The 249,124-nt window shown below is 34.8% G+C and overlaps 3 protein-coding genes across 10 annotated transcripts; 1 reads left to right on the top strand and 2 right to left on the bottom strand.

Moving 5' to 3' along the window:
• Positions 1 to 69,224: 69,224 nt before the first annotated feature.
• On the bottom strand, positions 69,225 to 71,507 carry LOC141904302 (uncharacterized). The gene has a single exon (XM_074792881.1). The coding sequence runs from the start codon at positions 71,505 to 71,507 to the stop codon at positions 69,225 to 69,227; it is 2,283 nt and encodes a 760-aa protein (XP_074648982.1).
• A 1,562-nt stretch (positions 71,508 to 73,069) lies between these two features.
• LOC141904301 (uncharacterized) lies at positions 73,070 to 76,315 on the bottom strand. The gene is made up of 3 exons (XM_074792880.1): positions 74,159 to 76,315; positions 73,251 to 74,030; positions 73,070 to 73,195 (listed from the first exon to the last, which is right to left on the bottom strand). The coding sequence occupies exons 1-3, from the start codon at positions 76,313 to 76,315 to the stop codon at positions 73,070 to 73,072; spliced, it is 3,063 nt and encodes a 1,020-aa protein (XP_074648981.1).
• A 15,987-nt stretch (positions 76,316 to 92,302) lies between these two features.
• LOC141903160 (poly(A)-specific ribonuclease PARN-like) lies at positions 92,303 to 231,484 on the top strand. 8 transcript variants are annotated; one of them, XM_074791169.1, is made up of 22 exons: positions 92,303 to 92,410; positions 101,515 to 101,592; positions 101,709 to 101,779; positions 108,412 to 108,479; positions 109,819 to 109,961; positions 116,369 to 116,555; positions 117,814 to 117,918; positions 121,488 to 121,626; positions 122,844 to 122,900; positions 139,743 to 139,820; positions 139,898 to 139,941; positions 140,023 to 140,065; positions 156,324 to 156,399; positions 156,483 to 156,593; positions 159,526 to 159,595; positions 170,939 to 170,994; positions 174,685 to 174,771; positions 176,649 to 176,723; positions 181,787 to 181,943; positions 198,278 to 198,396; positions 215,757 to 215,819; positions 230,669 to 231,484. In XM_074791169.1, exons 1-22 carry the CDS (start codon positions 92,362 to 92,364, stop codon positions 230,719 to 230,721), a joined length of 1,929 nt encoding a protein of 642 aa, XP_074647270.1. In that variant the 5' UTR covers positions 92,303 to 92,361; the 3' UTR covers positions 230,722 to 231,484. The 8 variants fall into 8 exon arrangements, 5 of the variants coding, with proteins under 5 accessions (XP_074647270.1, XP_074647269.1, XP_074647271.1 ...); XM_074791168.1 differs by having other exon boundaries at positions 198,278 to 198,402; XR_012619054.1 differs by lacking the exon at positions 198,278 to 198,396.
• Positions 231,485 to 249,124: the final 17,640 nt, after the last annotated feature.

The raw sequence follows: 249,124 nt of genomic DNA, 5'->3' as shown, positions 1-249,124 counted from the left end.
ACATTCACTTACAGAAGGCCTACACGTGCGCGCGGAAATCATTAGATTAGACTGTTGCACACACAAACACACGCATGTACAGTATACACTACTATAGTGGTACTGTAACGCTGCTTGCTGGCGCATTTGACATTTCATCAGCAGAAGAAGAGCGCTGTGTTTTCTGTTTGATAGAATTTGTAATAAATTGTAATTTCATTACATTGTACGGGGAATTCCGACGCTACTAAAATAATTGTGGGTAAGCCATAGAATGGCGAACGTTTCATTGGACTAGGTGCCGTAAACGTGCGAATTTCAAATGCTCATTGCTGGTGAGAATGTAATTACTATCCGCCACAGGTATTGTTTCATTCTAATACCCGGTGATTGATTTCATTGGCATTGAAGTGTAAGCGAACATTCACTTACACAAGGCCTACACGTGCGCGCGGAAATCATTAGATTAGACTGTTGCACACACAAACACACGCATGTACAGTATACACTACTATAGTGGTACTGTAATGCTGCTTGCTGGCGCATTTGACATTTCATCAGCAGAAGAAGAGCGCTGTGTTTTCTGTTTGATAGAATTTGTAATAAATTGTAATTTCTTGTGACCTGAAAATGCTAAGCAGCAATCTATAGGTATAGGTCGAGGTCTGAATATTGTAGTGGTAAATTCCAGGATTTAAAACGATCTAATACGCCGATTGCTTACTGCACCGGTATTTTAGCTTCCGCAGCCATACATATTCAGCCACCCTTTGATATGTGACATCATATGAATTTTATTTGAATATTTTTTCATATTATGAAAAATATTTCTTTGAAAATATAAAATAGTTTCCATGCCGCGCCTACAAGTGTACCCTACGAAATTTAGGATATTGACTGTAAACAAATGTATATCTTTGGTCTTATTTGACTACAAAATAATCCTTTAAGAAAGATAAAATACAATATTTAAACTTGTAGAACTTTGAAGTCACGAATTAAAAAGATTTTTCAAGCAATGCCCTTACCCCAAACAACCTCTAGCTTTCAAGGTAAACCACACTTTGCCCATGGGCAATTTATTAAATGACTTGATATCATAGATTTTTGTTGTAAATGCCAAGTAATGAGAACCCACCATAAGAGAGTCTGATACTTTATAATTGGATTGTAGATGATTATATAACACGACCACGTGTTTTCACAAAACTTATTGAGTATTCTCTGTAAAACCAGGTACTCTCCTGCCTGTCAGTTGGCTCTAACACATTTGAGTGTAGATATTAAGTTCACAAATAAGTTGTCTGGACTTCTATTAAAATCGCGCAATAATTTCTGCAGCTTTTAATTGCTAAGTTGCGCATGCATTTTTCATCCCCAACACTGAGATGGTGAATGTATGAAAAAGCTATTGACTGATTCATCCCTTCAAACATTAAAACCACCATAGTGTCTGTGATGACGCATCTAAAAGAGTTGTGATGAATTGATTTATGTGTTGTGTTTGAACGAAATTATATTAATTCATTTTGAATGGAAAATGTGTGGGGTCACATGTACAACACCCAATGTTAAAACTTTTTGGACTGAAATAAATTTTTCAAGATCATATAGGTTCAGAATATATTTCAATAAACACTCAAATTGATAGGTTATTAGGCGCGGATCTAGGGCTACAATGACAATCTAGGGCTTTAATGACTACAGGTCAGTGAAAAAGGGCATCAACTTTGAAAAGGCCCAGCGAGTGAAAACTTTTTTTATAGCGCGCATATATTCAATGTTCTGTTTTATTTTGAACACAGCGATGACACTCTGGTAGAAATTAGAATTTTAAAATTATTCTTGAAATCCTGGCAAATTACACAAATTTCCCTAGCAAAACGCAGATTTGTGATATTATCATGTAAAAAAGGTCATAAATTTATTTTTTTGCCCTAAAATTTTTGCACAAAAAAATTTCGACCTGCCTACCGGTTCATACTGAAAAATTGAGTCGGTGTTACGGCAAACAGACAATTAACTTGGGATGGTCTGACTCACAAGTTGTGTGCCCTTTCATTTACTTTTTTCCTGAAACAACAATTTTTCAAGGGCATTTGAAAACTGCAACTACCGCACGTGCTGCATATGTGACAGTCTGGATCCGCGCCTGGTTATCTGAGTTGATTGGTTCCAACTGGAGCTGAGTCTACATAACATACCGTAAGTGGGGTATGTACTGGTGATTATTTTATATGATAATTATTGCTTGAGAAAGTATGTATCAATGCAATAAGTGAATGCAGTATCCAGTATGGACATTTCATATCACCTAAGTTCAGGTGCATTGTAACCAATTGCTGAATTTTGAAAGGTCCTGATACCACAGCGAATTTGACTTAGATTTTGCCAAAAAATTTGCCAGATCATTCATAGTAAAAATGTCATTCAGTAAATTATTATTAATTACTTTGTCGTTGCACAACGAACACCACTGTAGTTATCACACATTTCACAACTTCAATGATGTACATATGTGTATTTTAGAGGGCGGATATAACGGCTCCATAGCAATGGGATTTCGTATACCGGTATCTTTGACTCCTTTGCCAGGGATTTAGACCCAAGGGCAACAATTCTTGAATAGAAGAGAAATTATTTTGAGCAATGTTTCGGCTTAACACTTTTAGCCATCATCAGGCATACTGAGAAACAAAATGAAATGACAGAATATTTATACAAGAATCAGACGATAGGATAAAGATAAAAAGATTAAGATTAAAGTAGATGTATTTAGATTGCTGATACAAAATGAGTTATTTGCAGTGCCCCTGCAGGCCAAAATCCAATATGGCGTCTTACTGTTTAACCTCTGCAGTTTTTCAACAAAGTAATATAAAGTCGCGGTATTCATTATATAAATCGAGTTTATTACACTTATCAAGATATTATGGTACATGTATTCCTATCATTAGATTACTATGTATAGGCATAATATTGAATCATTAAGAATTTAAAAAGAATCATACTCTGTTAATTTCATGGTTTTTCAAACTTCACAAACTCGATTATCAGGTAAACAATTTTCCTGTTCAATCAGAATCTCCAGACTCAGAATCGTATTCTGAGGAATCATCACTGGTTTTCTTATGTCAGATGAATCTGTATAGTCATTATCGTAACTTATAATATCTGTACATAATATGTTAGAAAAATGTTCTGGAAGTGCTCCTTTTTTATGATGTACTGGTAGTCATGTATTGTTAACTATTACCCAACCGTGGTCAACATGTGATTGCGGAGCATCAGACTTGTCATACCAGGGGCGGATTTAGACCGTGTTGACCGTGTCTGAATTTTAAAGTGCCTTTTTATTTTTTCTCTGTGGCCAGCACACAGATCACAACGATCATAGTTAGTGTAGTTAATACGTCCAGGGAGAGGCACCATGTGAGATGAGGTAATAAAAAATTCAGTTTATTTCCGAACCACATTTTCCAATGGATTTCTTTGAAAGAATCGAATGATTTAGATTTCATCTTGAATTTTCAATAACTCATCATCGTGTACAAGGTAATAATTTTCCATTTCAAGCACGAGTGGGGCAGTCGATCGCATGTGCAATCATTTAAAGGCTTAATGACTATTTCTTTAATTAAATCCTCCAAAAATTTATGAGTTGAAATATATCGAATGACACACATAGTAAAAATCAATATTTCAAAATTGTTCATATGCTCAAACATCTTAACCACTGGAAGTCCCCAGGTATGCTGATAAATACGTTGAAACACTAGATACACGAATAAAAAATGCAAAAACGGTGTCAGAAATTGATTTAATCATGTAGATGTAAAATCAAAGAAAAGGTGGCCAGGTTGGCAGGTTCCAGTATGCTTTTAGAGGCAGTTTTGTTTTGAGAGCTGCGAACGCTCATACGGCGAGTGTAGTGCACACATGTGGATTGTGTTAAAAAAACAGAATGGGGAGCATGTGCACAGCAAACAAGATGGTGGAAACCTAGGCAACCATCGCAACCAAACATACTGATCGTTAACAAGCAATTGTATATCGGCACTTTATAGCGTATAAATTATGAAAATGTGCAAAAAAAATGTATATGATAATAGGAATTTATTGCCAGTTTCAATGTTTTGCCATTCTGGCGAGATTTTCAACCACAAGGAAGTAACATGTGTTAAATCATGACTACTTACCACCCCTCATTATTGTTCCAAAACGGGGGATGCTGAATTAGTACAACATGGAATAAACCAATCATAGACAAAGTACAACATGAAAATGCACAACACGGAAATTGTCCGACATGAAATTGTCCTAAAAATCCAGTATTGGACTTAAATAGAATTTTCACGTCTGGAAAATGCATGACATGGAAATTAGCATCAGTGAACACCTTGGAATAAGATAGAAATATCCAGTACTGGAATTTGATAGAATAGTCACATTCGGAAATTGACCATCATGGAAATTGATTATTTGAAATCTATTATTTTCCATGTTTGTCTATTTCCATGTTTGTCTATTTCCAAATGTGATTATTCTATCAAATTCATGTTGGTTATTTTCAATGATGTGCTCTTTCATTTTGTACGGTTTCAACATCACTTCCTGGAATGTGGAAATAGCACAACAGGAAAATAATAGAATCTTTATTCACTTTGACCTATTTGACAATGATTGCTCTTATGTGCAAATCTATGTGCATTTCTTGCTTTTTTTGGCAATTAAAGAATCCTTGTCGTGTTTTCATAACAATTGTTTGTATGTTATCAGTAAAATGTGAATATATATATTATAGATTAGTGGCAGTTGATTCCTCTTATGTGAAAATCAATTTCTTGTTTTTTGGCAACCAAAGATTTTTTTAGTCCTCTGTCGTGTTATTATCACAATCATTTTCAAAAGTTTTTCAGTTTAATATCATATTGAAATTTGACAGTATTCAAACAGAACAAATAAATAACGGTATTATATCATATAGCTCTGTGTCGACAGTAATGTTATTGTAACTGTGCTATTTTCCCATGAAATTTGCCCTTTTTTGGACCTAATTTATTTTACTGTCCTTATTCATTGGTCATTTCAAGTCAAAATATGACTCATGTTCTCCAGGGTTGTCTGCTCTCGACAGATAACTTCAACTTATTTCTAATGATTGCGAAAATGATTACTTTCCCTATGACGGAATTCCTTCATCTGAGAAAGTAAACTTGGGCGAAAATAGCAGCTGCCCCCCCCCCCCCATTAAATTTGGATACTTCGGGAAGCGATTATTGATGAGTCAATTATTGAGTTTCATTGGCTTGTTTAATTGACAACCTCTTCAGCTAGTTTTCCGAGATGTTTGAGAAACATACAAATATTTGGATGAACCCCAAAGCGGGGCCTCAGTTGTGCGTGAAAACTTTTAACACCATTATTTTTTCTGTCCGGATAACCATGCACAGATATTCGTTCTGGCCCAATTCTCCCCATCCAATATTGGGCCACATACCGAAAGAACGATCTTAATCGTCTAACTGTATTTTTGCCGCGGATTAGATGAAGTCTCTCCTCAATATTATCAGCTGGAAGTGGGGGGAGACATGGTCTTCATCGCGAGAACACGTACTAGACTGTTTATATCACGGTATAAGTCCTGCAGTCCCAGTTTCTGTAAACGGCGGAATATTGCTTGTGCAAAATGAAACCAGCATCCAGATACACTTACGTCTGGATAAACAATACGAATGGCCGTTGCTGGTGCCTCCTCGAAATCAGCCATCACGCGCAATGGGTTGAATGTAGCCGCTATTTCTCGGATTTTTTTCCAAAACAGCCCTGTATAAGTCTTCTTCCTGATCATTAAAACAAAGACTGCAGGAAAAACGTAGCCGGAAATTGTCCCGAACACGGTGAATAACTGGTAAAACTGTGCCAGTATTGCCATGCGCGCTGTTTCTCGCGCCACTAGTAATTTGATTTGCGCATCAGTTGCAAAAACAATTGCCATTCCATCTGGGGTTCTGACAACTCCACGATAAAATGGAGAACCATCAGAGGCTGTGCTGTATCCACTGGCTGCTATTGCTCCCGGATACTGTTCTATATTGGGTGGCATAGCGGGTAGATTTGTCCGTTTACGCTTGTAAATAGAGCTTTCGATAGCGACGAAACTAACATTTGCCCCAACTTCTGATCGCCTGGGTTCCTCGTCAAATATTTGACGGAGCGGTATTTGCTCATCGGCGGCTCCTTTGCGACACTGTATTTTCAGTTCAATCTCCTTTATCAAATTGCAGGGATGAAAATCTTCCGACCATAGACGGATTTCCGACTTTCTCTTTTATTTTCTTCATTCCTGAGATCAGTGTCAATCGCCTCAATCGCGCACGTCACATCGGAGCGCTCTGTAGTTAGGAGTGCTCCTTAAGACAGTTTTTGGCAGTAGTTAGCACAATTGTGGAGTCGGAGAAACCAATGTGGCGTCTCATTCGAAGAGCGACTCTAATTCGGAATATTTTCCGGTTTTTTTTCAATATCAGCTGTTTTTATCCCTGAAATTGGCAGATGACCGTCAGTGTGTTCTCGCCGAAAAATATAAGAGGAATGTCAAGCTAAATCTTAAATTGCACATGCACATTCAATCTATAACCTTTAATTTGGGCCCGTCTGAGGCTGGACAACAATGAACATAGGTTCACAGTGGCATAGAGATAAAAGTAGGTTACAAAAGGCCCAAGGAAAAAATTCTATATCCTTTAATAAAGTTGGGTAAAAATCCCCCACTTTTTTACTTGGAGTGTAAGTAGATACAATCTGAGGGTAAATTTATTCATATTTATAGCGCAATTTATTGTCGTCCATCCCTCTTTTGTCACAAAAAAATTAAATTTGTATATCGTTAAAAAGGTGTGTCGCGAATTGTCATAGTCACCAACGGTGATCCGTGTCAACAACTGATCAACCGAAACGCATTTTTCAGTGCTTACTATAAGTATCTTGTCACGTATACTATAATTGGTATTAAAGTCAAATCTATCGTATTCTACACATCTTGTTGTCTGTTCTGTGGTGGTTTTTGGTCGGGCGTCGGTGTCGCCGCACAATTTGGAGTCGTTCCTTTCGGCATTTTGGTCCCTCGAGCCATGGCAGTACCGAATGGTAGTGATACAGCATCTTCAGACTGGCGAGCTGCTGCTGCTGGTGCTCTGGAAATTCGTCGGATTCAACGCGGTCAATTTACGAAGTTGGTCAAGAAATGTGAAATTGCAGTCGACGAAAACAACGCAGTACTGGGTACGTGTCTGTTAAATTCTCTCAAACGCAAATGGCAAGAACTGAAAAATGTAGATAGTGAAATTCTAGAGATTTAGATTTGAGGGGCGACGCTTTCGAAAAAAAAAATCGTCGAGTACGACATACCGACATACACTGTAAATTGTCTGAATTAGACTTCACTGTTAATGAACTTATCTGTAGTCAACAATCGAATCCTGAAATCAAATCACAACCGAGTGCCTCTAATAGTTCAGTTTCGAAAATGTGTCTTCCGAAATTACAATTGCCACTTTTTTCCGGTGACATTATGCACTGGCAATCGTTTTGGGACCTTTTTAACGCGTAGGTTCACAATCAAGATAAGCTATCAGACATCGAAAAGTTCAGCCACCTAAAATGTCATTTGTCGGGTGTGGCTAGAACATCTATCGAAGGATTACCATTAACAGCACCTAATTATGCGAAGGCTAGGTCGATACTGGAAAGTAGGTTCGGCCGAACGGACCAAATTTCCGAGGCCTTTATGAACTCATTAGTTTACATCAAGGGTCCGGATAAATCGGTCAAATCGCTGTGAAATTTTTATGACAGCATGTAGGTTGAAATTAGGAGTTTGGAGTCATTAGGAATTCAATCCGATAGGCCTACGTACGGTTCAATGCTGGTGCCGATTATTCTCGGGAAATTGCCTAATGATGTCAGGTATAACATTACGAAACTTCGAAGTGGAATGCAGTGGGTTTTTCATCATTTGCGCGACGCGTTACTCCGAGAAATTGAAATCCTAAAATCGTGTCAACCAGCTAATTCGTCAGAGTCGTTCGAGATTTCGTCGCACAGTACAGCTGAAGCCTTGCTGAGCCAAGTTAAGAAACATAGGTGCTTATTTTGTAACAATAATCATCATGTTAACGACTGTAAAACAGTTTCCGATCCAAATTCTAGACTGGGTATAGTTAGATAGTCAAGGCTATGTTTTAACTGCTTAGCGAAACGTCGTTCTAGGGCTTGCGTATCGAAATTTTCATGCAAAACATGTCATAATAAACATCACACTAGTTTTTTTGGGGCATCAATGTTTAGACGCTTAGGTTCTAACAGTGCGAGTTTAACGAACAGGTATTCGAATAATCATAAGTGCGCTGTCACTCAAACTGAACTTCATTCGAGTGTTTCGGGTTTGACTGAGGCCAAGTCAGTTGAAACTCTCTTAACCGAGATCAAAGACAAATCTACCTTACTGAAATCGGCCGTGGCCTTAGTTAAATCGAACAAAAAATTTGATTCAAGATGGCGGAATAGCTGTCACGTACGATTGTCCAAGTCATACTTGTAATTTCAATCGTTACAATTTGATTCTTCATCGTTATATACGGATATTCATTTCGGGATTGATCAGTCATATCATTGAATGAAAAAATGAGTGGATTAAATAGGGATAAATCATTCAAATTTGAGTTAGATGGAATGAAACCTTCGCACCAGCAAGTATTCGAGGCGTTAGCTCAAATACTAGATAATGTGAGTAACTGCATATTATCTATCCAGATCACTTCAAAACTATGTATAATAACGGCTAAGGATTTAGAGACAAAGAATCGGATTCAACAAATATGGAGAATATGCTGAAGGATCATTTAAAATGGGACGAATTAAAGGTACTAGCATATATACTGGGACTAGGTATCTTAAGTTAAAAAAACGTCATTGAGGTTATTCCGACATACACAAAAATCAACCGTTTCAATATCAGGATTTTCGGTACGGGCTTTTGCTGTCAGTTTTGCCTAGGTGATCATAACGCATATGAATGCCAGCTCAGATCAAAACCAGTCGAGTGTTACCGGTGTGGTAGTTTAAACCATAAAGCGCGAGATTGTGGCAAAATGTCACAGCCGTTCTCTGCAGCTGCGGGTGGAGTAGATCGGGCAGTGAGTGACATTACTAAAATCGACCACCCAATTGACCAGCCAATTGATCAACCATCCGGCACGAAAGTTGTCATTCTTGGAGACTCAAACATGCGGGATTTTCAATACCCCGATGGAAAAGTAATTCATCAGTCAGGAGCAACTGTTGAATACATCGACCAACTACTCTCGAAAGTTAGCTCAAATATTGCCCATCCCGATTCTGTTGAAAGTGTCGTGGTCCATCTCGGAACTAACGACATTAATCGTCATAGATCCGATGTTGACAGTGTTAAAATGAACTTCACCATTGGGTTCAAAAGTTCAGGAGCATTTCCCGAAATCGAAAATTTGCGTATCAAGCATTATACCTAAAAAGGGGTCATCTCCTACCGTAAAAGAGTATAATGCAGCGGTTGGTTTCGTAAATAGATATATGGAGGCGTTTTGTGTTAAGCAAAATATGATTTATATAAATAATGATGTGATCATCAAACCTACAGGCAACATTCGAGATAGGTATTACAACGTCAGTGATAGTCGCGGGGTGCATCTTAATGATTTAGGAAAGTCGGCACTTTCCAGTAACTTTGAATCTGCTCTTAAACCTGACATTACGTCTACGCCATCAAATAACAAAAGAAAGAATAGATCGGTGACCTCTCCACCCAGTGCGGAAAAATTAGCGAAAAAACCAAATGTGGAATCAGATGGCGATGATGAATAAGACTCTTGAAAGAGTGTCCCGACTCGGGTCAATGTTGACATTAATGTGTTCACTCGACTAGAACATTTATTCTATGGTTGATATATCAGGCAATAATACCTGTCGTTATTACGACGAAAATGAATTACTCTCAAGTGGAGATAATTTATCTTTTTTTTCACATAATGCCAGGAGTTTCAATTCAAATTTTGATAAAATAACGGATTTTCTCTACTATTCGGCCGATAAATTTTCTGTTCTAGGATTCACAGAGACATGGACAAATGATGACCATGATAATAGTATAATGTATAATATCCCTGGTTATTCAAGCGAATTCAATTCCAGGATCGAAACCCAGGGTGGTGGAGTAGCTCTTTATATCAAGAACTCATTGAAATATAAAACCCGCAACGATATCGCACCAAGTTCTCTTACATTCGAATCTCTTTTTATCGAGATTGATATGGGCAAACTCTCCAATATCATTATGGGAGTAATTTATAGACCCCTAGGAGGAAGGCTCGATCCCTTTGTTGAAGAGTTTGAAAAACTACTTGTAAATATCAATCGCGAAAACAAACGGTGTTACCTTATCGCTGACTATAACATAGATTTATCCAAATTTGATGAGCACAGAAATACTGAGGTGTTCGTGGATACTCTGGTTTCATCATCTTTTTTTCCATTGATTGATAAGCCTACCAGAGTAACCACGAACACATCCACTGTTATTGATAATATCTTTACTAATGATTTAAATGTCAATCATACCTCCGGGATTATTTGTACTGATTTATCGGATCATTATCCTGTTTTTACAATGTGCAAGAAGATTTTAAATTGTTCAAATAACAGACAAAATATGGAGCGTTCTTACTGTACTAAAAATATATCCAAGTATCGTAGACTCCTATTAAGCACTGATTGGAATGATATTTATTCATGCTCAGAAGTTGATCAGTCCTACCATAATTTTTCAAATAAAATTAATCTTGCGTTTAATGAAGCTTTCCCCCTTCTCCCGACCCAACTAAATGATAGACAACGCCTTGAGAAGCCGTGGATTACTCCAGCGATATTTAACTCCATTAAGCACAAAAACTGACTTTACAAGAAATCAATTCGTTCTACATCCGTGGATGTCAAGAATAGTTACAATTCTTATAAAAACGTTCTTACTAAAATCTTAAGAAAAGCTGAATCTGATTATTATTCTCAAAAGTTTACCGATATAGGTACTGATATGAAACTTAAATGGAAACTTATTAACCAGATACTACGTAAATCATCTTCTCCTATTTTACCTAGTGTTCTTATAAATAACCAGGAATTCAAAGGCGACTATCGCATAGCGTGTGGGTTTAACGATTTCTTTTCTAAAATAGGCTCACAAATTTCTGAGACTATACCTGATTTCCCTGGTCACAACTACACATATTACCTGAAAAATCGTACTAACGAAAATTTCTTTATGTTTCCTACTAATCCTTGTGAAATTGAATCTATAGTTAGAAATTTTTATCCGAAAAAAAGTGCAGGGTTGGATGGTATTAGTACATCTTTACTTAAAGACACAATAGATCTAATAAATGCTCCTTTATCGCATATATTTAATTGTAGCTTCTATAATGGTATTGTTCCGTTTGACATGAAACAAGCCAAAGTTAACCCGTTATTTAAATCAGGAGCTTCTGAAAATTTCAATAATTATCGTCCAATCTCTATTCTTCCGGTATTTTCAAAGATTTTAGAAAAGCTGGTCTTTAACAGATTATCCTCCTTTCTCAATAAACATAACGTTATTTCTTCAAATCAATTCGGTTTTCGATCAAATCATTCCACAGCACTTGCTCTTGCCAAAGTAACAGACACCTAACATCATACCTTGATAAAAAATATTCAGCCATAGGCATTTTCTTAGACCTAAAGAAGGCATTCGACACGGTCAACCACACAATTCTGCTCGGTAAATTAGATCACTATGGTATTCGGGGTTTACCTTTCAAATGGTTCGAAAGTTACCTGTCTGATCGTGGTCAAATTGTTTGTTTTAATGGTATTTACTCGTCAAGAAGGGGTATAACTATCGGAGTTCCCCAAGGTTCTATTCTCGGTCCTCTTTTATATCTATTATTCATAAATGATTGTGTCAATGCTTCAAAAATTCTTGACTTCACCCTTTTTGCAGATGACACAACATGCTTCGCTTATTCAAAAGATCATAAGAAGATATTCCAACTGATAAACAATGAACTCATCAAACTTCGAATGTGGTTTCAAGTTAATAAATTGTCTCTTAACCTTGAAAAATGTTATTTTATGATTTTCGGAAATTTCAAGGGTACCCTTTGTGCCATAAAAATTGGAAATGTCCCAATAAAGCAAGTTCATTCCACAAAATTTCTTGGTTTATATATTGATAGTAAACTGACGTGGTCTGACCACATATCATTTGTCTGTAAAAAGATCTCTCGTAGTATTGGTGTTTTGAATAGAGTTAAAAGACGATTGCCAGTTTTAGTGATGAAAACCTTATACTATAGTTTTGTTTACCCGTATCTCCAATACTGCAATTTTATCTGGGGCAATAACTACGAATCGAGAATCAGGCCAATAATCCTACTTCAAAAGCGTGCGATCAGGGTAATATCGAAGGTTACCTTCTTTGACCATACAGCCCCCATCCTTACTTTTCGAGCAATGACGAAATTTCAATTGTGCTTTTTCATATTTAAATATAAGAATTCACTACTGCCTAACTCGTTTTCAGATTATTTTTCATTAAATTCCGACTTTCACCATCATCATACTCGAAACCGTCATGCATTCAAAGTAGAACAATTTAGAACCAATCGAAAGAAATTTTCATTAAAAGTATCAGCCCCTTTAACTTGGAATAACTTACCTTACTCACTGAAGATCATTGGATCAGTATCCCCTCCAGTTTTTAAACGTGCTCTCAAACAGTATCTTCTCAATTAATGTTTCGATAACCTTGCCAGTCTCTGCCATCTGGCACTTAAATATTTTCAGTGTGAATGTGGTGTGAAAGAGAGTGTGATTGGGTGTATGAGGGTGGCATGAAAATCATATAAACCTTAACAGGTTTCTTCATGTTTCCCTCCATCTTGAATTTTTTGACGCCTTATAAAACGTTACCATTATGAAACCTAAACAATGTTAACCATTCAGCGTCATTTTACAAACGACAGCCGTAAATCGATGTGCAAAACGTCACAGGTCTATGTGTACACAAACAAGCTATCTGGCAAAATATTATTGACATAGATGTAGAATGGCTTCCTGTGATTATATAATGACCTATATTTGAACGTCGAAATGTTATATTGCATTGAATATCATTAGAAGACGTATTGTAATAGTAACGGATGTATGATTATATCAGAAGCGGCAGGCATAAATAGAAATGATAAGTAAATCGGATTATTCGGTTAAATGGCGGATGTATACACGATTTGGAAGTCTGATGTAAAAGTCAGACCCTGAAGTGGGTATGCCGGTTGAATGACGAAGCTATCTACGATGTGTGTAGGGCCGGCGTGAATTTCATCAGCGGCTACAAGTGGTCAATATGGAAATGTGTAAACATATAATTTCAATATTCAAACGTTTTAGAAAATATGTTTAATGACAATTTAATTCAATTCTTTATTGATCCTTATTACTTTAAAATTCCGGGATAAAATTCCCAAATTCAATAAATACAAATTTTGAAATAAATTAATACAACATACATAACACACGGGTAATTCATACAGAACAACATAAGCATGTTATTTTAAATGACAATGTCTACTTCAACCCACCCAGACTCAAGACTCTAGGATATCGAGTGACAGCCAAACCGGTGGCCCGGGCCCGGGGACCGGGCCGGCTGGCTAGGCCACACGATATGCTCGAAGTCATGATGAAGCAGACATCAGAAGAGCTCTTTCTTCAACCATGGAGGCAATGAAGTTGCAGACCAGCTTAGAGGCCTAAGTAAATGAAGTCGGTCGCAAGTTCGCGATCAATTATTGAGAATTTTCAATAAAAAAAATTTAAACCACTACTAGAGTCGAAGACCTGTATCATCTACCCAATCGCCAAATCTCATCATTCCCCAAATTTCTTAAAAACTTCGATTTCAAATTTGCAATTCCACATTAGCTTAGCCCAGAAATCCTACATTTTTTTCGCAGGTGTCAAATAATTTTCTAAAATTAATTTTCTTGTTGTATTTGTATTACTTTGTACGATTATTATAATTCAAAATGGAAAAATAAAAAAAAAATAAAAATAAAAAAAATAAATAATAATATGCTGTCTAATATATTGTTCGATGACGGCTCGCAAAGCACAAGTGATTTTCGTTACAAGTGATTTTGTTCACCGTTTGAATTTAATTCCAATCAGACATGAAACGTTAAATCTACCTGGGTTTGGGGTAATCGGTGCAAAAACCCGTCAGGTAGAGATTGTTGAACTGTCCGTTCTCTGTCCGTTCTTTGTGACGATAAGTCGGTTATTCAAGTCTATGCTATTGTTGTTCCTGCCATTACACGCCCACTCGATGTAAGCACTACTGACATTTCAGAATTTCAGCATTTTAAGTTGGCTCATTCCCCTGAATATCGTTCCGATTCATTTAATGTAGAAATTCTAGTTGGGTCGGATTATTATTACAATTTCATGATTGACAACGAATTCATAAAATCCGAAAGCGGTCCAGTTGCCGTACCTAGTAAGCTAGGCTATATTATATGTGGTCCGGTTCAATCCAATGATACGACCAATCTATGCACTCATAGTTTGTTGTCGACTGGGACTGAGAAGTTAGATCTTCAGGATTTCTGGTCACTTGAAATGTTAGGTATTGAAACTCTGGGGCCTTTGAATTCTAATGCCGCATTTCTAGACAGCTACTGTGACAGCAACATTACAAGAGGTGATGGAATATACTTAGCAGTAATAGGGATAATAGGCTTTCAGATCAAAGGTCGAAGGGTCGCGCTCGTAAAAAAATGAAAATAACAATAATTTACAGTTGAATTAGTCGCGCACACTCCTAATTCAACTGTAAATTATTGTTATTTTCATTTTTTACTCACTCGCCCCTTCAACCTTTAACCTGAAAGCCTATTACCCCTATTACTCTTAAAATATTCATATATATATAAACATAATTTACATGAATAACATTTAAATTGACAGATTATTCAATATAAAAGTGTAAGCTCTTATAGAATAGATATATAGATATATTTACAACATTATTTCAATATTCATATTTGTATGAGTTAGTTTTTTGAATATTAAAAGTGTTAGTAAAGTGTGATTGAAATAATACACGATATAAATCATTGAACTTCTAAAATCAATTTTAATAAAAAATTTAGTATTAAAATGGAAGCAAATAAGTACTACTGCCCAACATGTAATATCAATATAGATAAATCCCAAAAAGCAAGACACAATAAAACTAAAACACATTTAGAGAATAAATTGAAACTAGAATATAAAGATGATATATTAGAAACTAAATTAGACGAATTAAAGAATGAAAAAGAAACATACAAATGTGATACATGTAATCAATCATTCAGTGATAAAAGATACTATAAAGAACATTTAAAATCTAAAAGTCATATTAGAAATAAGAATAATGATATTTTAGGTGAAGATTATTTTGATAAAGATAATGATAAGAAACAGAAGACAATTAAAAGCATAAAAAATGAATTAAACAATAAAAGACCATACATGGAAGATGAAAGAAAATATATTAATTCATTAGATAATAAAAAAGATATAGAGATAACCGAAGCATTTAAAAGTGATATTGGCCCAGCAGCTATCGAGTTTAAATTTCATAAAGGAAAAACATTAGAAGAAAATAAAAAACATTTAGAAAATATGAAAGAAATAATAAAAATAATAACTGATGTTGAATACCCTAAAATAAGTATATCTTCTAAAGTAAAGTTTATAAAATCTGAAGATAAACCAATATATAATATAAATTCTCATTCACAACATATTATATATAAACAACATATAGATGATAAATTAGATAAATGTTATAATGAAATAAAAATTAAAATAGAAGAGAAATATTTTGAAGGATCTGGTTTAATATTTGATGAAATAATATTTATGACTTTACATGTTTATAACACAAAATATAATAAGTTAACTAAATCAAAACCAATTGATGAAAATAATGTATCATATTATAAAGAACCAGATATTGAAGCATCGAGTTATATTAAACTACCATTTAAAATTAATGCTGTTATAAATGTACAAAATGAAGATGATAAATGTTTTCTATGGGCTATAATTAGTTGCTTACATCCTGCAACTTATAATATTTGTAGATTAACTAATTATAAACCATTTGAAAATAATTATAAGATATATAAGTATCCTGTTAGAATTAAAAACGTCCCAAAGATAGAAAGAGATGATAATTTAAGAATAAATGTATTTGATTTAATCAAATTACCAAATACAAAAGGTAACAACATAAAACATTATACATTAGAACCTTTATATCTATCAAAAGATTATGATTCAAACGATGTTATAGATATACTATATTATGAGAATCATTATATGTGGATTAAACAAATCGATTTATTTTTTAAATCAGAAAATGATCACCATAATAAAATATATCTATGTAGAAAATGTTTACATAAATTCAGTAATGAAAGTACATTATTAAATCATAAACAATTATGTGAAAATCATGATTATTGTAAAATTAGTTTTACCAAATGAAAAAGATAAAATATTAGAATTCAAAAAAATATGATTACAAAAATAAAGTACCATTTGTAATATATGGAGATTTTGAATCATTACAAAAAGAATTAACTGATCAAGATAGAAAAGAAATATATTATAAAAGAAAGAAATTAAATTCTAATGAAAATGATTTTTCAGATGAACCGCCAATAACAAATACAATTAAAAAGATTCATCAATCAGCTGCTGCTTTCGGGTTATATATTAAATCTGATTTTTAAATAGTTCATTAGATAACTTATCAAAATCATTAGTTGATGATGAATTAAAAATATTAAAACAACACTACCCAAATAATGATGATTTTCAATTAATGAGATATAAAGGCGCAATTCCATATTCATTTTATAAATCACATAATGATTTCAATATAACTGAATTATTGAAAGAACAATTCTATGATGAATTAAAAAATGAATATGTTAAAGATGAAGTATATAATAGAACATTGAATATTTGGAATCATTTCAAAATAGAAAATCATGGGCAATTAGTAGATTTATATCTAAAGTCAGATGTATTATTATTAACCGATATATTCGAAAGGTTTAGAGATGTAAACCTAAAATATTTTAACATTGATCCTTGTCATTGTTATTCATCACCAGGATTAACATGGGATTGTGGATTTAAATTTACAGATATAAAAATGAATTTGTTAACAAATATAGATCAAAGACTATTATTTGAAAAATCTATGAGAGGAGGAGTTTCAGGTGTATTAGGTGATAGATATTTCAATGTAAATGATAACCCTGGATATAAGTTATTATATATAGATGCAAATAATTTGTATGGTTGGGCAATGATGGAACCACAACCTTATGGAGTATTTGAATTAACTGAAGTTTCACAGAATGAAAATAATGACAAATTTGATTGGAAGAAAAGAATCCTAGATATTGCAGATGATTCAGATACTGGTTACTTCTTTGTTGTAGACTTGGAATATCCTGAAGATAAAAAATTTAAATCTAGAAATCTAGCTTACTGTCCCGAACATAAAACTGTAACTCATGAAGAATTATCAAATTATCAAAAAAGAATTAAACCCGAAAATCATATTCATACAGAAAAGTTAATGGTAACTCAAGAAGATAAATATAATTATGTAGTACATTATAGAATGTTAAAGTTTTATCTAAAACAAGGAATGATCCTAAAAAAAGTACATACATATATATTTCATTTAGTCAATCTAAGTGGTTAGAAAAATATATAGATTTAAACACCAAACAGAGAACTGAAGCTAAAACTGATTTTGAGAAAGATTTCTTCAAGTTAATGAACAATGCATTCTATGGTAAGACTTGTGAAAATATTAGAAATAGAAATGATATTGAGTTAGTTAGTAATGGTAAAAGAATTAGACATTTACAAACATATCCTAAGGTCATTGGTAACAGAATATTTGATGAAAATTTAGCTGCAGTTAAAATGAGAACATCAATGAAATTTAATAAACCAATCTATGTTGGCGCTTCAGTTTTAGAATTATCAAAATTACTAATGAATGAATTCTATTATAATGTATTACAACCACTTTTTGGAGAAAAACATATAGAAATACTATATTTTGATACTGACAGTTACATATTAAAGATAAAAACTGATAACATAACTGATGATTTAAAAACATTAAAACATCATTTTGATTTCAGTAATTATCGTAAAGATCATGAATTGTTTAGCAATGATAATAAAAAAGTTCCAGGGAAGTTTAAGGATGAATTAGTTGGTGAAGAAATGATTGAATTTTGAAACTTTATACGTTAGAATTCCTCGATTAACACAAAATAAATACTTTTTATGTTCCAAATAGTATTTATTTATCAGCCGATATAAAAGTAACCGGTAATAATAATAATTATGTTGTTGATAATGTTGGAAGATATTTGATTAAAAAATTAACAATAAAGATTGGACCAGAAACAGTTTTCTCATTAGATGATTATAATTTATTTATGCATTATTAAGATTTATGGTTAACTAAAGAAAATAGAAATAATATGATATTTCAAGGCATCCAATCAGAAAACCAAAATAAATTAAGATCAGGAGCTAATGACGCAATAGTAACTCGTACCGCAGATAATTTGATAAAAAAGATTTATGGAAGCAAATATAAAATTCCATTAGACTTTGAATTGATAAATAACAATGCACCTTTATATAAATACGCAATTCAAGAAGACGTTATATTTGAGATAACATTTGCTCCGGTAAATGAAATTGTAATATCTAGCGTTAATAAAGATATGAGTTATAAATTATCGAATATATGTTTAGAATATGATACAGTAACTGATGAAAATATTTCAAGTATAATTCAAACTCAATACAGTCAAGGATTTTCATTATTATATGATTATATTGATAAATTTAAAACTGTAACTATTAATGCAAATGATGAAATAATTAATGAGAATATTAACTTCCCAAGGAGATCTATTAAAGGCATATTAATATTTCTTACCATTGCAACATATACTAATGGCGCAATAAATGTTGATAATTATTATAATCCTGAAATAACAAAAGTAGAAATAACTATCGAAGGAATAGCAAATAAAATATTTTGTCAAGGAATGAGAAAGATTGATCAATGGCCAGAAATTAGAAAACATTTTATGAATGAAAAAGTGAAATCATCTGAAAATTGTAATATTAATCAAATTGATTATTATACCGGCAATAAATATGCATTATGGTTAGATTTTAGAACAACAGAGGATAATTCATTGCATGGTTCTGGAAAAAAATTACAAAACACTAAAGATGGAATACAATTATTCATGACAAAGAATAAAGGTATCAAAAATTTTAAAATGCACATTTATATTATATCTGACGCGCAATTAAATATTGTAAATTCTCAATTAAATAGTGTTATGTATTAAAATTTTAACTTCAATAAAAATTTATATAATAAATGGAAGGAGGTAAAGTATATAAACATATTCCATACATCGATACACATGAAAATAATGATGGTTTATATTATGTAATACCTTGTAATTAGCTTTGATATTTGATCCTATTTTCAAAATTTATAAAACTTAACTAATAGAAATCGATAATAATAAAAGTGGTGTTGTTGATAATTTAAGTAATGTAATACATTCTACATCTAATAATGTAATACCTTCTACATCTAATAATGTAAACCTACTACATCTAATAATGTAATACCTTCTACATCTAATAATGTAATACCTTCTACATCTAATAATGTAATACCTTCTACATCTAATAATGTAATACCTTCTACATATAATAATGCAATAATATTAAATGTTAGTGAAAATAGAAATTATTGTGATTATTGTAAAGGCGAATTTTCAAACGCTCCATCAAATTGGAATAATCATCTGAATACAAAGGTACATATTACTAATGTTATAGAACGTGTTGGTAAAAAAGAATCTATAGAACACCCATTTAGATATGTTACAAAGTTTGTTTCAAATCAAAAAGTAAATGGTAAAGAATTATATGAAGATTTATTATTAGCAACACCTAATAAAGATGAATTAGATTTAACTGATGGTATTAAATTAGAATCAAACATTGTAAATGAAATATTAGGAGCAAACACTAATAAAGATACTAATGAAAATGGTGCCGTATGGCACCCACATGGTGATATAGTTACAGGAAAGCGCATTGATAATAAAGATTCTATGAAACTTAAATCAGAAAATAAAGATATAGTTCAGATGACTAATAAGTATATCAATAAACCAATTATTTATGAAGATTCGGTAGAGCATTTGAATAAATTGTTAGGGTCTGATGATGAATTGGAGAGTGATGATGAAAGTGATTCAGAAAGTAATCATCTAACACTCAAAAAGTAATAAAGGTTGAAAATTGTATAAAATAATAGTAAATAAAAAAGGGGGTTTTAAGTATTAAGGTATCTAATACGTATTTAATACATATCTAATACATATCTAATACGTATCTAATACGTATTTAATACATATTATTTGAAAAAACCTTAAATTATATTTCTTTTTTAAATTTATATTGAAACCTCGGTAATAATAAATAACCTTTATTATTTTCAAACTTATTCATATATTAGTTGAAAAAAATAAAAATAAATTGGTTGAAAATTGTATGAATAATATTTATTTTAAAAATGGGGTTTTAAGTATTAATGTATTTAATACGTATCTAATACGTATTTAATACGTATTAGATAGATAGATATATAAATAGTTATTTTATAAACTTATATTCATAGGGAAATTGTAGTCTCAGTAATAATTTTGAACCTTCATTATTCTTTAATTTATTCATATATTCATCATGTAATTCAGTAGGTATAATTTGATTTTCTTCCAATGATTGTTGCATAGATTTTCTATCTTTGTTGTAAAATAAAACTAGAAATCTTATATTCTCCCTAAAGTCTTTAACAATTGGATTATATTTTTGATTTAAAACCCATGTTGTTATCCCAAAATGTCTACCAGAAAAAGCTAGATAACATAACTCACTTTCTCTCACTTTTGAATCATGTAAATTTGCGCAATCATCCACAATGAATAATGTATTTGATCCTTTATAAGTATCAATTGCTATTTTTATACAATTATCTAAATTTTCTTTTACTGTTTTAGGATTTAATATAATAAACTTTTTTATCTTAACTATATCTCTATTATATGTTTTATTCATTTCATAAGTGGGGCAGAATAATATTATATTATCAAAATGATTCTTATAAATAGTTTCTAACAAATCTAATATGAAATGTGTTTTACCACAATTGGTTACTCCAGTAACTAACATATTATGCGGTTCGAATATAAATAAATCTTTATTCATTTATTCTTTTAATTTTACTAGATAAAATCCATTCATTAAATTTATCATCGTATCCTTTATATTTCACCAAAGAATACTTTTTTCCTTTAAGAGTTTTTGTTTTCATTACTTTTTCTATTTTGTATTCTATTTCATCTGGATTTGGTACAAGTGATAATTCTTGTTCATAGAAATAACCTAATATTTCTTCATCTTTTAGATCTTCTAATTTATAAACAAATGGTTTTGTTAATATTATCTTTTTAATCTTGAATATTTCTTCAGTAAAATTTGGGGTATAACCTTTATAAAAGGTTTTTCTATATTTAGATATTCTTACGTGTTGTCCAATTTTAAATTTAGGTTCACCGAAATCATGTGTTACAAACGCTCCATATAAATTATTCCAAACTATTTCTGAATTATCTTCTTTTCTAGCTTGTATAGGTTTCATATTTATAGAACTATGTTTAGAATTATTATAACCTTTCACTAAATCATCTATTACATCGATATATTTATATGTTTCATTAGCAGTAAAGTATTTCCACATTCTAGTTTTCAATGTTTTATTAAATCTTTCTATAATAGATGCTTTTTTATCTGAGTGTGTTGAAAAATATTCTACATCGTTATCAGATAATAGTTTTTTAAAATGTTTGTTATAAAATTCCTTACCTTCATCAAATTGTATCTTATCTGGAATAGCTTCTTTAAATATTGATTTAAAAGCATTTGTTACTTCTATACCAGTTTTATTTTTGATTGGAATTGACCATGCGTATCTACTGAATATGTCTATAACATTTAATATCCAGAAATATCCTTTGTTGTATTCTTCTAAGTTCTTCATGTCAATTAAATCTGCTTGCCATTGTTGATCGATATATGAAACCATAACTTTCCTTGTTAAATAAGTTTTATCCATTTTCTTGTGTATTTGATATGTTGGTTGATTTTGTAACCATGATTTTAATTCACTATATTTTATATTACCATTTTCATTATCAGATTTAATTTTATTCCATAATTCTGTAACGTTAGAATATGATACTTCACTTTCTGGGTTATAATATAACTCTCTTAAATATTTTTCTTTTTTCATCTTATTTTAATCCATTAATAATAATTTAGATTTAGTTTCAATGGCTTTATAATTTGACTTATTTTCTGGTATAATATGTTTATTGTCATTGGAATCATCTTTATCATCAGATTTGAATTTTGATTTATATATTACGCCGCATAATATAATAACTGTTACTAATCCAATTGTAATATATAATTTATAATTACTTCCAGCATTAGAAGAATCAGATGGATTATCATCCGAATCATTATCAGATAAAGTCTGTGATTCATTTATATCAGTTAATTTCTTTTTCTTAGCTTTTTTTAATTCTGAAGATCTTTTACCCAATTCTCTTGCCCATTTAATTTGTTTTTCAGATCTAACCTTTTTCTTGACGCCATCACTCATTTATTTTAGTTAAATTTTTTTCTGATTCATTTTCTGTTTCGACGTTTGGTTGTAGTACATCTGTTTCGTTGTTACCTGATTTATATTCCATAGGTTTGATGTTCGAAAATGTTATGACGCCAGTAGAAATTAATGTCATAACCGATCCTAATTGAAATGAAGCATATCCAACCCATTTTTGTAATTCAGTCATAACTAAGTAGTCATTTTTCAAATCACTATATAATTTATTTTCATCATCAATTGGTATTAACTGGTTACATAACTTAGAATAACATTTGACAATACCATCTGAAATAGAATCATTTATTCGGGCTAATCTTGCCTCTTCATAAATCTTAAAATATTTTATTACTTTATCTGGTTTCATAGCATCTAATTCTTGAAAAGTAATTCTATTTAAAAACTCTTTAGTTTTTCCACCGGCAATCAATAGTTCTAGATGATGCTTACAATATAAGTAGTATTCATAATCTATATTGTTATTAACTTGAGCAAAATTAGTTACAACTGTATCTTTATTATCACTTATACCCAAATCATCTAATGTCTTTTCAATATCAATACTATTCTTATTAGATTTCTTTGCCATTTATATAGGAGAAAAAAAGGCGAAAAAAATATTATAAGTATTCTTCAAATGATAGTAGATAGTTAAAGTTAAAGAATTCTAGTATTGACTACTGATACTAGCTGTTTGAATTTAAAGAATTTCTATTTGAATCTATTCAAAATATAAAGTATTCTCTTTTTGAAAAGAAAATATTAAAAATATAATAGAATTCACTAGCAGTTGAAGTTATTGTTTTTTTATTATATTTTATTTAAATTAGGATTTAATATCTCACTACTATTGTCTATCTATTAGGAGCAGTAATTATAACTGTCCAGATAAGTCATTTCGGATTCTCGATAATAAATCCTAAAACTGAAAATAAATTCAAAGAAACGACTGGTGGAAATATTATTTCATAAACACATATATTTATTATGTAAATTTTAGCGATCGATAATAGAAAAATGGAGAACAATAGAAAAGCGGTCCAATCGGACCGGTTATTGCGCAATACACAGTTATATTTTTATTCTGTAAACTACAACATTCAAACATAGAACTGTAACCAATCAATATTGAGCAGCTGTTTCCGTCAACAACGATCGATAATAGAACAATGGAGAACAATAGAAAAGCGGTCCAATCGGACCGGTTATTGCGCAATACACAGTTATATTTTTATTCTGTAAACTACAACATTCAAACATAGAACTGTAACCAATCAATATTGAGCAGCTGTTTCCGTCAACAACGATCGATAATAGAACAATGGAGAACAATAGAAAAGCGGTCCAATCGGACCGGTTATTGCGCAATACTTAGTTAACAGTAAACAATCAATACAGAACAACCGCCGCCATTAACAACGATCAATAATAGAACAATGGAGAACAATAGAAAAGCGGTTCAATCGGACCGGTTATTGCGCAATACTTAGTTAACAGTAAACAATACAATATTAAAACATATATACAATCGAGATTACATTTTTGATATCTATATTACAAAGACCTTCAGTGTGTTACGAGAGTTTTATCCTCCATTTCTATTGATTCCCGAGTTTCACTATCCAGCAGCATTAGTTCCTCACCCGATTGTTGACTTGGAATTTCTGGTTGATCTCTGTATTCCATTTTAATCTAAAAGATGTCGTGAAAATGAATTACTGTACTTAAATATGTTTAAAGGTTTCCCTACTTCATAATATATGTACTTACACTTAGATTTAGAACTGTAAACTGTGTTTTGAGAGAGAATATCCAATACGTACTATGTATGTGAAAGTTGATTTCTAACTGCCGACGTGGCGGACGTTCGACCAAACTAATTATTTCTGCACAGATTTTCTTTGTGATGAAGTTAATTAATTCTTTAGAATTGAAAACAAGATATATTTGGCAACATATGTTTTAGTAGGAAGCAAAAGCTATGTATTATATACATACAAAGCTCAAAAATAGAATTGCCAGCTTTCTAACCACTGATTAAAACCTCAGAATGCGGTTGATTCTGTGAAATACTATTCCATAATTCAACAAATGTCTTTGCTTTATCCAGTTGATCTAAATATAACTGTAAATCTAGTTTATTAGATTTAATTATGTTTTCCTTCTTTTCTAAAGGTCTTAGATTCTTCCAATTCCAAATAAGTTTTTTATTGTATTCATCATTCATGTCAAATTTAGAAATCGGCAACACGTGATCAATATGGTAATAATCACCATAATTATCTATATTCATTTTATCATCGAATTGAAATATAATCCATGATTTTAAGAATTCATCTGAACAACCCAATAAATTAGATAGTGTTTCTTTGTTGAATAATTGTGTTAATCTAGATCTTGAGGATTGTTTCAATCTAAAACAAAGATCTGTTTGATATCTTTCTCTCATATATTCTGCCATATAATAATTATAATGTTCTATATTATCTTCTCGGTATTGTTTGGTATATAGTTTAAAACAAGTTTTACAGCAATATTGAAAACTTGAATCTTTGCTAATCTTACGCTTACTAAATTCTGTTAAAGCTAATTTATCTAATTCACATTTAGAACACTTCTTGTAGTATATATTTATGACGCCAGTGTTATTTTTAATATTTATAGTTTGTGGTTGTTCTGGTTCCATTTATTATACATATTTTTTTACGAAATTGATTTTAGAAGTTCAATGATTTATATTATGTATTATTTCAATCACACTTTACTAACACTTTTAATGTTTAAAAATCTAACTCATACAAATATGAATATTGAAATAATGTTGTAAATATATCTATCTATATATCTATTCTATAAGAGCTTACACTTTTATATTGAATAATCTGTCAATTTAAATGTTATTCATTTACATTTTATTCATGTATATGTGAATATCTTAAGAGTAATAGGGATAATAGGCTTTCAGGTTAAAGGTTGAAGGGGCGAGTGAGTAAAAAATGAAAATAACAATAATTTACAGTTGAATTAGGAGTGTGCGCGACTAATTCAACTGTAAATTATTGTTATTTTCATTTTTTTACGAGCTCGACCCTTCGACCTTTGATCTGAAAGCCTATTATCCCTATTACTCTTAGCTAAGCTTCCATGGAAGGAAAATCATGATTCTTTACCTACAAATTATGGTGTAGCTTTCTCAAGGACAAGATCTCTGGCTCGTCGATTGTCCAAAGATTCCAATTTTCTGAACAAATACAATGGTACAATATTCGATATCAATTAGCACGTGACTTTATAGAAAAGGTTGAATAGCCAAGTGTCTTATTGTTTGTGAAAGAGTACTACATTCCTCACCACGCAATTTTTAAGGAGTCAATAACTACTCCCGTACGGATAGTTTTTGACTGTAGCTGTAAGTCATCTAAAGATTCGTTCTCGCTCAATGATTGTTTAGAGGCGGGACCTCCGATTTCAAATGACATTACGTCAATCTTGATGCGTTTTCGGCTGTTTCGTTACGCTTTAGTTACTGATATCGAGAAAGCATTTATGCATGTTGGTTTGGATCCTTGTGATCGTGATGTAACCAGATCTTTCTGGTTGAGTGATTTTGATGATCCTGTAAGTGAAATGGATGTTTATTGGTTTAAACGTGTACTTTTCGGCGCAACATGTTCGCTATTCATGTTGAATAGCACTCTTATCTATCATTTACGCAATTTTGGTGGAGTTTATGCCGATCAATATATTACGAGATGTTAATGTAGATAATGTCTCCACTAGGTAAATGAAGATCAGTTAGTTGATTTTTACAAGGGATCGAGATTAGGCGAATTTCAATTTCGGAAGTTGGGCATCTCCAAAACCTAGTTTACGACATCATCGAGAGTCTAAAAACTAAACGGTCGATTTTAATGAATACAGCTGCTGTGTATGATCTCCTTGGTTTTGTTACTCCGTTTGCCGTTAGGGCTTAATTATTGATGCAAGATATATTGAAGGGGCATTACGACTGGGACGAATCGTTACCTGTATGACCTGGGAGTCTATTTCTAGCGATATTGATGGCGCGTTATCTATCGTAATTCCACGTAATTATTTTAGAAATGATTTCTCATCACAAATGCCACGGGAATTGCACGTGTTTTGTAATGCTAGTTCACGGGCGTATGGCGCAGTCGCATATTTAGTTTGTGGTTCAGAATCTTCTTTTATCATGTCAAAATGTCGCGTTGCACCCGTGAAGGAGCTTACAATTCCAAAGCTAGAATTGATGGCTGCGACTATTGCGGCCCGGTTAGCTGTACATATTTCGAAAACCATTAACGTAGCTTTGAGTACTACACTTCAGATTCACACTTGGAGTGACGGTCAAATAGTATTGGGGTGGTTACGTTCGACAAAGAAATTACCTCAGTTTGTCGAAAATCGGCTCAGAGAAATAAATTCTCTGGTGAATGTGAACGAATGGAATTTCTGTCCATCTAAATCGAATCCAGCAGATTTGATAACCCGTGGCGTAACTTCTGATATCTATAGAGATTGAAAGCAATTTTGGTCGAAGGGACCTGATTGGCTTATTTTTCGAGATAAACGTCCTAATATAATTGCTGAAGATACATCAGTATTACAGGTTGCAGATGAATCGTACGTTCACAAAGATGAATTGTCGAATGATGATGATACTGCGAAGAATTTAGTTAATCCTGTTGGGATGATCATTGATATAAATAATTTCATGTCTTTCGTGAAATTAGTTAGAACAACTGCATATGCCATGCGTTATATTGCGAATTTGAAAACAAAACGTGAATTACGAAATTTAAGTTCATTAAATGTACACGAGCTCAACACAGTTCAGACTTTATTAATCAAAGAATGTCAAAATTTGATGTTTAAGGATGTAATTGATCGTTTACGCGGTGTATCAAAAAACAACCCTTCATCAAAAAACACCCCTTCCATTGTAAATCAAATTGCAATTATTCTTGGATTCAGATGGTGTTATCAGATGTAGAGGTAGACTACAGAACGCTCCTCTTAGTGACAATTCGAAATACCCAATTTTGACCCAGAAGATCCCTGCCAAGGAAGCTACTCTCCGACAATGCTTCTACCTTTATCGGCGCAAACTCAGAATTGAGGCGAATATTTGATGATTTGCGTGTTCGTCAGTACATATCGAAGCGGCGTATTGATTGGCAGTTCATCACAAAGTGGGCTCCTTGGCAGGGTGGCATCTGGGAGCGAATGGTCGGACTCACAAAGTCTTCTTTGAAGAAGTTACTAGGTAGATCGTCAGTATCGTTAGATGAATTGTATATAGTACTCACTGAGGTCGAGGCGAACCTTCATGATCGCCGTTTGATATATGTATCTTCTGATATCAAGGATGATATTGTTATGACTTCACATTTGGTCTGCGGGAGGCGCATCACTGCTTTGCCTTCTTGCAGTGATGTGGTTCCTAATGACCCAGATTTTATGCTAACACAGTCCACACTGAGCTCTAGAAGTATCGGCCCCACTCCGCGCGGGTGCGCCACCGTGCGGGATTTACGCGAAGCAGCAAACACAAACATGGCCACTCTCTCAATTTTCAATGATAGAAATCGTGTGTGCATTTCAATTATTTCGGCTGTTAGGGTTTTAAGGCACAATATAAGTTGATGATGTGAAATGGCGATGTTAATTAATGATAATTCCGCAGCGAAGCTAGTCACGAACGGTGCCGATTGAGTGTACAGCTGCCAAAACACTGAAGTGTGCGTAGTTGCGTAACTATTTGCAGTGAATTGCAGACGAAACATGAAGCCTTAACGGCCGTTTAAAAAAAAATTATACCAATCGCAATTGTAAAATAAAAATGAGATAGAACCTAAGTTAAAATTCTGGCCATTTCTAAAATGTCATTACTACTTTTTAGTCAGTGCCGAACGTTTAGTTTTCCAACAATAATGAGGGGTGGTAGGTAGTCATGCAATTCAAGTCATCATTTATTACACGTTACTTCCGTGTTGTTGAAAATCTCGCGAGTCCTGGACCAAACCCCAATGAACAATGTGATCTGTGTGCTGGCCACAAATTCACACAGATCACACTACACTACCCATTACAAACTCCAGTACCCACAGCTTTCATATATCCATCCAAATATTTAGAGTGTCTTTCTTCCTGGATATGGGTACATGTGTACTTTGTTAGATCAGTTTTGGCAACGTTGGAAATCGGAGTACCTCACTGGGTTACGTGAGACCCATAGATATATCGGTCACGATGAATATATCAAAAGGGGCTCTGTTGTTATTATTCACGATGATAAGTTGCCCCGTCTTAAATAGCACTTGGGGATCATTTTGGATTTACATAAAAATACGATAGACGGTAGAGTTAGATCTTGCATTATCAAGACATCTAAAGGTATAACGAACTGACCTGTTTCCAAGCTTTACCCATTGGAGGTAGAATGCGATATTTTTGATCAGAATGTAAATACTAAATCAACAGATTCGGGTCGTAGACCTTATTCTAGCCGTCTAGCTGCTATCGCAGCCGGTAAAAAGATTTAAAAAAATGATTGTGTTAGAAGATGATGAAGATGATTAAAAATGATATCATAGTATTGTTGATGTGTAACATAAGTGTTCTTGTTTTGTAGTTTGTATTATTATGTTTCTTCTCATTAGATGGCCGGGAGTGTCGCGAATTGTCACAGTCACCAACGGTGATCCGTGACCACAACTGATCAACCGAATCGCATTTTCAGTGCTAACTATAAATATCTTGTCACGTATACTATTTTTGGTATTAAAGTCAAATCTATCGTACTCTACACACTTGTTGTCTGTTCTAGTGGTTTTTGGTCGGGCGTTGCTATCGCCGCACAATTTGGAGTCGTTCCTTTCGACAAGGTGACAAATTCTAATTTGCGGGTCAAGCTATTTTCACGGCAATTTTCAAAATTCGAGGGACCGTCAGAAAATGGCACCTAGAAAGTGGAAATTCTTTATTAGGAAATGTTTCAATTTAAAAGTTCATGAATACTTAATTACAAAAGAACACGCACAAGAGAGTTTAATTTTGTTACTAAATCTAGGTGAACGGATTTTCAAGGGTTTTCAATGTATTATTAACAGTTCTTATTTAGCGGAACCCTCAACGTCTTTGATCTGGAATGGGGTTTTCAATGCAACTGGACTTTTTCAAACATCTTCGTATAGATTTAACAAAGTTATGAAGAAGACAGCAATTCCACATGTGTATCTAATGCTAGAGATACACGAGTCAGATTCGGTTGTAGGTAAAAATCTCCTAAAATAATAGGTATATATAAAATAAAATAGGTAAATATCCCCTAGGTAAAAATCCCCTAGACGTATCGGCCCCACTCCGCGCGGTTCCGCCACCGTGCGGGATTTACGCGAAGCAGCAAACACAAACATGGCCACTCTCTCAATTTTCAATGATAGAAATCGTGTGTGCATTTCAATTATTTCGGCTGTTAGGGTTTTAAGGCACAATATAAGTTGATGATGTGATATGGCGATGTTAATTAATGATAATTCCGCAGTGAAGCTAGTCCCGAACGGTGCCGATTGAGTGTACAGCTGCCAAAAACACTGAAATGTGCGTAATTGTGTAACTATTTGCAGTGAATTGCAGACGAAACATGAAGCTTTAACGGCCGTTTAAAAAAAAATTATACCAATCGCAATTGTAAAATAAAAATGAGATAGAACCTGGTTAAAATTCTGGCCATTTCTAAAATGTTATTACTTAATTTTTAGTCAGTGCCGAACGTTTAGTTTTCCAACAGTAATGAGGGGTGGTAGGTAGTCATGCAATTCAAGTCATCATTTATTACACGTTACTTCCGTGGTGTTGAAAATCTCGCGAGTCCTGGACCAAACCCCATTGAACAATGTGATCTGTGTGCTGGCCACAAATGCACACAGATCACACTACATTACCCATTACAAACTCCAGTACCCACAGCTTTCATATATCCATCCAAATATTTAGAGTGTCTTTCTTCATGGGTAAAAATCCGCAAATATTCAAAGTAGGTAAAAATCCACTTGTTTTCAAGAATTTGCAAGATTTTCTCCAATTTTATTCATTTGCAATTAAATTAAATCTAAGCATAAAATAAATTGTTAGAATTACTTTAAGAATAATGAACTTTTTATTTGTAATATCTTGAAATTCGAACTGGGATATTTTGAACTGTGAACGCTAGTTAACTTGTGGTATATTTCAGCTGTGCGATGCCATGAATTATTAGAAATAATGAACTTTTAGTTCAAATATTTTAGATTCAAGCTAGTGTAATTCAGGCTATTTGAAATGTGCGATGAACCAAAGTAGGGGGATTTTTACCTTGTTTGAAGAATTGGGGATTTTTAACCAGGGAATTTTACCTAGGGGATTTTTACCAAGGGCATTTTTACCGCTAACCGTCAGATTCTGGTAGGAAAAGATATATTGGGATATATTGGATATATTACATGTAGATTTAGATTAGGTTCCAAAAGGTTATATTAGTAAACATGCATTAAAAGATATACATTTCTCTCCGATCCATTTGGTAAGATTCATATTAAAGTGCCTAATGATGGGAATGACTTTAGCTAGGCACATACAATATAACTACCGGTGCACGGAAAAAAATGGCCAAGGAAAAATCATAATTTTCCGGAGTAAAATTTGTATTTCTGAGGGATACTTACGTGGGGCACATTTTAGAAGTTACCTAAGTTTGGGAATTATACCGCTAAACATTTTTTGGAGTACCCCGTACCGTACGGTGGCGCTGCCACGAGCCATGTGACTCAATTTCTTCCGAAACTCTGCGCAAAGAGCCGAGCGGGGAAGGCTGGCGGGAATATCCTGTGCCCCACGTAAGTATCCCTCAGAAATACAAATTTTACTCCCGAAAATTATGATATTTCCCTCAGGATACATTACGTGGGGCACATTTTAGAAGGATTAGCCAAGCACCAGGCGGTGGGTAAGGCTCCAAAAAATGTGTTAAGGCAAAAGCCTAAAAACTTGTTCAAATAACGTAAAAAATCACCCAGCAAATAGAACGAGGATTGTAATGACTGGATGGTCGATAGTAATAGGGGTTTAGTTGTTCTATACCAAAGGTCGAACGGTCGAGCTCATTAAAAAACAAATATTAAAAGTAATTAAAAACTATAATATATTTTCATAGCCGTGTGCATTTTATATTATAACTAAATATTTATTCTAAGATATTAATAATTTAAATTTCAAAAGCATATTGTATTAACCCTAACCCTATAAAGCATATTGTATTAAATCAATTGGTCGCTCCGCTTCGCTATCGCGACCAATTGATTTATTTACAATACACAAATTCATATAATCAAATATATTTTAATAATAATAATTATTCTATTATTCAACTGAAATACACACGGCTGTGAAAATATATTATAGTTTTAAATTACTTTTAATATTTGTTTTTAATGAACTCGACCATTCAACCTTTAGTATAGAACAACTAAACCCCTATTACTCTTAAAATATTTATATATATGAATAACATTTGAATTGACAGATTATTCAATATAAAAGTGTTAGTAAAGTGTGAGCTCTTATAGAATAGATATATAGATATATTTTAAACACCATTCAATATTTATATTTGTATGAGTTAGATTTTTAAACATTAAAAGTGTTAGTAAAGTGTGATTGAAAACATACATATATACATGATATAATACATAGCTGTTTATACTAGAACATGATTCTATTTGAGCCTATATACATTTCATGTAATGAACTATTGAATAAATCAATAAATTCACAGCTGTTACAGCTGTTACTATGACGCCGAGACATATGAGACATAATATTGCAAACGCGTAGAACATTCTAGAAGGTGTACCGGAACTCTGAATAGAGATGACACGTCATAATCACAAACGTGTAGAACATTCTAGAAGGTGTGCCGGAACTAGATGACGTGGCATAATCGACGACGTGTTCATTTCGAAATCGCACTGGAACTGAATAGACGCTGTAACATAACGCTTAGGATATTCTATCTCTCAAAACGAAATTAGGAGTTTATAGTTTACAATTCTAAATCTAAATGTAAGTACTGTTTTTTGTAGTTATTAGGGCTATTAAATATGAAACCTTTAAGTGCTTTTGACAACTACAGTTACAGTTAATTCTATTTTACGTTAGATAGATAATAACTTGAACTATAATAAGTTATAATAATTAGAAGCGATAGACTTGAAAATATTTATATCATTTAATATCGCAGTTCCTGTTCTACCGCTGATATCTTTTAGTTGAATAAAATGTCGTGTGTATCAAGAAGTACTCTTAATTCTCAGAGGACAACCGAAATGGAGGAAGACGAACCAACCGAAATGAAGGAAGACGAACCGATGGAAATGGGTGTTGAAGTAAAAGAATCTTTAGATATAGACGGCGAAACGTTAGAAGTTAAAAAAAATTTATATTACCACCAAGAAATGACATTAATTTTAGAAAAAATAATAGAAAACCAGCAATCAAGCGTAACATCATTACCGAAAAGACCAACAACCAATGTAGAAATATTGTTGAGACTAAAAGGAACAAAAACTAAAAAGAAAATTGGTGGAAATGAGTTAAATAAGTTTTTAAAATCAAAATTATCGAATGAAAAAGATGTAAGTTTTAAAGAAATAGAAGGTGTAACATCATTTAATGAAATAACCGTTTAATTTAAAAAAAATTATAGAACCTTGTTATTTAAAAAAGCAAAGCATTTATGGGATTATATCATTTTCGGAGATTGTTTAAATAGGGGATTTTTAATGTTTTATAAACAAACTGCGGGGATTTCTTGGGCGTCTTGGGTTAAAGAATATATAGGTATTAGTGCTGGGTATGAAAGAAAATTAAGAAGCGTAGGGGGGAGATTAATTACATATAAAAGATTCCAATTTTTAAGTTTGTCATTTTCTGATATAGTAAAATATTTAAACGATATTGAAAAAATGCTTGTCAATGATCCAGAAATTGAAAAGTTCTGGTTGGAATTATAAATCAAATGATGTATTAGTTGAAACTATAAATTTTGTCAATACAACGATCGAACATACTTGTATATGTATTGTGTAAATATGCTTGGTGAATGTTCTATGTTCAGTTGTTTAAATTATGATTAGCGGATGCGCATTGATCAAAACCGCTCCTATAAGAGCGGTTTTGCCTAATGCGAACACGTTTTGATACTTTATGTCGGTCGTTTCTATTTTACAGAATTTACAGAATGAATATATAATTATGATTAACGCATGCGCATTAAGCAAAAGCGCTCCTATAAGAGCGGTTTTGCCCAGTGGTATGATTTAGATATCAAGGAATCGAAACGACTTATCAAGACCAGCGAGGAATGAAAAAGGATGACGTTGGTCGAAGAAATGGAAGAGGATTCTAAAATATTAACCAATTTAGTAAAAAAATACGTATAATAAATGGAACCAGAACAACCACAAACTATCAATATTACAAATAACACTGGTGTTATAAATATATACTACAAGAAGTGTTCTAAGTGTGAATTAGATAAATCATTAACAGAATTTACTAAGCGTAAGATTAGCAAAGATGGTTTTCAATATTGCTGTAAAACTTGCACTAAACTATATAACAAACAATACCGAGAAGATAATATAGAACATTATAATTATTATATGGCAGAATATATGAGAGAAAGATATCAAACAGATCTTAATTTTAGATTGAAACAATGCTTAAGATCTAGATTAACACAATTATTCAACAAAGAAACACATTCAGAAACATTATCTAATTTGTTGGGTTGTTCAGATGAATTTCTCAAATCATGGATTATATTTCAATTCGATAGTCAAATGAATATAGATAATTATGGAGATTATTTTCATATTGATCATACGTTACCGATATCTAAATTTAACATGAATGATGAATACAATAAAAAAACTTATTTGGGGTTGGAAAAATTTAAGACCTCTTGAAAAGAAAGAAAATCAAATCAAATCTAATAAACTAGATTTACAGTTATATTTAGAACAGTTAACAAAGGCAAAGAAATTTATTGAACAATGGAACAATGATCCAAATATTGAACAATACGTTGAATCTTTAATGAGTGGTTAAAGAATAATAGATTTTAAATAAAAAGTATTAAAAATTACATATCTTCAACTAGCTAGTATTAGTTATTGCTTTTTTATATTTTCTTTTCAAAAAAGAATACTTTATATCACAAATAAAAAATACTAAAAAAGCAATAACTAATACTAAAATTCTTTAACTTTAACTAAGCTAGTATTAATCTAAAGAGATACTGGTATCATTTTATAATACTTATAATATTTTTCTTATTAAATTTATCTAATATAAATGTCAAAGAAATCGAGTAAGAATAATACCAGCATTGAAAAAACATTAGATGATTTAGGTATTAGTGATAATAAGGATATTCCGACCAAAATTGAAAATAATATTCAAGTTAATAACAATATAAATTATGAATACTATTTATATTGTAAACACCATCTTGAATTACTAATTGCTGGCGGGAAATCTTTCTTGGGAATTTCTTGGGAAAAATAATAACTTTTCAAGAATTAGACTCTATAAAACCAGATAAAGTAATAAAATATTTTAAGATTTATGAAGAAGCTAGATTAGCTAGAATAAACGACTCTATAAGTGATGGTATTATAAAATGTTATTCTAAATTATGTAACTGGATTATACCAATTGATGATGAAAATAAATCATATAGCGATTTAAAAAATGATTATTTAGTTATGACAGAATTACAAAACCGGGTTGGATACACTTCATTCCAATTAGGAGGAATAATGACATTAATTTCTACTGGCGTCATAACATTTTCGAATATCAAGCCTATGGAATATAAATCAGGTAAGAACGAAACAGATGTACTACAACCAAACGGCGAAACAGAAAATGAATCAGAACAAAAATTAACTAAAATAAATGAGTGATGGTATTGCCGTACGGCGCCCACACAGTGACGTTAAGAAAAAGGTTAGATCCGAGAAACAAATTAAATGGGCAAGAGAATTAGGTAAAAGATCTTCAGAATTAAAAAAAGCTAAGAAAAATAAATTAACTGATGTAAATGAATCACAGAAATTATCTGATATTGATTCAAATAATAATCCATCTGATTCTTCTAATAGTGGAAGTAATTATAAATTATATATTACAATTGGATTAGTAACAGTTATTATATTATCCGGTGTAATATATAAATCAAAATTCAAATCTGATGATAAAGATGATTCCAATGATAATAAACCTATTATACCAGAAAATAAGTCAAATCATAAAGCCATTGAAACTAAATCTAAATTATTATTAATGGATTAAAATAAGATGAAAAAAGAACAATATTTAAGGGATTTATATTACAACCCAGAAAGTGAAGTATCATATTCTAACGTTTCAGAATTATGGAATAAAATTAAATCTGATAAAGAAAATGGTAATATAAAATATAGTGAATTGATATCATGGTTACAAAATCAACCAACATATCAAATCCATAAGAAAATGGATAAAACTTATTTAACAAGAAAAGTTATGGTTTCATATATAGATCAACAATGGCAAGCTGATTTAATTGATATGAAGAACTTAGAAGAACACAACAAAGGATATTTCTGGATATTAAATGTTATAGACATATTCAGTAGATACGCATGGTTAATTCCAATCAAAAATAAAACTGGTATAGAAGTAACAAATGCTTTTAAATCAATATTTAAAGAAGCTATTCCAGATAAGATACAATTTGATGAAGGTAAGGAATTTTATAACAAACATTTCAAAAAACTATTATCTGATAACGATGTAGATTATTTTTCAACACACTCAGATAAAAAAGCATCTATTATAGAAAGGTTTAATAAAACATTGAAAACTAGAATGTGGAAATATTTTACTGCTAATGAAACATACAAATATATCGATGTATTAGATGATTTAGTGAAAGGTTATAATATAAACATAGTTCTATAAATATGAAACCTATACAAGCTAGAAAAGAAGATAATTCAGAAATAGTATGGAATAATTTATATGGAGCATTTGTTACACACGATTTCGGCGAACCTAAATTTAAAATTGGACAACACGTTAGAATATCTAAATATAGAAAAACATTTTATAAAGGTTATACCCCTAATTTTACAGAAGAAATATTCAAGATTAAAAAGATAATATTAACTAAACCATTTGTTTATAAACTAGAAGATCTAAAAGACGAAGAAATATTAGGTTATTTCTATGAACAAGAATTATCACTTGTACCAAATCCAGATGAAATAGAATATAAAATAGAAAAAGTATTGAAAACAAAAACTCTTCTTAGAAGATAAAAAAGTATTCTTTGGTGAAATATAAAAGATATGATGATAAATTTAATGAATGGATTTTATCTAGTAAAATTAAAAGAATAAATGAATAAAGATTTATTTATATTTGAACCACATAATATGTTAGTTACTGGAGTAGCAAACTGTGGTAAAACACATTTCATATTAGATTTGTTAGAAACTATTTATAAGAATCATTTTGATAATATAATATTATTCTGTCCTACTTATGAAATGAATAAAACATATAATAGAGATATAGTTAAGATGAAAAAGTTTATTATATTAAATCCTAAAACAGTAAAAGAAAATTTAGATAATTGTATAAAAATAGCAATTGATACTTATAAAGGATCAAATGCATTATTCATTATAGATGATTGCGCAAATTTACATGATTCAAAAGTTAGAGAGACTGAGTTATGTTATTTAGCTTTCTCTGGAAGACATTTTGGGATAACAACATGGGGTTTAAATCAAAAATATAATTCAATTGTTAAAGACTTTAGGGAGAATATAAGATTTCTAGTTTAATGTTATAACAAAAATAGAAAATCTATGCAACAATCATTGAAAATCAAATTATACCTACTGAATTACATGATGAATATATGAATAAATTAAAGAATAATAAAGGTTCAAAATTATTACTGAGACTACAATTTCCATATAAATATAAATTTATAAAATAACTATTTATATACCTATGTATTAGATACCCTATTAGTTACCTATGTATTAGATACCCTATTAGATACCCTAATACCTACCATGTATTAGATATCCTATTAGATACCTTAAATACTTAAAACCCCCTTTTTTAAAATAAATATTATTTATACAATTTTCAACCAATTTATTTTTATTTTTTCAACTAATATATGAATAAGTTTGAAAATAATAAAGGTTCAAAATTACTTCTGAGGCTTCAATTTCCATATGAATATAAGTTTATAAAATAAGATATTTTATGTATTAGATTTTATTAGATTGTATTAATACCTTAAATACTTAAAAACCCCTTTTTATTTACTATTATTTCATACAATTTTCAACCTTTATTACTTTTTGAGTGTTAGATAATTAATTTCTGAATCACTTTCATCATCACTCTCCAATTCATCATCAGGCCCTAACAATTTATTCAAATGCTCTACCGTATCTTCATAAATAATTGGTTTATTGATATACTTATTAGTCATCTCAACTATATCTTTATTTTCTACTTTATGTTTCATAGAATCTTTATTATCAATATGCTTATCTGTAACTATATTTTCATTATCATCTTTCTTAGTGTTTGCTCCTAATATTTCATTTACAATGTTTGATCCTAATATTTTATTAGCATCGGTTAAATCTAATTCATCTTTATTAGGTGTTGCTAATGATAAATCTTCATATAATTGTTTACCATTTACATTTTTATTTGAAAAAAACTTTGTAACATATTTAAATGGGTGTTCTATAAATTCTCTTAAACCAACACGTTCTATTACATAAGTAATATGTACCTTTGTATTCATATGTTTATTCCAATTTGATGGGGCGTTTGAAAATTCACATTTACAATAATCACAATAATTTCTATTTTCACTAATATTTAATATTATTTCATTATTTGATGTAGAAGGTATTACATTATTAGATGTAGAAGGTATTACATTATTAGATGTAGAAGGTATTGCATTATTAGATGTAGAAGGTATTGCATTATTAGATGTAGAAGGTATTGCATTATTATCAATTACATTACTTAAATTATCAACAACTTCACTTTTATTATTATCGATTTCTATTAGTTTAGTTTTATAAATTTTGAAAATAGGATCGAATATCAAAGCTATATTACAAGGTATTACATAATATAAACCATCATTATTTTCATGTGTATCGATGTATGGAATATGTTTATATACTTTACCTCCTTCCATTTATTATATAAATTTTTATTAAAGTTAAAATTTTAATACATAACACTACTTAGAATTTGAAGAATTTACTTGAGAATTTACAATATTTAATATCAGATATCAGATATAATATAAATATGCATTTTGAAATTTAGGCTTCCTTTTTTCTTTGTCATGAATAATTGTATTCCATATTTAGTGTTCTGTAGTTTTTTCCCAGAACCATGTAATGAATTATCCTCTGTTGTTCTAAAATCTAACCATAATGCATATTTATTACCGGTATAATAATCAATTTGATTAATATTACAATTTTCAGATGATTTCACTTTTTCATTCATAAAATGTTTTCTAATTTCTGGCCATTGATTTATCATTCTCATTCCTTGACAAAATATTTTATTTGCTAATCATTCAATAGTTATTTCTACTTTTGTTATTTCAGGATTATAATACTTATTAACCTGTATTGCACCATTAGAATATGTTGCAATGGTAAAAAATATTAATATACATTTAATAGATCTTATTGGGAAGTTAATATTCTCATTAATTATTTCATCATTTGCATTAATAGTTACAGTTTTAAATTTATCAATATAATCATATAATAATGAAAATCCTTGATTGTATTTAGTTGGAATTATACTTGAAATATTTTCATCAGTTACTGTATCATATTCTAAACATATATTCGATAATTTATAACCCATGTCTTTAACAACGCTGGATAATACAATTTCATTTACAGGAGCAAATGTTATTTCTAATATAACATCTTCTTGAATTGCATATTTATATAAAGGTGCATTATTATTTATCAAATTAAAGTCTAATGGAATTTTATATTTGCTTCCATAGATCTTTTTTTATCAAATTATCTGCGGTACGAGTTACTATTGCGTCATTAGCTCCTGATCTTAATTTATTTTGGTTTTCTGATCGGATGCCTTGAAATATCATATTATTTAGTTAACCATAAATCTTTATAATGCATAAATAAATTATAATCATCTAATGAGAAAACTGTTTCTGGACCGATCTTTATTGTTAATTTTTTAATCAAATATCTTCCAACATTATCGACAACATAATAATTATTATTACCGGTTACTTTTATATCGGCTGATAAATAAATACTATTTGGAACATAAAAAGTATTTTGTGTTAATCGAGGAATTCTAACATATAAAGTTTCATCAGGATTAATATTAGAAGGGTTATGGGTAATTATATGATGTGATCTTTCTGCTTTAATAGCATTAGATATTCTATGATTCTTAGAAGGATTGATATAACTCCCACTCATTAATTCAACAAAAAAATTAATTATTTATTTTTTATCATGTTTACTTGATATTTTTTGATATCATATTTACTAACCCAAAATAATTGCACTTACAACTGTAATTAAAAATAAAATAATATGTTCAGCAGCAAAGTTAATAATGTTTCCAGCAGATTTTAAAATAAAACCAACAATTGATGCAATAATTCCTGGTAAAGCTGCAGCAGATTTTTTAGATAGTTCCCATAAATATTTTGCAAATTTCTTTAAACCATCTTTAACTTTATCTTGTATAGAATTGTTATTTGGAGGTTTATCTGGTTTATTGGGAGTAGGAGTAGATTTTAAAGCATTTGATATAACTAAACCAATTGTTGTAAATACCATAGTTACAGCTGTTAGAATTGAAAGAATTGTTATTCCTTCAAACTTTAATAATAATAACTTTAATAATTTTATTCTATCTTTTAGTGATATGTCAGAATTTGGTTTTAGTATTAACTCTTTAACAACAACTTTAATCTATTAATACAATAATCATATGATTTTAATAATAATTTCATTTTTTCTTTCTGAAATTCTATGTTATATTCTAAATCATCAATTTCTTTTTCTAAATATGCATTTCTTTTTTTTAATTCAATTTCTTCAATAACTTTAAATTCTCTATCTAATTTTAATTGTTCTAATTCTTTTCTGGTGACAAATAATTTATTTTCTAAAGGTTTAATTTTATTATATCTAATATTTTTATCGTGCGCAATTTTATCAGCTTCATTTCGTATACTTATTATTTCTCTAATTGTTTTTTTAGAAAACATACTTAAAGCTTCTATTTCTTGATCTGTTGAATCAAGTAATCCATTCGGTAAAAGTTTTTCAGTTTGAACTTCGTTTGACTTAAGTTTACTAGTTTTGGAATTAATAACTTCTTCAGCAATTGTTTCTGGTTCTAAATTATTTTTGATTGTTTCAAATAAGTCATTAATTCTTTGTTTAAATACTCTTTTATTTTGATTTATTTCTTCTTTTGTTACATCTTCTATTTCATTACTATTATTACTTATTCTTTTAATTCTAAATGGTTCTAAATTACTAAAAGTTGATTCTGCTAATATTTTGTTTTCACGTTTATAAGTGATATTAATATAATAATCATCTTTCAAATGATAATAATATTCACCATTATCTAAAAGTTTTAATTCTTGTACTGAAAGTCTGGCGCCTCTGGCATTTATATTATATCCAGAATCTTCAAATATAGGTTTGAATTTATAGATATATTCTTTATTTTCTAAATCTTGTCTTGATAAACCTTGATTTTCAGGATTTATTCTCGATCTAGTTCTTCTATCAAATTCATCTGTTGATGGGGCTTCAGAACCACTATCTGCTAAATTAGAATTAGAATTATATGCTGATTCATCATCATTATCAATATTAGTATCAGTAGACACATAATCATCATCGTTAGTATTGGCATCATCATTATTTCCCATGTTTTTCATTTCGAAATCTCCTCCGCCTTCTGCCATTTACATAATAAAAAAATTAAAATTTAAAATATAATACAAGTTAAAGCTAATTTAGCATTTTCATGGGATTTATTATCATCATTTAGTTTAATTATGTCATGTTGAATATTATCAGTTTTAATTTTTTCTGATGTATTGTAATCTTTTATTTTAGAATCATTAACCAATTTAATATTTTTAATTTTAGTTTCAGGTGATTGAATATGTTTTTTATTTTTTTCACCTTCCATTAATTTTGGAGCAATAATAATCTTTTTATTTATATCATTTAATCCAAATGAATTATTTATTGTTGCAGTTTTAATTAGATTATTGTAACCAATTATGTTTCCCATCTTTAATACTAAATCATTAGAAATAATTAATAGATTAGGACCTATACAATATTTAATACTTAATGTAATATGTGATTTATCTAAATAATTTTGATATCTTACAATGTTTTCTGGAATAGATCTATTTTTATCATTATGAATGGAATCTTCAAATAATACTTTGAATTGTGTCTGCGTATCAAATGAAGTGTTATCATTTCCAACTATTGGTGATCTTGTTTCAACTTGCGCACCTAAAATACATATCAAATAAGTTCTAATTGATTGATTTATTCTTTGTATACCTGATTTGTTAAAACCTTCACCATTTTCTAAAATGAAATTAACCCAACCATTATTATTATCGATTTTATAATTATGATAAGCTCCAATTCTATGCATATAATAAATTCTTTTTATTTCATACTCTTCACCAACACCTTGCAATTTACCATGCGCTCTAAAATCGGAATTAATATTTATGTTAAATTCATTACATATTTTATAAAACTTAGATAGATTAATATTATTATCCAATTCTTTAAAATATTTAGATCCGGATAAAGGACGTTCTAATTCATTTAATATTATTCTGATTTGAAAATATATGTGAAATCTAAATATTGTGTGAATTAATTTTAAATCAGAATACTTCAAATTTTTATCTTAGTTATTTAAATGATCATTCCAACTTATACCACAACCAGTTGTTGCACAATAAACAGCAAAATTTAATTGATTCTGCCAATATTTCATATTGGATTTTACTTTATATATATGATATTCATCTCGAGTAAAAGTAACTTCATATGTATTAAATATATTTTCCACTTTAGAAATAAAAAACTGTGATTCAGTAACATAAATTTCTAAATTAGTTAATGAATTTAAAACTACATTTTTATATGTAATATTTTTTCTAAAATCTATTGCAGGAATATTATATTTAATTGATTTATTATATTGGAAAGCTTTTGGAAACCCCATTTATATAATTAAAAAATTAATAATTTACTAATTCTTTTAATAATTTATCTTCTTCAACTGTTATATGACCGTTTAAACTTATTATATAATCAATCGTATTTTTTAATTTATTAATTTCTTTTATATTAGTTTTAATTTTTTCTTAATTACTTTTTATATTCAATTTTGAACTTATGCCGGTTAAAACACTTGAACTTAAACCTAATACGCCAATTGATATAGCTAAAGGTGTTAATGGACTGAATATTGCTAAAAATGTTATGACAGAACTAATTGTAACCGAACCACTAATAATAAGATAATTTTACTTTTTAAATATTTTTTCTTTTTAACTTTTAAGTCACTTTCAAATTCTAATATTTGTTTTTCTAAATATATTTTTAATTTAGTTTTATTTATATTATGAGGAATAATATCAATATTATCATCCATTTATTTAGCAAAAAAAAATTACTAATTAGTAAATCTATATGCTACAAATATAACAATAATAGTTCCACCTAAAATCCATATTATTTCATACTTCTTCTGTTCATTACTTGGGGTATAATAATCTGATATTGTAGGTTTATGTAGATGTAATTTTTCTTTATTGGTTACCGCGTTATATAAATTCATTGCATCATCAACTGATTGAAAATCTCTATGTGAAATCTTCTGATCATATAATTCTTTGTTAATATAATCCATATAGTTTTGTCTCTTTTCTCAATATTCTTCTGCTGCTTTATTATATTTCTCTAATGCTAAGTTATGTCTTTTTTGTTCTGTTAATGATCCATTTTTATCAATATGTTTAAATAAATAACCACCACCAGTAAATGCTTAAGCGTTAACAATTGCAGATCCGATAATAGTTATAACTGCAGAAGCCATTTATTTAGTAAAATAATTATGTATTTATATAGGAGGAATATATTTTTGTTTTTCTTAATAATCAATAGTTAAATTAGATAAAGTAACTGCTAAGGTTAATTTTAAGATATCATTTATACCAAATCTATCAACATTAACACTTCCCATTTTAAATACTTTTTTTAATACCATTGAATAACCTACAGTTCCAACTGATAGTAATGCTCCATTATATAATCCAGTTATCATCCACTTATTATCACTTATTTATTTATCAAAAAAATTACTATCATCAAAATATTTAGTTATCTTATTTATGATTATTTCAACATTTATTTCATTACTACTTTTATGATTATCATATATTTTGGATAATATGTTTTTAATATCATCAATAATTCCATCTTCATTTAATTCATAATATTCTAAAGGCGTTTTAATTAAATCAATTACTTTTTCTATATTATAATTTTCTTTATTAATCATTGATGCATTGTTAAATGATTTACTTATTAAATTAGTAATTACATCATTTAGTTTAATTCTTATTTCTTTACCATGTTTTGTCTGATATTGTAGGTTTATGTAGATGTAATTGTTCTTTATTGGTTACCGCGTTATATAAATTCATTGCATCATCAACTGATTGAAAATCTCTATGTGAAATCTTCTGATCATATAATTCTTTGTTAATATAATCCATATAGTTTTGTCTCTTTTCTCAATATTCTTCTGCTGCTTTATTATATTTCTCTAATGCTAAGTTATGTCTTTTTTGTTCTGTTAATGATCCATTTTTATCAATATGTTTAAATAAATAACCACCACCAGTAAATGCTTAAGCGTTAACAATTGCAGATCCGATAATAGTTATAACTGCAGAAGCCATTTATTTAGTAAAATAATTATGTATTTATATAGGAGGAATATATTTTTGTTTTTCTTAATAATCAATAGTTAAATTAGATAAAGTAACTGCTAAGGTTAATTTTAAGATATCATTTATACCAAATCTATCAACATTAACACTTCCCATTTTAAATACTTTTTTTAATACCATTGGTATAGCATCAGCATTGCGTATCCCTACATCTGGGGTTATTCCTAAAATTTTAGCTAAAGGTTTTTTAACTAGAAATTGATGTTGATCTTCATTACCTAATTTTATTCTTATTTAATCGGAGCTATCACTTTTAATCAGTCTTTATCCAAATCCAGCAGATGCACCCATTTTCAACCGAGCTCTTCTATTAATTTCCTGCGCTAATGTATCTAAATTATATAATCCTGGTTTAAGATAAAGATGAAACCATTTACTTTTATTTCTATCATGAATTAAAAAAACTATGTTCAATAGTTTTATCCGATACATTGTAAAAAGAATTACATAAACTTATATTAACTAATTTTAAATCAACACAATTCTTAAATTCTCTATCTAATTGTACTAGTAAATTATGAGATTTATAATTTGTAAGTCTTCTAGAATCTACAAATATTCTGTATTCTTTTAATTCCACCATTTATTTTACATATTTTATTCGAAATCTATTTCGTGGTGCCCCTTTTCATTCTTACCTTTTTATACGAAATAGAAATCTCCAGAACATAATTCTTCTAGCTCTTCACTTGATAATCTATGAAATCTATCTGGTAAATATGTTCTGAATTTATATGTATTTCCTTTTAATCCTTCATATTCTAAGTGTATAACTAATTTATCTTCATATTTGTTAGTAACTGTATCCATATTTGTAATTAGATATTTCTGATGGATTATTAATTCTTTTAACATCTTAAATTTATAATCTACTGATTTGACATTTGAAGTATCTTTTATTCTATCTAGAAATGATTTGTTGTTCTCACTGTTTGCTTGTTTACTCTCCATTTATAATACATATTTTTATTAAAATTTGATTAACACGTTAGAATTCTTTTCATTATCTCGTTCTCTTTTGTTTCTTCTCTTTTAAATTTTAAGTATTCATCTAAATTACAACCATAAGCAACTGTATGAATTCCATCATCTAAAATATATCTTTTATCATCAAATGGGTTTAGACTAGTCAATGTCTTCAATAAACATTTCATGATCTTCAGATCTTCATCTCATCTTATGTTTTCTACCTTCTTCATTGAATATACAATTGATGTAATCTTTGAAATGAATATTCTTTTCTACTACACTTTTGGTTATTCCTTTTAACTTTTTAGCCTTATGTTCTTTAGTTTTATATGAATACATTTTAGATCTAATATCAATAAATTCAATCATTTCTTCGCCACCTAATTCATCTTTGAATTTACCGGGAACTTTTTTATTATCATTGCTAAACAATTCATGATGTATAGGATAGTTACTAAAATCAAAATGATGTTTTAATGTTTTTAAATCATCGGTTATGTTATTAGTTTTTATCTTTAATATGTAAGAATCTGTATCAAAATATAAGATTTCTATATGTTTTTCTCCAAAAAGTGGTTGTAATACATTATAATAGAATTCATACATTAGTAATTTTGATAATTCTAAAACTGAAGCACCAACATAGATTGGTTTATTAAATTTCATTGATGTTCTTCTCATTTTAACTGCAGCTAAATTTTCATCAAATATTCTGTTACCTAAAAACTTAGGATATGATTGTAAATGCCTTATCCTTTTACCATTACTAACTAACTCAATATCATTTCTGTTTCTAATATTTTCACAAGTTTTTCCATAGAATGCATTATTCATTAACTTGAAGAAATCTTTCTCGAAATCAGTTTTAGCTTCGGTTCTCTGTTTGGTGTTAAAATCTAATTATTTTTCTAACCATTTAGATTGGCTAAATGAAATATATCTATGTACTTTTTTTAGGATCATTCATTGTTTTAGATAAAACTTTAACATTCTATAATGTACTACATAATTATTAAGAAGTAACCAGTATCTGAATCATCTGCAATATCTAGGATTCTTTTCTTCCAATCAAATTTATCATTATTTTCATGTTGTAAAACTTAACTTATTTCAAATACTCCATAAGGTTGTGGTTCCATCATTGCCCAACCATATAGATTATTTGCATCTATATATAATAACTTATATCCAGGGTTATCATTTACATTGAAATATCTATCTCCTAATACACCTGAAACTCCTCCTCTTATAGATTTTTCAAATAATAATAATTGATCTATATTTGTTAACAAATCCATTTTTATATCTGTAAATTTTAATCCACAATCCCATGTTAATCCTGTACTTGAATAACAATGACATGGATCAATATTGAAATATTTTAGATTTACATCTCTAAACCTTTCAAATATATCCGATAATAATAAAACATCAGATTTTAGATACAAATCTACTAATTTACCATAGTTTTTTATTCTAAAATGATTCCATATATTAATCGTTCTTTCAAAAACTCCATCTTTAACATGTTCATTTTTTAATTCATCATAAAATTGTTCCTTTTTAAGTTCATCAACTAATGATTTTGATAAGTTATCTAATGAACTGTTTAAAAATCTATATGAATCTATAAATCTTAGGCAGCCAAATTGGAATGATATATAATTCTCAGATGTTCTAGCTAACATTTTAAATTTATAAGTTGGTACTTTATCTTTTGATCTATTTGAATTTAATCTTTCTTTTTCATTATTGATTACTTCTATTTTAAGGCATAACTGTTTGATAAATAAATGTGCATCATATCCTGATAGATTATGAAATATAACTGGTACAAAGTTAATTTTTTTCTTAGCTTGTAAGTTACAATTCTCATGTGCAGCGCCTCTAAACTTTCCATTCAAATGATCATGGTCTCTTACTTTTTTATCTTCATAATTAAATATCTTTTCACAATAATAACATTTACCTGCAAACACAAATTCTTCTTTATCTTTTTCTGTCATTATAATTTCTTTATTTGTATTCAATAATTTACTAAATCTTATTTCATATTCAATTGATAAGTCACAAAAATGATTGATAACATTTTCATTTCTATAATGATAATATTCACTTTTAATTAGTTCTGGATAATCAGATTTAATATATAACCCGAAAGCTGCAGCTGATTGATGAATCTTTTTAATTGTATTTGTTATTGGTGGTTCTTCTGAGAAATCATTTTCATTAGAATTTAATTTCTTTCTTTTATAATATATTTCTTTTCTATCTTGATCAGTTAGTTCTTTACTTAATGATTCAAAATCTCTATATATTACAAATGGTACTTTATTTTTGTAATCATATTTTTTGAATTCTAATATTTTATCTTTTTCATTTGGTAAAACTAATTTACAATAATCATGATTTTCACATAATTGTTTATGATTTAATAATGCACTTTCAGTTCTGAATTTATGTAAACATTTTCTACATAGATATATTTTATTATCAAAATCATTTTCTGATTTAAAACATAAATCAATTCTTTATTCCACATATAATGATTCTCATAATATAATATATCTATAACATCGTTTGAATCATAATCTTTCGATAGGTATAAAGGTTCTAATGTATAATGTTTTATATTGTTACCTTTTGTATTTGGTAATTTGAGTAAATAAAACACATTTATCTTAATATTATTATCTCTTTCTATTTTTGGGATGTTTTTAATTCTAACAGGATAATTATCTATCTTATAATTATTTTCAAATGGTTTATAATGAGATAATCTAAAACTATGTGTAATATCTTCTGTTGGATGTAAGCAACTTATAATTGTCCATAGAAAACATTTATCATCAAAATTTTGTACATTTATTACAGCATTCGTTTTAAATGGTAGTTTAATATAACTCGATGCTTCAATATCTGGTTCTTTATAATATGATACATTATTTTCATCAATTGGTTTTGATTTAGTTAACTTATTATATTTTGTGTTATAAACATGTAAAGTCATAAATATTATTTCATCAAATATTAAACCTGATCCTTCAAAATATTTCTCTTCTATTTTAGTTTTTACTTCAATATAACATTTATCTAATTTATCATCTATATGTTGTTTAGATATAATATGTTGTGAATGAAGATTATATTATATATTGGTTTATCTTCAGATTTTATAAACTTTACTTTAGAAGATATACTAATTTTAGGGTATTCAACATCAGTTATTATTTTTATAATATTTTTCATATTTTCTAAATGTTTTTTATTTTCTTCTAATGCTTTTCCTTTATGAAATTTAAACTCAATAGCTGCTGGGCCAATATCACTTTTATATGCTTCGGTTATCTCTATATCTTTTTTATTATCTAATGAATTAATATAATTTCTTACATCTTCCATGTATGGTCTTTTATTGTTTAATTTATTTCTTATTCTTTTATTGTCTTATGTTTCTTACCGTTATCATTATCAAAATAACCCTCACCTAAAATATCATTATTCATATTTCTAATATGACTTTTAGATTTTAAATGTTCATTATAATATCTTTTATCACTGAATGATTGATTACATGTATCACATTTGTATGTTTCTTTTTCATTCTTTAATTCATCTAATTTAGTTTCTAATATATCATCTTTATATTTTAGTTTCAATTTATTCTCTAAATGTGTTTTAGTTTTATTGTGTCTTGATTTTTGGGATTTATCTATATTGATATTACATGTTGAACAGTAGTACTTATTTGCTTCCATTTTAATCGTAAATTTTTTTTTTAAATTGATTTTAGAAGTTCAATGATTTATATATGTATTATTTCAATCACACTTTACTAACACTTTTAATGTTTAAAAATCTAACTCATACAAATATAAATATTGAAATAATGTTTAAAATATATCTATATATCTATTCTATAAGAGCTCACACTTCACTAACACTTTTATATTGAATAATCTGTCAATTTAAATGTTATTCATATATATAAATATTTTAAGAGTAATAGGGGTTTAGTTGTTCTATACTAAAGGTTGAATGGTCGAGTTCATTAAAAACAAATATTAAAAGTAATTTAAAACTATAATATATTTTCATAACCGTGTGTATTTCAGTTGAATAATAGAATAATTATTATTATTAAAATATATTTGATTATATGAATTTGTGTATTGTAAATAAATCAATTTGTCGCGGAGTGGAGCGGCAGCGAAGCGGAGCGACCAATTGATTTAATACAATATGCTTTTAAAATTTAAATTATTAATATCTTAGAATAAATATTTAGTTAAAATATAAAATGCACACGGCTATGAAATTATATTATAGTTTTAAATTACTTTTAATATTTGTTTTTTAATGAGCTCGACCGTTCGACCTTTGGTATAGAACAACTAAACCCCTATTACTGTCGATTAAGACCGAGATTAAGACGGAATAAATTCTTGATTAACGATGTTATAGATTCGTTTATTACGACGCCATGATGATTACCCATAATACAGATATTTTCAGATTGTAGGTGGCAGCACGAGAAAGTCAAATCCATGACATCTCCCTTTCTTTAATAATAAACAAGATTGCAAACAAATAAAACTATACAATGATACAATAATAATATCAGTACTTAGATTCAAAGTCTGTACTTGTACACTCGACTGGTAAACATGTAACAACCAGGAAGAAAGACACTAAATATTTGGATGGATATATGAAAGCTGTGGGTACTGGAGTGTGTAATGGGTAGTGTAGTCTGATCTGTGTGCATTTGTGGCCAGCACACAGATCACATTGTTCATTTGGGTTTGGTCCAGGACTCACGAGATTTTCAACAACACGGAAGTAACGTGTAATAAATTGAATTGAATTGCATGACTACCTTCCAACCCTCATTATTGTTGGAAAACTAAACGTTCCGCACTGACTAAAAATTAGTTATAACATTTTAGAAATAGTCAGAATTTTAACTTAGGTTCTATCTCATTTTTATTTTACAATTGCGATTGGTATAATTTTTTTTAAACGGCCGCTAAGGCTTCATATTTCGTCTGCAATTCACTGCAAATAGTTACGCAACTACGCACATTTCAGTGTTTTTGGCAGCTGTACACTCAATCGGCACCGTTCGTGACTAGCTTCACTGCGGAATTATCATTAATTAACATCGCCATATCACATCATCAACTTATATTGTGCCTTAAAACCCTAACAGCCGAAATAATTGAAATGCACACACGATTTCTATCATTGAAAATTGAGAGAGTGGCCACTTTGGTGTTCTGCAGCTTCGCGTAAATACCGCGCGGTGGCGCAACCGCGCGGAGTGGGGCCGATACGTCCAGTTAACACTAGTTCTTTTCAATAAATGTTTCCGTTTCTTAATAACCCTTTCTGACCTTCTGGGACCAACACTTGGGTTTGTTACAACTGGTGTAGTGGTTGCTTGAGGGACTGGGACATGAGCATTTTCACCACCATGATGTGCCAGCGTGTGTTGCGAATCCTGGTTGCTAGCAGTGTTACTAGCACCTGTTACATCAGATGAACTATGTCAGGCCAGTGGGTGCGTTCAGGGTTGGTGGCTTCTCTTTTGTGGAAAGCAATGCAACCCTATTTCTACGATAAACACCAGTTTCGGTTTTCACAAGATATGACCTTGGGGCAACTTTTCCCACAATGACACCTTTCTGTGACCACCTCTGTGTTTTACCATCTGTAATTCTAACAGTATCACCTTGTTTTAGGGAACACGTTGACCTTGTACCTTTATCATAATACAGTTTCTGAGTTTTCTTTTGTGATTCTTTCATTTTAACAACTTCTTTACTATAATCAGGTTTTAACTGATCCTGTAACAGAACTGTAACATGGACCATTGTCAGAAAATACCTCCTGGGGTATACCATGCTTAGAAAATAGACCTTTCATACCATTTATAACCAACTTACCAGTTTTGTCTCGAATGTGTGCACACAGCTTCAGGGTAACATGGGTAACAATCAACCACAATGAGATATTCTTTGTTAGCGAACCTATGGTTCGCTTCTTATGCCAACGGTCTTGTGGTCTTGTGCCAATATTGCTAGAAAGTGGTGTTAACAAGCCACATTTTGAAACAGTGATAGACCTGGTCGTATTTCTTGTTGCAGGTGATTCAAATAGCCTAACCCTCGCTATTGTGCGAATTTCGTTGCGATGTGATTGATCTAAGCTGTAAAATTTTAGATAATTAGAAAATTTCCTTAGTTTTAATATAGTTTCACTTGACCTGGAATGAATAATCATTAGCAGATGCGTTTGCGCTTAACGCTGTGTAGAATGACAGGTGGATCCTCGCTAAAATAGATCCATTTTGTAAAATATCAAGCTGTGTATTGACGATTACTGTTAAGAAAACAAATGGCGGAAAAGCACGTTACATTTTTATACTTTGGTCACTGACTCTTGAAATAAGAGTACCGTCGACGTCAAGATACTCGAAAAAACCGTAGCGTATTAACTTCCACCAGTCGTCGGGTATGGTACATGTACGAGGGAGGGAGGTAAGTCTTCAGTTTCTCCTGATGAATTAACGAATCACAATATATATCCTATTAACTGACCTTTATTTTTTCATGACTGGACCTCGTTTGTAAAAAAAATGCCTGCTGAATCGGAATACTAACTTCTTTCAGCCATATCGTTTGCTACTATAGGTTATTAGGGGAAAAAAATAATCTTCCATCCCTCCACTTTTTACTCAATGGATTCACTGGCCTTGCGATTGGGCAATACCGATTTATGATGACAGCACCAGCTTGCCAATTGAAAGCTCTCCACATTTTCGGCTGTCCTGAAGCTATTTTAATAGCGAATGTGCGATTACTGAATTATTTCCGAATAAAGTTATAACAACATAATTAAAGACCTGATTTAGCGATATGAACGGTGGGTTTGAATTGCTTTGTCTTCTTATCTGTCGCTACAATGCATGTTTGTGCATGAAAACAGTTTCTTCAATGATTTTGATAGAACATTGCACAGGCGTTTAAAACATTTCTTGAGGGTGGCCAGGCTGAAATTTCGAGATGATACGAACGAACTTAATATTTAGCGTAATTTAGCAACTCACAGTATTTGGTCATTAATGAGTTTGCTAGGGCAATGGAATACAGAAGCATCAGAAAAACATATATTTTCTCTTTTTTACCTTCAGGGCCTCTTGTCAAGGTAATGATCTGGCGAGAAGCATTAAACTTACAACAAAAATTACGACGTTCACGGGAAACCATAACGTAGATAGATGTACGACGGAACATCTGAACTATTCAAGATTCAAGTTGTAAAAAAAATTAGCTTGTTATTTTGCAAAAAAATAAAACATTTTATTTTATATGAAGTGTTACCTCTCCATCTCACGGTTCTTTGTCAACTAAGCTTTGATTTATTAACTGACTTTAGACCGTTTAATATCGACGATAACAAGGTATCACCGACGCTGACATTTTCTGACGCTAACTAGTATGACCCGCCTTTTGGACCGGACCAATTCAATTCAATTAAGAAAACGCGTACCGGTACAATAAATGAATAAACCGCTGTTGATTTTTCGAAGTATTGATATCCACGAACAAAACTATACTACTATAGAATGTTTGAGAGGAACTGATTTTAATAACAGTATGAATAAACTTACTTCACAAACAAGGAAGTACATTTTTAACTTGTGATTGGTCGAACCCCAGTTATTCACAGTAACCTGTGATTTGGATATTCTCGAAGCCTTCCTTCTTTATTTATTTATGAAATAACGTCACAAACTTTCAGATACGCGCCAGTATGCGCGCCATGATTGATGGTTGCTATTTCCACCGGTGTTATCTTTAAGTAACTTCAAGTTTAAAATAGGAAGCACAGTACATCCATAGAAACTACGCGCAGCAAGAGACTGTTATATTATTATCAGAGTTTAACATTTCGTTTCAAAGTTGTTAGTAGTCAAATCTAATAGAAGATGATTTTTTTTGTGACGAAACTGAGTGGAAAATATGTTAAAATAATAATCAGCAGGAATCCAATAGGATTTCTGCCGAGGCAGCAGAAACCCTAATTAAGATCAGAAGCTGAAAACGCAATAGTAACTAATGGCATAGATAATTTGATGAAAAAGATTTATGGAAGCAAATATAAAATTCCATTAGATTTTGAATTGATAAATTATAATGCGCCTTTATATAAATATGCTATACACGAAGATATTATATTCGAAATAACATTTGCTCCTGTTAATGAAATTGTGCTATCAAGTGTAGTTAAAGATATGGGTTATAGATTATCGAATATATGTTTAGAATATGATACAGTAACTTATGAAAATATTGCTAGCATAATTCAAACTCAATATTATCAAGGATTTTCATTATTATATGATTATATTGATAAATTTAAAACTGTAACTATCAATGCAAATGATGAAATAATTAATGAGAATATTAACTTCCCAAGAAGAGCTATTAAAGGTATATTAATACTTTTTACAATTGCAACATATTCTAATGGTGCAATAAATGTAAATAATTATTTTAATCCTGGAATATCAAAGGTAGAAATAACTATTGAAGGTATAGCAAATAAAATATTTTGTCAAGGAATGAGAATGATAGATCAGTGGCCAGAAATTAGAAAACATTTTATGAATGAAAACGTAAAATCATCTGAAAATTGTAATATTAATCAAATTGATTACTATACCGGCAATAAATAAGCATTATGGTTAAATTTGAGAACAACAGAGGATAATTCATTACATGGTTCTCGGAAGAAATTACAGAACACTAACGATGGAATACAATTATTCATGAAAAAGAAAAAAGGAGACAAAAATTTCAAAATGCACATTTATATTATATCTGACGCGCAATTAAATATTATAAATTCTCAATTAGATAGTATTCAATATTAGAAATATAAAGTTAAAATTAAAACTCCTAATACTAAAGAACAATATTTAAGAAATTTATATTACAACCCTGAGCGTTCGGTTGCTTATTCTTCTACCAAAAATATATGGCGTCAAGTAAAACAAGATAAATTAGATAAGATAATCCCACAAAATTTAGTTAAGTATAAAGATATAAGTGAATTTATGTTAGAACAACCAACATATACAACACTTAAAAAAATTGTTAGAAAATATAAAACTCGTAAAACTATGGTTTCTAAGTTATGTAGATCAACAGTGGCAAGGAGATTTAATTGATATGAAAAATGTTGAGAAAGATAATGATGATTATTGGTGGATCTTGAACATAATTGATATTTTTAGTCGTTATGTATGGAGCTTCCCACTTTATAGAAAAGATGCTGCACAAACATCATTAGTGTAAAAAAAATTTTCAGGTGGTAAAATAAAGCCAGAAAGAATACAATTTGATGATGGAAAAGACTTTGATAATTCAGTAGTTCTTGAAATCTTAGATGATCATAATATTGAAAATTTTCAATAAAATCGGATAAAAAAACGGTAGTTGTTGAACGATTTAATAGAACATTAAGAACAAGAATGTGGAAATATTTTACAGCAAATAACACTTTTAAATGGATTGATGTTTTACCAAAATTGATGGAAGGTTATAATAATTCTTATCATTCTTCTGTTGGAATGAAACCTATCGACGCTAGAAAACCTGAAAATGCTGAAATTGTTTGAAATAATTTATATGGAGCATTTTTTTGTAGATGATTTTAGTGAACCTAAATTTAAAGTTGGTCAAAATGTTAGAATTTCTAAGTATAGAAAGATATTTGACAAAGGATACGATCGTAATTTTACTAGAGAAATATATAAAATAAAAAAGGTAATAACAACAAAACCATATGTCTATAAATTAGAAGATTTAGATGGTGAAGAAGTTGATGGGTATTTTTATGAAGAAGAATTAAGTTTAACTACTGAAAATCTAGAACAAGAATATAAATTTGAAAAAGTATTGAAAACAAAAACTGTTAATAGAAAAAAATATTCTTTAGTAAAATGGGTTGGATGGCCAGATAAATTTAATGAATGGTTATTATCAAGTAAAATTAAAAATATATAAATGAATAAGGAATTATTTATATTTGAGCCTCATAATATGTAAATTTCTGGTGTAACAAATTGTGGAAAAACTTATTTTATATTAGATTTATTAGAAACTATTTATAAAAACTATTTTGATAATATAGTATTATTTTGTCCAACATATGAAGTTAATCAACCTTATGATAGAAATATTACTAGAAATAATAAATTTATTATATTAGATCCTAAAACAGTTAAAGAAAATTTAGATAATTGTATTAAAATAGCAATTGATATATATAAAGGATCTAATACATTATTTATCATAGATGATTGTGCTAATCTACATGATTCAAAAGTTAGAGAAAGTGAGTTATGCTATTTAGCTTTCTCTGGGAGACATTTTGGGATAACAACATGGGTTATAAATCAAAAATATAATTCAATTGTTAAAGATTTTAGAGAAAACATTAGATTTTTAGTTTTATTCTACTATAAAGATAGAAAATCGATGAAAAATGCACTTGAGGAAAATGATATTATTCCACATGATTTACATAATGAATATGTGGATAAATTGAAAAATAATAAAAGATCAAAATTACTATTTCGATTACAACATCCATTTAAATATGAATTTATTTAAATTCAACTAGCTTGCTAATCTATTATATCTTAAGTAACATTCTATTTGAATTCTAGTAATTGGTAGTTGAAATAAAAATCAAATGAAATTCAACAGATGAAATAAATAAAAACAATAATATTTAAACCAGCTTGTTAATCTAGTATATTTTCAGTTACATTCTCGTTAAATTCTAGTTGCAACAACACAATTGATTTTTTGTTATATGAATGGGAGGTGAAAAGAAAATAAAATCTAAAAATAGTGATGTTCCAATTGAAAAAATTTCGGATGATTTAGGAATAACAGAAACAAAATTAACTCCAGATGATGGTGCTTTAAATGATGTTACAACAAATAATAATTATGAATATTATCTTTATTGCAAACATCAATTAGAAATATTAATAGCATCTGGAAAATGTAAAACTTTTATTGGTAAAAATTTATCTTATAATGAATTAGATACAATGAAACCAGATCAAATTATTAAATTATTTAAGATTTACGAAACTGCGAGAATAGCTAGAATTAACTATGTGTTATCAGAAAATGTAGTAAAAGGTTATAGTAAATTATGTAAATATATGCTACCAATTGAAGATGAAAATAGATTATATTCCGATTTAAAAAATGATTATTTAGTTATGACTGAATTAAATAAATGGATTGGATATTTATCATTTCAATTAGGTGGATTTATGACATTATTATCAACTGGAGTTATAACATTTTCAAATATTGAAAGTAAAAATTTTTCTACAATAAATGGGCGAAGTGGAAGAGATGAAAGGATTAACTGTGAAGAAAAAACCGAGATCACAGAAACAAATTGAATGGTCTCGGCAATTAGGAATTAAATGAAGAGAATTTTAAAAAGCTGTAAAAGAAAAAATAAATAATAAAGATGTAAATAAAAATGGTGAAAATATTGTTATTTCTACTCCTTCTGATAATAGAATATTTAATAAATATTTATATTTTACAACTGGATTTGTAATTGTATTCATTTTGATTGGGTGTAGTTGGTATAAAAAATCAAATAAAATTTATAATATCAATAATTCTGAAACTACTACTATTAAAAATGAAAATACTTCTGAAATTCCAAAATTCACCATAAATAAAATGGATTGATATTTTAGAAAAAAAGCAAAAAAATAATTTCATTTTGTATCAATAAAATATCTCACTACTTTTGTCTATCTATGCGGAGCAATTAAATTGTCCAGATAAGTCATTTTGGATTCTTAATATTTAATTAATTTTATTATCAATTTATTGTTTTAATCAACAACTTCTTAATCATGATGCCCGTCTTCATTTTTTCCATGATAGATTAATTTAAATCCTTCTTAATCTTTTAATTCCTCTGTACTCAATGAAACCCATTTATCAGGTAAAAATACTTTAAATTCTCGCGTTGTACGAACATTAGAGTAACTTAAATTTGCTGATATTTTATCTCCATATTTAGTTTTTACCTTTTCTAATTTTAATATTTTATGTTCAATTTCTTTTGTAACACCGACCAACTTTTTTATTTCAAATTGTTTTTTTGCTTGTGTTATTCTGTTATTTATTGCCGCTAAGAATGCTTTTCTATCTCCCATTTATTAAAAAAAAATTACTTGTGGTGATGAGTGGTGTGTCGTCCTCTTGTCCTCTGATCTGAAGCCCTGATATTCCATTTACTCACATCATATCTAGTTATTTGACACCAAACGACTTAATTGTTTGCAAAACAAATAATTTACTATATGGTACTGGTCATGCATTGGTCAGTTAATAGACGATGGTCCACGCCACGAGTTATTTGATACCAAACATGATTGGATTGTGTCGTTTCGAAAATGTACCTGTTTGGAGCCCTGGTTCGTTAGGTTCTTGCGGGCATTTTATCTCGAACCACCGAAAGACTGAATAATAATTGATTCAACAGATCATTAATTAATGGAAATGAAGATCAGTGTTTAACTAATAGTCCTTGTCTGAATAAAATGTCCCTGGTATGAATAAGAGTAATAGGGGTAATGGGCTTTCAGGCCAAAGGTCGAAGGGTCGAGCTCATTAAAAAACAAAACATTAAAAGTAATTTAAAACTATAATATATTTTCATAACCGTGTGTATTTTATATTATAACTAAATATTTATTCTAAGATATTAATAATTTAGATTTTAAAAGCATATTGTATTAAATCAATTGGTCGCTCCACTTCGCTACCACTCCGCTCCGCGACCAATTGATTTATTTACAATACACAAATTCATATAATCAAATATATTCAAATAATAATAATTATTCTATTATTCAACTGAAATACACACGGTTATGAAAATATATCATAGTTTTAAAATACTTTTAATATTTGTTTTTAATGACCTCGACCCTTCAACCTTTAACCTGAAAGCCCATTACCCCTATTACTCTTAAAATATTCATGTAAATGAATAACATTTAAATTGACAGATTATTCAATATAAAAGTATATATTTACAACATTATTTCAATATTCATATTTGTATGAGTTAGATGTTTAAACATTAAAAGTGTTAGTAAAGTGTGATTGAAATAATACATGATATAAATCATTGAACTTCTAAAATCAGTTTTAATAAAAAATTTAGTATTAAAATGGAAGCAAATAAGTACTACTGCCCAACATGTAATATCAATATAGATAAATCCCAAAAAGCAAGACACAATAAAACTAAAACACATTTAGAGAATAAATTGAAATTAGAATATGAAGATGATATATTAGAAACTAAATTAGATGAATTAAAGAATGAAAAAGAAACATATAAATGTGATACATGTAATCAATCATTCAGTGATAAAAGATATTATAAAGAACATTTAAAATCTAAAAGTCATATTAGAAATAAGAATAATGATATTTTAGGTGAAGATTATTTTGATAAAGATAATGATAAGAAACAGAAGACAATTAAAAGCAGAAAAAATAAATTAAACAATAAAAGACCATACATGGAAGATGTAAGAAATTATATTAATTCATTAGATAATAAAAAAGATATAGAGATAACCGAAGCATTTAAAAGTGATATTGGCCCAGCAGCTATCGAGTTTAATTTTCATAAAGGAAAAACATTAGAAGAAAATAAAAAACATTTAGAAAATATGAAAGAAATAATAAAAATAATAACTGATGTTGAATATCCTAAAATTAGTATATCTTCTAAAGTAAAGTTTATAAAATCCGAAGATAAACCAATATATAATATAAATTCTCATTCACAACATATTATATCTAAACAACATATAGATGATAAATTAAATAAATGTTATAATGAAGTAAAAACTAAAATAGAAGAGAAATATTTTGAAGGATCAGGTTTAATATTTGATGAAATAATATTTATGACTTTACATGTTTATAACACAAAATATAATAAGTTAACTAAATCAAAACCAATTGATGAAAATAATGTATCATATTATAAAGAACCAGATATTGAAGCATCGAGTTATATTAAACTACCATTTAAAACTAATGCTGTAATAAATGTTCAAAATGAAGATGATAAATGTTTTCTATGGGCTATAATAAGTTGTTTACACCCAGTTGAAGATTATAATAAACATACTTATAGATTAACAAATTATAAACAATTTGAAAATAATTATAAGATAGATAAGTATCCTGTTATAATTAAAAACATCCCAAAAATAGAAAGAGATAATAATATAAAGATAAATGTATTTGATTTAATCAAATTACCAAATACAAAAGGTAACAATATAAAATAATATACATTAGAACCTTTATATCTATCAAAAGATTATGATTCAAACGATGTTATAGATATACTATATTATGAGAATCATTATATGTGGATTAAACAAATCGATTTATTTTTTAAATCAGAAAATGATCACCATAAAATATATCTTTGTAGAAAATGTTTACATAAATTCAGTAATGAAAGTACATTATTAAATCATAAACAATTATGTGAAAATCATGATTATTGTAAATTAGTTTTACCAAATAAAAAGGATAAAATATTAGAATTCAAAAAATATGATTACAATAAAGTTCCATTTGTTATATATGGAGATTTTGAATCATTAAATAAAGAACTAACTGATCAAGATAGAAAAGAAATATATTATAAAAGAAAGAAATTAAATTCTAATGAAAATGATTATTCTGAAGAACCACCAAAAACAAATACTATTAAAAAGATTCATCAATCAGCTGCAGCTTTCGGGTTATATATTAAATCTCATTATCCAGAACTAATTGAAAGTGAATATTATGATTATAGAAATGAAAATGTTATCAATCATTTTTGTGACTTATTAATTGAATATGAAATAAGATTTAGTAAATTATTGAATACAAATATAGAAATTATAATGATAGAAGAAGATAAAGAAGTATTTGCGCTTGCAGATAAATGTTATTATTGTGAAAAGATATTTAATTATAAAGATAAAAAAGTAAGAGACCATGATCATTTGAACGGAAAGTTTAGAGGCGCTGCATATGAGAATTGTAACTTACAAGCTAAGAAAATTAATTTTGTACCAGTTATATTTCATAATCTATCAGGATATGATGCACATTTATTCATCAAACAGTTATGCCATGAAATAGAAGAAATTAATAATGAAATAGAAAGATTAAATTCAAATAGATCAAAAGATAAAATACCAACTTATAAATTTAGAATGTTAGCTAAAACATCTGAGAATTATATATCATTCCAATTTGGTTGCCTAAGGTTTATATATTCATATAGATTTTTAAATAGTTCATTAGATAACTTATCAAAATCATTAGTTGATGATGAATTAAAAATATAAAAACAACACTATCCAAATAATGATGATTTTCAATTAATGAGATATAAAGGCGCAATTCCATATTCATTTTATAAATCACATAATGATTTCAATATAACTGAATTATTAAAAGAACAATTTTATGATGAATTAAAAAATGAATATGTTAAAGATGAAGTATATAATAGAACATTGAATATTTGGAATCATTTCAAAATAAAAAATCATGGGCAATTAGTAGATTTATATTTAAAATCAGATGTATTATTATTAACCGATATATTCGAAAGGTTTAGAGATGTAAACCTAAAATATTTCAATATTGATCCATGTCATTGTTATTCATCACCAGGTTTAACATGGGATTGTGGATTAAAATTTACAGATATAAAAATGGATTTGTTAACAAATATAGATCAATTATTATTATTTGAAAAATCTATAAGAGGAGGAGTTTCAGGTGTATTAGGTGATAGATATTTCAATGTAAATGATAACCCTGGATATAAGTTATTATATATAGATGCAAATAATTTGTATGGTTGGGCAATGATGGAACCACAACCTTATGGAGTATTTGAAATAAGTGAAGTTTTACAGAATGAAAATAATGATAAATTTGATTGGAAGAAAAGAATTCTAGATATTGCAGATGATTCAGATACTGGTTACTTCTTTGTTGTAGATTTAGAATATCCTGAACATATTAAATTTAAATCTAGAAATCTAGCATACTGTCCCGACCATAAAACCGTTACTCATGAAGAATTATCAAATTATCAAAAAAGAATTTAACCCGAAAATCTTATTCATACAGAAAAGTTAATGGTAACTCAAGAAGATAAAAATAATTATGTAGTACATTATAGAATGTTAAAGTTTTATTTGAATCAAGGAATGGTTCTAAAAAAGTACATAGATATATTTCATTTAGTCAATCTAAATGGTTAGAAAAATATATAGATTTTAACACCAAACAGAGAACTGAAGCTAAAACTGATTTCGAGAAAGATTTCTTCAAGTTAATGAATAATGCATTCTATGGTAAGACTTGTGAAAATATTAGAAATAGAAATGATATTGAGTTAGTTAGTAATGGTAAAAGAATTAGACATTTACAATCATATCCTAAGTTTTTAGGTAACAGAATATTTGATGAAAATTTAGCCGCAGTTAAAATGAGAAGAACATCAATGAAATTTAATAAACCAATCTATGTTGGCGCTTCAGTTTTAGAATTATCAAAATTACTAATGTATGAATTTTATTATAATGTATTACAACCACTTTTCGGAGAAAAACATATAGAAATATTATATTTTGATACTGACAGTTACATATTAAAGATAAAAACTGATAACATAACTGATGATTTAAAAACATTAAAACATCATTTTGATTTCAGTAATTATCCTAAAGATCATGAATTGTTTAGCAATGATAATAAAAAAGTTCCCGGTAAATTCAAAGATGAATTAGGTGGTGAAGAAATGATTGAATTCATCGGTATTAGATCTAAAATGTATTCATATAAAACTAAAGAACATGAAGCTAAAAAGTTAAAAGGAATAACCAAAAGTGTAGTAGAAAAGAATATTCATTTCAAAGATTACATCAATTGTATATTCAATGAAGAAGTTAGAAAACATAAGATGAGATGTTTAAGATCTGAAGATCATGAAATGTTTATTGAAGAAATTGAAAAGATAAGTCTAAACCCATTTGATGATAAAAGATATATTCTAGATGATGGAATTCATACAGTTGCTTATGGTTGCAATTTAGATGAATACTTAAAATTTAAAAGAGAAGAAACAAAAGAGAACGATATAATGAAAAGAATTCTAACGTGTTAATCAAATTTTAATAAAAATATGCATTATAAATGGAGAGTAAACAAACACACAGTGAGAACAACAAATTATTTCTAGATAGAATTAAAGATATAACAAATGTAAAATCTGTAGATTATAAATCCAAAAAGTTAACAGAATTAACAATTCATAAGAAATATCTAATTACAGATATTGTTACAGTTACTAATAACTATGGAGATAAATTAGTTATACACTTAGAATATGAAGGATTAAAAGGAAATACGTATAAATTCAGAACATATTTACCGGATAGATTTCATAGATTATCAAGTGAAGATCTAGAAGAATTATGTTCTGGAGATTTCTATTTCGTATACAAAGGTAAGAATGAAAAAGGGCATCATGAAATAGATTTCGAATAAAATATGTAAAATAAATGGTAGAATTAAAAGAATACAGAATATTTGTTGATTCTAGTAGACTTACTAATTATAAATCACAAAATTTACTAGTACAATTAGATAGAGAATTCAAGAATTGTGTAGATTTAAAATTAGTTAATATAAGTTTATGTAATTCTTTTTATAATATATCGAATAAAACTATTGAACATAGAGCCTTTTTAGTTTTTAATAGACACATAGATTCATGGGTCTATATATATTTAAAACCGGGGTTATATAATTTAGATACATTAGCACAAGAAATTAATAGAAAAGCCTGGCACAAATTAGGTAGTAGTTCTGGGTTTAGTATTAGATTTTTAAAAAGTGATAGTTCTGATAGAATAAAGATAAGGTTGTCTAATAGTGAAAAACATAAATTTATGGTAAAAAAACCTATAGCTAAACTGTTAGGAATTCTTCCAGATAGATCTTTTACAAATATTGATGCTGTTACACCAAACTTAATACCTTACACGCATTTTTATATTTATTGCAATTTAATCGATCCTACAAAAACATTCGAAGCAACTAAAGATAAAACTTGTAATTCTGGTTTACTAAACATTTTACCATTGAAGAATGTTAAAGAATTTGGAACGCAAATAAATTATAATTTAACAGAATGTGATTTCAAACCATGCATTCGTCGTTTTAATAATTTTAGATTAGAAATTAGAAATCACAATGGATATTTAATTGATTTGAATAACTTTCCTGTAATTTATGAATTAGTTATAAGATGTAAAGAGTAATTTTTTTCACTATATAAATGAATATAACTGTTGGACCGAGTATATGTTTTGGGTTTGATTTTAAACATGGTAAAGAAATGAGAATTAAACTAAATGATGTAATTACTGATATAAAAAGTAAATCATTCAACAATGCATCAATGATTAATAAAGAAAATTATAATATAGAAAAAGTAATTGATTTAATTAAATCACCTTTAGAATATTATGAATTAAATGAAGATGGAATTATTGATGATATTAAAAACATATTAACCAAAATATATGATAATCATAAAAGTAGTAATGAAATATATGTTGAAATAATCATAAATAAGTTAACTAAATATTTTGATGATAGTAATTTTTTGATAAATAAATGAGTGATAATAAGTGGATAATAACTGGATTATATAATGGCGCATTACTATCAGTTGGAACTGTTGGTTATTCAATGGTATTAAAAAAAGTATTTAAAATGGGAAGTGTTAATGTTGATAGATTTGATATAAATGATATTTTAAAATTAACATTAGCTGTTACTTTATCTAATTTAACTATTGATTATTTAGAAAAACATATTCCTCCCATATAAATGCGTAATTATTTTACTAAATAAATGGCTTCTGCAATTATAACTATTATAGGATCGGCAATTGTTAACGCTTTAGCATTTACTGGTGGTGGTTATTTATTCAAGCATATTGATAAAAATGGATCATTAACAGAACAAAAAAGACATAACTTAGCATTAGAGAAATACAATAAAGCAGCTGAAGAATATAGAGAAAAGAGACAAAACTATATGGATTATATTAACAAGGAATTATATGATCAGAAGATTTCACACAGAGATTTTCAATCAGTTGATGATGCAATGAGTTTATATAACGCGGTAACCAATAAAGAAAAATTACATCTATACTAACCTAAATTATCAGATTATTATACCCCAAGTAAAGAACAACAGAAATATGAAATAATTTGGATTGTAGGCGGAACTGTTATTGTTATATTTGTTGCTTATAAGTTTACTAATTAGTAATTTTTTTTGCTAAATAAATGGAAGATAAAGTTGATAATATTGATATTATTCCTCATGATATAAATAAAACTAAATTAAAAACATATTTAGAAAAACAAATATTAGAATTTGAAAGTGACTTAAAGATAAAAAAGAAAAAATATTTAAAGAGTAAAATAATATATTATTTGATTATGAGTGGTTCGGTTACAATTAGTTCAGTAATAACATTTCTAGCAATATTCAGTCCATTAACACCTTTAGCTATATCAATTGGCGTATTAGGATTAAGTTCAAGTGCTTTAACTGGTATAAGTTCAAAATTGAATATAAAAAGTAATAAAGAAAAAATTAAAACTAATATAAAAGAAATTAATAAATTAAAGAATACACTAGATTATATAATAAGGTTAAATGGTAATATAACAGTTGAAGAACAAGATAAATTATTAAAAGAATTAGTTAATTAATTATTTTTTAATTATATAAATGGGGTTTCCAAAAGCTTTTCAATATAATAAATCAATTAAATATAATATTCCTGCAATAGATTTTAAGAAAAATATTACATATAGAAATGTAATTTTAAATTCATTAACTAATTTGGAAATTTATGTTACTGAATAACAGTTTTTTTATTTCTAAAATGGAAAATATATTTAATACATATGAAGTTACTTTTACTCGAGATGAATACCATATATATAAAGTAAAATCTAATATGAAATATTGGCAGAACCAATTAGATTTTGCTGTTTATTGTGCAACAACAGGATGTGGAATAAGTTGGAATGATCATTTAAATAACTTAGATAAAATTTGAAGTATTCTGATTTAAAATTAATTCACACAATATTTAGATTTCACACATATTTTCAAGTCAGAATAATATTAAATTAATTAGAATGTCCTTTACCCGGGTCTAAATATTTTAAAGAATTGGATAATAATATTAATCTATCTAAGTTTTATAAAATATGTAATGAATTTAATATAAATATTAATTTCGATTTTAGAGCGCATGGTAAATTGCAAGGTGTTGGTGAAGAGTTTGAAATAAAAAGAATTGATTATATGCATAGAATTTCAGCTTATCATAATTATAAAATTGATAATAATGGTTGGGTTAATTTCATTTTAGAAAATGGTGAAGGTTTTACAAAATCAGGTATACAAAGAATAAATCAATCTATTAGAACTTATTTGATATGTATTCTAGGTGCGCAAGTTGAAACAAGATCCCCAATAATTGGAAATGATAAAACTTCATTCGATGCGCAGAAACAATTTAAAGTATTATTTGAAGATTCAATTCATAATGATAAAAATAGATCGATTCCGGAAAACATTGTAAGATATCAAAATTATTTAGATAAATCACATATTAGATTAAATTATTGTATAGGCCCTAATCTATTAATCATTTCTAATGATTTAGTATTAAAGATGGGAAACATAATTGGTTATAATAATCTAATTAAAACTGCAACAATAAATAATTCATTTGGATTGAATGATATAAATAAAAAGATAATTACTGCTCCAAAATTAATGGAAGGTGAAAAAAATAAAAAAACGTATTCAATCAACAGAAACTAAAACTAAGAATATTAAATTAAATAACGATTCTAAAATAAAAGATTACAATACATCAGAAAATATAAAAACTGATAATATTCAACATGATATAATTAAACTAAATGATGATAATAAATCCCATGAAAATACTAAATTAGCTTTAACTTGTATAGGAATTGTAATAGGAGGAATATTATATTTTAAATTTTGATTTTTTATTATGTAAATGGCAGAAGGTGGAGAAGATTATGAAATGGAAGGCATGGGAAATAATAATGAAGGATATATTGATGATGATTATAATGATGCAGAAACTAATATTGATGATGGTAATGAATCAGCATATAATTCTAATTTAGCAGATAGTGGTTCTAAAGGCCAATCAACAGATGAATTTGATAGAAGAACTAGATCGAGAATAAATCCTTAAAAATGAAAATCCAGATTTAGTAAAACAAAATTTAGAATATAATGAATATATTTATAATTTCAAACCTATATTTGAAAAATCTGGATATAATATAAATGCCAGAGGCGCCAGACTTTTAGTACAAGAATTAAAATCTTTAGATGGTGAATATTATTATCATTTGAAAGATGATTATTATATTGATATCTCTTATAAAAAACAAAACAAAATATCAGCAGAATCAACTTTGCTTAAGTTAGACCTATCTAGAATTAAAAGAATAAGAAATAGTAATGAAATAGAAGATGTAACACAAGAAGAAATTATTAAAAATGAAAGAGTATTTAAACAAAGAATTAATGAATTATTTGAAACAATCGATAATAATTTAGAAACAGAAACAACTTCTGAACAGAATATAACTTCCAAAACTAGTAAACCTAATTCAAAAGGAGTTCCAATTGAAAAACTTTTAACGAATGGATTTGTAACGGCTGATATCCCGATGACGCGAGTGACAAGTTCTTTCTTGGTACAAATATGTTTATTTCAGTTTCAATACACTTTTATTGCGGAGTTCGATTCAGTTCTCCTTGACTGGAGACGACCAGACGACAATATTCGCAATAATTCACTTCACGGTTTCTGTAAATACCAAATACAGTAATAAGTTGGAGCTAAAATGCTCCGAAATGGCCTACGAAAAAACTTAACCGGAAATGGAAGTTCTCCGAAACCGATATCAGTGGTAGGCTAGCTGATAAATATGACTAAATAACGACCGAGTGACATATCACTGGCCAGAATATGGACATTCAATTGAAAATGTTTAGTACGAACGATTAGTACACACCGCTGGAAACGTATTTAATCCAGAACGCAGACAAATACGACGGAATTAGCCGGCAAAAGTATATTACTTAACCCAGCAAAAATGACGAAAATATTCAATAACTAATGATATTCAACAACTGAAATTAGCTGTAAATCTTACTGGAAATACGTATTAACGGAATGTGAAGACCACGGAATAATAATAAATTAAAGGTAAAACTTACGACACGTTATGATTCCGGGATAACAAAATTTACCAAGCAGCTCCTACCGCGACTTGCACGTAAAATGAACGAGGCAAGGGAAAAAGCTTCCGTTGTTACTGAAATCACGTGACAAGTACAATGCGGTCATCGAAGTGCTGTAAAGACTTGGATTATAATACGTAGGTCTATAGGTATTCTATAGGTATAATACAATACCAATTCGTGGTCTCCACATCCCGACCCCTTTAAACGAACTTTGGGCGTTTAACTGATTACAAAATAAATCAAATCAACCCAAATCTGCTCATCAATAATTAAAGACTTGAATATCGAAGTTATTAGTTTAACATTAAATCTAAGCGATATCGAACTCGCAAATAGTAATTAATTATCGATCTGAGTCACTTAATTAACTGTTTCTCGATATTTAATTGTTCATAGATGAATTCACGGATTAACCATTTAATTCTAATCGCCGTAATAACGATGGGATTTAGTTTAATGTACTTTCTAGAAGGATACATTTGACGATCGGTCTGACAAGTACGTTCCTTGCAGTCTTGATACGAACGGATCGAACTAAGTCGTCACGACCAGTGTGGACATCGACGATACGTCCTAGGGGCCATTCGGAGCGGTGAGTTTTTTCGTCAGCAACCAATACGATGTCTCCTTTCTTAATGTTACCAACGACGTCTTGATTCTTCTGTCTTTCTTGAAGTAAAGGGATGTACTCTCGTTGCCATCGCCAACCGAATTGGTCCGCAAGGTATTGTACATGGCGCCATCTTCTTCTCGAATATTGATCAACTGATGCGAATTCTCTGGGTGGAAGTTTGGATCCGCCACGCAGCAGCAGTAAATGGTTTGGTGTCAACGGTTCCAAATCGTCAGGGTCGCTGGTTACCGGAGTTATAGGTCGGCCGTTAACAATCGACTCGACTTCGCATATCAACGTTCTAAATTCCTCTTCATTAACTAGCTGCAATTTCATCACAAAACTGAGCGATTTTCGTATCGTTCTGATACAGCGCTCCCAGACTCCTCCCCAGTGCAAAGCGCTCGGAGGGTTGAACAACCATTCTACATCTTTCTGGAGTAGAGTCTCGTGGATTTTCTTCTGATTCCAAGCTTCAAATTCTCGTTTTAATTCTTTCGATCCACCTATAAAGTTGGTACCGTTATCGCATCTTATTTTATCCGGATATCCGCGACGCGACATGAATCTCCGTAATGCGTTGATGAAGGAGTCAGTTGACAGATTATCACAGACTTCTATATGAATTGCTCGGACGACCAGACATGTGAAAATACAACCATATCGCTTGACGACAGCTCGACCCCTCTTAATTTCGAACGGTCCGAAGAAGTCTAAACCGACGTTGGTAAATGGTGGCGCTGGTGTGATACGGTCGGCTGGTAATGGTGCCATTTTCTGCTGAACTGGTTTCCCTTTGACTTTCCTACAAGGTACACATCCGGAGATTATCTTTCGAACTGTAGAGTCGCCCTTGACTACCCAGAATCTTTTTCTTATTGTAGCAAGCGTGTATTGTCTACCTTCGTGAGCTGTACCGATGTGGTAATGACGAATTATAAGCTCTGTAACGTGACATAGCGTTGGTAGAATTATCGGATGCTTCTCTGACTCTGAAATAGGTGCGCTCTGTAATCGGCCTCCGATTCTCAATAAACCATCGACTTTGATTGGGTCCAGCTTTCTAATAGGACTTGATTTCTTCACGCTTCGGCGAATAGACTTCAATTGGTTTCTATCGGACGTCAGACTTTTCGTTCCTAGTATAGTTGAATATTCTTCAGGAAAATGGACATTCTGCGTAACTTTAAGTATTAAACGTTCACTCGCTCTTAGCTCGTCAACAGTAATTGGCCGAATTTCGATGAGGTTATCATACTTAACTTCTTTCTTATGACGATTGGATACAGCGAGCATCAATTTTTTCTTGTAACGAAGTAGCCAAGCAATTGTCTTTTTCAGCTTGAACCACGATGAAAACATCTGGAATAAGTCATGTAAAAAGTTCCTGTTTCCTTCATTTATAGAGTTTACAAGAATCTTCTCTTGTTTCACTTCGAGATTATCATCATTTTTCAACTGCAATAAATCATTCCCCGGCTGTTTAGGCCATTCAGACTTCGGCCTTCGTAGAAATTCAGGGCCATTTTTCCATTCTTCATTTTTCGAGAACGTATCAACATCTTGTCCTCTTGATGCACAATCTGCGACATTAGACTTCCCGTCAATAAAATTCCACTGAGTTGGAGTAGAGACGGATCGAATTAGTGCGATTCTATTGGCCACGAAAACTTTGAATCTCTTATCTTCGTTTTGAAGGTATTTTATCACGGCCATGCTGTCTGTCCAGTAATAGGATGGCTTGATGTCGATTTCTAGTTCTCTTCTTAGGATCATATCATTTCTTACGGACAATGTTGCTGCTGAAAGTTCCATTCGAGGAATTGTGACTGGCTTTAAGGGTGCTACTCGAGATTTTCCCATCATCAGAGACGTATGTATCTTACCACTTTCGTCTTCTTGACGAAGATAAGATACACAGCCATAACCATTCTCTGAAGCGTCGGTGAAGTGGTGAAGTTCTCTACTTATAATTCTGGAATTCCGTGGTTTGATGCATCGTTTGATTTCATATTGGCTCAATTTCGGCAAATCAGTGCACCATTTCTTCCAGATTTTCATCAAATCTTCGGGAAGTATATCATCCCAACCTAGCTTACGTCGAATCATCACTTGCATAAGGACTTTAATAGTCAATGTTACTGGCGCTGCCAATCCCAAGGGGTCGTAGCGAATTTTTTTTTCACACCAGGTCCGCCATTTTGTTTCTACGTGACATGCTATCACGTGATCTCAACATGTAAACACAATAACCACCGGTATACATAAAACACGTGTTCCTTATAAAACAGGAATAAGTTGAATAACGCACTAAGTAACAAAACGAAATAGGAGTCTAGAATATAATCCTTAATTATTGTGTTAATAAAATTGCGGAATTATGTGCTCAATTTTATTAATTATAATTCAGGCTGATGTAGACACCGCGCCGGTAGAAGACGCTGTCCTTAATTATGCCAGATCCAAAAAGCCCCAAGTCTAGACTTTTTGTGTCCTCCTTGTAAATAAAAAATTACATGGGGGAATATCCTCTTAGCCTCTGCAGGGAATGAAGTCTACGTCCTTTAGCTCCTTCTGAAGGGCCAAAAATAAATACAGGCCTATCCATAGGCGTCGCCAGGATTTTTTTAGGGGGTTCGAATATCGCCAATTGACGAACCTAGTAAGGCCCCTTTGACGAGGACCGAAGTCCCCTACGACGGGTTTGGGGGTTCTCCCCCTAGAAAATTTTGAAAATGAGGAGCGATTTAAAGCGTTTTCCCGCCACCTTGACTGATTACCTTGTGGAAAAAACACGAGTTTTTATATGGTAAAAAAATGAAGAAACCTAGCCAAAAAAAAGGGGTTTCGTTCGCACCCCCGAACCCCCCCCCCTCCTGGCGACGCCTATGTTCTCTGCTGCCACCAGACTTCACCACTCCACAAAATACGTTGACCACTGCATTAAAATCATCAAAGAGAGGAATAGGAGGATTTATGCGATGGCCAATGCAGCTGCAGGCATTTATAATCAACAATAACAACATATTTATCACAAATCAAACATTTATTTGCTAAACAAACAAGCCCAATCCTGGGCTACCACACAATTTGTCAAAGAAAATACATATTAATGAAAATGTAATACAAAATTAATTATTTATTTACAAATACTGGTAGGGATCAGCAGTATGACAGCCTCAGATTGTCATGAAGAGAGACAAATTATTATATTGAAATCTTTACATAATATACTAATACATAAGAAACTATTTTATATATTTTGATATTACAGCAGTTATGAATTCTTGAATTTTTACATTGTCACCACGCCTACGAAATGAAGTTATTTTTCTTGTGGGGTCTCAACAACTAAATCAGGGTGGCGTAGACATGGTAACAATGTTCAAATCCAAGAAATTTCACATAATGGAGGATTTCTCTCCTATTCAACTGAATTAAAGGAGACTTTTTAGCAATCCTTCTAACAGGTCTCATCAATTAATAAATATACATGAACTATTATAAGTTGAATTGAATTGAACTTATGACAATATGTGTGTTAACATAAATAGGCCTACATCTTTCTTTGCGCCTAATTATTCATTAGGTTGATTATTCTTACATAAATTTGCAGCATTTTTGGTTACTCTGTCTCTACTACGTACGACTACGTACGACTCTTACTCTTATTAGGCCATTTAGACCGGAGAGCATTCGAGATTAATCGTCACATTTGCACGACTGCTCTGTTGAACTGAATCATCATTCATGAACATGTAGACCGGAAATAAATCGGAGTTACGCATGCGCAACAAAGCACCGACCTGGTGTGAAAAAAAAATTCGCGGGGTCGTATATTGCACTCATAACGGAGAGTACACCGCGTCTCGTCCGAGTTTGACCGCCAGGCGTTGTTCGAAATCCAAGACAATCATTGTTCATATTCCACTGTACTCCGAGGGCGCGGTCTACTGGTAGAGATTCAAGGCAGAGGTTTTTCATCGCGGGTGCTCTCTCCTCTTCTAGTATTTCTTCAATTATAGCCCTTGAATTTGAAGCTATTTTGGTCAGTCGGAATCCGCCAAGCATTAGAAGATTAACAACTTCTTTGATCAAGCTTGATCCGATACTCTCTAATTCGACGGATTTAAGAAGATCGTCGACGTAAAAGTTCTTCATTACGGTTTCGGTTGCCATCTTACTGAAGTTATCTTGGTTATCAATCGCTGTTCTTCTTAATGCAAAGTTACATACGCTGGGAGAGGACGTAGCCCCAAATAGATGCACCTTCATGCGATATACGCTGGTATTTACCATGTCTTCGTCCGCCCACCATAGGAACCGTAGTGCATCTCTATGTTCTTTCACGACTTTAACCTGGTGGAACATAGCTTCCACGTCGCCAACAATAGCGAACGTTTCCTGACGAAATCTTAATAGTACACCAATCAGTGCGTTAGTTTGGTCTGGCCCGGAATACAGCTGGTTGTTCAGTGAAATTCCCGCGAAACTGGCTGAACAATCGAATACCACCCGTAGTTTCTTCTTCTGAGGATGGTAGACCGGGTGATGAGGTAGGTACCACTCTATTTCTGTAGAGTTAAGTTCATCTTCTGGAACCAATTCAGCGAAGTCTTTTACGAACAAGTCTTGTATGAACTTATGATAACCAACTTTTAGCTCTGAGTTGCTTATTAATCTTCGTTTCAACAAGGATAGCCTTTTTTTCTGCTAACCAACGATTATTCGGCAACTGAGGAGGAAGTGTCTTGAATGGAAGAGCCAACTCGTAATGACCATCGACGAGATGAACTGTGTCTTCCATAATTTTGAGTGCCCTTTTGTGACATAGCTTCTTCATTGTTGCCATCATTCTGGAATTCTCTGTTACAGAAGCTCTCGAACATCTCGGTTAGACTATTAGTTGACTGCTGATCCGTTAGGCTTAGGCCTTTGATGGAAAACGACTTCACTTTACGACCAACAACTCTTCCCAATGGACCATTTGTCACCCATCCAAATAGAGTGCGGACAGCGTATGGGCCACTGTTCTTGCTTGGAATAACTTCAATTGGTTCTAATGCTCTGTGGTTGTCGTTTCCGATCAATAAGTCGACGTCGCGGTTCTTTATTTCGTGGATCTTTACCCGATTAAGATGGCTCCATTTTGTGATATCTTCTTGCGTTGAAGCATCGGCTTTACTAGCAGGAATTTGGCTCGTAGAGAAGACCATCTTCAAATCGAGATGAATATCCTCGTCGATATCCGATATTTTCAATTTCAATAACTTTCTACTTGGAACCATTTGTGCACTTCCCATGGTAGTGAGATGGATTTCAGCGTTTGAACCAGTAACCCCAATTTCACTCATCAAACTCTCCGTGCAGAACGTTGCAGTTGAACCCGTGTCTAGTAACGCATTGACAGTTTCGTACCGATCTTCACCATGATATTTCACCTTGACTGGGATTATTGGCAACCCAACCTTGCCGTCTGACTTCACGGCTCCGTTCTTGGATCCTTGGTTAAGAGTAATTTGAGTACTACCAACTATTTCTGCCTTTACTTCAGTCGCGTCGTAACTAGAATTATCCGTCCCTTTGTGTACCAAGCTGTGATGTTTAAACCTGCATACACTGCATCTTTGTTTGCTATTACATTCTCTAGCTGTATGACGTGGAATTAAACAATTAAAGCAAAGTCCCTTGTCTTTAATCATCTTCACTTTCTCTTCATAGTTCATCGCCTTAAAATGACTGCATTCGTCTATACGATGTGGTCCTTCGCAGTTAAAGCATCTTAATGGTCTGCCGTCTCTTGTATTCGTCTGAGTATTCGAACTGTACGTTTGGGTTTTTAAACCAAAGTTTCTTTTTCCATGATGTGATTCCCTCGAATCTTTCTTCTCGAACGGGTTGAGGTCGCCGAAAATATGATTTTGTGCTACTCTAGCCTCTTTTTCGACGAAATCCGATATGTCTTTGAACGTGATCTCTCTTTCTTGCATTTCGTTGATAACGTCAGCCCTAGTTCGCCATCGTTTCCTTAAGTCATAAGGCAGTCTGCCTACTACCCTTCTTAAACAGTCCGGATTTTCTATTTTCGACAGAAATCCGACATCCTGAAGTGCATTGTGGCAGATAGACAGTTGGACTGAGTACTTCCGTAACCCATTTCGATCTTCGCTCTTCAATTGAGCTCCAGTGGTGATTTGGTTGACGTATGCCGCTGCAATTTTATATGGCTGACCATACCGTTTCCTCAGGGTATCCTTGGCGTTGGCGTACGCGTCTTCCGATGTGCTGAACATGAAGCGTCTCACTAGCTCGTTAACTTCGCCTTTGGTGTATTGGTTGAGATAGTATAAACGCGTTCTACTATCAGTGACCCTCGATTCGATGAGACTTTCAAAGGCTCGGATGAAATAATAGTACTCCATTGGGTCGCCGCTAAACAATGGTACGTCAGGGTTCGGTAACATAAGGGAATTCGCCGCGATTGACTGCTGAAACATCATTCGTTCGATTGCTTGCATCTGGTTCTGCGTTTGGCGCTGTTGTAGACTGACGAGATTTGTTAAACGTTGGACGGTAGTTTCACTAGGCGATTCTAGTGCAGGTTGCGGTATAGTAATAATGTGATCGATGTTCTTCAGAAAATCTTCGTGTATTTCATTTTCTTCTAGAAAACAGGCATCCTCGTCGTCGATCTCGGTTTGTTCGGTCAGAGATGACATCAGTTTTTTATGGCTGCTAATATATCTTTCCCATGCGACGACTAATTCTTCCCTATAAAGTTCGATTCTTTCGGAGTCGACGGTCTCCTCTTTGAGTAAAGTCTTAAGTTCGTACCGCTTTCTGGTTACGCTGGCCTTATAGCCGCGACGACTGTTTTTGAGTCCGGTAATGCTGGTAGGAGAGCTGGTATCGACCGGTGATGTCATAGTGTCGAACGCGTGATCTTCGATGATACGTGTCAATCGTGGGATCTCGTGTCAAACTGTAACGGCTGATATCCCGATGACGCGAGTGACAAGTTCTTTCTTGGTACAAATATGTTTATTTCAGTTTCAATACACTTTTATTGCGGAGTTCGATTCAGTTCTCCACGACTGGAGACGACCAGACGACAATATTCGCAATAATTCACTTCACGGTTTCTGTAAATACCAAATACAGTAATAAGTTGGAGCTAAAATGCTCCGAAATGGCCTACGAAAAAACTTAACCGGAAATGGAAGTTCTCCGAAACCGATATCAGTGGTAGGCTAGCTGATAAATATGACTAAATAACGACCGAGTGACATATCACTGGCCAGAATATGGACATTCAATTGAAAATGTTTAGTATGAACGAACGATTTGTACACACCGCTGGAAACGTATTTAATCCAGAACGCAGACAAATACGACGGAATTAGCCGGCAAAAGTATATTACTTAACCCGGCAAAAATGACGAAAATATTCAATAACTTATGATATTCAACAACTGAAATTAGCTGTAAATCTTACTGGAAATACGTATTAACGGAATGTGAAGACCACAGAATAATAATAAATTAAAGGTAAAACTTACGACACGTTATGATTCCGGGATAACAAAATTTACCAAGCAGCTCCTACCGCGACTTGCACGTAAAATGAACGAGGCAAGGGAAAAAGCTTCCGTTGTTACTGAAATCACGTGACAAGTACAATGCGGTCATCGAAGTGCTGTAAAGACTTGGATTATAATACGTAGGTCTATAGGTATTCTATAGGTATAATACAATACCAATTCGTGGTCTCCACAGGATTACTTGATGCAACAGATCAACAATTAGAAGATTTAAATAATATACTTTCTGATAAAGCAATAAGAGAAATTATTAGTATAAGAAATGAAGCTGATAAAATTGCGCATGATAAAAGTATAAGAGCTTTAAAAATTAGAACTTTAGAAGATGAATTATTTAAATCAAGAAAAGAATCAGAACAACTAAAATTAGATAGAGATAATAAAGTTATTGAAGAAATTGAATTTAAAAAAAGAACTGCATATTTAGAAAAAGAAATTGATGATTTAGAATATAACATAGAATTTCAGAAAGAAGAAATTGAATTATTAAAAAATCATATGATTATTGTATTAATAGATTAAAAGTTGTTGTTAAAGATTTAATAATTAAACCAAATTCTGAAATATCATTGAAAGATAGAATAAAATTATTATTTAAGTTTGAAGGAATCACAATTCTTTCAATTCTAACAGCAGTAACTATGGTATTTACAACAATAGGTTTAGCTATATCAAATGCTTTGAAATCTACTCCTACTCCCAATAAACCGGATAAACCCCCGAATGATAATAATTCTATACAAGATAAAGTTAAAGATGGTTTAAAGAAATTAGCAAAATATTTATGGGAACTATCTAAAAAATCTGCTGCAGCTTTACCAGGAATTATTGCATCAATTGTTGGTTTTATATTGAAATCTGCAGGAAACATTATTAACTTTGCTGCTGAACATATCATTTTATTTTTAACTACATTGTAAGTGCTATTATTTTTGGATTAGTAAACATGATAAAAAATAAATAATTTATTTTTTAGTTAAATAAATGAGTGGGAGTTATATCAATCCTTCTAAGAATCATAGAATATCTAATGCTATTAAAGCAGAAAGATCTCATCATATAATTACTCATAACCCTTCTAATATTAATCCCGATGAAACTTTATATGTTAGAATTCCTAGATTAACACAAAATACTTTTTATGTTCCAAATAGTATTTATTTATCTGCCGATATAAAAGTAATCGGTAATAATAATAATTATGTTGTTGATAATGATGGAAGATATTTGATTAAAAAATTAACTATAAAGATTGGTCCAGAAACAGTTTTCTCATTAGATGATTATAATTTATTTATGCATTATAAAGATTTATGGTTAACTAAAGAAAATAGAAATAATATGATATTTCATGGAATCCAATCAGAAAACCAAAATAAATTAAGATCAGAAACTAATAGCGCAATATTAACTAATGCTGTAGATAAATTGATAAAAATTATATATGGAATCAAATATAAAATTCCATTAGACTTTGAATTGATAAATAACAATGCACCTTTATATAAATACGCAATTCAAGAAGACGTTATATTCGAAATAACATTTGCTCCTGTAAATGAAATTGTAATATCTAGCGTTAATAAAGATATGAGTTATAAATTATCGAATATATGTTTAGAATATGATACAGTAACTGATGAAAATATTGCGAGTATAATTCAAACTCAATACAATCAAGGATTTTCATTATTATATGATTATATTGATAAATTTAAAACCGTAACTATTAATGCAAATGATGAAATTATTAATGAGAATATTAACTTCCCAAGAAGATCTATTAAAGGTATATTAATATTTTTTACCACTGCAACATATACTAATGGCGCAATAAATGTTGATAATTATTATAATCCTGAAATAACAAAAGTAGAAATAACTATCGAAGGAATAGCAAATAAAATATTTTGTCAAGGAATGAGAATGATAGATCAATGGCCAGAAATTAGAAAACATTTTATGAATGAAAAAGTAAAATCATCTGAAAATTGTAACATTAATCAAATTGATTATTATACCGGTAATAAATATGCATTATGGTTAGATTTTAGAACAACAGAGGATAATTCATTACATGGTTCTGGAAAAAAATTACAAAACACTAAAGATGGAATACAATTATTCATGACAAAGAATAAAGGAATCAGAAATAAAAAAACAATAAGTTAGATAAGTTAGTATTAGATAAAGTAACTTATTGTTTTTTTATTTAAATCTTTTTGATTTCTATTCACGCTATTGGTTGACAAGAATTGACTAGAATTCAAATTGATTTAACAAGAAATTCAATAACTTTTACTGTTAGTATCACTCTTGTATTATTTCATTGTTTCTCTTACTGAATAAGCCAACTAACTAATATCACTCACTAATATTGTATTATCCCAGTCAAATGTAAAGAATTTACAATATCATACTTGAATGAATTAAAACATAAATTACTTCTGTTACTTCATTTTCAGAAATAAAGCATAATATGTATTTAATACCATTAATACGTATTTGATACGTATTTAATACGTATTTGATACGTATTTAATACGTATTTAATACATTGATACCTCAACCCTCCTTTTTTAACGTAAATATAATTTACTCATTTTCATACATTTCAACTAATATATTTTATATTTTCAGCTAATTTAACAGTCGATTTCTTATTTTGATTCATATAATTTTTCATCAAGTTCATGAATATACATGTGATTACTCAAACTCTTTTTATTTTTATATCTTTTCCTGCATATTTCACAGCATTTAATATTATTTAATCTATCTGAAATATAATTCATATTTTCTATTAATTCAGTGTATCTAATTTTACAGCAATCATAGAATTCTAACAACTGTTTTATAGTATAAACTGAGAATGAAAATAAACCTGAAATCATAATAATTGATTTAATATTCTGTTGATTTTTATATATTAGATGTAATATTTCTAATAACTTATTTTCACTCATTTTTATAGACAAAATATATAGAATAAATTAAATTAAAAGATGTTGTTTTAATCCTCCAAATCATTTAAATCATTAACTTTTTTATTCTTTTTATTTCTGTGATTGTTTCCATTTAACTTCTTTAATTTCTTGCTCAATTCTATATTTTCATTAATCAAATCCTTACTGATATTTTCATAATAAAAGAAAAGCGCAGCCAATATTAATCCACCTGCTACTAAATAATGTTTCAAATCACCTTTCCCAGTTGGGATGAAACCATCCATTTATTTAGGAGAAAATTTCAGCTGTCTTATCATTTCAACTGCCAAACAATTTATCATTTCAACTGCCAAACAATTTAACATTTCAACTGTTAAACAATTTATCATTTCAACTGTCTTATCATTTCAACAGTCGAACAATTTATCATTTCAACTGTCAAACAATTTATCATTTCAACTGCCAAACAATTTATCATTTCAACTGTCAAACAATTATCATTTCAACTGTCAAACAATTTAAATTTCAACTGTCAAACAATTTATCATTTCAACTGTTAAACAATTTATCATTTCAACTGTCAAACAATTTATCATTTCAACTGTCAAACAATTTATCATTTCAACTGTCAAACAATTTATCATTTCAACTGTCAAACAATTTATCATTTCAACTGTCAAACAATTTATCATTTCAACAGTCGAACAATTTATCATTTCAACTGTCAAACAATTTATCATTTCAACTGTCAAACAATTTATCATTTCAACTGTCAAACAATTTAACATTTCAACTGTCAAACAATTTATCATTTCAACTGTCAAACAATTTATCATTTCAACTGTCAAACAATTTATCATTTCAGCTGTCAAACAATTTATCATTTCAACTGTCAAACAATTTATCATTTCAGCTGTCTTATCATTTCAACTGTCAAACAATTTATCATTTCAACTGTCAAACAATTTATCATTTCAACTGTCAAACAATTTATCATTTCAACTGTCAAACAATTTATCATTTCAACTGTCAAACAATTTATCATTTCAGCTGTCAAACAATTTATCATTTCAACTGTCAAACAATTTATCATTTCAACTTTCAAACAATTTATCATTTCAGCTGTCTTATCATTTCAACTGCCAAACAATTTATCATTTCAACTGTCAAACAATTTATCATTTCAACTGTCAAACAATTTATCATTTCAACTGTCAAACAATTTAACATTTCAACTGTCAAACAATTTATCATTTCAACTGTCAAACAATTTAACATTTCAACTGTCAAACAATTTATCATTTCAACTGTCAAACAATTTATCATTTCAACTGTCAAACAATTTATCATTTCAACTGTCAAACAATTTATCATTTCAACAGTCGAACAATTTATCATTTCAACTGTCAAACAATTTATCATTTCAACTGTCAAACAATTTATCATTTCAACTGTCGAACAATTTATCATTTCAACTGTCAAACAATTTATCATTTCAACTGTCAAACAATTTATCATTTCAATTGTCAAACAATTTATCATTTCAATTGTCAAACAATTTATCATTTCAACTGTCAAACAATTTATCATTTCAACTGTCAAACAATTTATCATTTCAACAGTCTATTAGATATTTAAATCATTTAACTCAATTCAATAATTATAATGTAGAATTGTTACTCTTTACGCCAGTTTTTATGTTTAATTGTTTCATAATGCTTTGATTTATGTGATTTTAAATATTTACCTCCGCAATAACAATGCACTTTTTCATTAGGATTGAATTTTCTAAATTCATCATCTAAATTACATTGAACTGCAATATCTTTAAATGATTTTTCATTATCTAATTCACATTGAATACCAATATTTGATGAATTTTCATTATAGATAATTTGTTTATTATCAAAATTGAAATAATATAATTGTCTTTTTTCAATTCTTAAGTTAATCAAATCATTGTAATCTTTTGAAAGTATTATATCATCATTTCTTTCATTTAAAGGAGTTTTAAGAATATTAATTATGTTTTCATCTAAAGTTCCTTTAAAATTAAAAACTGTATTGAACATTTTAGGATTTTTAATGCCATTATCAAAGGTATCTACTAGTTTAGTAATTAAATATGTTTCATTTGATAATATTTGATTAATTATAGTAATATTTTCAATTTTATAATGCCTTGCGGACACTAAATTTGTTGCTGAAATATAATTTTTAATGTTAAACTGTGAAAATGATTTATTGGTTTCATTGATTTCGATTTTAAAGTTGGGTTCTTCTTCTTCTTTCTTCATTTTCATAACAAAATTTTTATTAAAACTCATTCAAATATAAATGTTCACGGTTCTAAATATGAATTATTTCACTCACACTTTACTCACACTTTTAATGTTTAAAAATCTAACTCATACAAATATAAATATTGAAATATGTTTAAAATATAAACTATTTCACTCACACTTTACTCACACTTTTATATTCGTTTAGTTATCCATTTATTTTACTTATATTTTTACTCGAAATCTGTTAAAATATGAATTATTTCACTCACACTTTTTCTAGCGAGTAGAAAATGAAAAATAAATTCGAGTGTGCGAGAATTATTTTTCATTTTTTATGAGTTTCGCGAGTAATTCAAGTAGAAATTGTTATTATTTTCATGTTTTTCATTTTTTACGAGCTCGACCGTTCGACCTTTGGCTTGAAAGCCTATTATCCCTATTACTCTCGTGAATTGATGAACTCAGAATTATCATCCTCGCTTGCCAGGGGTCTGGTATCACTCCCGAACTCGCTTCCACCAGCCCCCTGGTGATAGTAAATGGAAAGTTGGAAAGACTCTTCTCCAGTTGATATTACGCTTTTATTTTTCTACTGCTTATGGCTGTTCCAGTTCCGATGTTCTCTATCTTTCTGTCTCTCCCTCTCTTTCTGTGTCTCTCTGTTTTAGGGACCTCCCTTATATAGGCACTCGCGAAACTGCCACGAAACTGCCACGTCGCGCGAGCACCAACTATATGAATTCCCTTTTATGATAACAGCAACTGTTTAAATTTATTAATTCAGTGATTATAGTCCCTGGTAGCAACTGAAACTAATGTGAAAACCATATGCTGATCTGATATTAAAACAATGATTTATGGAGAACTGGCGACCCAAAACTGAATGGTTTTCACGGCTGAATTAGTTCGGTTCAAACTGAGTTTATCAACGATACCAGGAACTATGAATTTGCTCTAAACCTACAGCTGCTGTTACTCATAAATTATTGAATGAATATAACTTTCCTAATACTGGCCTCACGAAGCGTGGTTTCATTACTGGCGCTGTTGCGCGTGACGTCATATATCGATTTGCGAAATACTTCCTTGTTCGGTAAAACGTTCGCTGATTGGTCAATTTAACGGGAAACCAACAGAAGTCTACTGACGGTTTGTTACAAGCGCTGTAATTGGTACGACCGGATTCTGGTCGGCTAGTAACGACTCCAACGACTCGTGGGGTCAAGGGGTTCGGGGAACAGCTTTCTCAATGATCAAGTATTTTATTGACTGGTGGATCATCATCAGCCTGCTATATGTTGCACACAGGGATTGTCCCCATTATTTATTTATTTGGCTGGAAAATTTTGTTTGATTTTTCGATTGAGTGTCCCTTACAGACCCACACACCTGCCGGGAGCGAAACAGGGGGTTTGATTTTGAAATCGGAAATCGAAGTACAGATATAGATGTGTGATCGGCGGTCGAGTTAACAGAATATTTTTAAATCGAAGTACATAATTGGAAATTCGGTTCCGGTTCATCCAAACAATCTTCCATTCAGTCTGAACCGGCAAGCGATTGATTGGGAGCGTAGTGGGTTCGAATCCCTTGACGGGTGAAGATGAGATTTATGGAAGCCCTGAGACGACATCTTGAGTTCATGAGTTCCGAGTTCACAATTTCCGTAGTTCTCAAGTTCATGAGTTCGTCTAATGACAAAAAAGCCTGCGATAGCAAAACGTCGAATGTAAACGCGATGCTCTATCAAAGACCCACGTCTCAGGCTCAGACGACACTGAATAACCAGCGATTAATGGCATGTTGAAGGGCGCCTCCGTTCCTCCTCTAGCAGGTAGCTCGGGTGGCTCCGATTTTTTGTGCGCGGGCTAGTGAAGAGGGTGACTCCTAATATCTGGTGACTCTCGATGTGTCTGCTCGGGTTTTAATGACGAAAAAGAAAACAAATGCTATTATAAATTTCTAAACATCTATTTATTTTCTATAAACCATCAAGAATGCAGATGCTGATGATAGACTGGTTGCCGGTCGACTTCAGTTGACTGCCAGTGCAGAATTGGACACAGTCAACCAGTCTTGGTTGATGCGGGACATCATTTTTGTAGTTAATTGATGACGTAAACGGATTTAATATCCTTATAATAGGATTCTTCATGTCGCATAATTTCATAGTGTTGTACATGCCCAAATAAACCCGAAATATCATAAACTCTGGAAGTTATGAACTGGGGAACTCATGAACCCAACGTGTCGTCTCAGGGCTTCCATACAGAATGTAATCTTAGGTCTTCCATAATTCGGCCTATCTGCGATTCGGTGTTTAGCGGTTACCCTTCATATAGGTGGCGTGAGGCAAACATTCAAAATGGAAGTCACTAGGAAAAGTAAGCTAACTTTTTGATTATTTTCTCTTTCGCTGTTCTTTTTTTTCTCGTGGTATGTCACTCTTTAACAGTTAATGCATTTTTAAGATAGGCCTATTTTTAAGGAAGGGAGCGACTGCAGCGGTGCACCTTTACTATCCCTTACACAGCAATTGAGAATATATAAATATGTAACGTATTCTCACTCTCTTACTCAAATGTGGAACTACTTTTTCTGACATTTTATGACATTGACAATGGGGACAGTGACATCGGGTGACATGGGGGACAGTGACATAGAGTGACATCGGGGACAGTGACATAGGGTGACATCGGGGACAGTGACATAGAGTGACATCGGGGACAGTGACATAGAGTGACATCGGGGACAGTGACATAGAGTGACATCGGGTGGGACAGTGACATAGAGTGACATCGGGGACAGTGACATAGAGTGACATCGGGGACAGTGACCTCTCTAGGATACATCTCCGGGGATATTTTTCCAGCTCCGCATCCCTCCCCCCAAAATGGTTGAGTTGCATCCAAGAAAACCATGCAGAAATGTCTAGAAAACAGCCAGCCATATGAGTTTTTAAAAGTGAAAATGTGATAATTGTTAATCACTATTAGGACTCAATTATTTATTCCAATCGAATATATTTACATTGAAAAATTTTTCAAAAGTGACAATGTGATAACTATTAATCGCTATTCAAGTAAGTTTCTTATGGTATGAATAAGGTATAATATTATTCACAATGGGGTATAGTATAAATGGGGCCGATAGATGTAATTACAATAGTTCATGCTGGTAATGTTTTGGTAAATGCGTAATAAATTCAGGTAAACAATCCTTTGAGAAATTTTCACTGTAATGCTGAATGTCGATTCCAGAATTGAAAATATCGTCATATTCAGGAAGTTGCACGGTGTCCGGATGCGGTTTCATGAAGAATACTGATCTTCCAAGAATGTAAATTCGGCCGAATCCTCGTTCGGTCAACTGCAGTAATTCGCCTGAAATAAAGTTTCAGTAATTAGAAACTGATAGTAAAAGAGGATTATGAGGCTCATCGATTATGGCAGCGTCAATGACGGCCCAAAATAACAGCAAAATGAAGCTATAAAACGTTTGACTAGTACTAACAATAATAATTACCTTTAACTTGTTCTGCTAGACAGCTTTTCACAACTCTGTGAATGTTGCGTACAGATGTGACGGGTCCTTGTGACGAAAGCAAAGCCTTCGATATCTTTTGCGGAAATGATGACACGCGAGGCGCGTGTATTGAATCTACAGCATTGTGATGTTCCACTGCCTGTAAATCAAAATGGAAAAAATAATTTAGTTTAACCGGTAGTTATTATTGTCGTAAATGTTTAATAATTTGTGTGGGCAATGAACTTTTTATTAAGACCCATTGAGCAGTAAATTGGTTCTCAGTGATTAGCGCCAATGCATTTTTCGTACGTGATGAAATTAATTTGATTTGGGGAATGCATACCTCGAGAAATATAGCTTTCTGGTGCTGCATTGTTCTGAAAAGTGTTTTCGCAGCTTGCATTTGTTGCATTGGAATAATTTCTGAAATGGTGAATCTATTGTCGGATCTCCTTATGGTGTGCATCATCGCCTCAACGAATATATGCAGTAACGCAGCAAGCCGAAATATGTGCGTCGCATCCTTTGACGATGCCACGTATATATCGCCGTTCTGTTCTTGGTTTTCTTCTGAAATATGAAAATAAACGTAAAAATGAATGCATAGCCTTACGATTAAAGACCATTGGTAAAACCATGGTTTCAGCAACTTACCAATATTTTCGTGGTATCTGCGTTGAAGGTAATCGATGTATTCTTTCCTGATTTCGTTAAACAAATTCTCACTTTCATCAGATAATGTGTATGTCACCTTATTGTTCAGGTGTACTTCATACACAGACTGCAGAATGCTTTTGAACCCGTTTTTCAAGGGGGAGTTCATCACTTCGCGATGCGCTCTAACGTTTTCTTCAGGTTGATGCAATTCGGGTTTGCATACACAGAATGTAAATCTGTCTATAAAACCGTCCCCACGACACAATTGCACTAGTTCCATTAAAAGTGGTTCGGCCTGAACCATGACGTTCATCGACATTGATGTTTTATTGAATCCTCTTTGTCCGTTGGATAAAGTTGAAGTATCTCCCCGACCTCCCCACATTTTGCAAAGCAACGCACGTTCAGTTTCGCCATTTTTCTGTTTTATGTTAATAGCTTTGAGGAGTCTACCTCCTTCGTCCGACGTGATAAGTCCATAACCAGAATTTAAAGCCTGGTGTTTCTGTACCCCGGCTACAGAATAAGTCTCCAAAATGAAGTTATTTCCTGCATTTGCATCGGTATAGTAATCCGAAAACGGTTCGATAATCCGCTCGAAACAATTCGATTTGCCACATCCAGGATCACCAACTATCATCATGTAGCTATTCAAAGGACTGATGAACCCGGCATCTTTTGTACTGACACGAGTGTTTGGTCCAGCAATCGACGCAATACACGTTAACAACGTCGGAATTGCAATATCACAGTTGCAATTGTATGCTCTGTCGTATAATTTCAGCAGATCTAGCACATCCGGAGGTAATATTAAATCCCATTGGAATTTGATCTTATATGCACTCTGATATAGTTTGAAGATACTACTTTTAGAAAAACGTTTACTAGCCATGGCGTGGAAAGTAAGGTAACTGTGAACTATTGAACAAATTATGACCATTTTATATGGTCAGTTAGTTATTCAATAATTCATTAACCAATGAAAATGGTTAGGCCTATTTAAGTGCGTCAATGAAACTTGACTATCAACGTATCGGTAAACAATTGCAGAAACAATGACAAATTAGGGTTTTAGTGCTAGTACTTAATTCGATTTGCTTGGGTCAAGATTCTAAACAGGCAACTTTGACAGGAAATAGTCACACCGAAATTAAAGTGGTAATTAGTAATTGAGGTAGGATTTTAAAACTAGTGGTTTTGATAATTACAGGCCCTGTACTAACGGCTGCAGCCCACTAACAAATGTGTTAATGCATGGTATATTGAATACAAGCAATAAAGAAATCGAAATCAATGCATTGTTCAACGAAGCTGAAGAAGTACTAGTGGTAATCATATTTCCACATTTGTTTGCGGTTAACCTGTTTACCGTTCATTGTTCCATAATACTTTGTTATCAAAGTTTGGCCAATAGAAATGAGCCGAAATGAAAGGTTATGAACGGTCGAATTAAAAATTGGCTAATATGGAGTTTGGCACTAGGCTCATTTTTGGAACTACAAACATGATTTCGCCAGAAAGTAAAAAATTGAAAAATGATGATAGTTGGACTTGTAGTTATGAGAGAGACGATAAGAAAAAAGTCATCACCTATAAAGAATTAATTGGAACAATCATGAATACAAGACGTGGAACTATTGACTGGTTAATGGATCGTAATCTGATTGCAGCTTCACGTCAGTGTCCGGTTTGTAATGATGAAATGAAATTGTCATTCGACGTCAGCAAAAAATCTGCGAGTGAAGGATGGCGGTGGAGTTGCCGAAAACGTGTTGATAGTGTGTTGCACCAACGGTTTAAGTCGGTTCGAGCCGACAGTTGGTTTTCTAAATCTAACTTAACGATCGCAGAGATATTAGAAATAACGTATTGGTTATCGCGCGGAGTACAGCAGACCGTTATACAGACTGAAATGGGCTTATCCAGCAAAACAATTGTCGACTGGGCTAGTTTTTTCCGTGAAGTTTGCGAACTGGTTGTTTTTGACAATTGTAAAGCCATAGGCGGACCAGGAAAAGTAGTGGAAATCGATGAAAGCAAGTTCGGAAAACGGAAATTCAACCGAGGACGATGCGTCGATGGGCAATGGGTTTTCGGCGGCATTGAGAGAGGAAATAATAAGAATGTGTTTATGGTCAGTGTCGATAAACGTGATAGTGATACACTGATACCGATAATCGAAAAGTGGATACTACCGGGAACAACAATCATGAGCGATTGCTGGAAAGCGTATTCCAGCCTAAATCAACGCGGTTTTGAGCATTTGACCGTTAATCATAGTGTCACGTTTGTAGATCCGGATACAAACGCGTGTACAAATCTCATAGAGAATCAATGGCTACATGCTAAGAAGAATTTCCCGAAGTATGGCACAGTGAAGGGCCATTTCGATTCGTATCTTGGACATTATTTGTGGCGATGTCGTGTTGGGGATGAAGATCCCTTTTTGCATTTTTTGAAAGACGTTTCTAAAATTTACAAATCAAATCAAATAAATGTACCATAATAAAGGTTGGTAGGTCTATGTGAATGTGTTCTTAATTTGTGATTAATATTTCTATTTAATTGACGGTGATTGACTGTTAACCAAGTATTTAGATTATTTGAATTTTGGATAGTTGTAAATAGATAATTTCTTTAGTTGTTAATAAAATGTTAATATCTGTTTGGTTTCTGTTTAATCAAACGAATAATTGTAAATGCAAACATGGACTTTTTATAGAACTGGTGATTTGTAAATAAAATTTGGGCTTTTAATAGAAATATTGCAACACGTATTTCTTTTCATTTTTTGGAGTTCATAATTTCCAAAGCGCTGGATAAAAATGAATTAAATCTAATTCCATTAAACATCGCCATATCAGTGGTGTAGTGTCATTCATTGTCACTGTCACCAATGTCACCTCTTGATTCTATGTGTGTTTCACCCTCTTTGTCACAGTCACTGATGCCCCCATAATTGTTCTGGCGTATTGATATACGGCGAATTACATGACTTCTCACTTATACATAAAAATAGTAGACTTGCACAGCTGTGTAAGGTATAGTAAAGCCAAGCCACTGCAGCTTAGGTGTCCATAATGGTTATTCATTAGGCCTAGGGTATTTTAATAGGCCTATCTAGGCACTTGGGCGCTATTGCACTTTCGTACCCCCCTCCCAAAAATTTTTATTTCTGCATATTACTAATCAGGGAGGTCTGAAGAGTCAAAATAAATTACTTTTGACAAAAAAATAATTTTTTCCAAGTCAAAATTCTGATAATTTGGGGCCGATTTCCTCGATTCAAACCGACGGGTCGGCCATGTTTCCGCACTAATTACCACCTAAAAACATCTGAATGAATATATCTCAATAAATTTAATTGTATTGAATTGATAAAATTTCGTTTTTTTGGCGTATAACTTTTCTTCATCAGAACCATCTTTAAATAAATAGCTAAGTATGAAAATAATGCAAACATAAGCGTCATTTTCAGAGATGGTTATGTTTAAAAACATGGTTTTTGCAAAGTTTTAATGTCATGACATTTCAGTGGAGGGTTAGAAACTTTGATTGACATTCAATATGGCGTTGTTGACGTCGCAAATCGGCGAATTTACACGCGATTTAGGGCCCAAAATAACAAAATTTTAACCTATAAAAAGTAAGTTTTTTGGGTCAAAAGTTACTGATTTTGAATCCCTAGACCTTCCTGATAATAAATATGCTGAAATAAAAATTTTTGGGAGGGGGGTACGAAAGTGCAATAGCGCCGGCACTTGTACAATTTTTGAGAACTACAAAGAGATAAACTAAAGTCATTCTTCCTGATAGAGCTTTGAAAGCTGAGTACTGTGGTTTTTAAATTTTGTTTCTATCTTTATTAGAACAGAAGTTATTACATTTCGAAGTTTGATAATTAGCCCGCTAGGGTAAAAGTGCAGATCCGCACCTCTCGTGATTGACGCAATCTACTGAATGACAGAATCCAGGCTAAAATCTTTCTTGTGAAGATATCTTAAATTAACCAATGGCAATGCTGAATGAATTGCTGATTACATTTTGAATCTGAAACAATGATATTTAATGTAAGTGATTGAACCGTTTACGCGGAGAGGTGCAGATAGCACTTTTACCCCCGCTAGTTCATTAACATTAAGGGAAATGAATAAAACAAAGGATCAAAATCTGTGATAAGATCCTGATGAGTATTGGCCATATCTTTGTGATTCTTAGTCTGATTAACTTCAAATTTGGACACAATGATGCCTGGTATGTTTTAAATAGTGTGCCAAAGAAAAATTACCCTAGCACCCAGTGGGCCAGCTCATAGATAGTCAACACATACGCATGCTATAATAGCTATTTCTCAATAAATACTGGGGCTATTAACTTCAGATTTGAGCACAATGCTAAATAGAAGTAATTAAAGTATCAGCAACATAAATATCATTCCATCCCCCGTGTGGACCATTTAAAATACCCAAAATATGAACTCATTAATGAAGGTCGATGAGGCAAATTCAGCTTTTATGAATACCAGAAGCACAAATTTTCATTAGGCGTTATATCAAATAACCCCAAATTTGATCAAAACATTGCAGGAAAGAACAAACTAAATACAGGTAAGGCAAAAAAAATTGATACCTTGCTTCTCCGCTCTGCTGAGCTTAAATGTTGACCCGGCCGGCCGCCTATCTACCCTATACATTACTTTTTTTGAATCGTGATCAATTTTACCATAACAGACCCGGCCGCTATAGAAATGAACTGTTTATAAATTATATCATATTTTCAAAAATGACCTGGCCGCTGCGGAGAAACAAGGTATCATTTTTGTTTAGCCTTAATACAACAATGTACCTTTTTTAAGTTACAACATTTAACACAGGTGAAGAGTTTCTACATGTCAGTTAAAAAGTCGGATAACTCGACGTCATAGTCTACGGCATCATCTAGTGTTTCTAAATTTCTGAAATTTAGTCCACGTGCGATAAACTGATTTAACTGTTTTATCTAATTGAATATCAAAATTTCCATGAGATTTATTCAAATTGATCAGATCTACGGCAACAGCATTGTCAATAGCATTAGCAGATTTAAACTTCTTAGAATCAAAATGTTTTTTACGAATCTGTATTACAAGTCCGACATATATTGCTCCATCTACCCTCAAAACTGGCATGAATTGGTCAATTACTGTTTCCAAATCTTCTTTATTTCTTTTCCTATTCATTATTATACTGTTTATACCTGTAAAAGGAAATAAAATTGTTTAAAAATCCAAGAAAGTAGTAGTAAATTTGATCCACGTGTCTTTGTTATTGTTTTTGAACAGTCATTGTCCAATCAGCATCCGCCATTTTGATCATGTGATTGCATTTCGCAAAATGTAAACAAACTTAAATGACCTCAAGAGCCAGTTTAACCGAGATGAATGATCTCAAAACATATGAAATACAAACGAAAACACTATGCTTAAGAATTGTTTGAGGTATCTAAGTGTTCTAAGATATCTACAGTTCGATCCGATTTTGCGTTAAAAAAATCGGTTTAGTGACGAAATCTGGCTAGCTTGGTGCGCTCATTTAGACTTTCGGAAAACTTTTTGAATCGTTTGCCTCAGTATTTCCATATCTTAATTCGATTTTTGTTCACCTAAGAAGCATAGAATATGAGGAAATATCGTTTCGTAGATGGGAGATAAGAAGAAAAATAAAAATATAGCGTTTGAAACTCACCTTTCAGAGATATCTGATAAAAAATCACGAAAAAATCGGCCGATTTTCAAAATTCAAACGCTAAAATTCGGCCGCCATCTTAATTTATGCGCAGTAGTAATGACGTCACCAATAAGGATCCCGGCTATTCCGGGATACTCCCTCTGAACTCTAAAGCAGGAATCACCCGGAGAAAAAACAGCGCGCAGTTATTGACTGTTGTGCGATTGCCTAACTACGCGGATCGATCGATGCGAATGTACAAGTGCCTATATCAAGTCACGGGGACACAGACAGTAGGTAGGCTACAATCCATTTCAAAATACTCCAATCTTAATTATGGAAACACTATTAGATAGCATTTAAAAAGAGCTTCAAATGAGCCCTTGTTCAACCTTCTAGCTCAAATAATAAGAAAGTTATGATAGTTTCAGTAGGCCTATTGGAAAATCGTGCTAATAAGGCCGAATAAAAAAAATTAGTTGTTTATCGTTTATAGGACAGTATAGCAGCAAACAAAATGATTTATCGATCGACGAAGTACGTTCACTGAATAACAAATTGAAGTCAATATTCGGTTATGGAGCGTACACAGCGTGGATTTCCGGTTGTGGAGCATATTTAGATCGATTTTAAAATCTAAGTTAATAAAGTTCTATGAATTGAATTGTATTTGTATCGCTTGTGGCGCAACACTTCCAGTCGATGGAAAACATGCTTTATTTTATCAATCGTATATCATTTACAACACTCGATGTAAAGTAAAAAATAAAATAAAAAACCTCCCGGCCGACCCATGCTTTTTGAAAAAAGGACGATACACAACTAATTTTTTTATTTGGCCTTACGGTCATTAATTTAAAAGGTAAAACAATAGGATAAGTTGTGACCATTTTGGGTAATAATTTTCAGTTATTTTGACATAATTTTTTATTATAAGATAATTACATGAAATTTTCAGGGCAGTTTTGCACCAACTAGATCTATTCATTGAAATAAATAGATTCCTTTTCTATCTTGACCACTATTGTAAAATTACTAATTAACCTAATTAAAATCAGCAGATAAAATCTCGTCAAGTTAACGTGTTACGGCATTTAATGTAACGTAATACCTTAAGATGTAAGAATAATCTATCACATCACACAAAAGAATATGTACAAAGGGCAGCAGTAATAAAATATCTACAGTAACTTCATAAACATGTACTAATCTTGATTATGATATCAATTAAATCCTTAAAAAATTCTGCAATTTTCATCAACTGAATTGCGCAATATCAACAAAAATTTCATTTTGCATGATCTCATTGTATTTCAAAGCAATATGAATTTGGATTATGAATGGTTGACCTACCATTGATATTATTATGATTAATACACTAATACATGATAAGATCACCACATATCAGGTCAGCAGCAAGTTCATATTTGGACACATTGTAGTCTTCAGCATTTGCAAAACTGGACTCATTATCCCAATATGCTACAATACAAGTTGGACTCCCTTTCCTCCTCTTGCCATGATATGTGGCGGCTGTTCTTGTATTCTCATCTAACCAGACATGGTTCATGTTCCTGCCAATTGCAGTTCCATCCAAAATGTCTATCAAATTCTGCTCCATTTCCGGGTCAATATCGGGAAAGTCTTTTTTTCACATTTGACAGATCCAGATTCCGGACAGCTTATTCTACGTTGTGTCTTTCTTTAGAGTCTTTTTGCGACATTTTAACGTCAGTTCGGCGGAGGATTTCTTTTTGGAGTTTGAGATGTTCTGATTCCAATTTCGAAACCACGGACGGTTTCTCACTACGCCTTTTTTTCATTCGATTTATATTACGCGACAGTTTCCTCACTTTCTCCTCAGAAATAGATAATTTTTCAACTACAGATTTAAACATAACATCTTCCTCAAATAATTTTGTCACTCCTCCGTTTAATTTGTTGATTCAGTCGTTTCACTCGAAGGGAATTCTTTTTCCTACTGATACTCCTCAAGGAACTAAGCTCAATACGATGCCTTTTTCTCAACTCTAATCTCATTCTTTCCGATTCTTTTAACACAACAGTTCTTACAATCTCGGGGGCTTCTAGTTTTTAATGGTGACAGTAGTAGCGGTTTTACAGGAGTTCGTAATGGTGGTGGTGTTGGATCGACAGCACTAGAAGTTGATGGTGTTGGATCGACAGCACTAGAAGTTGATGGTGTTGGTTCAACAGTTAACAATGTTGGTTTGTTGATGGTGTCGGTATTCACAACAGATTGAGAGCAAAACATTTTGAAACAAACCATTTCAGCCGGATCTAAGGGCTTTTTAAATGCTTTGAGCCCATTACATGTCTGTTGAATAACATGGTATTTAATGTTGAAGTCTGGATAATAAGACCACAGTTTTCTACAGTTTTGCCTGAAACATGTTCATTCTCCATGAAGACAAACAAAATGTGTCCTTTTTTGAGATTTTCCAACTCTTTCAACTTTCTGGCTGGCACGACTTGAACTGCGTTTCATCCCTTGTGATTTTATATAGTAAAGCGTGATGACCGTCTGATAATGATTCTTAACGACCAATTGTTTATCGGAACTTTTTAGTGGATAAATAAACAATATAAACACAAGGTATTTTCCATGATATTTTGAATTTATTCGCTCTTCATATTTAGCGCCAATCTCGCGAGATTATCAACAACCTGGAAATAAAATCCAAGCCCATCGCCAAACCCCTTGGGGCCTTGTTTGATTATGCCTAACTAATACCACAGGTAGGGATTTCAGGTCACGTGATCAAAATGAGTCATAATTAGCATTTTCCACGCTTCAAATATTCAATCGCTCATAAAAAATGTATTCTATATCTGATTAAAGCCAAACTTGCTCAGTATAGGTCTACTCAATTTACCGGTTATTTGTTGTGGTGTAGTAAATTTCATGAGTGTATCTTGCATAGTTATGGAGAAATAAATCGTAGTTCAACACGCGTCGGCTCATTTCCAGGAAACAAGATGGCGGCCATGTTTGTTCATGCATTTTTCAAACACGTGAAAAACGCATGCAATTTTTTGGGTCAAATCCGAGGGTCGGCTGCTGATTGGCTGGATATTTGACCACAGAATATTTTAAGAACATGTTTCATGTAGAGCATGTCGGGGCGTGCAAGTTTTGGTAGGCCCTGTATCACTGAAAAAGTCGTAAACATAATTCAAAGTGCTCATACGCTAAAATTTATAATTTTAACAGCTTGCACTCTTCTACATAATAAAATAAGATACTTTATATATTGTTTTCAATTATTACTTTTAAGATTAATTTAGTAGTCTTTCGCGGATTTTGACCTAAAGTTGGCAAGGCACTTCAAATTGTTTAGGCCTACATCCGGGTCACTACCGGCTCCACACCGGCTGCCAGCTGATCAATCAAAACACTTCCTGGTTCATTTTTACCACTCTAAATGTCAATTTAGCAAGTAAAACACCACTATCACTCAATAAATTCATACTTTATTATGAAATCGGCCATATAAAAGACGAATCAGGTTAGGCCTACCCAATTTATAAACTTAAATAGAGTATTTTGCACAAGAATCCAAGTTTTGTCTAAATTTTGCTTTTAAAATCTAAAGTAGTAAATTTCCAGTGTATCGGTAATATGATTTGACGAGGAAAATGGGCTATTGTTAAAATAACTGTTTGAAGACCGCGGCTGAATGTGAAGTCTGCGGCAATAAATTAGTTCATTTATACTTGAATTGACCTAAGATGTCAATTTTGGCCAGAATTCTAGGTCCTGTTGCTTCCTACTGGTTTGCCATTTCTCATTGCGATTTGTGATGGGTATTCTTTGGAAAGGGATGTTTTTTTACCTGTGACAGGTATTTTTGATCAGCCAATTATGACGCAATTGGCGGCCATCTTGGTGTCAGTACTCATTCGTAGTCGGGAAAAAGATTTTCCACATTGAATTGATACCTAAGCATATTGTGTTACTATAATAAATTGGAAAGTTGTAGCCCATAACGTGTTCTATGATTTTCGTGAGTTTCAAGGTCATTGGTTTTTGTATATGGCCACCATATACAAAATTGAATGATACAATAACTTAGTATTTCTATATTAATGTTTGAACCTATGCATATTTTGTCACCACAATCAATTGCAAAGTTATAGCTCATGACATCTTCCTATGATTTTGGTGAGTTTTAAGGACATTAGTTATTCTATAAGGTCACCAGGGGGTGTTGAATAGTAGAATAACTTAGTATTTCCTTATTAGATTGGTACCTAGGCATTGCTTGGCATGCGAGAGGTACCGGGATCGATGCCCGGGTTCTCCACCAGTTGATATAGGGTTCCGTAGTGAAATTCCTAGCTCAGAGAATTGACAAGAAATGTGGTTGTTAGTTAATTCAGTTTATTGAGCCAACCGAGCTGTTGCGAGAGCTAGAACAAGAGTCTAGAACAAGAGAGTCTAGAACAAGAGAGAGAACCAGAGAATGAGTCCACGACAAGCGTATTTATACTCTCAGATGGCCACGTCAATTGAACAATGACCATCTGGATTACTTGATGATCACGAAGGCCACGTTGGCAAAACAATGACCATCTGGATTAATCACGAAGGCCATATTTACTAATGTAGAGTAGTAATGTAAAGTAGCAGTTATCTCTGAACGAAAACTTGTAGCCGAAATCAACGGAACGCCTCATCTTGGAATAAGTTGGTCTAACTAGTGGAGTCACGCAAGGTAGTATCCTAAGTCGTCTTCTGTTTAATGTCCTGACAAATGACATACACAGTAATCCAAAATATACCAGACCGTGTAAATTTCCAAAACGAACTTAACACGCTGTTCGAACAAAAAACTTAAATGTTCCGACAAGAAAATCTTGTTCTAGTGAAAACAATTCAGTTTAGTTGAACAATACGCTTTTTGTTTGAACCAAAACTTTCTTCATTCTGACAAAAAAATGTGTTCGAATGAAAAGCTATGTTATTGTTGAAATGAAAAACTTTTTGTCCCGGCATAAAAATTTGGTTGAGCGAAAACAATTTTTTCGAACGAATGTTTGAATGAAAACAATTCTGTTCGATTGAACGAAATACTTAATACTTTTGGTTCGGAGAAAAAACTTTTTACAATATACTTGTTCTAATGAAAAACTTAATGTTCTGACAATAAAATTCTGTTCAAATTAAAAAGATTCTGTTCGAACGAAATACCTTTCGTTTGGAAGTATGATATCCAGTTTACGAGCGTATGCTGGGTAAACTATCGCTGATAGATGAAAACACAAACAAATTTATGCCAGTTCATGATTTATTTCTGAATGCAAATTCCTTACTGAACAAATTGATGCATAATATTTACAAATCAACCGATTATTAATGAAATTACGGACCAAAACGTCGCACGAAGAGCATGTGTGACAGACAGTAGTTCATTTGCAATAAAAATCTCTCGCTTCAAGTTTCTAGTTAGCGATATTTTACTTACTATACATAGGCATGCATAATCCTTTAAGTATGATATCCTGACAATGTGTTGAATTTGATAAAACCTCACTTCAAACGCTAAAGATAACTAGAAATGTAAAAAAAACGACCAAAAATCACAAATTTAGCAATGACGCTCGAAGCAGCTAACGGAAGTAATGACTGGTGCCGTGTGGCATTACTTTGTTGTTGAGTTTAAGACTCTAAGGTGAATTCATTGCAGGCTACACTGATAAATATGAAATAATATTGCGAAATAAAATTGATTTTAAAAAGACTACACTCGTAGATTCATAATAAAAATATGAAAAGTACCAGGACTCGAACCAACAATCGAAATTGGGCCGTCAAGTGCTGCCACCATGTGATACCTGGCAACCAGTCTTTACATCTTCAGCCGTTGCAAAATGTTTTTTGATAATTTTAGGTCACTAATAGTGATTTCTAGTCATTGCAGTGAGGTTTTATCACATCTTACGTAGCGGTAGGATATCATATTTAAAGGATTACACGTGACGTTATATAGTAAGTAAAATATCGATCATAGAAAACTTGAAGCGAGAGATTTTCATTGCAAATGAACTAGAGCATGGAGGATTTAGGTTCCAATTTCCGGTTCTGACTAGCGCCATCAAACGAGTAATTCAAGAACTTGAATTTGTCGATATCCCGTATTGCAGTCAGAAAAATCGTTCTGTTTTTGTTTTCATTATTCAGTGGGGCCTAACAGTTCATGCGTAAAAATGGGTTTTTGTATCCAAATCTTGATTGATATAAATATCTTGGCTGGGACATGATGGAAAACATCAGAATAAACAAGTTTCATCTTTTTATTATAATCGCATTAATGAGGTTTAACAGTACAAATAGCCTAGGCTGAATCGTTCGGCAGAAAATAAATTCATTTTCAGGAATAAAATCATACTAGACAAATAGACCTTTAAGTCTGTGGTCGTCCCAATCAACATCGTCATAGAAGATTTGCCGGCAGATGTAAAAAATAACCACTTAATACGACAGTATAATCAACCAATGCTTCAAGGCCCATGGGCCTCTTGTTGAAGTTTTTGAGGGAAATTTTGAAGACGCTTTCATCAATTACCTTGATCTTTTGTTTATATTTGAATCCCCCAAGGGCCCATCAGCATAAGAAAAACTTGGTCGATCGGACTCAAGATGGTCATCCTATGACCTTTTTAGTGCCCAAAAATGTCAATTTTGGCTGGAATTCTGGGTCCTGTAGCTTCCTACTGGTTTGCCATTAATCATTGCAATTTGTGATGGGTATTCTTTGGAAAGGGATGTTTTATACCTGAGACAGGTATTTTTGATCAGCCGATTATGATACAATTGGCATCCATCTTGGTGTCATCAGTATTCATTGGTAGGTGGGAAAAAGTTTTTCCACATTATATTAATACCTTAGCATATTGTGTTACTGTCAATTGGAAAGTTGTAGCCCATAACGTGTTCTATGATTTTGGTGAATTTCAAGTTTATTGGTTTTTGTATATGGCTACCAGGGCGATGAATAATACAATAACTTAGTGTTTCTATATTATATTTGTACCTATGCATATTTTGTTACCACGATCAATTGCAAAGTTGTAGCTCATGACATCGTCTATGATTGTGGTGAGTTTTGAGGACATTAGTTATTCTATATGGTCACCAGGGGGTGTTGAATAGTAGAATAACTTAGTATTTCCTTATTAGATTGGTACCTAGGCATATTTTGTTATCATGATCTATTGCAAAGTTGTAGTTCATGACATGTTCTATGATTGTTGTGAGTTTCAAGGTCATTGGGGTTTGCATATGGTCACCAGGGGGTGTTGAATAGTAAAGTAACCTAGTATTTCCATATTAAATTAGTAACGAGGCATATTTTGTTATCACAATCAATTACAAAATCGTAGCTGCTGACATGTTCTATGATTGTGGTGGGTTTCAAGGTCATTGGTTTTTAGCCCACTTGGGACTTTAGTCCCAGCGGGCTGTTGCGTTCACTTTTCGTCCGTCGTCCATCCGTCCGTAGACGGAAAACCCTCCGTAGACGGAATCCCGTTATTTTGGTAAGTTTTGAAGACGCTTCAAGGTAATGTCTTGATATTTGGGTTACACATGTATCTACCCTAGACACATCTTAAGCCTAAAAAACTGGCCCTGTCAGAATCAAGATGGCCGACTAGCAGCCATTGTTCGCCAAAATCAGCACTTTTTACACATTTTTGAACTTTTTGAGGGAAATTTTGAAGACGCTTTGATCAATTACCTTGATCTTACGGATATATGTGAATCCCCCCAGGGCCCATCAACATAACAAAAATTGGGTCGGTCGGACTCAAGATGGTCGTCCTATGACCTTTTTAGTTCCCAAAAATGTTAATTTTGGCCCGAAATCTGAGTCCTGTAGCTTCCTACTGGTTTGCCATTTCTCATTGCAATTTGTGATGGGTATTCTTTGGAAAGGGATGTTTTATACCAGAGACAGGTAATTTTCATCAGCCAATTATGACGCAATTGGCGGCCATCTTTGTGTCACCAGTACTCATTCATAAGTGGGAAAAAGTTTTTCCACATTATATTGATACCTAAGCGTATTTTGCTACCACAATCAATTAGAAAGTTGTAGCTCATAACGTGTTCTATGATTGTGGTGAGTTTCAAGGTAATTGGATTTCGTATATGGCCACCAGGGGGCGTTGAATAATACAATATCTTCGCATTTCTTTATTATATTCGTACCTATGCATATTTTGTAACCACAATAAATTGGAAAGTTGTAGCTCATGACATCATCTATGATTGTTGCGAGTTTTAAGGACATTAGTTTTTCTATATGGTCACCAAGGGGCGTTGAATAGTAGAATAACTTAGTATTTCCTTATTATATTGGTACCTAGGCATATTTTTTCTTACCATGATCAATTGCAAAGTTGTAGTTCATGACAGGTTCTATGATTGTGGTGAGTTTCGAGGTCATTGGGTTTTGAATATGGTCACCAGGGGGCGTTGAATAGTAGAATGACTTAGTATTTCCATATTAAATTGGTAACGAGGCATATTTTGTTATCACAATCAATTACAAAATCGTAGTTGCTGACATGTTTTATGATTTTGGTGAGTTTCAAGGTCGTTGGTTTTTGTAAATGGTCACCAGGGGGCGTTGAATATTGAAATTGTAGATTGTTGAGCATTTGAAACCACTTCCCAAGTGGGCATGGTGTCCCTGGACCTTAGTTTATAAAGTCACCAGGGGGTGTTGAATATTGAAATTGTTAGATTGTTGAGCATTTGAAACCAATTCCCAAGAGGGCTTGGTGTCCCTGGACCCCTAGTTTAATTAAATTGGAATCTCCTGATATGTTCCGAATGGATACTTGTGAATATTTAATGGTTTTGAGGTACACTGGAACGTTGGTGAGGAAATCTAAAGTTATAGTTTGCTATGAGCGTTTTATCTGGCCAGCAGTAGTTAGCCTAATACTTTTATTTCAAATTTTGCCGCATTTTTAAGCATCTGTTTTCATCCCTGGTTGATAGTGCTGATTATGGTTGGCCTGACTTTTGGGGTCACTGACCAAGGGTTCTGACCCTGAAGGTAACCCCCAAAGTTTGCAAACTTAGTTTCATTCGAAACCTTGTGAAAATAGGTTTCATAGGATATATGTATATACATGTATTACATATGTGACATATTGTATAACAGGGTAATCCTTAATATATACTGAGTTTTCCTCATCAAGGTCCAAAATCATACAGGCTGAAAGTTTCTTGCTGGTTAAAAGGTTAAGTTGAAATAGATCAAATTTGCTTCGAACAACTGACTGTTCCAAAGTTGGACTTAACATGCAAATAAAACCTAGCATTAATTAGGCTGGATTATTGAGTTTGAGTAATTTTTTTTCAGATTTCATTGAGGTACTTCCTAAGGTTTATGAAGCTATTGATGAATGTTTGTTTATGACTTTTGATGGAGAATTTACTGGTATGTTTTGATAATAATAATAGGTGTCTATGACCTTTTTTGGATATTTCAGTGGAGGAAAACCTGGCATTATCTTTGACATTTCATTACATCTATGTAAACATTATTATTTTTAGGTCTAAATAATGGCATGTCAAATATCAATTTGTATGATACAACCGAAGAGAGATACAAGAAACTCCGGCATGTAAGTGGTATTTTGTCCCATAGACTAAATATGTTTTCCTTTTCGAATGCTCTGTTTGGGAGTCAGGATTCTTGTGAAAAATTGTGAAAATTCGTATTCATGTGAAAAATGTGAAAATTTGGGAACCCATATGAAAAAAATGAGATTGTGTCTCCATAATAATGTCTTTTACATTTTTTTGTAATGGTGTATGTAAATATTTACTAATACTAGTTGGTAAGTATGCCGGGGTGCGACAAGCAATTGCTCCCTGTAACGATGTTGTGTTCTGCTCATAATTTATTATTAACAAGTTCCAGGCCATGAATTTGATGATGGCACTGATGGCATTTGCTACTGGTTGTAAAACTACATCACGATCATATGTTACATTGTATAAAATCAGAAGAGGTGGTGGCAGTTCAATTTATAGCTACCCCTATAAGGCACACAGTAATTAGGCATATAGCCTATTCATTTATTCATTTTAGGCCAGGAGTAATATAAGAACACTGCACTGGTGTCCACATAAAGAAATTATTCACACATTAGATTGAGATTCGAAATTGGGGACGAAAAAAAATTTCCGCATCCTCCTAAAGTATGAATCGATGAAATTACAAAATACTAAACGAAATTAAGAAATACGAAACAAATTTATGAAACTACAGAATGCTTAAGTATGAAACGGAATAGGCCTACGTGATGATATATAGCTACATAGCAGCGATAATGGGTTTCTGCCTAACTGGTTCATATACGTCTCACTGGGAAGCGTACAAAGATTTCGTCGACATAATTCTAGCCCATAACATATGACTATTGCCAAGAAGCGCAACCTGGATCAACATTATGCTGGATATGTGGATATAAGAAGTCCGTTTGTTAAAGCATCGAAGCAATACAGTCCAACTTGTTTATGTCTCAGATGGAGCGCGCGGGGCAGGGCCGTCTATATTTTGCTGACTTATCCAAATAACACTTACACAGCCCAACGTTTTTCAGTGTGTAAACGCTGTCGTACTCAACATGCTGAGGACAGTGAGGAATTGAATTTTAGCAACCTTCGATTCGGCTTGATTCGAGCAAATGACCTTAATTGACTTCACAGAATTTGATTATGAGTTAAGGATTTTCTAAATTTTTGACAAATGCTTTCTCTAGTTTTGAGATCAATTCGAATTCAACTCTTGTATACATTAGTCAGATATTAGTCAAATAGATTTTTATTTTATTGAAAGAAATCAACTGACGTTCAACAAGGTGGAGTTTTCATTTATCTTCGGATAGTTTGTCTACCCCTGATGATACAAGCATTTTGGCTACACAGTTTGAAACCTCAACCCTTTATCTACGCGCGCCAATTAGTCAGCCACAGTCGATTTTCATGCCATCAGACCTCCTCCCACTTGTAATTAAGCAATCAAATGTAATAATAACTAAGTTATATAATATCATAGAGGAGCGAAAGAAAGTATAATAAAAATCTTAGGAGACCAATTTAAATCATGCGTTTGTCGTAAAAAATCTATAACTACTGTCTCGCAGAGCATAGACACCATTAAGCCATGTGGAATTGGTATTTTAAGGGCTATTCGGTTTACTCCAAAAAAGTCTCTGATAAACTTAAAAAGCTTCATATCAAGGGTAAGCCGCTGGACTCTTGACGCCCATGTACGTTTAGGACAACTAATCCAAATATTGTAAACATGGCAATTGAAAAAAATAATTACACAAAATGTCAAGTACTTACAGCATCCGAGACAGCTGCGCTTAAGTTACGACATTGACCAAAAAGCTTGATTCGGAACGTACACTTGCACACTGTGGTTAAAATTTATTTCCACTAGCTGCACGAATCTGCAAAGCCAAACGAATTGAAGACCCTAGTGACCAGTTCATTCCAGGAATAATAGCTGGAAAGAAAGTACTCAAAATAAATAGTCGTACAGAGTGTAAACCAGACCCTGACTAACTACCTAGGATTTCGGGTAGAAACAAGAAAAGATCTCATAGTCAGACGTCACCTGCTATCATCAGTCCCAGTTGTAGCCAACTGACTAAAAAGGACAGGATCATTTCTGGTGACTCACCGCAGTTACTGCTGTTTGAAGTGTATTCTTATCCATCAGTCTATGACTAACAATCCATCTTCATCTAATAATTGTCAGTATTTTGATGAAAATAACTTTGAATTCGATAAAAGTCAATTTTCAATTTGCACTTTTAATATCCGAAGTTGCAACAAAAATTTCGATTCTTTCACTGACTACATCAATTGTATAAAATCCGATTTTTCTATCATAGGACTTACTGAGACTTGGAGTAATGATAATGCCCATAACAATGATCTTTATAAACTACCTGGCTACAATAGTATTTTTAAAAGCCGCTCGAATGATGTAAAGGGTGGTGGCGTTGTCCTTTATTTCAAAGATGATTACGAATCTATAATACGCACAGATCTTTCTGGTAAGAATGAGGTATTTGAATCCCTCTTTATTGAAATTATTTGTAAGAGTAAAAAGAATAAGATTATTGGTACTATATACAGACCTCCGGGGCTAAGTATATCTACTTTTTTAGTTGAATTTAATTTACTATTAGACAAGCTAAATAGGGAAAGAAAAGATTGTTATTTGATTGGTGATTTTAACATTGATTTACTTCAATCAGAAGTTCATGAGCCTACAGAATCATTTCTAGATAATCTGATAGCTTCATCCTTTTACCCACTTATTGATAAACCAACCAGGGTGACTAATAATTCATCCAGTCTAATGTTGAAAATGTATTTAACTCGGGCATATTATGTACAGATATTTCTGATCATTTTCCAATTTTCACAATGTGTGATCAACGTAAACGTGTCTGCAATAATTGTACTTACTCAACTAGAAACTTTAGTGATCATAATATTGATAGATTCTATAGTAGCTTAATAGTGTGTGATTGGTCGGCTTTTTATAATGAAAATGACCCACAAAGGTCGTATACTGTATTTATTTCTAAATTTACTCATTTATATGATACATGCTTTCCATTTATCAAACGCATGAATGCAAAAACCAATAAGTCTAAACCCTGGTTAACTACGGGCTTGTTAAACTCTATTAAATATAAAAATCACTTATATAGGAAAACACTTTATAATTCAGATATTGCTTTTAAATCCTGTTATTTAGAATATAAGCGATTATTATCATGTTTATTAAAAACTGTTGAAAAAGGTTACTATTATACTCAGTTATTTGGTGTAAAGAATAATATGAAAGCTACGTGGAAAATCTTAAAAACAGTAATTGGAAGTAACTCCGTCAAAGAACAACTACTAGCTTCCTTTAAGCTAAGCAACGTAACTGTCAGTGGTAGTTTAAACATTGCAAATGAGTTTAATACTTTTTTTGTTAATATCGTACATCCTTTAGCAAATATGATCCCCGAGTCTGAAAAACATTTCAGTTTTTATTTAAATCGTCCTAATAATGAAAACTTCTTTTTCTTCCCAACAAACTCACTAGAAATTGATGAAATAGTAAATAAATTCTCTGGAAATAAAGGTATTGGCATTGACGGGATCTCTATGAAAATAGTTAAAAGAATTATTGATGTTATTAAATATCCACTTACTCATATATTCAACAATAGCCTTCAATCTGGAGTGGTCCCTGCTGAACTCAAAATTGCTCGGGTGTGCCCTCTGTATAAAAAAGGTAAATGCGATTCCTTTGACAATTATCGACCCTTATCTATTTTACCATATTTTTCTAAGATACTAGAAAAACTCGTTCATAAACGTTTGGTCGCTTTTTGTGATAAATTTGAAATTATTGATCATAACCAATTTGGATTTAGGAAAAATTACTCAACATCAATGGCATTAACTCGTATATCTGATGAAATAGCAGCCAATATTGAGGAAAGAAAAACAACGATTGGAAAATTTTTGGATTTGTTTAAAGCTTTCGACACAGTAAATCACCGTATTCTTTTGGATAAACTTAATCATTATGGTATTAAAGGCACAGTACTTAATTGGTTTCAAAATTACTTAAAAGATCGCAAACAAATAGTCCAGATTATAGATACTAATTCTACCACTTTAGATATTGATATTGGAGTACCACAGGGCTCCATTTTAGGTCCATTACTATTTACACTATACATAAACGACTGTACTCGTGCATCCTAAAGTTAATTTTATTTGCTGATGACACGAATGCTTTCTATAGTGATCATCTCGTTGACCGCCTGATAAAAACGATCAATACTGAACTTTCGAAACTAGTTGTTTGGTTTTGTGCCAACAAGTTATCAATTAATATTAGTAAAACTTATTATATTATATTTAGTAAAACTTTTGTTGGTAATACAAAGATTTATATCGATGATCATGAAATTGAACGTGTCCACACTACCAATTTTTTGGGGGTTTTAATAGATGAAAAACTGTCATGGGATGATCACATAAAATCTGTATGTAAAAAAGTGTCTCATTGTGTTGGCGTTCTTCATCGTTTTAAACACAAGTTGTCTTCCAATTCTTTACGTACCTTGTATTTATCCTTAATAGACCCATATCTTCAATATTGTAACATTGTTTGGGGAAGAACTTCTGATTATAAACTGCATCCATTAACAATTCTACAAAAATGTGCTGTCCGTTTGGTCAGCAAATCCCATTATTTAGAACACACTGATCCAATTTTTGCTGGGTTTAATATACTTAAAATTAAGAATATTAACAAACTCCTACTAGCTATTTTTGTACATAAATTCGTCAATTCAAAATTGCCAAGGACCTTTCACAACTATTGGAACTTCAATTATCAAATTCATAGTAAACCTACGCGTAATAGATTTAGAATTAGATTGCCTTATTTTAGAACTGTTACTAGAAAATCTTCTGTCAAAATATCCGGTCCCCTATTATGGAATACTCTATCTGAATCAATTCAAACTATTCAAAGCGAACCTGCCTTTAAGTGTACCTACATTAAATCATTATTCAACACTTAGTAAATTTTCATTCTATACAAACCTATGTTAATGTGTAATATGTGAAACTTTTTTTTTTCTTTTCGCCTGTTAATTACTTGTGTGCATGATGTGTGAGTGTGATGAATGTGGTGTGGATGCTTCTGGGTGATACGGCTTAGATAGACTGTTTCAGTCTCTCCATGTAGCCCCATTATCCTGTTACATTTTTCTTCGTCTAATCATAATTATTATAACGTTCAATAATGTAACATCGTAATGAAAATAAATTTCAATTTCAATTTCCACTGGCTCTTCAAACTACATTTAGTGCCTCAATCTATTCTAGGCGTATCCCCCCAAAGAAGCTAGCTAAATTTAGGCATTAAGACCGTAGATACCGGGTAGCCAACAATTATCATTGCTTCATTGAGTAATCATTTGCTACCATATGTACTCAATAAATCATGTAAAACATTCCCTGGTTAAGGGATTCTCACCTTTAATAACATAAACTCTTCTGCCATCGTTGTCATTGATCTGAGTCGTCGAGTAAACGCGGAAGTAATATTCCGCATGGATATTCCGCATGGCTATTTCTGTCCATAATACTTGATTTGAGACAGAAATCTTCAGGAAATGTAGCCTATGTCAATTGATTTACGAATAGAATTAATCAATTGACTCATTTCAAATAGAATTAATCAATTGACTCATTTTGATCATGGTTCCGTGAAATTGATTAATGTCCTAAAACTGGCGATAAATTTTAGCCGAAAATGATTTTTATCATCCGCCATGTTGTTTCGTTGCGCACTGCTGTAGTTATTGTTCGTAGGAAATAAAGGATCCGGACTGATGTTAGTCCGAATCCGTGATTTACGGTTGAGTTTGAAGTTCAAGTTCGTTCGGTAATTTGTAGGCTTTTCGGGATGTACATTTATCAATGGATGATGATGCTTGCGGCATTCTTATTTGCTCTTTAGACCCAATAATTATGCAGAATTAATTCATAATAAATTACAATACGCAATGTTCAGGCGCTGAGTTATATTACTTTTATAATTTAAAATTACGTTTATTAGCTGTTAGTAGTCAAATCTGAGAGGAGTTACAGTTTATGAAACATTTTTGGCTGGAAAGTGGAAAATTTATGATAAAAATAATAATCAACAGAATAACAAGAGGGTTTCTGCGAAAGCAGCAGAAACCCTAATTAAGAATTGGCCATTCTTTCGCGGGGCCTGCTAGAATATGAAATGAAATATGATGAAATTGTCATTTCGTCTCATGGAGCTGGTTAAACCTGCCCATCTAGTTAAATGTGACAGGGTTTTGTGCCGTGGCTGAGTCTACAGGGTTCGTAGTGGGCCTTGAAATCCTAGAATTATCCAAAACAAAGCCTTGAAAAGCCTTGATTTCAGCACTTAAGTCTAGAAAATTGATTTTGGAGCCTTGAATATCAAGAAATTTGCATGATGGAAATTTTGGTAAAATGGTGATGATGTTTTTTAATGCACATTATATAAATCGATGTTTTCAATATTAGTAGACTCTATCAATTTGATGGTTTTCGGGCAGGCAATCTCAGGTTATAGAATTGATTTTTTGGTACAATTACCAGATACTGATACAAGGTACTAGACTGAAATAAATTGTTATGAAATATCTTTCAGGGAGCAATGGATTTTTTGTTGTGTCAATTTGGACTTTGCACATTCACTTACAACAGTACTCTGAAAAAGTATGTAATTGGCCTTATAGCCTCATGTATTATTTTCTCTGATATTTTCAATGTCTTAAAGGGGTCATGAAGAGGTTTTTGAGATATGGCTAAAAGTTTTTGTCATCACCAATTATAACTTATTTATTGATTTAGTGGTCGAGAAATTAATTCTTAATTCTTTAATTAGTGTTAAAACGAGACTTTTGATCGGCCGCGCTGATTCCTTCCCAACCCGGAAATGTGACGTCATTCTGAGAACCCAAGCCAAAACAACATGGTGTAGTGTATAGAAACAAACAGCGAATTAAGTGCAAAATAGTGACTCAAATACATCAGATTCCAATCAAATGTCTGAAGTTTAGGAAGCCAACAGTTTTTATTAAAAGACAGTCAAAATCATTCCATTTAATTTGGACTGATGCCTCAGAATGAAGCAATTTCTGACTGTAGTACAGCATATTTCTAGGTCGTGGAGCAGCGAGCATTCATCATTTAAGTCATTCCCTATTTGTAAAAACCATGGGGAGGGGATGACTTTATAGACATCGCAGATATTTCTGTGGGTAGAGATATTTTTATCCAGTACTGGACCATAAAAGCGTTCTGAAACCGTAAACTTGTTCGTGAATCCCAGCCCAGCCTGCGCCATCCCGGCCGTGTAATAGTAATGTGTACATACAGTCAGTATGTTGTACAAACTACAGCGATGTGGGTCACTGGGGAAAGCCAGTACTATATGTGGAAAGCGCGTATCTCTTCAGTCTTAACTACTAGGTATTAAATTCACAGAAATAGCGTCACTTGGCAGAATAAAAGGCTCTCAGATGATAAAAACATAAGTTTTTTGTATCCAAGTTTATGTGTGCCGTAATATTTGCGAGAATCCTTCCCTTAAAAAGTGTGAAGCCTCTTTACACATATGCTGGGTGTTCGCTCTTACGGTCCATCATCTTAGGGCCAAATCTTTGGTTTTGGCTACTAAAATTTGTCGCTGCCTTTGTGGGAACAATTCATAGCTACACACAGCTAAGGCATTTCAAAAGACGGTAAATTAGCGCGATATTCAGCGAAAATGAACATTGTATTATAACGCTTCTGAGTGTGCTGTAGAGGAAGTGTTCTCAGAATGACGTCATCAACATCACCGCACAAACGCGAGCGTCCTGTTGCTAGGGCCATTGCTACGGGCTTTTCTCGAGTTTGGATAAAGATATTTAAAAAATTTTTTCACGAGACTACTATAGATGCATACGGTGCATGTTTTATACGAAAAAAATTAGATTTAAAAATATTTTTCAAAACCTCTTCATGACCACTTTTACGTTCATGCGCTCTATATAAATGTTACTACTTTCAGGTACTTTTGCAAAGCGTTCAATTTCTTTGTGTTCCCTCGACCATTCAGCAGGCAAGCTCCTGATCAGAGATTTCAATGTCAGAGTTCAAGTATTGATTTTCTGTCAAGTCAAGGCTTTGATTTTAACAAGGTTTTTCATGAAGGTAATAACAGAGTGCTTGTTTTAATAAGTAAGCCAGAAAAACTTTGTTCATGATTCAAGTGAAAAGCTTAGATCATTCTCTATTGAAACAACATATAACAGGGATGATAATTTTCCGCCGATCGGCGGATTTCCGCCTTTTCAATCAATTCATATCCGTTGAAAAAATGGGGGGGGGGCTAGGATGATGACTGGTTTTCCAGCATTGTAAGGATAGATTGGCATGACCATAAAAGCGTTTCCGGATATATTTTTAAATGCGATCATTCAGCGGCATTTGTATACGTACAAAGTTTTCTCTGTCGGCTGGCCGACCGCGTGTCTGGATATATGCACATGTATCTACATTATTGATTTTTCACCGAGTGGTGGTTGTTTTTAATACGTACATGCTTGTATTTTAAACACGTGTGCGTAGTGTGACATTGCGATATAGAATCATGTGGAAAATTGTTGAGAGAGTTGGGACGATTGACCCTAGGACAGTCGACCATAAAGAATTTAAAAAAAACGTATGGAAGTGGGATTGGCTGGAGAAAACGGTGGATGGGATTCCTCTCGCCGACTTTGTGAGGAAGATAGACATACCGGGGAAAGCTTATTGTCTCTGGTGCCAAACAGAAATAAAATACGGAAGAAAGGGTCGAATTGCGCTTGAAAACCACGCTAAAACACAGAAACACGTTGACATCGTCAAAGAATGGAGATCTAATTACGTACTTCCAGGCAAGTAGGCCTACGTTCACATACCACACAAGTTTATTTTTGTAAATGAAATTAGACGATTTTCAAGTTTTTCTTAAAGTGTAAAATCAAACCGAATAAAGAACTAGAATTTGCATTCACTTTCAGGTAGTTCGGGAGCCGATGTTGGTCGATCTTACGGGATCTGCCCAATATTCCAAAATCTGAATAATGAACAACAGGCCGTTACGACGACCGCTAAACCTAAAGTCCCAATATCGGACCGGGTCGTAAGCCAGGAGGCTTTAGTTCTTTCATATATAGCTGAAAACTCATTGCCGTTTTCTCAGTCTCCAAAATTGATTGAGTTGGCAAAAACACTTGCCATGGATTGGGCAGCATTAAGCAAATTGTCTATGGGTCGTTTAACGGCTTCATATAAGATGCGACTGGGTCTGGCGCACACCACCGAAGAACAGTTAGCGGATGAACTCAGAAATACGTTCTATTCACTAAACATCGACGAGGCTACAAGCCAATCCACAAAAAAAGTTCTGTCGATCCTTGTCCGTTACTTTAGTGAGAAGGAGAGACAAGTTTTTGTCAGACATTTGGCCTCATGTAATCTTATTTCTACCACTAGCGCATCTGTTTATAGTGCTTTGGTTGAGGTTTTCCAGCAGCGTGATTAAGATTATAACCGATTAATGTCTGTCCTCCTCGACAGCTGTAACGTCATGAGAGGTAGTAAAACTGGCTTGGAGATGTTAATAAAGGATAATTTGGCCCAGCATTTGCTTGACATCGACGGTGATTCGATACATCACACTCACAACGCCGCGAAACATTTCACAAGAATTTGATGGATTCATAGAGAAATTGATAACCAATATTGCAAGTGATTTGCATTTTTCTAAGGACATAGAAAACTGGCTCCAAATTATCCTTGAGCTCTTGGGCATTGGGTTTTCGATTGCCCGAGCGGTACGTTGGAACCCGATGGCTATCGGTCCATGATGCGGCGTCAGACCTTCAGGGATGAAAATCTTCCGCGGATTTCCGCGGACAAGGGGCCATTTTTATCATTCTTGAGATCAGTGCAAATCCGTTGAGAAATGGGGGGGGGGGGTGGACTCTGTGACATTCTCTCTGAATCAGACATTGTTAGCGATAACATAGGCGAACCGAACCGTAAAAGCGTTCTATTTTTATATCGCTACGATGTACGATCAGATTGTGTGTGTAAAAAAAATCAATCATCTAACGTGAAAACTATGAGAATCGTTATCCTATTAGCAATGGACCGCGCCGGCGTTGAAATAAAAATTCCTGTATTGTATATTAATAACTGCTGTACTATGGATTTATACAGAAAGTCAAAATCGTGTATTTGGCTGTAAATCGTGTATGTGTTGACATATTTCGCAAATTTAACTTGTCTGAACCCACGAAAGATGCGATTGAAAAAATCTATGTTGCTGCTGCCGCCAAATGGAAAAAATCTGACAGTGGAAGGAAAAGAAAGAAAGCTACGAATTTTCGATAAACTCATCATTCAGCGTAAAAAGCGTAAGCTTTATGTGCATTTTTACGCGGCGGTATTGCCAGTTCTAAAAAGATATGTACTCTTATTCCAAACTGTTGAAGAGCCATGTGTCCACAAGCTCAATGATGAGCAATGTCAATTATTCAGGGATTTCTTTTTTCTTTGTGTTAAACCATCTGTGATTCCTGAATCGGATCGAAAGTTGTCTTCTCTGATAATCTCAGAAAACCTCCTGCCAACCACTGAGATGTTCATAGGCGAATCTGCATCCCAAATAATTGCGGAGGAAAATAAATCATCCCAGTTTGTCAAAGACTTTCGTGATCGTGTCGAGAGGGCCTATCTCAATACTGCCCAGTACCTCGCTAAAAAAATGCCTATCGACAATAAACTTCTCCGGTATATCTCGGCAATAGACCAAAAATGCCAGCGACTTGAAACGGCACTGAAATATATGAAAAAACTCCCATTAGTCGTCAATGTTCTGGCTAATGAGACGGAGATCAACTGTTATAAATTAGAAGTGCATAAATTCCACTCGGATTCCAGTCTGCCTGCAGCAGTTGATAAAGATGGAAAGCAAGTTAGAATCGATTCCTGGTGGGCTGCTGTACATGATTTGGGCAAATATCCATACCTCTGTCGCATGGTATTTCTTTACTAAGCTGTTTCAGTTGCTCAGTTGTCGAGAGCTCGTTTAGCATTATGGGCGAAATTCTGAACAGCACAACCAATAGACTTCATGTCAAATCTTTCAGTGCAATCCATAGTGTGAAATACGGATTAGGCAAAACGTCAGCTGTAGACTTTTTCAAATTGAGAAGATATTCTTCATGACCCTGTGTGTCCAAATCTCGTTAAAAATATGAACACTGCAGCTAAACGATACAAGGATGAATTGCAGGGTGAAAAAGATAAGAAAGCGGCTCGTATGGAGGAACTCCAGGGTAAAGAGGTTAAGAAAGTTTCAAAACGCAAAACCCGCGAACAGTGCATCTCAGCTGCAAAGAAAGCCCGAGAGGCACATGTATCTGCTATGCGTGCAAAACAACTACAAGCTAAAAGACATAAGCAGATGGAACTTGTAAGACTATTAAAAAAGTAGTAATCTCTGGCTTGTCCACTATTGGAAAAACATTTATGTATTTTGTTGAATAAAATGATGCCGACCGACTGTACTGACTATGTACATGTAGTATGTTTAGATTGGTAATGATGCGTACATGTGTTTTATAGAATATTTTTCCAAACCTTACTTTGGTAGAAAATTCATAAGATAACCCACTGTTCTATTTTAGTTTTTTTTATGGAAATCTAACTTGTAATATCAGTACTGATATTAGTTCATTAATAAAGGATGCTGGAAAATAAAGTCTAATTTCAATTTTCTATTGCGTGGGCAAGTGATCGTCGCTTTCAAGAAGATTGATCAATGTGGGATTCGAACCTACTAGTTACATAATAGTTGTCTTTGCATCAATTATGTCCCTGCCGTCTTGGAACTAGCAGTGTGTTGTGTAAAACATGAACGATGTTTGATTTTTTGGCTTTGCTGAGTGAAATTTCAATCGGAAAATTGCTGAAAAACGATCCGAGACGATGTGAAAATCAAAAATTTTCAGGGGGAGGGCCCGCAGACCCCCCGTAATTACTTCGCGCCTAGGGCGCTCGTTTCCGCCTTTTCAACATTGGTCTGTTATCATCCCTGATATAACCAGATCAAATACTGACAGCAGGGTGAAGATCTTCTGGTTTTTTCTGGTCTATTTTGGTCACGTTTGAGTTCATTGCAAAAGCATTGAGAAAAATTGGTTTTGAGCCCACTTTTAATCCCAGTCGGTTATTGCGTCCACTTTTCATCTTTCATCTGTCCCTTCATTTTTTAGGCCAGCCGTTGGCTGAGCCTATTACTATACAAATGGAGCGAATTTAAATGACATGGTTTCCAGAGCAAAGGCTCTTTGTCTGTGCAACTGAGCATATATTCATACAAATCATTCATTAAAGCATTTTCCATTCTCCAAACTCTACGTAGCTGAATTTTGAAAGAGGGCCTCGTTGAAATTTATATGACCTATGCGAATATCTGATCGCAAAAATATTGGTTTTGAAAAACCAATCAGAGTGCAAAGACTCCTCTATGATTGGCTTATCCACAGAGATCAGCAGGGGTTCAGGTGAACCCGCGGTATCATCTACCGTATTACTTCCGGGTTTTAGGTTTTATTTAAGATCTAAAATTGTATTTCAATATCCATTTCTGTGAAATCTTAAGTTGATTTGGTTTTTTGGGATGAATATTTTTATTTGCACTACAGAAAATATCATTGACAATTGTGCAAAGTCCGGGAAAAATAGCTTTTTCTCAAATCGGATGGATGACCTTGATATGCAAAAAGAATTTTGTGCAAAAAAATATCAAATCCAATTCAATTTCACTTTTTTGAACAAGGTAAAACAGCAAATCCAATTGTCAACGCTTCAAGGTACAATTGAAAACAAATCAATGGCAGTCCGTGCAGCTGCCAGATGTTACACTATTATGCCCGGAGTATTTGGTAATGATATAAAAGCGCTGCGCTGCAAATTTATATTTAGAATTTATGGTTGCGTTCAACAAGGAAGATGTGTGATTAATAAAATTAGTCATTGTTCCATTTCAATCCACGCACTGTGATAACCACTTTAATAATATCCAAAACATACAGCTACGGATTTGAACCTAACTGGTATCACTCTATGTATCTAAGATTTGGATATTGTCGGAGCCATCCTTTTCAGCAGTCTTATTTTGTAATTAGTCAATGCTGGAAAATGGGCCTCAGATGCACCCTTGAAATTTCAAAATTTTCTTTGGGGAGGGCCTCCAAACACCCCTCCCCGTGAGGGGCTCCGCACCTTCAGTGCTCGCAACTGCTGGCTAAGCCAGCAGTTTGCCTAATAGTTTTACTTATTTCCGCGTTTTTCAAACTACTCCGTTTTCATCCCTGTATGGATTCAACATGCACTGGGGCTGTAAATGATTCCCTATCTCAAAATTCTCATCCCTATAATCGTATCCAATTTCAATCCTTACCTTGCCTAATTATTCGATAAAGCTTTTATACTTCGAGCTTCAGGACCTTGGCTTTGGTCCTCTAGTTTTTGGAATGCCGGTGCCTTTGACATATTCATGGGCAACCTGTGCTCTGATTGTTGTAAACAAGCAAAGGATGATTTACCAGGGTTATTCTCAATGATTATAGAACAGACTGTCTCTCAGCCAGTCTGATGAAAAACAAACTTTGTCATTCAAACCTACCGGGGCGGGAGAACCAACCACATGTATCAAGTTTTCTAGTTAGAAACCTTGTGAACGTGACTCAAGAAGAACCATTGATAGCAGGACAATGATATTACATAGTATGATTACCCCTAGGGAGAGAATGTGCCCTATTAATTTTGGGTTTCAAAGGGCAAGTCACTAGAGATCATTAGCACGTAAATGTAATTCAAGAAGAACCATTGATAGCAGGACAATATTTCAACCAGTATGATTATCCCCAGGGAGAGGATGTGCCATATTGATATTGGAGTTCAAGGGTCGAAGGTCAAGGTTAATGGAGGTCTTTTACAGGAAACCTTGTAAACGCAATTCATAAAGAACCATTGGTAGCAGGAAATATTATTTGATATTGCATAGTATGGTCACCCATAGGTGCAATAATGATTTTTGGATACCAGGATCAGGGTCTTGGGGTCGCAGGGGACGTAATACATAGTATCAAATTACCTTGTGAAATAAAATTTCCACTCGACAAGTCCCTATGTCTATGACAATAACCTTTTCTGGTTTAAAATAACTGAATTGATGATAGCGCCAGGTGCGCGCGCATAGGCAATTCCTCATTATTTGTATAAGGAGGTGTTTAAATTGTTCGATTGTCTAACATTTTGCCAAGTGAGCATAGTTTCTCTTGGACCCCGTCTTGTCTTTTGATGAAACTTCATAGAGTTACTGGTGTAGGTGTTTTTTACTAGTGCGCCTGTCATTTGTCCAAAATTTGCAAGGCCCCTTGTTATATTTCAATACTATTATATTGTACTATTATTTATTGTTCCCCTGACTACTTGCCATCTCTTCTTAATTCAGTTAAGTAATGTACTGGTTCGTGTATTTTACTTGTTATTAATTTCAGGAATTCCATATTTAACTAAGGAGGCTGAAGAATTGTTACGAAATGGGCTTGAACAAAAACACCAGCTCAACATGGATTTATATGCATCTCCGGCTTTTACAACACCATCTGGAGATGGGGACTCAACAGCTGCCAAAAGTCCTGCTATTATACCTGATGAACAAAAGGAATTTGTGGACAGTATTCTGTACGAAATTTATATTCAAAATATCTCTTACATTTGACAGAACTAGTTGAATATGAATAACTGGACATTTTGTCGTCAAATCCTCAGGTAGCATGGCATATCACAATGATAATGTTGATCTCACTTAATGCACCCGTCAATCAATTGGATGACCCCTTAGCTCGTCCACTCAATTGTGTTTTAATGTACTCTGTACATCACTCGATATCGAAGTACTGACAATAAGAAAATTGATAAGATCGTTTCTATGTCCAATGGGTGGACCCACAAAAAGTACATGTGTTTGGGTAGACTGATTTGAATAGGCTGATTGACTTTTTAGCCAGTTTCCTCATTGCTATAGTCAACTGAACCTTGTGTACAAGAAAGTGTTCATTGTTCACTATAGAGAGATTTTCACAGAGATGAGATTCCACGCAGATTTCGGTATTGAAAAAAATCATTTTTCCAAATAGTCCAAATATGATGTAAAAAAAAGGGAAGGGGTGATGATGGTCTCAGTCACTTAGCTGTTCTGGCGCAATTGGTAATCGGGTGAACTGTAAAAGTGTTCCGCGCCTGTTTTACTTAATATGTCGCGTATTGCATTGCAACACTGATTTTGTGTCTACTACTGTGTATGTGTTTTATCAATCAGTTGCAGACACGTGCGCACGGCAACAGTAGTGATGAATATAGACCTACTGCTGTTGCGGCACACGTTGAACGCCTTCAGATATTATACACTGTGTGATGATTTTTAGTGAGCATTTTAACTGCAATAATTCAGGGCTAGACCTGTTATGCATGAGATGCTGATTGTCATCAAATGAAGATATGCCACATTGGAAATAGCCAATACTTTCCAAAATATAATAGTTGTTTATGGGTTTAAGGTCGCTCTAAGTGCTCGGAAAACGCTTTTCTTGGGGAGGACCCCCAAACCCCCTGAAATTGCTTCGCGCCTTCGGCGCTCGTGAGCACTGATGTCTGGGCCACGTGTATAATTCAAGAAAGAAAAAAAACGCAGATTTTAATGGTCGACGTTCTCATCTCTGCGTTCAATGTGCAGTGTATGCAGCCAATATCAAAAAGCATCAAGTTTGTGAAACATTTAAGTCCACCTCGGTGGGCCACATTAGGACCTTTGCATATCTTGTCCCGCAGGGTGTTGCATTTTGAAATTGTTGGATTATCATGCATTTCACCAAGTGGGCAATGTTTCCGTGAACCCATAGCTTGTATAATGACGTATTAAGTGCTGTTTTGGATGTTACAGATCTAAAGTTGAAGAATTTCTTGACAATTCAACAGAAGAATCAATGGATCTTGAACCCTGTTCTGCATTTCAGCGGAAGCTCATATATCAAACAGGAAAACTTAAGTAAGTTATTACAAATATACTAGATGGGGTCAGCTTTTTTAGGATGGACATTTCAAACCACTTCCCAAGTAGGCAATGTGTCGAAGGAGAGGTTAGGTGTCCACTTATAAGTTTAAGGTTTTTTCTTTGCTTCGCTGCAATTTCATTATCCGCATTTTATATACACATATATTGGTAAATTTCTGGTCTCTAAATGGCATTTCATACGTACCGAATTGTCATAACAAAATGACGACATTTTTCACTTTTACATATAGAATCCTTATAGAATGGTCCTGAGAGTAACTTTCTGTTAGCTCTTGGTGGCACAAATTGTAACCACTGTATTCACGTGCTTCATCTAGCCAAAAATAGAGGGGCGGTCCGCCCCGCCCTCGAAAATAGCCGCCCTTGTGCCCTTCAGATGTGTCCCATGTTCGCCCTTGTGCCCTCATCACTTGCCGTAGGTCCGCCCTCCTGCCCTTTTCAGTCGTGAGTAATGAGTCAAAATTAGCCGTCGCATCCGATTGTTAGTAAGAATCCTGCAACGGCTATGAAATATCTCGTATGATAGTAGCTCATGTGATCAGTGGTTATATTTAAATGTACTGCAGTCAGTGTGCATCGTGTGAAAACGTGCCTCAGATGCGTGGCCTAGTTTAAGTTTCCAGGAAATTGGCTGACTTCCAAACTACTGCCAATCATTCTAGCTACTGCCGTTGTAAAGCTGGTAGTGTATATTCGATGGATTGTTTCGTTTTGAACACATCCTGATGCTCTGGATCTTTTTATCTAGACTGTTAGACAAATTTTATATATACAAGGTGAAAAACTTTGTTCGGTGAACTCCAGAGAGACTCGCAGAGACAATTAGTTTGAGTAGCCTAATAGCAATAATGTGTTCTTAAGCTGGCTGCTTACCAATTATCAACAGTTACTTGCCAATCACTAACACTATCAATTTAAATCAATTAATTTGATATTTCTAAGATTAAGAATATGCAATTTCATGTAGGCCTATACACTATTGCTGGCTTTTTTTCGCTGTATCATTTGCTTTTTGGAATTGCTTTTTTCTGCAATTTTTTTGTCTGCAACTGGTTTTCCAAATCATTTTGAAAGCCCTATCTATTGATTAACTTTTGTTCATTGACAGGCATAGGTGTAAGGATGTACTGTAGTCAAGTGTGTCACTCATGGCAAAATCAGTTAAACATAGTTTCTAGTCCTCAATTGTAGTAGGGGGTACCTCGATGCTATGCAATACGGAACATCGCAGGTTTCCCCTAAAACAGATGTGAGTGCGTTGTTATGTGCCCTTGCACCAATGGAATCACGCACAAAAATGCCCTTATTTGAAATCAGCACCCTGCCCTTTTTAATGCTAGATGAAGCACTGATACAATGCTGATATCTTGTCATTAGGAGGGAAACAGGTGTTGGAATAGATATGGAAAGTTCCATCCATCAGCTCTAAGCAGTTAGAAAGTGCTGGGAGAAAATGTGCAATATTTCAATGAATTTTTCCCAATTCTACTAATTGATGCTTTACCTTGTTTCATGACATCACAGGGCAAACAGAAGGGCATCACTTGGAAATCCCTCTAGAAGGGGTTTCCCATTGACATGATTATCAAGAACTGTTGTACCATGTACTGGTGACTCATTACCATGTATTGTTCGGAATTCTCCCAAGTTAAAGTAGTAATTTTGTAATTTGAATTGTAGTTAAATCAAATGATGTTTGTAATGTGGCACTACCAATATTATTTTATAATTGCTCCGGCAGTCAAGGTTAATAACATCGCCGCATTTGATTGGTTTAGATTTCCTCATCTGTATTGTTGAAAAAAGTTAAGAATAATGGGTGGCTTGTTAATACTGATTGAGCTATGTAAATTTCTCTACAAAATTCCAAAGTTTGGATGAAAAACTCAGCCTAAGATGATATATTTAACCATATACCAGCAATGGAAGATGTCCATGAAAGATGTATCAAGCTCAAGTAGTAGCCCAATCATGAGCCGAAAATATCCGCTCTGTGTTGTGTCGACTCTATCCTGCTGATCTCCCAGGAAGATCTGGATCTGGATGGAAGCCCCCAAGAAGAATCCCATATCTGTTATTTCCTGTGAACCGTGAATCTCCATCTTGGAAATCCCACTCGACGATGGTTTAGGTTCGTTCCAATCCTTCGTGTGTGGGATCGAAATGGCCAGCTTTTCATGATCGGCAATCCGTATTCCTTCCGTATTTATTGCATAATAACCCGCCTATTAGGCTATTCAAGTTTCTACCCATTACTGCCAAAACTGATTGTCTAAATAGTTGATAACTTGGAGGCAATTTTCTATTTCAATCAAGGTTCTGTGACACCGTAATCGAAAAATAGATAACGACTGCATAAATTATTAGCCTTATTTCTTAAAAATTCGCTGCAGTTGGCAGTGAATTTGGCATAACATAGCAGTGAATGGCAGTGAGGGTCAGCAAGGAACTCTCAACTGTCCACCACTATGGTTGACACTAATGGCAAGTGCGCATATTCTAAGTCTTTAAGATATGGACTACCGGGGTAGGCCTGTAATGAAATCTTTATGAATCATAAATGCCTAAACCTTAGAGTTTATTTTTACTGACTTTTAATTTTGATACTGGATTAAAAAAACACAATCATGTAAATTTAGGAGAGTCTGTTACAAATGGCTAAACTCAAGAGTATATATTAACTGACTTGTAATTTGATACTGGATTTAACAAACACCATCATGTAAATTTAGGAACGGTCATATTAAGAATTTCGTGTCTTGTTGAAGTTTTCTATGAAAACCTTAAAGATCCATCATTCAGGTGACAATCAACCCTACTTGAAAAATAACATTTACGCTCGAGATATTAAAATCCGTGGATATCTTGGTAACTTAAATCTTGATCTTTCTCCAGAAAATAATCAGTCCGGAATATTGGAGGATGGAATTTTTGAGGGACCTCAAAATTGAAGGGGACCGCCTTAGATGATAATAACATTTAGTATTTCTTAGTTATAAAAAGATTTTGTACGATAATTTCAATATGATATTCAATGAGTTATCTTTTGTCACCTTTGATGAGTATTTGCTGTCTCATCAGCTTTTAAGAGGCCGTTTGAATGATCGGATAAAGCAGCGAACATGATCTTAATTCTCTACGAAAGATCGCAAAAACGCTAGCTCGTGGTGATCAGGAAGAAAAATTGCTTGTATAAGAACTTATCTCTTCTCTCATATATCTTAAGACTCTGTTTATTTGACTGCTGTTTTTTTGCCAAATACAAAGAATTGTAAAATACAGCCAATATCAAATATTTTTGTGTCACACTTTTTTGTCATTCTTCCCAGAGCCAGAGTTGTCTAGTCATTTTTTCATCCGAACTTACAGCATGCAAGTCAAAGCTAAGCTATCGTAGTAAATATAATTGTATGTTCATCTAGATACTAGAAAGGTAAATCACTTTGCCAGTGGCAAATTATTAAATCAAAATGCATGGTTGTGAAAGCTGTTAAAGGCAAGATCACTGAATTCTAACCCCATAATTTGTTTTTTTTTTTTAGATTTGGCAGTAGAATACACTTAGAAACAAAATCTAGCAAGAGATCTGGTAACAATCGAGAACGATACATAGTAGTCAGTCGAATTGCTGGTGAGGATGATTTGTTGCTAAAAGAGAGGCGCAGACAAGCTGAAGAAGTGGTAAGTATAGTCCATAAGCATTATTATGTCAACCATAGGCTGAGCCTATTGCTATACAAATGTAGCGACATTTAAATGATAAGAAAAATGGCCCCTTGACTGTGGAACTGAGCATCCATACAAGATCATTCATTAAAGCATTACCCCTTCTCCAAATCCTAGAGTGCTAAATTTTGAAAGATGGCCTCGTTAAAAGCCTTTTCGCAAAAATCTGAACGCAAAAATATCGGTTTTAAAAAGCCAATCAGAAAGCAAAGACTCGTTTATGACTTACTTAGCTGAGACATCAGCAGGGTTCATGTGAACCCGCGGTTTCATCTACTATTTTACTTAAAACGAAGATATGGAAGTTAATTTTATTCATCAAAAACATCAAATCTAATTTAAAAGAGCAAATGCCATCAAAATAGAATATAGTGTAAAAGTTATTTTCAAATGTGATACATTCACAAATATCAAATGTGCAACTAGCTTGAATTTTAGTTCAGCCATTACTGAGATATATGACTTTTAACACGTTCGCTGCTGCTGAGGAGATAATTCGTCATGGTGGGTGAACCGCAGTTTGCCATGACGAGTAATATCGTCATTGATTCAAAGTCATTTTATAGCGTTATGAATGACCTGGCAGAGGTGAGAAACCAGCTAAGAATTATCTGGCAGTATGGAGAGACAAAGTTATCTATTATCTATGGGGGTAACTCAAGTCTGGAACGCACTTGAAATTTTTTCATAAGAATCTTCAGAAAGCAAAGAATTTTAGCTTCTTTTCCGGACAATATTTAGAGAGCATATAACGACTAAAATCATTCTATATCATTTTTACAATGAAACTTTTATTCTTTTAGATTTCTATTTGATATTTCACACTTTTCACTGGCAATGGGGACAAGAAAAATTAAGAATCTCTTCACCATTGTTAGTGACCAGTTATCTTGTCATGTGATTTTTTATACTAAAATAGATCAGTATATTGATTCATTAATGTACAAATAGTGCTGGCAGCATTTAAATTGTATAATGTCAAAAATTAGCGTTGGCAATGGCAACCGGACCTTAACCGCTGGCAGCGAACGTGTTAAATCAACAATTTCAGAATATCCTCACTGTTATTTTTTATGTTAGCAGGTGAGTGTTTCTGAACGTCATCTCACGGCTTCTCACTTGTCTATTTCTATTTCTCACTTGTCTATTTTCTATTTTTTAATTTTTTTCAGGAGGAACTAAATAAAGAAGTTGGATTTTCTCAAGTTATCAAAAGGATATCTGATTCAGTAATTGAACAATTTTCATACCAGTAACCAAGGATGATAATTTTCTGCCATTCGGCAGATTTCCGCCTTCTCAAGCAATTTTTGTTGTTTAAATGGGTCCAAAAATCGAATTTTTGCTAACAAATGAGGTTATAACTTTGACACGAAGTCATGCAATCTACTATATTTATGTGCAAAATGTAGCTTCATCATGTGGCTAAAATCTGTTGGAAATGGAATTTTGAATATCGCGTTTATTTAAGAAATTACAGGGAGAAATTACATTAAAGAAATTACAAGGAGCATTTTGTTTCATAAAACGGCTAGAAGGCCGATGTACAACGTTACATTGAAGTAAAATAACTGCTCCCTGCGGTTGGCTGAGCTCCCGCTGTCAATCAATGTAAGGGCATATTTTATTGACGCAGACAAACCAGTCTATTAATCTACTCATCTATTAATCTGCTCGGTTCTAGTTTCTCATTTCCCAGTCATGGAAGAGTCTTATATGTTTATTTTTAATTTGATAGCCGTAGTATCGATTCCGTCTCGTCTCCCCATATATATTTCATTCTGCAAAAAACTGAAGATTCAATCGATACGCTACTTCACAGAAGATTATGCGCGCTCAATCGAATAGGCCCAAACCCCATGTATTGCCGCGATGATTGCTGATTAGATTTCGATGATGTTGTTCACCGAAATCAGCAGATTTTACACATCCATGAAGTGTTCAAGGAAAACCTTAAAGATGCATCAATCAGGTGGCGCCTATACATTACAAAGATAACATTCTGCGCCCGAGATATTAAGATCCGTGGATCTCTTGTAATCATTTCTCAGATGCAAGTTGCAATTCCGTTGAAAAAAATGAGGGGGGGTTGCAGGCCTCGGATTTGGGAAAATCAGACCTGGAGCAAGAGCATTTTAAAATGGCTAAAGCAACCCAGAGCATTTTACCAAAGACCATCAGCATTTTAGAATCCCAATTTGCCTCCGTAAATTGGAAAACCCACGGCAAAAAATGCTTAGGGGTAGAATAAAAGGAATAAAAGAGTTAACTAAAAACTAATTAAAGTCTTGCTAGGGGTACTTATATAATACAATGTCAGTTGTTGATTAAATAGAAAGAGTGAGAGAATCCAGAACAACATAGATACTTATTTGATTTAGATGTGATACAAATTAGGGGTAGGCCTAGTAATAAATCATAAAATTAATAAAAGATAAAACCATTCCAAACTAAATTTGAAGGGGATAATGCAATACTGAATTTAAGCCGATGGCAGTTTTTAGCCTTAAAATACATAAGCTAGATGTAATGAAACTCGCCCAATTACTCTTCTTCAGATAATTTAATTCACTGATTTGTCAATTCGTTTGTCTTAATTGAGGATGTAAAAGGCTGAAAAACACTAAGCACAATAGTCGCCAAGCCGATGTGTTTATTCATTGCCGTGACTATTCTAAGCATGCGATTATTGAAACCTGTATAGACAGACACGGCTCACTGCTGACTGCTGACGCTGCCCGTATTTCTTATAGATGTATGCTGGGCATTGTTTATCAGTAAATCTGGATGGAACTCTGACTGAAGTTAGATAAATAGGTCAAGTGGCACCGCTAATTTATATTTCATAATGCAGGGTCAAGAAGTGCGGGTGATTGACGGCTGACCTATATTGTGAACCAGGTGTGCCGCGGGTTATTTATATCACCTACGGCAATAATCGACGGCATTTCATTGCCGCCGGTAAGGAGACCAACCAGCAGCAGTGGTTGTGTAGCCAGTGGCAAATGCCGCCGCTGCCACCGTTAATTTCGAGGCCTGGGTTGGTTGGTGAGGAGATGACTGGTTTACCAGCATCTTAAGGATAGATTGGTATGACCATAAAAGCGTTTCCGATCTATTTTCCCGATCTAATGCAATCATTTTCGTTAGCGACTTAGCAAAGTCCGTTGTGTTATCGCATATGAAAAGCACTTCCTTTGGTACAAAATAACTTAGAAACGAGGCTTAGTTTCTCTTTGGAACTTTTAAAACATTCAATGCAGGGAGTGTCTATTTGAGTCAGTGGGGAAAACCCACTACCATGTATATTCATGATGAATCATCATGCAGTTGTGTGTGACGGAGATCGTATCAATAGACAGATTTTCATGAAAACTCCTGGTTTCAATCAAGGGGGACATCTTAGCTCTTGCGTATAAAATTGCAATGACCTCGATTAGGGGGCATCGTCTCTACGAGCGAATGCTATTTTTGAGGTATACAGGGAATTCCGGCGCTACTAAAATAATTATGGGAAAGCCTTTAATGGCGAACGTTTTGTGACGGGGCTCTCTTGTCGATCCTTTTAATGGCCTCGTCTGTCCAGGGGTCCACTCCACCAACCAACCTTAAACAACGAAAGACCTGCGGGAACTGTGTAAATTACATAAACATATATTTTACAAAGTGGTTGCCTGAAAGGCGACCGCCAACAAACTAACCGATAAATATTACACATGATAAATAATTAAATCAGAATCATACGAAGCTTTCTTACCTGCGGGAACAGTGTAAATTACATAAACATATATTTTACTGAGTGGTTGCCAACAAACTAACACTGTTCCCGCCGAAACTTCAAACTATATACAGACCCATGAAGGTAGCAGCACCGAACGGAGGCTATCAAATATACTGCTGAATAAACAGCCCGGCAACACCCTCCCTTAACGACAAGAACTTTCGTCCCCGAAATAAGTGACAAACAGGATGTCGTTTCAGCAATCAAACTTTTAAAAAAAATTCCATACCTTCCAGACGGACGGAACGCAGCGAGAAACCGTTCATAACTTTTCATGACTTCATAGAATTTACATAAACAAAATCCAAACCACTCCCACAGTCATTTATGATACTAATTCTCTTTAAAGAAAAAAAATTTCACTTCAATCTTTACACCAAGTTTCACATATAGGCGTGTAACTTACATCTGGCATATCTACCACCCTTCCAAAGAAAATCTGTTCACAGATTGAGATAGATAAACACCTAAGAAGCGTCGTAGCTTCAAAGAATATGAAGAATTTTACGACTTCTAATAGACATCACTTAAATGAAGAGAAATGAAAAAAAAACTAAAATGAATTAAAACGCACAACGTCTCCAAATGAGTAACTTCACCCATAATATATCCTTCTACAACTCGTTGAGGATTCCCCATACATATCGTATGCGAGAACCATCAAACTAATGGATAGACATGTATCAATAACCGGGACATTTGAGGAAATTTTAAAAATACTCGTTCACATAGTTTCAAGACGGCTGCCAACAGAGTCGGATTTCCGCTTATCGAAGCATCTTTGCTTGCCAATAACAAAGTATCCAGCTTCTGTTGCCATGAAGGACCTACCGTTAAAGCGGCGACCTGATAGTCAGCAAACCGTTCAGGCATACGTCTTACCCTTGTACTATCGGCAAGGGCTGGACGCACGGCAATATATGTTGATTGCATCTCATTAGATGGATCGACCTCCGACCTAATCTCATCAAAAGGCACGTCCACAACAGGAGACGTATCAACACCTAACTGACTGACGTCAGGCCTAGCCTCATCAGGAGAAACGCTCTCAACGGAGGGCGATTCGATGACAGAATGATTTCCCAGACTAACGTCCGGTGCAACTACAGATAGTATTTCTTTGACTTCTCAGCTGACTTTGCTAACTTTACTTTGGCCTGAGCCATAACGAATTAAACTCCTCCTGAAGAATAGCTGTATACTGCCGTGAAGGTTTGCTTAATCGATACACTTCGTCTACAGGCAAAATCGGACTCCTGCCAAACATTAAGCGATAAGGCGAAAAACCAGTGGACTCGTGCGGCATACAATTGTACACAAACAGAACCGAAGACGAATGATTTTTCCATGCAATTTTCTTGGCAGGTTCCAAAAGACCCAAACGTTGAATTATAGCGCTCACAAGCACCATTTCCCATGGGATGATATGGTGTAGTGCGCGATTTCTCGATGCTGAAAATCGGACGTAATTCCTTTATGAGACCGCTTTCAAAGTTCGCACCTTGTTCAGAGTGAGTCCTCTTAGGGATTCCAAACTTCGAAATGAAAGAATCGAATTGAATACGGGCTGTTGTTTGTGCAGTCTGGTTCCGTGTCGGAACAGCTAAAGCATACTTAGTGAAATGGTCAGTGATAACTAAAACGTTCTCAAAACCACCTTTGCTTTTGTATAAAGTTAAGAAATCGTGACACACCACCTCCAAAGGCTCAGACGTGGTGATAGGAACTAAAGTAGCCAGTTGTAAAGGAGTAGGAGCTTTATGGATAACACAACGCGAACATTTTTAAACGGCCAAAAAAATCTCTCACGAGTCATACCCAACGTTTTATCGCGACCCGGATGACGACCTTGCAAACAAAAGGGATCTCAGCAGACGCCAAAACAACTTTTGAAATTTCGGATTCGTCCTCGACATCTTGACGACATAACAATCCTTCATTCATAGCGTAGTTATATTTCTGCCATTTCCGATCCAACCGAGAAGACGGCACGTAACGACCAACCGACTTGATCTGCTTGACAATACGGTGGATATCAGTATCAGCTTCTTGAGCCGCCATGAGATCACGCCGAGCAAAACCCAGGCCGTTCACGGGTTGATCAAGATTGTCATCAACCAAGTGGGCGTAGCTACCGCTGAATGACACGAAGCATCCACCACTAACGGTGAAACGTGAACTTGATGACTCAATACGCATCAATGTTGCACTTTCCGGACTAATACTCGAGCGACAAATTGCAAATGGACAGAGCTTGGTGCCACCTGTGACTCATAGCATCCAATTACGCCGAAGAAAGAACATATGTTAATGGGTTGCTGTCAGTCTTAGCGACGCGCTCGTTGCCGTACAAATAATCATAGATACCTCACTGAAAGCCCACTCGTGGAGGAATTCAAGTTTATGTACAGGATAATTTCACTCTGCATCTTTTAAACCGCGACTAGCAACAGCGATTGGTCTCAGATTTCCTTCCTGGCGTTGGTACAAACATGCACCAAGCCCATTAAGAGAAGCGTCCGTATGAAGCTCAGACGGAAGTTTATAATCAGTGTAAGCCAAAACTGGAGCCTCAGAAAGTGCTGACTTAACTTGGTCAAAAGCCTGCTGTTGGACGTCATTCCAAGGAATCTTCCCGTTGCTACGAGATTTAGATAACCCCTTCTGAAGATCATTTAGAAGTTTTGCAATAGCTGAAAATCCTTCACGAAGCGACAATGATACGAGGCAAATCCTAAGAAGCTACGGAGTTCCGCAACAGTTGGGGGAACAACCCAGTCTCGGATAGCCTGAGTTTTCTTGGGGTCGGGTTCAATACCAGCCGCTGACACGATATGTCCCAGGTACAAAACTTTCTCACGAAAAAAAGTACACTTTGAGGGCTTCAACTTGAGCCCCGCCTGTTGAAGCTTCCTAAACACGTCAGACAGACGCACGATATGCTCATCAATGGTGTCACTGAAAACAATTATATCGTTAATATAAACAAGACATTCTTGGAGGTTTAATTTGCCTAAACAATTCTCCATATGACGTTGGAACGTGGCTCCCGTTAACCCAAAAGGCATTACATTGTATTCAAAGTATCCGAACCCCGGACCAACAGTAAAAGCTGTACGTTCACGATGCTCCGGTGCCATACTTTCTTGCCAATAACTGCTCTTGAGATCAAGGCATGAGAAGTAAGTGGATCCAGCTAGTCCACCCAGCTGCTCGTCGATCCTAGGGAGGCTATACCTGTCAGGAATTGTTCTCTTGTTTAACTCACGGTAGTCTATACAGAACCTAAGTTCTCCAGTTTATTTCCGAACAAGAACTATAGGAGACGCAAAGGCACTGTTGGACGGGCGTATCACACCTGCTCCCAACATCATGCGCAGATGTTCCCTAACTTCATTAACTATCGCTGGAGGAATCCTCCGATACTCCTGATGGACAGGAGTAGGATCATGTTAATCTTATGTTCTATGAAACTCGTAAGTCCCATGTCGAGATCGCTCACTGCGAAAATAAATCGCCACAACCACTGCAGATCTTTGATTTCGATTTAGCCTCAGGTATTACGCTGGCCCTTTAATCCAAGCCAACCCATGTATGATAATTTCAGCCCCGGCTGGCACGGAGATTGCCAATTTAACCAACTCGGAAATGTTACAATGTATAGCTTTCGCTGCAGCCCAGGCCGGCGACAAGGTCGAAAAATCCTTGACTCGGTCCAGCACATTGGTGCCGATCAAAGCAGGTACCTTCTCATGGTAGTCGGTACTCTCAACAACAAGCATTGGGATTTCCATATCCAAATCAGCTGCTTGCAACCGAGCAATGACATAACCAGAATATGGCAAAACCCCACCATCCGTGGTCGTTACCTAAAGAAAATCAACTACTGGCTGCACAGGGACTTCGGGCAAGTAGACCTCGACAAACTTCCTCAAAACCATGGACACTTGTGACCCACTGTCAATTAACTCTATCTGTGCTAACTGTGACCGGACGACACAGTCTCCAGAACGCTTTGTTTTATCGCGGTGTGGCGCCACGTCACAGGTGTTTGACCTACTTATCCCCTTACTGCCTAAATGGCAATGTATAAAGCTTATACGGCTTGTATGTATGCCTGGTAGTCCTGGCAACCCCAGGGACTTGTTTTTGTTCGAGTTCGCTGGCGGGTGTATGAATTAAATCTATGTAGGTCACGAAAATCAATAACGGTGAACTGAGGTCAAGTTGTGTAAACAAAGTAGGGCAAAATTGAAAGCTTTATAAATAGCCACAGCGGCTGGTATACGGTGTCTATACATGACGCAGTGGATATAATGAAGATATATAGAGAGAATATGAAGCTGCAGTTAGGGGTAGGGGTACCCGAATGACCCGAAAGTAGGTCAAATTTTTTTTGACATTTTGGGGGCCCCTAACGACCCCAGAATAGCTAGATCATCAGAAACAAGCTGAATCATCATATTTTAGTGTAGGGAAGCGTATTAGACCGTCTAGAAGTTTGAGAACCCAATATTTTTTGAAAAAATTTTTTTTTCAAAATAAAGTAAGCAAAATCTCAGGATCTGGTTTTTAGAGAAATCGCATGGATAGAGCGTAGCAAGGTACCCCATCCAATGAAACTGTCAAGATATTGGCTCTACCAACGATGCGATAAGATATATTCGTTTGAGGGCTGTTCCCTAATAGCGACGTGTCACGCTTCCGCCCCTCGAAACGGATTCTTTCTCTTTTGGGTCATACGAGCTATTATTTTCAGAGAGACCGTCTCTATTAGAGGGACCATCTCTCACCCGAACTACCGTTACCGGTTGACAAAGGCCGGCTATCCATGTTCCTGCTCGGACATACACGACAGATATGCCCAACGCCACCGCAGGAAAAACACGTCCGCTGCGAAGGTGTGGGCTGCCTTGGACGAAACCCAAACGAAGAAGCTCCTCCGTAGCGCTGCCCGACCTGACTCCTCAAGGGAGGTCTTTGAGGAGGGACCCACAACCTAGGACGGTTCTCCAATTTAGCCTCAATAGCGGCCATTCGCTTCATAACCTGATCAAAGCGCCTTTCCCACAAGGAGGCGGGATCCCCGTAGGGACCAGGTGTGTCTTTAGAAGACACTTGAGATTTCATAAGCTTTTTCGGAGGCTCCGCAGATTTGAAATCACTCCGTTCCATTTCCCCTTCAATCATCCTAGCCTCTTACGATCTCATAATAGGTCGCGTTTGAATGAAAGAGAAAGCGTGTTCCCATGCGCACCATCTCATTATGGAGACCACGCCTAAACTGACCACGGAGTATGTTGGAACCGACATCGCCCGCTCCTGTTAGATCTAAATCCTCAAGCCTACAAGACCACTGAGCAACTGACTCCTCCGCCTTCTGTGACATCATATAAAACTGGGCTAAGCCTTCCTCTAACGAAAAGACTTCCCCTAAAACAAGAGTCATCCCCTCTAGAATGGTGGATGCATCCGCTTTCGGACCACAATTAAACAGAACAGCCGCAGCATCCCCTCTGAGTGAGGGGTCTGCGCATGGCTTGAAGAATCGAACCTTGACCATAACTATCTTCTCGTAGCAGCGCTTGAACCTCAAGCTTCCACTGCCTAAAGGTAAGGTCTCCTTTGGAGACACTTTCGCCAGAAAAAGTACCTAACCTGGGCGCTTGAAACGCGAAAGTTTTCTCGACCCGTTGGGGCTGTAAATTAAAAGACAAACCGGGAAGCGGCTGCTTAACCCTTTAAATGCCACTCGGTGAGCTAAAATCATATCCCAGAAGTCCAGCCGAATTAGAGTGTGCAAGCCTAACAGTTAGTGGTCGCAGTAAAAGCCATCTACAGCAAAAACCGTTAAAAATCATGCATTACAAGTTATGTTTATTTGATTTAGAATTAAATCTAATCTTGGAGTTTCATCATTGGGGTCTAAATCACTGTCATCTGAATCATTGGGGTTATGATCAGATTCAGAATCATTTGCGGAATCATAATTTATATCCGATTCAGCATCACTATCCTCCGGATTATCTTCAGCATCCTCAGCATCAGTACCCGATTGATTTCCGGGTTCAAAATCACCGTCTGATTCTCCGGAATGTTCAGATAAATCACTCACTTCAGTATCACTGTCCATTCTAGTGATTGAATAAACTAACAAAATTGTCTAAATTTACTTGAAGAATTGTTCAAAATCGCCAAAAGTACCTCACAACATCATAATTTTACTCGAAAATTTGAATAGTAATGTATATTTTTAAAACCGGAAATGAATTCCTTAGACAAAATTGAGTTGTTATGTACCGGCTGTAATAAATTTCTACGGATTTTGCGGGTGGTGATGATGTCGGAAAAGACCCGTGATGCTACGGACGCTTACGAGCGCTTTGGACGTCTATCGTCACGGGCGCTTTCGGGCGCTTCGGATAGGGTTAACTGGAGTAGAACTTCGAAGGTTTCAAGGTTGGGAGGACTTTCTCCTGCTAATCAGCTCATGAACTAGACCCTGCTGGTCCTCCTCGTCCAATTCTCCAAAAGCTTTATAAACCGTGTTAAAAGACACGTCATTTCTAAAATCAGGTTTATTTTCGCTTTCCTCAACCTTCACCTGACGTAGTTCCCCATCTTCTCCCCCATTAAAAACATGAAAAAGAAACTTTTCTTGTTCTCTTTTTGCAAAAGCCGCACACAGAGCTCCACCTTGCTCAAGGTTGGTACTTTGCGCTTGAGAATTGAAAAATGCCTTCGCTTAGCTCGCCACGCATCCGTAAGGAAAAAGCACATAAAACCCCTCCACCGCTGAGCCGTGGACAGCTACCACGGGAAAACTCTGGAAAGCTACCCTTGTATCATTTGCCTTATAATGAGACCTTATCCCCGAAATAATATCTACCTTCTCGAGAAATGCCATTTTCAAATACTGCATAAGCAACAACACCACGTAAATAATACTAGTACGTAACATACAACCAAAACAACCTGTGTCCAGTACCCAGAACAATTAAACATAAAATTAATACACTGAATAACTGATTGCTCAGTTTACATGCATACAAAAGAAAAGCAAAATAGAAACTTGTCTTTGATCACAAGATGCATGTGCAAAAATCAATGCGAACAATCAAAACACTCAATAACAACAAATAAGCAAGCAAAAAAAAAAAAAAAAATGAAACAAAAAACACAGAAAGAAGAAAAGACACAAATGAAACACAGAAAGAAGAAAAAAAACCCGATTTACTGAAGAATAATCAACAGTGAAATAATAACTAAAAAAAATAATGAATAAATAAATGAATGAATTATAAATAGACGAATGAACGAGCAATTAACGCTCAGTTTCCTAGCTTTCTAGCACAAAAATAAGCATTCAGCCACCGCTTTGCAACTTCCACAATCGAGCGAACAAAAAGCAAAATAAATTAAAATCACATTGTAACCCAGCTTAGAATTGGAAATCTACTGAATAAGGCTAAACTTAAACTTATAGTAATAAGCAGAATTTAAGAGTTTTCACCTGTCACGACGAATGCGCACTGCTCCAACGACCTGACAAAAGAGTCAGAAAAGGACTATTTTATTTCACACTGACTGAATTGTGTTCGCAAATATCAGCCAACATGGCACAAGAAGCACAACAAAATACACCGTGCGACCAAGCGATCCTATTGTAACCGTGTCAATGTCAACGACGACGACTCGATCTCCGCTCCGTTGTTCGACGATCCAACCGCAGCGAAAGAAATAATATTTTCCAATTTCAAACTGCACCGAATTCCAAAACTCCAGATCCCAATTTAACATTACGCGATTAAATTTAATTAACCGCCCTAGACGTTCCCGCGCTTTCCTAACGCAAATTGTAGATCCATGTATCTTCCACCTACCGGTGTAGTGCCAAATATGACGGGGCTTTCTTGTCGATCCTTTTAATGCCTCGTCTGTGCGAGGTTCACTCCACCAACCACTGCAGGAACAGTGTAAATTACATACATAAACATATATATTACAGAATGGTTGCCTCAAAGTCGACCGCCAACAAACTAACCGATAAATATTACACATAAATAATAAAATCAGAATCATACAAAGCTTTCTTACCTGCGGGAAAGTGTAAATTACATAAACATATATTTCACAGAGTGATTGCCTGAAAGGCGACCGCCAACAAACTAACACTGTTCCCGCCAAAACTTCAAACTATATACAGACCCATGAAGGTGGCAGCACTGAACGGAGGCTATTAAATATACTGCCGAATAAACAGCCCGGCAACAGTTTTATTGGACTAGGTGCCGTAAATGTGCGAATTTTAAATGCTCATTGCTGTTGACAATTATTTCACATATTGCCCTAGGTATTGTTTCATTTTAATACCCGGTGATTGTGTTGATTCAGATTAAAGTGAAGCGAGCGTTCACTACACAAGGCCTCCACGTGCGCGGGACGGGAGTGCTAAACATTAGACTGTTGCACTCACAAACACATGGTCATACAGACTACTATATGGCGATGCTGTAACGCTGCTTGGCACGTGCACGTTTGGTATGATAACAGGCTGAATAAGCGTCGTAGCAGATGAGCGCTGTTTTCGGTTTGATAGAATTAGTAATAAATTGTAATTTCTTGTGACCTGAAAATACTAAGCAGCAAACTATAGTTATAGGTCGAGGTCTGAATATTGTAGTGGTAAATTCCAGGATTTCAAACGATTTAATACTACGCCCCGGTGTTTTAGCTTCCACCGCCATACATTGGAAGAGGTTTCGTTTCCAAGACTCGATACTCAGCCACCCTTGGATATGTGACATCATATTAATTTTATTTGAATATTTTTTCATATTGTGAAAAATATTTTTTTGAAAATATAAAATAGTTTCCCTGCTGCGCCTACCTGTACCCTACAAAATTTTGGACGAAGACCATAAACAAATATTTATCTTTGTCTTATTTGACTACAAAATAATTCTTTAAGAAAGATAAAATACGATATAAACTTGTAGAACTTTGAAGTCACGAATTAAAAAGATTTTTCAAGCAATCACCTTACTCAACCTCTAGCTTTCAAGGTAAACCACACTTTGCCCATGGGCAATTTATTTTTTCTGTAGGGAGTGCTGACAAAAATTGATATGTAATGGACATGCTAAATCAATTTTTATGGCAAATTAAATTTTTTTGCCCCCCGGCTCAACTGAAGTTGAGAGGGTACTTGGTACACAACAAAGGCATCACTTGGAGCAGTACCCTATTTAAAAATTTGGTTGATTCCACTCAAATTATGGCCACCAGAGGGTCACATGAAAAAATGACATAGAGGCCCCAATTGACTAATCTTTTTCAAACTGAGTACACAATTAGGGTATAACTCTAGGCCAGAACCCTATTTAAAATGGGTCGAATTGATTCAAATGTTGGCTACAGGGGGCCGATATGAAAAACAATGGCCTAGAGGCTGCAATGGTTGACTGGTTTTCAAACTTGGTACACAACTAGGGAATCACATATGGCAGATCTCTTTTCAAAATCAGGTTCCTTCAATTCAAATTATGGCCACCAGGGGGTCGGCATAAAAAACTAGAGGCCGCAATGGGTAACCATTTTTTTTAGCCCACTAGGGACATTCGCTGACATGTTCTATGATTATGGTGAGTTTCAAGATTATTGGTTTTTGTATATGGTCACAAGGAGGCGTTGAATATTGAAATTGTTAGATTGTTGAGCATTTGAAACCACTTCCCATGTGGGCATGGTGTCCCTGGACCCCTAGTTTAACTTGGCACACGACTAGGGTATCCCTTTAGACAGAACCTTATGAAAATTGGGTTGATGCAGTTCACATTATGGACACTAGTAGGCCGACATGATAAACGACTTTAACACTCCTGAGGCCGCATTGTCGACCAATTTTCTTAAAATTTAGGGCAGCATCCTTTTAAAGAATAAGTTGATGCGGTTCAAATTATGGCCACCAGGGGAAAACAGCCTGGAGGCTGCAACTGTTGATCAATTTTTTATGGACTTTCGCTTTAGCGAAGTCCATTTTGTTATCGCATATGAAACTTTCTACTTAGAAACGAGGCTTAGTTTCTCTTTGGAACTTCTTATAAGATGGTAGCGAGTTGATGACGTCATTTTCGTGTCGCCACTTATAACTTGTTGGTGGGATTTCAGAGGAAGATTTGTCCAACGAATAAATACTTTAATCTTATTAATGCAGTGTGAAATTTCGCTTTTTAAAAATATTTCCCTTAATTATTAGAAAATGCTGATAGTAAGACCGTGGGAAAGTTTTTATCGTTGAATGGGCGAATCACGACGGCAGAGTGCACCTGTGATAAGGCGGAAATAGTTCTATGTGAAGTCAAAGCTTTTAAATCATCAGACAGTGGGAGGTGGTTTATTCACTTTTTTCAATTATAGTGCTGCTATTTTCCCAATCAAATTGCTAGATTTCGATCGAAAACATGCTTCGATGCGGTTAGATCGCTATGATCCTACCTCTGTGTGGGTATCGTCTTGTTGACGTCACAATTGCACTGCAATATGATGTTTAGGTGTGTTGATGAGACGATTCCGCAACAGAGTAGCTACGGATTTTCGTGGCAACTATGAGCTTCTATCGGCGGACAAGTTTCATTCTCTCTTGGCAGTGGCCTTGTGTTGAATGGTATAGTTCGTTAGTGTCACTGAGAGTCTTCGATCGAAATTGTTGCTTACCCGACCACAGAGAAAGATTCTTGCTAGTTAATGATAGTCTGCTATCATCCCTGAGTAATAAATAATATCACCTGATTTTGATGATTTTGAGCCCACTTGCAGAACCTCCAACCCTTACAATTTATCTGGAATAGTGACAGATTATTATATCAAAAACCGCATTCCGATTGCCAATGGAAATATTCTGAAAATTTATAGATTGAATATTGGCTAGCGATACTGGATGTATGTTCTCATATCCCTGCAGATACCAATTGTTCATTTGAAATATTCACTGTTTTACCACTTAAACTTATCCTTCTATGTATATATTATAAACAAATCATTCAGAATCTTAAGTATAGCATGTTGTAATGATGACGCGGCTAGTAAGTCACTTAGATAACCCAGTACCATGTATTGATCATGCGGTGCTCAATACAGCTCATGGTTCAACTTCGCAGAGATATTTATCATTCATTATTTTTTAGGCGAAGATAATTTTGACACTGAAACTTTTTTGAGCCTTTAATAAACTTAGACATGCGACTCACTGCTGATGCGTGTGTATACGCCTCTACAGAAGTATTAGCAGACGTGTGGCACAAATGTGTGTATACAAACGTTTTACGTTGCCGCTGTGATGAAATAAACAGAGTAAAAAATTGTTTACACATTTTTGGACTTTTTGAGGGAGATTTTGAAGACCCTTTAATCAATCATCTTGATCTTTCACGTATGTTTGTATCCCCTATGGTACATAAGCATGAGAAAAATGGGTCGACCAGACACAAGATGGCCATGCTGTTACCCTTTTTGAGCCCAAAAAGGTCATTTTTGCCCTGAATTCTGAGACTTGTTACGTTCGAATGATTCATCACTTTTCATTGGAATTTGTGATGGATATACTTTGGGAAGGGATCTTAACCCATTAGCACTCAGGATTTGCGCTATGTAGTGTCAATTACTCCTCAGAAAATTCAAGGTAAAATCTAAGTTCATCACGATACCCAATAGCTTATTTGCTGTTCGATGCATTACAAGTTAGTTTTATTTTGTAGTGAACAGTCAAGGCTTTCATATGATGTATGATTTGTTGAGATGGGCCACCAAAATTGTGTCCTTTTGGCCCCCCCGAAATACATCCACACTTACTTGGATTTGAAGTGAGCGCTCAGATGTGTCATGTTCACACTCGAAATACTCGAGAAATTGATATACCAGGATATTGATTTCTGGTTGGTATTTTGAGGACTTAGGTGTGTAGAGTATCATAAGCTATTGGGTTCGAATCCCACTATAACCATTTTTGTGCAGCATTCGAAAAAAGTACCCGGGCGGATTCGGGCGGATTGAGGAGTAATAGGCAGGGCGGATATGGGCGGCTTGATTGCTAATGGTTAAACATATTAGAAGCTTTTGATCAATCGAGGGCGATGCAATAATTGGCGGCCATTTTAAGTTTCAACAGTTCTCATTAGTAGGTTGTTAAAGGTTTTTTGGGGAAAATATTTTTTTTTTTTAAATAGGTTTTAACCTTTAGTCTTGATATCTGATAAATTCAGCAATTTCCGTCCCTCCTGTCAGGTTTCTGGAGGCACCCGGCACTACAAATTTTACTCGGGGAAAATCCTTATTTTTTCCCTGAGCATATCCACATACCTACCACAAGGGCTGGTTTGGACGGCATGTAAATCTCTGACCTTAACCTGACTATAGGATTCAAGTCAAACTTCAACTGAACATTTTGGTAAATTGTAAGAGGCACTTTTGCCAATCACAAGTGCGTAAATTCAGCTTTGAGTTCCAGATTAAGGAATTCTCTCATTCGAAAGCACAGGTTATGGAACCCATGTCCTAAAAAATAGAAAGCCTACTGCGTTTTCTTGTTTCTAAAAAAGGTCACTTCCCAATAATGAGCCCATTAGCACTCAAGTTACTCGTATCCGCACTGCCTATTACTCTTAAGCCACCTGAATCCACCCTGACACTTTTTTTGTATGCTGCACAAAAACGATTATAGTGGGATTCAAACACAATTGCTTATGATAAACTAGACACTCAAGTCCTCAAAATATGGTACAGAAATCAACATCTTCCTGTTTCAAATCTCGAGTATTTGGAATAAGAATGTGACAGATTTGAGCGCTCACTTCAAATCCAAGTTAGTTTGGATGAATTTCAGGGGGCCAAAAATAACACGATTTTGGTGGCCCACCTCATCAAATCTTACATCATATTATGAAGCCTTTACTTTTTACTACAAAATAACACAAACTTGTAATGCATGAAAATCAACAGCAAATGAGCTATCCCGTTGGCAGTCGGAAATTTAACAATGTAGTGTTCTCCTCAGAAAATTCAAGGGAAAATCCCAAGTGTTTCATGATACCTAATCAACAGATTTTCAGTAACTACGTGGTTCAGATATCTGCTTTAATTAAGCGGTCTTGTACAGAAAGTAATCAAGCATGGTCAATCTGAGCCTTATTAGACACTACATCCCATAGAAGCTGGTTTTCTTTCACCAGCTGCGCTAGGTTCCTGTGGACTAAGAGAGTGATGCGCAGTGGCCGAGTGGGTTAAGGCACTGGTCACTGCTCTCACTGATCCAGGGTTTATGGGTTCTAACCCTGGTGACGACAGAGTTACTTGGTCGAGGTTCTTCTCTGGTCTCCCCCATTGGGAAAAAGAAATATCAAACCTGCTAATAATGCCCTGCATGGGGTGGGGCTCGTTGTCTGCCAAACGCTCTGATTAAAGATAAGAGTGATAAAAGAGCATTATTTTCTAAATTATTCCGCACGAATGAAAAGCCTTACAAAATTCGTAATGACACTACAAGGCAACTAATGGCACATAAGTGGGCATATTTCATGGGAACTTTACCGAAACAAAATAGAATGTGCGGCATAGGGGCACACCTCTACAATCCGCATTATAATCGTTTGCTTAAAGCTTATCTTATTATAAAAATCCCCCTTTTATGAAATGATGTATAGTGAACTAGCTCCGAAACTTTATCCGAGATAATGTTCTTATATATGTCCAGAATAACAATAACCAGTAAATTTGAGATAATGTACAAGAATTCACTAAAACATACGGTGTGAGAGTAGGCGGGTGAATGGCCAGGTGAGAAGTGTGTACCTATATGAGTGAAGTAGAACTCCATTGCTCAGCAGTAAGCAATTTAAAGGACCAAGTGTAGCCCATAATAGCTACAGCATGATAGCAAAATCAGTACCCAATAATTGATAAAATATGGTCATTTAACTCATTTTATAGGTCTGCCATAGCTGGTATTCAATCAGTAAAAGCTACTGATTTTTCCCAAATTGCACTACACATTTGGTAAATATGAGATAGCCAGTCTGATGTATGTGCTCCCATTAATTTTGACCCACAAAAGTATCATCTTGCACAACAAGACAATAGACAATAGATGTATCTGATTCGGAATGATGAATACTTTCGAGATACTTTTTAAGTTTGAATTGTATTAAAACCGGCCTGATCTTTATATTATAGAAATAAAAATGATATGATCATCCACATACAGTTATATCATTCTTTAAGATATTCGCCATTTCAGGGTAAAATTCTAGCTGGGCACAACATGTTGTTGGATGTCATGCACACCATTCATCAATTCATCTACAATCTACCTGATGTAAGCCTTACTTCTTTGTGATAACATTATGGAATTCCTGGTACCTGTACATTGATAAATTATGTTTATTTCTATAGGACTATGGGGAGTTTAAGTCTATGACGAACTGTATTTTTCCTAGGTAAGTACAAGTACAATTGATGATTTTTTCTTTGTTTGTATGCACTATAAGTATTCAAATCACCCCTTATATAATTGTTAGGATTTTGGACACTAAATTGATGGCATCTACACATCCATTTAAGGTATGTACCATATACACAATTACTGATTATGTGTATAGAATCTTATAACGATACTTAGTAGTAGTGCCAGTGCTAGGGCTGACTGTGTTAGGAGTGAAGGTGAAATATGTCATTGAGTTTTAAGCGCAGGGGCTGTCTGTTGCAATGGCTTTGCATTCCTTTGAATCTAACATCAAATGTTTTACCCTAAGTCGATAAGCTCGATCGATGAGCCGCGTTCATACAATTCTCAAAATTAGCAAAAACTGCAGTCTTTTCACTGTGAGTGGTTTTTATCCTGTAATATGTACATATCATACATGTACACGTAAATATGATACATGTCGACTCAGCTGTGGTCAATGAACACGTATGTAACAAGCACATTGTTAGCAACCATTGGTTTGGTAGGCCCAAATGTGATTATCGAAACTGAAATTGTCCAGGTTCCACAAAAATTACTTAACAAAATTACTCAGGCACTCAGAGAAGGATTATTACTCGAATAAGTTACTAGCTGCCTCAGAAAAAACTTAAGACCATCATAAATAATATCCTTGGGAAATCTAGAAATGAAAATAAACTACCTGATGTCTTTGAAATTGACGATCACCAAAAAAAAATTCGATAAAAGTCACATTGCCAATGAGTTCAATAAATATTTCGTCAATATCGGGGAAAACCTAGCGGAAAAAAAAATCAGATCCAGGTGTTGATTTTCATCTAACTCAACCCCCAAACAAGAATTTCTTTTTCTTTCCAACCACACCTAGAGAAATCCATGATATTGTTAGTGAATTTAATGTAAATAAAGGCATTGGAATTGATGAAATAAGTATGAAAGTGGTAAAAGCTGTTATTAACTTGATTAAAGATCCCCTTTCTTATATCTTTAATCTGAGCCTCTTAAGTGGAAACGTCCCCAGTGACCTTAAAATTGCTAGAGTTCGACCACTTCATAAAAGTGGAGATGCAGAATTATTCAATAACTATCGCCCGATCTCTTTTCTACCATGCTTTTTGAAAATTATAGAAAAAATAGTATATAAGAGACTAGTAAGTTTTTGCGAAGTTCAATATAATTTCTTCAAGTCAATTTGGTCTCCGGAAAAACCACTGTCCTGCAAGGACTTTGATCAAACTAACTAAGGAAATTGCAAATAACATACACAAATATAGCTGCAAAGCAGCGATAACGGGTTTTCTGCACAGTCTTAGAATCCTGTTCAATGGGGGATTTCAACAAAGAATTTGATAAGGCTCAACATCAGCCATTACTAAACAGGCTATTAGGAAACAGTATCAATGATAGGTCGCCCAAATGGCTCAGCAGTTATCTTTGAACGGAAACTTGTAACCGAAATCAACGGAACGCCTCATCTTGGAATGGGACGGTCTAACCAGTGGAGTCACGCAAGGTAGTATCCTAAGTCGTCTTCTGTTTAATGTCCTGACCAATGACATACACAGTAATCCAAAATAAACCAGACCGAGTAAATTTCCAAAACAACCTTAACACACTGTTCGACCAAAAAACTTAATGTTCCGACAAAACCACGGGTGACAAAACCGAAATTATGAAAACCAAATAATTAATTGTCGCGGGCGACAAAACCAAAAAGAAGAATTGTCGCGGGCGACAAAACCAAAATAATGAATTGTCGCTGGCGATAAAACCAAAATAATGAATTGTCGCGGGCGACAAAACCAAAATGGTGAATTGTCGCGGGCGACAAAACCAAAATGGTGAATTGTCGCGGGCGACAAAACCAAAATGGTGAATTGTCGCGGGCGACAAAACCAAAATGGTGAATTGTCGCGGGCGACAATACCAAAATAATGAATTTTCGCGGGCGACAAAACCAAAATAATGAATTGTCGCTGGCGATAAAACCAAAGTAGTGAAATTGTCGCGGGCGATAAAACCAAAATATTGAATTTTCGCGGGCGACAAAACCAAAATATTGAATTGTCGCAGGCGACAAAACCAAAATAATGAATTGTCGCAAGGGACAAAACCAAACTAATGAATTGTCGCGAGCGACAAAACCAAAAAAAGAATTGTGGGGGCGACAAAACCAAAATAATGAATTGTCGCGGGCGACAAAACCAAAATGGTGAATTGTCCAGGCGACAAAACCAAAATGGTGAATTGTCGCGGGCGACAAAACCAAAATAATGAATTGTCGCGGGCGATAAAACCAAAATGATGAATTGTCTCGGGCGACAAAACCAAAATGATGAATTGTCTCGGGCGACAAAACCAAAATAATGAATTGTCGCGGGCGATAAAACCAAAATAATGAATTATCGCGGGCGATAAAACCAAAATATTGAATTGTCACGGGCGATTAAACCAAAATATTGAATTGTCGCGGGCGACAAAACCAAAAAAAAAAATGTCGCGGGCGACTAAAACAAAATATAAAACCAAAATAATGAATTGTCGCGGGCGACAAAACCAAAAAGAAGAATTGTCGCGGGTGACAAAACCAAAATAATGAATTGTCGCTGGAGATAAAACCAAAGTAATGAATTGTCGTGGGCGATAAAACCAAAATATTGAATTTTTGCGGGCGACAAAACCAAAATATTGAATCGTCGCTGGCGACAAAACCAAACTAATGAATTGTCGCTGGCGACAAAACCAAAAAAAGGATTGTCGCGGGCGATAAAACCAAAATAATGAATTGTCGCGGGCGATAAAACCATAATAATGAATTGTCGCAGGCGATAAAACCAAAATAATGAATTGTCGCAGGTGACAAAACCAAAATGGTGAATTGTCACGGGCGACAAAACCAAAATGGTGAATTGTCGCGGGCGACAAAACCAAAATAATGAATTGTCGCGGGCAATAAAACCGTAATAATTAATTGTCGCCGGCGATAAAACCAAAATAATGAATTGTCTTGGGCGACAAAACCAAAATAATAAATTATCGCGGGCGATAAAACCAAAATATTGAATTGTCGCAGGCGATAAAACCAAAATATTGAATTGTTGCAGGCGATAAAACCAAAATATTGAATTGTCGCGGGCGACAAAGCCAAAAAAAAAATCATCGCGGGCGACAAAAACAAAATATAAAACCAAAATAATGAATTGTCGCGGGCGACAAAACCAAAATAATGAATTGTCGCTGGCGATAAAACCAAAATAATGAATTGTCGCGGGCGACAAAATCAAAATCGTTGTTTTCTCACGTTATTTTAGTTTTGTCGTTTTGTCGTAATGTCGCCCTCATTTGCATATTCGTGTTTTTTTATCTTATCAGCCACCATACTAAAGCCTTAAGGTCGCGTAAAACTCGATAAACACTTCAAGCGACACAGCGAACGATCTCCTTTCCCCCACAGCGAACGCTTACTCCGAATGTCAAGTGTGAGTCCAGCATACGGATAGCATACGGATATGGATACGTGTGTTATATACTTGTATTTAGTAAATACCTTGTGCATTTGACAATGATCGGTTTGTACTGTAGGAAATATAGAGTATTGGTAAATGGTTGAAGCCCGCGGCCGAATAAAGTAATATATTCTTTTATTTTGATACCTCGTTGACATAACAGCTTTTCTCCGCCATATCTCTTCGGCCTGTTTAGTTTAGGCCTACGATTCCCCGGTACACTAAAGATTTATCTTAGTAAATACACGGTTAATTCGGTAAAGAAAAATAGGTATTGTTAAACTAACTCCTTGAAACCCCCTGTTAAAATCACTGTTTGAAGACCGCGACTGAATGTGAAGTCTGCGGCAATAAATTAGTTCATTTATACTTGAATTGATAATCGAAGTGACAGTCGGCCTGCGGGTTGATTTCGGGATGACGACTCGAAAAACATGTCGCCCCAATTTTCGATGTTTACAGCCCGACAGCGCTTTTGTAACGATGATTCGTGAAAAAACACGCGGGCTATTTGTAGATCTCATTGAGCTGAACGATATTATATGGATTGTATATGAAACAGCGGTAAGGTAACAAAGCCTATGTTCTTTTGGTAAAAATAGTGTGGAAGAAAATAATAATAATAATAATCACGCGGATATCAATAGGGTTTTCTGTGAAATAACAGAAAACCCTAATAATCACGCGGATATCAATAGGGTTTTCTGTGAAATAACAGAAAACCCTAATAATAATCACGCAGATATCAATAGGGTTTTCTGTGAAATAACAGAAAACCCTAATAAAAAGACTTCAATTGGAATATTTTTGGACCTTTCTAAAGCTTTCGATACTGTAAACCATCACATCCTGCTAGAAAAACTTAAATTCTATGGTATCAAGGGATTGCCCCTACTTTGGTTAAAAATTACCTTGAAAATAGACGCCAAGGCGTGTAAATGGAAAATTATATATCGGACCCTCTAAAAATCAATATCAGAGTTCCACAAGGGCCCTTGCTCTTTTTATTATATATTAATGACAGCACCAATGTGAGTAATCTTATTCAGTTAATCTTGTTTGCCGACGACACAAACGCCTTTATCAGTGATCTGACGGCCATCGTATTATCCTAAACATAAATGCTGAATTATCTAAATTATCAATATGGTTTCAAGCAAACAAATTATCATTGAACTTGAAAAACCAATTATATAGTTATTTGGTTCTAATTTACCTAACAACGTTTTTATTCGTATGAATGGTCAACCAATAGACCGCCTAAATCATACCAATTTCCTAGGGGTGTGCATTGATGAAAAATTATCGTGGAAAGAACATATTAATAATACTAGAATAAGAGTTGCCCGCAGTGTAGGTACATTGAATCGATTAAAGCATATTCTACCACAACGTATCCTCACCAATTTATATTTTGCTCTTATCCACCCACATTTAAGCTACTGTAATATTGTATGGTCGTCAAATTTTTCAAATCTCTTAAATCCTTTACTCCTTTTACAAAAGTGTGCCGTTAGAATCATCACTAACTCTTACTATCTAGAGCATTCTAATCCACTATTCAAAAGACTTAACATTTTGAAAATCCAAGATATTAATAAATTCCAGACTGGTTGTTTTATGTAGAATGACTCCCATTATAATATTCCTAATAATTATTTTGAGTTTTGCAAATTATTTTGATAATAGTTCAATTCAAAATAATGAATTGTCTATAATGAATTGTCTAACAAACTTCATTTTAATTTCATACACTGTGAGAACCAATTATGTAAAATCGCAGAACATTTTTTCTATGGAAGCATTTGTTTCATTGGTTGGCCCAAATGACGTTTGTTTGATAAGATTGTAGAGATGCTAAACCTCCTCCGATGACACGGTCAAATTCGTTAAAATTTCTCGCAAGCCTGTTTTTGGCGGGAAAATACTTAGTTCTTGCTTACAAGATAGCAATGACCTTGATTGGGGGCGTTGTCTCCACAAGTGAAAGTGAATGGCTGTTTTAGGGATGTATGGTTAATTCTGGCGCTACTTACGTATTTATGGAAAAGCCACGAAACTGCAAACGTTTCATTTGTCTAGGTAGCGTACATGTGTGAATATATTTTTGTGAGGATATATTTTTATCTGCTGTCGGTATTGTTTTATTAAATACCTGTTGTTTGTTTTGATTGACCACAGAAGTGAAAGCGAACGTCTTAAGACCTGTTCTTTGAGCATTTGAAGTATGAACGTGATTGACGCACAGGTCCTTAGATCTTTTGTTCTGGAGCTAGTGTTGTCATTCTTAGGCCAGCCATAGCCTGAGCTTATAACTATACAAATGGAGCGAATTTAAATGACACACATGGTTTCCAGATGAAAGGCACTTGTTATACTTAGTGAACAACCACTTTGTTATACTGTTTGTAATGACGTCACGTTGTCTCCCAGGTCAGTCAAATTTTTACCGTTCAGTTTTCTCTATAACAACATAATGTCTACAGTTTTCGCAGCAAACAACTTACTTGTACTATTGAATGTTAGATCAAGTTTATTGCGCTCTCCAATATTTCTATGGAATGGTGCAGCAGCCATGGGATTTTTATAAACTGCAGTGAAATTAGAAAAGGGGGCAGTGAATCTAGGAAATTGTTCAATTTACAAAAATAAAGGTCTAACATATTAGACGCTTTACAAACTTCATACACAGTGTACGTATCCTTCAGGATCCAGGTTCTTACACATGCACGTGGAGTGTCTGTTTGACCCATTGGCCAAAGCCCACTCTAAAATTCTGCCAAAAACTTCATGCTGAAGATATTAATGCATTTCCATTCATAATTAGAAAAGAAAAGAAATATCTGTTTGATATTTTCCGTCCTTCCAAAAAGTTACGAAAACTCGCGGGAAAAAATTAGGCATGATCTCTCCCCATTTTTAAAAACTTCGGGCATAGTAAAAATTCCCATTTTATTTTTTCCCTTTGCCCTTACAGTAATGGTGCAATAACCCATTTAATCCAGATCAGTTTTATTCAGATTTTCACGTATTTTGAACTACAATGAATTACGAATTATAAATACTTAAACTTTAAAGTATGTTTACTGACGTTTAATTTTGAAACTGGTCTAAACACGTCCAGAGGCACATAAAATCCGGTGGTATTGCTCTTAAGAATTTTATTGCAGGCCACATCCGACCAGCACTAGATATTTAGTATAGTAGATGTTTATAGTAGATATTGTTTATGAGAACACATAGTCATAATATCCTCCACCCACTGAACTTATACAGGAGGCACCCGAAAGGAATTGGATAAACTCGTTTTTAAGAACTTGATGAAAGAAGTTTACTTAACTCGATACGGTTTCTGGAAAATAAGTAAGAATGTTCTTAATCCATTGCCAATTAAACAAACAATTATTGATACATAATAGGAGAAGCAGTAATTTAATGACAAACAAATTGCAAATTATAATAATTACTTACAATTTGTTTATCCCCTGATTTAAACAATGGAAAAATTTGAGCTATTTTAAGCTCATCTGGGAAGGTACCTTCAGAAAAACAAAGATTGAAAATATGCGCTAGTGGACTAGAAATAGTATCAATTACGCTTTTCAATACTTTTTGGTTAATGTCATCAAAACCACAATTATTTTTCAATTTAAAGTTTCTGACAATTAATTCTATTTCGTGAGGTAGAATTGGATTTAGAAATAAATTATGATCAAGCTGAGGATTCATGAATTTTTCAAAACTTTCTGATTGCTTAGGAATACAATTAGCTAGATTTGGTCCAACATTTACGAAATAGTCATTGAAAGATTTGGCAATTACATCGGGATCTGAGATTAGTTTATTATTGATTTTAAAATCATCTGGATATATGTTCTTATCAGAATTTCTATTTTGTAAGTCCTTTATAACTTTCCAAGTGTATTTACTGTTATTACCGGCTCGATCAAATTTATGAATAAAACGATTTCTTTTTGCTTGGATGATAAGCCTATTCACTATAGCTGGTCTCTAGCGACCGATTGCCGGTTAAAGGGTTAATCTTACCACTTATTTGAGACAAAGAAGCAACTATATTACCTTAGGCTGACAAAAACTGACTGTAATGCATTTGTATCCACTGAAACAGCAGGAATGTTCACGGTCAGTACGGCCATCTCGTCACAGGTGTAGTTGAATACAATCTTCTCGTGAGGTCCACGTTCCAGTCACAATTAATAGTTGAACAACTTCATCTGTACTTGTGTAAGTCACGAGGACTTGTGACCAATGAACAGGTGTCTAACGGGCCTATCAGAACATTGGTTGGGTAGGCCCAGGCTGAATATATTTTAATGCGCACTGATTGGCTTAATAAACAAAATATGTTGAAATCTAAAAAGATGCAGTGAATCTTGATAATTGTTCAATTTATAACAATAAATTGTCTAACAAACTTCATTTTAATTTCATACGCAGTGCAGTGTATGTTATACGTAAATGAAATCATACAGCATCAGCAGTTTATGCTGTACGGAGCATGTCTATTTGAGTCATCGGGGAAAACCCACTACCTCTTTTATATTAATGATGAGTCAAGCAGTTGTGTATGATAATTAACAGATTTAACAGATTTTCGTAAAGTTTACTTGGTTCATGGACCCCCTGTAATAATGTGTTTCCATCACTCTAAGGTAATTCCTATCTTTCCGAAGTTTCTGCAAAAAGTCATGGAAATGATCTAATAAAGACCTCGGCGGGAGATTCAGATGGGAACACAACAAGAACGTGCTCCCGTTGCAATATATTTTCCTATGCCCATTTAAAAATACAATGGCAATATTTTTCATATTTTCCACCAGCAACTAATAAAACAGCTACGTCTCAGTACCTAGAAATTGCATAAAATTGCACTGCAATTAATATTTTCAAACCTTTGTTTTGTCTGCATCAATGCTTAACTTGCCCCTTTCAATCATGGATCCGTGGATCTGTTCCTAGATATGGGGCTCTTGTTTAACATATGGGGTTCTTGTCATCCAAGTTGGCCGCCACAGTCATTTCGGCGTGTGAAATAGCCATTTTGGAGCTTGTTCCCCCTCCTGAGTACAGTTTTACCCTGATTTTCTCACCACTTGGTATATGGATTTAAGGCATAGGGAGGATGAACACTACTGTTTTTTATGTGTGTAGGTAATTTAAGATGGCCGCCTTAGTTATGTTGGTGTCTTGAATAGCCAATTTGGAGTCTGTTACTGCTCTAAGGTTTAGAGTTTTAGACTGAATTTATTCATACTTGAACTGGTTTAATGATAGGAGGAGGATGAACCCTTTTATGTTTTGACATGTATAGATCATCGAAACCAACCAAATATCTGTATGAAATAGGCACTTCGGGCCAGGTTCTTGCTCTGCAATCAATAGTTTGTTACTGGTTTTCCTATGGCTTGGTATGTGTATTAAAGGCAGAAGGAGGATAAACCCTAGTGTTTTTGATGCATATGTGTTATCCAATGTGGCCGCTACAGTCGTATTAAAACCTATTTTTGATATGGAACTTAGTGTCAGGTATATGTACCCTATTACAATTTTGCATTCTCTACATTACCCTCATTCTTCATGTGCGGAACAGCCTAGAAGTAACTTAATTTCGTTTTCGTTTGCGTTTCGATTTTTATCGTTCAACCTGCGTTCTGTAATTTCGCCACTCGTCCGGGACGAATACGCTTTTTGGAATAATGCGCACAAACATTGCTAAGATGCGTTTCGGTGACTGCGCATAGACGCTACGCATTTACAACGCGTCTACTACGCGTTTATAATGCAACTAAATGTAAGCCCTTATCATGTCATTGCACCATCCAAAATGGCGGAAACCGCACCACCAGAAATGATTGCTGACGGAGAAGGTATGTACCCACTTCATTTCCTGGCAAAAGGGGCGAAACTGTATGTTATACAGAACAATTAGCCTATGTACCGGTAACTTTCGCCTACCATCCCACACGGGCTCGTATTTGAGCTGTAGATAGGCATACCTGTATACAGCTGGTAAAAACGATTTGTTAACTCTTTGTCTGCCAGGCCTATTTTTTCAGGAAATGCTGCACTTTGCCAGGATTTCCATGTTTTTCAGAGATTCATAAAACAAAAACTAGGAGAGATGTTCATCAAATCTGTTTTATTTTGTTCTATCTGGTCTTGCTTTTTTATGTAAAATAAGCGGCATTTCTTCTTAGAGTGATAAAATCAGCAACCACCAGTGCAGAAAATATGCCCATTCATGCGTGTTCAGCCCCAATTTCAATAGATGACGTCATTAACACACTGCATAGAATGACTGATGATAGTTTATTTTAGTAGTAAAGGGCAATAAACTAACTGGTGTTGTGCGATGAATTCGCCATGTATCGTTTAAGTTAAGAAACAAGCCAACCGTACCAGTATGGTTTTGGCAGACAAATGATAGGAGATACCAAACGTACCAGTACATTTTTGGCAGGCAATGAGTTAATAATCAAGCGTAACTGTTATTTTGCATGCATGATAGACACAAAAGATAATCATTTTTACTGTTACGTACCTACAACTCTGATACGAGCCCCGGTGCCCGGGCCCCTGGCCTGTGTGCCATCCAATATGCCTGTCAAAAAAATTAAAGACATTTTCTGATATTGCAAAAAATCTGGCCTACGTACGTGCATACTTACTGCACTACCCTGCCTGCATGTTGTCGGCTTATGGGCTCATTATTTTTTTGGAGTGCAGGCGTTTGTGTTGTTTAACAGGAGATGAAAAGAATGTTCATAAAAACAGAAAGAACAATAAAGTACACAGGCTTATTAAGTAGTTATAAGTAGCTTAGTGCCACCTGTTCTTGTTAGGTCTGTGTTGATTTGAGAATAGATTTTTTTTGAATTTCCAATTCAGGTTGTAGAGTATATCAAGCTCTGGACCCGGTGACTGGTGTATGGTATGAGTGTGTGTGTTGTAGAGGTAAGGATGATGTGGATGATTCTATAGTCAAAGTTAAGTTTCCTGGATTTCCGAAAAAAGGTGCATACGCAACAATATCTAAAGGTAAAGGATAGTAATTTTGTAACACTTGTAAGATATGTTTTATGCGACACATACACTTAATGCAGCTCTTTTCACAGAACTTATTTTTTGCCAGTGTGTGTGGTAGATTCAATCCCGCACTAGATGAGTACACAGGTACGCTGTCACTTAATACTGCAGATCTCATATTAAGTTGGATCCACCATTCATAAGGGTACTCGATAAATCGTTTATATCCCAGAACACATTTCCAGTCTACCACCACACGGCCAATCAGTATTTATCACTAAAAACCACCAAATGATACTTTTACACCTTTTAAATAAGTTTTCAGGGAAAATTTGTTCTGATAGGATAGACTCTTTGTGATGATCATTGAAATTTTAAATGTCTGACCGAAAGGGTACACAATATAATTTCAGAACTTTCATCTTTCTACAGCGTATAATTTTTATATTTATTTTGTAGACTGTTTCCGTGAGAGTGTTAATGAATATTTATTTAAACGGAAAATTCTGAAGGTTCCACGAATGGAGTGTAAAAAAAAACTGCTAACAGATGACAAGATATTTTATGTGATGAATGATCAGGACTCTACATTGAATGGAACAGTATTAGCGAATGACCCTTTTAAGGGTGAAATCAAACTTATGAATGGAGACCCAATAACGTACAAGAATTTAGTGCCTGAGCCAAAAGATCCACCGAAAAAGAAAACAAAACTTTGAAAACTTTATCTGTACGTAGGTTGTTATTGAACTTAATTTCATCATTGGCTGTATACAAAGTTGAACATGAGACTCTAAGGGTTCATAAATATATGATTAACTCTAATGATTCCCATGTTTACCTTTGTTGACCTAATTTGAATTTCCCTGACTGGCTAGTTCCATTGGTATTAAAATTATTACTATAATTGGTTAATGAATGTTCACTTTCTTAATTATCGTTAAGTCGAATAAGTACTTCGCTTAAGGTTTCATCAGAAATGTTTTCGTTTGCAGGATAGTAAATAGAACAAAATCAATGGAATATATAAGTTATGTTGATCTTTTTCTTCAAATTCCAGGGGTATTTTGTTTCTATTTCCAAAAATAATACACACTATTAGAGTCATTAGTACCGCTAGTGTAAATTGTGATTCTTTGTTAGAACAGGATTGACAGTTGTATGTCGTCAGTCATTCGTTTATGCCAATATTGTTTTTTAGTTTAAAAAATCAACTGCAAAAGCAAAGTTTCTTGATACATGTGACGAAGAAACAATAACAAGCCCAGCTGCTGTTCATGCATAAATAGGGAACTCTTCCGACAGCCCAATTAAAATTGGTTTATCAGATAAAGAACTCGACAAAGTGAAGAGTAAAGTGTTGAAATGGATGACTGAGAGCAGCAACGCGTCTTCAGTGGCTGAACTGAAGATGATTTGTACTACGTTAATGAGCATGAATAAGACATTAGGTTTTATTGATAATCATTTATCTTTATTTCGAAATGATTCTTCATTATCTTCTGATGACTCGGGGCAATTTTCTTGTGTAACTCAATCTAGGTCTTCATTCAGTGGACAAGAAAGTAAACCTACTTTTTATCCACCAGTGGCTTCAACCCATGTAGTTGCTTCGACATATACCCAAACAATGGAATCTAAGTTCTTTATTACCTAAGTCCCTAGATTACAGAAGGTGATTTGGCAAATGGAGATGAATACACTGATGAAAATTTACCTTCTATGTCATCACTGTTAGAAATTAAGGACCCTTTTCCAAATCAACACTGTTCTTTTTCTAGTCGTGAAAATAGTTATGATAACAGTATTTTGAAATCTCAAGATCAGGATAGGGGAAGTGCATCATATGAATCAACTAGACCTAATGATATTCTTCAACGGGGTCATGAGTCCAAACATATTGGAAGTCCATTTGATTGGGTTTCGCTTTTTGATTCGTCCCAATGTACTTCACAAGATAAAATGGCTCAATTTTTTAGCTCCGCTGTGATCGAAAGTCGCTACTAGTCGTACAGTTTTGATCAGGTCAATTCCAAATTTAGTATGAATGTTCTATGGACCAAGGCCTATAAATCTATGAAGCCATTTTTTTTTATTCGTCCGCCCAGGGGCCCCCCGGGGGTGAAGTTTCTATTTCTTCAAATCGCTACTTGTCCTACAGTTTTAATCAGACCAATTCCAAATTTAGTATGAATGTTTATGGACCAAGGCCTTTAAAGTTATAGAGCCATTTGTTTGATGCGTCCTTCAGGGGCGCCCCTTGGGGGTGGAGTTTCTATTTCTTCTAATCGCTACTAGTCCTACAGCTTAAATCAGATCAATTCCAAATTTTGGGGAATGTTTCATGGACCTAGGCCTATAAAGTTAGAGCCATTTTTTGGATCCGTCCCCTTGGGGGCACCCCTCGGGGTGGAGTTTCTATTTATTCAAATTGCTACTTCTCCTACAGTTTTAGTCAGATCAATTCCAAATTTGGTATGAATGTTCTATGGACCTAGGCCTATAAAGTTACAGAGCCATTTTTATGCCCCCACAACGCGTTGTGGGGGGGGGGGCATACTATATTCACTTCGTCGTCCGTCTGTCTGTCCGCAGTGGTTTCCGTGCCCTAGCACCCAAACCCTTTGACAAATATTCCTGAAATTAAAGAACTGTGTTGTACTAGATGAGGTTAGTAACTGATTAGATTTTGGGTCCTGTTGGGTCAAGGTCACAGGAAGCCATTTTGTAAATTTAATATCCGGCCTCTAACTCGTAAACGATTTTGAGATAACTCAGTGAAATTCTATGGATGGGTTATCCCAGTGACCGTGGGTAACTGATTAGATTTTGGAACCTGTAGGTCAAAGGTCAAGGTCACCAGGAGCGGTTTTGTATTTTTAATTTCCGGGCTCTAACTCATGAAAGATTTTAGATAACTTGCTGAAATTTTATGGATGGGTTACCCTAGAGACCTTCAGTGACTGCCTCGATATCGGGTCCTGTAGGTCTTAAGGTCAAGGTCACCAGAAGTTATTTTGCTATTTTCATTTCCGGGCTATAACTCATAAATGGTTTAAGATAACTTGGTGAAAATAAATTGATCGATTGTTCTAGAGCAAATAGATAACTGATTAGATGTTGGGTCCTGTAGGTCACAGGTCAAGGTCAGCAGTAGTTGTTTTGGAATTTTCATTTCCGGGCTCTAAATCATTGATTGTTTACGATTACTATGTAAAATAATTAATGAATTAATCTTGTGACTATAAGTAGGCCTTACTGATTCAATTTTGAGTAGTGTAGGTCAAAGTTCAATGTCACAGCTCGAAGAAGTGAGTAACTGATATAAGTCCTGATCGAGTGTACAGGCAAGCATTAATAGTAGTGACTATTTGATATGCCTTCAATAATTTTAATGGTTGCATATTTCCAGAATTGTCAAACAACGAATGCTCTGTACATTAACTCAGGGAGTATTTCCTTATTCAAACTATTCCTGTTGAGTTACTTTACTCTATTTTTGCTGATCAAATATTCGTTCACTATCCGACTATTCCTATTGAGTTACTTTACTCTATTTTTGCTGATAATGTATTTGTTCACTATTGAATACCTAAGCTGCTTCATATACAATTCAAAATATCCTCAAGGTGTACTTTACTGTCAGGCGTTTCACCTGATGTGGGGGCATCAGTCGTCTTCAGCGACATTCTAGTTTGGATTTGTCCCCCAGGGTGCCCCTTGGGGTTGAGTTTCTATTTCGTCAAATCGCTAGTAGTCCTACTGTTTTAATCAGATCAATTCCAAATTTGGTATGAATGTTCTATGGACCTAGGCCTTTAAAGTATTAAAGCCATTTTTTGGACTTTTCCACCAGGGGGCGCCCCTGGAGATGGAGTTTCTATTTCTTCAAATTGCTATAAGTCCTACAGTTTAAATCAGATCAAGTCCAAATTTGGTATGAATGTTCTATGGACCAATACCTACAAAGTACACAGCCCTTTTTGGATTTGGCCACTAGGGGGCACCCCCTAGGTATGCAGCCTTCATTTCAGCCGATAGGCTCCTTGTTTTATGTAATTACTCAGTTGATGTCTCTGCGGGATTTTATGTTAACAGTTTGCAGGCATATTTGGTTGAAAATGCCAGTATTTCTGGTTCTACCTAACCCAGTACAATGAGCCCAGCTGGCAAAAATGCCACTGCAATGCTGAATGTGCCATTTGATTCACCAATAAAGTGTATCATGACTGATGTGGTTTCTAATGACAACGTGGCAGTAGATGCCGGTAGAGTAGAATATTTTTCAAATATCAGAGAAATCATGCATATAAAAAGTAATGCGACAAAGAGTCAAAGAGTGACAACGTGGTCTGTAACGCGTCATTTACCTATATCCATGATCCTAGCCATGATTATCATAGCCTGTTGTACTTAGGTTCCCAACAAGCTAAAAGAACATGTTGTGGACTGTTTAGTCTTGATGAAATTCGAGGTAGAAATGTGCACGGCATGAGAACCAAAGGTAAGCTTGACCCACAAAAGTTAGCATTCATCATGCAGCAAACATTTAATTGGTTCCCATGTACCCCCAGTGAAAAGGAAACAATTTGGCAAAAAGAGATTGTTAAAGCTATCGATGGCACTAATCGTAATCGACTCTATAAGACCAACCTCCGCTTATTGTAGGCTCACAAGAAGCCTTTTAAGATATTATAAGATGATTGATGATCGCGTTGAAAGTCGAACTACGCCTAGTATTACTAAAGTCTTTAAAACGGTTACTGGCATAAACAATGCATTGACCAAACCTAACTACTACATAGTGACAACTTTTTATGGTCGAAGACCATATAGGGATCGTCGCTATTTAAAATTGCCATTCACCGAACAACACCCATAGTATCTCAATTGCCATGGATATAGTCCCATAGTGTTGTATCCATATAGAACTGCCAATCCGATAGAAAGTGGTCTGTAACGCGTCATTTACCTACATCCATGATCCTAGCCATGATTATCATAGCCTGTTATACTTAGGTTCCCAAAATCGTTTGATTTGCGTTTCTATTTCGTTTTATCAAAAACGAAAAATGAAAACAACGATCTCTGACGAACGCCAGAAGTGTTATGAGTTATGTTACTTCTAGGCTGTACAGTATTTCAATCAGATCCATTCTAGTTGTTTGCAATCCTAATTTGCCTACAAACTGTTCACGACCGTGTAGAACACTCATCAAGTGGAATATTGACTCTAGCTACTGTGGTTTTGAGCAAAATTGTTTTATCAGTCGAAACATATCCTGTTACACTTCTAGCATTAGGATTTTGAAGTTTTGATATAGTTTTGATTATTTGATGGCATTAGTTTTGCTGACTTCAGACAAGGGTGAACATATTTTTACTGCTGAAACTAGATTTTGGCAACAGATGAGAATGTTCATTTTGCTGATTTATGTTTTGAGCAGAAGTAGTGTTAATATTAAGATTACCATTCTTTTGATAAGTACAATTTTTTTAGGCCTTAGTCGCTACAAATAAAGCATAACCCAGAGTCAGACAAGTGTGTTTGATACTATTCCATTTCCAAAATGTTTGTCAAAGTAAGTGTGAAATGTGTGTAATACAAATTCAACAGTGTCAGGGTTTCTGTTGTAATATTTTTATATAGATTTATATGAGTTTGATGGTTACCTTTGGAAAGATCCTTATAAATCGCAGCAAATTATTGCTGTCAGAACAGCAATATGAGTTACATATGAGGCACATAATTGGTGATCGTGACTAAAAGAGTCATGGCATTATGCTTATGTCAAATCATAAAATATTTTCATCATTTCAGGATGTCATAGTTTCTACTGCTTTGGGAGATTTGCAGAAAATATTAGAGCGAGAACCATTTGTAAAACCAACAATTGGTAAGCGCTTATTAGCCATTCAATTAACTTCCTAACTGTCGTCCCACATAATTTGCTCAGTGTATAGAATAACTGTTTTCCAGATTTTCCTAGGGGTTTTCCTCCCTACAGCACAAGTAAGGAATGTCTTCATGAAGCAGGATATGATGCTTTTGTGACTGGTCTTTGTTTTATCACCATGTGTAATTATTTTGGTAAGTTTTTAAGTCCCCATTATCAAGCGTTTATACAGAAAAAAAGGGATGCAAGTTCCACTACTTTTTTCCAATGCCTACTTTTAAGCCCACGTGGGTTTTCAGTCCCAGCAGGCTATTGCGTTCACTTTTCGTCAGACGTCCATCCGTCGTCCATTTGTCCGTAGACGGAATCCAGTTATTTTGGGGAAGTTTTGAATATGCCTCATCGAAATGTCTTTACATTTAGGTTACGAATGTATCTACCCTAGACACATCTTCAGCCCAAAAACTGGCCCTATCAGACTCAATATGGCCGACTTGTTCGCCAAAATCAGCACATTTTACACATTTTTCAAGGTTTGGAGGAAAATTCGAAGTTGCATTGATCAATTATCTTGAACTTTCGTATGTTTTTATATCCCCCAAGGGTTCATCAGCATACGAAAAATTGGGTTGATCGGACTCAAGATGGCCGTCCTGTAACCTTTTTTGTGCCCAAAAATGTCAATTTTGGCCCAAATTCCGAGTCATGTATTTTCTTACTGGTTTGCCATTTTTCATTGAGATTTGTGATGGCCTTTCATGGAAAGGGTTCTCAAATACCTGAGACAGGTATTTTTGATCAGCCAATGATGACGCAATTGGCCGCCATCGTGGTGTCATCAGTATTCATATGTACGTGGAAAAAAGTATCTCAACATTATATTGATACCTAAGCATATTTTGTATCCACAATCAATTGGAAAGTTGTAGCATAATGACATATTCTATGATTGTGATGAGTTTTAAGGTCATTGGGTTTTGTATATGGCCACTAGGGGGCGTTGAATAATACATTGACTTAGTATTACTATGTTATATTCGTACCTTTGCATATTTTGCACAATCAATTGCAAAGTTGTAGCTCATGACATGGTCTATGATTGTGGTGAGTTTCAAGGTAAATTATCATATATGGTCACCAGGGGCGTTGAATTGTAGCTCATGAGATGTTCTATGATTGTGGTGAGTTTCAAGGTCATTTGGTTTTGCATATGGTCACCAGGGGCGTTGAATGGTTGAATAACTTAGTATTTCTGTTGATTTATTGAGATTGTTAGATTGTTGAGCATTTGAAACCACATTCCAAGTGGGCATTGTGTCCCTGGACCCCTAGTTTTCAATTTTTATGGACTATCGCTTAAGCGAGGTCCTTTTTGTTAACGCGTACGACACCTACTGCCTTTGTACAAAATAACTTGCGAAAGAGGCTTGGTTTCTCTTCGGAACATTCATTACAGTAATAAAATCTCGAACCCTATTGAATTTCATCAGGATGCATTGCTTATGTATTTATTTAGTTATTTATTTGTTGTTGGAACTACATTTGGTTTCAGTAGAATACATGCCCTATTATGCATATTCATGCTTCACACACACAGGCTGCTCTGAAGTGTATTGATCAGTTCACTACCGAGCGCATCATGCATTTATATGAAAAGCGTGCCTTGTGTGTGGCCTGATTTTTCAGGAAACTGCGAATGATTCAACTGCCAGGGTTCATTGCAGGCTGTGAAAGCAGTGAATAAGCACGGAAGTGAAAAGCAAGTGAATTTTACTGCAGTGAAATTGGGAAAGGGGGCAGTGAATCTAGGAAATTGTTCAATTTACAAAAATAAAGGTCTAATATGTTAGACGCTTTACAAACTTCATGCACAGTGTACGTATCATTCAGCATCCAGGTTTTTACACATGCACGTGGAGTGTCTATTTGACCCAAAAATTAGACGTGTTCTCTCCCCATTTTAAAACTTTGGGGATAGTAAAAATCCATATTTTATTTTTCCCCTTTGCACTTGCAGTTTTAATGGTGCAGTGTAGGCTTACTTTGGACTGAAATGGATTATGAATTATAAATGCTTAAACTTTAAAGTATGTTTACTGAAGCTTAATTTTGATACTGGTCTAAACACACACCATTATGTTAATTTAGGAAAGTACAAATTAAGAATTTTGTTTCTTGTTTATTTGTGAAGAACACATGCCTTGTTACGTATGTCACCCTGACATTTGTTAAGTCGTACATTTAATATCGAAATATGATACTTCATATAAATCTTACTAGATGAAATACATAATAATGCGATGTAACTTATAAATATAGTATAAATATGTGCTTTATCATAATCAACTGCTGTCAGACTGCTCAATATGTATTCATAGTAATTAGCTCTAGTCAGGGCTGATCATAAATTAATTTGTGTCTCTCAAACATGTCACTAGATGTTAGTTCGTGGGTCTTGATGTCTACAACTTGTCTGACACACACACACACTCGCTCGCTCGCGCGCACCCGCACGCACACGCACACACATACACACAAGCTTATATACTGCTCGCTATATACGACGGCAAGCGCAGATATTCTAAATCTTTAAAATAATGAGTAGGCCAATACCGAAATCTTCATGAATTATAAATGCTTAAGACTTTAATGTGATTTGGATTGTATAGATTAAACGTGAACCATCGTGTAAATTTAGGGAAGTTCTTATTAGGAATTTCGTTTCTTGTTGAAATCATCCTAAATCATCCTTATTTTTCAAGGATTTTACTCAATTTTCCTGAAGAATCCTTCATTATTAGCCGACTTTTGACTTAAGTCATTAAGTGCAATTGTGGTCACTTTTCGTCCGTCTGTCCATCCATTCAGCGGTAGACAGAATCCAGTTATTTTGGGAAGTTTTGTAGATCCTTCTATGGATCGTCTTTATCTTTGGTTATGTATCTGGTTAGTATTAAAATATCGACTACTTTCAAATTATAGTCTTGATATTCAGTAAATATGAGTATGTCACTAGACGTAACTCGTAAATGGTTTGGAAGGTACCTATATCGAGGGTACCTGACTAGTATAATCCTATGTGCTCTCTATTGGACGCTTTATCTTTATTCACAATTTCCATTATAGGAAAATTTCAAGACCCCCCGAAATCAGTGATCATGCCTTCATCACACTTCATTGAACCATTTCTTCACAAGTAAGTTAATTGTGGGATAGCCTTGATAGAACAATTTAAACAATTAATGTCACTTGTCACATCAATTTATTTTGAAAATAAGTCTATTTTTTACCACCATCAATATAATCTGAACAAGAAGATGCAATAATTTTTAGGCTTGAAAGAGCCATAATGGATTGTAAATACTAGGGGGAGAGACTAGAATTGTTCGCGCCATTAAGCGTTAAGTTCGACAAGTTGAGTCGCTTTATCGCTGTTCTAGTAATCAATATATGCTCCCTATTTTATGTACTAATCATGCCGCAAGTGTGATTAGTGCTCTCAATCGCTTTTGGTGGGATTCAAATCTCCTGAATCCTGATTGGAATTAATCTCAGGATACGTACTCGACGCCATTTACATTTGTTCGTTTTGTTGGCTGTCGGTTCTTGTTAAGCGTAGTCTGAGCTTAGTGAAAAGTAGAAAATTCATCTTCAAGGTGAGTGAAGATTTATGTTTGATGTTGGCGTAGTATTCATTAATGCAGCTGTCAAGCTGCTGTTTGTACCCACCCTCCTCAGACAATCGACAGGCTATCGCTATCCTTATAAAAACTGATCGTCAAGACTTCGCCAGATAAAGCAACAAGGTTCGCCAGGATATCACCAATATGCCGACGATTTCAGACACAAGCCATAGACAGCCTATCACTGACATCAATATCCAGGAGAGACAGCGCCACCATCAGACTATTATAAAGTTAGAAACGCAGATTATTCAATTTGAACAAATTGGAAAATTATTGTAAAAATTCATAAGAGATGGACATGGACAAGTTAACATTTTGTTGTGGTACTTGCAGACGGGACAATAGGAAACATAAGTTGTCAATTTGGCCATTAAAGATTTAATCATTTGGCCCCATATTATATTCTCTCCATCTCAATCAAGTAATTTCAAACACAGAAGCGCTCTTTCTCAGTAGACTGAGGTTAATTTTGTTCACAATGATGAAATGATGAAAAATACGTAACATTTCTTTTATTTATAGGATGAAGTGCCGGGTAGGTGGTAAACTACCTAATTTGATACAATTGCAAACATTACACTCATTTGTGTAACTGTATATTTTTCAGAAATCCATAGTACCGTAGTTATCACGTGTATGTACGGTTCGAATCCTATTCATAATTAAATTCAAAAATATCTTTGACATTATTTTAAAATCGCAGACAGATCTCATTTCAATGGAAATATATCGACAGACATTTGCCATTCTGTCCTAGTTCATAATGCTAAACATTCGACATCTGAATGACGAATCCTTACGCATGTTATCGACAGGCTATCGCCATCATTACACAAACTGATTGTCAAGGCATCGCCAAGGTCAATGTCTTCGTCTGAGGGGGTGGGTACAGACAGCAGATTGATAGCTGCATAACCTCTTCACTACCGCTGATAATGTTATGCCCTTCACCAGGATTCGAACCCAATGGCATCATTCAATACAAATCAATTCGGTATTAGAACTACTAACCCTCCATCTATGAATAAAAATTGGAACTGAATTGAAGCGGATGGTTATTTAGTACAGCTACACACCAGTGGCGTAGTGATTCACCACACCAGCAATTGTATATTTGCAATGTAAAAATACATAGTGAGAGAAGGTTATTATTTACGACGTAAATATATGTCACTAGTGGTAGCGAAGAGGTTAAGTTAAGTAGTAGATAAAGAATTGGTGCAGAAATTAGATAGGCCTGTGTTTTCCGGTCATTCGACCGATGTAGCCAGAGGGTGTGTCAGTATACTAACGAAGGCCTACCTCTATCTGTCTGCCGCTTCGCTTACTTCTGAGAGCCGTGTTATATATTTCAATAGGCCTAGTTCTTTATCCACTGACCAGGCAGGCCCTACGATACAAGAACTGATCTAAAAAGGCAACGACTCAGTTTGTTGGTTTATTTTTGCCAACAAAACAGTTGTTAAGTTAAGTGTGTCAATAAACCAGTTACTGAATTTTATTGGAGCATCCTTGTCTTTTGGAACCAAGTAATATTATTGATCAGGTTAGAGCATTAATGCTTGGAACAGATGATACCTAAACCTTTGCACAGTTTAGAGATTTATTCAATCGTTCTTTTAATCTTTGTTAGAATAATTCTTATAGAAATAGTTGCTGCCACAATGTTTCCATTGCATTGATCAGAAATCCTGCACCTTCATATGTGACAGTGAATTTCAGTTTGGGGGTGTTTGCCTCAATCTAGTTTTAGGCTAAAACATACTAGCTGAATACCCGTCCGATGGATGGCCTTTTTGCTGGTTGCCGGCAAAGCCCTCCCTTCAAACAATCCTGGCTGAGTTCTTGGGTTGTTGGGAGGAATTTTTATTGCATTCTATTGAATTTCTTCGGAATATGTTGCTTATTTACTAGGGTTTCTGCTGCCTCGGCAGAAACCCTATTGGATTCCTGCTGATTATTATTTTAACATATTTTCCACTGAGTTTCGTCACAAAAAATCATCTTCTATTAGATTTGACTACTAACAACTTTGAAACGAAATGTTAAACTCTGATAATAATATAACAGTCTCTTGCTGCGCGTAGTTTCTATGGATGTACTGTGCTTCCTATTTTAAACTTGAAGTTACTTAAAGGCCGAGGAGTATGGATGCTAGATAACCGGGTGGCAAACACTTGAGATCGGCTGTCCTACTTATACAGTATCTTGATTATAATGTTTAGAGTGAGCGAGGTTGGCTCACAACAGAAAAGCAGGTCACACACAGTTGAATTTGACAAATTCATAAAAGTTTTCATATCAAGTTCTAAACTAATTTTAAATAATCTAGTCATAGTGGGAATGAAAATCTGATGCTAGCGCTCATTTTTTTTGTAGAGATAGGGCCAAGATTAAAGATTATAGAGACATCTCAAATTTTTTGAAAATCATTTATTTTTATCCGATTTCGATGAAATTTGGACGCAACATCGATGGTAGATAGCTAAACAAGTGTACGAAATTTCAGACTGATCCATTGACCATAGAAAAAGTTTTGATGTTGCCAAATTTTGGTACTATGAATGAGGCTATGTTTTGTTTATGTATACTGATGACTATAGGTATCATATTACTGTTACTGTGCTCTGTGAGCTACAATAATTCACTGGATAATTCCTCCCTCTATGTCATTCAAAGATTCAAATTTTGAAGGAAATGCCAACTAAAAAGCTTAATTTCTCGAAAAGGAGGGCCTAAAACACATTTTTGACTGCAGAAATGAATATATTACACATTAATACATATGTCTGACAAAATGGAGGATCCAAATAGGATAACTGACAGAGAAAATAGGAGAATTCCAGTTTCAACGGTTGGAGCTCTCCAGTGCACTATTGCTTCATGGGTACTGCCATCTATGACATTGATTGGGCTTTTATACTGCTCCTCGGCCTTTAAAGATAACACCGGTGGAAATAGCAATCATCAATCATGGCGCGCATACTGGCGCGAATCTGAAAGTTTGTGACGCATTTCATAAATAAATAATGAAGGAAAGCTCCGAGAATATCCAAATCACAGGTTGCTGTGAATAACTGGGGTTCGACCATTCACAAGTTAAAAATGTACTTCCTTGTTTGTGAAGTTTATTCATACTGTTATTAAAAGCAGTTCCTTTTAAACATTCTATAATAGTATAGTTTTGTTCGTGGATATCAATACTTCGAAAAATCAACAGCGGTTTATTTATTTACTGTACCGGTACGCGTTTTCTTAATTGAATTGAATTGGTCCGGTCCAAAAGGGGATTATACTAGTTAGCGTCAGAAAATGTCATCATCGGTGATACCTTGTTATCGTAGATATTAAACGGTCTAAAGTCAGTTAATACATCACATACATTACAAATTGGAGGTGGTGGTAATGTCATAGAAGAACAAAGTCAGTTGAAAATACCTACCCACTGCACCGATAAAGAATGATTGCTAGCCAGAGACCATGTGACAGTCAGTAATGGTGAGTGATGGTACCGTTCGTGATTATGTTTTTATAATGGTTATTGGACGTCAATTTCATATGTGAATTGTAGTCCCCATCTGATCGCTTGACTTGTCAGACTGACTTGTCACTCCTCTACTAAATAGTAACACTATAAGGCCTTCCCTCCTGCATAGTTTACCCTATAGGCCAAATTTGTGCTTTGGGCCAAATTCAGTTTTCTTATCTAGTCGACTTTTTTTCGGAACTAATAATAACCGAATATGCGCTTAAACTGTCACTAGGAAATGGTAAAAACACCATAGCTTCGTTCTTCTCGATGTTTCTCCCCCCAAAACCCGGCACATTAGTACTTTGCGCGTAATAGCACATGTGGGTCAACATATCCATGTTGTGAGTTGACCCCTAGGTGGCATTCTTTCAAAAAAACGGAATGTAACGAACTGATTTCGGGTGAAATCTTTGCTCGCATCCCTGAACGACATTCTATCCAGAAAGACAGAAACCTGTTATCGCTGCTTGCAGCTATATTTAATTTTGTTATTTATTTGTTGTTGGAACTTCATTTTGTTTTGGAAGAACACAAGCCCTTTTAACGTATATTCATGCCTTACACACGTGTGTGACACATGTACTGGCTGGAATGTGGTGTATTGATCTCTGCATGTATATGAAAAGTGCGCCTCGTTTGTGGCCTAGTTTTCTTGGAAACTGCAAATGATTCAACTGCAAGGGTTCATCGCAGGCGGCCATGAATTTTATGACGAAAATAAATTGTCTACTAGTAACAAACTTCGTACACAGTGGAGAGTGTCTGAGTTAGTGGGAAAACCCAGTACCATGTATATTCATGATGAATCATCATAAAAACTTCTTGATTGAATCAGGGTGGAATCTTAGGCTTTTTTGATAACTTGAAGCACGCATTCTCTGGAATTCTGCCTAAAACTTCATATCGGTATGCGTTCAATTCATAATTTGAAAAAAAAAAATTTTTCTTGATATTTTCCATGATATTTTTCGATGTAATTATCTGTAAAAAGTCAGTTTTCTCCCATCACTTGAATTCAAATCAATAGAGTTTTTACACTTTTTCATTTGTTTTGCGTAATCTCTAATGTACCAGTGTTTAATTTTGATGCTGGACGTATTGGCCCCACTCCACGTGGTTGCGCCACCGTGCGGGATTTACGCGAAGCCGCGGAAACAAACATGGCCACCTTATGAATTTTCAATGTTAGAAATAGTGCATGAATTTCAATTATATCAGCTGTTAGGGTTTCAAGGCACAATATAACTAGGTGATGTGATATGGCGATGTTGATAAATGATAATGTCGCAGTGAAGCTAGTCATGAACCGTCCCGATTGAGGGTACTGCGGCCAAAAACATATACATTTGCATAGTTACATAAGTATTTGCAGTAAATTGCAGACGAAACATGAAGCCTTAATGGCCGTTTACAACAACATTACAGCATTCTAAATTGAAAGATAATGATGTTCAACTGAAGTTAAAATTATGGCCGCTGCTTAAATTATTTCACTAATTTGTAGTTAGTGCGGAATGTTTGGTTTTAGAACGATAATTAGTGGTGGTAGGTGATTTACCACATGTTACTTTTGTGTTATTGAAAATCTCGTTTGAATGGCGCAACATTGAAACTGGCAATAAATTCCAAATATCATGCATATTTTTTTGGTACATATTCATAATTTATCCGCTCTAAAGTGCCAATAAACGTGTTTACGACCAGTATGTTTGGCCGTGATGGTTGCCTGAGACGCGATTTTTCACAAGAGTTTCCTGTATCAGCATTTGTGGCTCTCAAAACAAAACAGTGTCAAATATTCTACTGGAACCCATCAACCTGGGCACCTTTTTTACGATTTTACATCTACATGATTAAATCAATTTCTGACACCGTTTTCGCATTTTTAGCCCACTTGGGACTTTAGTCCCAGCGGGCTATTGCGTTCACTTTTCGTCCGTCGTCCGTCCGTTCGTCCGTCCGTCCGTAGACGGAATCCAGTTATTTTGGGAAGTTTTGAAGACGCTTCAAGGTAACGTCTTGATATTTGGGTTACACATGTATCTACCCTAGACACATCTTCAGCCCAAAAACTGCTCCTGTCAGAATCAAGATGGCCGACTGGCAGCCATTGTTGTTCGCCAAAATCAGCATTTTTAACACATTTTTGAACTTTTTGAAGGAAATTTTGAAGACGCTTTGATCAATTACCTTGATCTTTCGGATATATGTGAATCCCCCCAGGGCCCATCAACATAACAAAAATTGGGTCGATCGGACTGAAGATGCCCATCCTATGGCCTTTTTAGTGCCCAAAAATGTTAATTTTGGCCCAAATTCTGAGTCCTGTAGCTTCCTACTGGTTTATCATTTCTCTTTGCAATTTGTGATGGGTACTCTTTGGAAAGGGATGTTTTATACCTGAGACAGGTATTTTTCATCAGCCAATTATGACGCAATTGGCGGCCATCTTGGTGTCACCAGTACTCATTCGTAAGTGGGAAAAAGTTTTTCCACATAATATTGATACCTAAGCATATTTTGCTACCACAATCATTTAGAAAGTTGTAGCTCATAACGTGTTCTATGATTGTGGTGAGTTTCATGGTAATTGGATTTTGTATATGGCCACCAGGGGCGTTGAATAATACAATATCTTCGCATTTCTTTATTATATTTGTACCTATTCATATTTTGTAACCACAATCAATTGCAAAGTTGTAGCTCATGACATCAGCTATCATTGTTGCGAGTTTTAAGGACATAAGTTTATCTATATGGTCACCAGGGGGCGTTGAATAGTAGAATAACTTAGTATTTCCTTATTATATTGGTACCTAGGCATATTTTGTTACCATGATCAATTGCAAAGTTGTAGTTCATGACATGTTCTATGATTGTGGTGAGTTTCGAGGTCATGGGGTTTTGAATATGGTCACCAGGGGGCGTTGAATAGTAGAATGACTTAGTATTTCCATATTAAATTGGTAACGAGGCATATTTTGTTATCACAATCAATTACAAAATCGTAGCTGCTGACAGGTTCTATGATTGTGGTGAGTTTCAAGGTCATTGGTTTTTGTAAATGGTCACCAGGGGGTGTTGAATGTTGAAATTGTTAGATTGTTGAGCATTTGAAACCACTTCCCAAGTGGGCATGGTGTCCCTGGACCCCTAGTTCATTCGTGTATCTAGTGTTTCAATGTGTTTATCAGCATAAGATAGATCTTCGAACATATGAAAAATTTTGAAATATTGATTTTTTCTCATGTATGGCATTCATATATTTAACTCAAACTTTTGGAGGATTTAATTAAAGAAATAGTCGAAAAGACTTCAAATGATCGCACATGCGATTGGCCGCCCGCCGTGCTTGAAATGGAAAATTAGTATCTTGTACACGATGATGAGTGATCGAAAATAATAGATGAAATCTAAATCATGCAATTCTTTCAATGAAATGCATTGGAAAATGTGGTTTGGAAATAAAACTGAACTTTTTATTACCTCATTTCACATGTTGCCTCTCTCTGGACGTATTAACTACACTAACTATGATCGAACTTCCCATTCAAGCATTGTGCCTAGCGAATTTTAAAAAGGCTGTTGTAACCCCTCTCTTGAAAAAACATACTTTGGATCAGCAGGACCTCATAAACTATAGACCTGTTTCAAACTTACCCTTTCTCTCCAAAGTTCTGGAACGTGTTGTTGACAAAAGGATTCGCGACCATATGTTTGAGAACAATCTTTACGAAACATTGCAGTCTGCTTATAGAGCAAATCATTCAACTGAAACAGCACTGACCAAAGTAATGAATGATCTTTTAATTGCTCTCGATAACAAAAAAGCAGCTTGCCTTGTTCTCCTTGACCTGTCAGCTGCGTTCGACACCGTCAATCATAGCGTCATGTTGCATCAGCTTAATCAATGACTTGGGGTCAGCGCATATCAGTCAGGGGAAAATTGGTCGACCCATGTCCTCTCTTAACAGGCGTGCCACAGGGGTCACTCTTGGGCCCCCTGCTGTTTAGTATATATGTTGGTCTTCTGGGTGACATCATAAGAAAGCACAAAATTGAGTTCCATTTCTTTGCTGATGACACCCAGCTTTACATAGCATTCCATCCGTTAGAGGTAGATGATGGTTTGCAGAGACTCGAGGCCTGTATCAATGAAATTCGACGTTGGATGGCTATCAATTTCTTGAAATTAAATGATGAAAAAACCGAATTTATGATGATTCATTTAAAGCAGCACAATCTTGCTGAGAACACGATATTGATCGGTGATTATTCAATATCAACGGTGCCATTGGCTAAGAATATAGGCGCATATTTTGACCAACATCTCTCACTTTAACATCATGTTAATGCTATCTGCAAATCTTGCTACTTCCACCTGCATAACATTGGAATATCCGAAGATATCTTACTTCTGATGCTACAGCAACTCTGGTTAATTCACTTGTCACTTCCAGGTTAGATGGTCTAAATGCCTTACTCATTGGACTCCCAAATTTCATTATTGCTAAATTACAAAAAGTTCAGAACTCTTCAGCCAGACTAGTAACTGGCACTTCAAAATACGAACACATTTCTCCTATTCTCAAACAGCTGCACTGGCTCCCATTCAAAGAGCGTATTAACTTCAAGATCCTATTGTTGGCTTACAAATGTTTCTATGGACTGGCTCCAAAATATCTGCAAGACCTTTTAACACCTTACTCCCCAACTAGAATGTTACGTTCAGTAGATGATCTTTTGCTTACTCAACCCCGTTCAAGATTAGCTTCTCTTGGAGACACAGCCTTCTCAGTCGCTGCTCCACGTTTGTGGAACAACCTTCCCCGCCATGTAAGAGCGGCTTCGAGTATCTCTGTCTTCAAGAGAAGCCTCAAAACACATTTGTTTTCACCACATTAGATTTCTTCAGTAATATAGTGTCATTGATCATTTAAGTGGATTCTGGCACTTGAAATACTATAATAATAATAATTCAACACCCAACTACCCACAGCTTTGATATAACCATCCTATTATCTGTTTCTCCCTGGATTTAACATACTCTCATGTAAATTGAGGAAAGTCCATATTAAGAATTTCGTGTTTTTTTTTCATGACCCCACAGTCAGGTGCCCTCGCACCTGAACTCTGACAGATCTTCCTGAAATTCAATGATTGTGTTGCACTACACAAGGTTAGTAAATGATTAGATTTTGGGTCCTTTAGGTTCAATGTCAAGGTCACAAGAAGCAATTTTGTCTGTGATTCCCCATGAATAAATGAGCGTTTCTCATAACGCCTTCTTATAGTGCTAAAAGGTCATGATCATGGGTTTTCCATATGCCTACCTTAGATTTCCTGGTGTGAAAAGCTGCAAAAGTGTATGAAACAGATTGTAGCCCATTTGTGTTTCGATTATGCCTGAAATTATTTTGTACATTTTTTCAGTTTGTGTCAGAAAGATTTTTGAATGGTGGTTACTCGAATTTCAAGTTTCTAGTTATACTAGACCCTTAAGTGGTTTCTGCTGGTCTGGACCACTGCAAGACTGGTGTTTTTGAAAAGATTTTCAATAAAGTTATACCACTTTTTTAAAGAAATAACAAATCAATTGCTTGTGACCTTATTTTTTTGTCTGCCGTCTTGGTTGAAATAATAAACTCTTACCAGTGCCCTTCTACAAGGAAAGGCAAATACATGCTAGTAAAAATCAGTTATGTCTCATTAAAATGTCACTCCAGTCCTATACGATAAAGAATACTGTCTTGAAAAGTTTGGTTACTGTTCTTCAAAATGCAAAAAAAGATTTCCCGAAAATGATGATGTCACCTGGTTATACAAATATCAATGCATAACATGATAACCGAAGCTTCATGGGCCTATTGTTAGCCCACGTTGGACTTAAGTCCTACCCGGCTATTGCGTTCACTTTTCATCTATCATCCGTATGTCCATCTATCCTACACGGAGCCCAGTTATTTTGGGAAGTTTTGAAGATGCCTTAATGGATTGTGTTTATCTTTGGTTTAAACATGTATCTATCTGCCCGAGAACTGGCCCGGTCAGATTCAAGATGGCCGATTCGTAACTTTGTTCGTCACAATCATCACTAACTAACATCGTAACTGATACTTTTTTTAAATTTCAAAATATTCTTTTGATCTGCACACTCATCTTCAACCGTTCTGTTCAAAAATGGTTAGTTTACGTGCAATTTGTGATTTTGTTACATGATTTTTGACCTCATTTCGTTGTTTACATAGCTTACTGTTCAGTGTCGGCTAAATCAGCAGGTGCGCGCTGCAACGTTGTTAAAGGGACAGCTGAGAAATAGCGTATTTAGAAATGCGTTGAATTTTGAGGAAACTGTGTGTATTTTCTGTTATATCTCAATGCCAGATTGTTTTAGAGCTTTGAAACTGGCCAGAGTGGTAGAAGGATCTATTGTCTATTGCATAAACCTATTATAAAGAATCAATGAGTAATTAAGCAACATCAATTGGGTCAATTCGATTCAAATTATGGCTACCAGGGGGCCGAACTGAAAAACAACCTTAACACCCTTGAGGCCGCAATTTTTGACCAATTCAAATTATGGCCATCAGGGGAAAACAGCCTAGAGGCTGCAACTGTTGATCAATTTTTACACAAATAATATGTTGTAATCAGGTCTTTCTGTAATGTTTGTGTTTCATTGACATTTTAGATATTTCAGCACTTGCAATGTTTTTGAAAATATTTCCAATAAAGTTTGATTAAGTTGGACAACCATTTTTTGCTTTCTCCGTGTAGTTTTTGCTGTGACTGTTATTCGTCAGCTTCTAAGGGGTATTCAATGATGTGCAGTTTGAAACTGGAATGGTTGTATAGAGCATCAAATATAAACCTCAAAAGGAATTACCAGGGAAAAGTTTCAGCTCATGCGGATTGAGAAAATAAGCCCAGAAAACAAGCAAATTTTAAAATAAGGACAGTTCTAAATTACATTTGGGATCATTCATTTATTACGTACGCATTAGGGGAGGGGTTTAGTGCAATTGCGTACTGTAATGCTTAATGTATATGAAAAAAATGGCCGACTTCGCGTACAGGGGGGAGGGAGTGTTGTAAACGTCAAATTCTATGCGTACGTAATAAATGAATGATCCCTTTCAGCACAAGCGGTTACATGTATATTTGCTATACATGTAATTGTAATTGATACGTTTAGATGCATTGATCCAGCCTGCCCGGCGAGGCAGGACTTGTTCCTTTTCCGAAACTGGAACTTCTGATTATCTCGACGAAGTCTCAAGGTCCATGGACCTCTAGTTTTTAAATTCTTTTTATTTTATAGAATCAACATGATGAGAGTTGCTGATATACCCTACATGAATTTAGCTGGACCAGATTGTAAGTACAATTTGCATTGTCCTTTCACTAGTGACTCAATCACGATAGAGTATATATCACATCGAGTATATATCTCTTGTTGCCGCGGGAGTTATGTCTTCACATGTTATGGTATTGACAGAGAACCAGATATCAATGCTAAGACAATGTCCTGCAGATTTCAGTACTGATCCTTTTCACTTATTATATATACATATTATATTATACAGTTCAACACAAATAGAACTTATGCTCCGCGATAATACTATTCAGAAAACAGAATGATATGTAGTAATCTCTAAAACGTTTATAAGCATTATGTTTAAAAGTCTCAAAATGTATATATCTAAATCTGCATCACATCACATGTAGATAACTCAGCATTTTGTTTATCAGAGGATAAATTTATCAAAGAATTGATCCCCATCTATATCACTCAGTATGAACTGGTTGGGGTGTATTGCAGTATGCATACCCCACTAGCTTTGTATATCATTGTCATTGATACAGGGGCTATAAAATCAGCAGTTACCAAAGCACTGCTAACAAGTGAGAACCACGAGAAATGTCAGACATCTCGTAGATAAATAGCATACAAAATTTATTTGTATATATTTGAAAGTTTCCATTTTGTGCTAGATTTTCCAATTAGAAAAATTCTAAATTCATCTCAAGGTTTGTAAACTTACTGTTCAAGACGTTGTACCATAGGTGGAACACCAATCTGAATTCCTATCTTTAAAAAGTAGCAGGCGATTTCGTATTTTGAAAATACATTGACATACCTCCAGATGAAAACTGGTAGAATGATTGAATTGGATGAAGGCAGGGCGTAGATACTTACTGCATACCAACATCAAGCGTTAAGAAAGTAATTTGTTTGAATTCAGTATTGACCAATTGAATTAGCATAGGGAGTTAAATGCCCATTGGCAGTATGAAAGCCCAATGAAAGTGAGACATGGCGGTATCTTTGAACCCATTGAGCAGTGAAACCCATTTTCTTACAGAAAATGATCACAAGCTTCAGAATGTTGTCCCCAATATAAAGACTAGACCATTTAAAATCATTTCCAACTTGATACAAACATTTTTATGAATTTGTCAGTTAAACGCTGTGCTATCTACAGTTACTTGTTGTGAGCCACCCATACAGAGTGTAAACATTATTATCAAGATACTGTAGCTAGTTGGACAGCCCATCTCAAGTGGTTACCATCCGGTTATTTACAGCACTTGGCCTTTAATGATCAAATGTAGCCCATTCAACGAAATTCTTATTATGGTCTTATTCAATAGTTTAATAACGCATGTATCAGTATGCGCAAATGTTCTGAATGCCAATGTCTATTTGCGCGATGTCATACAGGCTATATGGTGAAAACAACGTGCACTTTCGTACACACATTATCAGTATAAGTTTTATTGGTTTATTTCTAACTGGATGCCAACTGAATTCATGATTCAGCATTGGTATTATCATTGTTTTCATCATAACTAATCATTTAAATATAATCAAGATTTTTTACCTCTAATTGGCGCAGTAGCATGGTAGCTTAAGTTAATATGACTACTAAGCCGTAGGCAGAGCCTATTACTATACAAATGAAGCGAATTTAAATGACATAATTTCCAGATTAAAGTCTTTCACTTTGCAACTGAGCATATATTCATACAAATCATGCATCCAAATGTTATCCATTCTCAAATTAATAGGAAGCAGAATTTTGATTGACAAGGGCCTCGTTAAACTTCAGGAGGTTTTTTTGCAAAGGTTGTACACAAAAATATCAATTTTAAAAAGCCAATCAGAAAGCAAAGCCTCCTTTTTGGCTTAGCTGAAATCAGCAGGTGTTCATCTGAACCCGCAGTATCGTCTACTGTTTTATTACCGGGTTCTTTTTCAAGATTTTAAATTATATGTCGGATGGATTCCTGTGCAGTCCTGCTTACCTCTACGGGATTTCGGTATTTGCTACGGATTTTAATAGCTAAATACAGAAGGACAGATGCTCCGTAAAAACTAATTTTTCGTCCATTCTTTTCAAAATACGGATTTGTTTTATCTTCCTTTATGAAAATTCGGCTATAGTATACCATCACATCTGTGAATACGGTTATGAACTTTCAAAAAAGGGAGTACGGGTTCGTTTACTTCTACTGCTTGTAAATCGGGTCAGAGTATTGATTATGGCAGTGGCTTACACGTGCGTCAATCTATTTTCTCACTGCATTGCTGCTGCTGTGTGTGATCAATATAACACTCTCTTCGCACAGTCACTCGTGACAGCATACCAATGCTCACATTGGCGCGCGTGTTATGATTACATTTTCATGCATTGTTTGAATGAATAGTTTTTGAAATAGATAAACTTTCAATGAATATTTTATCGTGACCTAAAAAAAAACTAAGTAGTAGACAAGTATGAATAAACATCGCGAACATGGATAAACACTCCGATAAATATTTCTTCAGCCGGTAAAACCTGGGGTAAAGACTCATTTTTAGTTAACAGGCCAGGCTTTTTTAGTTTGAAGGTAGGTTTAATGTCGGAAGGCGAAATAAAAATAGAAATGAAATTGTTTTTGTATTTTCTTTTTAAAAGATTATTTTCCTGACTATATTTTCACCCTCGGGGAAAATCCCACTATTCAACCTCTAATCACCTGATAGTGGTGGCACCTGCTACCTTTTCCATACTTTTACTTAGTAGAGTCACTCCCGGGAAAAAATCGGTATTGCTAAATTAAATGCCCAATTTTGAACATAATGTCTGTTAATTAAGAACACTTGAGGTTTTTATCCTTCCGATCCTCAGATTTTGGTTCTCATTGACCGGAGGAACAATGAAAAATTTAAAATGTAAACAATATTCAATTTTAATTTCTTGATTAATTCTGTTTTCTTATACTACTGATACTCTAAAGGAAACTACTGATTTTATGATATAAAACTACTAATGCTTAATTGGAAACTGCTGACAGACAAATATTCAAATATTCATGCAATATTACTGATGTTCAAATTTTGGAATAAGAACGTCTGCCTGTGATATCTTTAGTTTTTTGGGTTTTGGAATTTTTAAATGCATTACTGAAAATTCATCCTTGAAAATTGTGCAAGGGTTCGGAAAAATGGCTCCTCAGATCGATGGATAATCTTTGATATGCAAATAAGCCATGTGCTTGAATTGCACATTCAATCAATTTTTATTATGCATATGAACATCAAATCCAAGTCAATTATGCGTCATTGTATAAAATAACATCAAACCCAATTTACATTTATTCCGCATTCAAATTTATAAGAAGAATATAAAAATTGATCTGTGGTATTCGTTCCTGCCATATCTCCCTGTTTGTGTGTGAATACCATGAATATCAGTATGAAGCTAGAATTCAGCGTGTAGCCTTATTATGTCATCATCAGAGCCATCTACATGGGTACCAGATGAAATACTTGATGTGAAAATCTTAAAAAATTAACGATACACTTTTCATTTGTCAATGTTTCAGTAATCCGTCACTCATTACAGCTAAAATTTCACAAGAAGGATTATTGTGTATCTATTTAACATTATCGTCAATATTAAAAGCTATCTTGCGCTAAACTTGATCTTTAAAGGAGCACCCAACCAACTCAAAGTGTGAATTGTTATATTCGTCTCTTATACATGTATTTGTTAGTTGTTAAATTAAATTTCATTCTAGTAATCCCATGCAGAGACAATGTATATCATATTACATTTCCTTGTGATTGGAAGACCACCGATCTGTTTGCATTATTCTCACCTTATGGTAAGTTACATACTATTTCAGAATTCTGCTTACAGTCTCATGTAGAGAGTTGAGGGTAAAATGTAGTTGTTCACTCCTCACATCTAGGTTTTTTAGGCCCACTTGGGGCTAAGTGACAGAGGGCTATTGCATTCACTATTCATTTTTGGCTCCATTGTTCTTAGGCCTGTAGCTTATTTATGGTTTGTATTTTTGGTTTACCATTGCATCTTTATGGTGCTGCTAGTTTGCCAAATATGCTTTAAATAACCCACAAAACTCAGGGATGAAAATCTTCCTCGGAAACGCGGATTTCCACGGTTGGAGGTCCATTTTTACCATTCTTGATATTGATGTAGATCCGTTGAGAAAATGATGGGGGGGTTAGGGACTTGGGGAAAAGAGTTAGGTTGTAGTATACTTAAAGAACAGACCGTAAAAGCGTCTTATAAAATCGGTGCTACGAAATCTTTTTTACAACATCATTGCGGAACACTGATGTTCTCTAGACCCACTGTACAGATCAATAATATATATATATATATATATATATATATATATATATATATATATATATATATAATATATATATATATATATATATATATATATATATGCGCTCAATAAAAGCAGTCGTTGTTTTAATTCAGGCTCAATGCACTTGTCTTGAGTGATAGATTGGAAAATTATAGATCAGGGCTCCTCTTCATTTAAGTATGAACATGTTCTAGTGACGTTCTAGTGATTTGGATATCTTTTCATTTACTCAAGGCATAGACAACGAACGATCAACCGCGGCAGCAGTCTTATTTTGTCATTGGAAAATGGGCCTCAGATGTGCCAAAAACTCCTTGAAATTTCAAAATATTCTTGGGGGACGTCCCCCATACCCCCCTTTAGAGGCTTCACACCTGTGCTCATGACTGCTGGCTTGCAGTAGTTAGCCTAATACTTTTACTTCTACTATTTCAGCGTTTTTTAAATGCCTGTTTTCATCCCTGAAAACTTATTTAAAGCACCTATTTGTCTCAAAAGGAACCTGATGCTACTCGGTTCTCCATAGAAATTCTGAACTGAAATACTCCCCAGTATTTTTTAATACCCCTAAAATTGTAATTCATCATTAAAATCCCTTAGACACACTGCTATGGCTATATATCTCTAATAGTTCTGAAAGTCCACCGTTGGTTGTATAAAGACGGTACGGCCTTGGCCACTAACTTCGGCCTAGTGAACGCATATTGGCCTGTGGTGACCTACTAACTATAAAAGTAGGGCTAAGATTACGAATCACTTTTAGTCAAAATTGAATCAATATATTCTTTTAATTGCATGGATTCTATCTTCAAAGCTTTTAATTGGTTGAGGCTAGAGTATATTTTGTGAGTGCTTGTGGCCACAGTTGTTACAAGGCCCTCATCACCATCCTTCAATGGTGTCTGTCGATTGCCAGTGCACTGCGGATGGCACAAATTTATGCCCATACAATTGATTTGTGCTTCAAAAGTTTGAGCAGTAAAAATACTAGTTACGTATCTTTTCATATTAGAAAAGAAACCAACCATTACCCAAGCGAAAAGTGTTATGATTCCTCATCTTAATTTCAAAGGAATATAAGCACAGGATGTATTGTATTGTCATCGAGTGCATCATCAGCCACCTCTGTTTTTCATCTAGTGTTAGCATATGTGCTATCTTGGATTACTTCAAAATCGAGGCGGCCATTAAACATATTTCTTGACTACAATCAAAAACTTATAGCTTATGGCATGTTATATTATTGTGGTATGTTTCAAGATCATTGGTTGCTCTATATGTTTATCAGGGGCCATTGAAAATTAAGATTGTTGAACATTTTCACTAAGTTGGAATGGTGTCCCTAGTTTGTTTTATTACAGGTCCTATTACAATTGGTTGGATCAATGACACTTCAGCATTCATTGGAACATCAAAGAAAGAAAATGAGAGTGTTGGTAGGTAGTTCATATTCATTGAGAAATATTGCTGCTTAGATGAGTTCAATTTGTCAGTTCATTGCCATTTTAGCTCTTTCACACATATATAGAGTCAAGTACTTATAATCAAGGGTATATATATCCTCCAATATTTTATTTCTATTGTGTGTATTGTGTGTTCTAAGTGTGTATTGAAAATAAGTCGATTTTCAATCACTTGGATTGCCCTTTGGTGATGATGTCATTTGCACAGTATGGTGTAAATGACAATTTCATTTCCCCTATAAGGCCATCCCAAAATTATTGCCTGTTTGCTGTAACTGTACCGACCCGACATCAAAGGTACCAAGTGAAAACAATTCTCTGGGATTCATAAAAATGAATTTTATTTTTTACCAAAAAACGGCCTTCCGACCCACCCACTGCTGATGCTGATGCACTACATTTGTTGGTACATCGTGTGAAAACATGCCTCGTTGCATGGCCTTGTTAATGTTTTCTAGGAAACTGGTAGAAAACTCCATTGTAGAAAAATTTGTAGGGGCGGTATGTACTCGGAAAACGAGCGCCGAAGGTGTGAGCACTTATCGGGAACTGGGGGTCGGGAGGCCCTCCCCGGTAAAATGATCTTTTTGTAGGTGCTCAAATGCGTTTTCCCAGGATTTGGGCACTTTTCTGAAGGAGATAGGTAGCCCTACGTGCATAAAATAGATCGATGTTCTTCCATTCATATAACTAGATTTGTCAATAAAGCTCATCAAGCATTTATTTATTTCCATTTGGTAACCTAATGTTTGAAAAATATTTTGATAATCATAATAAAAGTTTTTCTACGGGCATTGAGACTTGAAAAATTGAGGCCACTGGTTTCGTTAAGTCAGCGGTTTAATGCAGCAGTGTAACTCGTTGTGACCTTAAGTGCGCATTGATTTTTTAAAATTTACAACATGCCGGGAAATCCCAGGATATTTATAGACCTACCTGAGCGGTGCCGCGTGACTCCATATGTGAGCCGTTTCTACAATTATCGACGTATGTACATAATGAGTTTTTTTAATGACATGAAGCGTTTGTCTGACTATTTATACAATTATTGACATACCGGTAATGTTTGCTTGTGTGTAGGAGAGAATAATCGCTGGTGATATCAAACCGAAGATCGTCACTGATGTCACTATGTTGGCTACGGGGGCGGCTAATCTTTTATAGGGGCGCACAACTTTTACAGGGGCAGACATAAAAATTAAAGGCCGGTCGCCCCTTTAAAACCCCTAATGGAGAACACTGTGGTAGTGTTCCAATAAAGCTGCCAATCATTCTAGTGACTATGTAAATGCGGGTAATGTTATAAGGTGCATATAATTTTTTCACTTTGAACACTTGGATGGCTATAGGATGGATGACATAGGGGAATATTTGAAACAGTTTACACCCCACAGTCTTAGACAACTCTAAAGAAGGGAGTATTTGAAACAGTTAACGCCCTACAATCCCAGCCAATACTACAGAGAGGAATATTTGAAACAGTTTACACCCCACGATCTCAGCCAACTCTACAGCGGGGAATATTTGAAACAGTTTTCGCCCCACGATCTCAGCCAACTCTACAGAGGTGAATATTTGAAACTGTTTTTGCCCCACAATCCCAGACACCTCTACAGAGGGAATATTTGAAACAGTTTTCACCCAACAATCCCAGCGACTCTACAGAAGGGAATACTTGAAACAGCTTTCACCCCATGATCAGGATTACCGTATTTTCCGGCCAATAAGCCGATTTTCTAGCCTCAGATTTTTACCCAAAATATCGTGATCGGCTTATTGGGCGGATACGATCTGACATAAAAAATCACTTCCCGATCTATGCCACTCTAATGCTCTCAATGATCGTCAAAATCAAGAAAAGTGGTCGATATTTATTTGAGGTCATTATTTACTACCAATTATAATCTATTTTGAACTATTTTATTTTTACTTTGATTGTTCCATCACCGCACAGGGGCAATGGTATACATTTATATAACGCTCGAGTTCATCGTACTACCACGTGTCAGTTCATACATTAGTATATATGCAAATCAGCAGTGAGCCGCGTACTGCGTGTATAGCTGTGTGTATAGTAATCAGCTGAGTGAGTCTATATATAGCACAGTCACTCGGCGATGATAGTATACACAGCACTCTCACACATCGGCGGGCGCTACTGTCAGCCTCTTAAATCGTCAATTAAGACGAACTAATTGACAAATCAGTGAATTAAAATCTCTGATGAAGGGCCTCGGCTTATTGGGCGAAGCTTTATGAAATCCATGTATTTTAGGCTAAAAAACTGCCCTCGGCTTATTGGCCGAGTCGGCTTATTGGCCGGAAAATACGGTATAGACATTGTCCACGAGTAAAATAGGTTGACAATCAGGATTGTAGACATTGTTGACGAGTAAAATCGGTCGGCATTTAGGATTGTAGACATCGTCGACGAGCAAAAACGACCAACATTTAGGATTGTAGACATTGTCGACGAGCAACCACCGACATTTAGGATTGTAGACATTGACGACGAGTAAAAGCAGTTGACGATAAAGCAGTTGACGATTTGAATCAGTCCAATATTGGCGGATTAATTTCAAATACCAGTCAGATGTAATTAGTCTCTATTGGAACTATTTAATGCTATAATGGACTTGAGCCACTGTATGGTGTGCATTGAACCGGGACGGAAAAACTGGCCCATATTTTTTTGAGGATGATGATAGGAAAGCTGTTACCACAATTGGAGAACCTTTGCACATGATCACCTCATACTTTATGCCATTATTAAGTACATGGTTCCCGCACAAACAGGGAAATTGGGAAAAACTTGGGAATTTTGAAATATTAATTCCCAGTTTGGAAATATTTGGGAATTTGAAAAAAATTTTCTCAAATCAGGGAAATATTTGGGAAATTCATTACATTTCACGTATTGCATTTGCCAAGGGCAACTTTCTCAGCGATTTCCCTTGAAAAACACCTTTATCAACCATTTACCACTAAAATGTCGACTTTAGGATGATGGTATCTGTTCATTTCCATTTGGGAAAATTGAAAAATCACCTATGAAATATTTGGGAAAAACTTGGGAATTTTTAATTCGTGTAACTGTGGGAACTATGTAAGTAGAAAGTACGACAAACAGAGTATCGATCACATTGGTTCTAACAGGATGGAGCTAGTCCTCACGCTGCGGAGATTACATTAAGTTTGATGCATGGTAAGAGTACTTTGTTGGAGATCTCCTGTGAACTGGCCAACCTACACTCTAGATCTGAGCCCACTTGATTATTTTCTCTGGAGGCACCTAAAAGACTGGGTGCACTGCAACGCACCAAAAACTATTGACCAATTGAAGAGAAATACGGAAAATGAGATAAGGGACATTCAGTTTGAAACTCTCAAGTTAGTTATTGGCAACTTCATTGATAGACTAAAATTGATACAGAGCAATCACATCGAAAACATTCTGTAAAAAGTTTGAATTAAGTAATCAAATATAATGTCATATAAATTTGAAAACTACATGTTATGTTTAACCTGTGGTAGGAATTTGGTACAGCTTTCCCTATCAGGCTCGGAGAAATTGAGTTTTATAAATGTTGCATGACTTATGGGACACCCTGTAGTACTACTCGTCTCGTTATTTATTCTAAACTCGGTTAACACAGCTACTCTACAAATCTTGAAATCTAGTCTATTGGATAAATTTTCAATGCATAGCGCTGATTTGTGACATTGTTTTTCAGGTTAAGATGATAAAAATTCATTTGCCCCATTATTTGCCAAAAAACATTTCTACCTGCCGGTACCTTGAGTTGGTGTTACTGCAAACAGACTATTAATTTGGGATGGCCTGATGTACACACTAATGTTACACAAACATGAATTAATGGTCGAGATTATTATAGCTATACTCACCTGGTATCATGATGGAACCTTGAATTGAAACAATTCTTTAAAATGATCCTTAGATTTATAAAAATCATTGGCGCAATTACAATTCACTTATATTTTAATCAATATAATATTAAATGATTTTTCGCATCATTTCAATTCTATTTTTCTTTTGGAACTAATACAACAGGGCTAACTTTTCCTGGTTAGATATGAACTGAGATATGATGTTTTGATGTTTTATTTTGATGCTTTGGTTAAACATGTATCTACCCTAGACACTATGCAGTATTGGCATCTGTCAGATCTGAATCATGATGGCTGACTGGCAGTAACCTAGGTTTGCCAAAATCATGTTTTGCAAATTTTGAATTTTCATGAGATATTTTCAAAATCCTTCTGCCATTGATACACCTATAGCAACAGGATTTTATTAGGGTTGCATTTATGCAGCCGTCAATGAAATGGATTTACCCACCCCAGCTCATCCAATCGATGTCCGTTCGATGTTGAGTCCTGGCAGCATGAAAATATGTGAAAATCGATTTTCTAACGAATGCACAGGGAAAGAATTTTGATCTTTTTTCGAGTGGATGGTAGTTTCATATAATGAAATTCGAAACACAGTCGAATCCCAAACTGAAATATTTTTTCATAAAACTTGGGATGCGAACACAACATTATCGCATGTGTGTCTCAAATGGCCGTAGTCTCAACATTCAGCCGTGTTAAATTGGCATAAAAATCTATGTAGCAAACTGAAATGTTACTTTCATTTTACTCTTTTGAACATATTACCCAAATAGACCAGTACCCGTTTAGGCAGAGACTAAGGTAGTTGAGTGAAAGTTGAGTGTTCCGCAGTCATCAGAATTGTCATATAGATTGATGATCGAATGGATATCTCGGGAAAGGTAAAGGGAAATTTGAACCACAGTTGAATGGACCACCCATCTAAATTGAAATAGAAATTAAGTGGATGAGCTGGGGGGGTTAAGCCAATTCATTGACGGCTGCATTGAGGAAGCCATCTAAATTAAGAAGGGGGTTATGATTTAAGTATTATTAGATTTTCAAGCATTACAGGTGACATGATGTGCTTTTTATGTGTACTTCCTGGGATGTTAATGTTAAACACTGCATTATTTCTTCAGTTATGGGTTTGAACATGGAGAGTAAGGATTACAAGATAACACCGTATTATGTGTTTAAAAATCGAGGGAAGATTCCTACTCCATCGTCTAGTCGCAAGCGATCATTCCATGACATTGACTTCGAAATACCTAGTAAACGTAAGGCTTTGAATGCTGAGTAAGTTGTATGTATATATAATTTTATATGTTTTGCTAATGGGTTAGAGGATTATCCGTCGATGTCGGTTCATACATCAGTCAATTCTTGCTACAGGTTGCTTCTAGTACTACAGTTCTTTTCCGACCTGGACCGAACTTGGTATGAAGCTAATATGGGCTAAGTGCTAAATACTTGTAGAGCCGTTTTCGCAATTCGACCTTTAGGGGATGCTGTTCAGGTCACACTTATAAAATCTGTAAATTGCTATATGTCCTACAATTATTATCCGTTCATGGCAAAACTTGGTATATAGATACTACGAGCCAAAAAGTTATGGAGCCATTTTCCAAATTTGACCTCTAGCAGGCGCTGTACAGGTGGCACTTGTAAAATCTTTAGATCGCTACTAGTCCTACAATCTTTATCCGATCTTAACAAAGCTTGGTATATTGATAGTATGGTCTGAGGGCTAAATGGTAATAGAGCCACTTTCAAAATTTGAATGCTAGTGCAGTTGGTTCTTTAATCTTTGCAATATTTATGAAAATTCCTCCTAATATGAAATAAATTTTAAGTATAGCTGCAATAACAGGTTTTCTGCACCACCATGCCATGCATTTATTAAGGGAATTATTGTAGAAAATAAAATGTTGCATTGTTGGCATTCGAAACTTGATGTGGTGAATTGCGCCACTATGTAAATGTGATCATCTGATCCTGAAAAAATTTGATAGCTCTTATGGGCAGTATGCTCCTATTGTAGTATGTGGGTCAGAAAACCCTAATTAATGGCTTACTCATCAGGTCTAAATGACTTCGAACAAAGGAAGTGATAAATATGAGTTGATTTTATTCAGCATTTATTGTGGGATTCTTACCTGGTTGAAGGTAAGCAACCAGTCTATGTTGATGTCCAGTGCAATTCCAGTGTCATTACACCAAAACAACAAACAATATTTTATCAAAAGGTTTTTATTGGATTTTAATAATAGAATGTTGATTATTATATCAAATGAATTCCGAGTTCAATGACTTTTTCTCAGATACATGCTACATTTCATTGAATGATAAATTGCCAACAAATTAATCCGCCATCTTCCCATCAATGCAATTCAAGACCAACCCAATCTGGAAGTCACTCGGAGATGTAGGCCTACTGATAACATTGCGTAACAAAGGTAATTTATAGTATTAGATATCCTGTGAATTTTGATAGATAGATATGCACACTGGGGAGTTATACATTATTATATCCCCTGGATGAGGTTGCAGGAGATATATTGATTTTCGCAGTGGCGCATCCACGTGAACGCTCCCTGTAGGCGATAACTCCAAAAACGGTTTTAGATAATTTCATAAAATTTTGGTGGTATGTGTATGATAGCATGAAGAGGAACCCTTTTGTTTTGGGGAATTCTATATGATATAAGATGGCCAAATTATGACCTACTTTCAGGTAGAAATGGCATATGTCGACATTTTTACCCCTCGGTTATAGGACGCGAGGGGTATTGTTTGTACTTAAGTTTTAGGTGTAAGGAGGATGAGCTCTATAGTTTTTGATGCATTTCGTCATGATGTCTGTCTCTCTGTCTGTCTGTCAGTCTGTCTGTCTGTCTGTGGATGTTTCTTATTGACAGGATTGAAGCTAATGCAGTAAAACTACGCAATGAGTCACAAGAGATGAATAGAATATAAATCCCACAATCACAAGATTGAAAAAGTTTTTTTCAGATTGAAACTATTAAAATTTATTAAAAACGCGAATTTTCAGCCTTTTTCAAATACCTTTTTCAAGAATTGACTACAGGTATGGCATATCGCAGTAAATATATGAAACAGGAAGGACACACACTATTGCACATTAAACTAGATTTGATCAGAGAGGAAAGGTATTTGGACAAAAGTTTATTTTGGGGGGAGAAACCAAGGTCACCGTTGTCACATGCGTTTGAATAGAAATTTATCAAAGCTGACTCAACTATGTGACGTCAGGTAATACTGTTGGACGGAAAAATTATACGAGAATTATTAAAATCAAATTGGTGATCATTAGTATCTCATGGGTAGCCACAGCACTTTGGGGTTATTCGTTTTCATTTCAAAGGTAATTTCTGATTATTGGATTTGCTATGGGTAATCCCCTCCCTCCTATCCTAGCTAACTTATTTTTGAGCATAATGAAACTGAAATTTTGCACTTGTATACAGATATCCCTCCCAAAGCTTGGTTTCGTTATTATGTTGATAATGTTTTATGGCCACTAGGGGGCGTTGAATAGTAGAATAAGTATTATTATTAGTATTTCCTTATTATATTGTTACCTAGGCATATTTTGTTACCATGAGCAGTTGCAAAGTTGTAGCTCATGACATGTTCAATGATTGTGGTGAGTTTCAAGGACATTGGGTTTTTTATATGGTCACCAGTGGCGTTTAATAGTAGAATAACTTAATATTTCAATATTAAATTGGTAACGAAGCATATTTTGTTACCACAATCAATTACAAAAATGTAGCTGCTGACATGCTCTATTGTTAGATTGTTAGATTGTTGAGCATTTGAAACCACTTCCCAAGTGGGCATGGTATCCCTGGACCCCTAGTTAGAACTTGCGGAATTTAAGGTTGGATCAATGTACAATCATCCATTGCAGTGTCAGACGGTTGTTCTCTTTACTGTAAAAACCTGTGTAAATTATTTTGCAAGCTATTTCAGCCCTCATTATATCACTCATTGACCTCGACTTTACGGAGTAGGATCTTCAAAAGTCGCAAGAAATAATTGATGATGAAGTCGAAGTTTTATAACATATTCTATGAAACAAACAAGGCATTTTGATAAAGTTTATTATGTTAAAAAAAACCTTTCATTCGAACACTGAAATAATATCAGCGCACCAGGTAGTGTCAGGCCTTGCCGGGAAAAAAACCACGGGGGAGTGCTTAATCACTCCCCTAAAAATGAAAATTTTGTCCAAGGCGAGTGGTTTTTATATCTATCGTAATATCCTATGTAAAAAACACATAAGCCATTAAATTAGAATGAAATCCATCTTTTAATAAATGCTCTTACACAAATTTCCATTACTACACAATTCTTTTGAGTATCCATCATCATCATGTACTACATTCGAGAAGATTCGAGGAGTAGCTTTACCGGGTTTAGAATAAATAGCGAGACGAGTAGTACTATATAGGTTTACTTTTCATGATGCAGGAGATTTCGCTTCTTATGTACTGAAGCTTCATCAGGTGAATGAGTCATTCACCTGATGAAGCCTCGTGCATCAAATGAATAGTTAACCTATATAGTACTACTCGTCTCGTTATTTATTCTATATATAATACAGGTATCCAAGAAATACAATTCCAAACAGTATAGGCAGAGCTGCCAACCTCTGAAAAGTAACAAATCGAAATTTTTTTCAGTAACGTTTCATTGACATATGAAAGAAAATGTTCATTTTATCAGTAATCAACAGTTAGACCCCCAGTAACACCTTTCATATTTCTGTTCAAATCAAACAAATCAGTATTTCTCGTTATAAAATAGTATCAAATTCTGAAAATCAGTAACAGTTGGCAGCTCTGTATAGGTATAGGTTCTATATACAGTGAAACCTCGTTACAGCAAACTATCTACATTTGTTATATCAGATAAATCGTTGTATCCGAGTTTGTTGTAACGGTTGAATCATCACTACACTCCAAAATCCTTCAAATTCTGCTTCTGATTCACTAGTCTCGGCTAATATTCTTTGGATGGCACTAGTGTAATCAGAACCAGAATCTGAAAGATAAGATTCATTGGTGCCAGAGGAATCAGAATCAGAATTGTCCTCTGCACTTTCAGACTCTGTGGCAGGGGCAGTGCTTGTTGATGCTGTTTCTGTGTTTGTTGGATTTGTCTTCCTCTTTCTTTTATACTCGGGTGAAGTAATTGTACTGAAATTTACATTAATATCATTGTCCACTCTCAGAATTCTTCGCTTTTTAGACATGTATTTTTCAAGGGCAAGTTCTATTATATCATCCTTCTCTTCTACAGTCCAGCAAGCATCATTACACTTAATAACCATTAGGTTTTCCATAGTATCTGCCTTCATGCTAAGGCGCAGGTCTGACAACAACGCAGTAAGCTGGCTGAAACACTTTTCAACGAAACTATTACTCGGTGAAATTGTCAGCACGATATTTGCAACCATACAGATATTTGGAAAATTTTGGCCCATAAGCTTATAGCATTTAATTTGGAGAAAAAGAAATTCCTTGTTTTCTTCAATTTGGGCCATTCTTTCTCGATTTTGCTTGGGTCAAATCCAGCCCTCTGGAGTGTCACAGAAAATCAGAAAATATCCTGGCTGTGTTTTTGATTGTTTCAATTTCTTGTTGAGTGTCATCCCAGTTGGCTGGATCCAACCAGAGCATATCTTGAAAGAGCTGGCTATCAAATGACTGAAATCTTGCTTTCAATGCTGTCTCTACTACTGGCAAAACCTTTGTTTTGAGGGTACATATCTGAGATTCTATATTATCTAGAGATGACTGGAAGCCAGTTACCTGGACATACGAGTAGTCTTGGTTTTGGACAGCTCTGTGAGCATGGCCAGGTTTCAGAACCTTTCAAGTAACTGATCAGTTCTCATCATCATCAGTATTACATTCTATATTAAAAGCATCTAAGAAATACATGCTCATCATTTCCAGTTACAAAGTCAAGATAAAGTGGAACTTTGAACACTGAGATTTTGCTTTTCTCTAGATTCATTGAAAATTCAGAGAGATTATCTAGCAAGGCTTTGAAAAAGCATGCTGAACCTAGTAACTTCAAGTTTTTCAACTTTTTCAGAACTCCGCGCATTTTGGCTTCTAACTTTTTGAACGAATCATCAGGATGCGCTAACCCATTTTCTATCATAAGTATCAGTAAACCCCAATTGTGGATCAAAGCAGAAAATCCCCGCCTCTTGTGACTGACGAATCTAGTACCATGGACTTTGGGGATAACATACGAACTAGTTTCCTGTGCTTTAGCAATACTTGCTAATCTACGCTTTAATTTTCCAGATCTCTTGAATAAATAATACAATGTTAGCATCAAATCATCTAATTCTGAAAAAGTTTTATCTTTTTTCAGAGAATCCCCTAGGGCCAGCTCTGCACAGTGATTAACGCAATGCATAGTAACCAGCCAGGCTCTACCTTCTTTTTTTAATTTTGTGAGCAACCCGTTGTAAATACCTGTGTTTACACTTGCTCCATCACTACAGGCACATACCATTAATTCAGTATAATCATTTTTTTTCATTCCAAGTTTTTCAAGAAAAACATTATCAACACAGTCTTTTAAACTGGCAGCATCGGCACCACCAAATTCTTCACAATCTTGCAAAGCTAAACAATAATAAATCGGCATGCCAGACTTGACAACTCTTGCAAGCACAAGCTCCTTCTCAGCACCGGTTTTTCTTGCTTGTGAACCATCTGTAAGGACACTAAATGACCCAGCTGATACAATGATACCGCAAAGTTTTTCTCTGATTGTGTCGGCTATACATCTAATATATTCATTACAAGACTTGCCATCCTGGGATCCAGATATAAGAGGTACACCATTTACCTTTTGCACTTGAACAAATGTGCCAAAGTGACACAGTGGGGCACCACCACATGCCATAAGGTAAGCAGTTTTAAGTAATTTTTCATGGGCATCCATGCCTGCAGCCTGTAAAGCCGTATCAATCTTTGGTTGAGTCGCAGCTGGCTTTGTGCTGGAAACCGTATTGCTAGTAGCAGTACTAGATGCTGAGGAGGGTTCATTAGAAGGCACTCGACCTGGAGTAAGAGTCTGGATATCTAGTCCAACCTTGTGTGCAGTTAAGTCCACATGCCTCTCCACATTGTGTTTGGTGACATAATTTGTGCCAACAACATACCGGTCAATTTCTTTTAGAGCTTTCCCTTTGATTCGCTGATCTCTTTTGATGGCGTCTACATATTTGGCACACAGTGAGCAGTACACCTGAAAATACAGTGTATAAGATAGAAATAAACTTAATATTTTTGGCCATAATCTCTACTAGGTAATGCCTAAAAAATAAATCAGCTTTGTAAGCCACACAAGTCTAGACCAATTAATGTTCTACATTTAATATTAGCAGCATTTATTTTTCTCCTAGTTCTAGCCAGGGAATTTTTGACATTATTGAACTGGAAATTCAAATTGTTGTCTGCCTGGGTTTTTAGCACATGTGTATTTATTATCGTCGATGAAAATAATCAAAAACATCCAGTAATACTAATAGGCTAGACAAAATTCAAAACATCATCTAAACATGTTATATCAAGCCTCCGTTTTTCCGTAACAAAAAATATTAAGAACTATTAATATTCAATTTATCTGTCCATATTATGCATCAATTTGTCCGGTAAATAAATTATGAATTGGCGTAAATTTGTTTGTGTTTTCATTCGGCCATAATTTATTTATTGCTTTCGCGGCCCGTAACGTGGCGCCACCTACATTGTTTTGTTATGCTAATGAATAGGTGATGGCATCATTGCAATGTCTCCGAGCGTCGGCCATGTATGCTGAGTAAACTATCGCCGGTTAATGAAAACAATACGTTTACTCGGTGATTTATTGATTTAAAATACTAACCTGTACGACCCATGGTTTGTTGTTTATCGTCTCGACCTTTGGTATGATACATGGAGGGACTTTATCCCATGAATTAAAGGTAAACAGTTGAACGGAATTGCCTTTCACCTCCGCCATTTGCATCACAATCAAATCACATGAATGAGATCGGTGTAGGAATACACAAATCACATGACCAGCGAAGACCAATGGGAACATTTCAGTTTATTTACTACATTTATCTATTTACATAATTCATTCAGAAAACGTAAAAATGCACGTGGCAGGTGCGCGATCATTTATATGGAGGGGAGCTGAAATAAATAATGAATTTGGAGCATGATTATCTGTATTTTAGTAGTTTAACACAGTGATGATATAACTTAGTGCACTCATGTCGATACGTTAGTGATCGTTTTTGGAGCATGATTATCTGTATTTTAGTAGTTTAACACAGTGATGATATAACTTAGTGCACTCATGTCGATAGCATTGTCAGCAATATCTTGTTACCGTTAATGTATCAATTATAACGCTTCCCATGGAGCAGATTAGCTTTTTTACCACGTACACAGACATGCATCAACGGATGCTTGAAATTTCGAAATTGTCAAGCAAAGACGTGTAGACACATTTGGATGTTTCTTTTAAGCTTAGGCTCATGAAACTATTGAAAGTCACATTCAGTTAATTAACGTGACAGTAACAGGCTGGCCTGGTTTAATATGTTCTGCCCTGAATTTGAAACTTACACTGCTGCTTCTGATTTTGTTCCTGTCCTGAATTGTAAGTGTCTGCTAAAGGTTTAGTTGTTTTATGTCATTGTCTCATGGGATCAAAATTATGAACATTTGTCAACTCTAAAATTACCACAATCAATCTTGCTAGATACCACTCAAGAGCTGTTGTTCTTCCGCTGGTGAGTATTGTTTTGCTGCTCCACTTGGTCAATCATTAGACTAGCTATAGGCCCTCTGGGTACAGCTAACAGTTGGCCTTAAGGTTCAGTCTGTGAATAGCTTCAAAACACACGTATTGAATCACGGATGTGAAGCTTGTACCCCATGTACTGCATGGCCAATTTATTTGGCTTGTCATGTGTTCTTGGTGATTGTGCCTAGAGCAGACTGTATCCAGTGGCCATGGTAAGTATCTGACGTTTTACCTTGATAGTATGGATTAAACATGCATCGCATCAACACAGTTATTTCCATTCACTTTTCAAGTTCGCGTAAACCTGTCATGGAAAGTTTCTTTCTGGTTTATATATATGGCTCCTACTAAATACCGACTGGAGCCAACTGGAACTGACCAGAGCCGACTGGAAACCGACTGGAAACTGGCTGGAGCTCCAATCGAAAATAAATGAAGACAATAATGTTTTAAGACATTTTATTAATAAGCTTATTATTTCTATACATGACGATGAAATATTAAAATTTTTTCAAGTTCAATAGACAATAAAGATTATTTTCTTATCATAATAATATTATTCACATCATTATTAATATTATTTCAATACATTCTCATCAATAACGAAAATTGTTTTCTTATCATTATAACATTCACATTATAATTATTTTTACATTTCTATCATATTCTATCATTATATATTTACTTCAAGGATATTTCATACATCTCTCATATTCTACCATTATATATTTATTTCATTACTACATGTATTTCAAGGATACTTCATTTTATTACAATACATTCTCATCAATAACAATTATTTTCTTATCATAATATTCATATTATTATCTATACATTTCTATCATATTCTATCATATTTATTTTATTACTATATACCGTATTTTCCGGTGTACAAGTCGACCCGGTGTATAAGTCGAGGTCAAATTTTCAGTTTAAAAAGTTGTGGTAGGGCTATAGTCGGTGTATAAGTCGAGTCGCTTCTTCATAAGTTTACATATGTCACATTGAAAACAGTGCCGATGTCATTCTCAGTAGTTGAGTGTCTTTACCACTAATTGCATTATTAAATCATTGGGATCTGTTGTTTCTAATATTAAATTACCGGATTAGTGCTCATTGTTTGTATCCACGTGTTGAATGTATAGTGTATACGTTGAATGCCGCGCGCCTGTAGTCTATTATTAGACTGACTGTGTATTGATTATTGGCACGCTGCCACAGCATCGCGGCTTATATAAACACTGTACAATGAATATACGCGGTTTACTTTCTCTTTTGATTTTTAACATTAGTTAATTTTGAAACATTTCCAAACTATAAGGAACTATCTTTATCAACATCCTAAATTCTAATTGGTATATGAGTGTAGCCTAACATAAATTAATATTCCATTTCATCATGGCTACCTTGAACTCTAAACATCGTCAGTTTAAAACCATATCGAAAGTGTAGCCGGTGTATAAGTCGACCTACGTTTTTGGACATGATTTTTGGTCTCAAAAACTCAACTCATACACCGGAAAATACGGTATGTTTCCAACGGTATAATAAAAAATGTTTTTGGTGCCTGATGAGGCTGACCTTTAAAGCCTGCTTTCCACTGTTGCAGTGTACTTCAGGCACCAAAAATAGTAGTTTTACCATACTAAATTGGTTTTAAATCATTGACAATCATATTACGAGTCCTCGTTAACTTTTTGCCGTTTAGGAGAAGGTTTTTCGCATTGTTTGTCCTTTTTCTTTGTTCTGGTTTTCCAGCGACTTTGGCTGTTTTTGGAATTGTCAATTTCCCATCAGTTGATGTAATAGTTTTAATAGATTTCTTTTTCGTTTTAAGGTTCATGAACTTATTGTATATGGTTTCCTTGTCTTTGTTGCTTTTCTGCATCCACATTACATGGGAAATAGTATATCTTTGTAAAGATGGAACAACTTCATAATTTCCTTGATGGTGAAGGACACGACGGACATCGATATGCTGGATTTTTACTAATTTGTGTAAAGCTGTTCTATCAAATCGGGGATCTTCAGAATCTTCCAGTTAGTTGCTAGTTTGATTGTACTGTTTATAGTCTCACAGTTATTGTTTGTCCATCCTATAGGGTGACATTTCTTAACTTGAGATGGCGTGAATATATACTCTTCAAGTTCTAAATTTCTCTACGCTCTTGTCCTTTGATTAAACTTTAATATTCACTATTGTCTTGTTAAGCTCATTGTATTTTGATTAAACTTTATATCATTATTGTCTTAACTTACGATCCCCCAGTTTGACTTAATTCGTTTAGTTTGTGTGTTTTGTGTTGCATTTCTAAATTTCGCAATTTGGTTAAGCTCTCATTGTCCTTTGATCAATTCAACTCTGGTCATCTTTGACTCTGGACATTGACAACTAGGGGCCTGAACATCGGAAAAGCTTTTAACAAATCATCGTATCCTTTATTGAAACGTACAGCGAACTGAAAATATCATATACATTCGTTCTGTACATGAATTTCATATCAATCAATAAGTCACTTATCGCAAGGACTCTTCCCTCGCAAAACACTTATCTGAAAATATAATTTTCATCGACATGTTTCATTTTCATTGCAGATTTGATAACGGCAGAGTGACCACCTGAGCAGGCAAAATATCTATCTTAATGAATAAACATTTTGCTTACACTAACATTGATTATTTTTATCACTTCTCTTTCACTCAGTTCATCGATCTATATGCCCTGAAGATCGTCAGGTAGTGGGGTGACTTAGTTTTCTGACGCTGTACAGGAATTTTCGTCATTCTTCGGACAACTAGTATAATTTCGTCAGTTTTTTTGTGTCTCCATGATCGCCCTCTTCATTTTCAGATAGTTCTGAGTCGTGTGTATAAATTTTCGGACTTAAGCTCACCAACATATTCTTTATTCAAACATGACCCCTGTTTTGCTCGCAAACGACATCACAGAAACAACTAATCATGTGCACATATAGTATAGGGAGCCGGACCTTTGATAATAGCATGTCGCTGGCGGCATCCTTTTATGGTGTGGACATTGGTATAGGGATTTTGCTGGCAATATGTATACATATCCCATGCATTTTTGAAAAAAAACCTGAACAATTGTGCAAAACTTCTATTTTTGACCTCAATTAAATCATCCCCCTCCCCTTTCCATGTTCGAAAATAATGTCGCTCCATTGGTATATTGGTTAATGACGGATCAGCAAATGTGCCTTTTCCCTTATATTGGGCGCAACAGCCATCAGAACAATAAATACAACAATACAATAAATTTCTCCATTTTCATTTGTTTGGTAATTTGCTAGAATGATTTTTCAATGAAATGATTTACCTCGCAATAATCGTGTTTCCTGTCATCTGACATGATCACTGACGCATGTCAAGTTTAGTGAGCTGCTACTACAGTATTGTAGGCAGCCACGTGCTGACGATATGAATAAGAAAATAGTGGAACAATGTGGTTTAAACGATAGGATTCATACGTGTCTATACAATACCAATTTGCCCAGAAATTGCCTCAAGTATAAAACATTTTCGTGGGGGAGGACGCCCAAACCCTGGCAATGGCTTCCCACCTACGGCACTCGCGAGTAAAGAATGAGGTCAAATAGATTTCCGATTTTTTGGCTAGGAAAGTCAGTGGGAGTCTTTCAATTTGTTGGAAGTTAGTGGTAAGACGAAGCCCTTGATAGCCTTTAATCTTTACAGTTAGACCAAAATTGTCGCCGAGTTGTATAGCAGTGTGGCATTCTTTTATTCATTTACTGCAGACGTATTGCGTTGCAACGGACGGCTTCTGGAGATTCCTCATAAATGGGGTTCGCAACAACTAATCAGAGCTACGCGCACCTGCTACGGAGTCCTGTCGATAGTCTGTTGAGTAACACATTTTCCTTGCCATACTTGTATTCTAAATCTATATTGTATGAAAATAGAAATATTAATATGAAAATATTTTAAAATTTATTTATGGTGCACCAGTGCTTATTTTGGTGAATAAAACGTGCGTATGAATATTTGGATGAATTTTACGCTATACGTGTCTTATTTGCATATAGAAAACAACGAACAGGTGAACTAGTATTGTTTAGGATATAACTAATCTTTATTCTTTGGCTCGACACGGCTCATCTGCAGCGATCCTGTCTTTGCATGGGCATTGTGTGGGGATTACGAGCATTATGGATGCCTATCGTCATGACGCTCTGATTGCCAGCTGCGGCTGCGGTAGTCTTCAGACACGATGACGCGATGGAATCGGTCCAACTCGACTGCGAAATTATAGAATCTGTCGCAGCTCTGTCGTTGGACTCGCAACACGCCTATGTAGCTACTACGGTTTAATTTTCAAACCGCGAATGAATCTACTCATATATTACAAATTGCATCCCTCTATCGTTTACTGATAATTTGAAAAATTCCACCCTAGTGTGTTGAATAACGGGAATACCACTATAGTGCGTATATCGTTATTTACTAATATTTCACTATGTTTGAGAGGTGCTGCCATATTGCAATAGAGATACAAATAAATACTAATTACATCAATACACCGCAGTGCAGTGTACTAGCAAAATCCATCACCGATTCATACACCGCACTGCGGTGTAGATGCACTGAAAGGGTTAATGAGTAGTAGAATGAACAATGTAATATGTTTTCATTAATACAGTAGACTCCGCATACCTCGGAGTCATACACCTCGGAATATTGCTTAGCTCAGAACAAATCTAAAATATTTTTCTTAATGCAATTATTTCTTAAATGAAAATCTCCGAGTAGCTCGGAGTTGCATAGGTCGGAATATCGCATACCTCAGAATGATTTTTTTATAAATTGAGTCCTAAAATCGTGTACCTCGGAAATTCTGAACATCGTCCCGACAATATTTTTTCAAAAACGCATCCCTAGCCTACTGCATAACAACTTGAAACAGATTAATCAATACCTGTTCTTGGACGCGACGTGAATCAACATCTGTACTGTGTTACCACGTGTATTGCGATAGATATGCTGATGATCGTAAGAATTGGAAGCGTGCCAGTCGCGCTAGTTCTCGGCTGTCTTTAATACGAATAGTCAATTGTATGGATGTAGGCGGAGCTATAGACTTGTCACTGCACATCAAACCCACGTGTTTTTAAATTCTCTTAACTGGGAAGGAGGCTTTACTTGGTGTACTACAGTACGATGTTTTTATATAAAAGATGACAAGTCAAATCTCCCAGGGGATATGAGGTTTTGATTGAAATAACAATAAAAACCTGTCAGATATGGTACATATCCAATGTTTATTCAACATAGATTAGTATAAGAAGGATAATTTGAGCCCACGTGTCAGCAACAATTTTTTTTATGACAAAATTTGCGGACCTTATATACCTCGGAAATCGCATACCTCAGAAAAAATTTTCCAGTCCCAAGAATTCCGAGGTAAGCGTAGTCTACTGTATTATAAAAAAAAACTGTACCTCAAGAGCACAGGACCTTTGGTCCTCTAATTATTTATGTACTATGCGTTATGGTATCTAAGGGGTAAGCAAAGGAGTGGGGAGTGTGCACTTTTAAGGCCATCCCATTACCCGACCGACCGGACTTGTACTGAATGAAAATTTTTTTTTTTTTAGGATTCATTGAAATAAAAATTTTTGCCCTAAAATTTTGCAAACATTTTGGGGTTTTTAGATCTTCTAGAATGGTAAATTTTCCGTTTAAAAAAACAGTAAATTGTCAAAACAAAGTTTTGATATTTTCTGTTTCTTAATCTAAATTTTAATGTATTTTCAGAAAATAATCCGAAATCTTTTGAGCTTGAAATTTTATAAGGGACCTCAAAATTGGAGGGCACCCTCATATGATAAAATATTCAACAATTATTTGTTGTAGAGAGATTTATATGGCAAATTCAGAGATGTCATTCAATGAATTATGTTTTATCACCTTCTGATGAGTATTTGCTGTCTCAGCATCTCTCTGCTTTCAAGAGACCGTTTGAACATAATCTAAGCCTATTATATAGAAAAATTATTGCCAAAAACGCTAGCTTGTGTTGATCAGGCAAAAAATGAGTTGGTAGGCCTAAAATAAGAATTTTGGGACTTTAATTGGCTTCCTGGATAATCAAAATGAATACATGTATAAGTGTACGTTGTTCAAGATACCAGAAAGATAAACCACTTTGCCTGTGGCAAATTATTTGAGGAAGACATCAACAGGATTTAACTTATATTCTTGATATTTGCATTTCATTAGCACTTGCATAGGACACATTTCCTCACGTAGATTTCTGATCACCCGATACTTTGTTCTTGCCACCGGAGGAGTGAGATATTCAGAATAATATACAATTTGTCTATTGATACTGGCCCCTGTGCATATTAAGTAACCATATTCAATTGCAAAGTTGTAGCTCATGTTTTATGATTCATATTTCAAAAATATTTCTATTTCATAATTTCTTGAACATGCACAATCTGATTCCTCATTTAAAAAAGCACAATACATAAGGTCAGTAGGTAGAAAAAAGGACCTTTGCCAAATTTAAGGGTATAAAACACAATTGTTTCATCTTTACATTGAAAACGATATCGTGAAGTTATGTTTTTGTATATGAAATTCCTCTAATAGTCTAGATTACAAGATCCGGTCAACCATGTGTTCAAGAGCTATGAAAAACACCCTCTTTCTGTAAGTTGCTCATAAAGTAGTGCATGCACTCTTTTGCATTTTTGCAAACTGCTCATGCACACATTATTCTTGCTCATGCAAGCAGATGTTAACCCATGCGAATATCTTTAGATTATATTCCAATGAAGGCATGAGCGAAAATTCTTGCTCATGCATGTCAAAGTACATGTTGAGAAGGTTCAATAGAAACAATGCACATACGACCAGTGGTACTGTCGAAAGGCCGAAAAAAGCGTTGTTTAACCACTGCTTTTTTACTGGAAGAAGAAAACAATCAGAAATGTTTGCCTATCGCCAATAATAGTAATAACAGTACAAAAACAACAACAACAAGAACAACAACAACATGGTAGTTTCTTTCTCGTAATCATATTCTATCCTTGCTCCCCACTTAATTGTGATTATCATCTGACTGAAGTTCTAAACTAGATTCTGGAGTTTATATAGCCTTTTTCCTATTGGTTAGAACTGGTTTGAGCTGGAATTTCATGTAACTTGCTTGTAAAGTTGCACTTGCTTGTAAAGTTGCTCGAGCTATTGTTTTAAAGCCAGTGAACTGGATTTTATTGCAAACTGCTCACAAATTGGCTCGAGTCTATCAATTTTATTTACGCATATAGATCTTCAAATGTACAACAGTTTAAAATCCTCGACAAGAATTACATATCACTAATGGAGAAAATCATATAAAGTTATAAAGTAAATGCACAGTTACTTCAATAATTACGTCAAATTAAGAAGATTTCAAATTTATAATACAAATAATTAAATCAAAATATATGGAGAGCCATTATTTGTTGTAAAAATGTTAAAATCGTTATTGAGATGTATTACCAAGAAGTCAAAGAACAATTTTGGAAGTGAACTTGGAACTGGCCACATCATTGTTTGGATAATTCGTCCCTTTTTAGCAGTACTAGTAGAAACTGCTCTATTTGGGTGCTCAGATGTAGAGCTGGCCAATAAGCTCGAGATCAGTTGCTAAATATGGACTGCAATTTATCAGAAGATGCGTGTATATATATGTGCAGATTTTCATATTCTAATGCAACTACTAAACCGCCACAATCAGGGGTATTTCTCCAGTTATTGTGTTTCAAAAATATCAGTTCAAATCAGTGGCATTAATTCATTACGTCTATGGTTAACATTGAACTGAATGTCCAGTGCCGTTTGCTAAGGCTTTTTTTGCTGAAATTTGAAGAAGTGTCATTTTTATTCCTGTCTGTGGAACTAATTCAGTGAAAAAATGAGCAAAAAAAGATTTTTAACCTCTGCTGAATGAGAATCCTGCCTTGAATGATGAAAAAATTGAAAAACGCTAGGTTCTTTTTTGATCACAGCGTGCAGAATTCAAACTTCCCAAGAATAAGTTGTTTGGACATATGTATATTGCCCTATCGACAGTTCACTCTTCCATCAAAAAGTGATTTTATCTCACTGAGGAACATTTTTCCTCATTTTTATTTCGTCCTCCGAAATGATATTTTACTGTCTACCCCATAAACCAAGTTATTAGAAAAACGGGCTAAGAACGTAGTAATTATGAGCTTTAAAATACATCCACTTTCTGTTATTATGCATAAATATGGTATAGGGTATTTGTACGCCGGGTAGCTATAGTAATTCGTATGTCCAGTATATGCAATTAATTATATTTCATCCAATATGAAGTTAAAAAACTCTTTTTATTAATTAATAATAATGATATATTAAATATATTCAGGACATGAGCAAGAATTTATACCTTGGATTTCTGCTCACATGTGTTTCGACATGCATGAACAAAAATATCTGCTCATACTTCTAACCATGAGCAGAAATAATGTGTGCATGAGCAACTCGCAAAAATGCATCAAAAATGTAAAAAAAAAATGCACAGCTTTATGAGCAACTTACAGATTTAGGGCAATTATATACCTGAGATGAAAATACATTGAATATACACTACTGGATGACAAAACTATATCCAGACTTGGCCAAGCTAGGGACACATGTATTTTATAACAGTATCCAAATGATGATAATGCCTCTGTCGAGATCTTATTGATTATGAACTTAAATGATTGTTGGTGAAATTTCAGAGCTTCATCATTCGTGCCCCGTAGTTTGAAACCCATTGTCGAGGATGAGGAACTGACAACAAATGATGATTTAGCAAGGAAACTTTCCAATGGAAATGATGATGATAATGACAATTATGGTACAGGTTGGTCGTTGGTACAATTACTTACATTTGTAGATTAATGACTTATCTGCTCACTGGTGACACATTTCAGTTTATTAACTCAACACCAATTCATTTATCAAATTTCATCAGCTGCATGTTTCTAACATCATGATTTTGATACACTGTATGAACATACATGTGTAGATATAAATGGGACATTTTTGAAAAACAAGTTCTCTTTGACAACCGGCTTTTGTATCTAAAAATTTCATTTCAAAACCCACCAGATAGTCATAAGAATGTGTAACTACATATTATGCTTTTCACTTACGAAGATGGCATTCTAGTCTGGGTTAAGAAACATTTATAGGTTAGTTATTAACTGTAATTATGGTCATGGTAATGACATATGTTGGTGCACGGTGGATGCAAGATATGTATACAGGCTGAAATAGGTTTTATGGTCATGAATTTTAACGTTAATAAACTATGGTCGTCAAAGAGTTTGTTTTTGGTTTACCTTTGTCAGCAGTATGAGGTTGGCATTGAGCCAATTCATGTAAAATCGCGGTACGTTTTTTTATGTGAGCATTTTTTGCATTGGTTCTCGGGTTAAACGACGTATAATCGATGCGATTGAAGACATGACGAACCTCCGTCGATGACATGGTCAACTCTGTTTAAATTCGACGAAAAACTGTTTTTGGCGGGAAAATTCTTAGCTCTTGCGTATAAAATTGCAATGACCTCGATTGGGGGGCGTCGTCTCTACGAGCGAATGTGATTGGCTGTTTTTGGGATACACGGGGAATTCCGGCCCTACTAAAATAATTATGGGGAAGCCATTTATGGCGAACGTTTCATTGGACTAAGTGCGAATTTTAAATGCTCATTGCTGGTGAGAATATAATTATTTCACATATCGCCATAGGTATTGTTTCGTTTTAATACCCATTGATTGAGATTGAAGTGAAGCGAGCGTTCACTACACAAGGCCTCCACGTGCGCGGGACGGGAGTGCTAAACATTAGACTGTTGCACACACAAACACACGCTCATACAGACTACTATACGGAGATGCTTGGCGCGTGCACGTTTTGTATGATAACAGGCTGAATAATCGTCATAGCAGAAGATGAGCGCTGTGTTTTCTGTTTGATAGAAGTTGTAAGAAATTGTAATTTCTTGTGACCTGAAAATACTAAGCAGCAAACTATAGGTATAGGTCGAGGTCTGAATATTGTAGCGGTAAATTCCAGGATTCAAAACGATCTAATACTACGCCCCGGTGTTTTAGCTTCCGCGGCCATACATTGGCAGGCGCCGATCCAGGGCCATACAGTGACTACAGCACAGTGAAAAAGGGCACCAACTGAAAAGGGCCAGTATTAATGCCCAGCGAGCGAGTTTGAGTTTGAGTGCAATCGTATCATGCCACTAAATGTGTCTTCACATTCAATTCGCTTTTAGCCTTTTTTAGGTATTTGGTCAAAATTTGCCATTTCTCGATTAAATTTATAGAGCGACAATAATTTATTTTTTAGAATAGTGCCCTTTTGAGTAAAAAATGCCTTAGGTTGCCTTTTATGATTTTGGGCAATTTATTTCATCCACATTTCGCTTTACGCCTTGTACAGAAAGGCAATTATTTTTTATGACGCACAAATTGTGTGCCCTTTTATTTACTTTTTTCCCGAAACATAAATTTTTCAAGGGCATTTGAAAACTGCGACTACCGCACGTGCTGCATGTGCGATAGTCTGGATCCGCACCTGATTGGAAGAGGTTTCGTTTCCAAGACTCAATATTCAGCCACCCTCTGATATGTGACATCATATGAATTTTATTTGAATATTTTTTCATATTGTGAAATTATTTTTTTTAAATATAAAATAGTTTCCAATGCCGCGTCTATCTGTACCCTACGAAATTTTGGACGTAGACCATAAACAAATGTTTATCTTTGGTCTTATTTGACTACAAAATAATTCTTTAAGAAAGATAAAATACAATATAAACTTCTAGAACTTTGAAGTCACGAATTAAAAAGATTTTTTCAAGCAATGCCCTTACTCCAAACAACCTCTAGCTTTCAAGGTAAACCACACTTTGCCCATGGGCAATTTATTTTTTTATCTTGCTTAACGTTGTTAGGATATAAGTTTCCCAAGATTATTGGATTTATCATTTAGACTTGCGAATGGATGGGTTTTGAAGTATTGCCTGCACACTTAGCTAATAAATAACTTTTATGTTGTAAGCACTATGTAAAGAAATTGGAAAAAATTGGGTTTTGCATGTATTGTCATATTTCCAGGTCAGTCATAAACGTATTAGGACATTTAATTTTTTTCACTTATAAAAAGCCAATCACTGAGCAAAGGCTCCTCTATGATTGGATAAGCTGTAGAAACCAGCAGGTTTTCACATGAACCCATAGTATTGTGTTAGGGTTTCTGTGAAACGGATTGGGGCCCCCACATGGAATACAATCATATATATTAAACCGGGGTGTTTTGATATCAGATATTAACACCGATAAACGTGGACCTGTTTCAGCTCCCTATTTTTATCAATTGATTTAGATGAGCTGGCAAGAAAATTGCTTTAAATTCCAAGATATTAGTAACTAATGTTTGAAATCCCTTACAAAAAAATCACATATGTGATTCTTTAAAAAACATGTATGATTCACATGTGTTAAAGCAGCACATTATCACACGTATGATACAGCCATGTATGTGAATCACATGTGTGATTTTATCCCATTTTTTTACACATGTGAATCACGTGAATCACACATGAGATTCACATTCAAGCTGTATCAACACGTGTTATTTTCTAAATCACACGTGTGAATTGTCCCATTTTTACACATGTGAATCACACATGTGATACAGCCCTGAATGTGAATCACACATGTCATTTTACACAGTCATGTGTGATTTATAACGCATGTGATCTGCACTCATCCTGATTGTTCGAGCTCCACACGACTGTTTTCACGAAAAAGTATAAATACACATTCATAATGGTCAAAATTTGACCACTTGTTTCTCTGGACATGATGTTTTATCTAAACTTCACAATTTCCTAAAAACCCATTGCCTAAAAGGAGATCCACATAATGGCAAAACGAAATGTAGTTTCAAAATTACCAACCAAATGTAATAACTCACTTGTGTATATGTTAATGGGAATTTTATTTTCAAATATTTACAGATTTACTTCGTCGATTTATACTGTTTGTCCAATCTTCTTTCTTTCTTTCTAATTTCGGCTGCGGTAACCCCCGATCTATACTTCAAAACATTGATCTGGAATGAGACAAATTTATAAAACCTTTTGATATTGCACACAATTCCAAACAATAAATCAATATCCCTAATGTCAATCATCTGGTCACACCTACCATAACAGGACTCTTGACCTCTTTTTCAGTAATCTGTTCCGGCTGAAAGTATTCCATTTTCATTTGTAAGTGATTAATTCATTTGTAGAAAGAATTGGCAAATACTGTTCAATACTGGCTGATCATTCAGTTCAATGTTAAGGAATCATTAGTATAGTATGCAAATGAGCGTCTTTTTCATGACTGGACAGATTGTGATTTAAAAAGAGTTCATGGTGTAATCTAGGCCTACTTGAAAAAGCTAGGCATGGACATGTTGTACTTTGCCATGCATCAAATAAAGTTTGGATGAATTTGATTTAATTGATTCAGTAAACGCCACAGATTTTACCGTTTACAGTAAATTCAATCATCATTGTCGACTATAAATATTTGATGAAACACAATAATACTTGCCTTGGAGCTTAAACTCAAACACCAGACTGTTCGAACTAAGAAATTAACCATGAAAATTGACTAAAAACAGCAAAAACATCCTCGAAATAATGCCTGCATGCTCATTCCCTGTCCTTTGCTAGACGTTGTGAACGGTTCGAATCCCGTAAATACCTGATAATTTTTCAAAGTCTTTTTTGAATATTTATATTTATATTTTTTCAATAGCGAATGCAAAAATATATAATAACCTTATTTTATTAATTTAGTCGAATGAAAATACAAACTAGGAATGGACATTCGCACTAGGTTTTGCACAGTAGGCGCGGCATAAAATCTTAACACGTACGTGTTGAAAATGTTGAAATAATGAGAACAGTTATGGAAATATTCTTATTCCAACATGGACTCTATGACAAAAATGCAGCTGTTCAAAATTTGGAACCAACATTGGAATGGTTCATATCCGAAGTGATCACATGTACAATCACACGTGTTGCAGATTCGAATAATTGATGTTAATCACATGTGTTATTCTATGACATGTGTGATCCCAGCGGTTACACATGTGATCTGTGTTGTTGAGCCAATCACATGTGTGAATCACACATGTATTTCTCAATCACACATGTATTTCAGAATCACACGTGTGATCATGTGTTATTCACACATGTCATGGGCTCCACAACACAGATCATACGTGCGATGGCTGGAATCACATGTGTTTTTTGTGTCTTTCACACCTTTCACTCATGTAATGTGTGTTATTCACACACATAACATATGTGAATTATTTGTAAGGGAGGGCGGCCTGATGTGGGTACAAGTCATACCTCACTTGCCAGTGGTCCAGTATCGTTAACGAACTCGCTTCCACCAGCAAGAAAGTAAAGACAACTTATCACTTTACGATATATATTCTGTGTTTTCGGTTTTCCATTTGACTGGTTCCCAGTGATCCGGCAGCCCACTTCAAAACTTTCAGATATTTCAGAATTTAAAGTGATTTTTAGGCCGCTCTTCTTAATCAGTCAATACAAAAAGTCCACGCTTATCGGTGTCGACACCTGATATTGAAAAAAACCTTGATTAAATATATATGGTGGTACCCCAGAATGGGGCCCCATATGTGGGCCCCAATTCGCTACCCCATGTTTCACAGAAACCCATTGTTTTACTTCCGAGTTTTATTTGATATTTGAAATTCTACTTCAAGATCGATTTCTAGGAAATCTTTAGTTGATTTGATGTTAAGTTGATTTAGTTGAATTTATATTTGCACCTCAGAAAATTTATCCTCGACAATTGTGTAAGGAAAAAAATAGCTTTTTCACAAATTGGCGCTAGGCATTGATGGCCTTGAAATACTAATTAGCCATGTGCTTTATATTTAAAGGTAGAAACACAACCTTTGATACCGCGCGCTTTAAGAAAATGAAGCCGTCACCTAAACTACCGTATTTTCCGGTGTACAAGTCGACCCGGTGTATAAATGGAGGTCAAATTTTCAGTTTAAAAAGTTGTGCTAGGGCTATAGTCGGTGTATAAGTCGAGTCGCTTCTTCATGTGTTTATATATGTCACATTGAAAACAGTGCCGATGTCATTTTCATAGTAGTTGAGAGTCTTTACCACTGTTTGCATTATTAGATCATTAGGGTTTTCTGTTATTTCACAGAAAACCCTATTGATATCCTCGTGATTATTATTATTATTATTTTCTTCCACACTATTTTTACCAAAAGAACATAGGCTTTGTTACCTTACCGCTGTTTCATATACAATCCATATAATATCGTTCAGCTCACTGAGATCTACAAATAGTCTGCGTGTTTTTTCACGAATCATCGTTACAAAAGCGCTGTCGGGCTGTAAACATCGAAAATTTAGCCCCATTCAATGGGGCGACATGTTTTTCGAGTCGTCATCCCGAAATCAACCCGTAGGCCGACTGTCACTTCGATTATCAATTCAAGTATAAATGAACTAATTTATTGCCGCAGACTTCACATTCAGTCGCGGTCTTCAAACAGTGATTTTAACAATAGCCCATTTTCCTCATCAAATCATATTACCGATACACTGGAAATTTACTACTTTAGATTTTAAAAGCACTGTCGAGCCGTAAACATCGACGAATCGACGTGTGTTACTACATCGACGTTCCGGGGATGAGCTGCGAGTTTCTCCACATCATGAGAATCAAATCGAGTACAAATTAATTTATTACTACCAGTGATTTGGCTGCGGGTTTCAAGGAGTTAGTTTAACAATACCTATTTTTCTTTACCGAATTAGTCGTGTATTTACTAAGATTAATCTTTAGTGTACCGGGGAATCGTAGGCCTAAATTAAACAGGCCGAAGAGATATGGCGGAGAAAAGCTGTTATGTCGACGAGGTATCAAAATAAAAGAATATATTACTTTATTCGGCCGCGGGCTCCAACCATTTATTAATACTCTATATTTCCTACAGTACATACCGATCATTGTCAAATGCACAAGGTATTTACTAAATACAAGTATATAACACACTCCTATCCGTATGCTGGACTCACACTTGACATTCGGAGTAAGCGTTCGCTGTGGAGGAAAGGAGATCGTTCGCTGTGTCGCTTGAAGTGTTTATCGAGTTTTACGCGACCTTAAGGCTTTAGTATGGTGGCTGATAAGATAAAGAAAACACGAATATGCAAATGAGGGCGACATTACGACAAAACGACAAAACTAAAATAACGCGAGAAAACAATGATTTTGATTTTGTCGCCCGCGACAATTCATTATTTTGGTTTTGTCACACGCGACAATTCAATATTTTGTTTTTATCGCCCGCGACAATTCATTATTTTGGTTTTATCGCTTGCGACAATTCATTATTTTGGTCTTGTCGCCCGCAAAAATTCAATATTTTGGTTTTATCGCCCACGACAATTCACTACTTTGGTTTTATCGCCAGCGACAATTCATTATTTTGGTTTTGTAGCCCGCGACAATTCTTCTTTTGTGTTTTGTCGCCCGCGACAATTCATTATTTTGGTTTTATATTTTGTTTTTGTCGCCCGCGACAATTTTTTTTTTTGGTTTTGTCGCCCGCGACAATTCAATATTTTGGTTTTATCGCCTGCAACAATTCAATATTTTGGTTTTATCGCCTGCGACAATTCAATATTTTGGTTTTGTCGCCCGAGACAATTCATTATTTTGGTTTTATCGCCGGCGACAATTCATTATTCTGGTTTTATCGCCCACGACAATTCATTATTTTGGTTTTGTTGCCCGCGACAATTCACCATTTTGGTTTTATCGCCCGCGACAATTCATTATTTTGGTTTTACCGTCTGCGACAATTCATTATTTTGGTTTTGTCGCCCGACAATTCTTTTTTTGGTTTTGTCGCCCGCGACAATTCATTAGTTTGGTTTTATCTCCAGCGACAATTCATTATTTTGGTTTTGTCGCCCACGACAATTCTTCTTTTTGGTTTTGTCGCCCGCGACAATTCATTATTTTGGTTTTATCGTCCGCGACAATTCATTATTTTGGTTTTATCGCCCGCGACAATTCATTATTTTGGTTTTGTCGCCCCGACAATTCTTTTTTTGGTTTTGTCGCCCGCGACAATTCATTAGTTTGGTTTTGTCGCCCGCGACAATTCATTATTTTGGTTTTATATTTTGTTTTAGTCGCCTGCGACAATTTTTTTTGGTGGTTTTGTCGCCCGCGACAATTCAATATTTTGGTTTTGTCGCCTGCGACAATTCATTATATTGGTTTAATCGCCCGCGACAATTCAATATTTTGTTTTTATCGCCCGCGATGATTCATTATTTTGGTTTTATCGCCCGCGACAATTCATTATTTTGGTTTTATCGCTCGCGACAATTCATAGTTTGGTTTTATCGCCCGCGACAATTCATAAGTTTGGTTTTGTCGCCCGCGACAATTCAATATTTTGGTTTTATCACCCGCGACAATTCAATATTTTTGTTTAATCGCCCGTGACAATTCACAGTTTGGTTTTATCGCCGCCGACAATTCATTAGTTTGGTTTTGTCACCCGTGACAATTCAATATTTTGGTTTTATCACCCGCGACAATTCATTAGTTTGGTTTTATCGCCCGCGACAATTCATTACTTTGGTTTTATCTCCAGCGACAATTCATTATTTTGGTTTTGTCGCCCCGACAATTCTTTTTTTGGTTTTGTCGCCCGCGACAATTCAATATTTTGGTTTTATCGCCCCCGACAATTCATTAGTTTGGTTTTGTCGCCCGCGACAATTCAATATTTTGGTTTTATCGCCCGTGATAATTCATTATTTTGTGTTTGTCGCCCGCGACAATTCATTATTTTGGTTTTATCGCCCGCAACAATTCATTATTTTGGTTTTGTCGCCCGCGACAATTCATTATTTTGGTCTTATCGCACGTGACAACTAAATATTATGTTTTTGGCGCCCGAGACAATTCAATATTTTGGTTTTATCGCCCGCGACAATTCATAGTTTGGTTTTATCGCCCGCGACAATTCATTAGTTTGGTTTTGTCGCTCGCGACAATTCAATATTTTGGATTTATCACCCACGACAATTCAATATTTTTGTTTTATCGCCCGCGACAATTCATAGTTTGGTTTTATCGCCCCCGACAATTCATTAGTTTGGTTTTGTCGCCCGCGACAATTCAATATTTTGTGTTTGTCGCCCGCGACAATTCATTATTTTGGTTTTATTTTTTTTTTTGTCGCCCGTGACAATTCAATATTTTGGTTTTGTCGCCCGCGACAAATCACTATTTTGGTCTTATCGCACGTGACAACTAAATATTATGTTTTTGTCGCCCGAGACAATTCATTATTTTGGTTTTATCGCCCGCGACAATTCATAGTTTGTTTTTGTCGTCCGCGACAATTCATTATTTTGGTTTTATCGTCCGCAACAATTCATTATTTTGGTTTTGTCGCCCGCGACAATTCATTATTTTGGTCTTATCGCACGTGACAACTAAATATTATGTTTTTGTCGCCCGAGACAATTCATTATTTTGGTTTTATCGCCCGCGACAATTCATAGTTTGGTTTTATCGCCCGCGACAATTCATTAGTTTGGTTTTGTCGCCCGCGACAATTCAATATTTTGGTTTTATCACCCGCGACAATTCAATATTTTTGTTTTATCGCCCGCGACAATTCATAGTTTGGTTTTATCGCCCCTGACAATTCATTAGTTTGGTTTTGTCGCCCGCGACAATTCAATATTTTGGTTTTATCGCCCGTGATAATTCATTATTTTGTGTTTGTCGCCCGCGACAATTCATTATTTTGGTTTTATCGCCCGCAACAATTCATTATTTTGGTTTTGTCGCCCGCGACAATTCATTATTTTGGTCTTATCACACGTGACAACTAAATATTATGTTTTTGGCGCCCGAGACAATTCAATATCTTGGTTTTATCGCCCGCGACAATTCATAGTTTGGTTTTATCGCCTGCGACAATTCATTAGTTTGGTTTTGTCGCTCGCGACAATTCAATATTTTGGTTTTATCACCCGGGACAATTCAATATTTTTGTTCGCGACAATTCATAGTTTGGTTTTATCGCCCCCGACAATTCATTAGTTTGGTTTTGTCGCCCGCGACAATTCAATATTTTGGTTTTATCGCCCGTGATAATTCATTATTTTGTGTTTGTCGCCCGCGACAATTCATTATTTTGGTTTTATTTTTTTTTTTGTCGCCCGCGACAATTCAATATTTTGGTTTTGTCGCCCGCGACAAATCACTATTTTGGTTTTTTCGCCCGCGACAATTCAATATTTTGGTTTTATCGCCCGCGATAATTTTGTCCCACGAGACAATTCATTATTTTGGTTTTATCGCCCGCAACAATTCATTATTTTGGTTTTGTCGCCCGCGACAATTCATTATTTTGGTTTTGTCGCCCGCGACAATTCATTATTTTGGTTTTATCGCACGTGACAATTAAATATTATGTTTTTGTCGCCCGAGACAATTCATTATTTTGGTTTTATCGCCCGCGACAATTCATAGTTTGGTTTTATCGCCCGCGACAATTCATTAGTTTGGTTTTGTCGCCCGCGACAATTCAATATTTTGGTTTTATCACCCGGGACAATTCAATATTTTTGTTTTATCGCCCGCGACAATTCATAGTTTGGTTTTATCGCCCCCGACAATTCATTAGTTTGGTTTTGTCGCCCGTGACAATTCAATATTTTGGTTTTATCACCCGCGACAATTCATTAGTTTGGTTTTGTCGCCCACGACAATTCTTTTTCAGTCCACTTGGGACTTTAGTCCCAGCGGGCTATTGCGTTCACTTTTCGTCCGTCCGTCCGTCCATAGACAGAATCCATTATTTCGGGAAGTTTTCGTGGGAAATTTTGAAGACGCTTTGATCAATTACCTTGATCTTTCGTTTATATTTGAATCTACCAAAGGCCCATCAGCATAAGAAAATTGGGTCGATCTGACTCAAGATGGCCGTCCTATGGCCTTTTTAGTGCCCAAAAATGTCAATTTTGGCCAGAATTCTAGGTCCTGTAGTTTCCTACTGGTTTGCCATTTCTCATTGCTATTGCTGATGGCTATTCTTTAGAGAGGGATGTTTTATACCTGGGACAGGTATTTTGATCAGCCAATTATGACGCAATTGGCGGCCATCTTGGTGTCATCAGTACTCATTCGTAGGTGGGAAAAAGTTTTTCCACATTAAATTGATACCTAAGCATATTGTGTTACTATATTCAATTGGAAAGTTGTAGCCCATAACGTGTTCTATGATTTTGGTGAGTTTCAAGGTCATTGGTTTTTGAATGTGGCCATCAGGGGGCGTTGAAATATACAATAACTTAGTATCGCTATATTATATTTGTACCAAGGCATATTTTGTTACCATGATCAATTGCAAAGTTGTAGTTCATGACATCGTCTATGATTGTGGTGAGTTTTTAAGGACATTAGTTATTCCATATAGTCACCAGGGTGCGTTGAATAGTAGAAAAGCTTAGTTTTTCCTTATTAGATTGGTACCTAGGCATAGTTTGTTACCATGATCCATTGTTAAGTTGTTGTTCATGACATCGTCTATGATTGTGGTGAGTTTTTAAGGACATTAGTTATTCCATATAGTCACCAGGGGGCGCTGAATAGTAGAATGGCTTAGTATTTCCTTATTAGATTGGTAACTAGGCATATTTTGTTACTATGATCAATTGCAAAATTGTATTTCATGACATGTACTACGATTGTGGTGAGTTTTAAGGTCATTGGGTTTTGCATATGGTCACCAGAGGGCATTGAATAGTAGAGTAACTTAGTATTTCCATATTAAATTGGTAACGAGGCATATTTTGTTATCACAATCAATTACAAAATCATAGCTGCTCACATGTTCTATGATTGTGGTGGGTTTCAAGGTCATTGGTTTTTGTATATGGTCACTAGAGGGCGTTATGTATTGAAATTGTTAGATAGTTGAGCATTTGAAACCACTTCCCAAGTGAGCATGGTGTCCCTGGACCCCTAGTTTGGTTTTGTCGCCCGCGACAATTCATTATTTTGGTTTTGTCGCACGCAACAATTCATTATTTTGTTTTTGCCGTCCGCGACAATTCATTATTTTGGTTTTATCGCCCGCGACGATTCAATATTTTGGTTTTAACGCCCGCGACGATTCAATATTTTGGTTTTAACGCCCGCGACAATTCATTATTGTGGTTTTATCGCCCGCGACAATTCATTATTTTGGTTTTATCGCCCGCGACAATTCATTATTTTTGTTTTGTCACCCGTGACAATTCAATATTTTGGTTTTGTCACCCGCGACAATTCATAATTTTGGTTTTGTCGCCCGTGGTTTTGTCGGAACATTAAGTTTTTTGGTCGAACAGTGTGTTAAGGTCGTTTTGGAAATTTACTCGGTCTGGTATATTTTGGATTACTGTATATGTCATTTGTCAGGACATTAAACAGAAGACGACTTAGGATACTACCTTGCGTGACTCCACTAGTTAGACCGTCTCATTCCAAGATGAGGCGTTCCGTTGATTTCGGTTACAAGTTTCCGTTCAGAGATAACTGCTGAGCCATTTGGGCGACCTATCATTGATACTGTTTCCTAATAGCCTGTTTAGTAATGGCTGATGTTGAGCCTTATCAAATGCTTTGTTGAAATCCACCGTTGAACAGGATTCTAAGACTGCAGAAAACCCGTTATTGCTGCTTTGCAGCTATATTTGGGATCTATTGTTTCTAATATTAAATTACTGGATTAGTGCTCATTATTTGTATCCACGTGTTGAATGTATAGTGTATATACGTTGAATGCCGCGCGCCTGTAGTCTAGTATTAGACTGACTGTGTATTGATTATTGGCATGCTGCCACAGGATCGCGGCTTATATAAACACTGTACAATGAATATACTTGGTTTTCTTTCACTTTTAATTTTTAACATTAGTAAATTTTGAAACATTTCCAAACTATAAGAAACTATTTTTATCAACATCCTAAATTCTAATTGGTATATGAGTGTAGCCTAACATAAATTGATATTCCATTTTAAACATCGTCAATTTAAAACGATATCGCAAGTGTAGCCGGTGTATAAGTCGACCTACGTTTTTTGGACATGACTTTTGGTCTCAAAAACTCGACTTATACACCGGAAAATACGGTAGTGATATTTACATTTCAACTGAGATCAAATCCTGTACTCAGTAGTAGTATTTATTCAATTCCAGTAAAAAAACACCAGAAGTGCTAAAGTAGGCTGTGGCATGGTGGAGAAACAGATCATAGCAGGCTTAAGTCAGCTGCTCTGAATTTCCAGTAACTATGAGGGAATAGCTGGATATTATTTCCCATAATTTGTATGGCTGCATTGCAGGGGTCAGATTCATGTGAAAAATGTGAAAATATAGAAATCCATATGAAAAAATTGGGATTTTGTCTTCGAGGCAAAGTAGCTGCAGCTATTACTATACTAAATTGAAAAAATGTGCAAAACATGTGTCTGACATCTCAAAACAAATGAACAAATTCGACCACATTTTTTAACCATTGAGTACATGCATGATTCACAGATGTTCATTTGCTCATAGGAAGAAAAACAACAATGCACTAATAAATAAAACATTTTCATTCACGGCAATCGCAAATTCTCGTAATTACAAACATGTCATTGGATGCTACCGCTCAGCATTTATCACTAACCCTAAACAACCCTGCACATGCACAAAATATGACAAGAGAAATCCCACAACGTTTCAGTCAAAGATGAAATTTAGTACGTCTGATGATGGCTAATAGTATTAAGCCGAAACGTTGCTACAAAAAATATATACTCCCCTATTCAAGAATTTTTCATCTTTGACTGAATGATTGTGGGATTTCTCACGTCATCCATCTTACGCGGATAGTGCGTATCTTCTCGACTCGTGCATAAAAAATATACTTTCTAGACCAAAAGCCTGTTTTAAAAAACTGCCATTTTATTTTTGGAAGTGTGCTATGACATATCAGGACCCGCTGGATGAAATCTATGCTCTGCGGTAGGGAATTGAACCCGATGGCATCAACATGTGCCAAAGTATAAAACCCTGCCACATAAGCCTTTGTTGGCCGGTATATGCGCAGCTAAAATGATGTCATTAATTGCAAATTAGAAATGTTTTATTCTAGCTTGGGTTTTTGGTTTACCTTTGCTAGTGATATTGGAATTGGCATTCAGCCAATTATGGTCAATGGTCAATTTTTTAAAAATTCTATGGAAAACTGTTTTTGGCGGGAAAATTCTTAGCTTTTATTCTTATCAAAATTGCAATCTTATTGTGATTGGCTGTTTTTGGGTTATATGGAAAATTCTAGGAATTCCGGCACTACTGACATAACTAAGGAAAATAACTAAAGAACATTTCATTGGACTAGGTACCTTATACGTGCGAATTCCAAATGCTCAGCTTGTGAGAATATAATTATTTCACATACATATATCCGCCATCGGTCTGGCCGATCGATAATCATTCGTATGCTTAATACACTACGCTCAATGTCAGTAGCCTGTAATTTCACTACTAATGGGCGAATTGAACGGATTAAGCAAAAATATAATTCGTAATTGGTTTTTCTTTATGGTGCGCAGTTTTTGAGAAATTTACCAAAAAGTTTCAAAAATTTGATTTATTTGAGCACGTTTTTTTATGCAGCTTCTTTAACTGTCCAAAATAACACATGTGAAAATTCAATGCTATTTGCGTCGGAAGAACTTTATATCGCCAAGATCCAACTCTTTGTTCGGTAGTTATGGGCTTTCAAAGACGAGTTTTAATATCCCGTGCATAAGGTAAGAATGCATCAAGATATCTGACGAAACTGTGGTTTCAAAATGCAGAAATTTACTTCCATGTTCACCACACGGCTGATTTACTGATAGCATGGATTTTTTAAGGATGAGTCTGATATATACATGACTGGAAATACTTGTTTTATCGTCATCAATTGAAGCATTAGCGATCTGTTTTGGAGCCTGATTATTAGTATTAGTCTGTTAACTGCGGCACAGCGATGAGCGTTCGGGCGTAACGGTGTATGTTGCGCGTTACAACGATTTTTCTGAGTGAAGATGTAAGCTACATACAGAAATCCTATCGTGAAATTATTAAAAATCATGTCAGTCTATAAACTTTGTTTCGTCAGTAACCGGCACTGGCCTCAAATTTGAAGGACTTTGGAGCTTCTGTCCTGATTGGTCCCTATGATAATGTAAAACCTGGGATGAAACCCAGGCTCTCACCAAGTTTGTACGGTATCTTATTGGATCACTCATAGTTTTAGTTGTTTTTATTTACGTCATTCAAGGGATGTACCGGTAGTTAAATTATGAACATTTGTTCAGACAAAAGGCCCATATCGATTTTTTTCGAAGATTTCATTTTTGTTAAAAAAGTCAGTTATCATTTAAAGTTCACACTGACCAAAATTGAGTCCTTTTTAGCGGGACTTTAATCCCAGCGGGCTATTGCGTTCACTTTTCGTCCGTCGTCCGTAGACGGAATCCAGTTATTTTGGGAAGTTTTGAAGATGCTTCAATTTAATGTCCTGATATGTGAGTTACTCATGTATCTACCCTAGACACATCTTCAGCCCAAAAACTGGCCCTGTTAGATTCAAAATGGTCGACTGGCAGCCATTGTTGTTCTCCAAAATCAGCAATTTTTACACATATTTCAAGTTTTCGAGAGAAATTTTGAAGACGCCTCGGTCCATTATCTTGATCTTTCGTAGGTATTTGTATCCTCCGAGGGCCCAGCAGCACAAGAAAAATTGGGTCGATCGGACTCAAGATGGCCTTCCTGTTAATGCCCAAAAATGTCAATTTTGGTCAGAATTCTGAGTCCTGTAGCTTCTTACTGGTTTGCCATTTTTCATTGAAATTTGTGGTGGCTATTCTATGGAAACGGATCTTCGATACCTGAGACAGGTATTTTTGATCCGCCAATTATCACGCAATTGGCGGATATTTGAGTTACTCATGTATCTACCCTAGACACATCTTCAGCCCAAAAACTGGCCCTGTCAGAATCAAGATGGCAGACTGGCAGCACTTTTTACACATTTTTGAACTTTTTGAGGGAAATTTTGAAGACGTTGTGATCAATTACCTTGATCTTTGGTATGTATTTGAATCCCCTAAGGGCCCATCAGCAGAAGACAAATTGGGTGGATTGGACTCTAGATGGCTGTCTTATGACCTCTTTAGTACCCAAAAATGTCAATTTTGGTCCGGATTTTGAGTCTGTAACTTCCTACTGGTTTGCTATTTTCCATTGCAATTTGTGATGGGTATTCTTTGAAAAGGGATGTTTTATACCTGAGATAGGTATTTTTAATCAGCCAATTATGACGCAATAGGTGGCCATCTTGGTGTCATCAGTACTCATTCGTAGGTGGGAAAAAGTTTTTCCACATTATATTGATACCTAAGCATATTTTGTTTCAACAATCAATTGGAAGGTTGTAGCTGATAACGTGTACTATGATTTTGGTGAGTTTCAAGGTCATTGGTTTTTGTATATGGCCACCAGGGGGTGTTGAATAATACAATAACTTAGTATTTATATATTATATTTGTACCTATGAATATTTTGTTACCAATAAATTGCAAAGTTGTAGCTCATGACATTGTCTATGATTGTGGTGAGTGTTAAGGACAGTAGTTATTCTATATGGTTACCAGGGGGCGTTGAAATGTAGAATAACTTAGTTTATCCTTATTAGGCATATTTTGCTACCATGATCAATTGCAAAGTTGACGACTTTCAAGTTGGTGACTTTCAAGGTCATTGGGTTTTGCAGATGGTCACCAGGGGGCGTCGAATAGTAGAATAAGTTAGTATTTCCATATTAAATTGGTACCTAGGCATATTTTGTTACCAATGATCAATTGCTAAGTTGTAGTTCATGACATTCTATGATTGTAGTGAGTTTCAAGGTCATTTGTTTGTGTATATGGCCACCAGGGGGCGTTGAATATTGAAATTGTACCACTTCCCAAGTAGGTATGTTGTCCCTGGACCCCTAGTTATTTTCATAATAAAAAGAAGGTATTAACTGGCTGGCAGCATTTTATTTTTACAATTTTTACCGTTGATTTATCTGACCCGGCCGGGGAATGAGAAACTAGGTATCATTTTTTTGGCCTTATTGCAGAATTTATGGTTGATTCCTCAATTTTTGAATCCCAAAGAATAATTTTGGAATTACACAGTAGGATGACATTTGAATACCCGGTATTAAAATTTTCCAATCAACGTGGCAGGTGTTCCAGTCTACATGCGTTTCATAAACGAATGTCCTCTTTTAAAGTTTCTTTCTAGCTGTATTTGTCATGATAATATAATTGTCAAATCCTGTGCTCAGTCATGCATGACTTATTTTTGCGTTTCAACATTCAATCCCTGAACAAACATCCACGTCACCTACAATCCGCCTCAAAGAAATGTATTCTTATGATAGTTAAAGAATGATTAATCATGAAGCTATGGTAATACATTTATTGAGACATCCTGTATGTGAAAAGCAACCAAATTTCTGTGTTAATTAGACATTTGATCTTGTTCTTGCTCTACAATCTATAGTTTTAATGATTTTCATATGACTTGGTATGTTTATCAAAGGCATGATATGGATAAACCACAGGGTTTTTGATGCGCATATGTTATCCAAGATGTCCTACAAACAGTAGCGTTGGAAGTGCAGCCATGAAAGCTGCAGCAATAATTCACTGAGTGACGTTCTTTTTTTTCATTGAATATCCTATTATGGAGAAATTGCAGTAAATTCACTGCTGCAATATGTAAACTTGTAAAATTGTAACTTGTAAAAATTTGGCTGCATTGATAAGCAAATTGCTTCCAACGGTCCTGCCGCAGTCATATTGAAACCCATTTTGTTAGATGAAACTTAGTGTTAAGAATATGTACCGTGTTACAATTTTGCATTCTCTACATGACTCACTCTCTGGCTTAGGGGTATTCCCTACGTTTGTACCATACACATGTATGTGATTTGCTGTATATTTTTAGGTGATTCTCCTGTAGGTAAAAGAGCCAGGGTATCCATGAAAACCAGTCATCCTACTGTATTGGGTGAGTAATCAACTTATTTATTTTCAAATGAATAAAATAGATGAATAGAATAGAATAAATGGACCCTGGACCCCTCGTTTACATTACCTTAAAGAGGCTTGACAGCACCATCCCTTAAGGTATCACCTAATTTCACCTGATTTTGAATGAACCAATCGCAATACTAACTTGAAAGTTTATTGATGCCTTGAAAACAACTAACACATTGCTTAATACTGTTGACATAAAAAAGGTGATATAGAATATAGCCTCAACGCAGCAATAACGTGTTGCCTTAAATGCTGCACTGGGAAGCGTACAAAGATTTAATCCAAATAATTCTCATCAGTTAATAGATAACTTACGGCTATTTCGAACTACTGGTCAACACATATCCTAGATATATGGATCCATAAGGGCTACCACCTAAAAAGTACTAATTTTAGTCAAAATTCATTTGAAGATGTCGAAGATATTGTCCTAGTTGCATGAACTAATCATAGGGCCGTTTTTTAATAACTTGGATGACAGATATGATTGGCTTGTAATGATTGCGGCGACAGGAACAGAAATAAAAATTTAAAAAATGTTTTCTCAAAACATTGAATTTATTACTAATTTAGTGATCAGGGGCGGGATTTAAAAAAAAATAAAACTTCCCCTATTTTGGAGGGTGTTATGGGACAATGATACTCTAATATTGTCTATTTATGCCTACACTCATAACTGACACCACCATTTTTGCAAGTCACTATTTACTGAACGAACCCGACAAAAATATACATTAGAATACCCTAGACTGGTTACTGACAGGCAACCAGTCTATAGAACACCCAGCATTCACCGCAATTTTTTTGTGTTTGATTTCAAAAGATTATGTGGCAGTGGAAAGAAATTATGAATGTTCGTTTTTATTTCCATACGTATGCTTAAGAATTAGGGGGCAGCGGAAAAAAAAAAATGAAAATAAATTTTTTTTCTTTATATGCCTAAAATCGGAAATATTTTGCGGCGGATCTGTAATCCAACTATTAATAAAAGAGGGCCTTATCATTGGCATATTGCATGTATGTTTATGTACTGATACCAGGTTTTGTGATGCGATTCAGCTTTGAAACCGAACTTAACCACGTATCCTCAATAAATATCATTTTTGATATAAACAGGCATTTATTTCGCCATTCATCAACCATTTTGATATTATCACATCACTGTTGAGGAACTTGATGGATTCTATCAATAACTCAATCTAATTCTGGTGAGCTGAACAAAGTAACAGAAAATGTATTGCTATGTTTATTCGTTTGCAGAAATAAAATGTTTTATTGATATATTTGAGTACATCTATAAGTTGTAGATTGGCAATAAAGATGAGCTATTTATTATCAATACATTATAAATTGAATTGATCCTGGTACCGCTGTTGATACTGGAACTTCCAAATCCATAACAAATAGATAATGATGGACAACAAATTTCTGAGTGTCTCTACAAGTGAAAGTTAATGTAGCCTAATAAACTTACTGAGCAGTCATTCTCAGTTATAGGAATCAAACACAATGCGTGTTCTCTCCACTAGTATTTGCAGAACCTGGTTTACATTGTATGATCAAGCTCAAATTCACATCACTAAGAAATTGTCAGTAAATTTCAAGATTTGTTTGTTACAACAGTTTTAGGATTTCTCTCGGTAACAATTCCAGAGTTTTTATTACGATAAAATCCAACAAGAAAATTAGTTTTAAAAAATTATTTGACGCCTGCGAAAAAAATGTAGAATTTCTGGGATAAGCTAATGTGGAATTGCAAATTTGAAATCGAAGTTTTTAGAAATTTGGGGAATTATGAGATTTGGCGATTGGGTAGATGATACAGGTCTTCGACTCTAGTAGTGGTTTAATCTTTTTTATTGAAAATTCTCAATAATTGATCGCGAACTTGCGACCGACTTCATTTACTTATGCCTCTAAAATGGTCTGCAACTCCATTGCCTCCATGATTGAAGAAAGAGCTTTCCTGATGTCTGCTTCATCATGACTTCGAGCGTATCGTGTGGCCAGCCGGCCCGCGCCCGGGCCACGGGTTTGGCTGTCACTCGATATCCTAGAGTCTTGAGTCTGGGTTGAAATAGACATTGTCATATGAAATAACATGTTTATGTTATTCTGTATGAATTACCCGTGTGTCATGTATGTTGTATTTTCTTATTTTAAAATTTGTATTTATTGAATTTGGGAATTTTATCCCGGAATTTCAATGTAATAAGGATCAATAAAGAATTGAATTGAATTGTCACCTAATACACATGCCATCAGAGGACGCGGAGACGTATATGACAGCTATGCTATTATAAATTGCTAATCTCACGAAACCTGCATACCCCTAATATCGAACATATTTTCTAAAACATTTGAATATTGAAATAATATGTTTACATATTTTCATATTGACCGCTTGTAGCCGCTGATGTAATTCACGCCAGCCCTACATACATCGTAGATAGCTTCATCATTCCACCAGCATCCCCACGTCAGGGTCTGACTTTTATATCAGACTTCCGCATCGTGTATACATCCGCCATTTAACCGAATAATCCGATTTACATATCATTTCGATTTATGCCTGCCGCTTCTGATATAATCATACATCCTTTACTATTACAATACGTCTTCTAATGATATTAAATGCAATATAACATTTCGACGTTCAAATATAGGTCATTGTATAATCACAGGAAGCCATTCTACATCTTTGTCAATAATACTTTGCCAAGTAGCTTGTATGTGTACACATAGACCTGTGACGTTTTGCACATCGATTTACGTCTGTCGTTTGTAAAATGACGCTGAATGGTTAACATTGGTTAGGTTTCATAATGGTAACGTTTTATAAGGCATCAAAAAAGGCCAAGTACACAATTGAACTATCCAATCTAGTCATTGCAAACCTTTCACAATGTTAGGTCCATGACGTTGAATCACTCCGCGCTAGTCGAAACAATCAGATCTTCTGTGGTATGCGAGATTGCAAGAGTATTTTCTCATTATTGACTCCCCTTGTGCATGTCACGTATGGAATTAGCATTATTAGGCCAGCCGTAGGCTGAGCCTATTACTATACAAATGGAGGGAATTTAAATGACATGGTTTCCACACAAAAGGCTCTTTTGCTTGCCATATTCGAACAAATCACGTATTTAAGCGTAATCCATTCTCGGAATCGTAGCGAGCAGAATTTTGAAATAGGGTCTCATAAAAATGTTTTCTGCATTTTTCACGAAAGTTAAATCGGGAAAATTTTAATTTTTATCAGCCAATCAGGAAGTTGTGTCTTCCCTGTGATTGGTTTATCTGAAAATATCAGCAGCTGTTCACGTGAATTATCGCGATTTCATTACTGGCGCTTTTGCGCATGACGTCATGTATCAACACGCGACAATACTTCCGCGTTCGCTACGTGTTCGCTGATTGGCCCATTTACTGGGAAATTCCACAGAAGCCTAATGTGGTTTGTTACAAGCGCTGTGATTGGCCCGACCCGATTCTGGCATGGCTTTAGCTTAGTGGGTTCGAATCCCTTGACGGGTGAAGATGATGGATCCTATCAATATCTATTGAAACAAATAAGTTTCCCGGTTGGGCAGCCGCGGATATCTACAGTACCGGAAGTGTTCCGGTTCGATATTTCGAGGTTTCTTTGAATTTTGGAGTGATATTGAAATCCGGTAAATACCAGTGGTAGATTGTGAAAACCCATTGCATGATATTTGTATTACTTAATCAACGAAAAGCGTCTGGGCACGCCAGGAGTTTTCGTGATTCAAGTAGCGCAATAGCCTACTTCTTCGTGTTCGTCCACCTCAATTTTCACTCCGCCGATCTCTGACACGGCTCTGTCCCCGTCGGCGCTGTGATTGCACTTTCGTACCACCAAATTTTTTTATTTCTATATCAGGGAGGTCTGGAGAATAAAAAAGTCAAAATTTGGATATCACATAGGCCTGATTTCATCGAATAAGTCGACCATGGTCGTTACGTTTCCGTACTTATTACCACCTAAAACCGTCTGAACAATTTTGTCACAACCAACATTTCGTTTACAGAAATCAGGTGTTCGCGTGAATCCGCGGTATCGTCTACTGTTTTACTTCCGGGTTTTATTTTAAGATTTAAAATCGTATTTCAAGATCGATTTCTATGAAATCTTTAGTTGATTTGGTGTTTGGGAGGAACTTTATTTGCTCTACAGAAAATTCATCCTTGACAATTGCGCAAGGTTCGCGAAAAAAAGGTTTTACCAAATCGGGTGTATGACCTTGATATGCTAATTAGCCATGTGCCCGAATTGCAAATTCAATCAAATTTTATTCTGCCAAAAAATGTTAAATACAATTCGCTTTCCGAGAGTTAATGGTATGCTGCATGGAACAAAGTTGTTTTGAGATGGGTCTTGAAGCTATTGAGGTCGAGAGATAACCATCTACATAGTTCGTGAGAGTTCCAAAGTTTTGAAGACGCTTCAAGGTAATGTCTTGATATTTGTTTTATACGTGTATCTACCCTAGACACATCTTCAGGCCAAAAACTGGCCCTGTCAGATTCAAGATGGCCGACTGGCAGCCATTGTTGTTCGCCAAAATCAGCACTTTTTACACATTTTTGAAGTTTTCGAGGGAAATTTTGAAGACACTTTTATCAATAACCTTGATCATTCGTATATATTTGTATCCCCCGAGGGCCCATCGGCATGAGAAAAATTGAGTCGATCGGACTCAAGATGGCCGTACTGTGACCTTTTTTGTTCCCAAAAATGTCAATTTTGGCCTGAATTCTGAGTACTGTAGCTTTCTAATGGTGCGCCATGTTTCATTGCAATTTGTAATGGGTATTCTTTGGAAAGGGATCTTTTATATCCGAGAGGGTATTTTTGACCAGGCAATTATGACGCACTTGGCGGCCATCTTGGGGTCATTAGTACTCATTCGTAGGTGGAAAAAAAGTTTTTCCACATCATAATTGATACTTAAGCATATTTTGATACTATAATCAATTGGAAAGTTGTAGCTCATGACATGTTCTATGATCGAGGTGAGTTTCAAGCTCATTGGTTTTTTTTATGGCCACCAGGGGGCGTTGCACAATACAATAACTTAGTATTTCTATATTACATTTGTTCCTGCTGTCTGTGTTAACACACGATTTTACTATGTAAATGATATTGAGCAGGGAGTGTATATTGATAAATATAACCCACAGATTACATCATTTATAAAAAGCAAATCTGACAGGCTGGCCATTGTGCCCCTTGGGGCTCTTGTACACATTATACACAGTGTGTTGTTTGAACTGGAAAATATTCAAAAACATGATAAAAAGCTAACCGTCAGGAGTTTCCCTCCAACTTGAATTTCCCGCCATATTGGCGCTACACAACATTTGGCAGGTTACCGATATTCTACCCAGTCTGCGCGGAACAAAAATACATGAAAGAGTGTATTAGCCTTCTCAAGCAAGGAGTCAGCTTATACGGAATATTATTATAGATAAAATCATTGTTTAATTGATGGAACCATTTTGATTATATCAATCATCACGATAACAACAGTATTAATATTTTCACCAATTTTTAGCCCACTTGGGTCCCACTGTGGCTATTGCGTTCACTTTTCGTCCGTCTGTACACACAATCCAGTTATTTTGGAAAGTTTTGAAGACGCTTCAAGGTAATGTCTTGATATTTGGTTTATACGTGTATCTACCCTAGACACATCTTCAGCCCAGAAACTGGCCCTGTCAGATTCAAGATGGCCGACTCGCAGCCAAAATCAGCACTTTTTACACATTTTCAAAGTTTTCGAGGGACATTTTGAAGACGCTTTTATCAATAACCTTGATCATTCATATATATTTGTATCCCCCAAGGGCCAATCAGCATGAGAAAAATTGGGTCGATCGGATTTAAGTTGGCTGTTCAGTGACCTTTTTTGTGCCCAATGTCAATTTTGGTCTGAATTCTGAGTCCTGTAGCTTCCTAATGGTTTGCCAATTTTTCATTGCAATTTATGATGGATATTCTTAGGAAAGGGACCTTATATACCTGAGACAGGTATTTTTTGATCAGCCAATTATGATGCAATTGGGGGCCATCTCGGTGTCATCAGTACTCATTCATGGAAAAGATTTTTTCAACATCATATTGATACCTAAGCATGTTTTGCTATCACAATCAATTGGAAAGTTGTGGCTCATGACATGGTTTATAATTGTGGTGAGTTTCAAGGTCATTGGTTTTTGTATATAGCCACCAGGGGCCTTGAACAATACAATGACTTAGTTTTTATGCCCCCACAACGCATTGTGGGGGGCATACTATATTCACTTGTCGTCCGTCTGTCCGTCCGTCTGTCCACAGTGGTTTCAGTGCCCTAGCACCCAAACCCTTTGTCAAATTTTCCTGAAATTTAACAACTGTGTTGTACTAGATGAGGTTAGTGACTGATTAGATTTTGGATCCTGTAGGTCCAAGGTCAAGGTCACAGGAAGTCATACGGTCCCGATTGACGAGGTACTCGGGCATTTGCTCGTCCGAGCATTATGTCAGAAAGTTGTTTACTCGGCCGAGTGATTGTTCGAATTCGATGATCCACATGGCCGAGCTCAGTTAAAAGTTAAGTTCTTTACTTGGCCGAATAAACGATAGAATTCCTCAATCTACTCGGCCGAGTGACTTATTAAATTCTGCAGTCACACTCGGCCAAGATATCAGTAGTTCGTTCGTTCTGACCCTGTCAGTCGAGCAAACAATTAGTTCGAAAATGTCTGTGAGTGCCGCCCGATCGGTTCACAAAATAAAATAAAATTGAATTAGGTCGGTATTCTGTTCGCGCCGCCACTGTCGCGCTCGCTTCATCGAAAAAAATGTGGAAGTCGTAAACCTATCCAGTAAGTTATTAACGGGACCGTTATATATATATATAACAGTTATATATAAATAGATTCTGAAGCACATGATGAAGCATGTGCTTCAGAATCTATATATATTTAACTGTTATATATATATATATAACGGTCCCGTTAATAACTTACTGGATAGGTTTACGACTTCCACATTTTTTTCGTTGATGTTTTCGGGCTTGACATCTTTGCATTGTACTGAACGTTTACGGTCATTTTGTATTTCATGTACGGTTGTATTTTTTGTGACCTGTTCTTTATGTATCCTTGCAGTACTGTCAGCTCTTTTTTGAATTATTGACTGTCTTTTACGTATGCATCTGCATGGTCGATGTGTGAGTTCACCTATGTTGAAATGGTTATTTCTATGTATAATACCAATGAACATCTTTTCATGATTACATTCACCAGGTGGAAATTTAATCCAGGTAGCTGCACCGTTAATGTTGGTCCGTACAAATATGTCAATTGAATATAGATAAGATGCGACTATGATATCCGCCTCTGTGGCCCATGAATCAGTGTGACCATCTTCCCTTAGTACATTATGGATGTGATTATCATAGTCCCCATCTATATATGGTTCGTATTTGACAATATTTGTCTGTAGCTCACATGCTATTTCTGTTCTCACCCTCTTGTAAGGTTCCTCATTACCATGAATAGAGTGTGCAATACATCTATAGAAACAATTTCCAATAGCTTTCATATCTATCTCTTCTGGATTAATGGTTCCGCAGCTATTGTTAATTAAAGTCCGGAATTTCTTTTCCTTGGTTTTTCGTAATTCATTTTCAAGTTTTCTCACTCGATAGTAGATGAAATTCTGAGAAAAGGACATAAAACCCTACAAAAGTCAGAAAGACTAACCAAAATATTCAAAGAACCACCTATTGTAGCTTACAGAAGGGATACTTCATTATGTGATATTTTAATACACAAAAAACATAACCTAATGTTTTCTAAAAAACAAAATAGATGTGAACCATGCGGTAAAAACTGCGCAATATGTCCGTACATGTCTAACTCAGATAAGTTCAGTTCAAGTCCAGTATAGCGTGGAATAGTTCCCCGCTGAAAGATACATTTTTAGAAAAGGAGTAATTCGGCTGCGACCGATTCTACTCGTCGACAATGTCTACAACCCCGATTGTCAACCGATTCTACTCGTCGACAATGTCTACAACCCCGATTGTCGTCCGATTCTACTCGTCGACAATGTCTGCAATCCTGATTGTCGACGAGTAAAATCGGTCGACAATCGGGGTTGTAGACATTGTCGACGAGTAGAATCGGACGACAAATGGGGTTGTAGACATAGTCAACGAGTAGAATCGGACGACAATCGGGGTTGTAGACATTGTCGATGAGTAGAATCGGACGACAATCGGGGTTGTAGACATTGTCGACGAGTAGAATCGGACAACAATCGGGGCTGTAGACATTGTCGACGAGTAGAATCGGCCGACATTTAGGATTGATAGATCTCTACTTTTACCTGTTCTGGAGTTGAGCCGCACGTCCTATGGCGTAATGTCGTAAGATTCAATCAGTTCAATATTGGCGGATTAATTCCAAATACCAGTCCAATGTGATAAGTCTCTGCTGGAACTATTTAATGCTATAATGGACTTGAACCATAAGTTCATCAATTATGAAGGGTCCTCGTATTATGTCCGAAACTTTATCAACTGTAAATCACAAAATGTGGTGTATGCAATTTTTTGTAATAAATGTGACAAATTTATCTACGTGGGGGAGACGGGGGATTCACTATACCAACGTCAATTACTCAATTTGTCCCTAATACGCCGTAAAACTGACGATCCAATCGCACAACATTTCAACACTTTAAACCATTCTGTATCCAACCTATCAATCATGGGCATTGAAAAATGATTCCTATAGAAAGACTATTGAAAAATTGTGGATCAAGAAATTAGGAACACAAAAACCATTTGGTATCAATAGCAAACTAAACTAGTTGCAATAAAATATAAATATATATATATATATATATATATATATATATATATATATATATATATATATATATATATATTATATGTTATAGTAAACTTAGTATATCAGTACCTTTTGTATGCAGTTGTCCATATTGATCCACATATCCAGCACATTTGTTGACCCCTATGAACTGATGAGACTGATTTTCGTTAGAGTCTTCGTACGCTTCCAAGTACTAGATTCAAACCAGCTAGGCAGAAAACCTGTTATTGGGTTAGCGCTATATCGAAGGATGAGATGTTCGTGACCTTGAGGTAAATTTGGTGGCTGGGTGACTTTTTGAACCTTGTGTCAGTCGTTACTCTGAGACATGTTTTACCGTGATACTAGCTGAATCACCAGGGGCGTTGAATAATACAATAACTTGGTATTTCTATAATATAGTTGTGCATATTTTGTTTCCACAATCAATTGCAACGTTGTAGCTCATGACACTCTCTATGATTGTGGTGAGTTTTAAGGACATTAGTTATTTTATATCGTCACCAGGGGGTGTTGGAATGGTAGAATTACTTTTTATTTCCTTATTATATTGGTACCTAGGCATATTTTGTTACCATGATCAATTGCAATGTTGTAGCTCATGACATGTTCTATGATTGTGGTGAGTTCTAAGTTCATCCAGTTTTGCATATGGTCACCAGGGTAACAAGGCATATTTTTTTTCACAATCAATTAAAAAATCGTAGCTACCGAAATATTTTATCATTGTGGTGAGTTTCAAGGTCATTGGTTTTTTATATGGTCACCAGGGGGCGTTGAATATTGAAATTGTTGGATTGTTGAGCATTTGAAACCACTTATTCCCCAGTGGGCATTGTGTTCATGGACCCCTAGTTGTTCATTTCATGTTTATTGCTAATGAAAATCTGGAATGTCTACTGAACTCTGACTAATAGGAATTTCACGCTGAAGAGAATCCTTCAATTCAACATGGAAACAATAACAAGATAATTTTAATCCAAAAAAATCTTTATATTTTGAAAATTTCCACGAAAATAGCGTATACTGCCTAGGCAGAAAATCAACGGTTAACCACTCGCGCGCGCTTTGCACTTCACTCAACCGGTTGGCATGCATGTTTCTTTGACGATATTTTTATGAATGCAGTATCAACTAAATCCCCGGATAAAACTATTTCTTCAGTGAAAAATCCTACATTTTATCTAAAAAATGAAAAATTTACAGCCAATGACAAAATTGTCAATTTTTTTAGGCGCCTTTATAAAAGTGATGTAATTGGTTTTTTATATGGTCACCAGGGGGCGTTGAATATTGAAATTGTTGGATTGTTGAGCATTTGAAACCACTTATTCCCCAGTGGGCATTGTGTTCATGGACCCCTAGTTGTTCATTTCATGTTTATTGCTAATGAAAATCTGGAATGTCTACTGAACTCTGACTAATAGGAATTTCACGCTGAAGAGAATCCTTCAATTCAACATGGAAACAATAACAAGATAATTTTAATCCAAAAAAATCTTTATATTTTGAAAATTTCCACGAAAATAGCGTATACTGCCTAGGCAGAAAATCAACGGTTAACCACTCGCGCGCGCTTTGCACTTCACTCAACCGGTTGGCATGCATGTTTCTTTGACGATATTTTTATGAATGCAGTATCAACTAAATCCCCGGATAAAACTATTTCTTCAGTGAAAAATCCTACATTTTATCTAAAAAATGAAAAATTTACAGCCAATGACAAAATTGTCAATTTTTTTAGGCGCCTTTATAAAAGTGATGTATCTTTTTTAAGCTCTAACTGTGTCAGATTGGTGCAGTTAAGAAAAATGAAATAAGCACCATCAGAAAATAGAAATTGTCACCCTTCTAACGATACATGAGCCAAAAGGGGTTACAATTAACTGTGCTAAATGTTTTAATGTAAAAAATGTTGAAATCTGTCCAACAATATGTGACCTGTGGGACTGCAACGTAAACTGAAAACTTTCCTATAATACATCTTGCAGATCTTCAACTCAAAAAAAATTTCCAGATAGATGTTTGACAACTTGCATGTCGCATCACATGACCAAACTAGGTCATGAAATTATCCAAGCTGGCCGACTGTTACCTTCACTGACCAAGCAGGTTTTGATGCATTAGCATCTTGTTCATTGAAATTCATGATGTGTATACTTTGTGAAGGGAACAAATCAGTCGATCGGTCATCGTCTCGCCATCTTTGTGTCATCAGTCCTCATTTGTAGATGGAAAAGGTTTTTATGCCCTCAGAACGTGCTGTGGGCATGCAGGCACCTCCCAGGTAGGGAGTCGGACCTGATGGCACTTATACTCCCCACAATTTGAAACTCCGCCACACTAGCCCGAGTCAAAGTTCAGATAATGTCATTATATCAGAAATAGCATTATATTTTAGCCCAGATTTTTCCATTTATGATTAATCCGTGACATACACTGCGCGCCCAGTCAAGTATGACATGGTTAAATGAGTTTATCGTTGTTCCCTATGAATTTTCTTTTGGGGTAGTACCCTTTAAATATATGTTGCCATTTTATGTGTGTTAGTCAAACCCTAGATCCTCCCATGTTTTCTCCAAAAGTCCGGGTAATTAAAAAAGTACTTGGGAATTGAATCCTTGACACATCTACTCAATCATATACACATCAATTCATATTAGATTCTAGAGAATCTAGAGGTATAGTGCCTGTTCGATCCCTGTAATTTCGATTTTAATTTTAAGGGCCTTATCATAATATACATATAGTATGTCAATGTAGCTTTGCCATTCATCATGCATGTTCAAATCTCATTTTAATATTTTTTTAACTTATTAAAATGACTCGAAACGAAAGAATAACCTTTTGAACATCTCCGCGATAACGGCTGCGAATCAAACGCTGAAATTTCTCGTGAATAACCAGTGGGTGGGCGAGCAGAGAGTTATTGTGGCGGATTTATGATTAATGCCCTCATTTTCGTGGGCTGGGCGTGGGAAATTTTGTATTGCTCGGATCGATAAATGAGTCACTAGCACTAGTGGCGCCGCTTTTAGTGTACTACTCGGAGATGTCTAAAACTAAAAAGAGACAATATTGATTAGATTTGTCAGTTTTATGGATAATCTATTAAAATATAAATCTATTCCAACGTATTTGAAATTTTTATACTCATTTTTTGCAAGCCAGTGGTTATATTGATGAAAAAAACCTTACTTTTGATGTGCGGGCGATTGCTGCGCGGTACTAATTTGCATAATTGAACACCGATCATTTAAACCAGATGTCTTAAGAATATAAATAAACATATAATGTATGGCTTCAGTGACGCCTTCGGCGCTACAGGCATTGCGGTTTGGACTTTGCCTGTTCTCCGGACCGGAGCCATCCTCCCTCTGCAGGGAATCGAACCTGATGGCATCGCTACACTCAGCCACGGCACGAACTCCTGCATTAGTAGACCGGGTGCGCAGGTACATGCGCAGCTTTCTGGACGAAAACTGGCGGCACCAATCAGATTGCTCGATGTATAATCGTTGAGGCAAATTTCAAGGAAGAACTATAAATGGGAAAACCCGGGCTAAAATAAAACGGGATTTTTGATTGGCTAAAAATCACATCATCTGAACTGCGCATGTATCTGCGCACACGGTCGATTATGGCAGGGTTTCGTGCCGTGGCAATCTCGATGCCATCAGGTTCGAATCCCTGCCGGGGGAGGATGGCCCGGAGCTTGCTGGCAATTCGATCCTCGAGTTCCATGCCTTGGGGTGCACATACAAGAGACGCTTGCCGATGCGGCTCTTATAACGGCATAGGATATTGTCGTTTGTACGAATGATAGCGAGTAGTGCGTCGTAGTGCGTCGTGATCACTTCAACGGGGATAGTAGTGATCAATCAAATACGAGGGAAGAAAAACTTTAGTATTTGGTAAATTCCTAAACTGTAGAACTGACAGAGTTACCCGATTGTAAGTCAAAACGGGCACAAAATGTTTTTCTGATGAAAATATGAAGGACTAAAAGATTTTTTTGAATTTAATTAATTTTGCAGAATGGGGGAGGGATCTAATCCGTGCTCAACGTCATTTTAAAATGTCTTGGCTATGCAAAGTACTTTACCCGACGCTTAGACTTCACAAGGCCCGTGGGCCTCTAGTTTAGTTTGCATAGGGGTATTGCTAAGTCAAAACCCCATTATTGCAGCTTTGTAGCTATATTTTTCTATCCTTAATCTTGATAAATAGATATCGTTGTGATTCTTTTGAACAAATTGATAATCCAACATTTTGATCTTAGAATGGATTGGCCCTGTTATTCATTTGATAGGTAGATTTCGTTTGATTTTTTTTTTATCTATGGTGTCCCTTACAAATTACCCACCACTCCTGCTGGGAGCGAAACAGGGGGTTTGATTTTGAAATCTGAAATGAAAGTACAGGTATTGTTGTGTGATCGGCGGTCAAAATTACAGAATTTTTTGTTTAAATCGAAGTACATAATTTGGGAAAAATAATCAAACATTTTAGCTGATTTGTACGCAGTGGATTTTTTATTTATTATTCGCTGAGTGTGGCTTTTCTACTATAATTCCGGAAATATTCAAGGCTCATTAGATATCTGCTTATTACAGGAATGAAATTCCGAACCGAGAAATACGGAACTTTTAGCGTCATGTGAGCGCTAAGTCTCAAATCTTCTTTTCCGTTATCACCGCCAGGTGTGCAATCGTCCGTTCTTTAAAGTTCAGTAAGCATGATGTTGACATTGTGACCGCCAACCTGAGTAGGTGTAGATTAGGAATTTACGCCACAGTACCATAAGTAAATACTTTGTACATATGTGTTATCTTGGCAGAGGCATATAATGCAATTTATAGTACATGACAGCTGTCGTGCATTTAGCGGCAACGTAGTACACAGACCAACATGATCTAACGTGGTGCTATGAATGAAATGTCTGTTATGCTAGTTGTAGTGATAGTAATGTCTGCAGAATCCCGCCTGTTTAAGTGGTTCCATTGCTTGCCATTCAGATATACCATTCACTCTAGTTCGACAAAAGGATGACTCGTTTCACACGCCACGTATTCCTGGAAACCAATTCTAATGGTAATTCACAACCGTAGGCGGAGCGAGCGTAGTTAACTGGGGTAACTGTTTTTATGAATGAACAATGTGTTAGTAACACAGGCATCGTGGAACACAGATCGAATGAAATGGCATATTGTATTTATGTATGAATGATTCTATAAGCACGCGATTGGCCGACGAAACGCGATTCGTAGTGGGTGGGTTCAATATAGCTGAACTGATTATATTTGACCTGAATTCATAAGAGGTTCATTGAGAAAGTGTTCGTAATACCGTCTGATGATAGTATGTATATCCGCCTTGGTCTCCATTACTAACTCCCCAATCAGTCGCTTGCCGGTTCAGACTGGTTGAAAGTTTGAATGAACCGGAACCGAATTTCCCATTTATGTACTTCGATGTAAACAAACAAATTTTGTAAATTCGACCACCGATCACACAACTATATCCGTACCTCGATTTCCGATTTTAAAATTATACCCCCTGTTTCGCTCCCGACAGGTGTAATGGGTCCGTAGAGGATCGATCAGCACTCGATCAGAAAAAGTCAAACGAAAATTACCAACTAAATAAATAACAGGGTCAATCCCTATTTAAAGATTAAAAAAAAACCATTGCAAACTAACTTGAAATGGTAGAATAGCCACACTCCCGACGTGGAGAACAAAAAATAAGTATAAAACCCACATTTTTTATATTCTGTCGTCAACTCTTCATACTCACACTATTTACGAAGAATAAACAAATTGTTTTGGAAATGCAGATTCGTTTCGTGTGTGTGTGTGTGCGTGTGAATAAACTGCCAAAACTGTTTCACGATTTATTTCATTTCAGAACCAACAAATAATGATGGTAAAGATAAAGTATTTGAGGAGCCATCTTGGTGATGACACCGTTATCATATCCGATACCTGGCGCCAGATATCATGGGACCTGACAGTTACTCGGATAACGTGATGGTGATAACAGAACCACAGTGTCGCTCTGAAATTTAGAAAATTTACTTGAACTTAGTTGAAACCTTCTGCATAATTGTGAATATGGTACATAAATATTGCATACGAAAGTCTATATTTTAAACCTTAGATCCAATGCTATGGCGTTTGATATCTTTGGTACTAGTCCGTGAATGGTGACTTCGACATTTCAATTCATATTCTCACCCTGCATTTATTGTACTATTTCAACAAAAAGAGAACGTTCAATTAATCCTAAAGGTTCGACTGTTAACATCGTACTTACTAAAATGCCTGGCTCTTCTATAATACCCAAATAAACGCATAGATATACACGCATAAGCTCATATAAACAAACGTATAACTTTCACATTATCTGGGCTTCTATATCGTAATGATAAGTCTTTTTGCTTTACAATTAAAAAGCATTTGAATTAACCTCATGAATCTCATCCACGCTGTGTGTTGAGTTCTACTTCATAATAATACTTTTTTGACAAAAGGATGTCGATTTTAGTGCTTATTGTTTTCGAAAATAACAGGAAAGCGATAAATATATTAGTTAATTGATAAACGATATCTTTTCAATGAGCCATGGCAAAATGGTTGTCACATCCAAGTGTTTCCAAGGTGATGGTTATTCATGTATTAAGCCATAGTATGATTTTGTAATAATAAACTTACTTATTCATTTATGAATGAACGATTGAAAAGAGTTTGTATTTCTTCTAATCACTTTTTTCGAAGTTTGTTGGTTAACAGGTTTCCCTATAAATCTTTTGCACGGGACAATTGTTTCAGAGAGTTCAGCGGGACCTCGGATATAACGATTTATCGGTTATTACAAACCTAGAATCTCGTCCCAAATAGAATTATTTTGATAATTTCGTACTGGATATAACTTTCGAACTATCGATTATGAAAAGAACATATTTTCTGGTCCGCTGAAGTTCTTTGTAACGAGGTTTAAATGTACCTCACATTGCCCTCAGGCCACATGTTTCATTATTCCAAGTAGTAATTACCCTGGACCCAGGCTTATGTTTGTGTGCTTTTATTTTTGGTTGTTTTATCTGTTATTGGGTTTCGGTAGTCTTGTGTCTCATAACTGAGGCCACTGTTCAAGGGTGGGTTTACCATAAGATTATTATAACCCCGGACCTTAACTGACATAGACTTTCATCTTTACCGGGGGAGACTGTTGTTCCTGATCTGCACTACAGCGATGCAAGGTAACGTGTACTACGTCTGTCCTACGTATCGGCGAATGTCTGATAATCGCTTATAACGGATGAATATTGAGTCCCGTTTTTTCATTGAAATTTATACATGTATTTCAAAGTCGATTTCATCAGTCAGAAAATTTTCTGTCTCGTAATACTTATAATGGTCCCGAAATAAAAAATCGTTTAACGTTCATTACTCACAGAAAGTCAGAGGGCTGTTTTCCCCCATTGAAGTTTGATTTCTTACCTGTTACTGACTTGAAATCGATGATGTCAACAGTTGTGGTTGTGGTTAGTGCATAAGAATAGAAAAAAACGAAATATTCTGCATTTTAAAACCATTTTTGAAGATGGTTGATATAAATTTTCCGTTTACAAAAATTAATTCTCTAGTCGTTTTTTGGAAAACGGCTGGAATTCCGAATTATTCGAAGTCTGACTTTATCTAAGTCGAAGGATTCGACTAACATATTTATAGCAATGATTACAATAGTCTAGTAATTAGTAATATAGCTAAAATAATATTACACACGGAGAACAGAGCTGGTGCATGTATATAGTAACACTTATTATAACGGTATGGTAAAAAGAAAAATTATTACAAAGCAGTGAAAATGAATGGTGATAATAAACAATAGCGATACATGAACGATAGATAAACTAAAAGAAAAAACAACAAAAGAATGATACATGAAATCAATTGAAGTAAAAAAATTGTGTATGGCATGTTAAATCACACTGAAAATTTCAAATTGTTTTCAATATATTAGCAGTATTTTCAATTACAATTTAATTTTGATCGACAGTAAAGAAAGCGATACAAATTTGCACTTTCGTAAGATTGTGAGATTTTCAAACAGTTTGATAATTTTCGAATTCGGTGATGAGGGTATGGATATTAGCTGATGGCTGGGTGCCTACAAGTGGGAAGAAAATGTTTGGTATCGAAACGTCTCCACAGTAGGTTTAGTTAGGTCGAGAAATTTTGGAAGTTTTGGTCGAACCTATGGGATTTAAGGAGGAAACCTATACGGAGTCGTTTATTGTGAAGTACTTTCGATTTGAATGTGAGTGGGTCTGATTCCACACGTTAATACGTTCATAGGTGGACAATGGAGTATCGTTTTTTCCGCTAGAAATGGTCGGAACTTTAAAACGATAGAGATTTGTTACGGAATTCTTTTGGATATTTTCCCTGCATAACGTGACGCGTAAATATTCCCATCGGTGAAGGTTTGATATGGTTTATATGAGGATGATGGTTTTCGATTTGAGATTTTTTCTCTTCAATTAAACAATCAAAACTTGGCGAAAATGGCGTACTTTGTATCTCGGCCGAGTGCTCTCATTAGCTTCAGACAGAATTGTAAAACATGAAGAAACTTAGTCATCTGATAAAAGAAATGTGGATTTGCAGAAGCGGATAGTAGAGTGGAACCTCTTTACAACAAACTCGGATAACACGATTCGAATGTAACAAATATAGAGTCGTCCAAAGTAAGAAAATTTGATTAATTTCATACTGCATATAACGAATTATCGGTCATAACGAACATTATTTTCTGGTCCCGTGAAGTTCGCTGTAACGAGGTTCCACTGTATGTATATTGCCATGAATTCCCGAAATTCCAAATGTGTATGTACACATAATTAATCATGAATGTAGGAGAAATTGATCACAATGAATTCCACCGTTGTAACCGCTACGAAAAAAATCATGTTTTAAGTGACAGGGGTTCGAAATCTTCCATTTGTGTTTCGCTGACCTGGATGCAGCTCTGATTATGTTAAATTATGCATTCTTGCGAATCCAACGACATGTTCACATTAGCACGACTAATCCCATTTTGCATTACCGCCTATAGAATTCGTATTTGAATCAAATATAGGACACAAAATGTTTTTTCTGGCATAGATTGACTGGCCCAGTTAGCTAAAATCTTAATTGGGAGCATGGGTTTAGTTGGAAAGATCAGGGTTTACCAATGTTTCTAGTTGCGAATGTAATCATTTTAGATTAGTAATGCGGTGGCTCAAATCTGGACTTTCAACACAGCACTAGTTATCAATTTTTTGTCAAATAGTGCTAGTTACAGTTTGGACATTTTGAAAATATCAGAAATTCTTTTGTGGAGTTCAGAATAATTCATCCGATATCTTACTTTCCATCGTATAATGTAATTTGCGATGTACGATGTGAAGCGGATAATTGAGAAGGTTTTGCCTAACCACAAGATCTATTTATGTGTTCTTGGTTCAGCCATCGGCCATCAAATAAAAATTCACAGTCTGGTTGCGCTGACTGATATACGTGCATAATATAAGGTTAAAATGACGTCATATTTATGCGTATTGATTGAAGCAACTGTTTTGAATAAAACGAATCGCCCGATGAAATATGAAACCGCCGTTTCAAAGGGATTTTTAATGTGCAAAATACACATATTTATCGTCGTATTTTATCGTATTTTTATTCCGCAAATGAAATTGAATAAATATCGAAAACAAGACAAGTTAATATTTGTCCATTGAAATAATCACGATTTTCACAAATTGTGGACTAGGTGACTAGGATTTTGGAAGGATTTCTGAACTACCGCAAAGACTCACTTTTATTTTCGCATGTTAGTTGGCACTTTGAGGGAAAATCTCTGAAGGAATTAAATTTTACCACCATTAATGTACAAGGTGATTATGCTCTCCGAAATTTAGAAAATGATTCTAATACCTCTTCTGGACAATTCTTACGATTGATTGAAACATAGTGGGCATTTGCATAATTCTGTATAGTAAGTTCTTTGTCGCCCACGAGGGGGGCTAGAAAATGGCGTAACACCCAACAACCAAGAATCTCGTTCAGGAGAAAACCATGCAAATTAGGAGCGATTTATTTCTTGCAAACTAGCCTCTTGAAAAATGATATTTAACAGTTTACATTAAAAGATACGCGAGCAGAGCATATATTGTCTGTGTCCAAGAATAATTATAAAAACCACTTATAAATTGATGCTATATATATTATTATAAATCAGTGTCCGATTAGCTTTGACCTGGTTATTTAAAGTTTGAATAATATTAGATCTATTATCGTCAGATAATAATGCGATATTTGCCTAATTGTAATGTATGATATTGAAAACAAATTTGATAACGCGATGATTAAAGATTACTTAGTATCTAATAAATAGTTAATAGATTGATAAATGCAACATGCGATAGTTTCATAAGCAATGCATTTCCGTCCGATGAAAAATAACTGGGAATCGACTTACCACGAAAAAGATAGACGGAACATATTTCCAGTCGGACTTCGATCATGCTGAAGGTGGTTCGCCTGAACTTAGATTATTTCGACTTTCTTTGTCCGGCTTTGGTGTTCTGGGGGTGAAATTCTCGGAATTAAGATATTTTTTCAAGAGGGGGATTTGTCTGTGGAGGCGAGATGCATTTTGATAAACATCGATTTAGGCCAAGCAGAAAGAAATTCATATTTGCGTGCTTTCAAAAATTAATCACAATCCAAATTTATCCGAACTGAAAAGCTAGAGGTCTGCCGGTATCAAGACGAAAGTAAATTAATATTATTAACCTGGGGTAAATAATCTTTCAGGGCTATGGGTTTTCATGATTCTCCTGTAAGCCTCAAAAAGTTAATAGAAAATGGAATGAAAGAAGCAGATGGCAGTGCCAATGGATCCGTTATGTGTGGTCAGTTAATTTCCAGGAAATGATGCTAACCGACTATGTGCATTTTCAATATTGAGACAGGTGAGCAGAGGTGACCCTTATATCCGTTGTGAAAAGTGAATTTTACAGTGGAACCTCCTTATAACGAAAGTCAGAGGACCAGAAAATATTGTCCTGCGAATTGCCAGGTTTTCAATAACCGATAAATCGTTATATCCGAGGTCCTTGAAGTGGAGCTCGACTGTATACTTTCCTTTTTATACCGTTTTTGGAACAGATGAGCAACATGGTGTTTTAACGAAGATATGAAGAATATTGTTCTCTCAAAAATAAGCGGTAAGTAAGCCCATTATCGAAAATGATGGCGTCATAACGGACTTCGGCTGTAGCAGTACAAATTAATCTGAAGGTAGATTGATTTAGTTAGTCAGTGGACTGGAAGCGACAGATGAATTTCATGAGCAGCTCGGCCTATCGAGGGAGGGGAGGGGATTTCTTGGAATCACCTCGATTCAAACAAAGGGCCGTCGCAGACGATCGGCTATTGAGGCTATTGGTGCATGCGCCAGGATCTACCCATATGAGGCCGAAAGACACACAAAGAGCACGGTTCATCGGCAACATATACCGTGGCAATTAAAGATTTTGAATTAAGATGTTTGAAAATAAAACGCTCACTTTCTTTCAGGCTCTTAAGATAGATAGTTGTGAAATTACTTTAAACAAATATATTTGCCCTATGAAACCGTATTTCTCATCATCGCTTTCGTCGGAAAAATCAGTGACGAAAATCCGGTAAAAATGAACTGAGCGCTCCCGCGTCTAGTGTAATGATTTATGTTATTTTTTATTCTAAAAATTGAATATTCCCGCCCGCATCAATAAATCTGTGTTCGTATCATCTTCGGCAATGAATCAGGTGATCGAGGTTCGCGTAGATCGGGTTTCGAAACTGTAAAAGGTGCAGGTTGCTCTGGCATGCGGTGATTCTCCTAATCGTGATAACGAAAATCCAAAGGTAAAAATGTGGCTACCACGTGCAATCGTAACTGCATTTTTCATCTAGATGAAAACAAAAGCTGACTCCTCCAGGCTCTTCTTCAATCTTCTCTTAATTTCTTTTTGTAATGGTAAAAATAAACTGCCTCCCTCGTCACTTTGAGAAACCAGTGTGATGAGAAACATGGTATCAATTTTGAATGGCCTAAAGAGCGATAGAACTTTCTCAATGTTGGTCATCAGAACTTAAGTCGGTCTGTTTTGATATTTTTGAACTAGTGGAAGTACCCGAGGAAGCCAAGTGCTTTTTAGGCCCATTTTTGTTAGATTTTGATGGAGCATTGTAGAATTTGTGTATACATGTATCACGTATTACTCATGATGTCCGTTGCTTCGTGATCACCCAGAGTCATGTGCCCGCAGAAAAAATGTGGGTCTTGTCACAGGAGAAGCTTGCTTTGGTGATTAATCAACCGCCAATCTCTCTCCACCGTTGCAACGGAAGCTGTTGGATCATGGCTCTTGGAAACACTGCTGTACCAGCCTCTCCCCGACTGATTTTAGAAAAATATTTCAAACAGAAAGAATGGGTGAAATTACTTTTTTCAAAAATATATATGCGCCCGACCGACTACCAATCTCTACATTCTTGTAAATGTCTTGTAAATATTTTTTCTTTTCAATCAAATCGTGATGTCGGCACTGAGATCATCATAAAAAAATATTCAATTACATCGGATTTAACAATTTGATTCTGGAAATGGTGCAGCCATGCCCAAACACCTTTGCTAATCGGACATGGTGGGGACCTTGGATTGTTAAATTCCAGGAATTCCTTGAAGTATGTTCAAAATATAGTTTGTTTATAGGTAATTGTACAAACACCTCAATTTCCTTTTAGTATCGTGGTCTACTATAGCTGTTAATCATATTCCTGACTAAAATGTTGGCCCAGAAAAAATTATTTACGGCGACCTACCCAATTTTCAAAAGTAAACCCAAAATTGTTTTTCTACTAAAAGAAAAAAAAATTCCCTACCTATTTTGGTGATTGCCCCGCCCGAGAAACATGATTTTTTTATCGGTGTGGCATTACGGAAAAAACTCGTGTAAAGTGTGACGAGACAATGAAAACTACATCTCATTAGCCGGTATTCATCTTGTCAATCCAAAAATTGAAGGTTTTTAACCTAGAACTTTTTTCCCGAGAATTAAGAAGTGTGGATTACCCAGTCCCCAAGCTCCCACGGGGTTCCCACTTGCACGGGAAATTAGGGCCCCTACTGCCACGGACTAAAACCACCCGTTTGTTTTCACGGTTTCGCCAGTACATCGCATTATTTATTCTCGCTGGAGTGTTTTTAAAGTTAGTCGAGCTGCTATGGGATTTTCTTGCGTGGAGACGCCCAACAGTGTTCGAAAAGAGTTGTTGACATATTTCTAGTATTGCCTGGTAGGGGTAGTTGCTGCTAGTAAAACCACCGCTATGGACCATAATTTATCTTGGATCCATAGTGGGGATCTCATTTCTTCTACCCCTACTCCGTAAATCTCTATATGGTAATGATAACATTTAATCTTCGTTTGACTCCAGTTTATCCGATTATTTTTATCGTTGCGCACAGTTTTCGGCTGTGTGCTAAGTCGTGAACATTGACAGGAACTTAGACTGAGTTGTGATGTTTTGGGGGGCCATTTCACGAGAAGCTTAAAGTTTCATTAGTATTGTGTATTGTGACAAATGGAAATTTAATTCGTTCTGTGAAACTGCCCCCTTAACTCCCACTAGAAGAGCAAATAAAAGGACAATCATTCTGCAAGTATACCTATTCAGCACCGAGTGTACAAATATCAAGTTAAAAGCACTCTGAAACGAACTGATAAATCAACAAAGCGCAAAAATGGGTCGATTATTTCCAGGAACGTAGGCCAATTATTTTATAAATAGAAGTAAAAATCGATCTTCATGAACTATCTATTACATGGCTCTGAGGAGGCATTACACTAGATCGCTCGATCGTAACGCGAGCGCTTTCCTGGAACAGCGCGATAAATTACGTAACACACTCGCATGCCCTCCCTGGGTGACCGACTGGCACGGAACGTACCAGAAGTCCCTTATCCTGATAAAACGGATTTTTAACTCACTTAGATAACATTGGCACATGCCCTCTAAACCATTTCAACTTGATTTGTTTTTTTTTCAAAATGAAAGGTTAGCCGCTTGGGACTCATTAATTTATGATAAATCATTTTAGAAAACAATAGAAGTGGACTTTCATAGCAAAATAATACGATGATTCAAGGTAAATAATGAATACATATTTAATGCATTCAGATGAATTTTATGGTCCATCGGAAAAAATACGGGTTCAGCATCGAGTTTGTACTCAATAAAATGCCGCCGACAAATCACTTGATTGTAGTGCATTCTAGGAAAAGCTTGCTTTTTTTGAAATTGTCACTTTTTCTTCCCTAATCGCTTTGTCTCGCATAGTTTATGGAGACCGTGCGCGCGCGATTGCCTTTTTGCAAGAATGAGAACTATATCAGGTACGAGAATTAGGCTTTCAATGCATTTTGCATGTTTAATTTGAGACTAAATAAGCTTACAATTTAGATTTTCCTTCATGATATTATCTTTTCTCCCGTAAGTGTTCTATTGCCAAATAGCATTACGATTGAATTTGGGGTCATATTTGCCTTGACTCCTCGAATCCAGGAATCCGGGAGCCATAGGTAAATTCATTTTTGTATTTACCTATGACTCCCCCCATTCTTTCAAAACCCGGTACTACTGAAGGGATTGGCTCTCGTATATATCTCTTTTGTTCGGTAATGAATGTAAAGATTAACGTGAATTTGTGGTTGCGGTCACTGAGTCACTCCAAATTATTAATCGTCTGCAATGACTAAGGACCCCTCCTGTATATGTTGCGGTGTGGTCGTATACTAACGTACCTGGAATACTTACTCGAGGTGTGATTCCTGCTCACCCCGGCTCATAAGAATTCAGTTTATCCGACGTTTACTAGAGCCTTGGCTCGCCTCTGATCGATCTCCGTTGATTGTGACAGACACAGTTAGGATTTCAAAGGGCATTGTCAGTCTATATCTCACAGAATGTCCTTAGAAATCCTAATGATGCCGGCTTTTGAGGCAAAATACCAGCCTAATGATAATCCAGCGCGCAAAGTATTTGTCTAATGAATGAAACTGGTTAAAATTCTTCTACCAAAACTGGTATTTCTTATTCGAACAAATAATCCCAAAGAACCGGGTACCTTTAAGGTCAAATCCAAGTTTGTGCTTTTCGGAATATGAGGAGAAATGTGAATGGAAAACTCATAGTTAGCCTCTCGCTTGAGCATGGCATCCTTTCGCTGAATCAGAAAGCTCGTATTTAACAAAATTATCTAAACATCGTAAGTAGAATTGTAAACTAGATATGAAAAACCATATGTAACATCAGGAAGCAGATGGCACAATTAAAAATATATGAAAGTTCAATCGATTATTTCAATCAGAATAATTTTCGTTCGTTTACTTACCTCCAAATTGTCAAGACCTAATTCAAATCGATGCACGCCGAGAAAGAATAGATATCCTTGCACACATCTCCGAAAGTTCAATTCATCGACAGTCATCGGCACTGATCGATCCAATGACTTAAAGGTTTGAAACCCGACTAAACAAAGTTATTTCGATACCATCCGATTTATATGGACAGTAAGACCATACAAATTCTCAGTAAAATGTGGTAAAATCGGGAACTAGAAATCGGCCATTTCTTTGATGTCATTTGAAATACCGACTCTCAACCAATCCCTGTCAATCAGTGCGCGTGAAAACGAGTAGCGAGATGCCGTCCTTCACAATGCCATTGCCGGCGACGAAATTCTTACCGAATGAACCAGAATTTTTCTTGACCACATCCGCGAGTTACCTCGAAATTACTCAACTCGAGTGCGTGCGTGCGCGCGTGCGTACTTACTGACACCCACCCCATTTATGAGGAACGACAATACAACTCACAAATGAGAGTTCCGTGCGTGCGTTTTACTTGTTATGAAATAGAAGATCGTTCTGCGCGCAGATACGGTGTTCAAATGATATAATAGCCAAGTTTCCGAGAAATGTTGAGCTGTCCCGTGACAAGCCAACTCGAAACGGTTGGCAGTAGTGCGATTGATTGATACCTGTCGTGGGTGTCATAGAGGTTCGTACCATCTGGTCAAATTCTTGAGTGACTCTAACAGTTACAATTCACCTTGAATATCACCCGGTAGAGAAAGGTCAACTCACTAATGCAAATGAATCTGAATAATTATGGATCAAATTGTAATTGACTACAAACGTCTCGTTTAATCGTGTCTTGGTGCTTTACGTTTCAAATCCGCAGAAAAGACTGAAAAACAAAATGGAACGACACCATTTTAATATTTCAAGTTGTGAAATATACCAACTTCTCATTATACGAGGCGTTTTTCACTCGTCATTGATTAAAAGGTTACCAGTGTACTTTGTTCGTCTACGCTTCCTGGAAACATGTGTATATATATATATATATTGTTGGTGAATAATGGAGATGGAGATGATGCATATCGAACGATATTGATTATTGAAAGAAGGATATGAATAAAGTTATAATTACATAAAAAGAAATTGGAAGCTAAGATTAAGAGGATTTTTCTTGTGGGTGCTTCCCAAATTGACACGGTTTTCTCTCAGTCAGTTCTCATCAGTATATACGTATCGCTGTGCTTCAAACGATGTAGTAAAGCCAGTGACATTATTATCCAGTACATTTTTACCCTTGAAGAGTAACCAGCCCTTCCGATGTGCTCACAGTGGTAGACAACAAGAAGAATATATATGAACAAGGGAAAATAAATTCAGATTATAGGGTCGGTAAGTGACAAGCAATGCCATTTCATCACATTTCAATGTCTTTCTCAGTAACTGTTCATTGAAACAGGAACGCGACTGCTGACACAAATAATATTTTTAGGTTGAAATGTTTTAACACAAAAATAGGTGATCATCAACACCTTAATCGCAAGTAAGACCAGTTGGTGCATGCATGTAAAATATTCAACACATCCGTGAGAACTACGGGTTTTCAAGAAAATATCTGCCGGTGCTTTTGCAATGTCTTTTATCAGTTAGATAAGACCTGTGTTTACCACCATACGTATTCTAGTACGTTAAAAATAAGTTAAAAAAGCTAAATGTAAATGATTTTTGTCTCAGTTTTAGAAAGGATTTTTTTTTAATCCATGGACTTTGAAACGAATTCGTTATAGAATCCATGGGTTATCCAACAGTTTTTCGTGGCGCAGATATCTGATAGGAATTGACCACCTTTAAATTGAAACATGTATAACAATTAATATTAGGTTAAGAAAACTTGTTTCTCGTAATCGGTCGGGTCATTTTGTGAAGCGCAATAGAATGTGTTACTTGTCCATGGACTTTGAAACGAATTTTGTTATAGAATCAATGGTTAATCCAACAGTTTTTCGTGGCGCAGATATATGATAGGAATTGACCACCTCTAAATTGAAACATGTATAACCATTAATATTAGCGTGTTTCTCTTAATCGACCGGGTCATTTTGTGAAGCACAATAGAATTTGTTATCACTTCATTCCTGTAGCTGCCGGGTCAGTTATAGTAAATAATGATATGATTTAAAGGCCGAGGAGTATGGATGCTAGTTAACCGGGTGGCAAACACTTGAGATCGGCCGTCCCACTTTTACAGTATCTTGTTTAAAATGTTTAGAGTGAGCGAGGTTGGCTCACAACAGAAAAGCAGGTCACACACAGTAAAATTTGACAAATTCATAAAAGTTTTCATATCAAGTTCTAAACTAATTTTATATAATCTAGTCATAGTGGGAATGAAAATCTGATGCTAGCGATCTTTTTTTGTAGAGATAGGGCCAAGATTAAACATTTTAGAGACATTTCAAATTTTTTGAAAATCATCAATTTTTATCCGATTTCGATGAAATTAGGACACAACATTGATGGTAGATAGCTAAACAAGTGTACGAAATTTCAGACTGATCCATTGACCATAGAAAAAGTTTTGATGTTGCCAAATTTTGGTACTATGAATGAGGCTATGTTTTGTTTATGTATACTGATGACTATAGGTATCAAATTACTGTTAATGTGCTCTGTGAGCTACACTAATTCACTGGATAACTCCTCCCTCTATGTCATTCAAAGATTCAAATTTTGAAGGAAATACCAACTAAAAAGCTTAATTTCTCGTAGAGGAGGGCCTAAAACATATTTTTGACTGCAGAAATGAATATATTACACATTAATACATATGTCTGACAAAAAGGAGGGTCCAAATCGGATAACTGACAGAGAAAATAGGAGATTTCCAGTTTCAACCGTTGGAGCTCTCCACTGCACTATTGCTTCATGGGTACTGCCATCTTTGACATTGATTGGGCTTTTATACTGCTCCTCGGCCTTTAAGAAAAAGTAATGCACAGGATAGATAGGCCGCCGGCCGGGTTAAGCTTGGTTAACCTTTAAGCTAAGCAGTAAGGAGAAACATGTCATTGCTTTCCTTTTTGCCTCGTAGTCTATCTAGCTTTCGTGCTTGCATCTGTTTAAAATTCAGTGGCTGACCGCAACTTATTTAGATTTTACTCGGAATTGAAGAAAGCAGAGCAGTGCATCGGTAATAGCCCTAATATGAACATCCTGAAGCCAAAAATATCTCGACCAAATATAGATTCAAAGAAAAATTCCGATCAATTAAGAACTGAAAGCCATGCATAACCAACCGGATATGTTCCATATTACAAAGATTGATGCGTATTTCTAAAAAATACATTTATTATCTATGTATTTTGGTACATATTTAGGAAATGAAAATATCTATCAGCTTAACAACAACCTACGTAAAAAAGGACGAGTCAAAAATGTTTGAAAGTTTGAACTGACAGTGACTAACGTGTATAGATCGGAATTTCCTCGTTTTAGTTCACCGATTGATATTTTCATCCCAAAATGCTGGTCTGTGATATAATAAACAACATAGGGCACAATCGATGCAATGCTTCATAGTTGAATAAGTTCCGGTTTGAAATAATGGGTAGACGCTGGTATTCTGGCCAATTTTTACATCCGGGATCGGCCTTATATAATTTTCTCGATAGAAAAATAATTTCGACCGTTTTTTAATCCTTCGATGGACGAAAGCTATCCATTCAGTTTGAAACTGGCACTTATTTAGATAATCATTCCGATTTATAATTAGTTTATCTAGTTTTAAACATAAAATTGGGCTTGATTAATTAGGGCGATAGCACTTGGATTTAATCAATATTAAATAAATTTCTTTCCACTTTTCCAAAACGTTACGTATGTACAGAAAAGTATATTTATTTAGTTGGCCTGTTTAGGTCTTCGTTGGGACAATCCTTTAGTTGACGACTTATCAACGACTTAAGCATAGTAAATTAAACTGGAAATGGAACTAAAGATATTTTCCACGGTATATATATATATATATATATATATATATATATATATATATATATATATATATATATATATATATATATATATATAAATGGATATCCAACGTGGCATAAAGAGCGGTTGTCTGATCAAGTCGCGTTTTTCCATTGTAAAAATTGAATCAGATTGTAAAAATCAACATGAAGTCATATTATCTGCCATCATATCCATATATTTACGTGCCCTGTTATCTCATTTAATTTCGGCCAAAAAGTTCATTTCTACGCGTAATAAAATGTACATTGACGTAAGCATGTTCGACATGTTGCGAGTTCATTCATAAAGAAATAAAAGCTCTGACTCAGTTATTCAATCCTCGCGAACAGGCAACATCGAAGAAAACCAAGCAAAACAAAGCCTAATATTCTACATTACTATATTCACAAATGTATCGGTAAATGTACTACCTGTAAGCGCGCGATAATACATAGGTTTTATTGCTTTTTCGTCGTTTTCAGCGCTATCACGTCTTCATTCGTGGGCGACGTCATGGAAAGAGAGATTGAGCGCGCAAGCGAGATCCAAGAGGGCTCAATTCGGAAGGTGCTAGTAACCAATGCGCATGCGCATTATCATATACATTTGGATTTGCATAAACCGGTATGGTAAAATGGTGTGATTATGCTGAATCGAGAAACTCGACCAAGCAACGTAGCCTGGATTAAGATGGCGTCGTTCTGGTTTGGAGGTCAGAGAGAGTTTGGATCTATATACTATGAAATAACTCGGTGAAATACGTACATAATGGGTAACCTGTTATTAATCGGATCATTTAGAAAAGGTTAGCTTTTGTTCGTTTTTTTCTATTCAGATTTGTATGGTTTTTAGGATGCGATTATAATCTGTTTTCCCTCACGTGCATACAGAAATTCATTTTGGACGAGCATGCGTTGAAGGAGATATGCCGACCTTATACCGGCATTACATTCTCTCTGCATCCAAAATGAAGCGTTTTAGAATAAACTAAAGAGCCGAGGTGTATTAATCCATGGACATAGCAACTATTGCAGTTTATATGTCAATGTTTTATCACGGAGGATCAAAACACGCTTGCTGTAGCACTTGGCATAGTCATTATTCGACGTCGGCAATATCCTCGAAATGGTTAAACTCGTCTCGCATATATTTTGCCCCGTGTAGTTATGATCATCATGTTGTTAGACGTGGGGGAATTTAGGATTTTGCAGGCCAGTATGAATTTATGCGAACATAACTAGCGCTAACAAAACCCTGAATCCCTCACACGAGGTATAGAGTGTAAGCCTTTATCCGGAAAACTTCTAACCAAGATACGCTACGTTAGTCCTAGCGTACCTGTGAAACAGAATCGCCGCAAATGTTCAGAGGTTTGGGTGTTTTACCGACTTTATATGGGATTCCAAAAGTTCCGGGTTTATTATTAGTCAATGACATAGTGACATGAACCCATATCAAAACTCATGTTTCGAAACAAGGAAGTTTTGCCCTTTATGAAATTGAATACATGACTTCGATGTAATCATTGAAAAATAGATGTGCGATTATAAACACGATAACCCAAAACACAATGGGCCACGTAGATGTATACCATATCATGATTGTTAAATTGCAACATTGAACTATTAATGTGCATGACAAACCAGTATGTTTTAATTTTCATGCGTGCTTGATTGGTGTAATTTTTTATGAAATTTGGCAATTTATTCTGTCATCTGAGTCATTCTCGAGTTTGTCATGCGGGTGGACACGTGGGTTGACTGGCTGATCAGTTCATTTTTAAATATAGATGCTAACGTTAATGAAGTGAAATTCTCGACAACTGCATGTATAAATCTAAAGACCGAACCTCTGGCAGTAATCTTATACCGGTCAGTTTATAAACCGCAAAATTACAGAGTAGGATACTCATAGACGCGAGAATAGATCATATGAATGAATATGAAATACCTAACAACCCACGCATTAAGTGCTAAAATACTACGGTTTGGCAAGCGACCAAGCACACCTGAGGCGCGTTGGAAATTATCATGTGAATATCATGCAATATATACTGCCTGCGCTATTAAAAAATGATCGGAAAACACATTCCTTTCAAATTAAGTCGCAATTCAATGGCGATATATAAAATGTGGCCAACTGATTCGATTAGTCTTACGAGTCTGAACAGAAGGCGCAAACAAACAATGATTTCAAAATGAAAAGATCATCAAATGAATGGTTTGTTTTTGTTAACTTTAAACCGAACATTTTGTAAGTTACCATTTTTTTCATACAGTGCGGTTTAAAAAAAAGGATGATGACCTTTTTAAAAAAAAGGATGATGACCTTTTTATTTTAGAACCAAGGCTGATTCACGTATGTGGGTTCACATAGGATTTATATTAGGACCTACCTGGTATTTTCACACGCACAAAAAATGACTTTTATAGCTCAAAGAATTAAGCATAGAATAGGGAAAGGAAATTTATGCAGTTAAATATTCCATGATTAAATTCATTCTTTAATTCCTTCGTGGAAAGATGAATTGAGTATGTTAGTCTTACTAAAATCGAAATAATCTCAATCTTACCCTATAATTTAAAGGACGATATTCCTCCGGAATTTGCCGATTATCCCGCAATCAATTCATAATTCCATTGTTTATTCTTTGTTCAAAAATAGTCATAAATCCATCCATAACAATATTATGGCACCGTTTTACCACTGCGCATGCGCTTGTGTTTGTTTCATATAAAGAAAGAAGTTGGATAAAAAACAAGTATGAACAATATTTTTTAGTTAAACGAGTCCACTACATGGGCGATACAATAAGGTGATTACGCAGTCGGATATGTGTATGTATTAGCACTTAGCTATGAGACGTCCTTCCATTAAAACTGCGCAGTTTTTCGAATTTTTATTTTTTGCGCAATAAATCGCTCGAGTTGTTGTGAAATATGGAATTGATCGATGGCTGAGGGTTCTAAGCATGTTACTACGGCGAGCCATCGCAATCGATAGGCGTATAATATATATATATATATATATATATATATATATATATATATATATATATATATATATATATATATATATATATATATATATATATATATATATATATATATATATATATATATATATTCGAATGATTCGGAGTTGAGTTGTGCCATCACGCCAAGTGTCAACTGGCCAAGTATGGCACAACTCATCTCACCTGACCATGTACTTCAACTACCACTTCTTTTGAGTTTTTAGTGATTTTCATATCCAAGGGTAGACTCTATGTATTGCGACGTTTGTATGTATCTAAAGAATTTATTGTCTAATGCCTTCGGTAGATGGCGATATCGCATACAAACCCAGGTCAAGGTTGCCTCAGCCTTTCTCATCAGCTGTTAGATTTGATATTTTCAGGTACAAATCTGGTCAACACGACGAATGCTGGATATTGCACGGATAGCACGATTACATCATGTTGCAAGCGCGCCCAAACGCACTCAATAACGTTGGCCGCTTACATAAATTCGCTTCAATAGCGAGAGCGCAGTAAATTTATTAGCATCAATACTGGCGTATATCAACTCGGTACATTCTGAGAAGATCTACATTACACTAAGTGCTCTATGGATAACGTTTATATATGTCAAAACAATGGCCGGAATTTAAGAATGTGAAAATCGGATACGAAAGCAGACTAGAGTGAACCTAGTTAGTGTTGCGCCTCAAAAGTCGCTATTTCTCAAGGAGATTATGACCGTGTTGAAGTAAAATATTTTTCATTTGCGATTTATTTACGAATCGATTTTCTCGGTCCTATCATCTCACACTACGTAAATGCGCAAAATCGGCTGGACCTGGTATCAAATATCTGGAGAAACTGCGCGCACGCTAGTTTTCGGCGGCAAGTCAACACTATGATGGTGATTGTGATTGTGATGGTGATTGTGACGTGAATGAAAGCAGCTGTGACGTTTGTTTGCGTATGTGTCACACTCTAGTGTAGATTCTAGATACTATTCATCACATATTCACCGATTCCAGGAATTTGCTGAGTAAAATCATTATGACTCGTCGTCAACGTGATAGATGAGCTGGCATTGGTGGTGCCTGTATTTCCTACTAGGTAGCGCACATAGACGGCAATGACATGTCGTTTGGTTTATCGTCATGGAGTGAGTTCAATTTTATAAATTGTAAGGGACGATACCCATGAAAATAAATTATTCATTAATATGGGATATTAATTCTTCAGAATTTTCCTATTCATTTTGGGTGATTAATTAAGAAAGCTTCCAGGATCCAGTTCAAAATATTTGAGAAAGCTCGGAGTTAAAATATTCGATGAGTTAACTCTAGTCAAATCTCAACTCAGAACTGTGCTCTGGTGTTTATATTATATGGGCTATGGAACCGGTACGGAATGTTTCACCCTATTTACCGGGAAGATATGGCGTTAGAATATGTGACAATTCTTTTCCAGTATATTTTCAATCAATATACAACATCTATAAGTTCCGACAACAAGATAGACTTACCTTTCTTTCACTATATCCCCGATGGTCGAACCACGACTTTTTGCCACTAGCAAAAATACAGTTCATTCACAAATACAAGCGGCTATAAAAGCGTCAACCATATAACTATAATTTGTAAACGCGCACCGACCGCACTTCAATAACCCACCCACGCACATCTGCCGCCATAGATTATACTAGAAATATATATATATATATATATATATATATATATATATATATATATATATATATATATAAAATCTAAATAATATATTATACGACTTATCTTACCAAAAATTCATGGTGGGTATTTGAATTTCACTGCGACGGCGAGGCACATAATAATAATACGAGGTATTTGTGTGTGATTGTGAAACAGACACTCCTGCC

This window comes from Tubulanus polymorphus, chromosome 4 (genome assembly GCF_964204645.1).
Source record: "Tubulanus polymorphus chromosome 4, tnTubPoly1.2, whole genome shotgun sequence".
NCBI classification, from domain to species: domain Eukaryota; kingdom Metazoa; phylum Nemertea; class Palaeonemertea; order Tubulaniformes; family Tubulanidae; genus Tubulanus; species Tubulanus polymorphus.
Note: the sequence above shows the minus strand (reverse complement) of the source record. Positions and strands in the feature narration are given on the sequence as shown.

Bases quoted from the DNA above. Each gene is read 5' to 3' on its own strand.
- LOC141904302 (XM_074792881.1), bottom strand. From the start codon at position 71,507: ATGCAAGTGATGATTCGACGTAAGCTAGGTTGGGATGATATACTTCCC.
- LOC141904301 (XM_074792880.1), bottom strand. From the start codon at position 76,315: ATGACATCACCGGTCGATACCAGCTCTCCTACCAGCATTACCGGACTC. The intron at 74,031-74,158 runs GTTGGCTCTTCC...GGTTATCATAAG, and splicing joins CTCGTCGATGGTCATTACGA to TTCATACAAGACTTGTTCGT. The intron at 73,196-73,250 runs GTACTCTCCGTT...TTTTCACACCAG, and splicing joins AAACTCGGACGAGACGCGGT to GTCGGTGCTTTGTTGCGCAT.
- LOC141903160 (XM_074791168.1), top strand. From the start codon at position 92,362: ATGCGAATGTACAAGTGCCTATATCAAGTCACGGGGACACAGACAGTA. The intron at 92,411-101,514 runs GTAGGCTACAAT...ATTTTTTTTCAG, and splicing joins CACGGGGACACAGACAGTAG to ATTTCATTGAGGTACTTCCT. The intron at 101,780-108,411 runs GTAAGTGGTATT...AATATCTTTCAG, and splicing joins GATACAAGAAACTCCGGCAT to GGAGCAATGGATTTTTTGTT.